The following is a 288,358-nucleotide window of genomic DNA, read 5'->3' as shown; positions in this document are numbered from 1 at the left end:
ACACTGACCCCCGTACCCCTCTAACACTGATCCCCGTACCCCCCTCACACACTGACCCCCGTAACCCTCTCACACACACTGACCCCCGTACCCCTCTCACACTGACCCCCGTACCCCTCTCACACACCGACCCCCGTACCACCCTCACACACTGACCCCCGTACCCCTCTCACACACTGACCCCCTTACCCCCCTCACACACTGACCCCCGTAACCCTCACACACTGAGCCCTGTACCCCCCTCACACACAGAGCCCCGTACCCCCCTCACACACCGACCACCGTACCCCCCTCACACACTGACCCCCGTACCCCCTCACACACTGACCCCCGTATCCCTCTGACACACTGACCCCCGTACCCCTCTCACACACTGACCCCCGTACCCCCTAACACACTGACCCCCGTACCCCTCTCACACACTGACCCCCGTACCCCTCTCACACACTGACCCCCGTACCCCACTCTCACACTGACCCCCGTACCCCTCTCACACACTGAACCCGTACCCCCCTCACACACTGACCCCCGTAGCCCTCTCACACAGTGACCCCCGTACCCCTCTCACACACTGACCCCCGTACCCCCCTCACACACTGACCCCCGTACCTCCGTCACACACTGACCCCCGTACCCCTCTCACACACCGACCCACGTACCCCCCTCACACACTGACCCCCGTACCCCTCTCACACACTGACCCCCGTACCCCTCACATACACTGACCCCCGTACCCCTCTCACACACTGACCCCCGTACCGCTCTCACACACTGACCCCCGTACCCCTCTCACACACTGACCCCCGTACCCCTCTCACACACTGACCCCCGTACCCCTCTCACACACTGACCCCCGTACCCCTCTCACACACTGACCCCCGTACCTCCCTCACACACTGACCCCCGTACCCCTCACACACACTGACCCCCGTACCCCTCTCACACACTGACCCCCGTACCCCTCACACACTGACCCCCGTACCCCACTCACACACTGACCCCCGTACCCCTCTCACACACTGACCCCCTTACCCCCTCACACACTGACCCCCGTACCCCACTCACACACTGACCCCCGTACCCCACTCACACACTGACCCCCGTACCCCTCTCACACACTGACCCCCGTACCCCACTCACACACTGACCCCCGTACCCCTCTCACACACTGACCCCCGTACCCCTCTCACACACTGACCCCCGTACCCCTCTCACACACTGAACCCCGTACCTCCCTCACACAATGACCCCCGTACCCCTCACACACACTGACCCCCGTACCCCTCTCACACACTGACCCCCGTACCACTCTCCCACACTGACCCCCGTACCCCACTCACACACTGACCCCCGTACCTCTCTCACACACTGACCCCCTTACCCCTCACACACTGACCCCCGTACCCCACTCACACACTGACCCCCGTACCCCACTCACACACTGACCCCCGTACCCCTCTCACACACTGACCCCCGTACCCCTCTCACACACTGACCCCCGTACCCCTCTCACACACTGACCCCCGTACCCCTCTCACACACTGAACCCCGTACCTCCCTCACACAATGACCCCCGTACCCCTCACACACACTGACCCCCGTACCCCTCTCACACACTGACCCCCGTACCACTCTCCCACACTGACCCCCGTACCCCACTCACACACTGACCCCCGTACCTCTCTCACACACTGACCCCCTTACCCCCTCACACACTGACCCCCGTACCCCACTCACACACTGACCCCCGTACCCCACTCACACACTGACCCCCGTACCCCTCTCACACACTGACCCCCGTACCCCTCTCACACACTGACCCCCGTACCACTCTCCCACACTGACCCCCGTACCCCACTCACACACTGACCCCCGTACCCCACTCACACACTGACCCCCGTACCCCTCTCACACACTGACCCCCCTTACCCCCTCACACACTGACCCCCGTACCCCTCTCACACACTGACCCCCGCAACCCTCTCACACACTGACCCCCGTACCCCTCTCACACACTGACCCCCGTACCCCTCTCACACGCTGACCCTCGTACGCCCCTCTCAAACTGTCCCCCGTACCCCTCTCACACACTGACCCACGTACCCCTCTCACACAGACCCCCGTTCCCCCCCTCACACTGACCCCCTGCCCCTCTCACACACAGACGCCCGAACCCCTCTCACACACTGACCCCCGTACCCCTCTCACACACTGACCCCCGTACACCTCTAACACACTGAGCCCCGTTCCACCCCTCACACTGACCCCCTACCCCTCTCACACTGATGCCCGTACCCCCCTCACACTGACCCCCTACCCCTCTCACACTGACCCCCGTACCCCCCTCACACTGACCCCCGTACCCCTCTCACACACTGACCCCCGTACCCCTCTCACACACTGACCCCCGTACCCCTCTCACACACTGAACCCCGTACCTCCCTCACACAATGACCCCCGTACCCCTCACACACACTGACCCCCGTACCCCTCTCACACACTGACCCCCGTACCCCTCTCACACACTGACCCCCGTACCCCACTCACACACTGACCCCCGTACCTCTCTCACACACTGACCCCCTTACCCCCTCACACACTGACCCCCGTACCCCACTCACACACTGACCCCCGTACCCCACTCACACACTGACCCCCGTACCCCTCTCACGCACTGACCCCCGTACCCCTCTCACACACTGACCCCCGTACCACTCTCCCACACTGACCCCCGTACCCCACTCACACACTGACCCCCGTACCCCACTCACACACTGACCCCCGTACCCCTCTCACACACTGACCCCCTTACCCCCTCACACACTGACCCCCGTACCCCTCTCACACACTGACCCCCGCAACCCTCTCACACACTGACCCCCGTACCCCTCTCACACACTGACCCCCGTACCCCTCTCACACGCTGACCCTCGTACGCCCCTCCCAAACTGTCCCCCGTACCCCTCTCACACACTGACCCTCGTACCCCTCTCACACAGACCCCCGTTCCCCCCCTCACACTGACCCCCTGCCCCTCTCACAAACAGACGCCCGAACCCCTCTCACACACTGACCCCCGTACCCCTCTCACACACTGACCCCCGTACACCTCTAACACACTGAGCCCCCGTTCCACCCCTCACACTGACCCCCTACCCCTCTCACACTGATGCCCGTACCCCCCTCACACTGACCCCCTACCCCTCTCACACTGACCCCCGTACCCCCCTCACACTGACCCCCGTACCCCCATCACACTGACCCCCGTACCCCTCTCACACTGACCCCCGTACCCCTCTCACACTGACCCCGTACCCCTCTCACACTGACCCCCGTACACCTCTCACACTGACCCCCGTACCCCTCTCACACTGACCCCCGTACCCCCCTCACACACTGACCCCCGTAACCCTCTCACACACACTGACCCCCGTACCCCTCTCACACTGACCCCCGTACCCCTCTCACACACCGACCCCCGTACCACCCTCACACACTGACCCCCGTACCCCTCTCACACTGACCCCGTACCCCTCTCACACTGACCCCGTACCCCTCTCACACTGACCCCCGTACCCCTCTCACACTGACCACCGTACCCCTCTCACACTGACCCCCGTACCCCCTCACACACTGACCCCCGTAACCCTCTCACACACACTGACCCCCGTACCCCTCTCACCCTGACCCCGTACCCCTCTCACACACCGACCCCCGTACCACCCTCACACACTGACCCCCGTACCCCTCTCACACACTGACCCCCTTACCCCCCTCACACACTGACCCCCTTACCCCCCTCACACACTGACCCCCGTAACCGTCTCACACACCGACCCGCGTACCCCCCTCACACACTGACCCCCGTACCCCCCTCACACACTGACCACCGTACCCCTCTCACACACACTGACCCCCGTACCCCTCACACACTGACCCCCATACCCCTCACACACACACTGACCCCCGTACCCCTCACACACACACTGACCCCCGTACCCCTCACACACTGACCCCCGTACCCCTCACACACTGAGTCCCGTACCCCCCTCACACACAGAGCCCCGTACCCCCCTTACACACAGAGCCCCGTACCCCCCTCACACACTGACCCGCGTACCCCCTCACACACTGACCCCCGTACCCCTCTCACACACTGACCCCCGTACCCCCCTAACACACTGACCCCCGTACCCCTCTCACACACTGACCCCCGTACCCCTCTCACACACTGACCGCCGTACCCCTCTCACACACTGACCGCCGTACACCTCTAACACACTGACCCCCGTTCCACCCCTCACACAGACCCCCGTTCCACCCCTCACACTGACTCCCTACCCCTCTCACACTGATGCCCGTACCCCCCTCACACTGACCCCCGTACCCCTCTCACACTGACCCCCGTACCCCCCTCACACTGACCCCCGTACCCCCCTCACACTGACCCCCGTACCCCCCTCACAATGACCCCCGTACCCCCCTCACACTGACCCCCGTACCCCCCTCACACTGATCCCCGTACCCCTCTCACACACTGACCCCCGTACACCTCTAACACACTGACCCCCGTTCCACCCCTCACACTGACCCCCTACCCCTCTCACACTGATGCCCGTACCCCCCTCACACTGACCCCCTACCCCCCTCACACTGACCCCTGTATCCCTCTCACACTGACCCCCGTACCCCCCTCACACTGACCCCCGTACCCCCCTCACACTGACCCCCGTACCCCTCTCACACTGACCCCCGTACCCCCCTCACACACTGACCCCCGTAACCTTCTCACACACACTGACCCCCGTACCCCTCTCACACTGACCCCCGTACCCCTCTCACACACCGACCCCCGTACCACCCTCACACACTGACCCCCGTACCCCTCTCACACACTGACCCCCGTACCCCCTAACACACTGGCCCCCGTACCCCTCTCACACACTGACCCCCGTACCCCTCTCACACACTGACCCCCGTACCCCACTCTCACACTGACCCCCGTACCCCTCTCACACACTGACCCCCGTACCCCCCTCACACACTGACCCCCGTAGCCCTCTCACACACTGACCCCCGCACCCCTCTCACACACTGACCCCCGTACCCCCCTCACACACTGACCCCCGTACCTCCGTCACACACTGACCCCCGTACCCCTCTCACACACCGACCCACGTACCCCCCTCACACAATGACCCCCGTACCCCTCTCACACACTGACCCCGGTACCCCTCACATACACTGACCCCCGTACCCCTCTCACACACTGACCCCCGTACCCCTCTCACACACTGACCCCCGTACCCCTCTCACACACTGACCCCCGTACCCCTCTCACACACTGACCCCCGTACCCCTCTCACACACTGACCCCCGTACCCCTCTCACACACTGACCCCCGTACCTCCCTCACACACTGACCCCCGTACCCCTCACACACAGTGACCCCCGTACCCCTCTCACACACTGACCCCCGTACCACTCTCCCACACTGACCCCCGTACCCCACTCACACACTGACCCCCGTACCCCTCTCACACACTGACCCCCTTACCCCCTCACACACTGACCCCCGTACCCCACTCACACACTGACCCCCGTACCCCTCTCACACACTGACCCCCTTACCCCCTCACACACTGACCCCCGTACCCCTCTCACACACTGACCCCCGCAACCCTCTCACACACTGACCCCCGTACCCCTCTCACACGCTGACCCTCGTACGCCCCTCTCAAACTGTCCCCCGTACCCCTCTCACACACTGACCCTCGTACCCCTCTCACACAGACCCCCGTTCCCCCCCTCACACTGACCCCCTGCCCCTCTCACACACAGACGCCCGAACCCCTCTCACACACTGACCCCCGTACCCCTCTCACACACTGACCCCCGTACACCTCTAACACACTGAGCCCCGTTCCACCCCTCACACTGACCCCCTACCCCTCTCACACTGATGCCCGTACCCCCCTCACACTGACCCCCTACCCCTCTCACACTGACCCCCGTACCCCCCTCACACTGACCCCCGTACCCCCCTCACACTGACCCCCGTACCCCCATCACACTGACCCCCGTACCCCTCTCACACTGACCCCCGTACCCCTCTCACACTGACCCCCGTACCCCTCTCACACTGACCCCAGTACCCCTCTCACACTGACCCCCGTACCCCTCTCACACTGACCCCCGTACCCCCCTCACACACTGACCCCCGTAACCCTCTCACACACACTGACCCCCGTACCCCTCTCACACTGACCCCCGTACCCCTCTCACACACCGACCCCCGTACCACCCTCACACACTGACCCCCGTACCCCTCTCACACACTGACCCCCTTACCCCCCTCACACACTGACCCCCGTAACCGTCTCACACACCGACCCGCGTACCCCCCTCACACACTGACCCCCGTACCCCCCTCACACACTGACCACCGTACCCCTCTCACACACACTGACCCCCGTACACCTCACACACTGACCCCCATACCCCTCACACACACACTGACCCCCGTACCCCCCTCACACTGACCCCCGTGCCCCCCTCACACTGACCCCCGTACCCCCCTCACACTGACCCCCGTACCCCCCTCACAATGACCCCCGTACCCCTCTCACACTGACCCCCTACCCCTCTCACACACTGACCCCCGTACCCCTCACACACTGACCCCCGTACCCCTCTCACACTGACCCCCGTACCCCTCTCACACTGACCACCGTACCCCTCTCACACTGACCCCCGTACCCATCTCACAGTGACCCCCGTACCCCCCTCATAGTGACCCCCGTAACCCTCTCACACTGACCCCCTACCCCTCTCACACACTGACCCCCGTACCCCTCTCACACTGACCCACGTAACCATCTCACACACTGACCCCCGTACCCCTCTCACACACTGACCCCCGTACCCCTCTCACACACTGACCCCCGTACCCCTCTCACACACTGACCCCCGTACCCCTCTCACACACTGACCCCCGTACCCCTCACACACTGACCCCCGTATCCCCCTCACACACTGACCCCCGTATCCCCCTCACACTGACCCCCGTACCCCCCTGACACTGACCCCCGTACCCCCCTGACACTGACCCCCGTACCCCCCTCACACTGACCCCCGTAACCCTCTCACACACACTGACCCCCCTACCCCTCTCACACACACTGACCCCCGTACCCCCCTCACACACTGACCCCCGTACCCCTCTCTCACACACTGACCCCCGTACCCCTCTCTTACACACTGACCCCCGTACCCCTCTCTCACACACTGACCCCCGTAACCCTCTCTCACACACTGACCCCCGTACCCCTCTCTCACAAACTGACCCCCGTACCCCTCTCACACACACTGACCCCCGTACCCCTCTCACACACTGACGCCCGTACCCCTCACACACTGACCCCCGTACCCCTCTCACACACTGACCCCCGTACCCCTCTCACACACTGACCCCCGTACCCCTCTCACACTCTGACCCCCGTACCCCTCTCACACACTGACCCCCGTACCCCTCTCACACACTGACCCCCGTATCCCTCGCACACGGGCCCCTGTACGCCCTTCTCACACACTGACCCCCTTACCCCTCTCATACTGACCCCCGTACCCCTCTCACACACTGACCCCCGTACCCCTCTCACACTGACCCCCGTACCCCTCTCTCACACACTGACCCCCGTACCCCTCTCACGGCCGACCCCCGTACCCCTCTCACACAGTGACCCCCGTACCCCCCTCACACACTGACCCCCGTACCCCTCTCACACACACTGACACCCGTACCCCTCTCACACACACTGACCCCCGTACCCCTCTCACACACTGACCCCCGTACCCCTCTCACACACTGACCCCCGTACCCCTCTCACACACTGACCCCCGTACCCCTCTCACACACTGACCCCCGTACCCCTCTCACACACTGACCCCCGTACCCCACTCACACACTGACCCCCGTACCTCCCTCACACAATGACCCCCGTACCCCTCTCACACACTGACCCCCGTACCCCTCACACACACTGACCCCCGTACCCCTCTCACACACTGACCCCCGTACCCCTCTCACACACTGACCCCCGTACCCCTCTCACACACTGACCCCCGTACCCCTCACACACACTGACCCCCGTACCCCTCTCACACACTGACCCCCGTACATCCCTCAGACACTGACCCCTGTACCCCTCACACACACTGACCCCCGTACCCCTCTCACACACTGACCCCTGTACCCCTCTCACACACTGACCCCCTATCCCTCTCACACTGACCCCCGTACCCCTCTCACACTGACCCCCGTACCCCTCTCACACACTGACCTCCGTACCCCTGTCACACAGACCCCCATTCCCGCCCTCACACTGACCCCCTACCCCTCACACTGACCCCCGTACCCCTCTCACACTGACCCCCGTACCCCTCTCACACACTGACCCCCGTACCCCTCTCACACAGACCCCGTTCCCCCCCTCACACTGACCCCCTACCCCTCTCACACACATACGCCCGAACCCCTCTCACACACTGACCCCCGTACCCCACTCACACACTGACCCCCGTACACCTCTAACACACTGACCCCCGTACCCCTCACACTGACCCCCGTACCCCCCTCACACACACTGACCCCCGTTCCCCCCCTTACACTGACCCCCTACCCCTCTCACACACAGACGCCCGAACGCCTCACACACTGACCCCCGTACCCCTCTCACACACTGACCCCCGTACACCTCTAACACACTGACCCCCGTTCCCCCCCTCACACTGACCACCTACCCCTCACACTGACCCCCGTACCCCTCTCACACTGACCCCCGTAACCCTCTCACACACTGACCCCCGTTCCCCCCCTTACACTGACCCCCTACCCCTCTCACACACAGACGCCCGAACGCCTCACACACTGACCCCCGTACCCCTCTCACACACTGACCCCCGTACACCTCTAACACACTGACCCCCGTTCCACCCCTCACACTGACCCCCTACCCCTCTCACACTGATGCCCGTACCCCCCTCACACTGACCCCCTACCCCCCTCACACTGACCCCCGTATCCCTCTCACACTGACCCCCGTACCCCCCTCACACTGACCCCCGTACCCCCCTCACACTGACCCCCGTACCCCTCTCACACACCGACCCCCGTACCACCCTCACACACTGACCCCCGTACCCCTCTCACACACTGACCCCCTTACCCCCCTCACACACTGACCCCCGTAACCCTCACACACTGAGCCCCGTACCCCCCTCACACACAGAGCCCCGTACCCCCCTCACACACCGACCACCGTACCCCCGTCACACACTGACCCCCGTACCCCCTCACACACTGACCCCCGTATCCCTCTGACACACTGACCCCCGTACCCCTCTCACACACTGACCCCCGTACCCCCTAACACACTGACCCCCGTACCCCTCTCACACACTGACCCCCGTACCCCTCTCACACACTGACCCCCGTACCCCACTCTCACACTGACCCCCGTACCCCTCTCACACACTGACCCCCGTACCCCCCTCACACACTGACCCCCGTAGCCCTCTCACACACTGACCCCCGTACCCCTCTCACACACTGACCCCCGTACCTCCGTCACACACTGACCCCCGTACCCCTCTCACACACCGACCCACGTACCCCCCTCACACACTGACCCCCGTACCCCTCTCACACACTGACCCCCGTACCCCTCACATACACTGACCCCCGTACCCCTCTCACACACTGACCCCCGTACCCCTCTCACACACTGACCCCCGTACCCCTCTCACACACTGACCCCCGTACCCCTCTCACACACTGACCCCCGTACCCCTCTCACACACTGACCCCCGTACCCCTCTCACACACTGACCCCCGTACCTCCCTCACACACTGACCCCCGTACCCCTCACACACACTGACCCCCGTACCCCTCTCACACACTGACCCCCGTACCCCTCACACACTGACCCCCGTACCCCACTCACACACTGACCCCCGTACCCCTCTCACACACTGACCCCCTTACCCCCTCACACACTGACCCCCGTACCCCACTCACACACTGACCCCCGTACCCCACTCACACACTGACCCCCGTACCCCTCTCACACACTGACCCCCGTACCCCTCTCACACACTGACCCCCGTACCCCTCTCACACACTGACCCCCGTACCTCCCTCACACACTGACCCCCGTACCCCTCACACACACTGACCCCCGTACCCCTCTCACACACTGACCCCCGTACCACTCTCCCACACTGACCCCCGTACCCCACTCACACACTGACCCCCTTACCCCCCTCACACACTGACCCCCGTAACCGTCTCACACACCGACCCGCGTACCCCCCTCACACACTGACCCCCGTACCCCCCTCACACACTGACCACCGTACCCCTCTCACACACACTGACCCCCGTACCCCTCACACACTGACCCCCATACCCCTCACACACACACTGACCCCCGTACCCCTCACACACACACTGACCCCCGTACCCCTCACACACTGACCCCCGTACCCCTCACACACTGAGCCCCGTACCCCCTCACACACAGAGCCCCGTACCCCCCTCACACACAGAGCCCCGTACCCCCCTCACACACTGACCCGCGTACCCCCTCACACACTGACCCCCGTACCCCTCTCACACACTGACCCCCGTACCCCCCTAACACACTGACCCCCGTACCCCTCTCACACACTGACCCCCGTACCCCTCTCACACACTGACCGCCGTACCCCTCTCACACACTGACCGCCGTACACCTCTAACACACTGACCCCCGTTCCACCCCTCACACTGACCCCCTACCCCTCTCACACTGATGCCCGTACCCCCCTCACACAGACCCCCTACCCCTCTCACACTGACCCCCGTACCCCCCTCACACTGACCCCCGTACCCGCCTCACATTGACCCCCGTACCCCCCTCACACTGACCCCCGTACCCCTCTCACACTGACCCCCGTACCCCTCTCACACTGACCCCCGTACCCCTCTCACTCTGACCCCCGTACCCCTCTCACTCTGACCCCCGTACCCCTCTCACACTGACCCCCGTACCCCCCTCACACACTGACCCCCGTAACCCTCTCACACACACTGACCCCCGTACCCCTCTCACACTGACCCCCGTACCCCTCTAACACACCGACCCCCGTACCACCCTCACACACTGACCCTCGTACCCCTCTCACACACTGACCCCCGTACCCCTCTAACACACCGACCCCCGTACCACCCTCACACACTGACCCCCGTACCCCTCTCACACACTGACCCCCGTACCCCTCTCGCACACTGACCCCCGTACCCCTCACACTGACCCCCGTACCCCACTCACAATGACCCCCGTACCCCACTCACAATGACCCCCGTACCCCCCTCACACTGACCCCCGCACCCCTCTCACACACTGACCCCCGTACCCCTCTCACACACTGACCCCCGTACACCTCTCACACACTGACCCCCGTACCCCTCTCACACACTGACCCCCGTACCCCTCTCACACAGACCACCGTTCGCCCCCTCACACTGACACCCTACACCCCTCACACACAGACGCCCGAACCCCTCTCACACACTGACCCCCGTACCCCTCTCACACACTGACCCCCGTACCCCTCTCACACACTGACCCCCGTACCCCCCTCTCACACTGACCCCCGTACCCCTCTCACACACACTGACCCCCGTACCCCTCTCACACACTGACCGCCGTACCCCTCTCACACACTGACCCCCGTACCCCTCTCACACACTGACCCCCGTACCCCTCTCACACACTGACACCCGTACCCCTCTCACACACTGACCCCCATACCCCCCTCACACACTGACCCCCGTACCTCCCTCACACACTGACCCCCGCAACCCTCTCACACACTGACCCCCGTACCCCTCACACACACCGACCCCCGTACCCCTCTCACACACTGACCCCCGTACCCCTCTCACACACTGACCCCCGTACCCCTCACACTGACCCCCGTACCCCCCTCACACACACTGACCCCCGTTCCCCCCCTTACACTGACCCCCTACCCCTCTCACACACAGACGCCCGAACGCCTCACACACTGACCCCCGTACCCCTCTCACACACTGACCCCCGTACACCTCTAACACACTGACCCCCGTTCCCCCCCTCACACTGACCACCTACCCCTCACACTGACCCCCGTACCCCTCTCACACTGACCCCCGTAACCCTCTCACACACTGACCCCCGTTCCCCCACTTACACTGACCCCCTACCCCTCTCACACACAGACGCCCGAACGCCTCACACACTGACCCCCGTACCCCTCTCACACACTGACCCCCGTACACCTCTAACACACTGACACCCGTTCCACCCCTCACACTGACCCCCTACCCCTCTCACACTGATGCCCGTACCCCCCTCACACTGACCCCCTACCCCCCTCACACTGACCCCCGTATCCCTCTCACACTGACCCCCGTACCTCCCTCACACTGACCCCCGTACCCCCCTCACACTGACCCCCGTACCCCTCTCACACTGATCCCCGTACCCCCCTCACACACTGACCCCCGTAACCCTCTCACACACACTGACCCCCGTACCCCTCTCACACTGACCCCCGTACCCCTCTCACACACCGACCCCCGTACCACCCTCACACACTGACCCCCGTACCCCTCTCACACACTGACCCCCTTACCCCCCTCACACACTGACCCCCGTAACCCTCACACACTGAGCCCCGTACCCCCCTCACACACAGAGCCCCGTACCCCCCTCACACACCGACCACCGTACCCCCCTCACACACTGACCCCCGTACCCCCTCACACACTGACCCCCGTATCCCTCTGACACACTGACCCCCGTACCCCTCTCACACACTGACCCCCGTACCCCCTAACACACTGACCCCCGTACCCCTCTCACACACTGACCCCCGTACCCCTCTCACACACTGACCCCCGTACCCCACTCTCACACTGACCCCCGTACCCCTCTCACACACTGACCCCCGTACCCCCCTCACACACTGACCCCCGTAGCCCTCTCACACACTGACCCCCGTACCCCTCTCACACACTGACCCCCGTACCCCCCTCACACACTGACCCCCGTACCTCCGTCACACACTGACCCCCGTACCCCTCTCACACACCGACCCACGTACCCCCCTCACACACTGACCCCCGTACCCCTCTCACACACTGACCCCCGTACCCCTCACATACACTGACCCCCGTACCCCTCTCACACACTGACCCCCGTACCCCTCTCACACACTGACCCCCGTACCCCTCTCACACACTGACCCCCGTACCCCTCTCACACACTGACACCCGTACCCCTCTCACACACTGACCCCCGTACCCCTCACACACACTGACCCCCGTACCCCTCTCACACACTGACCCCCGTACCCCTCACACACTGACCCCCGTACCCCACTCACACACTGACCCCCGTACCCCTCTCACACACTGACCCCCTTACCCCCTCACACACTGACCCCCGTACCCCACTCACACACTGACCCCCGTACCCCACTCACACACTGACCCCCGTACCCCTCTCACACACTGACCCCCGTACCCCTCTCACACACTGACCCCCGTACCCCTCTCACACACTGACCCCCGTACCCCTCTCACACACTGACCCCCGTACCTCCCTCACACACTGACCCCCGTACCCCTCACACACACTGACCCCCGTACCCCTCTCACACACTGACCCCCGTACCACTCTCCCACACTGACCCCCGTACCCCACTCACACACTGACCCCCTTACCCCCCTCACACACTGACCCCCGTAACCGTCTCACACACCGACCCGCGTACCCCCCTCACACACTGACCCCCGTACCCCCCTCACACACTGACCACCGTACCCCTCTCACACACACTGACCCCCGTACCCCTCACACACTGACCCCCATACCCCTCACACACACACTGACCCCCGTACCCCTCACACACACACTGACCCCCGTACCCCTCACACACTGACCCCCGTACCCCTCACACACTGAGCCCCGTACCCCCTCACACACAGAGCCCCGTACCCCCCTCACACACAGAGCCCCGTACCCCCCTCACACACTGACCCGCGTACCCCCTCACACACTGACCCCCGTACCCCTCTCACACACTGACCCCCGTACCCCCCTAACACACTGACCCCCGTACCCCTCTCACACACTGACCCCCGTACCCCTCTCACACACTGACCGCCGTACCCCTCTCACACACTGACCGCCGTACACCTCTAACACACTGACCCCCGTTCCACCCCTCACACTGACCCCCTACCCCTCTCACACTGATGCCCGTACCCCCCTCACACAGACCCCCTACCCCTCTCACACTGACCCCCGTACCCCCCTCACACTGACCCCCGTACCCGCCTCACATTGACCCCCGTACCCCCCTCACACTGACCCCCGTACCCCTCTCACACTGACCCCCGTACCCCTCTCACACTGACCCCCGTACCCCTCTCACTCTGACCCCCGTACCCCTCTCACACTGACCCCCGTACCCCTCTCACACTGACCCCCGTACCCCCCTCACACACTGACCCCCGTAACCCTCTCACACACACTGACCCCCGTACCCCTCTCACACTGACCCCCGTACCCCTCTAACACACCGACCCCCGTACCACCCTCACACACTGACCCTCGTACCCCTCTCACACACTGACCCCCGTACCCCTCTAACACACCGACCCCCGTACCACCCTCACACACTGACCCCCGTACCCCTCTCGCACACTGACCCCCGTACCCCTCTCGCACACTGACCCCCGTACCCCTCACACTGACCCCCGTACCCCACTCACAATGACCCCCGTACCCCACTCACAATGACCCCCGTACCCCCCTCACACTGACCCCCGCACCCCTCTCACACACTGACCCCCGTACCCCTCTCACACACTGACCCCCGTACACCTCTCACACACTGACCCCCGTACCCCTCTCACACACTGACCACCGTACCCCTCTCACACAGACCACCGTTCGCCCCCTCACACTGACACCCTACCCCCCTCACACACAGACGCCCGAACCCCTCTCACACACTGACCCCCGTACCCCTCTCACACACTGACCCCCGTACCCCTCTCACACACTGACCCCCGTACACCTCTAACACACTGACCCCCGTACCCCTCTCACACAGACCCCCGTTCCACCCCTCACACTGACTCCCTACCCCTCTCACACTGATGCGCGTACCCCCCTCACACTGACCCCCGTACCCCTCTCACACTGACCCCCGTACCCCCCTCACACTGACCCCCGTACCCCCCTCACACTGACCCCCGTACCCCCCTCACACTGATCCCCGTACCCCTCTCACACACTGACCCCCGTACACCTCTAACACACTGACCCCCGTTCCACCCCTCACACTGACCCCCTACCCCTCTCACACTGATGCCCGTACCCCCCTCACACTGACCCCCTACCCCCCTCACACTGACCCCCGTATCCCTCTCACACTGACCCCCGTACCCCCCTCACACTGACCCCCGTACCCCCCTCACACTGACCCCCGTACCCCTCTCACACTGACCCCCGTACCCCCCTCACACACTGACCCCCGTAACCCTCTCACACACACTGACCCCCGTACCCCTCTCACACTGACCCCCGTACCCCTCTCACACTGACCCCCGTACCCCTCTCACACACCGACCCCCGTACCACCCTCACACACTGACCCCTGTACCCCTCTCACACACTGACCCCCTTACCCCCCTCACACACTGACCCCCGTAACCCTCACACACTGAGCCCCGTACCCCCCTCACACACAGAGCCCCGTACCCCCCTCACACACCGACCACCGTACCCCCCTCACACACTGACCCCCGTACCCCCTCACACACTGACCCCCGTACCCCTCTGACACACTGACCCCCGTACCCCTCTCACACTCTGACCCCCGTACCCCCTAACACACTGACCCCCGTACCCCTCTCACACACTGACCCCCGTACCCCTCTCACACACTGACCCCCGTACCCCACTCTCACACTGACCCCCGTACCCCTCTCACACACTGACCCCCGTACCCCCCTCACACACTGACCCCCGTAGCCCTCTCACACACTGACCCCCGTACCCCTCTCACACACTGACCCCCGTACCCCCCTCACACACTGACCCCCGTACCTCCGTCACACACTGACCCCCGTACCCCTCTCACACACCGACCCACGTACCCCCCTCACACACTGACCCCCGTACCCCTCTCACACACTGACCCCCGTACCCCTCACATACACTGACCCCCGTACCCCTCTCACACACTGACCCCCGTACCCCTCTCACACACTGACCCCCGTACCCCTCTCACACACTGACCCCCGTACCCCTCTCACACACTGACCCCCGTACCCCTCTCACACACTGACCCCCGTACCCCTCTCACACACTGACCCCCGTACCTCCCTCACACACTGACCCCCGTACCCCTCACACACACTGACCCCCGTACCCCTCTCACACACTGACCCCCGTACCACTCTCCCACACTGACCCCCGTACCCCACTCACACACTGACCCCCGTACCCCTCTCACACACTGACCCCCTTACCCCCTCACACACTGACCCCCGTACCCCACTCACACACTGACCCCCGTACCCCTCTCACACACTGACCCCCTTACCCCCTCACACACTGACCCCCGTACCCCTCTCACAGACTGACCCCCGCAACCCTCTCACACACTGACCCCCGTACCCCTCTCACACACTGACCCCCGTACCCCCCTCACACACACTGACCCCCGTTCCCCCCCTTACACTGACCCCCTACCCCTCTCACACACAGACGCCCGAACGCCTCACACACTGACCCCCGTACCCCTCTCACACACTGACCCCCGTACACCTCTAACACACTGACCCCCGTTCCCCCCCTCACACTGACCACCTACCCCTCACACTGACCCCCGTACCCCTCTCACACTGACCCCCGTAACCCTCTCACACACTGACCCCCGTTCCCCCACTTACACTGACCCCCTACCCCTCTCACACACAGACGCCCGAACGCCTCACACACTGACCCCCGTACCCCTCTCACACACTGACCCCCGTACACCTCTAACACACTGACCCCCGTTCCACCCCTCACACTGACCCCCTACCCCTCTCACACTGATGCCCGTACCCCCCTCACACTGACCCCCTACCCCCCTCACACTGACCCCCGTATCCCTCTCACACTGACCCCCGTACCCCCCTCACACTGACCCCCGTACCCCCCCTCACACTGACCCCCGTACCCCTCTCACACTGATCCCCGTACCCCCCTCACACACTGACCCCCGTAACCCTCTCACACACACTGACCCCCGTACCCCTCTCACACTGACCCCCGTACCCCTCTCACACACCGACCCCCGTACCACCCTCACACACTGACCCCCGTACCCCTCTCACACACTGACCCCCTTACCCCCCTCACACACTGACCCCCGTAACCCTCACACACTGAGCCCCGTACCCCCCTCACACACAGAGCCCCGTACCCCCCTCACACACCGACCACCGTACCCCCCTCACACACTGACCCCCGTACCCCCTCACACACTGACCCCCGTATCCCTCTGACACACTGACCCCCGTACCCCTCTCACACACTGACCCCCGTACCCCCTAACACACTGACCCCCGTACCCCTCTCACACACTGACCCCCGTACCCCTCTCACACACTGACCCCCGTACCCCACTCTCACACTGACCCCCGTACCCCTCTCACACACTGACCCCCGTACCCCCCTCACACACTGACCCCCGTAGCCCTCTCACACACTGACCCCCGTACCCCTCTCACACACTGACCCCCGTACCCCCCTCACACACTGACCCCCGTACCTCCGTCACACACTGACCCCCGTACCCCTCTCACACACCGACCCACGTACCCCCCTCACACACTGACCCCCGTACCCCTCTCACACACTGACCCCCGTACCCCTCACATACACTGACCCCCGTACCCCTCTCACACACTGACCCCCGTACCCCTCTCACACACTGACCCCCGTACCCCTCTCACACACTGACCCCCGTACCCCTCTCACACACTGACCCCCGTACCCCTCTCACACACTGACCCCCGTACCCCTCACACACACTGACCCCCGTACCCCTCTCACACACTGACCCCCGTACCCCTCACACACTGACCCCCGTACCCCACTCACACACTGACCCCCGTACCCCTCTCACACACTGACCCCCTTACCCCCTCACACACTGACCCCCGTACCCCACTCACACACTGACCCCCGTACCCCACTCACACACTGACCCCCGTACCCCTCTCACACACTGACCCCCGTACCCCTCTCACACACTGACCCCCGTACCCCTCTCACACACTGACCCCCGTACCCCTCTCACACACTGACCCCCGTACCTCCCTCACACACTGACCCCCGTACCCCTCACACACACTGACCCCCGTACCCCTCTCACACACTGACCCCCGTACCACTCTCCCACACTGACCCCCGTACCCCACTCACACACTGACCCCCTTACCCCCCTCACACACTGACCCCCGTAACCGTCTCACACACCGACCCGCGTACCCCCCTCACACACTGACCCCCGTACCCCCCTCACACACTGACCACCGTACCCCTCTCACACACACTGACCCCCGTACCCCTCACACACTGACCCCCATACCCCTCACACACACACTGACCCCCGTACCCCTCACACACACACTGACCCCCGTACCCCTCACACACTGACCCCCGTACCCCTCACACACTGAGCCCCGTACCCCCTCACACACAGAGCCCCGTACCCCCCTCACACACAGAGCCCCGTACCCCCCTCACACACTGACCCGCGTACCCCCTCACACACTGACCCCCGTACCCCTCTCACACACTGACCCCCGTACCCCCCTAACACACTGACCCCCGTACCCCTCTCACACACTGACCCCCGTACCCCTCTCACACACTGACCGCCGTACCCCTCTCACACACTGACCGCCGTACACCTCTAACACACTGACCCCCGTTCCACCCCTCACACTGACCCCCTACCCCTCTCACACTGATGCCCGTACCCCCCTCACACAGACCCCCTACCCCTCTCACACTGACCCCCGTACCCCCCTCACACTGACCCCCGTACCCGCCTCACATTGACCCCCGTACCCCCCTCACACTGACCCCCGTACCCCTCTCACACTGACCCCCGTACCCCTCTCACACTGACCCCCGTACCCCTCTCACTCTGACCCCCGTACCCCTCTCACACTGACCCCCGTACCCCTCTCACACTGACCCCCGTACCCCCCTCACACACTGACCCCCGTAACCCTCTCACACACACTGACCCCCGTACCCCTCTCACACTGACCCCCGTACCCCTCTAACACACCGACCCCCGTACCACCCTCACACACTGACCCTCGTACCCCTCTCACACACTGACCCCCGTACCCCTCTAACACACCGACCCCCGTACCACCCTCACACACTGACCCCCGTACCCCTCTCGCACACTGACCCCCGTACCCCTCTCGCACACTGACCCCCGTACCCCTCACACTGACCCCCGTACCCCACTCACAATGACCCCCGTACCCCACTCACAATGACCCCCGTACCCCCCTCACACTGACCCCCGCACCCCTCTCACACACTGACCCCCGTACCCCTCTCACACACTGACCCCCGTACACCTCTCACACACTGACCCCCGTACCCCTCTCACACACTGACCACCGTACCCCTCTCACACAGACCACCGTTCGCCCCCTCACACTGACACCCTACCCCCCTCACACACAGACGCCCGAACCCCTCTCACACACTGACCCCCGTACCCCTCTCACACACTGACCCCCGTACCCCTCTCACACACTGACCCCCGTACACCTCTAACACACTGACCCCCGTACCCCTCTCACACAGACCCCCGTTCCACCCCTCACACTGACTCCCTACCCCTCTCACACTGATGCGCGTACCCCCCTCACACTGACCCCCGTACCCCTCTCACACTGACCCCCGTACCCCCCTCACACTGACCCCCGTACCCCCCTCACACTGACCCCCGTACCCCCCTCACACTGATCCCCGTACCCCTCTCACACACTGACCCCCGTACACCTCTAACACACTGACCCCCGTTCCACCCCTCACACTGACCCCCTACCCCTCTCACACTGATGCCCGTACCCCCCTCACACTGACCCCCTACCCCCCTCACACTGACCCCCGTATCCCTCTCACACTGACCCCCGTACCCCCCTCACACTGACCCCCGTACCCCCCTCACACTGACCCCCGTACCCCTCTCACACTGACCCCCGTACCCCCCTCACACACTGACCCCCGTAACCCTCTCACACACACTGACCCCCGTACCCCTCTCACACTGACCCCCGTACCCCTCTCACACTGACCCCCGTACCCCTCTCACACACCGACCCCCGTACCACCCTCACACACTGACCCCTGTACCCCTCTCACACACTGACCCCCTTACCCCCCTCACACACTGACCCCCGTAACCCTCACACACTGAGCCCCGTACCCCCCTCACACACAGAGCCCCGTACCCCCCTCACACACCGACCCCCGTACCCCCCTCACACACTGACCCCCGTACCCCCTCACACACTGACCCCCGTACCCCTCTGACACACTGACCCCCGTACCCCTCTCACACTCTGACCCCCGTACCCCCTAACACACTGACCCCCGTACCCCTCTCACACACTGACCCCCGTACCCCTCTCACACACTGACCCCCGTACCCCACTCTCACACTGACCCCCGTACCCCTCTCACACACTGACCCCCGTACCCCCCTCACACACTGACCCCCGTAGCCCTCTCACACACTGACCCCCGTACCCCTCTCACACACTGACCCCCGTACCCCCCTCACACACTGACCCCCGTACCTCCGTCACACACTGACCCCCGTACCCCTCTCACACACCGACCCACGTACCCCCCTCACACACTGACCCCCGTACCCCTCTCACACACTGACCCCCGTACCCCTCACATACACTGACCCCCGTACCCCTCTCACACACTGACCCCCGTACCCCTCTCACACACTGACCCCCGTACCCCTCTCACACACTGACCCCCGTACCCCTCTCACACACTGACCCCCGTACCACTCTCACACACTGACCCCCGTACCCCTCTCACACACTGACCCCCGTACCTCCCTCACACACTGACCCCCGTACCCCTCACACACACTGACCCCCGTACCCCTCTCACACACTGACCCCCGTACCACTCTCCCACACTGACCCCCGTACCCCACTCACACACTGACCCCCGTACCCCTCTCACACACTGACCCCCTTACCCCCTCACACACTGACCCCCGTACCCCACTCACACACTGACCCCCGTACCCCTCTCACACACTGACCCCCTTACCCCCTCACACACTGACCCCCGTACCCCTCTCACACACTGACCCCCGCAACCCTCTCACACACTGACCCCCGTACCCCTCTCACACACTGACCCCCGTACCCCTCTCACACGCTGACCCTCGTACGCCCCTCTCAAACTGTCCCCCGTACCCCTCTCACACACTGACCCTCGTACCCCTCTCACACAGACCCCCGTTCCCCCCCTCACACTGACCCCCTGCCCCTCTCACACACAGACGCCCGAACCCCTCTCACACACTGACCCCCGTACCCCTCTCACACACTGACCCCCGTACACCTCTAACACAGAGCCCCGTTCCACCCCTCACACTGACCCCCTACCCCTCTCACACTGATGCCCGTACCCCCCTCACACTGACCCCCTACCCCTCTCACACTGACCCCCGTACCCCCCTCACACTGACCCCCGTACCCCCCTCACACTGACCCCCGTACCCCTCTCACACTGACCCCCGTACCCCTCTCACACTGACCCCCGTACCCCTCTCACACTGACCCCCGTACCCCTCTCACACTGACCCCCGTACCCCTCTCACACTGACCCCCGTACCCCCCTCACACACTGACCCCCGTAACCCTCTCACACACACTGACCCCCGTACCCCTCTCACACTGACCCCCGTACCCCTCTCACTCTGACCCCCGTACCCCTCTCACACTGACCCCCGTACCCCTCTCACACTGACCCCCGTACCCCCCTCACACACTGACCCCCGTAACCCTCTCACACACACTGACCCCCGTACCCCTCTCACACTGACCCCCGTACCCCTCTAACACACCGACCCCCGTACCACCCTCACACACTGACCCTCGTACCCCTCTCACACACTGACCCCCGTACCCCTCTAACACACCGACCCCCGTACCACCCTCACACACTGACCCCCGTACCCCTCTCACACACTGACCCCCATACCCCTCTCGCACACTGACCCCCGTACCCCTCACACTGACCCCCGTACCCCACTCACAATGACCCCCGTACCCCACTCACAATGACCCCCGTACCCCCCTCACACTGACCCCCGCACCCCTCTCACACACTGACCCCCGTACCCCTCTCACACACTGACCCCCGTACACCTCTCACACACTGACCCCCGTACCCCTCTCACACACTGACCCCCGTACCCCTCTCACACAGACCACCGTTCGCCCCCTCACACTGACACCCTACCCCCCTCACACACAGACGCCCGAACCCCTCTCACACACTGACCCCCGTACCCCTCTCACACACTGACCCCCGTACCCCTCTCACACACTGACCCCCGTACACCTCTAACACACTGACCCCCGTACCCCTCTCACACAGACCCCCGTTCCACCCCTCACACTGACTCCCTACCCCTCTCACACTGATGCGCGTACCCCCCTCACACTGACCCCCGTACCCCTCTCACACTGACCCCCGTACCCCCCTCACACTGACCCCCGTGCCCCCCTCACACTGACCCCCGTACCCCCCTCACACTGATCCCCGTACCCCTCTCACACACTGACCCCCGTACACCTCTAACACACTGACCCCCGTTCCACCCCTCACACTGACCCCCTACCCCTCTCACACTGATGCCCGTACCCCCCTCACACTGACCCCCTACCCCCCTCACACTGACCCCCGTATCCCTCTCACACTGACCCCCGTACACCCCTCACACTGACCCCCGTACCCCCCTCACACTGACCCCCGTACCCCTCTCACACTGACCCCCGTACCCCCCTCACACACTGACCCCCGTAACCCTCTCACACACACTGACCCCCGTACCCCTCTCACACTGACCCCCGTACCCCTCTCACACACCGACCCCCGTACCACCCTCACACACTGACCCCCGTACCCCTCTCACACACTGACCCCCTTACCCCCCTCACACACTGACCCCCGTAACCCTCACACACTGAGCCCCGTACCCCCCTCACACACAGAGCCCTGTACCCCCCTCACACACCGACCACCGTACCCCCCTCACACACTGACCCCAGTACCCCCTCACACACTGACCCCCGTACCCCTCTGACACACTGACCCCCGTACCCCTCTCACACTCTGACCCCCGTACCCCCTAACACACTGACCCCCGTACCCCTCTCACACACTGACCCCCGTACCCCTCTCACACACTGACCCCCGTACCCCACTCTCACACTGACCCCCGTACCCCTCTCACACACTGACCCCCGTACCCCCCTCACACACTGACCCCCGTAGCCCTCTCACACACTGACCCCCGTACCCCTCTCACACACTGACCCCCGTACCCCCCTCACACACTGACCCCCGTACCTCCGTCACACACTGACCCCCGTACCCCTCTCACACACCGACCCACGTACCCCCCTCACACACTGACCCCCGTACCCCTCTCACACACTGACCCCCGTACCCCTCACATACACTGACCCCCGTACCCCTCTCACACACTGACCCCCGTACCCCTCTCACACACTGACCCCCGTACCCCTCTCACACACTGACCCCCGTACCCCTCTCACACACTGACCCCCGTACCCCTCTCACACACTGACCCCCGTACCCCTCTCACACACTGACCCCCGTACCTCCCTCACACACTGACCCCCGTACCCCTCACACACACTGACCCCCGTACCCCTCTCACACACTGACCCCCGTACCACTCTCCCACACTGACCCCCGTACCCCACTCACACACTGACCCCCGTACCCCTCTCACACACTGACCCCCTTACCCCCTCACACACTGACCCCCGTACCCCACTCACACACTGACCCCCGTACCCCTCTCACACACTGACCCCCTTACCCCCTCACACACTGACCCCCGTACCCCTCTCACACACTGACCCCCGCAACCCTCTCACACACTGACCCCCGTACCCCTCTCACACACTGACCCCCGTACCCCTCTCACACGCTGACCCTCGTACGCCCCTCTCAAACTGTCCCCCGTACCCCTCTCACACACTGACCCTCGTACCCCTCTCACACAGAACCCCGTTCCCCCCCTCACACTGACCCCCTGCCCCTCTCACACACAGACGCCCGAACCCCTCTCACACACTGACCCCCGTACCCCTCTCACACACTGACCCCCGTACACCTCTAACACACTGAGCCCCGTTCCACCCCTCACACTGACCCCCTACCCCTCTCACACTGATGCCCGTACCCCCCTCACACTGACCCCCGTACCCCTCTCACACTGACCCCCGTACCCCTCTCACACTGACCCCCGTACCCCTCTCACACTGACCCCCGTACCCCTCTCACACTGACCCCCGTACCCCCCTCACACACTGACCCCCGTAACCCTCTCACACACACTGACCCCCGTACCCCTCTCACACTGACCCCCGTACCCCTCTCACACACCGACCCCCGTACCACCCTCACACACTGACCCCCGTACCACCCTCACACACTGACCCCCGTACCCCTCTCACACACTGACCCCCGTACCCCCCTCACACTGACCCCCGTACCCCCCTCACACTGACCCCCGTACCCCCATCACACTGACCCCCGTACCCCTCTCACACTGACCCCCGTACCCCTCTCACACTGACCCCCGTACCCCTCTCACACTGACCCCCGTACCCCTCACACACTGACCCCCGTACCTCCCTCACACACTGACCCCCGCAACCCTCTCACACACTGACCCCCGTACCCCTCACACACACCGACCCCCGTACCCCTCTCACACACTGACCCCCGTACCCCTCTCACACACTGACCCCCGTACCCCTCACACTGACCCCCGTACCCCCCTCACACACACTGACCCCCGTTCCCCCCCTTACACTGACCCCCTACCCCTCTCACACACAGACGCCCGAACGCCTCACACACTGACCCCCGTACCCCTCTCACACACTGACCCCCGTACACCTCTAACACACTGACCCCCGTTCCACCCCTCACACTGACCACCTACCCCTCACACTGACCCCCGTAACCCTCTCACACACTGACCCCCGTTCCCCCCTTACACTGACCCCCTACCCCTCTCACACACAGACGCCCGAACGCCTCACACACTGACCCCCGTACCCCTCTCACACACTGACCCCCGTACACCTCTAACACACTGACCCCCGTTCCACCCCTCACACTGACCCCCTACCCCTCTCACACTGATGCCCGTACCCCCCTCACACTGACCCCCTACCCCCCTCACACTGACCCCCGTATCCCTCTCACACTGACCCCCGTACCCCCCTCACACTGACCCCCGTACCCCCCTCACACTGACCCCCGTACCCCTCTCACACTGATCCCCGTACCCCCCTCACACACTGACCCCCGTAACCCTCTCACACACACTGACCCCCGTACCCCTCTCACACTGACCCCCGTACCCCTCTCACACACCGACCCCCGTACCACCCTCACACACTGACCCCCGTACCCCTCTCACACACTGACCCCCTTACCCCCCTCACACACTGACCCCCGTAACCCTCACACACTGAGCCCCGTACCCCCTTCACACACAGAGCCCCGTACCCCCCTCACACACCGACCACCGTACCCCCCTCACACACTGACCCCCGTACCCCCTCACACACTGACCCCTGTATCCCTCTGACACACTGACCCCCGTACCCCTCTCACACACTGACCCCCGTACCCCCTAACACACTGACCCCCGTACCCCTCTCACACACTGACCCCCGTACCCCTCTCACACACTGACCCCCGTACCCCACTCTCACACTGACCCCCGTACCCCTCTCACACACTGACCCCCGTACCCCCCTCACACACTGACCCCCGTAGCCCTCTCACACACTGACCCCCGTACCCCTCTCACACACTGACCCCCGTACCCCCCTCACACACTGACCCCCGTACCTCCGTCACACACTGACCCCCGTACCCCTCTCACACACCGACCCACGTACCCCCCTCACACACTGACCCCCGTACCCCTCTCACACACTGACCCCCGTACCCCTCACATACACTGACCCCCGTACCCCTCTCACACACTGACCCCCGTACCCCTCTCACACACTGACCCCCGTACCCCTCTCACACACTGACCCCCGTACCCCTCTCACACACTGACCCCCGTACCCCTCTCACACACTGACCCCCGTACCCCTCTCACACACTGACCCCCGTACCTCCCTCACACACTGACCCCCGTACCCCTCACACACACTGACCCCCGTACCCCTCTCACACACTGACCCCCGTACCCCTCACACACTGACCCCCGTACCCCACTCACACACTGACCCCCGTACCCCTCTCACACACTGACCCCCTTACCCCCTCACACACTGACCCCCGTACCCCACTCACACACTGACCCCCGTACCCCACTCACACACTGACCCCCGTACCCCTCTCACACACTGACCCCCGTACCCCTCTCACACACTGACCCCCGTACCCCTCTCACACACTGACCCCCGTACCCCTCTCACACACTGACCCCCGTACCTCCCTCACACACTGACCCCCGTACCCCTCACACACACTGACCCCCGTACCCCTCTCACACACTGACCCCCGTACCACTCTCCCACACTGACCCCCGTACCCCACTCACACACTGACCCCCTTACCCCCCTCACACACTGACCCCCGTAACCGTCTCACACACCGACCCGCGTACCCCCCTCACACACTGACCCCCGTACCCCCCTCACACACTGACCACCGTACCCCTCTCACACACACTGACCCCCGTACCCCTCACACACTGACCCCCATACCCCTCACACACACACTGACCCCCGTACCCCTCACACACACACTGACCCCCGTACCCCTCACACACTGACCCCCGTACCCCTCACACACTGACCCCCGTACCCCCTCACACACAGAGCCCCGTACCCCCCTCACACACAGAGCCCCGTACCCCCCTCACACACTGACCCGCGTACCCCTCTCACACACTGACCCCCGTACCCCTCTCACACACTGACCCCCGTACCTCCCTCACACACTGACCCCCGTACCCCTCACACACACTGACCCCCGTACCCCTCTCACACACTGACCCCCGTACCACTCTCCCACACTGACCCCCGTACCCCACTCACACACTGACCCCCGTACCCCTCTCACACACTGACCCCCTTACCCCCTCACACACTGACCCCCGTACCCCACTCACACACTGACCCCCGTACCCCTCTCACACACTGACCCCCTTACCCCCTCACACACTGACCCCCGTACCCCTCTCACACACTGACCCCCGCAACCCTCTCACACACTGACCCCCGTACCCCTCTCACACACTGACCCCCGTACCCCTCTCACACGCTGACCCTCGTACGCCCCTCTCAAACTGTCCCCCGTACCCCTCTCACACACTGACCCTCGTACCCCTCTCACACAGAACCCCGTTCCCCCCCTCACACTGACCCCCTGCCCCTCTCACACACAGACGCCCGAACCCCTCTCACACACTGACCCCCGTACCCCTCTCACACACTGACCCCCGTACACCTCTAACACACTGAGCCCCGTTCCACCCCTCACACTGACCCCCTACCCCTCTCACACTGATGCCCGTACCCCCCTCACACTGACCCCCGTACCCCTCTCACACTGACCCCCGTACCCCTCTCACACTGACCCCCGTACCCCTCTCACACTGACCCCCGTACCCCTCTCACACTGACCCCCGTACCCCCCTCACACACTGACCCCCGTAACCCTCTCACACACACTGACCCCCGTACCCCTCTCACACTGACCCCCGTACCCCTCTCACACACCGACCCCCGTACCACCCTCACACACTGACCCCCGTACCACCCTCACACACTGACCCCCGTACCCCTCTCACACACTGACCCCCGTACCCCCCTCACACTGACCCCCGTACCCCCATCACACTGACCCCCGTACCCCTCTCACACTGACCCCCGTACCCCTCTCACACTGACCCCCGTACCCCTCTCACACTGACCCCCGTACCCCTCACACACTGACCCCCGTACCTCCCTCACACACTGACCCCCGCAACCCTCTCACACACTGACCCCCGTACCCCTCACACACACCGACCCCCGTACCCCTCTCACACACTGACCCCCGTACCCCTCTCACACACTGACCCCCGTACCCCTCACACTGACCCCCGTACCCCCCTCACACACACTGACCCCCGTTCCCCCCCTTACACTGACCCCCTACCCCTCTCACACACAGACGCCCGAACGCCTCACACACTGACCCCCGTACCCCTCTCACACACTGACCCCCGTACACCTCTAACACACTGACCCCCGTTCCCCCCCTCACACTGACCACCTACCCCTCACACTGACCCCCGTAACCCTCTCACACACTGACCCCCGTTCCCCCCCTTACACTGACCCCCTACCCCTCTCACACACAGACGCCCGAACGCCTCACACACTGACCCCCGTACCCCTCTCACACACTGACCCCCGTACACCTCTAACACACTGACCCCCGTTCCACCCCTCACACTGACCCCCTACCCCTCTCACACTGATGCCCGTACCCCCCTCACACTGACCCCCTACCCCCCTCACACTGACCCCCGTATCCCTCTCACACTGACCCCCGTACCCCCCTCACACTGACCCCCGTACCCCCCTCACACTGACCCCCGTACCCCTCTCACACTGATCCCCGTACCCCCCTCACACACTGACCCCCGTAACCCTCTCACACACACTGACCCCCGTACCCCTCTCACACTGACCCCCGTACCCCTCTCACACACCGACCCCCGTACCACCCTCACACACTGACCCCCGTACCCCTCTCACACACTGACCCCCTTACCCCCCTCACACACTGACCCCCGTAACCCTCACACACTGAGCCCCGTACCCCCCTCACACACAGAGCCCCGTACCCCCCTCACACACCGACCACCGTACCCCCCTCACACACTGACCCCCGTACCCCCTCACACACTGACCCCTGTATCCCTCTGACACACTGACCCCCGTACCCCTCTCACACACTGACCCCCGTACCCCCTAACACACTGACCCCCGTACCCCTCTCACACACTGACCCCCGTACCCCTCTCACACACTGACCCCCGTACCCCACTCTCACACTGACCCCCGTACCCCTCTCACACACTGACCCCCGTACCCCCCTCACACACTGACCCCCGTAGCCCTCTCACACACTGACCCCCGTACCCCTCTCACACACTGACCCCCGTACCCCCCTCACACACTGACCCCCGTACCTCCGTCACACACTGACCCCCGTACCCCTCTCACACACCGACCCACGTACCCCCCTCACACACTGACCCCCGTACCCCTCTCACACACTGACCCCCGTACCCCTCACATACACTGACCCCCGTACCCCTCTCACACACTGACCCCCGTACCCCTCTCACACACTGACCCCCGTACCCCTCTCACACACTGACCCCCGTACCCCTCTCACACACTGACCCCCGTACCCCTCTCACACACTGACCCCCGTACCCCTCTCACACACTGACCCCCGTACCTCCCACACACTGACCCCCGTACCTCCCTCACACACTGACCCCCGTACCCCTCACACACACTGACCCCCGTACCCCTCTCACACACTGACCCCCGTACCCCTCACACACTGACCCCCGTACCCCACTCACACACTGACCCCCGTACCCCTCTCACACACTGACCCCCTTACCCCCTCACACACTGACCCCCGTACCCCACTCACACACTGACCCCCGTACCCCACTCACACACTGACCCCCGTACCCCTCTCACACACTGACCCCCGTACCCCTCTCACACACTGACCCCCGTACCCCTCTCACACACTGACCCCCGTACCCCTCTCATACACTGACCCCCGTACCTCCCTCACACACTGACCCCCGTACCCCTCACACACACTGACCCCCGTACCCCTCTCACACACTGACCCCCGTACCACTCTCCCACACTGACCCCCGTACCCCACTCACACACTGACCCCCTTACCCCCCTCACACACTGACCCCCGTAACCGTCTCACACACCGACCCGCGTACCCCCCTCACACACTGACCCCCGTACCCCCCTCACACACTGACCACCGTACCCCTCTCACACACACTGACCCCCGTACCCCTCACACACTGACCCCCATACCCCTCACACACACACTGACCCCCGTACCCCTCACACACACACTGACCCCCGTACCCCTCACACACTGACCCCCGTACCCCTCACACACTGAGCCCCGTACCCCCTCACACACAGAGCCCCGTACCCCCCTCACACACAGAGCCCCGTACCCCCCTCACACACTGACCCGCGTACCCCCTCACACACTGACCCCCGTACCCCTCTCACACACTGACCCCCGTACCCCCCTAACACACTGACCCCCGTACCCCTCTCACACACTGACCCCCGTACCACTCTCACACACTGACCGCCGTACCCCTCTCACACACTGACCGCCGTACACCTCTAACACACTGACCCCCGTTCCACCCCTCACACTGACCCCCTACCCCTCTCACACTGATGCCCGTACCCCCCTCACACAGACCCCCTACCCCTCTCACACTGACCCCCGTACCCCCCTCACACTGACCCCCGTACCCGCCTCACATTGACCCCCGTACCCCCCTCACACTGACCCCCGTACCCCTCTCACACTGACCCCCGTACCCCTCTCACACTGACCCCCGTACCCCTCTCACTCTGACCCCCGTACCCCTCTCACACTGACCCCCGTACCCCTCTCACACTGACCCCCGTACCCCCCTCACACACTGACCCCCGTAACCCTCTCACACACACTGACCCCCGTACCCCTCTCACACTGACCCCCGTACCCCTCTAACACACCGACCCCCGTACCACCCTCACACACTGACCCTCGTACCCCTCTCACACACTGACCCCCGTACCCCTCTAACACACCGACCCCCGTACCACCCTCACACACTGACCCCCGTACCCCTCTCACACACTGACCCCCGTACCCCTCTCGCACACTGACCCCCGTACCCCTCACACTGACCCCCGTACCCCACTCACAATGACCCCCGTACCCCACTCACAATGACCCCCGTACCCCCCTCACACTGACCCCCGCACCCCTCTCACACACTGACCCCCGTACCCCTCTCACACACTGACCCCCGTACACCTCTCACACACTGACCCCCGTACCCCTCTCACACACTGACCCCCGTACCCCTCTCACACAGACCACCGTTCGCCCCCTCACACTGACACCCTACCCCCCTCACACACAGACGCCCGAACCCCTCTCACACACTGACCCCCGTACCCCTCTCACACACTGACCCCCGTACCCCTCTCACACACTGACCCCCGTACACCTCTAACACACTGACCCCCGTACCCCTCTCACACAGACCCCCGTTCCACCCCTCACACTGACTCCCTACCCCTCTCACACTGATGCGCGTACCCCCCTCACACTGACCCCCGTACCCCTCTCACACTGACCCCCGTACCCCCCTCACACTGACCCCGTACCCCCCTCACACTGACCCCCGTACCCCCCTCACACTGATCCCCGTACCCCTCTCACACACTGACCCCCGTACACCTCTAACACACTGACCCCCGTTCCACCCCTCACACTGACCCCCTACCCCTCTCACACTGATGCCCGTACCCCCCTCACACTGACCCCCTACCCCCCTCACACTGACCCCCGTATCCCTCTCACACTGACCCCCGTACCCCCCTCACACTGACCCCCGTACCCCCCTCACACTGACCCCCGTACCCCTCTCACACTGACCCCCGTACCCCCCTCACACACTGACCCCCGTAACCCTCTCACACACACTGACCCCCGTACCCCTCTCACACTGACCCCCGTACCCCTCTCACACTGACCCCCGTACCCCTCTCACACACCGACCCCCGTACCACCCTCACACACTGACCCCTGTACCCCTCTCACACACTGACCCCCTTACCCCCCTCACACACTGACCCCCGTAACCCTCACACACTGAGCCCCGTACCCCCCTCACACACAGAGCCCCGTACCCCCCTCACACACCGACCACCGTACCCCCCTCACACACTGACCCCCGTACCCCCTCACACACTGACCCCCGTACCCCTCTGACACACTGACCCCCGTACCCCTCTCACACTCTGACCCCCGTACCCCCTAACACACTGACCCCCGTACCCCTCTCACACACTGACCCCCGTACCCCTCTCACACACTGACCCCCGTACCCCACTCTCACACTGACCCCCGTACCCCTCTCACACACTGACCCCCGTACCCCCCTCACACACTGACCCCCGTAGCCCTCTCACACACTGACCCCCGTACCCCTCTCACACACTGACCCCCGTACCCCCCTCACACACTGACCCCCGTACCCCCGTCACACACTGACCCCCGTACCCCTCTCACACACCGACCCACGTACCCCCCTCACACACTGACCCCCGTACCCCTCTCACACACTGACCCCCGTACCCCTCACATACACTGACCCCCGTACCCCTCTCACACACTGACCCCCGTACCCCTCTCACACACTGACCCCCGTACCCCTCTCACACACTGACCCCCGTACCCCTCTCACACACTGACCCCCGTACCCCTCTCACACACTGACCCCCGTACCCCTCTCACACACTGACCCCCGTACCTCCCTCACACACTGACCCCCGTACCCCTCACACACACTGACCCCCGTACCCCTCTCACACACTGACCCCCGTACCACTCTCCCACACTGACCCCCGTACCCCACTCACACACTGACCCCCGTACCCCTCTCACACACTGACCCCCTTACCCCCTCACACACTGACCCCCGTACCCCACTCACACACTGACCCCCGTACCCCTCTCACACACTGACCCCCTTACCCCCTCACACACTGACCCCCGTACCCCTCTCACACACTGACCCCCGCAACCCTCTCACACACTGACCCCCGTACCCCTCTCACACACTGACCCCCGTACCCCTCTCACACGCTGACCCTCGTACGCCCCTCTCAAACTGTCCCCCGTACCCCTCTCACACACTGACCCTCGTACCCCTCTCACACAGACCCCCGATCCCCCCCTCACACTGACCCCCTGCCCCTCTCACACACAGACGCCCGAACCCCTCTCACACACTGACCCCCGTACCCCTCTCACACACTGACCCCCGTACACCTCTAACACAGAGCCCCGTTCCACCCCTCACACTGACCCCCTACCCCTCTCACACTGATGCCCGTACCCCCCTCACACTGACCCCCTACCCCTCTCACACTGACCCCCGTACCCCCCTCACACTGACCCCCGTACCCCCCTCACACTGACCCCCGTACCCCTCTCACACTGACCCCCGTACCCCTCTCACACTGACCCCCGTACCCCTCTCACACTGACCCCCGTACCCCTCTCACACTGACCCCCGTACCCCTCTCACACTGACCCCCGTACCCCCCTCACACACTGACCCCCGTAACCCTCTCACACACACTGACCCCCGTACCCCTCTCACACTGACCCCCGTACCCCTCTCACTCTGACCCCCGTACCCCTCTCACACTGACCCCCGTACCCCTCTCACACTGACCCCCGTACCCCCCTCACACACTGACCCCCGTAACCCTCTCACACACACTGACCCCCGTACCCCTCTCACACTGACCCCCGTACCCCTCTAACACACCGACCCCCGTACCACCCTCACACACTGACCCTCGTACCCCTCTCACACACTGACCCCCGTACCCCCCTAACACACCGACCCCCGTACCACCCTCAAACACTGACCCCCGTACCCCTCTCACACACTGACCCCCGTACCCCTCTCGCACACTGACCCCCGTACCCCTCACACTGACCCCCGTACCCCACTCACAATGACCCCCGTACCCCACTCACAATGACCCCCGTACCCCCCTCACACTGACCCCCGCACCCCTCTCACACACTGACCCCCGTACCCCTCTCACACACTGACCCCCGTACACCTCTCACACACTGACCCCCGTACCCCTCTCACACACTGACCCCCGTACCCCTCTCACACAGACCACCGTTCGCCCCCTCACACTGACACCCTACCCCCCTCACACACAGACGCCCGAACCCCTCTCACACACTGACCCCCGTACCCCTCTCACACACTGACCCCCGTACCCCTCTCACACACTGACCCCCGTACACCTCTAACACACTGACCCCCGTACCCCTCTCACACAGACCCCCGTTCCACCCCTCACACTGACTCCCTACCCCTCTCACACTGATGCGCGTACCCCCCTCACACTGACCCCCGTACCCCTCTCACACTGACCCCCGTACCCCCCTCACACTGACCCCCGTGCCCCCCTCACACTGACCCCCGTACCCCCCTCACACTGATCCCCGTACCCCTCTCACACACTGACCCCCGTACACCTCTAACACACTGACCCCCGTTCCACCCCTCACACTGACCCCCTACCCCTCTCACACTGATGCCCGTACCCCCCTCACACTGACCCCCTACCCCCCTCACACTGACCCCCGTATCCCTCTCACACTGACCCCCGTACACCCCTCACACTGACCCCCGTACCCCCCTCACACTGACCCCCGTACCCCCCTCACACTGACCCCCGTACCCCCCTCACACACTGACCCCCGTAACCCTCTCACACACACTGACCCCCGTACCCCTCTCACACTGACCCCCGTACCCCTCTCACACACCGACCCCCGTACCACCCTCACACACTGACCCCCGTACCCCTCTCACACACTGACCCCCTTACCCCCCTCACACACTGACCCCCGTAACCCTCACACACTGAGCCCCGTACCCCCCTCACACACAGAGCCCTGTACCCCCCTCACACACCGACCACCGTACCCCCCTCACACACTGACCCCCGTACCCCCTCACACACTGACCCCCGTACCCCTCTGACACACTGACCCCCGTACCCCTCTCACACTCTGACCCCCGTACCCCCTAACACACTGACCCCCGTACCCCTCTCACACACTGACCCCCGTACCCCTCTCACACACTGACCCCCGTACCCCACTCTCACACTGACCCCCGTACCCCTCTCACACACTGACCCCCGTACCCCCCTCACACACTGACCCCCGTAGCCCTCTCACACACTGACCCCCGTACCCCTCTCACACACTGACCCCCGTACCCCCCTCACACACTGACCCCCGTACCTCCGTCACACACTGACCCCCGTACCCCTCTCACACACCGACCCACGTACCCCCCTCACACACTGACCCCCGTACCCCTCTCACACACTGACCCCCGTACCCCTCACATACACTGACCCCCGTACCCCTCTCACACACTGACCCCCGTACCCCTCTCACACACTGACCCCCGTACCCCTCTCACACACTGACCCCCGTACCCCTCTCACACACTGACCCCCGTACCCCTCTCACACACTGACCCCCGTACCCCTCTCACACACTGACCCCCGTACCTCCCTCACACACTGACCCCCGTACCCCTCACACACACTGACCCCCGTACCCCTCTCACACACTGACCCCCGTACCACTCTCCCACACTGACCCCCGTACCCCACTCACACACTGACCCCCGTACCCCTCTCACACACTGACCCCCTTACCCCCTCACACACTGACCCCCGTACCCCACTCACACACTGACCCCCGTACCCCTCTCACACACTGACCCCCTTATCCCCTCACACACTGACCCCCGTACCCCTCTCACACACTGACCCCCGCAACCCTCTCACACACTGACCCCCGTACCCCTCTCACACACTGACCCCCGTACCCCTCTCACACGCTGACCCTCGTACGCCCCTCTCAAACTGTCCCCCGTACCCCTCTCACACACTGACCCTCGTACCCCTCTCACACAGAACCCCGTTCCCCCCCTCACACTGACCCCCTGCCCCTCTCACACACAGACGCCCGAACCCCTCTCACACACTGACCCCCGTACCCCTCTCACACACTGACCCCCGTACACCTCTAACACACTGAGCCCCGTTCCACCCCTCACACTGACCCCCTACCCCTCTCACACTGATGCCCGTACCCCCCTCACACTGACCCCCGTACCCCTCTCACACTGACCCCCGTACCCCTCTCACACTGACCCCCGTACCCCTCTCACACTGACCCCCGTACCCCTCTCACACTGACCCCCGTACCCCCCTCACACACTGACCCCCGTAACCCTCTCACACACACTGACCCCCGTAACCCTCTCACACTGACCCCCGTACCCCTCTCACACACCGACCCCCGTACCACCCTCACACACTGACCCCCGTACCACCCTCACACACTGACCCCCGTACCCCTCTCACACACTGACACCCGTACCCCCCTCACACTGACCCCCGTACCCCCCTCACACTGACCCCCGTACCCCCATCACACTGACCCCCGTACCCCTCTCACACTGACCCCCGTACCCCTCTCACACTGACCCCCGTACCCCTCTCACACTGACCCCCGTACCCCTCTCACACTGACCCCCGTACCCCTCTCACACTGACCCCCGTACCCCCCTCACACACTGACCCCCGTAACCCTCTCACACACACTGACCCCCGTACCCCTCTCACACTGACCCCCGTACCCCTCTCACACACTGACCCCCTTACCCCCCTCACACACTGACCCCCGTAACCGTCTCACACACCGACCCGCGTACCCCCCTCACACACTGACCCCCGTACCCCCCTCACACACTGACCACCGTACCCCTCTCACACACACTGACCCCCGTACACCTCACACACTGACCCCCATACCCCTCACACACACACTGACCCCCGTACCCCTCACACACACACTGACCCCCGTACGCCTCACACACTGACCCCCGTACCCCTCACACACTGAGCCCCGTACCCCCCTCACACACAGAGCCCCGTACCCCCCTTACACACAGAGCCCCGTACCCCCCTCACACACTGACCCGCGTACCCCCTCACACACTGACCCCCGTACCCCTCTCACACACTGACCCCCGTACCCCCCTAACACACTGACCCCCGTACCCCTCTCACACACTGACCCCCGTACCCCTCTCACACACTGACCGCCGTACCCCTCTCACACACTGACCGCCGTACACCTCTAACACACTGACCCCCGTTCCACCCCTCACACTGACCCCCTACCCCTCTCACACTGATGCCCGTACCCCCCTCACACAGACCCCCTACCCCTCTCACACTGACCCCCGTACCCCCCTCACACTGACCCCCGTACCCGCCTCACACTGACCCCCGTACCCCCCTCACACTGACCCCCGTACCCCTCTCACACTGACCCCCGTACCCCTCTCACACTGACCCCCGTACCCCTCTCACACTGACCCCCGTACCCCTCTCACACTGACCCCCGTACCCCTCTCACACTGACCCCCGTACCCCCCTCACACACTGACCCCCGTAACCCTCTCACACACACTGACCCCCGTACCCCTCTCACACTGACCCCCGTACCCCTCTAACACACCGACCCCCGTACCACCCTCACACACTGACCCCCGTACCCCTCTAACACACCGACCCCCGTACCCCCCTCACACACTGACCCCCGTAACCCTCTCACACACCGACCCGCGTACCCCTCTCACACACACTGACCCCCATACCCCTCTCGCACACTGACCCCCGTACCCCTCACACTGACCCCCGTACCCCACTCACAATGACCCCCGTACCCCACTCACAATGACCCCCGTACCCCCCTCACACTGACCCCCGCACCCCTCTCACACACTGACCCCCGTACCCCTCTCACACACTGACCCCCGTACACCTCTCACACACTGACCCCCGTACCCCTCTCACACACTGACCCCCGTACCCCTCTCACACAAACCACCGTTCGCCCCCTCACACTGACACCCTACCCCCCTCACACACAGACGCCCGAACCCCTCTCACACTCTGACCCCCGTACCCCTCTCACACACTGACCCCCGTACCCCTCTCACACACTGACCCCCGTACACCTCTAACACACTGACCCCCGTACCCCTCTCACACAGACCCCCGTTCCACCCCTCACACTGACTCCCTACCCCTCTCACACTGATGCCCGTACCCCCCTCACACTGACCCCCGTACCCCTCTCACACTGACCCCCGTACCCCCCTCACACTGACCCCCGTACCCCCCTCACACTGACCCCCGTACCCCCCTCACACTGACCCCCGTACCCCCCTCACACTGACCCCCGTACCCCCCTCACACTGACCCCCGTACCCCCCTCACACTGACCCCCGTACCCCCCTCACACTGACCCCCGTACCCCTCTCACACTGACCCCCGTACCCCTCTCACACTGACCACCGTACCCCCTCACACTGACCACCATACCCCGTCACACTGACCCCCGTACCCCTCTCACACTGACCCCTGTACCCCTCTCACACTGACCGCCGTACCCCTCTCACACACTGACCCCCGTACCCCTCTCACACACTGACCCCCGTACCCCTCTCACACACTGACCGCCGTACCCCTCTCACACACTGACCGCCGTACCCCTCTCACACACTGACCCCCGTACCCCTCACACTGACCCCCGTACCCCTCTCACACTGACCCCCTACCCCTCTCACACACTGACCCCCGCACCCCTCACACACTGACCCCCGTACCCCTCTCACACTGACCCCCGTACCCCTCTCACACTGACCCCCGTATCCATCTCACACTGACCCCCGTACCCCTCTCACACACACTGACGCCCGTAGCCCTCTCACACACACTGACCCCCGTACCCCTCTCACACACACTGAACCCCGTACCCCTCTCACACTCACTGACCCCCTTACTCCCCTCACACTGACCCCCGTACCCCTCTCACACACACTGACCCCCTTACTCCCCTCACACTGACCCCCGTACCCCCCTCACACACTGACCCCCGTACCCCTCACACACACTGACCCCCGTACCCCTCACACACTGACCCCCGTACCCCTCACACACTGACCCCCGTAACCCTCTCACACACTGACCCCCGTACCCCTCTCGCACACTGACCCCTGTACCCCTCTCACACACTAACCCCCGTACCCCCCTCACACACTGACCCCCGTACCTCTCTCACACTGACCCCCGTACACCCCTCACACTGACTCCCGTACCCCCCTCACACTTACCCCCGTACCCCCCTCACACTTACCCCCGTACACCCCTCACAGTGACCCCCGTACCCCTCTCACACTGACCCCCTACCCCTCTCACACACTGACCCCCGCACCCCTCACACACTGACCCCCGTACCCCTCTCACACTGACCCCCGTATCCATCTCACACTGACCCCCGTACCCCTCTGACACACACTGACCCCCGTAGCCCTCTCACACACTGACCCCCGTACCCCTCTCACACACACTGACCCCCTTACTCCCCTCACACTGACCCCCGTACCCCCCTCACACACTGACCCCCGTACCCCTCACACACACTGACCCCCGTACCCCTCACACACACTGACCCCCGTACCCCTCACACACTGACCCCCGTACCCCTCACACACTGACCCCCGTACCCCTCACACACTGACCCCCGTACCCCTCTCGCACACTGACCCCCGTACCCCTCTCACACACTAACCCCCGTACCCCCCTCACACACTGACCCCCGTACCTCTCTCACACTGACCCCCGTACACCCCTCACACTGACCCCCGTACACCCCTCACACTGACCCACGTACCCCCCTCACACTGACCCCCGTACCCCCCTCACACTGACCCCCGTACCCCCGTCACACTGACCCCCGTACCCGCCTCATACTGACCCCCGTTCCCCTCTCACACATTGACCCCCGTAACCCTCTCACACATTGACCCCCGTACCCCTCTCACACATTGACCCCCGTACCCCTCTCACACACTGACCCCCGTGCACCTCTCACACTGACCCCCGTACCCCTCACACACTGACCCCCGTACCCTCTCACACACTGACCCCCGTACCCTTCTCACACACACACTGACCCCCGTACCCCGCACACACTGACCCCCGTACCCCTCTCACACACTGACCCCCGTACACCTCTCACACACTGACCCCCGTACCCCTCTCACACACTGACCCCCGTACCCCTCTCACACACTGACCCCCGTACCACTCTCCCACACTGACCCCCGTACCCCACTCACACACTGACCCCCGTACCCCTCTCACACACTGACCCCCTTACCCCCTCACACACTGACCCCCGTACCCCACTCACACACTGACCCCCGTACCCCTCTCACACACTGACCCCCTTACCCCCTCACACACTGACCCCCGTACCCCTCTCACACACTGACCCCCGCAACCCTCTCACACACTGACCCCCGTACCCCTCTCACACACTGACCCCCGTACCCCTCTCACACGCTGACCCTCGTACGCCCCTCTCAAACTGTCCCCCGTACCCCTCTCACACACTGACCCTCGTACCCCTCTCACACAGAACCCCGTTCCCCCCCTCACACTGACCCCCTGCCCCTCTCACACACAGACGCCCGAACCCCTCTCACACACTGACCCCCGTACCCCTCTCACACACTGACCCCCGTACACCTCTAACACACTGAGCCCCGTTCCACCCCTCACACTGACCCCCTACCCCTCTCACACTGATGCCCGTACCCCCCTCACACTGACCCCCGTACCCCTCTCACACTGACCCCCGTACCCCTCTCACACTGACCCCCGTACCCCTCTCACACTGACCCCCGTACCCCCCTCACACACTGACCCCCGTAACCCTCTCACACACACTGACCCCCGTACCCCTCTCACACTGACCCCCGTACCCCTCTCACACACCGACCCCCGTAGCACCCTCACACACTGACCCCCGTACCACCCTCACACACTGACCCCCGTACCCCTCTCACACACTGACCCCCGTACCCCTCTCACACACTGACCCCCGTACCCCCCTAACACACTGACCCCCGTACCCCTCTCACACACTGACCCCCGTACCCCTCTCACACACTGACCGCCGTACCCCTCTCACACACTGACCGCCGTACACCTCTAACACACAGACCCCCGTTCCACCCCTCACACTGACCCCCTACCCCTCTCACACTGATGCCCGTACCCCCCTCACACAGACCCCCTACCCCTCTCACACTGACCCCCGTACCCCCCTCACACTGACCCCCGTACCCGCCTCACACTGACCCCCGTACCCCCCTCACACTGACCCCCGTACCCCTCTCACACTGACCCCCGTACCCCTCTCACACTGACCCCCGTACCCCTCTCACACTGACCCCCGTACCCCTCTCACACTGACCCCCGTACCCCTCTCACACTGACCCCCGTACCCCCCTCACACACTGACCCCCGTAACCCTCTCACACACACTGACCCCCGTACCCCTCTCACACTGACCCCCGTACCCCTCTAACACACCGACCCCCGTACCACCCTCACACACTGACCCCCGTACCCCTCTAACACACCGACCCCCGTACCCCCCTCACACACTGACCCCCGTAACCCTCTCACACACCGACCCGCGTACCCCTCTCACACACACTGACCCCCATACCCCTCTCGCACACTGACCCCCGTACCCCTCACACTGACCCCCGTACCCCACTCACAATGACCCCCGTACCCCACTCACAATGACCCCCGTACCCCCCTCACACTGACCCCCGCACCCCTCTCACACACTGACCCCCGTACCCCTCTCACACACTGACCCCCGTACACCTCTCACACACTGACCCCCGTACCCCTCTCACACACTGACCCCCGTACCCCTCTCACACAAACCACCGTTCGCCCCCTCACACTGACACCCTACCCCCCTCACACACAGACGCCCGAACCCCTCTCACACTCTGACCCCCGTACCCCTCTCACACACTGACCCCCGTACCCCTCTCACACACTGACCCCCGTACACCTCTAACACACTGACCCCCGTACCCCTCTCACACAGACCCCCGTTCCACCCCTCACACTGACTCCCTACCCCTCTCACACTGATGCCCGTACCCCCCTCACACTGACCCCCGTACCCCTCTCACACTGACCCCCGTACCCCCCTCACACTGACCCCCGTACCCCCCTCACACTGACCCCCGTACCCCCCTCACACTGACCCCCGTACCCCCCTCACACTGACCCCCGTACCCCTCTCACACTGACCCCCGTACCCCTCTCACACTGACCACCGTACCCCCTCACACTGACCACCATACCCCGTCACACTGACCCCCGTACCCCTCTCACACTGACCCCTGTACCCCTCTCACACTGACCGCCGTACCCCTCTCACACACTGACCCCCGTACCCCTCTCACACACTGACCCCCGTACCCCTCTCACACACTGACCGCCGTACCCCTCTCACACACTGACCGCCGTACCCCTCTCACACACTGACCCCCGTACCCCTCACACTGACCCCCGTACCCCTCTCACACTGACCCCCTACCCCTCTCACACACTGACCCCCGCACCCCTCACACACTGACCCCCGCACCCCTCTCACACTGACCCCCGTACCCCTCTCACACTGACCCCCGTATCCATCTCACACTGACCCCCGTACCCCTCTCACACACACTGACCCCCGTAGCCCTCTCACACACACTGACCCCCGTACCCCTCTCACACACACTGACCCCCGTACCCCTCTCACACTCACTGACCCCCTTACTCCCCTCACACTGACCCCCGTACCCCTCTCACACACACTGACCCCCTTACTCCCCTCACACTGACCCCCGTACCCCCCTCACACACTGACCCCCGTACCCCTCACACACACTGACCCCCGTACCCCTCACACACTGACCCCCGTACCCCTCACACACTGACCCCCGTAACCCTCTCACACACTGACCCCCGTACCCCTCTCGCACACTGACCCCTGTACCCCTCTCACACACTAACCCCCGTACCCCCCTCACACACTGACCCCCGTACCTCTCTCACACTGACCCCCGTACACCCCTCACACTGACTCCCGTACCCCCCTCACACTTACCCCCGTACCCCCCTCACACTTACCCCCGTACCCCCCTCACAGTGACCCCCGTACCCCTCTCACACTGACCCCCTACCCCTCTCACACACTGACCCCCGCACCCCTCACACACTGACCCCCGTACCCCTCTCACACTGACCCCCGTATCCATCTCACACTGACCCCCGTACCCCTCTCACACACACTGACCCCCGTAGCCCTCTCACACACTAACCCCCGTACCCCACTCACACACACTGACCCCCTTACTCCCCTCACACTGACCCCCGTACCCCCCTCACACACTGACCCCCGTACCCCTCACACACACTGACCCCCGTACCCCTCACACACTGACCCCCGTACCCCTCACACACTGACCCCCGTACCCCTCACACACTGACCCCCGTACCCCTCTCGCACACTGACCCCTGTACCCCTCTCACACACTAACCCCCGTACCCCCCTCACACACTGACCCCCGTACCTCTCTCACACTGACCCCCGTACACCCCTCACACTGACCCCCGTACCCCCCTAACACTGACCCACGTACCCCCCTCACACTGACCCCCGTACCCCCCTCACACTGACCCCCGTACCCCCGTCACACTGACCCCCGTACCCGCCTCATACTGACCCCCGTTCCCCTCTCACACATTGACCCCCGTAACCCTCTCACACATTGACCCCCGTACCCCTCTCACACATTGACCCCCGTACCCCTCTCACACACTGACCCCCGTGCACCTCTCACACTGACCCCCGTACCCCTCACACACTGACCCCCGTACCCTCTCACACACTGACCCCCGTACCCTCTCACACACTGACCCCCGTACCCTTCTCACACACACACTGACCCCCGTACCCCGCACACACTGACCCCCGTACCCCTCTCACACACTGACCCCCGTACCCCTCTCACACACTGACCCCCGTACCCCTCTCACACACGGACCCCCGTACCCCTCTCACACACTGACCCCCGTACCCCTCTCACACACTGACCCCCGTACCCCCCTCACACTGACCCCCGTGCCCCCCTCACACTGACCCCCGTACCCCCCTCACAATGACCCCCGTACCCCCCTCACAATGACCCCCGTACCCCTCTCACACTGACCCCCTACCCCTCTCACACACTGACCCCCGTACCCCTCACACACTGACCCCCGTACCCCTCTCACACTGACCCCCGTACCCCTCTCACACTGACCACCGTACCCCTCTCACACTGACCCCCGTACCCCTCACACACTGACCCCCGTACCCTCTCACACACTGACCCCCGTACCCTTCTCACACACACACTGACCCCCGTACCCCGCACACACTGACCCCCGTACCCCTCTCACACTGACCCCCTACCCCTCTCACACACTGACCCCCGTACCCCTCACACACTGACCCCCGTACCCCTCTCACACTGACCCCCGTACCCCTCTCACACTGACCACCGTGCACCTCTCACACTGACCCCCGTACCCCTCACACACTGACCCCCGTACCCTCTCACACACTGACCCCCGTACCCTTCTCACACACACACTGACCCCCGTACCCCGCACACACTGACCCCCGTACCCCTCTCACACACTGACCCCCGTACCCCTCTCACACACTGACCCCCGTACCCCTCTCACACACGGACCCCCGTACCCCTCTCACACACTGACCCCCGTACCCCTCTCACACACTGACCCCCGTACCCCCCTCACACTGACCCCCGTGCCCCCCTCACACTGACCCCCGTACCCCCCTCACAATGACCCCCGTACCCCCCTCACAATGACCCCCGTACCCCTCTCACACTGACCCCCTACCCCTCTCACACACTGACCCCCGTACCCCTCACACACTGACCCCCGTACCCCTCTCACACTGACCCCCGTACCCCTCTCACACTGACCACCGTACCCCTCTCACACTGACCACCGTACCCCTCTCACACTGACCCCCGTACCCATCTCACAGTGACCCCCGTACCCCCCTCATAGTGACCCCCGTAACCCTCTCACACTGACCCCCTACCCCTCTCACACACTGACCCCCGTACCCCTCTCACACTGACCCACGTAACCATCTCACACACTGACCCCCGTACCCCTTTCACACACTGACCCCCGTACCCCTCTCACACACTGACCCCCGTACCCCTCTCACACACTGACCCCCGTACCCCTCTCACACACTGACCCCCGTACCCCTCACACACTGACCCCCGTATCCCCCTCACACACTGACCCCCGTATCCCCCTCACACACTGACCCCCGTATCCCCCTCACACTGACCCCCGTACCCCCCTGACACTGACCCCCGTACCCCCCTGACACTGACCCCCGTACCCCCCTCACACTGACCCCCGTAACCCTCTCACACACACTGACCCCCCTACCCCTCTCACACACACTGACCCCCGTACCCCCCTCACACACTGACCCCCGTACCCCTCTCTCACACACTGACCCCCGTACCCCTCTCTTACACACTGACCCCCGTACCCCTCTCTCACACACTGACCCCCGTAACCCTCTCTCACACACTGACCCCCGTACCCCTCTCTCACAAACTGACCCCCGTACCCCTCTCACACACACTGACCCCCGTACCCCTCTCACACACTGACCCCCGTACCCCTCACACACTGACCCCCGTACCCCTCTCACACACTGACCCCCGTACCCCTCTCACACACTGACCCCCGTACCCCTCTCACACTCTGACCCCCGTACCCCTCTCACACACTGACCCCCGTACCCCTCTCACACACTGACCCCCGTATCCCTCGCACACGGGCCCCTGTACGCCCTTCTCACACACTGACCCCCTTACCCCTCTCATACTGACCCCCGTACCCCTCTCACACACTGACCCCCGTACCCCTCTCACACTGACCCCCGTACCCCTCTCTCACACACTGACCCCCGTACCCCTCTCACGGCCGACCCCCGTACCCCTCTCACACAGTGACCCCCGTACCCCCCTCACACACTGACCCCCGTAAACCTCTCACACACCGACCCGCGTACCCCCCTCACACACTGACCCCCGTACCCCTCTCACACACTGACCCCCGTACCCCTCTCACACAGTGACCCCCGTACCCCCCTCACACACTGCCCCCCGTAACCCTCTCACACACCGACCCGCGTACCCCCCTCACACACTGACCCCCGTACCCCCCTCACACACTGACCCCCGTACCCCTCTCACACACACTGACCCCCGTACCCCTCACACATTGACCCCCGTACCCCTCACACACACTGACCCCCGTACCCCTCAGACACTGACACCCGTACCCCTCACACACACACTGACCCCCGTACCCCTCACACACTGACCCCCGTACCCCTCACACACTGAGCCCCGTACCCCCATCACACACCGACACCCGTACCCCCCTCACACACTGACCCCCGTACCCCCCTCACACACTGACCCCCGTACCCCTCTCACACACTGACCCCCGTAACCCTCTCACACACTGACCCCCGTACCCCCCTCACACACTGACCCCCGTACCCCTCTCACACACTGACCCCCGTACCCCTCTCACACACTGACCCCCGTACCCCCCTCTCACACTGACCCCCGTACCCCTCTCACACACTGACCCCCGTACCCCCCTCACACACTCACCCCCGTACCCCTCTCACACACACTGACCGCCGTACCCCTCTCACACACACTGACCCCCGTACCCCTCTCATACACACTGACCCCCGTACCCCCCTCACACACTGACCCCCGTACCCCTCTCCCACACACTGACCCCTGTACCCCTCTCTCACACACTGACCCCCGTACCCCTCTCTCACACACTGACCCCCGTACCCCTCTCTCACAAACTGACCCCCGTACCCCTCTCACACACTGACCCCCGTACCCCTCTCACACACTGACCCCCGTACCCCTCACACACTGACCCCCGTACCCCTCACACACACTGACCCCCGTACCCCTCAGACACTGACACCCGTACCCCTCAGACACTGACACCCGTACCCCTCAGACACACACTGACACCCGTACCCCTCACACACACACTGACCCCCGTACCCCTCACACACTGAGCCCCGTACCCCCCTCACACACCGACACCCGTACCCCCCTCACACACCGACCCCCGTACGCCCCTCACACACTGACCCCCGTACCCCTCTCACAGTGACCCCCGTACCCCTCTCACACACTGACCCCCGTACCCCTCTCACACACTGACCCCCGTAGCCCTCTCACACACTGACCCCCGTACCCCTCTCACACACTGACCCCCGCACCCCCCTCTCACACTGACCCCCGTACACCTCTCACACACTGACCCCCGTACCCCCCTCACACTGACCCCCGTGCCCCCCTCACACTGACCCCCGTACCCCCCTCACAATGACCCCCGTACCCCCCTCACAATGACCCCCGTACCCCTCTCACACTGACCCCCTACCCCTCTCACACACTGACCCCCGTACCCCTCACACACTGACCCCCGTACCCCTCTCACACTGACCCCCGTACCCCTCTCACACTGACCACCGTACCCCTCTCACACTGACCCCCGTACCAATCTCACAGTGACCCCCGTACCCCCCTCATAGTGACCCCCGTAACCCTCTCACACTGACCCCCTACCCCTCTCACACACTGACCCCCGTACCCCTCTCACACTGACCCACGTAACCATCTCACACACTGACCCCCGTACCCCTTTCACACACTGACCCCCGTACCCCTCTCACACACTGACCCCTGTACCCCTCTCACACACTGACCCCCGTACCCCTCTCACACACTGACCCCCGTACCCCTCACACACTGACCCCCGTATCCCCCTCACACTGACCCCCGTATCCCCCTCACACTGACCCCCGTACCCCCCTGACACTGACCCCCGTACCCCCCTGACACTGACCCCCGTACCCCCCTCACACTGACCCCCGTAACCCTCTCACACACACTGACCCCCCTACCCCTCTCACACACACTGACCCCCGTACCCCCCTCACACACTGACCCCCGTACCCCTCTCTCACACACTGACCCCCGTACCCCTCTCTTACACACTGACCCCCGTACCCCTCTCTCACACACTGACCCCCGTAACCCTCTCTCACACACTGACCCCCGTACCCCTCTCTCACAAACTGACCCCCGTACCCCTCTCACACACACTGACCCCCGTACCCCTCTCACACACTGACCCCCGTACCCCTCACACACTGACCCCCGTACCCCTCTCACACACTGACCCCCGTACCCCTCTCACACACTGACCCCCGTACCCCTCTCACACTCTGACCCCCGTACCCCTCTCACACACTGACCCCCGTACCCCTCTCACACACTGACCCCCGTATCCCTCGCACACGGGCCCCTGTACGCCCTTCTCACACACTGACCCCCTTACCCCTCTCATACTGACCCCCGTACCCCTCTCACACACTGACCCCCGTACCCCTCTCACACTGACCCCCGTACCCCTCTCTCACACACTGACCCCCGTACCCCTCTCACGGCCGACCCCCGTACCCCTCTCACACAGTGACCCCCGTACCCCCCTCACACACTGACCCCCGTAAACCTCTCACACACCGACCCGCGTACCCCCCTCACACACTGACCCCCGTACCCCTCTCACACACTGACCCCCGTACCCCTCTCACACAGTGACCCCCGTACCCCCCTCACACACTGCCCCCCGTAACCCTCTCACACACCGACCCGCGTACCCCCCTCACACACTGACCCCCGTACCCCCCTCACACACTGACCCCCGTACCCCTCTCACACACACTGACCCCCGTACCCCTCACACATTGACCCCCGTACCCCTCACACACACTGACCCCCGTACCCCTCAGACACTGACACCCGTACCCCTCACACACACACTGACCCCCGTACCCCTCACACACTGACCCCCGTACCCCTCACACACTGAGCCCCGTACCCCCATCACACACCGACACCCGTACCCCCCTCACACACTGACCCCCGTACCCCCCTCACACACTGACCCCCGTACCCCTCTCACACACTGACCCCCGTAACCCTCTCACACACTGACCCCCGTACCCCCCTCACACACTGACCCCCGTACCCCTCTCACACACTGACCCCCGTACCCCTCTCACACACTGACCCCCGTACCCCTCTCACACACTGACCCCCGTACCCCCCTCACACACTCACCCCCGTACCCCTCTCACACACACTGACCGCCGTACCCCTCTCACACACACTGACCCCCGTACCCCTCTCATACACACTGACCCCCGTACCCCCCTCACACACTGACCCCCGTACCCCTCTCCCACACACTGACCCCTGTACCCCTCTCTCACACACTGACCCCCGTACCCCTCTCTCACACACTGACCCCCGTACCCCTCTCTCACAAACTGACCCCCGTACCCCTCTCACACACTGACCCCCGTACCCCTCTCACACACTGACCCCCGTACCCCTCACACACTGACCCCCGTACCCCTCACACACACTGACCCCCGTACCCCTCAGACACTGACACCCGTACCCCTCAGACACTGACACCCGTACCCCTCAGACACTGACACCCGTACCCCTCAGACACACACTGACACCCGTACCCCTCACACACACACTGACCCCCGTACCCCTCACACACTGAGCCCCGTACCCCCCTCACACACCGACACCCGTACCCCCCTCACACACCGACCCCCGTACGCCCCTCACACACTGACCCCCGTACCCCTCTCACAGTGACCCCCGTACCCCTCTCACACACTGACCCCCGTACCCCTCTCACACACTGACCCCCGTAGCCCTCTCACACACTGACCCCCGTACCCCTCACACACTGACCCCCGTACCCCTCTCACACACTGACCCCCGTACCCCTCTCACACACTGACCCCCGCACCCCCCTCTCACACTGACCCCCGTACACCTCTCACACACTGACCCCCGTACCCCCCTCACACACTGACCCCCGTACCCCTCTCACACACACTGACCCCCGTACCCCTCTCACACACTGACCCCCGTACCCCTCTCACACACTGACCCCCGTACCCCACTCACACACTGACCCCCGTACCCCTCTCACACACTGACCCCCGTACCCCTCTCACACACTGAACCCCGTACCCCTCTCACACACTGACCCCCGTACCCCCCTCACACACTGACCCCCGTACCTCCCTCACACACTGACCCCCGTACCCCTCTCACACACTGACCCCGTACCCCTCACACACACTGACCCCCGTACCCCTCTCACACACTGACCCCCGTACCCCTCTCACACACTGACCCCCGTACCCCTCTCACACACTGACCCCCGTACCTCCCTCACACACTGACCCCCGTACCCCTCACACACACTGACCCCCGTACCCCTCTCACACACTGACCCCTGTACCCCCCTCACACACTGACCCCCTACCCCTCTCACACTGACCCCCGTACCCCTCTCACACACTGACCTCCGAACCCCTGTCACACAGACCCCCGTTCCCCCCCTCACACTGACCCCCTACCCCTCACACTGACCACCGTACCCCACTCACACTGACCCCCATACCCCTCTCACACACTGACCCCCGTACCCCTCACACACTGACCCCCGTACCCCTCTCACACACTGACCCCCGTACCCCTCTCACACTGACCCCCGTACACCACTCACACACTGACCCCCGTACCCCTCTCACACACTGACCCCCGTACCCCCCTCACACTGACCCCCGTACCCCCCTCACACACTGACCCCCGTACCCCCCTCACACACTGACCCCCGTAGCCCCCTCACACTGACCCCCGTAGCCCCCTCACACTGACCCCCGTACCCCCCTCACACACACTGACCCCCGTACCCCTCTCACACACTGAACCCCGTACCCCTCTCACACACTGACGCCCGTACCCCCCTCACACACTGACCCCCGTACCCCTCTCACACTGACCCCCGTACACCTCTCACACTGACCCCCGTACCCCTCTCACACAATGACCCCCGTACCCCTCTCACACAATGACCCCCTTACCCCTCTCACACACTGACCCTCGTACCCCTCTCACACTGACCCCCGTACCCCTCTCACACTGACCCCCGTACCCCTCTCACACACTGACCCCCGTAACCCTCTCACACTGACCCCCGTACCCCTCTCACACTGACCCCCGTACCCCTCTCACACACTGACCCACCCCGTACCCCTCTCACACAATGACCCCTGTACCCATCTCACACACTGACCCCTTTACCCCTCTCACACTGACCCCCGTACCCCTCTCACACACACTGACCCCTGTACCCCTCTCACACACTGACCCCCGTACCCCCCTCACACACTGACGCCCGTACCCCCCTCACACACTGACCCCCGTACCCCCCTCACACACTGACCCCCGTACCCCCCTCACACACACTGACCCCCGTACCCTTCTCACACACACTGACCCCCGTACCCCCCTCACACACTGACCCCCGTACCCCCCTCACACACTGACCCCCGTACCCCTCACACACACTGACCCCCGTACCCCCCTCACACACTGACCCCCGTACCCCCCTCACACACTGACCCCCGTACCCCCCTCACACACTGACCCCCGTACCCCCCTCACACACACTGACCCCCGTACCCCCCTCACACACTGACCCCCGTACCCCCCTCACACACTGACCCCCGTACCCCTCACACACACTGACCCCCGTACCCCCCTCACACACTGACCCCCGTACCCCCCTCACACACTGACCCCCGTACCCCCCTCACACACTGACCCCCGTACCCCCCTCACACACACTGACCCCCGTACCCCTCTCACACACACTGACCCCCGTACCCCCCTCACACACTGACCCCCGTACCCCTCTCACACACACAGACCCCCTACCCCTCTCACACGCACTGACCCCCGTACCCCTCTCACACACACTGACCCCCGTACCCCCCTCACACACTGACCCCCATACCCCTCACACACACTGACCCCCGTACCCCTCTCACACACACTGACCCCCGTACCCCCCTCACACACAGACCCCCTACCCCTCTCACACACACTGACCCCCGTACCCCTCTCACACACACTGACCCCCGTACCCCCCTCACACACTGACCCCCGTACCCCTCTCACACACTGACCCCCGTACCCCTCTCACACACTGACCCCCGTACCCCTCTCACACACTGACCCCCGTACCCCTCTCACACACTGACCCCAGTACCCCCCTCACACACTGACCCCCGTACCCCTCTCACACACTGACCCCCGTACCCCTCTCACACACTGACCCCCGTACCCCTCTCACACACACTGACCCCCGTACCCCCCTCACACACTGACCCCCGTACCCCTCTCACACACACAGACCCCCTACCCCTCTCACACACACTGACCCCCGTACCCCTCTCACACACACTGACCCCCGTACCCCCCTCACACACTGACCCCCATACCCCTCACACACACTGACCCCCGTACCCCCCTCACACACTGACCCCCGTACCCCTCTCACACACACAGACCCCCTACCCCTCTCACACACACTGACCCCCGTACCCCTCTCACACACACTGACCCCCGTACCCCCCTCACACACTGACCCCCATACCCCTCACACACACTGACCCCCGTACCCCCCTCACACACTGACCCCCGTACCCCTCTCACACACACAGACCCCCTACCCCTCTCACACACACTGACCCCCGTACCCCTCTCACACACACTGACCCCCGTACCCCCCTCACACACTGACCCCCGTACCCCCCTCACACTGACCCCCATACCCCTCACACACACTGACCCCCGTACCCCTCTCCCACACACTGACCCCCGTACCCCCCTCACACACAGACCCCCGTACCCCTCTCACACACACTGACCCCCGTACCCCCCTCACACACACTGACCCCCGTACCCCTCTCACACACTGACCCCCGTACCCCTCTCACACACACTGACCCCCGTACCCCCCTCACACACACTGACCCCCGTACCCCCCTCACACTGACCCCCATACCCCTCACACACACTGACCCCCGTACCCCTCTCACACACACTGACCCCCGTACCCCCCTCACACACTGACCCCCGTACCCCTCTCACACACTGACCCCCGTACCCCCCTCACACACTGACCCCCGTACACCTCTCACACACTGACCCCCGTACCCCTCTCACACACTGACCCCCGTACCCCCCTCACACTGACCCCCGTACCCCCCTCACACACTGACCCCCGTACCCCTCTCACACACTGACCCCCGTACCCCTCTCACACACTGACCCCCGTACCCCCCTCACACTGACCCCCGTACCCCCCTCACACACTGACCCCCGTACCCCTCTCACACACTGACCCCCGTACCCCCCTCACACACTGACCCCCGTACCCCTCTCACACACTGACCCCCGTACCCCTCTCACACACTGACCCCCGTACCCCTCTCACACACTGACCCCCGTACCCCCCTCACACTGACCCCCGTACCCCTCTCACACACTGACCCCCGTACACCTCTCACACACTGACCCCCGTACCCCTCTCACACACTGACCCCCGTACCCCCCTCACACTGACCCCCGTACCTCCGTCACACACTGACCCCCGTACCCCTCACACTGACCCCTGGGCTCTGACCCCTGTATTTTCCCTCCAGTTGCCGCCGGGTTTGAGTCCCGGCTCCGCTCTGTTTACGTTGCGGTCAGTGTCTGTCCGGACCCCGACTCTCACCCTGACTTCCGGATTGGCCCGACTTCCGGGTTCCGCCCCCACGCACTAGACGTCATTACGCAAGTTGGTAGCTGCCCTGCCCCCTTGTGGATACAGAGCCGATACAACCAGCACTGTGATATAAACAAAAAGCTACAAACTACTGCGGATGCTGGAAATCCAAAACAAAAACAGAATTACCTGGAAAAACTCAGCAGGTCTGGCAGCATCGGCGGAGAGGGAAAGAGTTGACGTTTCGAGTCCTCACGACCCTTCAACAGAACTGAGTGAAGTTAGGAGAGGGGTGAAATATAAGCTGGTCTAAGGTGGGGGGGCGGGGGGAGAGAAGTTGAGGGTGGGGTGGTTGTAGGGACAAGCAAGCAGTGATAGGAGCAGATAATCAAAAGATGTCACAGACAAAAGGAACTAAGAGGTGTTGAAGGTGGTGATATTATCTAAGAAAAGTGCTAATTAAGAATGGATGGCAGGACACTCAAGGTACAGCTCTAGTGGGGGTGGGGTGGAAAGACTGACAAAGTTTTAGTTTTAGATTTAAAAATAATGGAAATAGGTGGGGAAAGAAGAATCTATATAAATTATTGAAAAAAAAGGGGTGGGGGAGGAGAAACGGGGTGGGAACAGGGGGAGGGAGTTTAAGATCTAAAGTTGTTGAATTCAATATTCAGCCCAGAAGGCTGTAAAGTGCCTAGTCGGAAGATGAGGTGCTGTTCCTCCAGTTTGCGTTGGGCTTCACTGGAACAATGCAGCAAGCCAAGGACAGACATGTGGGCAAGAGAACAGGGTGGGGAGCACTGTATCCAGTGCCGATTCAATAAGCACCGGCTGCAGTGCAAGTGCGCACAACACTGGAGACAGTGCAAATTCAATCATCACTGGATACAGCGCAGATAAAGCCCAACACTGGAGACAGTGCAGATTCAATCATCACTGGATACAGCGCAGATAAAACCCAACACTGGAGACAGTGTAGATTCAATCATCACTGGATACAGCGCAGATAAAACCCAACACTGGAGACAGCGCAGATCCAATCATCACTGGATACAGCGCTGATAAATCCCAACACTGGAGACAGTGCAGATTCAATCATCACTGGATACAGCGCAGATAATAGCCAACACTGGTGACAGTGCAGATTCAATCATCACTGGATACAGCGCAGATAAAACCCAACACTGGAGACAGTGCAGATTCAATCATCACTGGATACAGCGCAGATAAAACACAACACTGGAGACAGTGCAGATTCAATCATCACTGGATACAGCGCAGATAAAACCCAACACTGGAGACAATGCAGATCCAATCATCACTGGATACAGCGCAGATAAAACCCAACACTGGAGACAGTGCAGATTCAATCATCACTGGATACAGCGCAGATAAAACCCAACACTGGAGACAGTGCAGATTCAATCATCACTGGAGACAGTGTAGATTCAGTCATCACTGGATACAGTGCAGATTCAATCATCACTGGATACAGCGCAGATAAAACCCAACACTGGAGACAATGCAGATCCAATCATCACTGGATACAGTGCAGATAAAACCCAACACTGGAGACAATGCAGATTCAATCATCACTGGATACAGCGCAGATAAAGCCCAACACTGGAGACAGTGCAGATTCAATCATCACTGGATACAGTGCAGATTCAATCATCACTGGATACAATGCAGATTCAATCATCACTGGATACAGCGCAGATAAAACCCGACACTGGAGACAGTGCAGATCCAATCATCACTGGATACAGCGCAGATAAATCCCAACACTGGAGACAGTGCAGATTCAATCATCACTGGATACAGCGCAGATAATAGCCAACACTGGAGACAGTGCAGATTCAATCATCACTGGATACAGCGCAGATAAAACCCAACACTGGAGACAGTGCAGATTCAATCATCACTGGATACAGCGCAGATAAAACCCAACACTGGAGACAGTGCAGATTCAATCATCACTGGATACAGCGCAGATAAAACCCAACACTGGAGACAATGCAGATCCAATCATCACTGGATACAGCGCAGATAAAACCCAACAATGGAGACAGTGCAGATTCAATCATTACTGGATACAGCGCAGATAAAACCCAACACTGGAGACAGTGCAGATTCAATCATCACTGGATACAGTGCAGATTCAATCATCACTGGATACAGTGCAGATTCAATCATCACTGGATACAGCGCAGATAAAACCCAACACTGGAGACAGTGCAGATCCAATCATCACTGGATACAGCGCAGATAAATCCCAACACTGGAGACAGTGCAGATAATACCCGACACTGGAGACAGTGCAGATTCAATCATCACTGGATACAGCGCAGATTAAACCCAACACTGGAGATAGTGCAGATCCAATCATCACTGGATACAGCGCAAATAAAACCCAACACTGGAGACAGTGCAGATCCAATCATCACTGGATACAGCGCAGATAAAACCCAACACTGGAGACAGTGCAGATCCAATCATCACTGGATACAGCGCAGATAAAACCCGACACTGGAGACAGTGCAGATTGAATCATCACTGGATACAGCGCAGTTACAGATAGCACTGGATACCGGGTGGACTCAAACAGCACTGGATAAAGTGCAGTTACACACAGCGCTGGCACAGTGAATGCTGACACAGTGGAGATGGCAGCACAATTATAATGTCACTGGATGAGTAATCCAGAGGCCCAGGGTCCGAATCCCAACGTGGCAGCTGGTGGAGCTTAAATTAACTTAATAAATAAAAAACCTGGAACCAGTGATGGTGACCATGAAACTATCATCGATTGTTGTAAAAACCCATCTGGTTCACTAATGCCCCTTTAGGGAAGGAAATCTGCCGTCCTTACCCAGTCTGGCCTACATGTGACTCCAGACCCACAGCAGTGTGGCTGACTCTTAACTGCCCCCTAAAATGGCCGAGCGAGCTACTCAGTTCAAGGGCAATTAGGGATGGCCAACAAATACTGGCCTGGCCAGCGACACCCACATCCCATGAAAGCATCAAGAATAAAAAATGTGGATGCAGTGGGTGCAGACACAGTGTAGATACAGTGGACTGGACAAAGCAAGGATACTGTGAGCAATGGCACAGTGTCGATACAGTCGGCACTGGTGCAGTGCGGATACAGTGATTACAAACACAGTGCAGATACAGTGAGTGTAGACACAGTGAGTGTACACACAGTGGTTACAGTAAGGATACAGTGAGCCTGTCTATATTAACGCACCTCCACCATTTAACTTCTCTCCCTGGCTGTCCTAGGTGTCTAGGGTGAGCTGTTTGAAATGAATGGATGGATGTTTTCACTGTCTGTCTGGGGTTTCCGCCAATCTTCTGCAGCTCTGGGGGAACTCCTCGAAACTGGGGATTCAATCTGGGTGGAATGGCACTCTGTCTCCACTCAGGGGCAGCATTGTACTGAGCCGAAGAATCACCAGCCAGAAACCAACCTGCCAAAGGTCGTCTCAGCAACAATGAGCTGCATGTACATCCCTACGAACATCCCTACGAACATACATACGAATACACGTATGGATGTACATACGAAAATATATACGAACACATGTACGAATGTACATACGAACACACGTACGAACATAACAAATAGGAGCTGAAGTAGGCCATTCGGCCCCTCGAGCCTGCTCGTCCATTCAATAAGATCATGGCTGATCTGTTTGTGTTTTGAGCTCCACATTCCCATCTAACCCCGATAACCTTTAATTCCCTTGCCTAACAAGAATTTATCTACCTCCGCCTTAAAAATATTCGATGACCCCGCCTCCAGCATCTCCTGAGACAGAGAGTTCCAAAGTTGCACAGCCCTCGGAGAGAAAGCATTCCTCCTCATCTCTGTCCTAAAAGGGTGGCCCCTAATTTTAAAACAGTGCCCCCTAGTTCTGGACTCACCCACAAGGGGAAACATCCTTTCCACGTCCACCTTGTCGAGGCCGTTCAGGATCTTGTATACTTCAATCAAGTCACCCCTCACTCTTCTAAACTCCAGTGGAAACAAGCCCAGTCTGTCCAACCTGTCCTCATAAGACAACCCACTCATTCCAGGTATCATTCCAGTAAACCTCCTCTGAACCGCCTCCAACACATTTACATCCTTCCTTAAATAAGGAGACCAAAACTGCACACAGTATTCAAGATGTGGTCTCACCAATGCCCTGTATAACTGAAGCATAATTTCCTTTTATGTTCAATCCCTCTCCTAATAAAGGATAGCATTCCATTACCCTTCTTAATTACTTGCTGTACTTACATGCTAACTCTTTGTGATTCATGCACTAGAACACCTAGATCCCTCTGCACTTCTGAATTTTGCAGTTGTTCTCCATTTAAGTAATACTCTGCTTTTTTATTCTTCCTGCCAAAGTGAACAACTTCACATTTTCCCACATTCTACTCCATCTGCCAGATTTCTGCGCACTTGCTCAACCTGTCTATATCCTTATGCAAGCTCCTTATGTCTTCTTCACAACATACTTTCCTACCTATCTTTGTGTCATCTGTAAAAATTTAGCCTTCGCTCCCCTCATCTAAGTCATTGATGTAAATTGTAAAAAGCTGAGGCCCAGCACAAACCCCTGCGGGAATCTACTCGTCACATCCTGCCAATCAGACAAAGCCCCATTTATGCATACTCTCTGCTTTCTGCCAGCCAGTCAAATTTCTTTCATAGGCTAATATGTTACCCCCTACACCATGAGCCTTTATTTTCCACAATAACCTTTGATATGGCACCTTATCAAATATGGCACCTTCTGGAATCCAAGTACAGCACATCTACAGGCTCCCCTTTATCCACAGTGCATGTTACTCTTCAAAGAGCTCAAATAAGTTGGTTAAACATGATTTTTCCTTTCACAAAACCATGTTGACTCTTCCCAATTACCTTGTGTTTTTCTAAGTGCCCAGCTATAACCCCTTTAATGGTCGATTCTAACACCTTCCCCATGACAGAAGACAAGCTAACTGGCCTATAGTTCCCTGTTTTCTGCCTCCCTCCCTTCTTGAATAGGGGGATTATATTTGCTACTTTCCAGTCTGATGGAACCTTTCCAGAATCTAGGGAATTTTGGAAAATTAACACCAATGCATCTAGTGCGTCATTAGCCACCTCTGTGAAGACCATAGGATGAAGTCCATCCTAGGGTCTTAAAGGAGCCTTTAGTGTAGTAAATCATCCCAAGCCGCTTCATAGGAGCATTATCGGACAAAAAAATTGACACCGAGCCAAAGAGGGAGATATTAGGACAGGACAACCAAAAGCTTGGTTGAGGAGAAAGGTTTTACAGAGTGGATTAGAGGTGGAGAGGCGGAGAGGTTTAGGGAGGAAATTCCAGAGCTTGGGGCCCAGGCAGCTGAAGGCCCGGCCGCCCATGGTGGAGCAGATTAAAATCGGGGACGCTCAAGGAGCCAGAACTGCAGAGACCTCGGAGGGTTGTGAGGTTGCAGAGTTAGGGAGGGCCGAGACGCTGGAGGGATTTGAAAACACAATCATGGGATTTTACCAATTCCCATTTAATCAGCGGCAAACGTTAGTTTGAAAGCAACTCTCACGCCCTGTTCCCCATTAGCAGAAAACCAGGCTGATCGGTTAAACGCGTCAAAACTGAACCATTTCTTTGTTGGGTGTTACTGCTCAGGTACTCAGCAAGGGAGGGACGTCTGACAATGAAGAGGTGATGATGGGGTTTCAGCTGCAGAGTGAGGGGAGAGATCAGGACCACCTTGTCCCGCTCAACTGCAAATCAATTAAAAATTAAATAGGTGATTCATATCTTTGCCTTTCTGCTATTGACAGGCAGTGAACGCAGTCTGTGACCAGGGTGTATCATTACCAATCCACACAGGACAAAACATTTGCTTCATCAAGACATGGGCAACACTGGAGCAGGCTGGAGACAGACTCCAGTCCAGACAGGGTCAGACTCCAAGCTGGACTGGAGACAAACTCCGGTCTGGATTCCGCAGACTTGGATCCGGACACCGGAGAATCTCTGGTCTGGGCTGGCCCTCACTGCCAGTGGTTGGGATGTGATGCCACCTTCAGGTATCATTTAGCATTGCGCCTTCCTCAGGTCGGAGACCAATGGGGAGTTCACCTAAGGAAAACTACCAGCTCATCAGACACTTAGAACACTCGCCTTACACACACATACACACAAACACACACGCACACACCTCTAAACACACACCCTCACCTACATCCCTATACACACACACACACACACACATCTCTGTATACACCACACATTCACACACACCTCTATACACACACACACCCCCCAATATACGGACACACACACACACACACAAACACACACCTCTATATATAGACACACACACATCTCTCTACACACACACACACACACACCTCTATATACAGGCACACACACACACACACATCTTTGTATACACCACACATTCACACACACCTCTATACACACACACACAAACACACACCCCTGTCCCCAGACACACACACCTCTATATACAGACACACACCTCTATGTACACACGTCTCTATAAACTACCAGCTCCTCTGTCACTTAGAACGCTCACCTTACACACACTCACACACACACACCTTTATATATAAACACACAGACACACACACACACCTTTATATACAGACAGACACAAACACTCCTATATACTGACACACACACATATCTCTATGTACAGACACACACAAACACTCCTATATATTGACACACACACACCTCTGTGCACACATACACATACCCAGACACACAAACACTCCTATATACTGACACACACACATATCTCTATGTACAGACACACACAAACACTCCTATATATTGACACACACACACCTCTGTGTACACACACATACACATACCCAGACACGCACACCTCTATATACTGACACACACACACACACATACCTCTATGTACAGACACACACACCTCTATATATACACACACCCATATATGCACACACCCACATGCCTGTGCTCAAACACACACCCACACACACTCATGCTTGCACACAGGCATATATTCCAGACGCACGCTTCACATTTCCTGTTGGTTTGGAGAAGGCTGCTGGGTTCCTGCCAGACTATCCACATCACTGCTTGAATGTTCCTCCGCCCATTCCCTTGTTGATGTTGAGCAGGTGCCACGTCCCCACTTCCAGACATGCCGCACTCGGTTTCCATGAGCTTTATGGTTTGAACAGTTGCCTTTCTATCTGAGCCGCACCTCCGGTGGCCCAGCTCCGAGTCTCCGATTCACTCAGGCCGTCTTGGAACACGGAAAGCCTCTCCCGCGGACTGACCAGCTAACCTCAGTCAGGTGGAGTGCTTCCTTTCTCTGCCTGAAACTTACGGAGCGAAACATTTTGGGACCCTTTTGATCCTCGTGTTTAAGCCCAAGCCTCCTCGCTTCTTGGTCAAGTACATGAAATTTTACAGTGCAGAAGCAAGCCATTCGGCCCATCCAGGTCAATGCTGGTGTTTATACTCCTCCCACCTTACCCTGACCCTCCCCACCATCCCAAGCCTTCCGGAAATACTCTGAATTCCAGGCACCGGGGCAGGCTGTGATCGCTGTGGAGGAAGTCTGACAGCAGCAGGAATGGACATTTTTTGTGGGCAGGACACTGACCGACTGACACTGCCTCCAATGTTGTTGTCTAGTCTGGCAGTGGGAGAAGGGAATCCTTTCAGGCTGTAGACTTTGATGCCTCACGAAATTACAATTTATACGAAACTCTCGCTGGTTTCACCCTGAAAAAAAAACACCCCCACTCCCCCCGACATCTCACACTTAACTGGAACCCACGTTAGTCTTTTTCCCCCTAGTTAGTCCCTGCTGGTGTTCATACCCCACTTGGGCTTCCCCCCCCCACCACCTCCTCATTCTCCCCTCACCCAAATCTACCCTCGTAACCCTCGGTGCCCTTCCAACCTTGTCTGGGTCCCCCTTAAATGTAACTACGGGCAGTCCTCGAATTTAGGACACAAAAATCAAAAAATAGCTGGAAAAACTCAGCGGGTCTGGGCAGCATCTGCGGAGAGGGATACAATTAACGTTTCGAGTCCGTATGACCCTTCATCAGTTCTGACGAAGAGTCATACGGACTCGAAACGTTAACTGTGTCCCTCTCCGCAGATGCTGCCCAGACCCGCTGAGTTTTTCCAGCTATTTTTTGATTTCCAGCATCCGCAGTATTTTGCTTTTATCTCGAATTTAGGACGTTTGAGTTACCATGAACGGCGCTTACGGCGTTTATAAGTCGACGCCCTGGTTTGATTCTCCCACGTCAGATTTGACTTTGCGATGTCAGGCCAGCGAACAAGTTCGAACATTCAGACCTGCACATCGACTCTCTGCGCCGCCCATCTCCCTGACACAAGACCCTCAATTGCTATTCCGACATCGTTAGTAAGGGACTGCACCATATTTCTGTATGAAGTTTTAGCTTATTATGTGCTTTTTATGTCAACATGATTGCTATTTACAACATAAATACATTAATGTTGCTGATTTACTCGTCTATAATTGATTGAGTACAAAACTCTGGGTTATTTTGGTGAAAATAGGGTTCCGAGCCCTGTTTCGGGAACCATCCCCCATTTATAATATCGGGAAGTCGGAGCCGGGTTATGACGTTCCGACTTAAGACGTGGTTTTCAGGAACTATTTGTGCCGTAAGTCCGAGGGCTTCCCGAATAACCGTTCACTTCAACCGCTCCCCGTGGTAGCGAGTTCCGCATTCTCACCTCTCTCTGGGTGAGGAAGTTTCTCCTGAATTCCCGATTGGATTTCTCAGGTACTTTCTTATACTGACGGGCTCTAGTTATGCTCTTCCCCACAAGAGGAAACGCTCTCTCTGTATCCACTCGATCAAAACCTTGCAGGATTTTAAAGGCCTTGATTAGTTCAGACACCCCCACCCACGAGGTCTTCTATTTTCAAGAGAGAAGAGACCAGCCTGTCAATCCCTTCCTGATACGTATACCCACACATTTCCTGTATCATCCTTGTAAATCTTCCCTGGACCCTCTCCGATGCCTCTATACCCTCTTGATAATATCCCAGAAGGGAAAGAACAGTTTGGACCAGTACTCTTACTTCCCAGTTTTTACTGTTTGTTTTGTTCTGGGATGGCAAACCAGGCTGAATGGGCTCTGAATGTAACCACTGGGTGGTTGTGTGGTACCAGCTCCCGAATGTCAATCACCATCATTCCCTTCGGCTGAACCTCGTCATTCACAGCCCAGCCTCAGCAGCCTACTCAGCCACAAGCTCAGCTACCAACCCCAACCCAACCCCAACCCAACCCTAACCCAACCCCAACCCAACCCCAACCCAACCCCAACCCAACTCCAACCCAACCCCAACCCAACTCCAACCAAACACTAACCCAACTCCAACCCAACTCCAACCCAACCCTAACCCAACCCCAACCCAACGCCAACCCAACCCCAACCCAACCCCAACCCAACCCCAACCCAACTCCAACCCAACCCCAACCCAACCCCAACCCAACCCCAACCCAACCCCAACCCAACCCCAACCCAACCCCAACCTAACCCTAACCCAACTCCAACCCAACTCCAACCCAACCCTAACCCAACCCCAACCCAACCCTAACCCAACCCCAACCCAACTCCAACCCAACCCCAACCCAACCCCAACCCAACCCTAACTCAACCCCAACCCAACCCCAACCCAACCCCAACCCAACCCCAACCCAACCCCAACCTAACCCTAACCCAACCCCAACCCAACCCCAACCCAACCCCACCCCAACCCAACCCTAACCCAACCCCAACCCAACACAACCCAACCCCAACCCAACCCCAACCCAACCCCAACCCAACCCTAACCCAACCCCAACCCAACCCCAACCCAACCCTAACCCAACCCCAACCCAACCCCAACCCAAACCCAACCCAACCCCAACTCAACTCTAACCCAACCCCAACCCCAACCCAACTCCAACACAATCCTAACCCAACCCCAACCCTAACCCAACCCAACCCCAACCCAACCCCAACCCAACCCTAACTCAACCCCAACCCAACCCCAACCCAACCCCAACTCAACTCCAACACAATCCTAAGCCAACCCCAACCCTAACCCAACCCAACCCCAACCCAATCCCAACCCAACCCCAACCCAACCCCAACCCAACTCCAACCCAATCCCAACCCAACCCCAAGGCAACCCCAACCCAACTCCAACCCAACCCCAACCCAACCCCAACCCAACCCCAACCCAACCCCAACCCAACCCCAACCCAATCCCAACCCAACCCCAACCCAACCCCAACCCAACTCCAACCCAATCCCAACCCAACCCCAAGGCAACCCCAACCCAACTCCAACCCAACCCCAACCCAACCCCAACCCAACCCCAACCCAACCCCAACCCAACCCCAACCCAACCCCAACCCAACCCTAACCCAACTCCCAACCAACCCCAACCCAACCCTAACCCAACCTCAACCCAACTCCAACCCAACTCCAACCCAACTCCAACCCAACTCCAACCCAACCCTAACCCAACCCTAACCCAACTCCCAACCAACCCCAACCCAACCCTAACCCAACCCCAACCCAACTCCAACCCAACTCCAACCCAACTCCACCTCCGAAATATCGCCCACCTCTGGCCAGCTGCCAGTGAAACCTTCATTCAGATTAACCATTCCAATCTTGGTCTCCTTGGCCACTATAATTCCTTCGACTCCCTTGACTCTGAGATTTTGAACCTTCTGTTTTCCGGCCTCTAAGCTCCGGATTTCCCTGCCTGACTCATCTCCCCACCCTCTGCCTCTCTCTCCTTCCTTAAGACTTCCTTAATAAACACCTCTTTGATCTTTGTGTTTTTCACTCTCCCATCTAATATCTCTTTCCTTGTCTTGTGACCATCTTTGTCTGATGACCTCTTTGGGGGATCTAATGATGTTTTTCCACATCAAGGGAACTATATAAAAGCGAATTACTGTTGTATAAAATGTTATGGAAGGAGGTCATGACCTTTGGCCTGCAGGGATAGGGGTTCGATAACCTTTGATCAGCAGGGAACGGGTATTATAATGTTTGATCCATGGGGAGAGGGAGATCAGTTCCCTTTGTCCTATCCTACAGGGTGAGGAGGATCTGTAACTGCAAGGAGAGAGTTCTGTATCCTCTTACCTGTGGGTTAAGGGGACTAGTGACCTTTGCCGTGGGGGTTGGGGATCAGTAACCTTTGCTCTGGGGTTATGGGAATCTGCAACCTTTGCCCTGGGCGTTAGAGGGATTAGTAACCTTTGTCTTGGGGGTTATGGCAATGTGTAACCTTTGCCATGAGGGTTACGAAATGTATAACCTTTGCCCTGGGGGTTAGGGGGATCTGTAACCTTTGCCCTGGGTATTAGAGGGATTAGTAACCTTTGCCTTGGGCGTTATGGTGATGTGTAACCTTTGCCCTGGGGGTTATGAGGATGTGTAACCTTTGCCCTGGGGGTTATGAGGATGTGTAACCTTTGCCCTGGGAGTCGGGGGAGTTAGTAATCTTTGCCCAGGGGTCGGGGATCATTAACCTTTGCCTCGAGATGGGAAGAATGCCTCCAATTGCTGTTACTGTTTGGTTGGAGCTGCTGGTGGTGGGTTGGGGTGTGGGTATGGGTTCTGGGGGGGTGGTGGGGGTGAGGGTGTGGGTCTTGGGGAAGCTGAGGGTGTGGGTCCTGGGGAGATGGGGATGTGGATCCTGGTGGGTGGTGAGGGTTTGGGTTCGGGGGGAGGTGGGGGGTGTGAGGGTGTGGGTGCTGGGGGGGTGAGGGTATGGGTGCTTGGGGGGTGGTGGGTGAGGGTGTGGGTGCTGGGGGGGAGGGTGTGGGTGCTGGGGGGTTGAGGGGGTGGGTCCTGCGGGGTGGGGGGTGTGAGGGTGTGGGTGCTGGGGGGGTGGTGGGTGAGGTTGTGTGTGCTGGGGGGGTGAGGGTATGGTGCTGGGGGGGTGGTGTGAGGGTGTGGGTGCTGGGGGGTGAAGGTGTGGGTGCTGGGGGGGGTGAGGGTGTGGGTGCTGGGGGGTGAGGGTGTGGGTGTTGGGGGGGTGAGGGTGTGGGTCCTGCAGTGGGGAGGGTGAGGGTGTGGGTCCTGGGGGTGAGCGGATGAGGGTGTGGGTCCTGGGGGCGAGTGGGTGAGGGTGTGGGTCCTGGGGGTGAGCGGGTGAGGGTGTGGGTCCTCGAGGTGAGCGGGTGAGGGTGTGGGTCCTGGGGGTGAGTGGGTGAGGGGTGGGTGCTGGGGGTGGGGATGGGGGTGAGGGGGTGGGTCCTTGGGGTGAGCGAGTGAGGGGGTGGGTGCCGGGGGTGGGGGTGGGTGCCGGGGGTGGGGGTGAGTGGGTGGGTCCTGGGGGTGGGGGTGAGGGGGTGGGTCCTGGGGGTGGGGGTGAGTGAGGAGTGAGTGGGTCCTGAGGGTGGGGGTGAGGGGGTGGGTCCTGGGGGTGAGCGGGTGAGGGTGTGGGTCCTGGGGGTGGGGTGAGGGTGTGGGTCCTCGGGGTGAGGGTGAGGGGTTGGGTCCTGGGGGTGAGCGGGTGAGGGGTTGGGTCCTGGGGGTGGGGTGAGGGTGTGGGTGCTGGGGGTGCGGGTGAGGGTGTGGGTCGTGGGGGTGAGCGGGTGAGGGGGTGGGTCCTGGGGGTGAGCGGGTGAGGGTATGGGTGCTGGGGGTGCGGGTGAGGCTGTGGGTCATGGGGGGGGGTGAGGGTGAGGGGGTGGGTCCTGGGGGTGGGGGTGAGGGTGTGGGTCCTGGGGGTGAGCGGGTGAGGGGGTGGGTCCTGGGGGTGAGCGGGTGAGGGGGTGGGTCCTGGGGGTGGGGTGAGGGTGTGGGTCCTCGGGGTGAGGGTGAGGGGTTGGGTCCTGGGGGTGGGGTGAGGGTATGGGTGCTGGGGGTGCGGGTGAGGGTGTGGGTCCTGGGGGTGAGCGGGTGAGGGGGTGGGTCCTAGGGGTGAGTGGGTGAGGGGGTGGGTCCTGGGGGTGAACAGGTGAGAGTGTGGGTCCTGGGGGTGGGGTGAGGGTGTGGGTCCTGGGGGTGAGCGGGTGGATCCTGGGGGTGGGGGTGAGGGGGTGGGTCCTGGGGGTGGGGGTGAGGGGGTGGGTCCTGGGGGTGAGCGGGTGAGGGGGTGGGTGCCGGGGGTAGTGAAGGGAGTCCTTCTCGTTGAGTGCATTGATTAGTTGCCCTGCAACATCTCATGAGCACAGCTCTGAACACACAGGGCTTCCTCAGGCATTGTAATCGCTGCCGCACCTTCCATGAGGGCGATTTATAGTCTGGAGGCAGCGAATGCGTCTCCCCTGTGACATTTACATGGGTCGCCTGACTGCACCGCACTGTAACCCTGAAAACAAATGGTGTCCATTAGGAACATCAACTTCCTCCTCCGCAGCTTGTGTGAGACCAGGTACCATGGCACCGGTAATGAAACACTTCACATATTAACAGGGAAGCTGAAAACAAAAAGAAAGGTGCCAGGAACCCATGTCCAGCCAACTTCCCTTCCAATGTTTACTGTTAATGCAGCACAATACACAGGGCACGCTCCGATATCGAGCCAAGTGTTTATCAACAGGGAACTCAGGAATAAACTGCAATGGGATGTTGACTTCAGGAGGGTGCTTGTGGGGGGTTGGGGTAAGGGGCCCCCGGGGTTGGTGGGCGGGGAGGGGCTACTGGATATTCTAGACGATTGCTATGGTTTAGGGGGTTGCCAACCCTCCAGGATTGGCCTGGAGTCTCCAGGGATTGAAGGTCAATCTCCAGGACACTGGCCGTGGGCCAACCCCGGAGAAAAATCAACGGGGACATTAAAAAATATTGTGTTTTTTGTCATTTTCTTTCAACCTTTCTCCTGACCAGATATAAAAATATTGAAAATGGTGGCGGTGGGTAAAGGTTGTTTGACCGACAGTCAAGCATCATCCAGTTGGGTAATGAGTCTTTTTGCTTTCCGATTGGTGTAGGAAGGCCGTACGTCACCAGGATGGATGTAAATTTCATCACGTTTCTACTTCTCTATAGCTCTGAAGGAGGGTCGTACGGACTCGAAACTTTAACTCTGCTTCTCTCTCCACAGACGCTGTCAGACCTGCTGAGATTTTCCAGCATTTTCTGTTTTTATTTCAGATTTCCAGCATCTGCAGTATCTCGCTTTTAACAGGGATGGATGTGTTGGCCGACTAATGGCTGGGAAGTGGGGGGTAAGTCGTGTGATGAAACCTCCAGGAATGCATTTAATCGCAGTTGGCAACCCTAGCTATGTACCTCTAGAGTGGGTGGGTGGAGGCTACTGGACACTGTAGGGGGGGAGGTGGGCTGGTTTCTTCCAGTGTGTGTTAGCTGTGGTCACACTCTTGCTTCTCAACCTGGGAGTCCTGGGTTCAAACCCCACCCCCTGGACCTGAGCATTGACATGTAGGCTGCAGCAGTACTGAGGGGGTGCTGCATTGTCAGAGGTACCATCTTGCAAATGAGACATTACAGCAATTCTGTCTTGGGTGGACCCCACGGCACCATTTTGAAGGCAACTTCTCCCCGGTGCCCTGGCCAATATTTATTCTCAATCAACGTCGCAAAAAATGATCAGGTCAAATTACCACGGTGCTGTTTGTGGGATCTTGCTGTGCGCCAACTGGCTGCCATGTCCCCTAGTGACTACACCTCAAATGTACTTGGCTGTAAGGCGCTTTGAAGAGGGCTGGTGGTCGCGAAAGGCGCTATATAAATGCAGGTATTCCTTTCTCACTGGTAACCCAACGTCACTGACACTCAACATGCGTGTTCACACACACAATCCGCGTGGCACACCCGCGTCATGCACTAATTGTCCGTGTCCGCTCAGCTCTCACACGCTCACCTCCTTACCCCACCCACCGTCGAAAGGCACAGGAGGGAGTCCAGTAGTCCAGTTCAGGCACACATGAAAGACTTGGGGTGGGGGAAGGGAGCGGGGAGGAGGGGGGACAGGGTGTGGGGTCTGTTTGCAAAGCCTGTCTGACATGTAAAGCAACAATTTATTTTATATATTCGCTGGTGGGATGTGGGCGTCGCTGGCTAGGCCAGCATTTATTGCCCATCCCTAATTGCCCTTGTTCAGAGGGGCATTTTTAAGATTCACATGTAGGCCAGACCGGGTAAGGACGGCAGATTTCCTTCCCTAAAGATGGGTTTTTATGACAATTGATGATCGTTGTGTGGTCACATAATTTATCGAATTCAAGTTCCACCATTTGCCTGGGCGGGAATCGAACACGGGTCCCCAGAGGGTTACCCTGGGTGTCTGGAATACCAGCCCAGTAACAATACCATGGAGGAGACAATCAAAAGTCTGGTGGAGGAGCAAGAGAGGGTGTGTGTGTGTGTGTGTGTGTGTAGGGGTGAGGGGTACAGTACAAACAGGGGATGGTCTCAATCCACACTTGGGAATGGTTCAATGCAGATTGGGTGGGAGTTGCACCTACCCAGTGTCCAAGGGGTGTTCAGCCCTGGGGGGAGGGGGGTCACAGTCCAGGCTGAACTTGCCTGTCCTCCAGTCTCTCTGTGTGAGGGGGGTGGATTCTCAGTGGGTGAGAAGGAAGCACGTTCTCAGGTACCGGCACCAGGGGACGCTCCTCCTGCTTAAATTGGACCCAATTGGCTCCCAACTCCCAGTAACATTGCTGCATCTTGGCAGCACAACCCCAAAGGCTTCAGTTAATCAGTAACTTGCCCAACAGTCACACACACACACACACTTGTATCCCAGAGGCGCTCTCTCTCTCTCTCTCTCTCTCCCTCCCTCAGTCCCAACAGAGAGAGTTTTGCAAACACAACTCCCAGTTGCAGCGTGAAGAAGGGAGCAACTCCAAACTCGGACTGACAACTCCTGATTGACAACAACATCTGGGCAAATTTCGGATTACAGAGCGGCTGGCGAGTCCCGCAATTCGGGATCCTTTCGATTCAGGACTATCAGCTGTTACCCTCCATCTACCCCCCCATTCTCCCCATCCCTCTTTCTACCCCCTCTACCCCACTCTCCCCATCCCTCTCTCTACCCCTCTACCCCACACCCCCATCTCTCTCTCTACCCCCTCCCACCCCACTCTCCCCATCCCTCTCTCTACCACCCCCACCCCACTCTCCCCATCCCTCTCTCTACCCCTCTACCCCACACCCCCATCTCTCTCTCTACCCCCTCCCACCCCACTCTCCCCATCCCTCTCTCTACCACCCCCACCCCACTCTCCCCATCCCTCTCTCTACCCCCTCCCACCCCACTCTCCCCATCCCTCTCTCTACCCAACACCCCCACCTCTCTCTCTCTCCTCTCCCCAGGACATTTCTGCTCAAGGCTCCCCCCTCCTCCCTCCCTCCCACCACCACCACAGTCTCGGAGTTTGGTCTCTGCTGCGTGGAGTTCGTTCGTTCACAATTCCTGGAGTCCTGGGGCTTGGAAATACAGTTTTGGAGCCAGAGGGAATTTCATTGACCGACTCCGGCCCTGGACCCTCCAATTGCTGGGGTCTCACTTATTTTTTATTTTTAAAAAAAAGAGAAGAGGACAATGTTGGGGTCGGTGAAAATGGAATCACATGAAGTTCCCGAGTGGAACAGTTTGTATTCAGACCCGAGCGAGGTCAGTATGAGCAAAGTTGATCAGCTTTACTTACCTGTCAGTCAATCATCAGAGACTGAGGGTGCTTTGCAGTCAATGTGCTTATTCCATTTAGAGTCTATATATATATATATATATATATATCAGTGCAACACAAACTCTCTGTTTCAGTAAATCTCTGAGTTTGGCAGATTGCTGCCCATTCTAAATTTCCAAGGCAGAGCAAGGCGCCCTGGAGATCACCTGTGATCGGAATGACCACCAGACCATCGCTCCTGCTCAGTGCTTAAAGCAAACTCCGCCGGAGTGCCACATTCAAAATAATTTCGCTTTTTCATGTTGCAGACAAGCTCCCAGGTTTCAGGCCGGAACTCGCCGCTTCCAGTTCCAAAGGCTTCACAAGCACCGGCTGAAATTACGAAGTGTTCAATAATTTTATGGCACTGGGGTGATAACGGTGTGTGAAGAAGAGTGCTCAGGCTGTATGTTTATATCAGCGTGTGTTTGCATCGCTGTGTGCATTTATGTCAAGTGTGTCAGTGCGTGTGTTTATATCGGTGTGTTAGTGTGTATGTTTACATCAGTGTGTGTTTATATCAGTGTGTGTGTTTGTATCAGTGAATGTGTTTATATCAGTTTGTCAGTGTGTGTATTTATATCAGTGTGTCAGTATGTGGTTATTTCAGTGTGTGCGTATATCAGTGTATCAGCGTGTGTGTTTATATCAGTGTATCAGTGTGAGTGTTTATATCAGTGTCAGTGTGAGTGTTTATATCAGTGTGTGTTTATATCAGTGTGTCAGTGTGTGTTTAAATCAGTGTGTTTATATCAGTGTGTCAGTGTGTGTTTATATCAGTGTGTGTTTATATCAGTGTGTCAGTGTGTGTTTATATCAGTGTGTGTTTATATCAGTGTGTCAGTGTGTGTTTATATCAGTGTGTGTTTATATCAGTGTGTCAGTGTGTGTTTATATCAGTGTGTGTTTATATCAGTGTGTGTTTATATCAGTGTGTCAGTGTGTGTGATTATATCAGCGAGTGTGTATATATCAGTGTGTCAGTGTGTATGTTTATATCAATGTGTCAGTGTGTGTGTTTATATCAGTTTGTTAGTGTGTGTGTTTATATCAGTGTGGCAGTTTGTGTTTATATCAGTGTGTGTATTTATATCAGTGTGTCAGTGTGTGTTTATATCAGTGTGTCAGTGTGTGTGTTTATATAAGCGTGTGTGTATATATCACTGTGTCAGTGTGTGTGTTTATATCAGCGTGTGTGTATATATCACTGTGTCAGTGTGTGTGCTTATGTCAGTTTGTCAATATGTGTGTTTATATCACTGCATTTGTGTCAGTGTGTCAGGGTATGTGGTTATATCAGTGTGTGTGTCTATATCAGTGCATTACTGTGTGTGCTTAAATCAGTGTGTCAGTGTGAATGTTTATATCAGCATGAGTGTTTATATCGGCGTGCCATTGTGTGTGTGCCTATGTCACTGTGTATAGTTATACCAGTGTGTCCGTGTGTGTATATATCACTGTGTCAGTGTGAGCGTTTATAGCAGTGTTTCAGCGTGAGTGTTTATATCACTGTGTGTTAATGCCAGTGTGAGTTTTTATATCAACGTGTCAGTGTGAGTTTTTATATCAGTGTGCCAATGTGTGTGTGTTTATGTCACTGTGTGCATTTATATCAGTGTGTCAGTGCATATGTTTATATCAGTGTTTTAGTGTGTGTTTACATCAGTGTGTGTGTACATATCACTGTGTCAGTGTGTATGTTTATATCAGTTTGTCAATATGTGTGTTTATATCAGTGTGTGTTTATATCAGTATGTGTGTTTATATCAGTGTGTGTGTTTATATCAGTATGTGTGTTTATATCAGTGTGTGTTGATACCATTGCGTCAGTGTGTTTATATCAGTGCGTCAGTGTGTGTGCTTATATTAACATCAGTATGTGATTATATCTATGTGTCTGTTTTTTTCAGTGTGTTTGCATATATTACTGTGTCAGTGTGTTTTTATATCAGCTTGTCAGTGTGTGTTTCTATCATTGTGTGTGTTTATATCACTATGTGTATTAGATCAGTGTGTCTGTGATTTCTTAGATCAGTGTGTCTATGAGTATGTTTATATCAGTGTGAGCGTTTACATCAGTGTGTCAGTGTGAGTGTTTATACAAGTGTGCCAGTGTGTGTTTCAAATCACCGTGTGTATTTATATCAGTGTGTCTGTGTGTGTATATATATCACTTTGTCAGTGTGAGTGTTTATATCAATGTGTGTGTTAACGTCAGTGTGAGATTTTTATATCAATGTGCCAGTGTGTGTGTGTTTATGTCACTGTGTTCATTTATGTCGGTGTGTCAGTGCATGTGTTTATATCAGTGTGTTAGTGTGCATGTTTACATCAGTGTGTTAGTGTGTGTTTATATCAGTGTGTCACTGTGTATGCTTATATCAGTGTGTCAGTGTGAATGTTTATATCACTGTGTGCTTATATCAGCTTGTCACTTTGTGTTTATATCAATGTGTCAGTGTGGGTGTCTATATTACTGTGTGTATTTATATCAGTGTGTCCATGTGTGTATATATCAGTGTGTCAGTGTGAGTGTTTACATCAGTGTTTCAGCATGAATGCTGATATCACTTTGTGTATTAATGTCAGTGTGTCAGTGTGAGTGTTTATATCAGTGTTTCAGCATGAGTGCTGATATCGCTTTGTTTATTAATGTCTGTGTGTCGGTGTGAGTGTTTATATCAGTGTTTCAGCATGAGTGCTGATATCACTTTGTGTATTAATGTCAGTGTGTCAGTGTGTGTTTATATCAGTGTTTCAGCATGAATGCTGATATCACTTTGTGTATCAATGTCAGTGTGTCAGTGTGAGTGTTTATATCAGTGTTTCAGCATGAGTGTTGATATCACTTTGTGTATTAATGTCACTGTGTCAGTGTGAGTGTTTATATCAGTGTTTCAGCATAAGTGTTGATATCATTTTGTGTATTAATGTCAGTGTGTCAGTGTGAGTGTTTATATCAGTGCTTCAGCATGAGTGTTGATATCACTTTGTGTATTACTGTCAGTATGAGTGTTTATATCAGTGCTTCAGCATGAGTGTTGATATCACTTTGTGTATTAATGTCGGTGTGAGTGTTTATAACAGTGTTTCAGCATGAGTGTTGATATCACTTTGTGTATCAATGTCAGTGTGTCAGTGTGAGTGTTTATATCAGCGTTCAGCATGAGTGTTGATATCACTTTGTGTATCAATGTCAGTGTGAGTGTTTATATCAATGTTTCAGCATGAGTGTTGATATCACTTTGTGTATCAATGTCAGTGTGTCAGTGTGAGTGTTTATATCAGCGTTCAGCATGAGTGTTGATATCACTTTGTGTATCAATGTCAGTGTGAGTGTTTATATCAGCGTTCAGCATGAGTGTTGATATCACTTTGTGTATCAATGTCAGTGTGAGTGTTTATATCAATGTTTCAGCATGAGTGTTGATATCACTTTGTGTATCAATGTCAGTGTGTCAGTGTGAGTGTTTATATCAGCGTTCAGCATGAGTGTTGATATCACTTTGTGTATTAACGTCAGTGTGTCAGTGTGAGTGTTTATATCAGCGTTCAGCATGAGTGTTGATATCACTTTGTGTATCAATGTCAGTGTGAGTGTTTATATCAGTGTTTCAGCATGAGTGTTGATATCACTTTGTGTATCAATGTCAGTGTGAGTGTTTATATCAGTGTTTCAGCATGAGTGTTGATATCACTTTGTGTATCAATGTCAGTGTGAGTGTTTATATCAATGTTTCAGCATGAGTGTTGATATCACTTTGTGTATCAATGTCAGTGTGTCAGTGTGAGTGTTTATATCAGCGTTCAGCATGAGTGTTGATATCACTTTGTGTATTAACGTCAGTGTGTCAGTGTGAGTGTTTATATCAGCGTTCAGCATGAGTGTTGATATCACTTTGTGTATCAATGTCAGTGTGAGTGTTTATATCAGTGTTTCAGCATGAGTGTTGATATCACTTTGTGTATCAATGTCAGTGTGAGTGTTTATATCAGCGTTCAGCATGAGAGTTGATATCACTTTGTGTATCAATGTCAGTGTGAGTGTTTATATCAGTGTTTCAGCATGAGTGTTGATATCACTTTGTGTATTAATGTCAGTGTGTCAGTGTGAGTGTTTATATCAGTGTTTCAGCATGAGTGTTGATATCAATTTGTGTATTAATTTCAGTGTGTCGGTGTGAGTGTTTATATCAGTGTTTCAGCATGAGTGCTGATATCACTTTGTGTATTAATGTCAGTGTGAGTGTTTATATCAGTATTTCAGCATGAGTGCTGATATCACTTTGTATATTAATGTCAGTGTGTCAGTGTGAGTGTTTATATCAATGTTTCAGCATGAGTGTTGATATCACTTTGTGTATCAATGTCAGTTTGTCAGTGTGAGTCTTTAGATCAGTGTTTCAGTATGAGTGTTGATATCACTTTGTGTATTAATGTCAGTGTGTCAGTGTGAGTGTTTATATCAGTGTTTCAGCATGAGTGTTGATATCACTTTGTGTATCAATGTCAGTGTGACTGTTTATATCAGTGTTTCAGCATGAGTGTTGATATCACTTTGTGTTTTAATGTCAGTGTGTCAGTGTGACTGTTTATATCAGTGTTTCAGCATGAGTGTTGATATCACTTTGTGTTTTAATGTCAGTGTGTCAGTGTGACTGTTTATATCAGTGTTTCAGCATGAGTGTTGATATCACTTTGTGTATCAATGTCAGTTTGTCAGTGTGAGTCTTTAGATCAGTGTTTCAGTATGAGTGTTGATATCACTTTGTGTATTAATGTCAGTGTGTCAGTGTGAGTGTTTATATCAGTGTTTCAGCATGAGTGTTGATATCACTTTGTGTATCAATGTCAGTGTGACTGTTTATATCAGTGTTTCAGCATGAGTGTTGATATCACTTTGTGTTTTAATGTCAGTGTGTCAGTGTGACTGTTTATATCAATGTTTCAGCATGAGTGTTGATATCACTTTGTGTGTTAATGTCAGTGTGTCAATGTGAGTGTTTATATCAGTGTTTCAGCATGAGTGTTGATATCACTTTGTGTATTAATGTCTGTGTGTCGGTGTGAGTGTTTATATCAGTGTTTCAGCATGAGTGTTGATATCACTTTGTGTATTAATGTCAGTGTGTCAGTGTGTGTGTTTATATCAGTGTTTCAGCATGAGTGTTGATATCACTTTGTGTATTAATGTCAGTGTGAGTGTTTATATCAGTGTTTCAGCATGAGTGTTGATATCATATGTGTATTAATGTCAGTTTGTCAGTGTGTGTTTATATCAGTATTTCAGCATGAGTGTTGATATCACTTTGTGTATTAATGTCAGTCTGTCAGTGTGAGTGTTTATATCAGTGTTTCAGCATAAGTGTTGATATCACTTGGTGTATTAATGTCAGCGTGTCAGTGTGTGTTTATATCAGTGCTTCAGCATAAGTGTTGATATCACTTTGTGTATGAATGTCAGTGTGTCAGTGTGAGTGTTTATATCAGTGTTTCAGCATGAGTGTTGATATCACTTGGTGTATCAATGTCAGTGTGAGTGTTTATATCAGTATTTCAGCATGAGTGTTGATATCACTTTGTGTATCAATGTCAGTGTGAGTGTTTATATCAGTGTTTCAGCATGAGTGTTGATATCACTTTGTGTATTAATGTCAGTGTGTCAGTGTGAGTGTTTATATCAGTGTTTCAGCATGAGTGTTGATATCACTTGGTGTATCAATGTTAGTGTGAGTGTTTATATCAATGTTTCAGCATGAGTGTTGATATCACTTTGTGTATCAATGTCAGTGTGAGTGTTTATATCAATGTTTCAGCATGAGTGTTGATATCACCTGGTGTATCAATGTCAGTGTGAGTGTTTATATCAATGTTTCAGCATGAGTGTTGATATCACTTTGTGTATCAATGTCAGTGTGAGTGTTTATAACAATGTTTCAGCATGAGTGTTGATATCACTTGGTGTATCAATGTCAGTGTGAGTGTTTATATCAATGTTTCAGCATGAGTGTTGATATCACCTGGTGTATCAATGTCAGTGTGAGTGTTTATATCAATGTTTCAGCATGAGTGTTGATATCACTTTGTGTATCAATGTCAGTGTGAGTGTTTATATCAATGTTTCATCATGAGTGCTGATATCACTTTGTGTATCAATGTCAGTGTGAGTGTTTATATCAGTATTTCAGCATGAGTGTTGATATCACTTTGTGTATCAATGTCAGTGTGAGTGTTTATATCAATGTTTCAGCATGAGTGTTGATATCACTTTGTGTATCAATGTCAGTGTGAGTGTTTATATCAGTGTTTCAACATGAGTGTTTATATCACTTTGTGTGTTTATGTCATTATGCCGTGAGAGTGTTTATATCACTGTGTGCATTTATGTCAGTGTTTTAGTCCATGTGTTTATATCAGTATTAGTGTGTATGTTTATATCAGCGTGTCAGTATGTGTGTATATATCAGTGTGTTAGTGTGCGTTTATCCCAGTGTGTGTGTTTATATAAGTGTGTCAATGTGTGTTTATATCAATGTGTCAATGCGTGTGCGTATATCAGTGTGTCAGACTGTATGTATATCAGTGTGTCAGTGTGGGTGTTTATGTCAGTGTGTCAGTGTCTGTTTATAATAGTATGTTTATCCCAGTTTGTGTGTTTATATAAGTGTGTCAGTGTATGTCTTTACATAAGTGTGTCAGTGTGTGTATCCCACTGTCTGTGTTTATATCAATGTGTCAGTGTGTGTGTTTATATCAATGTGTCAGTGTGTGTGTTTATATGTGTGTCAGTGTGTGTTTATATCAGTGTGTGTGAATATCAGTGTGTCAGCATGTCTTTATATCAATGTGTCAACGTGCCTGTTTATATCAGTGTGTTGGTGTGTCTTTATATCAGTGTGTCAATGTGTGTGTTTATATCAGTGTGTCAATGTGCCTGTTTATATCAGTGTGTCGGTGTGTGTTTATATCAGTGTGCCAATGTGTGTGTGTATATATCACTGTGTCAGTGTGTGTGTTTATATCAGTTTGTCAATATGTGTGTTTACATCAGTGTGTCTGTTTATAGCAGTTTGTCAGTGTGTGTGTGTTTATATCATGTTGTTAGTGTGTGCTTGTATTAGTGTGTCAGTGTGTGATTATATCAGTGTGTTTGTATATATCATCGTGTCAGTGTGTGCTTCTATATGAGTTTGTCAGTATGTGTGTATATAGCAGTGTGTTAGTGTGCGTTTATGTCAGTGTGCCAATGCATCTGTTTATATCAGTGTGTCAGTGTGTGTTTATATCAGTGTGTCAGTGTGTTTATATCAATGTACCAATGTGTGTGCTTATATCAGTGTGCCAGCCTGTGTGTATATCAGTGTGTCAGTGTGTGTTTATGTCAGTGTGTCAATGTGTCTGTTTATATCAGTGTGTCAGTGTGTGTTTATATCAGTGTCAGTGTGTATGTTTATATAAGTGTGTCAGTGTGTGTATTTATCAATGTGTCAGTATGTGTGTATATCAGTGTGTCAGTGCCTGTGTTTATTTCAGTGTGTCAGTGTGTGTGTATCCTAGTCTGTGTGTTTATATCAGTGTGTCAGCACATGTGTTTATATCAGTGTGTCAGTCTGTGTGTTTATATCAGTGTGTCAATGTGTCTGTTTATATCAGTGTGTCAGTGTGTGTTTATCCCAGTTTGTGTGTTTATATCAGTGTGTCAGTGTGTGTCTTTATATTAGTGTATCAGTCTGTGTGTATATCAGTGTGTCAGTGCATGTGTTCATATCAGTCTGTGTGTATATCAGTGTCAGTGTGTGTGTTCTTATGAGTCTGTGTGTATATCAGTATGTCAGTTTATGTGTTTATAACCGTGTGTCAGTCTGTGTGTATATCAGTTTGTCAGTGCATGTGTTTATATCACTGTGTGTCTTTATATCAGTGTGTCAAGTGTGTATGTTTATATCAGTGTGTTAGTGTGTGTGTTTAAGTCACTGTGTCAGTGTATGTGGTTACATCAGTGTGTCAGCCTGTCTTTACATCAGTGTGTCAATGTGTATGTTTATATCAGTGTGCCGATGTGTGTGTATAAAACACTGTGTCTGTGTGTGTGTTTATATCAGTTTGTCAATATGTGTTTATAACAGTGTGTCAGTGTGTGTTTACATCAGTGTGTCTGTTTATAGCAGTTTGTCAGTGTGTTTGTATATATCATCGTGTCAGTGTTTGTTTCTATATCAGTTTGTCAGTGCATGTGTTTATATCACTGTGTGTTTTTATATCAGTGTGTCAAGTGTGTGTTTATACCAGTGTGTCGGTGTGTGTTTATCCCAGTGTGTGTTTTAACATGTGTGTGAATGTGTGTTTATATCAATGTGTCAATGCGTGTGTTTATATCAGTGTGTCAGCCTGTGTGTATATCAGTGTGTCAGTGTTTGTTTATGTCAGTGTGTCAATGTATCTGTTTATATCAGTGTGTCAGTGTGTGTTTTAATATCAGCGTGTCAGTGTGTGTTTATATCAATGTGTTAATGTGTATGTTTATATAAGTGTGTCAGTGTGTGTTTATATCAGTGTGCCAGTGTGTGTGTTTATATCAGTGTGTTATTGTGTGTTTATCCCAGCTTGTGTGTTTATATTAGTGTGTCAATATGTCTCTTTACATCAGTGTGTCGGTGTGTGTTTATCCCAGTTTGTGTGTTTATATCAGGGTGTCAGTGTGTGTGTTTATATCAGTGTGTATGTTCATATCAGTTTGTCAGCGCACGTGTTTATATCAGTGTGTCAGTCTGTGTGTATATCTGTGTGCCAGTGTGTCTTTGTATCAGTGTGTTGGTGTGTATTTATATCAGTGTGTCAGTGTGTGCTTTTATATCAGTGTGTCAGTGTGTGTTTGTCCCAGTTTGTGTCTTTATCTGAGTGTGTCAGTCTGTGTGGATATCAGTGTGTCAGTGTGAGTGTTTATATCACTGTGTGTGTTTATATCAGTCCGCCAGTGTGTATTTATATCAGTGTGTGTGTTTATATCAGTGTGTCACTGTGTGTGTTTATATCAGTGTGTCAGTGTGAGTGTTTATATCACTGTGTCTGTTTATATCAGTCCGTCAGTGTGTATTTATATCAGTGTGTGTGTTGATATCAGTGTGTGTGTTTATATCAGTGTGTGTGTTTATATCAGTGTGTCACTGTGTGTTTATATCAGTGTCAGTGTGTCTTTATATCAGTGTGTGTGTTTATATCAGTGTGTCACTGTGTGTGTTTATATCAGTGTGTGTGTTTATATCAGTGTGTCACTGTGTGTTTATATCAGTGTCAGTGTGTCTTTATACCAGTGTGTGTGTTTATATCTGTGTGTCACTGTGTGTTTATATCAGTGTCAGTGTGTCTTTATATCAGTGTGTGTGTTTATATCAGTGTGTCACTGTGTGTGTTTATATCAGTGTGTGTGTTTATATCAGTGTATCACTGTGTGTGTTTATATCAGTGTCAGTGTGTGTTTATATCAGTGTGTCACTGTGTGTTTATATCAGTGTCAGTGTGTGTTTATATCAGTGTGTCACTGTGTGTGTTTATATCAGTGTGTGTGTTTATATCAGTGTGTCACTGTGTGTGTTTATATCAGTGTGTGTGTTTATATCAGTGTGTCACTGTGTGTGTTTATATCAGTGTGTCGGTGTGTGATTAAATCAGTGTGTTAGTGTGTGTTTAAATCAGTGTGTCAGCGCACGTGTTTATATCAGTGTCAGTGTGTGTGTATATCAGTGTGTGTTTATCCCAGTTTGTCAGTGCATGGGAAAAATTTTCCCCACATTGGTGGGGTTGTGCGGGGGTGGGCGGGTCGGGTATGAACCGGATTGGGGCCACGCTGCCATTTTACGCGGATGGGCCAATTAGGGCCTGCCCAGTGTGACACTCACCCGGAAGCGCTGAGCGCTCCCTGCGCGGGCTGCGGGGGTGCTGTTCCCTGAGTCGTTTCATGCGATCTTTCATGCAATGTGCCCAGAAGAGCGCAGGAATCTCCCCGAGGCACGGAGGTCCCTCAGGGAGATTAGTTTGACATGTTAAATTTAAATAAAGGAAAAAAGAAACTTTTAAAACACACCTCCTCATGTGACTCAGCTGGGACATGTCAAAGAATTAATGTAAAAATTTTTATTACATTTTAAAACACTTCATGAAACCTCATCCCGCCCGTGGATGAGGTTTTCGAAGGCCTCCTGGGCTCTTCACCTGCCCCCCAACCTTAAGGTTGAACGGGCAGCTCATTTAATTGAGTTAATTAGGTTTTAAATGGCCTTAATAGGCCTTTGACAGTTTGGTGGGCGCACAACCCTCTCGGCTGCGCACCCGCCGAACCGAAAAACTAAATGACGCGCGGGGATGTGGGACGCCCGCCTGATGTCACCATGAATCCATTTACCCTTCGGTGAATGGGACTCGCTCGCCCACCGGAGAATTCAGCCCTGTGTGTTTATATCAGTGTGTGTTTATATCACAGTGTGTGTATACATATATAAGTGCGTGTCAGTGTGTGTTTATATCAGTGTGTGTCTTTATATGTGTGTCGGTGCATATGTTTATATCAGTGTGTGTTAATACAGTGTGTGTGTTTATATCAGTCTGTCACTGTGTTTGCTTATGTCAGTGTGTCATTGTGAATGTTTATGTCACTGTGTGTGTTTATATCAGTGTGTCAGTGTGTGTGTTTATATCAATGTGTATTTAGATCAGTGTGTCTGTGTATATCTTTATATTAGTGTGTTAGTGTGAGTGTTTATATCAGTGTGCTAGTGTGTGTTATATCGCTGTGTGCATTTATATTAGTGCGTCAGTACATGTATTTATATCAGTGTGTGTTTATATCAGTGTGTGTTTATATCAGTGCATGTGTTTATATCAGTGCATGTGTTTATATCAGTGCATGTGTTTATATCAGTACATGTGTTTATATCAGTGTGTCACGGTGTGAGGTTATATCAGTGTATAAGTACGTGTTTATATCAGTGTGTCGCTGTGAGTTTTTATTTGTGTTTCAGTGTGAGTGTTTATATCAGTGTGTCAGTGTGAGTTTTATATCAGTGTGTGTGTTTACATCAGTGTGTCAGTGTGTTTTTATATCACTGTCAGTGTGTGTGTTTATATCAGTGTGTCAGTGTGACTGTTTATATCAGTGTCTCAGTGTGTGTTTTTATATCAGTGTGTCAGTGTGTGTGTTTATATCAGTGTGACAGTGTATTTTTATATCACTGTGTCAGTGTGTGTTTATATCAGTGTGTCAGTGTGACTGTTTATATCAGTGTGTCAGTGTGTGTTTATATCAATGTTTGTGTTTATATCAGTGTGTGTGTTTATATCAGTGTTTGTGTTTACATCAGTGTGCGTGTTTATATCAGTGTGTCAGTGTGTGTTTATATCAGTGTGTGTGTTTATATCAGTGTGTCAGTGTGTGTTTATATCAGTGTGTGTGTTTATATCAGTGTGTCAGTGTGTGTTTATATCAGTGTGTGTGTTTATATCAGTGTGTCAGTGTGTGTTTATATCAGTGTATCAGTGTGTGTGTTTATGTCAGTGTGTCAGTGTGTGTTTATATCAGTGTGTGTTTATATCAGTGTGTCAGTGTGTGTTTATATCAGTGTGTGTGTTTATATCAGTGTGTCAGTGTGTTTTTATATCAGTCAGTGTGTGTGTTTATATCAGTGTGTCAGCGTGACTGTTTATATCAGTGTGTCAGTGTGACTGTTTATATCACTGTTTGTGTTTATATCAGTGTGTCAGTTTGTGCTTATATCTGTGTGTGTTTATATCAGTGTGTCAGTGTGTGTTTATATCAGTGTATGTGTTTATATCAGTGTGTGTGTTTATATCAGTGTGTCAGTGTGTGTTTATATCAGTGTGTGTGTTTATATCAGTGTGTCAGTGTGTATTTATATCAGTGTGTGTGTTTATATCAGTGTGTCAGTGTGTGTTTATATCAGTGTGTGTGTTTATATCAGTGTGTCAGTGTGTTTTTATATCAGTCAGTGTGTGTGTTTATATCAGTGTGTCAGCGTGACTGTTTATATCAGTGTGTCAGTGTGACTGTTTATATCACTGTTTGTGTTTATATCAGTGTGTCAGTTTGTGCTTATATCTGTGTGTGTTTATATCAGTGTGTCAGTGTGTGTTTATATCAGTGTATGTGTTTGTATCAGTGTGTGTGTTTATATCAGTGTGTCAGTGTGTGTTTACATCAGCGTGTGTGTTTATATCAGTGTGTCAGTGTATATTTATATCAGTGTGTGTGTTTATATCAGTGTGTCAGTGTGTGTTTATATCAGTGTGTGTGTTTATATCAGTGTGTCAGTGTGTGTTTATATCAGTGTGTGTTTATATCAGTGTGTCAGTGTGTATTTATATCAGTGTGTGTGTTTATATCAGTGTGTCAGTGTGTGTTTATATCAGTGTGTGTGTTTATATCAGTGTGTCAGTGTGTGTTTATATCAGTGTGTGTTTATATCGGTGTGTCAGTGTGTGTTTATATCAGTGTGTGTGTTTATATCAGTGTGTCAGTGTGTTTTTATATCAGTCAGTGTGTGTGTTTATATCAGTGTGTCAGTGTGTGTTTATATCAGTGTGTGTTTATATCAGTGTGTCAGTGTGTGTTCATATCAGTGTGTGTGTTTATATCAGTGTGTCAGTGTGTTTTTATATCAGTCAGTGTGTGTGTTTATATCAGTGTGTCAGTGTGACTGTTTATATCAGTGTGTCAGTGTGACTGTTTATATCACTGTTTGTGTTTATATCAGTGTGTCAGTTTGTGGTTATATCTGTGTGTGTGTTTATATCAGTGTGTCAGTGTGTATTTATATCAGTGTATGTGTTTATATCAGTGTGTGTGTTTATATCAGTGTGTCAGTGTGTATTTATATCAGTGTGTGTGTTTATATCAGTGTGTCAGTGTGTTTTTATATCAGTCAGTGTGTGTGTTTATATCAGTGTGTCAGTGTGACTGTTTATATCACTGTTTGTGTTTAAATCAGTGTGTCAGTTTGTGTTTATATCTGTGTGTGTGTTTATATCAGTGTGTCAGTGTGTGTTTATATCAGTGTATGTGTTTATATCAGTGTGTGTGTTTATATCAGCGTGTCAGTGTGTGTTTATATCAGTGTGTGTGTTTATATCAGCGTGTCAGTGTGTATTTATATCAGTGTGTGTGTTTATATCAGTGTGTCAGTGTGTGTTTATATCAGTGTGTGTGTTTATATCAGTGTGTCAGTGTGTGTTTATATCAGTGTGTGTTTATATCAGTGTGTCAGTGTGTGTTTACATCAGTGTGTGTGTTTATATCAGTGTGTCAGTGTGACTGTTTATATCAGTGTGTCAGTGTGACTGTTGATATCACTGTTTGTGTTTATATCAGTGTGTCAGTGTTACTGTTTATATCAGTGTGTCAGTGTGACTGTTTATATCACTGTTTATGTTTATATCAGTGTGTCAATGTGACTGTTTATATCACTGTTTGTGTTTATGTCAGTGTGACTGTTTATATAAGTGTTTGTGTTTATATCAGTGTGTCAGTGTGTTTTTATATCAGTTTGTCAGTGTGACTGTTTATATCAGTGTGTCAGTGTGTGTGTTTATATCAGTGTGTCAGTGTGACTGTTTATACCACTGTTTGTGTTTATATCAGTGGGCCGAATTTTCAGCTTGCAGTGTGTGTGTGCCCGACCTGATTGGATGCGAAGTCGCACGGGATGACCTTGCACCCTTTAATTAACCAATTTGATTAGAGGAAAATCAATTTCAGAATCCTGTATTTCTACCTCTTTATCTACCACCACTAATACTTCCTTTTGTTGCTCTCCCCAGTCAAAGTACTTTTTAAGCGTATTGACATGACACACCCTCTGCATCTTTCTTCCATCTAGAGAAATTATTAAATAATTTACTTCACTCAGCTTCATTTCAATCCTGTAAGCCCCACTAAATCTTGCCTTCAATGAGTGACCCAGCACTGGTAACAGAACTAACACTTTTCCCCCAGCAACAGAACTATGAGCTGTGGCTCTCCTTCTCTCCCTTCACTCATCCCTTGCTGTAATATCTTTAAATGTTCCCTAGCTCAAATGCTCTGCGCAATCTTTCCCTGAAGATTGACACATAATCCAGGAGAGTAGTTTCCAAATTTTGAGCCACCAATTTCTCATAAGTCAATTTCAGTGGTCCCCTTACCTCATGACCATAAGTTAGTTTGAAAGGACTAAAGCCAGTGGATGCATTAGGAGCATCCCTGATAGCAAATAACAAGAATCGAATTTCCCTATCCCATTCCTGTAGATAGTTCTGACTATACACCCTCATCATAGTTTTTAAAGTTTAATACCATCTTTCCAAAGCCCCTTGTGACTCAGGATGGTAAGCGGTTGACTTAAACTGTTTTACCCCCAAGCTGTTCATTACTCCTTTAAGCAGCTATGACATGAAATTTGAACCTGATCTGATTGTAGTTCTTTAGGTAAACCATAACTTGTGAAAAATTTAGTCAACTCTTCCACAATTTTCTTTGTTGTAATATTTCTGAAATGTATCATTTCAGGAAACCTTGTAGACACATCCATTATTGTCAGTAAGCAGTGATTTCCATTTTTCGTCTTAGGGAGGGCTCCTACATAATCAATCATGACCCTGGTAAAAGGTTCTTCTACTGCTGGAATTGGAATTAAAGGTACCAGCTTAATCACTGCTTATGGTCTCCCTATCGTCTGACATGTGTGACATGTTCTACAGAATTTGACTACATCTCTGTGCAATTCAGGCCAATAAAAATGTTTTTGTATTTTTGCCTGTCTCTTTCTAATTCCTAAATGTGCTCCCATTGGAATTTCATGAGCTATTCTCAGAATTTCATTTCTATATCCAAATGGTATAACAATCTGATGTACTTCCCTCCAGCTTTCATTTTCTGAAACATGATAAGGCTGCCATTTTCTCATAAAAAATTTACCCTTAAGGTAATAACATTCTGGAATACATCCTGCCTCTGTTACTGAGTATGCTGCTTGATATAACTATTTTATTTACATATCCTTTTTCTGTAATGCCACCAATTGTCTTGAACTAAATACTTCAGCTGCTTTATCCTCCATTCTTTCTTCCTGAACAACGTTATCAAAAACAGTGTTAGCTGATTGAACTTCCACACCTTCTCCCTGCCTTTTAACTTCCTGTTCTTCCTGTTTCAACCTGTGAGCCTGTGATCTTGTTATCACACAATCTGGAAACAATCCAGGATGCTCTCTCTGCAACACTTCTGTTGAAGGCACTTCTACAGGCTGCTCAACTACCATAGGTATCACCCACATCTGTGACCCAGCTGTATGACTACCTTAAATAAATTGAACTCTTGCAATGGGCAATTTTTCCAATGCTCCAACAATCACCTCACTTGTTTTGCACTTACTCTTTAAATTTACTTTCCACAATGGAATAGGTTTAGCATCTCCATGAACCCCACTTATTATCACCTGTTCCCGCAATATTCCCCCTGAACAACAAATATCACTATCCAACAACATTAAGGATTGACTAGCCCCTTTGTCTCTTAAAATTTTAATATCTTTACCTACTCCACCCTGTACACATGGAAAGACTTTCCCTTCACATACACAACCTTTACACGTTTCTGCAACCTGCTCTTCAGAACTCTCTAGGGAAAACTGTGAACACATTCCTACTTCTTTACCTTTCACTGATTCTTCCTGATTTACCTGTGCACAAACCACTGGTTGTTCCTGTGCCTGAACCTCAGAACCTACAGAACTTTTATTTCTAGAACTTTTCTGCACCTCAATAATCCCAACAGATTTTCCCTGTAATTTCCAACACACTGACTTCATGTGTCCAACTTTATTACAGTGAAAACACCTCTAGTTCCGTGTGTCACCTCTACCCTCAGCACCTTCCTTTTTATTCTGAGAAAAAGCTCCCTGGGAATTTCCACCTGCTCCTCCCCTTCCCTGACTACCCACCTTCTTTTCAGCTTCCCACTTTCTATCCTTCTCTGATTTAAAAGAGTGACAATAAAGAGTTTGGCTCTATGATCTAACTCATAGTCATCAGCTATCTCTGCTGCTTGTCCAACCCTCTGTTCCTCCACATGAGCTCTCACTACCGAAGGAATTGAATCTTTAAATTCTTCCAAAAGAATTACTTCTCTAAGAGCTACATGTGTTGTCTCTACCTTTAATGCCCGTATCTAACGGTCAAAATTACTTTGTTTTACTCTCTCAAACTCAGTATATGTTTGCCCAGGATGTTTTCTCATATTCCTAAGTTTCTGCCTGTTTGCATCAGGAACCAACTCATCTGCACTCAAACTAACCATTCTCACCACAACATAGTTCGCCGACATTTGTTCTGACAGTGAAGCATGGGAAAAATTATCAGGGGGGGTTGTATGGGGGGCAGGCAGGGGTGGGCGCAAACCTGATTGGAGCCCCTGATTGGGGCTGCACCGCCACTTTACATGGGCGGGCCCACTAACGCCCGCCCAGCGTGATGCTCGCCCAGAAGCGCTGAGCACTCCCTGTGTGGGCGGGGGGGAGGGGTGAGGGGGGATGTGGGGGAGGGGGGATGGGGGGTCGGGGGGATGGGCGGAGGGGAGGGGGACGGGGGGGAGGGGGGTGGGGATTCCCTGAGTCAGGGCCTACGCTCTTTCGTGCACATGCGCAGAAATCTTCCTGAGGCACATAGGTGCCTCAGGAAGATTAGTTTGTTGTTTGAAAACTGAAATAAAGTAATTAAAACTTTTAAAACATGTTCCCTCATGAGCTGGGACATGTCAAAGAATTATTTTAAAAATTTTGATTGAATTTTAAAACACTTCATGAAACCTCATATCCCGCCCGTGGATGAGGTTTCATGAGAAATGTGAAGGCCGCCTGGGCTCTTCGCCTGCCCCCCCACCCCCCACCCCCAGCCTTAAGGTTGGACGGGCACTTCATTTAATTGCTTAAATTAGTTTTTAACGGGCCTGAATAGGATTTTGACAGTTCGGCGGGAGTGTAGCCAACTCGGCTGTACTCCCACCCCTGCCGAACTGGAAATCTAAGTGACGCGCGGTGATGTCAGGACGCCCGCCCGACATCACCATGCATCATTTTACGCGTCGGCGAGGGGGCCCCGCCCCTGCTCACCGACCGGAAAATTCAGCCCCATGTGCTCTACCCACCAACCTAGATGGTAACAACAATGTCCAGTTTTCCTGTGACCATTTCATCAGTTCAGCTATCTTCTTAAATGAAATAAAGAATGCTTCAACATCTCTTTCTTCAAGCTTTGGAAGAGCTTGTACAAATTCAAACATCTCCCCACTGGGTTCCGATCTGGAAATAAGTCCTTTCCGCACCTTCTGGTGTCTCTTTTTTTAACTGCCAGCAGTTTAAGCTGGAATTCTCTCTCTCTCTCTCTCTCCTTTTCTGCTGCCTCTAGTCCCAGCTTTCTCATTTCCAGTTCTTTTTCCTTTTCCTCCAATTCAATCTTTTTCATTTGCAACGGAATTTGAGCCCATTCCAACGACCCACCCCTTGGAGAACTTGGTCTCCCGGGTATTCCTTCCAATTTCAAATGCTGTGCCCTATCTTCAATTATGTCTGATTTCCCTGCAGGTAATCTTAGTTGTAACTTATCTGCCAATTCCATTAACTTAGCTTTATTTGCCTTTTGTAAACCAACCAAATTTACAACTTAAAAACCCCCCAGACAAAGTCTCATCAACTGACGAAGCCATATCGCAGTTTCACCATTTGAAACAATCTCACACCAACTCCTGAGTTCAAAGTGTTTCTCGTACTCGTGACCATAAGGTTCACCAATTCCAAACCAATCAAGGGGTTTCAAATATATCCTGCAAGAAGCCCCCAATTTGGTTATGGTGCAGCGGACAGTAAATGCTGAGCTGCTCAAATCCCAGAGGGAAACTTAAGACAGCTGCCAAAACGGTTTTACGATTTGTACTTTATTTCGAGATGTATGCCTTGAATTCAGTAGTAATGAGCCCACCGTGATTTAGAGGTTTTTGTACAAAACTAAATTAAATGTTAATAAAATAAAAGATTTTAAGCACATACACAGGTCTACAAAACACTGCTGTAATAACTCCTAAGCCTTGTAATTAAACTAGCTCCCGGTTACACCTCCGTTAAGGCAACAGTAAAACAGAATAGATTTCAACGGACCCAGGCAAAGCACCCAATATCCTGGACAGTGGTATTCACAGTGAATGCTCTTAGCTTAGGTTCCTATAGACAGCAGCTTGATGCATAGAGGCTGGAGGCTTTTCACACTTGTGTTAGATCTTAGAATTCCTTCTTCCTTACTCATAACCTCATCTCCTTTATACATGTTTCTCCCCTTTTAAAGTAAATTCCATTTTTCCAATATGCCTTTGCAGCTTTACTTTTTCCATAATATAAATCTTTCATATTATCAGTAGCCTTTGGGAAAAATAAACACACTGTTTGGCTTAGCTTCTTATGGATAGGTGTAACATCCTATCATTTCTTTCAAGATCAAACTATTCTGCTTTATCTAAAAATGCAAATGTTCCTCACACCCCCACATTCTAAAACTTCAGCCATGTTTACATATTTAGCATTTTCAATATTTAGCGTATTTGGCTTCCCTTTTGATAACTCAAAAGCTCCAGACCAGCTGTCCCCAATTCAATTAAATCCTCCTCCACACACTCGCATCCAGACATAGAAACTAATCCAAACCCCACTATTAACCTACCTTTACAATAAATCACAATAATATCATGAAAATTATTATATTTATTAAAAATTAAAGCACTGTAAAATGTTGAAAACATGTCCCCTCATGTGACTCTGTCAAATGAGCAGGGACATGTTAGACATGTTAGAAAATGAAGGATCGAAACCTCATCCCGCCCGTGGATGAGGTTTCGCAAAATATGCAAAGACCTTTTCGCCAGCGCCAACCATAAGGCTGGGTGGGCAGCAAAAAATTTAAATCAATTGGATTGTTAATGGCCTTAATCGGCCTTTTAACTGTCAGTGGGCGCTCTGCCCACTCCCACGCGCGCCTGCTGACCGAAATATCGCACGTGTGAACAATGACATCGGGACGTGCGCCAAATGTCATCGCGCGTCATTTTACACTCGTTCAGGCAGCTGTGCACAGCCTGATGAGCAGCAAATTCTGCCCAGTATGTCAGAGCGTGTTTATATCAGTGTGTGTGTTTATATCAGTGTTTCAGTGTGTGTTTATATCAGTGTGTGTGTTTAAATCAGTGTGTCAGTGTGTGTGTTTATACCAGTGTGTCAATGTCTGATTATAACATTGTGTCACTGTGTGTGTTTATACCAGTGTGTCAGTGTATGTCTTTATATAATGTGTCAGCATATGTGTTTATATCAGTGTGATGATGTGTGTATTTATATGTGTGTCAGCGTGTGTTTGTATCAGTGTGATGGTGTGTGTATTTATGTATTTATATAAGTGTGTCAGCGTCTGATTATAACATTTTGTCAGTGTGTGTGTTTATATGAGTGTGTCACTGTATGTGTTGAGATCAGTGTGTCAGTATGTGTGTTTATATCAGTATGTGTTTATATCAGCGTGTCACTCTGTGTGTTTATATCAGTGTGTGTGTTTATATCAGTGTGTCAGTACATGTGTTTATATCAGTGTGTGTGTTTATATCAGTGTGTGTGTTTATATCAGTGTGCAGTATTTGTGTTTATATCTGTGTGTGTTTATATCAGCGTGTCACTGTGTGTGTTTATATCAGTGTATCACTGTGTGTTTATATCAGTGTGTGTGTTTATATCAGTGTGCAGTATTTGTGTTTATATCTGTGTGTGTTTATATCAGCGTGTCACTGTGTGTGTTTATATCAGTGTGTGTGTTTATATCAGTGTCTGTTTATCAGCGTGTCACTGTGTGTGTTTATATCAGTGTGTGTTTATATCAGTGTCTTTTTATATCAGTGTGTGTTTTTATATCAGTGCGTGTGTTTATATCAGTGTGTGTTTATATCAGTGTGTGTGTTTATAAGAGTGTGTGTGTCTCTATCAGTGTGTGTTTATATCAGCGTGCCACTGTGTGTGTTTATATCAGGGTGTGTGTTTATATCAGTGTGTGTGTTTATATCAGTGTGAGTGTTTATATCAGTGTGAGTGTTTATATCAGTGTGAGTGTTTATATCAGGGTGTGTGTTTATATCAGGGTGTGTGTTTATATCAGTGTGAGTGTTTATATCAGTGTGTGTGTTTATATCAGTGTGAGTGTTTATATCAGTGTGTGTGTTTATATCAGTGTGTGTGTTTATATCAGGGTGTGTGTTTATATCAGGGTGTGTGTTTATATCAGTGTGAGTGTTTATATCAGGGTGTGTGTTTATATCAGGGTGTGTGTGTTTATATCAGGGTGTGTGTTTATATCGGTGTGAGTATTTATATCAGTGTGTGTGTTTATATCAGTGTGTGTGTTTATATCAGGGTGTGTGTTTATATCAGGGTGTGTGTTTATATCAGTGTGTGTGTTTATATCAGTGTGAGTGTTTATATCAGTGTGAGTGTTTATATCAGGGTGTGTGTTTATATCAGTGTGTGTGTTTATATCAGTGTGTGTGTTTATATCAGTGTGAGTGTTTATATCAGGGTGTGTGTTTATATCAGGGTGTGTGTTTATATCAGTGTGTGTGTTTATATCAGTGTGTGTGTTTATATCAGTGTGAGTGTTTATATCAGGGTGTGTGTTTATATCAGGGTGTGTGTTTATATCAGGGTGTGTGTTTATATCGGTGTGAGTATTTATATCGGTGTGTGTGTTTATATCAGTGTGTGTGTTTATATCAGGGTGTGTGTTTATATCAGGGTGTGTGTTTATATCTGTGTGTGTGTTTATATCAGTGTGTGTGTTTATATCAGTGTGAGTGTTTATATCAGTGTGAGTGTTTATATCAGGGTGTGTGTTTATATCAGTGTGTGTGTTTATATCAGTGTGAGTGTTTATATCAGTGTGTGTGTTTATATCAGTGTGAGTGTTTATATCAGTGTGTGTGTTTATATCAGTGTGCGTGTTTATATCAGGGTGTGTGTTTGTATCAGGGTGTGTGTTTATATCAGTGTGAGTGTTTATATCAGTGTGTGTGTTTATATCAGGGTGTGTGTGTTTATATCAGGGTGTGTGTTTATATCGGTGTGAGTATTTATATCGGTGTGTGTGTTTATATCAGTGTGTGTGTTTATATCAGGGTGTGTGTTTATATCAGGGTGTGTGTTTATATCAGTGTGTGTGTTTATATCAGTGTGAGTGTTTATATCAGTGTGAGTGTTTATATCAAGGTGTGTGTTTATATCAGGGTGTGTGTTTATATCAGTGTGTGTGTTTATATCAGTGTGAGTGTTTATATCAGGGTGTGTGTTTATATCAGGGTGTGTGTTTATATCAGGGTGTGTGTTTATATCAGTGTGAGTGTTTATATCAGTGTGTGAGTTTATATCAGTGTGAGTGTTTATATCAGTGTGTGTGTTTATATCAGGGTGTGTGTTTATATCAGGGTGTGTGTTTATATCAGTGTGTGTGTTTATATCAGGGTGTGTGTTTATATCAGTGTGTGTGTTTATATCAGTGTGAGTGTTAATATCAGTGTGTGTGTTTATATCAGTGTGAGTGTTTATATCAGTGTGTGTGTTTATATCAGGGTGTGTGTTTATATCAGTGTGTGTGTTTATATCATGGTGTGTGTTTATATCAGTGTGTGTGTTTATATCAGTGTGTGTGTTTATATCAGTGTGTGTGTTTATATCAGTGTGAGTGTTTATATCAGTGTGTGTGTTTATATCAGTGTGAGTGTTTATATCAGTGTGTGTGTTTATATCAGGGTGTGTGTTTATATCAGTGTGTGTGTTTATATCAGGGTGTGTGTTTATATCAGTGTGTGTGTTTATATCAGGGTGTGTGTTTATATCAGTGTGTGTGTTTATATCAGGGTGTGTGTTTATATCAGTGTGAGTGTTTATATCAGTGTGTGTGTTTATATCAGTGTGAGTGTTTATATCAGGGTGTGTGTTTATATCAGTGTGAGTGTTTATATCAGTGTGTGTGTTTATATCAGGGTGTGTGTTTATATCAGGGTGTGTGTTTATATCAGGGTGTGTGTTTATATCAGTGTGTGTGTTTATATCAGGGTGTGTGTTTATATCAGTGTGAGTGTTTATATCAGTGTGTGTGTTTATATCAGTGTGTGTGTTTATATCAGGGTGTGTGTTTATATCAGTGTGAGTGTTTATATCAGTGTGTGTGTTTATATCAGTGTGTGTGTTTATATCTGTGTGTGTTTATATCAGGGTGTGTGTTTATATCAGTGTGTGTGTTTATATCAGGGTGTGTGTTTGTATCAGGGTGTGTGTTTATATCAGTGTGAGTGTTTATATCAGTGTGTGTGTTTATATCAGGGTGTGTGTGTTTATATCAGGGTGTGTGTTTATATCGGTGTGAGTATTTATATCAGTGTGTGTGTTTATATCAGTGTGTGTGTTTATATCAGGGTGTGTGTTTATATCAGTGTGTGTGTTTATATCAGTGTGAGTGTTTATATCAGTGTGAGTGTTTATATCAAGGTGTGTGTTTATATCAAGGTGTGTGTTTATATCAGTGTGTGTATTTATATCAGTGTGAGTGTTTATATCAGGGTGTGTGTTTATATCAGGGTGTGTGTTTATATCAGGGTGTGTGTTTATATCAGTGTGAGTGTTTATATCAGTGTGTGTGTTTATATCAGTGTGAGTGTTTATATCAGGGTGTGTGTTTATATCAGTGTGTGTGTTTATATCAGTGTGAGTGTTTATATCAGTGTGTGTGTTTATATCAGTGTGAGTGTTTATATCAGTGTGTGTGTTTATATCAGGGTGTGTGTTTATATCAGTGTGTGTGTTTATATCAGGGTGTGTGTTTATATCAGTGTGTGTGTTTATATCAGGGTGTGTGTTTATATCAGTGTGTGTGTTTATATCAGGGTGTGTGTTTATATCAGTGTGAGTGTTTATATCAGTGTGTGTGTTTATATCAGTGTGAGTGTTTATATCAGTGTGTGTGTTTATATCAGTGTGTGTGTTTATATCAGGGTGTGTGTTTATATCAGTGTGTGTGTTTATATCAGGGTGTGTGTTTATATCAGTGTGAGTGTTTATATCAGTGTGTGTGTTTATATCAGGGTGTGTGTTTATATCAGTGTGTGTGTTTATATCAGGGTGTGTGTTTATATCAGTGTGAGTGTTTATATCAGTGTGTGTGTTTATATCAGGGTGTGTGTTTATATCAGTGTGTGTGTTTATATCAGGGTGTGTGTTTATATCAGTGTGAGTGTTTATATCAGTGTGAGTGTTTATATCAGTGTGTGTGTTTATATCAGGGTGTGTGTTTATATCAGGGTGTGTGTTTATATCAGTGTGAGTGTTTATATCAGGGTGTGTGTTTATATCAGTGTGTGTGTTTATATCAGTGTGTGTGTTTATATCAGGGTGTGTGTTTATATCAGGGTGTGTGTTTATATCAGTGTGAGTGTTTATATCAGGGTGTGTGTTTATATCAGTGTGTGTGTTTATATCAGTGTGTTCAGCTTCAGGTTGTTGGGCAGTTGAAGAGCCCAGGCGGCCTTCACATTTTTCATGGGTCCTCATCCACGGGTGGGACGAGGTTTCATGAAAAGGGTTTATAAATTAAATCAATTTTTTCATTAATGTTCATTGACATGTCCCAGCTCATGTGACACTGTCATATGAGGGGATATGTCTTCAAATTTTTTCTTTCCTATATTTAAATTTTGAAAAGATAATCTAATCTAATTTCTGCGCTATATCGCGCGCATGTGCACAGGAGCGTAGGCCCCGACTCAGGGAGCTCCCACCCTCACCCCCCACCCTCACCCCCCCACCCTCACCCCCCACCCGCGCAGTAAGTACTCAGCGTTTCCGGGTGCACGTCACAATGGGCGGGCCTTAATTGGCGGTGTGCCCCCACACAGTCCTCCCAAAGGGGGGGAAATTCTCCCTAGCGTGCCAGTGTGTTATTTATATCAGTCTGTCAGTGAATGGGCAGAACACTCCCCCTGTCGGGGAGCAGTTCAGGAGCGGGCGTGTGGAGTCTCGCCTCCGATCGGCGCCCCCAATCGGGGACGCGCCGCCATTTTACGTGGACCGGCCAATTAAGGCAAGGAAGCGCTATGGGCCCCCTGTGCGGGCGGGGAGGGGGGGTGGTTGGATTCTTTCACGCACTCATCCCCCTGAGGCAAAGTGCTGCCTCTGGGAGATCGGCTCCACATTAAAAAAATGTTAAAAATGGAAAAATAAAATTTCCCTGACATGTCCCCTCATGTGACACTGTCGCACGAGTTGGGACATGTCCATCACTTTTAGTTACACTTTTATTAAAAATTTGAAAACCTACCTGAAACCTCATCCCGCCCGTGGATGGGGTTTCGTGCTTTTTCTGATTCCCGCCAGGGCTCCCGGCCTGCCCGCCAACCTTAAGGTTGGACGGGCAGCTCCATTAATAACCTGAAGTACTCTGACAATGGCCTCAATAGGCCGTTGAGAGGTCGGCGGGCGCACAGCCGATTCGGCTGAACCCCCGCCAACCTGAAAATTGAAATGCCGCGGGGTGACGTTGGGAGTTCCACCCAACATCATCCCGCGTCATTTTACACATCGGCGAGCAGGCCCCAACCCCGCCTCGCCGACCGGGAAATCCTGGCCTACGTTTATCTCAGTGTTTCAGTGTGTGCGTTTTTACAGTGTGTCAGTCTGTGTGTTTGTGTCACTGTGTCAGTCTGTGTGTTTGTGCCACTGTGTCAGTCTGTGTGTTTATGTCACTGTGTCAGTCTGTGTGTTTATGTCACTGAGTCAGTCTGTGTGTTTATATCACTGTGTCAGTCTGTGTGTTTATATCACTGTGTCGGTCTGTGTGTTTGTGTCAGTGTGTCCTTTTATATCAGTGTGTCACTGTATGCGTTTATATTGGTGGTCACTATGCGTGTTTATATCATTGTGCCCCTGTATGCTTATATCAGTGTGTCTGTGTGTGTGTTTATATCAGTGTGTCTATGTGTGTCTTTATATCAGTGTGCAAGTTTATATTGGTGTGTCTGTGTGCGTCTTTATGTCAGTGTGTATGTTTATATCAGTGTTTCAGTGTGCGTATTTATATCAGTGTGTCTGTGTGTGTTTTGATAGTGTGTCACTGTGTGTTTATACCAGTGTACCAGTGTGTGTGCTTATATCAGTGTGTGTTTATATCAGTGTCTGTTTTTATATCATTGTGTCAGTATGTGTGTTTATATCAGCGTGACAGTGTGGGTGTATTTATATCAGCGTGACAGTGTGTGTTTACATCAGTGTATCAGTGTGTGTTTATTTCAGTGTGTCAGTGTGAGTGTGTTTATATCAGTGTTTCAGTGTGAGTGTGTTTATATCAGTGTGTCAGCGTGTCTTTATATCAGTGTGTCAGTGTTTGTGTGTATATCAATGTCTGTATTTATATCAGTGTGTCACTGTGTGTGTTTATAATATTGTGTGTGTTTATATCAGTGTGTGTGTTTTGTTATGCTATAGCAGATATTTGCCAGATGGACCAAATCCAGAAGGGATACTTGGCCACGCTATCACAACGTTTTTGCAATTTGTATTTATTACGAGAAGGTTTGTGCATTGAATTCAGAATTAATGAGTCCACTAACAACTTTAGAGGTCTTAAAAATTAAATTAAAACAATTTATTAGCAGAAGAAAAGAATTAAAACACATACACAGAATTACAGTTACACCGTTACTTGATATGATAACAAATCCCAAAATTCCTAATTAACCTGACTCCCAACTACACACCCCCTTTAAGGCAACAGTTCAAAATAGATTTTAAATGTAGAGAGGCATTCCAGCAAGGTTACCACAGCACCCAGTTGACAGTGGAATTCCAATGGCTTTTTAATACAACTTTGGTTACTGGAACAGCAGACTTCTACAAAGTGGCTAGAGGCTGTTTCACACAATGTATCTTTTCGATCTTGCACGGACACTCCCGATACAACCTTCCATCCTCCCTCAAATATATTCCTTCCATTTTAATCTGTAATTCCCATTGTTTCCACATGTCTTTACTTTTTTACTTTTCCCATAATATCAAAATATTTCTTGTTGCCAATATGGCCTTTTCCTTTTGGGCAAAATAAATAGAATAACCTTGCGCTATTTATCCTGTCAGTTGTAAAACTGTATCATGTTTCTTTGAAAGCCAAACACTTATCTTAAAATACAAATCTCATTCACACCCTACATACTGACTTTACCCTAGCTCACTCATTAGCATTTCAACTACCCTTTATATACCTAAATCTTTTGATAAGTTCAACCTTGCAGTCTATCCGACTCTAATTCAATTAAATCAGCCACACAGACAAAACCATCCACAAACACACACACACACACACACAAACAGAAGCCTACTTTACAATACCCCACAATAATATTATGAAAAATATAGTCATTTCGTGACACCTCCATCCTTATAGAAAAATGCACCGTCACAATGTTAAAAGACATCTTCATTTTCTCAACCCATCTTCCATTACTCACTATACTTAAACTATATAACAAACTATTACATTACCAGGTACATGCATTAATATTACAACCTATACAACTCCTTTGTATCAACAGAGGCCATTTCAGTCCAGTGTCCACATTTTAAATGTTCAATTTCCTTTGAACTTTAAATGCTTAACAATGCATCTGCAATTAGATTTTCTCATCCAGTCACATGTATAGTCTATAAATTAAACAGTTGCAATAATAAACTCCACCTGAATAGTCTTGCACTTCAGTCTCAAAATTTGGCCAGAAATTTTAAAAGATTGTGATCTGTAGGAACAATTGTTTTTGACGAATTGCTTGCAACATAAACCTCGAAATGCTGCAACGCTAACACCAGACCTAGAGTCTCTTTTCTGATGGTTGAGCATCTTCTCTGATGTAAGTCCAGCTTCCGTGAAAAATACCCAATGGCTTCTCAGTGCCAGTTTCATCTTCTTGTAACAACACAGCACCAATACCCAAATCACATGCATCCACCGCTGGCTTGAACTTGTCTGGCATAACTAGGTGCTGCCAAAACTGTAGTTTTCAAACTGTCAAATGCCTTCTGACACTCCTGTATCCATTGAAACTTCTTGTTTCTTTTGTAATAGTACAGTCAATGAAGCAACCACGCTGCTAAAATTTGGTACAAACTTCTGGTAAAACTCACTCATGCCCCGAAATCTCAAAACTTCTCGCTTTGTTGTAGGCACTGGGAAATTCACGTTGGCTTTTACTTTCACATCTCTTGGGAGCCACCTGACCAAGGCCAATGGTATGGCCTAGATACGTAACTTGTGCTTTTGCAAATTCACTCTTAGCCAGCTTCACCAAATTAGCTTCTTGCAGTCGATCAAACAGTTCCTTCAGATGTTGTAAATGCTCCTCCCACTTTTGACTGAAAACTACCAAGTCATCAATATAAACAGCACGATTGCTCAGACCTGCAATAACTTTGTTTGAAATGTTGCTGGTGCATTCTTCATACCAAATGGCATAGCTTTAAACTGATATAGCCCATCTGGCTTCACAAAAGTTGATATCTCTTTTGTTCTCTCCGATAACAGTACTTGCCAATATCCTCTTAGCAAGTCAATCTTTGTGATAAACTCTGTTTGTCCCACTTTCTCAATACAATCTTCCAACCATGGAATAGGACATGAATCTACTTTTGTCACTGTGTTTACTTTCTGATAACCCACACACAGTCTTTGTGCTCTATCTGGCTTCTGTACCATCTGATAGGTGAGCTCCAGTTTCTGCAACTATGTTCTATGTTCTAAGTTCTGAAGCATGAATTCGGTTTCTTTCTGTACTTGCGATAATTTCACTGGATTTAATCAATAAGGATGTTGCCTTATTGAAACTGAATCGCCTACATCTACATCATGTGTAGCTAAATTTGTCCTTCGCAGCTCATTCCCACAAATAGCTTTGTCTGGCTGCAATACCTTTTCCAAATCACTTTGACACTTGTCTGGAAGGTAACTCAATATTTTTAAGTATCCCCTCATTGTCCAATTTGATTAGAAGAATATCAATTTCAGAATTTTTCATTTCTACCTCTTTCTCCTTATCTACCACCACTAATGCTCCCTTTTGGTTATCCTCCCTGATAAAGTGCTTTTTAAGCACATTTACATGACACATCCTCTGCTTCTTTCTTCTATCTGGAGTACTTATTAAATAATTTACTTCACTCCGTTTCTTTCCAATCCCTTGAGACCCACTAAACCTTGCCTTTAATGGTTCACCTAGCACTGGTAACAAAACTAACACATTTTCCCCAGTAACGGAAGCACGAGCTTTGGCCTTCTTATCTGCCTTCACCTTCATCAGCTGCTGCGATATCTTTAAATGTTCCTTAGCTAACTCACATGCCCTGTTCAATCTTTCTCTGAAGTTTGTCACATAATCCAGGAGGGCAGTTTCCGAATTCTGACCCACTAACTTCTCCTGAGTCAACTTTAGTGGTCCCCATACTTTCATGGCCATAGACTAATTCAAAAGGACTAAATCCTGTTGATGCATTAGGAGAGTCCCTAACAGCAAATAACAAGAATGGAATTCCCCAATCCCAACCCTGTGGATAGTCTTGACTATAAACCCTCATCGTGGTTTTTAAAGTTTGATGCCATCTCTCTAAAGCACCTTATTGAGCTGATGACTTAATTGTTTTATCCCCAGGCTGTTCATTACTTCCTTAAACAGCTGTGACATTAAATTTGAACCCTGATGTAACTGCATTTCTTTTGGTAGCCCATATCTTGTAAAAAATTTAGTCAGCTCCTCTACAATTCTCTTTGCTGTAATAATTCATAAAGATATCACTTCTGGAAACCTTGTGGACACATCTATGATTGTCAGCAAGTACTGATTTCCACTTTTAGTCTTAGGGAAGGGCCCTACACAATCAATCAGGACCCCAGTAAAAGGCTCCTCAAATGCTGGAATTGGAATTAAAGGTGCCAGTTTAATCACTGCTTGAGGTTTTCCTGTCACCTGACATGTGTGACATGATCTACAGAATTTGACTACATCCTCATGCAATCCAGGCCAATAAAATTGTTTTTGTATTTCCTAATTCCTAAATGTCCCGCTATTGGAATTTCATGAGCCACTCTCAATGTCTCATTTCTGTATCCAGGTGGTATAATTATTTGATGTACTACCTTCCATTTCTCATCTGCTGAAGCAGTCCATGTCCAAATGCAGCAAGACCTGGACAATATCCAATATGACAAGTGGCCAGTAACATTCACGCCACACAAGTGCCAGGCAATGACCATCTCCAACAAGAGAGAATCTAACCATCACCCTTTGACATTCAATGGCATTACCATCACTGAATCCCCCACTATCAACAGCCTGGGGGGTTACTATTGACCAGAAACTGTACTGGACTAGCCATATAAATACAATGGCTATAAGAGGAGGTCAGAGGCTAGGAATCCTATGGCAAGTAACTCACCTCCTGACTCTCCAAAGCCTGTCCACCATCTACAAGGCACAAGTCAGGAGTGTGATGGAATACTCTCCGCTTGCCTGGATGAGTGCAGCTCCTACAACACTCAGGAAGCTTGACACCATCCAGGACAAAGCAGCCCGCTTTATTGGCACCCCATCCACAAACATTCACTCCCTCCACCAGCGACACACAGCAGCAACTGTGTGTACGATCTACAAGATGCACTGCAGGAATTGAACAAGGCTCCTTCAACAGCATCTTCCAAACCCACAACCACTACCACCTAGAAGGACAAGGGCAGCAGATAGATGGGAACACCACCACCTGCAAGTTCCCCTCCAAGCCACTCACCATCCTGACTTGGAAATATATCGGCCGTTCCTTCATTGTCACTGGGTCAAAATCCTGGAACTCCCTCCCTAACAGCACTGTGGGTGTACCTACACCACAGGGACTGCAGCGGTTCAAGAAGGCAGCTCACCACCACCTTCTCAAGGGCGACTAGGGATGGGCAATAAATGCTGGCCCAGCCAGCGACGCCCACATCCTGTGAATGAATATAGAAAAAAGGAACAATCTCCACTTCCTCATTAACATATTATATTTAAGTTAATAACATTCTGGAATACATTCTGCCTCTGCTTCTGAATAAGCTATCTGTTATAACTTCTTTATTTAAGAATCCTTCTGCTGTAACTCTACCAATTTAACAGAACTAAACACATCCACTTCATTCTCTCCAACCTTCTCTTCCTGCACAATCTTTTCAAAAACAGATCCAGCTTATTGAATATCAGCATCCTTTCCCTGCCTTTTAAATTCCTCCTCTTCCTGTTTCAACATGTGAGTTAGTGATCTCATTCCTACACAATCTGGAAACAATCCAGGAGGCTCTTTCTGCAACACCTCTGTTGAATGCACCTCCATAGGCTGATCAAATACTGTAGGGCATCACCAACATCTGTGACCCAGCTATATCATTACCTAAGATAAATTGAACTGTTGCAATGGACAATTTTTCCACTGCTCCAGCAATCACCTCACCTGTTTTCAACTTACTTTTTAGATTTACCCTCCACAATGGAAGAGGTTTAGCATCTCCATGAATTCCACTTGTCACCACTCTTTCCTGCAACACTCCCTCTGGACAACAAATAGCACTATCCCATGACGCTAAGGATTGACTAGCCCCTGTATCCATTAACATTTGGATATCTTTACCTGCTCCACCCTGTACATATGGAAAGATTTTCCCTTCATATACAAAATCTTTAAACATTCCTATAACCTGTCCCTCAGCACTCCCTTGGGTAAATTGTGAACACGTTCCCACTTTTTTACCGACCACTGATTCTTCCTTAATATAAAAGCAAAATACTGCGGATGCTGGAAATCTAGAACAAAAACAAAAATACCTGGAAAAACTCAGCAGGTCTGACAGCATCTGTGGAGAGGGATACAGATGACATTTCGAGTCCGTATAAAGGGTCATACGGACTCGAAACGTCAACTGTACCCCTCTCCGCAGATGCTGTTAGACCTGCTGACTGATTCTTCCTGCTTCACCTATCCACAAACCACTGTTTTTTCAAGATTCTGGATCTCAGAACCCACAGTGCTCTTAATTCCAGAATTTTTCTGCGTTCCAACTACTGCAATAGGTTTTCCCTGTAACCTCCAGCACATTGACTTTGTGTGCCCCACCTTATTACAATGAAAACATATAAGTTTTTGAACTGGGCGACCGTTTTGCAGAACACCTGCGGTCTGTCCGCAAGAAAGACCCAAACCTCCCTGTCGCTTGCCATTTTAACACTCCACCCTGTTCTCTTGCCCACATGTCTGTCCTTGGCTTGCTGCATTGTTCCAGTGAAGCCCAACACAAACTGGAGGAACAGCGCCTCATCTTCCGACTAGGCACTTTACAGCCTTCCGGGCCGAATATTGAATTCAACAACTTTAGATCTTAAACTCCCCCTCCCCCCGTCCCCACCCCGTTTCTCCCCCCCCACCCCTTTTTTTTCAATAATTTATATAAATTCTTCTTTCCCCACCTATTTCCATTATTTTTAAATCTAAAACTAAAACCTTGTTAGTCTTTCCACCCCACCCCCACTAGAGCTGTACTTTGAGTGTCCTGTCTTCCATTCTTAATTAGCACTTTTCTTAGACAAATATCACCACCTTCAACACCTCTTTGATCCTTTTGTCTGTGACATATTTTGATTATCTGCTCCTATCACTGCTTGCTTATCTCCACAATCACCACACCCTCAACTTCTCTCTCTCCCCCCCCCCCGCCCCCCCCCACCTTAAACCAGCTTATATTTCACCCCTCTCCTAACTATGCTTCAGTTCTGCCGAAGGGCCATGAAGGCTCGAAACGTTAACTGATTTCTCCTCCACCGATGCTGCCAGACCTGCTGAGTTTTTCCAGGTAATTCTGTTTTTGTTTTAAGTTTTTGAGTGTCATTTCTACTCTCAGCACCTTCCTTCTTGGCCTGAGGAGAAACTTCCTGAACATTTCCAGCTGCTCCTTCTCTTCCTTGGTTAACTACCTTCCTGTCACCTTCCCACTTTCTATCCCTCTTGGGTTTAACAGAGTGATGGGAAAAAGGTTTAGGTCTATGGACTAACTCATAATCATCAGCTATCTCTGCAGCTTGCCTTGCCATTTTAACCCTCTTCCTCCACATGAGCTCTAACTACCGAAGGAATTGAGTCTTTAAATTCTTCCAGAAGAATGACTTCCCTATGAGCTGCATATGTTGTCTCGACCCTTAATGTCCGTATCCACTGGTCAAAATTACTTAGTCTTACTCAATATAAGTCTGACCAGGCTGTTTCCTTATATTCCTAAATTTCTGCCTGTGCGCCTCAGGAACCAACCCATATGCACTCAAAATAACCTTTTTAACTGCCTCATAATCCACCGATACCTCTTCTGACAGTGAAGCAGAAACCTCGTGAGCTCTACCTACCAACCTAGACTGTAAGAGCAATGTCCAGATTTTTTGTGGTCATTTCACCTGCTTATCTATCTTCTCAAACAAAATAAAGAATGCCTCTACATCCCTTTCCTCAAACGTCCGAACAGCCTGCACAAATTTAAGCATCTCCCCACTAGGTTGTAAGTTAAAAGTGGTTGTTTCCATGTCAGGTCCTTCCTCAGCATCTGAGATATCTTTTTTTAATTTCTAGCCTGCTAAGCTGACATTCTCTTTCCTCCATTGCTAAGTTATCCCTCTGAAGGTCAAATTTTCTCATTCCCATTTCTCTTTGAAATGCTCCCTCTTTTCCCTTTTCTTTTTCCCTCCATTCCCAGAGTTTTCAGTCCCTTTTCATGTTCAATCTGCTTCGTTCACCACTGGATCTTAGCTAATTCAACCGACTCATCCCCTGGAGAACCTGGTCTTTCTAATATCCCTTCCAATTTCAAATGCTGCGCTATTACTTCAGTTATGTCCACTTTCTTTGCCGCTGCGGTTAGTCCTAACTGCAACTTCTCCGCCAAACCTGTTAACTTAAACTTAGTTACTTTTTGTAAACCAATCAGGGTTATATCTTCTAGTCCCAGAAAAGTCTTAGCAATAGTTAAATAGTTAAATATTTGCAGCCTCACCACTTTAAAACCCCTCAACACCAACTCCTGAGTTCAATGTTCTTTGTTCTTCCCGTACTCATAGCCTGAATGTTCACCAGCTCCAAGCCAATCAAGGAGTTTCAAAGATCCCGCAAAGAGCTCCCAATTCTGGTATGATATGGCCGATGGTATTTGCCAGGCTGGCCAAATCCACATGGGAAACTTAGCAATGCTCTCACGACAGTTTTGCAATATGTATTTAATTCAAAAAGGTTTGTGCATTGAATTCAGAAGTAACGAGTCCACTAACACCTTTAGAGGTCTTAAAAATTAAATTATAATATATATTAGCAAAAGAAAAGAATTAAAACACGTACACAGGGTTACAGTTACACCGTTACTTAATCTTGTAACAAATCCTAAAATTCCTAATTACCCTGACTCCCAACCACACACCCCCTTTAAGGCAACAGTTCAAAATAGATTTTAAATGTAGAGAGGCATTCCAGCAAGGTTACCACAACACCCACACAACAGTGAAATTCCAAAGGCTTTTTAACACAACTCTGCTTCACACGATGTATCTTTTTGAACTTGCACAGACACCCCTGATACAACCTTCCACCTGTCTTTAAATATATTGCTTCCTCTTTAATCTGTAACTCCCATTGTTTCCATATGTCTTTACTTTTTTACTTTGTCATGCTATAAAAATCTTTATTGTTGTCAATATGGCCTTTTCCTTTTGGGAAAAATAAATATAATGACCTTTCCCTATTTATCCTGTCAGTTGTAAATATCAGTGTGTGTTTATATCAGTGCGTCAGTGTAAGCGTTTGTATCAGCATATCAGTTTGTGCGTTTATATCAGTGCATCAGTATGTTTTTATATGAGTGTGTCAGTGTGTGTGTTTATATCATTGTGTCAGTGTGTCCATTTATATCAACGTGCAACTATATGCATTTATATGAGTGTGTCAGTGTGTGTGTTTAAATCAGTGTGTCAGTGTGTGTGTTTATATAAGTGTGTCAATGTGTGTTTATATCAGTGCATCAGTGTGTGTTTATATCAGTGTGTCTATTTATAGCAGTGTGTCAATGTGTGTGTTTACATCAGTGTGTGTGTTTCTATTAGTATGTGTGTTTCTATCAGTGTGTCAGTGTGTGTTTATATTGATATGTCACTGTGTGTTTATATCAGCTTGTGTGTATATAGCAGTGTGTCAGTGTGTGTTTCTATCAGTGTGGGAGTTTATAACAGTGTGTCAGTGTGTGTTTATATCAGTGTGTCAGTGTGTGTTTATATCAGTGTGTGTGTTTCTATCAGTGTGTCAGTGTGTGTTTATATTGATATGTCACTGTGTGTTTATATCAGTGTGTGTGTTAATATCAGTGTGTCAGTGTGTGTTTATATTGATGTGTCAGTGTGTGTTTCTATCAGTGTGGGTGTATATGTCAGTGTGTGTGTTTATATCAGTGTGTCAGTCTGTGTTTATATCAGTGTGTGTGTTTATAGCAGTGTGTGTTTATATTAGTGTGTGTGTTTCTATCAGTGTGTCAGTGTGTGTGTTTATATCAGTCTGCATGTTTATATCAGTGTGTCAGTGTGTGTGTTTATATAAGTGTGTCAGTGTGTATTTATATAAGTGTGTCAGTGTGACTATTTATAGCAGAGTGTCAGTGTGTGTTTATATCTGTGCATCACTGTGTGTTTATAACAGTGTGTGTGCTTATATTGATGTGTCACTGTGTGTTTTTATAGCAGTGTGTCAGTGTGTGTTTATATCAGTGTGTGTGTTAATATCAGTGTGTCAGTGTGTGTTTATATAAGTGTGTGTTTATATCAGTGTGTGTGTTAATATCAGTGTGTCAGTGTGTGTTTATATCAGTGTGTTTATATCAGTGTGTGTGTTAATATCAGTGTGTCAGTGTGTGTTTATATAAGTGTGTCAGTGTGACTATTTATAGCAGAGTGTCAGTGTGTGTTTATATCTGTGCATCACTGTGTGTTTATAACAGTGTGTGTGCTTATATTGATGTGTCACTGTGTTTTTATAGCAGTGTGTTAGTGTGTGTTTATATCAGTGTGTGTGTTAATATCAGTGTGTCAGTGTGTGTTTATATCAGTGTGTGTTTATATCAGTGTTTGTGTTAATATCAGTGTGTCAGTGCGTGTTTATATCAGTGTGTGTTTATATCAGTGTGTGTGTTAATATCAGTGTGTCAGTGTGTGTTTATATCAGTGTGTGTTTATATCAGTGTGTGTGTTAATATCAGTGTGTCAGTGTGTGTTTATATCAGTGTGTGTGGGTGTTTCTATCAATGCATCACTTTGTGTGTTTATAGCAGAGTGTCACTGTGTGTTTATATCAGTGTGTGTGGGTGTTTCTACCAATGCATCACTTTGTGTGTTTATAGCAGTGTGTCACTGTGTGTTTATATCAGTGTATCACTGTGTGCTTATATCAGTGGGTCACCGTGTGTTTATAGCAGTGTGTCACTGTGTGTTTATATCAGTGTATCACTGTGTGCTTATATCAGTGGGTCACCGTGTGTTTATAGCAGTGTGTCAGTGTGTGTTTATATCGGTGCATCAGTGTGTGGGTATATATCAGTGTGCGTGTTTACATGTGTGTCAGTTTGTGTTTATCTCAGCGTGTCAGTTTGTATATATAAGTGTGTCAGTGTGTGTTTATATTAGTGCGTCACTGAGTGTTTATATCAATGCGTGTGTTTATATCAGTGCGTCAGTGTGTGTTTATATTGATGTGTCACTGTGTGTTTATATCAGTGTGGGTGTTAATATCAGTGTATCAGTGTGTGTTTCTATCAATGCATTGCTATGTGTGTTAATATCAGTGTATCACTGTGTGTTTATATCAGTGTTGTTTTCTATCAGCGTGTCAGTATGTCTTTATATCAGTGTGTCTTTATATCAGTGTATGTGTTTATATCAGTGTGTCAGTGTGTGGTTAGATCAGTGTGTGTGTTTATAGCAGTGTGTTAGTGTGTGTTAAAATCAGTGTGTCAGTGCGTGTTTATATTAGTGTGTGTGTTTCTATCAGTATGTCAGTGTGTGTGTTCATATCAGTGTGTCAGTGTGTATTTATATCAGTGCGTCAGTGTGTGTTTATATCAGTGCGTCAGTGTGTGTGTTTATATCAGTGTGCATGTTTGTATCAGTGTGTAAGTGTATGTTTATATCAGTGTGTGTTTATATCAGTGTGTCAGTGTGTGTTTATATTAGTGTGTCAGTGTGTGTTTATATCAGTGTGTCAGTGTGTGTTTATATCAGTGTGTCACTGTATGTTTATAGCAGTGTGTCTGTGTGTGTTTATATCAGAGTGTGGGTTTATATCAGCGCGTCAGTGTGTGTGTTTATATCAGTGTGTGTTTATATCAGCGTGTCAGTGTGTGTTTATATCAGTGTGTGTGTTTATATCAGTGTGCATGTTTATATCAGTGCGTCACTGTGTGTTTATAACAGTGTGTGTGCTTATACTGATGTTTCACTGTGTGTTTTTACAGCAGTGTGTCAGTGTGTGTTTATATTGATGAGTCACTGTGTGTTTCTATCTGTGTGTGTGTTCATAGCAGTGTGTCAATGTGTGTGTTTACATCACTGTGCGTTTTTATATCAATGCGTCAGTGTGTGTTTATATCAGTGTGTGTATTTATATCAGTGTGTGTGTGTTTATATCAGTGTGTGTTTATATCAGCGTGTGTGTTTATATCAGTGTGTTTGTTTATATCAGTGTGTGTTTATATCAGTGTGTGTGTTTATATCAGTGTGTCAGTGTGTGTTTATATCAGTGTGTGTGTTTATATCAGCGTGTGTGTTTATATCAGTGTGTTTGTTTATATCAGTGTGTGTGTTTATATCAGTGTGCATGTTTATATCAGTGCGTCACTGTGTGTTTATAACAGTGTGTGTGCTTATACTGATGTTTCACTGTGTGTTTTTACAGCAGTGTGTCAGTGTGTGTTTATATTGATGAGTCACTGTGTGTTTCTATCTGTGTGTGTGTTCATAGCAGTGTGTCAATGTGTGTGTTTACATCACTGTGCGTTTTTATATCAATGCGTCAGTGTGTGTTTATATCAGTGTGTGTATTTATATCAGTGTGTGTGTGTTTATATCAGTGTGTGTTTATATCAGCGTGTGTGTTTATATCAGTGTGTTTGTTTATATCAGTGTGTGTATTTATATCAGTGTGTGTGTGTTTATATCAGTGTGTGTTTATATCAGGGTGTGTGTTTATATCAGTGCATTTGTTTATATCAGTGTGTGTGTTTATATCAGTGTGTGTGTTTATATCAGTGTGTCAGTGTGTGTTTATATCAGTGTGTGTGTTTATATCAGTGTGTGTGTTTATATCAGTGTGTCAGTGTGTGTTTATATCAGTGTGTCAGTGTGTGTTTATATCAGTGTGTGTGTTTATATCAGTGTGTGTGTTTATATCAGTGTGTTTGTTTATATCAGTGTGTCAGTGTGTATTTATATCAGTGTGTGTGTTTATATCAGTGTGTCAGTGTGTGTTTATATCAGTGTGTGTATTTATATCAGTGTGTTTGTTTATATCAGTGTGTGTGTTTATATCAGTGTGTCAGTGTGTGTTTATATTGATGAATCACTGTGTGTTTATATCAGTGTATGTGTTTATAAACATGGGTTGGTTCTATTGCGGTCCAGAAAGTTTCCATTGTACAGTTTGCTGCTGCTTTAAATCCACTTAGCTTCATCTGTCACATATATCGGATGTGCATATACTACTGTGGTGGTCTCTACCCTACACTCTTCTAATGTGGTACTAACTATATTCCCTTCTATGTCTACTGCATATGGTGGAATGATATGTTACCTAATATAGTAATTCCCCCCCGTATAACCCCAATATTTTCTACTTTATATAATGTCCTGCCGGTTGTTGACATAGGTATGACAGGTATTACTAATACAATGCCTATTAGCATATTACTATTCACTATACATTCAACATTCATTCTATATACACGTGTTCAACCTCTGAGCTGGCAACCGGTCAAGTCATGATTCTTGTGTCGTGAGAGATTCAATAAATGCTCATTAGTTACCCATAAAGGGACTACCCCTTCTTTAATCTGTCTTAAATTTTCTCGGGCTTGTTCCAGTGCCCAAGATCTATAGGTGCTGCATACATCATTTCTGCTCGCTTCGTCTGAAATATCTTTCCCTATTTCAGTTAATTTATTGATAGTCCCCGCATGACTTTCGAGCAGGGTAGCCAGACTTTGGATTAACCGTGTCATGTCCTGGTCATATCTAATTGGATATCCTGGATCCCCTGTTCCCGCTCTAAAATCTCCTTAAGCTTAAAGCTCAGGGTGTGGACCTTCTGATCTACAGTTGCTAGGTCGATGGAATTAACTATTGATGTCCCTGTATTGAATAACGTGGCAGAATCATTAATCAGGCTGCGCTTAGCTCGGTCCCCCTCTGGGCCTGACCACACCTCGCCATTAAACTGGACCGCTTCAGTCATCAACTGGCGCGTCAGAGTCATATAGAGTGCTTGGGTATGGGTTGAGCACCACTGGGGTGGGACGACACCGGATACATTCAAGACTACGGGTACCAGCTCATGGTTTACATTATCATACAAAACTTCTGATTAACCAGTACCAAACCATTCGCCGGTCCTGGATGCATAGTCGGACAAGGTGGGTCAGTCGGTGTGGTTTGAGGGGCTTCAATTATCTCTACTCGGACTGCGGGAGTAGAGGTGGAAGGTGGCTGGGTAGTGGTGGACCTCCCACACCCGATCTGAAGCAAACCCTTACTACAATTCGAAATCACTTGTTCTCCTACTGTTCCATTTATCATTCCCCATTGCGTGTCCCATTCGGCACTGTCCATGCTGTACCAATGTTCCTCCTGCGGTGCGGGATGAACAGTGATGATCCCTGACCTTGTTGCCAGTGATACACCCACGACCAGGATCGTAGATCTGTGGAGACATTAACATCGGCTCCCGTTCTCCGGGTTACCGCTTGGTCAATTGTCATGTATCTTTAACTGTGTGTAATGCCTCCATTTACTTCCCATTCTCATATCTACAACTGCGCATGTATCACCTGTCATAATTACCTCGTATGGTCCATTGTTGCTCTTTAGATTTGCCTGTTTCCATATCCTTAATCACCTGTCGGTCTCTGACTTCCTTCCTTAACTCATGCAATTGCTGACTTATTTCCCTTACATAGTCTCGCATCCTTCCTTTTAGTGGCCCTACATCTCCCACTCCTACTATGATTCCCTCGGGTAACTGCATTGCTCTCCTTGTCATTATTTCAAATGGGGCGAACCTGGTGGTTCTGCTTGGTGTAGCCCCTAAGGTGCATCAGAATATTGGGCTGTTCCCTGTCTCTTAAATTGCTTCTGTGATTGATGTTCTTTTTTAAAGTTCTGTTCATCCTTTCCACCATCCCCAGGCTCTGTGGCTGGTAGGGAATGTGGAATTTCTGATTATATTTAAATTTATACATTTCTTTAATGACTCTCCCTGTGAAATGAGTTCCCTGTTCTGAATCCATCTGGGTAAACTCCTTCCAGTTTACTCCCTCCTGCTGCTGTCTCATGTCAGACCTCAATTCCTTAAACAACTCTACAATGCACCTTCTTACCCTATCTTTCAATGGCTCAGTATCTTCACTTCCAGTGGCAGTTTGTACATTATGTCCTCTTTCCCGAACTCATTCTCCTACTTGCCTCATACCATTTTACACATGCAACTGCTACCATCTTATCTTGTTCAGGTTTCCTGGAGAGACTTTAAAATAAATAAAATATTCTCATAACAACTTTAAAAACAGAAATCAGGTATTGACATGTTTTGCTTCTTCATCTTCTCCTCAAACGTTTTATTGCCTCAAAAGTAACCCACAAAATTGTGTCTGGCCCTTTTCTTTTAGAATTATCCCAGTTTCGTTAACTCGGCCAAAAATTGGATTTCTGCCAAACTCTGTCAAGCTCTTGAGCTTAGCTTCATATTTTGGGAACAGACTTTACAAACACAAAAGCTTGCAGCATTTGAATTAGTGCCAATTGTTGTCAAACCTTTTAAAATGAAAATTCCCTTTTGAGAACTTCATCAAGAACCAAACCTCAAATTTTAAACTTTGTAAGAACTGTAATTTACACTATCAAAATTAAAACAACCTCTTTCTTATGTGTATTGATTTGTATCCAAGTTATAATTCCTGTATGTTTGTCGACACATTCTTTATCTTAAATACCATCCTAGTGGTTCAAAAGTAATCTTCTAAACTACACTGCACTTTACATCACAAGATTGTCCCAAATTCAAATTACAGTGCTGTTGGGATGCAGATTTCCTTCCATATTTAATTCATAAGAAACCCTTTTTTATCCATTGGAACCACTTAGACCATGTGTTTATGCCTTTTGGTTTTCCTCGAATCCCTTGAAATTCAGGTAATTTTTCCCCTCAGAATTTTAGAATACTAACTCGTATGTGTTAATGTAACTCGTGTGTATCAATCCCAATCAGCTTGGAAGCTGGTGATGCGAGTCTGCAAAGGGGGTGGTACAAAGGTTGGTTCATCTAACCCTGTCTGGCTTCATGATACCTTCAAATTGCCACCCTTTTTGCCAGAAATCTCAACTCAAACCTTATACTCAAAACTTTGGAATGTTTTAATATACTTTTCCTTTAATCTAACAAGGGGCTTTCAACCCTAAAGTGCTGAACTACACACACAAATAACAATTTACGGAAGAAAACACATTAAAGCTCACATACAAATGCTTCCTTGCACACAAACAAACATACATTTAGAGGTATGTATTTATATTCCTGTATCCTTAACTTAACAACTTAAAACTCTCATATTCTAAACAAAACTTCAAATAGCAGTGGGGGGAAATAAAGGGATCTTGAAGGCTCCACCCTCTGGGACAATCAAACTGATGAAAGCTGACATTTCCCCTGCCTGTCAGTGCTTATTAACTCCCCTAGGGGTTATGCCCCTTTTCTCTCTCTCTCTCTCTCTCTCTCCAGCACAAGCAGCTCTTGTAACTTAGATCAATTCATTTTTTTAAGTTACAGAAAATTCAGTAGCGGATCTTTCGGGTCCCAATCATCCTTCCACATTTTCAGGAAAGTCTCGTCATCCCTCACGGGACATTATACACCCCCAATTCGTCTCTCCCTCCCCCAAGGCTTCCTTGACTGCCCCCTCAAACTCCCTGTGCAGGGCTGTCACCTTCTCCCGATCTGGGACGTCCCCAGGTTTCGCCCAGTCTCCCCACCTAGACTGCAGGGGTAATCTTCCCCAGATATTCCCTGGGTATTTCGCCTTCACCAGTGTGTGATTATCAAGGGGGTGCATTGCATGGAAATCTTGCATTTCCCGCAGTTTGGTTCAAAAATCCGGGTTGCTATGCCGAGTTTTAAGTGCCTTTAAGCAGCTCTTTAAGCAAAACCTGTTTCTCCCCCGGGCTGAATGGTACCTGCTTAACTTTCTCCGTAACCCTCTCAATCTCTTCATCCTCCCCCTATTCCTCAGCCCCCTTTCTCCCTTCGGGTTTCAATTCGCCTTTCCTGACTTTACTTTTCCTAATGGTTATTGCCATAGGGGCCGTGGGATTCAACGGGCCCAGTGGGGCGGTTGGTTCATATGAGGGTGGAACTGCCTCAGCTCCCTTCATAGGTTTCTCCTTCGGAGCTTTCCCTCTCTTGATCAGTGTCACTGCTGCTGCTGCTGCTGCTGCTGCTGTCACTGTTCTGATCTGTCCTGGATCTGACTTTGTCTCTCTCTCTCTAATCAACTGGAATTTAGTATTAACCCTTCTGTAGGTGCAGTGTGATCATAACCATCATCCCTTTCTTTTCCTTATCCTTTTTTTAGCTCTAACCATCACTGTTTTTGTTCTCCGGGGATTCCCTGTGGATTCCACCCCTCCTTCTGCATTTTAGTGATTATTTTTGACTGTCGTTCCGCTATGAACCTGGTAATGGAGTCCGCGGTTTCCCAGTTGAGTTCCATGGCGCTATTCTGTTTCCCTGACAGTATTCTGTTCCTATTTTCTGTCTATCTCTGCGCGGTACGTTCACACAGTCCCAACAACTTAGTTTCTTGCAGTATGTGCGGTTTCACTGGGGTCCGGCCTCCCTGCGCGGCTTCGGCTAAGGTTATATTTCAAACCCTAACCCACCAGCGGGGCTCTGCCTCCTCTCACTGGGTAATGGTTCCAGCCTCCCCGCGCGGCTTTGGCCCCCCTAGCCCGCCTGCACGTCTCCGCCTCTTACCCCTGGCGCCTCCTATCTCCAGTCCTGAGTCCTCCTCCTGCTTCTTTGATACTTGACCGGACCGTTCTCGGGTAGGCCCGACTGCACTAACTACAGGTGGTAAGTGAATATACTCACCCAGTTTGCAGAGTCATCCCGAGGATCCGGTCCAAGTATCCTGCCGACTACGCCAAACTGTTGTAGTGTCTTTGATAAATGGACCACAAGAGACTCAGGTACAGGTTACGATCGTTTATTCGAGCAATTGCAAGGAGGGCACCATCTCAATGCAGCTTGAGACAGAAGCTACAAGTGTTCACCATATTTATACATTATTGGTCACATACAAGAACAGTTTCCAGATTCCAATCTTGGCAACATATAGGTTTACATTAAACAGACAAGTCTCTGGTACAAAGGTACAAGCATCATCTGGCCACACCTACACCCAGGCAGAGACCTGCCCTCCTATCTAAGCTGGGACTATCTGTCCTTCCCCTATCGGTTGAAGAGCACACATAACCTATGTTATTGCCATCCTCTGACTCCAGTCTAACTCCCAGGACCTTGCTGGTGATTGCAAACCCTGAGGGTGTACAAAGTTCAGCATTCTCTCCGTCCCAGCCTGAACATTAAATGTTAACTAATTAGCAATTGTGGTTTGCATGCCAGGATATTTTAAGTCAAGTCCCTTGACCATTACTGTAGTCCTTTATTTCCCCCTAACATCAGTGTGTCAGTGTGTGTTTATATCAATGTGTGTGTTTATATCAATGTGCATGTTTATAGCAGCATGTCAGTGTGTGTTTAAATCAGTGTGTGTGTTTAGAGCAGCGTGTCAGTATGTGTTTATATCAGTGTGTCAGTGTGTGTTTATATCAGTGTGTCAGTGTGTGTTTATATCAGTGTGTCAGTGTGTGTTTATATCAGTGTGTGTGTTTATATCAGTGTGTGTGTTTATATCAGTGTGCATGTTTATATCAGTGTGTGTTTATATCAGTGTGTCAGTATGTGTTTAAATCAGAGCATCAGTGTGTGTTTATATCAGTGTGTGTGTTTATATCAGTGTGTCAGTGTGTGTTTAAATCAGAGCATCAGTGTGTTTATATCAGTGTGTGTATTTATATCAGTGTGTTAGTGTGTGTTTATATCAGTGTGTCAGTGTGTGTTTATATCAATGTGCCAGTGTGTGTTTATATCAGTGTGTCAGTGTGTGTTTATATCAGTGTGCCAGTGTGTGTTTATATCAGTGTGTCAGTGTGTGTTTATATCAATGTGCCAGTGTGTGTTTATATCAGTGTGTCAGTGTGTGTTTATAACAGTGTGCCAGTGTGTGTTTATATCAGTGTGTATGTGTGTGTTTATATCAGAGTGTCAGTGTGTGTTTAAATCAGTGCGTCAGTGTGTGTTTATACCAGTGTCTGTGTGTGTTTATATCAGTGTGTCTGTGTGTGTTTATATCAGTGTGTAAGTGCGTGTTTATATCAGTGTGTCAGTGCATGTTTAAATCAGTGCGTCAGTGTGTGTTTATATCAGTGTGTCAGTGTGTGTTTAAATCAGTGTGTCAGTGTGTGTTTATATCAGTGTGTCAGTGTGTGTTTATATCAGTGGGACTGTGTGTGTTTAAATCAGTGCGTCAGTGCATGTTTATATCAGTGCGTCAGTGCATGTTCATATCAGTGTGTCAGTCTGTGTTTATATCAGTGTGTCAGTGTGTGTTTATAACAGTGTGTCAGTGTGTGTTTATATCAGTGTGTCAGTGTGTGTTTATATCAGTGTGTCAGTGTGTGTTTATATCAGTGTGTCAGTGTGTGTTTATATCAGTGTGTCAGTGTGTGTTTATATCAGAGCATCAGTGTGTGTTTATATCCGTGTGTCATTGTGTGTTTAAATCAGTGCGTCAGTGTGTGTTTATATCAGTGTGTCTGTGTGTGTTAATATCAGTGTGTCAGTGTGTGTTTATATCAGTGTGTCAGTGTGTGTTTATATCAGTGTGTCTGTGTGTGTTTAAATCAGTGCGTCAGTGCATTTTTATATCAGTGTGCCAGTGTGTGTTTATATCAGTGTGTCAGTGTGTGTTTATAACAGTGTGTCAGTGTGTGTTTATATCAGTGTGTCAGTGTGTGTTTATATCAGTGTGTCAGTGTGTGTTTATATCAGTGTGTCAGTGTGTGTTTATATCAGTGTGTCAGTGTGTGTTTATATCAGAGCATCAGTGTGTGTTTATATCCGTGTGTCATTGTGTGTTTAAATCAGTGCGTCAGTGTGTGTTTATATCAGTGTGTCTGTGTGTGTTAATATCAGTGTGTCAGTGTGTGTTTATATCAGTGTGTCAGTGTGTGTTTATATCAGTGTGTCTGTGTGTGTTTAAATCAGTGCGTCAGTGCATTTTTATATCAGTGTGCCAGTGTGTGTTTATATCAGTGCGTCAGTGTGTTTTTATATCAGTGTGTCAGTGTGTGTTTAAATCAGTGTGTCAGTGTGTGTTTATATCAGTGTGTCAGTCTGTGTTTATCTCAGTGTGTCAGTGTATGTTTATATCAGTGTATCAGTGTGTGTTTATATCAGTGTGTCAGTGTGTGTTTATATCAGAGCATCAGTGTGTGTTTATATCCGTATGTCATTGTGTGTTTAAATCAGTGTGTCAGTGTGTGTTTATATCAGTGTGTGAGTGCATGTTTATATCAGTGTGTCAGTCTGTGTTTATATCAGTGTGTCAGTCTGTGTTTATATCAGTGTGTCAGTGTGTGTTTATATCAGTGCGTCAGTGTGTGTTTATATCAGTGTGCCAGTGTGTGTTTATATCCGTGTGCCATTGTGTGTTTAAATCAGTGCGTCAGTGTGTGTTTATATCAGTGTGACTGTGTGTGTTTATATCAGTGTGTCAGTGTGTGTTTAGATCAGTGCGTCAGTGTGTGTTTATATCAATGTGCCAGTGTGTGTTTATATCAGTGTGTATGTGTGTGTTTATATCAGTGTGTCAGTGTGTGTTTATATCAGTGTGTCAGTGTGTGTTTATATCAATGTACCAGTGTGTGTTTATATCAGTGTGTCAGTGTGTGTTTATATCAGTGTGCCAGTGTGTGTTTATATCAGTGTGTCAGTGTGTGTTTATATCAATGTGCCAGTGTGTGTTTATATCAGTGTGTCAGTGTGTGTTTATAACAGTGTGCCAGTGTGTGTTTATATCAGTGTGTATGTGTGTGTTTATATCAGAGTGTCAGGGTGTGTTTAAATTAGTGTGTCAGTGTGTGTTTATACCAGTGTCTGTGTGTGTTTATATCAGTGTGTCTGTGTGTGTTTATATCAGTGTGTAAGTGCGTGTTTATATCAGTGTGTCAGTGTGTGTTTAAATCAGTGCATCAGTGTGTGTTTATCTCAGTGTGTCAGTGTGTGTTTAAATCAGTGTGTATGTGTGTGTTTATATCAGTGTGTCAGTGTGTGTTTATATCAGTGTGTCAGTGTGTGTTTATATCAATGTGCCAGTGTGTGTTTATATCAGTGTGTCAGTGTGTGTTTATATCAGTGTGCCAGTGTGTGTTTATATCAGTGTGTCAGTGTGTGTTTATATCAATGTGCCAGTGTGTGTTTATATCAGTGTGTCAGTGTGTGTTTATATCAGTGTGCCAGTGTGTGTTTATATCAGTGTGTCAGTGTGTGTTTATTTCAGAGCATCAGTGTGTGTTTATATCAGTGTGTCAGTGTGTGTTTATATCAATGTGCCAGTGTGTGTTTATATCAGTGTGTATGTGTGTGTTTATATCAGTGTGTCAGTGTGTGTTTAAATCAGTGAGTCATTGTGTGTTTATACCAGTGTCTGTGTGTGTTTATATCAGTGTGGCAGTGTGTGTTTATATCAGTGTGTATGTGTGTGTTTATATCAGTGTGTCAGTGTGTGTTTATATCAGTGCGTCAGTGTGTGTTTATATCAATGTGCCAGTGTGTGTTTATATCAGTGTGTATGTGTGTGTTTATATCAGTGTGTCAGTGTGTGTTTATATCAGTGTGTCATTGTGTGTTTATATCAATGTACCAGTGTGTGTTTATATCAGTGTGTCAGTGTGTGTTTATATCAGTGTGCCAGTGTGTGTTTATATCAGTGTGTCAGTGTGTGTTTATATCAATGTGCCAGTGTGTGTTTATATCAGTGTGTCAGTGTGTGTTTATAACAGTGTGCCAGTGTGTGTTTATATCAGTGTGTATGTGTGTGTTTATATCAGTGTGTAAGTGCGTGTTTATATCAGTGCGTCAGTGTGTGTTTAAATCAGTGCGTCAGTGTGTGTTTATCTCAGTGTGTCAGTGTGTGTTTAAATCAGTGTGTATGTGTGTGTTTATATCAGTGTGTCAGTGTGTGTTTATATCAGTGTGTCAGTGTGTGTTTATATCAATGTGCCAGTGTGTGTTTATATCAGTGTGTCAGTGTGTGTTTATATCAGTGTGCCAGTGTGTGTTTATATCAGTGTGTCAGTGTGTGTTTATATCAATGTGCCAGTGTGTGTTTATATCAGTGTGTCAGTGTGTGTTTATATCAGAGTGCCAGTGTGTGTTTATATCAGTGTGTCAGTGTGTGTTTATTTCAGAGCATCAGTGTGTGTTTATATCAGTGTGTCAGTGTGTGTTTATATCAATGTGCCAGTGTGTGTTTATATCAGTGTGTATGTGTGTGTTTATATCAGTGTGTCAGTGTGTGTTTAAATCAGTGCGTCAGTGTGTGTTTATACCAGTGTCTGTGTGTGTTTATATCAGTGTGGCAGTGTGTGTTTATATCAGTGTGTATGTGTGTGTTTATATCAGTGTGTCAGTGTGTGTTTATATCAGTGCGTCAGTGTGTGTTTATATCAATGTGCCAGTGTGTGTTTATATCAGTGTGTCAGTGTGTGTTTATATCAGTGTGCCAGTGTGTGTTTATATCAGTGTGTCAGTGTGTGTTTATATCAATGTGCCAGTGTGTGTTTATATCAGTGTGTCGGTGTGTGTTTATAACAGTGTGCCAGTGTGTGTTTATATCAGTGTGTATGTGTGTGTTTATATCAGAGTGTCAGTGTGTGTTTAAATCAGTGTGTCAGTGTGTGTTTATACCAGTGTCTGTGTGTGTTTATATCAGTGTGTCTGTGTGTGTTTATATCAGTGTGTAAGTGCGTGTTTATATCAGTGTGTCAGTCTGTGTTTATATCAGTGTGTCAGTGTGTGTTTATAACAGTGTGTCAGTGTGTGTTTATATCAGTGCGTCAGTGTGTGTTTATATCAGTGTGTCAGTGTGTGTTTATATCAGTGTGTCAGTGTGTGTTTATATCAGTGTGTCAGTGTGTGTTTATTTCAGAGCATCAGTGTGTGTTTATATCCGTGTGTCATTGTGTGTTTAAATCAGTGCGTCAGTGTGTGTTTATATCAGTGTGTCTGTGTGTGTTTATATCAGTGTGTCAGTGTGTGTTTATATCAGTGTGTCAGTGTGTGTTTATATCAGTGTGTCTGTGTGTGTTTAAATCAGTGCGTCAGTGCATTTTTATATCAGTGTGCCAGTGTGTGTTTATATCAGTGTGTCAGTGTGTGTTTTTATCAGTGTGTCAGTGTGTGTTTAAATCAGTGTGTCAGTGTGTGTTTATATCAGTGTGTCAGTCCGTGTTTATCTCAGTGTGTCAGTGTATGTTTATATCAGTGTATCAGTGTGTGTTTATATCAGTGTGTCAGTGTGTGTTTATATCAGAGCAACAGTGTGTGTTTATATCCGTGTGTCAGTCTGTGTTTATATCAGTGTGTCAGTGTGTGTTTATATCAGTGTGTCAGTGTGTGTTTATATCAGTGTGCCAGTGTGTGTTTATATCCGTGTGCCATTGTGTGTTCAAATCAGTGCGTCAGTGTGTGTTTATATCAGTGTGTCTGTGTGTGTTTATATCAGTGTGTCAGTATGTGTTTATATCAGTGTGTCAGTGTGCGTTTATATCAGTGTGTCTGTGTGTGTTTAAATCAGTGCGTCAGTGCATTTTTATATCAGTGTGCCAGTGTGTCTTTATATCAGTCTGTCAGTGTGTGTTTATATCAGTGTGTCAGTGTGTGTTTATATCAGTGTGTCAGTCCGTGTTTATCTCAGTGTGTCAATGTATGTTTATATCAGTGTATCAGTGTGTGTTTATATCAGTGTGTCACTGTGTGTTTATATCAGTGTGTCAGTGTGTGTTTATATCAGTGTATCAGTGTGTGTTTATATCAGTGTGTCAGTGTGTGTTTATATCAGAGCATCAGGGTGTGTGTATATCCGTGTGTCATTGTGTGCTTAAATCAGTGTGTAAGTGCGTGTTTATATCAGTGCGTCAGTGCATGTTTATACCAGTGTGTCAGTCTGTGTTTATATCAGTGTGTCAGTGTGTGTTTATATCAGTGTGTCAGTGTGTGTTTATATCAGTGTGCCAGAGTGTGTTTAAATCAGTGTGTCAGTGTGTGTTTATATCAGTGTGCCAGTGTGTGTTTATATCCGTGTGCCATTGTGTGTTCAAATCAGTGCGTCAGTGTGTGTTTATATCAGTGTGTCTGTGTGTGTTTATATCAGTGTGTCAGTATGTGTTTATATCAGTGTGTCAGTGTGTGTTTATATCAGTGTGTCTGTGTGTGTTTAAATCAGTGCAACAGTGCATTTTTATATCAGTGTGCTAGTGTGTCTTTATATCAGTCTGTCAGTGTGTGTTTATATCAGTGTGTCAGTGTGTGTTTATATCAGTGTGTCAGTCCGTGTTTATCTCAGTGTGTCAATGTATGTTTATATCAGTGTATCAGTGTGTGTTTATATCAGTGTGTCACTGTGTGTTTATATCAGTGTGTCAGTGGGTGTTTATATCAGTGTATCAGTGTGTGTTTATATCAGTGTGTCAGTGTGTGTTTATATCAGAGCATCAGGGTGTGTGTCTATCCGTGTGTCATTGTGTGCTTAAATCAGTGTGTAAGTGCGTGTTTATATCAGTGCGTCAGTGCATGTTTATACCAGTGTGTCAGTCTGTGTTTATATCAGTGTGTCAGTGTGTGTTTATATCAGTGTGTCAGTGTGTGTTTATATCAGTGTGCCAGAGTGTGTTTAAATCAGTGCGTCAGTGTGTGTTTAAATCAGAGTGCCAGTGCGTGTTTATATCAGTGTGTCAGTGTGTGTTTAAATCAGTCTGTCAGTGTGTGTTCAAATCAGTTTGTCAGTGCGTATTTATATCAGTGTGTCAGTGTGTGTTTAAATCAGTGTGTCAATGTGTGTTTAATTCAGTGTCTAAGTGCGTGTTTATATCAGTGTGTCAGTGCGTGTTTATATCAGTGTGTCAGTGCGTGTTTAAATCAGTGTGTCAATGTGTGTTTAATTCAGTGTGTCAGTGTGTGTTTAATTCAGTGTCTAAGTGCGTGTTTAAGTCAGTGTGTAAGTGCGTGTTTATATCAGTGTGTCAGTGTGTGTTTAAATCAGTGTGTCAGTGCATGTTTATATCAGTGTTTCAGTGTGTGTTTAAATCAGTGTGTCAGTGCGTGTTTATATCAGTGTTTCAGTGTGTGTTTAAATCAGTGCGTCAGTGCGTGTTTATATCAGTGTGCCAGTGTATGTTTGTATCAGTGTGTAAGTGTGTGTTTATATCAGTGAGTCAGTGCGTGTTTATATCAGTGTGTCAGTGCCTGTTTAAATCAGTGTGTCAGTGCGGGTTTATATCAGTGTGTCAGTGCGTGTTTAAATCAGTGTGTCAGTGCGGGTTTATATCAGTGTGTCAGTATATGTTTATATCAGTGTGTCAGTGTGTGTTTATATCAGTGTGTCAGTGTGTGTTTATATCAGTGTGTCAGTGTGTGTTTAAATCAGTGCGTCAGTGTGTGTTTAAATCAGTGTGTCAGTGTGTGTTTATATCAGTGTGTCAGTGTGTGTTTAAATCAGTGCGTCAGTGTGTGTTTAAATCAGTGTGACACTGCGCGTTTATATCAGTGTGTCAGTGTGTATTCAATTCAGTCTGTCAGTGTGTGTTCAAATCAGTTTGTCAGTGCGTATTGATATCAGCGTGTCAGTGTGTGTTTAAATCAGTGTGTCAGTGCGTGTTTATGTCAGTGTGAAATTGCGTGCTATATCAGTCTGTCAGTGCATGTTTAAATCAGTGTGTCAGTGTGTGTTTAATTCAGTGTGTAAGTGCGTGTTTATATCAGTGTGTCAGTGCGTGTTTATATCAGTGTGTCAGTTTGTGTTTAAATCAGTGTGTCAGAGCGTGTTTATATCAGTGTTTCAGTGTGTGTTTAAATCAGTGCGTCAGTGCGTGTTTAAATCAGTGTGTCAGTGTATGTATGTATCAATGTGTCAGTGTGTGTTTATATCAGTGTGTCAGTGCGTGTTTATATCAGTGTATCAGTGCGTGTTTAAATCAGTGTGTCAGAGCGTGTTTATATCAGTGTTTCAGTGTGTGTTTAAATCAGTGCGTCAGTGCATGTTTATATCAGTGTGTCAGTGTATGTTTGTATCAGTGTGTCAGTGTGTGTTTATATCAGTGTGTCAGTGCGTGTTTATATCAGTGTGTCAGTGCGTGTTTAAATCAGTGTGTCAGTGCGGGTTTATATAAGTGCGTCAGTCTGTGTTTATATCAGTGTGTCAGTGTGTGTTTATATCAGTGTGCCGGTGTGTGTTTATATCAGTGTGTCTGTGTGTTTAAATCAGTGCGTCAGTGTGTGTTTATATCAGAGTGTCAGTGCGTATTTAAATCAGTGTGTCAGTGTATGTTTGTATCAGTGTGTCAGTGTGTGTTTATATCAGTGTGTCAGTGCGTGTTTATATCAGTGTGTCAGTGCGTGTTTAAATCAGTGTGTCAGTGCGGGTTCATATAAGTGCGTGAGTCTGTGTTTATATCAGTGTGTCAGTGTGTGTTTATATCAGTGTGCCAGTGTGTGTTTATATCAGTGTGTCAGTGTATGTTTGTATCAGTGTGTCAGTGTGTGTTTATATCAGTGTGTCAGTGCGTGTTTATATCAGTGTGTCAGTGCGTGTTTAAATCAGTGTGTCAGTGCGGGTTTATATAAGTGCGTCAGTCTGAGTTTATATCAGTGTGTCAGTGTGTGTTTATATCAGTGTGCCAGTGTGTGTTTATATCAGTGTGTCTGTGTGTTTAAATCAGTGCGTCAGTGTGTGTTTATATCAGAGTGTCAGTGCGTGTTTAAATCAGTGTGTCAGTGTGTGTTTAAATCAGTGTGTCAGTGCGTGTTTATTTCAGTGTCTCAGTGAGTGTTTAAATCAGCGTGTCAGTGCATGTTTAAATCAAAATAAAAACAGAATTACCTGGAAAAACTCAGCAAGTCTGGCAGCATCGGCGGAGAAGAAATCAGTCAACGTTTCGAGCCCTCATGGCCCTTCAGCAGAACGTCGGCGTGACATTAGCCGTCTCAATTTCTCTGCTCCTCTCACCCATTCTAATCTGTCTCTCTCTGAACTCACTGCACTCTCTTTTTGTTTTTATCTCATGTTTAAATCAATGTGTCAGTGCGTGTATATATCAGTGTGTCAGTGCGTGTTTAAATCAGTGTGTCAGTGTGTGTTTAAATCAGTGTGTCAGTGTGTGTTTATGTCAGTGTGTGTGTCTAATCAATGTGTCAATGTTTGTTGATATTAGTTTGTGTATTACTATCAGTGTGTTAGTGTGTTTTTATATCAGTGTGTCAGTGTGTGTTTATTTCAGTGTGTCAGTGTGTGTTTATATCAGTGGGTCAGTGCATGTTTATATAAGTGCGTGAGTGTGTGTTTATATCAGTGTGTTAGTGTGTTTTTATATCAGTGCGTCAGTGTGTGTGTTTATCTCAGTTTGCACGTTTATATCAGTGTGTCAGAGTGTTTTATATCAGTCTGTGTGTTTATAGCAGTGTGTCAGTGTGTGTTTATATCAGTGTGCCAGTGTGTGTTTAAATCAGAACATGAGTGTGTGTTTATATTAGTGTTTCAGTGTGTGTTTATATCAGTGTGACAGTGCGTGTTTATCTCAGTGTCTCAGTGTATGTTTATATCAGTGTTTCAGTGTGTGTTTAAATCAGTGTGTCAGTGCATGTTTATATCAGTGTCTCAGTGTGTGTTTATATCAGTGTGTCAGTGTGTGTTTATGTCAGTGTGTGTGTCTAATCAATGTGTCAATGTTTGTTTATATTAGCTTGTGTATTACTATCAGTGTGTTAGTGTGTTTTTATATCAGAGCGTCAGTGTGTGTGTTTATCTCAGTTTGCACGTTTATATCAGTGTGTCAGAGTGTTTATATCAGTCTGTGTGTTTATATCAGTGTTTCAGTGTGTGTTTATATCAGTGTGTCAGTGCTTGTCTAAATCAGTGTGTCAGTGTGTGTTTATATCAGTGTGTCAGTGCTTGTCTAAATCAGTGTGTCAGTGTGTGTTTATATCAGTGTGTCAGTGCGTGTTTATATCAGTTTGTCAGTGCGTGTTTAAATCAATGTGTCAGTGCGTGTTTATATCAGTGTGTCAGTGCGTGTTTAAATCAGTGTGTCAGTGTGTGTTTAAATCAATGTGTCAGTGCGTGTTTATATCAGTATGTCAGTGCGTGTTTATATCAGTGTGTCAGTGTGTGTTTAAATCAGTGCGTCAGTGTGTGTTTATATCAGTGTGTCAGTGCGTGTTTAAATCAGTGTGTCAGTGTGTGTATATATCAGTGTGTCAGTGTGTGTTTAAATCAGTGTGTCAGTGAGTGTTTAAATCAGTGTGTCAGTGCGGGTTCATATAAGTGCGTGAGTCTGTGTTTATATCAGTGTGTCAGTGTGTGTTTATATCAGTGTGCCAGTGTGTGTTTATATCAGTGTGTCAGTGTATGTTTGTATCAGTGTGTCAGTGTGTGTTTATATCAGTGTGTCAGTGCGTGTTTATATCAGTGTGTCAGTGCGTGTTTAAATCAGTGTGTCAGTGCGGGTTTATATAAGTGCGTCAGTCTGAGTTTATATCAGTGTGTCAGTGTGTGTTTATATCAGTGTGCCAGTGTGTGTTTATATCAGTGTGTCTGTGTGTTTTAATCAGTGCGTCAGTGTGTGTTTATATCAGAGTGTCAGTGCGTGTTTAAATCAGTGTGTCAGTGTGTGTTTAAATCAGTGTGTCAGTGCGTGTTTATTTCAGTGTCTCAGTGAGTGTTTAAATCAGCGTGTCAGTGCATGTTTAAATCAAAATAAAAACAGAATTACCTGGAAAAACTCAGCAAGTCTGGCAGCATCGGCGGAGAAGAAATCAGTCAACGTTTCGAGCCCTCATGGCCCTTCAGCAGAACGTCGGCGTGACATTAGCCGTCTCAATTTCTCTGCTCCTCTCACCCATTCTAATCTGTCTCTCTCTGAACTCACTGCACTCTCTTTTTGTTTTTATCTCATGTTTAAATCAATGTGTCAGTGCGTGTATATATCAGTGTGTCAGTGCGTGTTTAAATCAGTGTGTCAGTGTGTGTTTAAATCAGTGTGTCAGTGTGTGTTTATGTCAGTGTGTGTGTCTAATCAATGTGTCAATGTTTGTTGATATTAGTTTGTGTATTACTATCAGTGTGTTAGTGTGTTTTTATATCAGTGTGTCAGTGTGTGTTTATTTCAGTGTGTCAGTGTGTGTTTATATCAGTGGGTCAGTGCATGTTTATATAAGTGCGTGAGTGTGTGTTTATATCAGTGTGTTAGTGTGTTTTTATATCAGTGCGTCAGTGTGTGTGTTTATCTCAGTTTGCACGTTTATATCAGTGTGTCAGAGTGTTTTATATCAGTCTGTGTGTTTATAGCAGTGTGTCAGTGTGTGTTTATATCAGTGTGCCAGTGTGTGTTTAAATCAGAACATGAGTGTGTGTTTATATTAGTGTTTCAGTGTGTGTTTATATCAGTGTGACAGTGCGTGTTTATCTCAGTGTCTCAGTGTATGTTTATATCAGTGTTTCAGTGTGTGTTTAAATCAGTGTGTCAGTGCATGTTTATATCAGTGTCTCAGTGTGTGTTTATATCAGTGTGTCAGTGTGTGTTTATGTCAGTGTGTGTGTCTAATCAATGTGTCAATGTTTGTTTATATTAGCTTGTGTATTACTATCAGTGTGTTAGTGTGTTTTTATATCAGAGCGTCAGTGTGTGTGTTTATCTCAGTTTGCACGTTTATATCAGTGTGTCAGAGTGTTTATATCAGTCTGTGTGTTTATATCAGTGTTTCAGTGTGTGTTTATATCAGTGTGTCAGTGCTTGTCTAAATCAGTGTGTCAGTGTGTGTTTATATCAGTGTGTCAGTGCTTGTCTAAATCAGTGTGTCAGTGTGTGTTTATATCAGTGTGTCAGTGCGTGTTTATATCAGTTTGTCAGTGCGTGTTTAAATCAATGTGTCAGTGCGTGTTTATATCAGTGTGTCAGTGCGTGTTTAAATCAGTGTGTCAGTGTGTGTTTAAATCAATGTGTCAGTGCGTGTTTATATCAGTATGTCAGTGCGTGTTTATATCAGTGTGTCAGTGTGTGTTTAAATCAGTGCGTCAGTGTGTGTTTATATCAGTGTGTCAGTGCGTGTTTAAATCAGTGTGTCAGTGTGTGTATATATCAGTGTGTCAGTGTGTGTTTAAATCAGTGTGTCAGTGAGTGTTTAAATCAGTGTGTCAGTGCGTGTTTATATCAGTGTGTATGTTTATAGCAGCGTGTCAATATGTGTTTATAAAAGTGTGTTAGTGTGTGTCTATATCAGTGTGTGTGTTTATATCAGTGTGTCAGTGTGTGTTTATATCAGTGTGTCAGTGTGTATTTATATCAGTGAGCCAGTGTGTGTTTAAATCAGTGCGTCAGTGCATGTTTATATCAGTGTGTCAGTATGTGTTTAAATCAGTGTGTCAGTGTGTATTCAAATCAGTCTGTCAGTGTGTGTTCAAATCAGTTTGTCAGTGCCAGTTTATATCAGTGTATCATTGCGTTTTTAAATCAGTGTGTCAGGGTGTGTTTAAAAAAGTGTGTCAGTGTGTGTTTAAATCTGTGTGTCAGTGCGTGTTTATATAAGTGTGTCAGTGCATGTTTATATCAGTGTGTCAGTGTGTGTTTAAATCAGTGCGTCAGTCTGTGTTTAAATCAGTGCGTCAGTGCGTGTTTATATCAGTGTGTCAGTGCGTGTTTATATCAGTGTGTCAATGTGTCTTTAAATCAGTGTGTAAGTGTGTGTTTAAATCAGTGCGTCAGTGCGTGTGTATATCAGTCTGTCAGTGTGTGTTTATATCAGTGTGTCAGTGTGTGTTTAAATCAGTGAGTCAGTGTGTGTTTATATCAGTGTGTCAGTGTGTGTTTATATCAGTGTGTCAGTGCGTGTTTAAATCAGTGTGTCAGTGTCTGTTTAAATCAATGTGTCAGTGCGTGTTTATATCAGTATGTCAGTGCGTGTTTATATCGGTGTGTCAGTGTGTGTTTAAATCAGTGCGTCAGTGTGTGTTTATATCAGTGTGTCAGTGCGTGTTTAAATCAGTGTGTCAGTGCGTGTATATATCAGTGTGTCAGTGTGTGTTTAAATCAGTGTGTCAGTGAGTGTTTATATCAGTGTGTCAGTGCATGTTTATATCAGTGTGTCTGTGTGTGTTTAAATCAGAGTGTCAGTGCGTGTTTATATCAGTGTGTAAGTGCGTGTTTATATCAGTGTGTCCGTGTGGGTTTAAATCAATGTGTCAGTGCATGTTTATTTCAGTGTGTGTGTAAATCAGTGTGTCAGTGCGTGTTTATATCAGTGTGTCAGTGCGTGTTTATTTCAGTGTTTCAGTGTGTGTTTAAATCAGTGTGCCAGTGTGTGTTTATTTCAGTGTGTGTTTAAATCAGTGTGTCAGTGTGTGTGTTTATATCAGTGTGTCAGTGCGTGTTTATATCAGTGTGTCAGTGCGTGTTTATTTCAGTTTGTCAGTGTGTGTTTAAATCAGTGTGTCATTGCGTGTTTATTTCAGTTTGTCAGTGTGTGTTTAAATCAGTGTGTCAGTGTGTGTTTATATCAGTGTGTCAGTGCGTGTTTATATCAGTGTGTCAGTGTGTGTTTAAATCAGAACGTGAGTGTGTGTTTATCTTAGTGTGTCTGTGTGTGTTTAAATCAGTGCATCAGTGCATGTTTATATCAGTGTGACAGTCTGTGTTTATATCAGTGTGTCAGTGTGTGTTTATATCAGTGTGACAGTGCGTGTTTATTTCAGTTTGTCAGTGTGTGTTTAAATCAGTGTGTCAGTGCGTGTATATATCAGTGTGTCAGTGTGTGTTTAAATCAGAACGTGAGTGTGTGTTTATATTAGTGTGTCTGTGTGTGTTTAAATCAGTGCATCAGTGCATGTTTATATCAGTGTGACAGTGTGTGTTTATATCAGTGTGTCAGTGCGTGTTTATCTCAGTGTCTCAGTGTATGTTTATATCAGTGTTTCAGTGTGTGTTTAAATCAGTGTGTCATTGTGTGTTTATATCAGTGTGTATGTTTATAGCAGCGTGTCAGTATGTGTTTATAAAAGTGTGTTAGTGTATGTTTATATCAGTGTGTCACTGTGTGTTTATATCAGTGAGCCAGTGTGTGTTTAAATCAGTGCGTCAGTGCATCTTTATATCAGTGTGTCAGTGCATGTTTATAACAGTGTGTCAGTATGTGTTTAAATCAGTGTGACAGTGCGCGTTTATATCAGTGTGTCAGTGTGTATTCAAATCAGTTTGTCAGTGCCAGTTTATACCAGTGTGTCAGTGTGTATTCAAATCAGTCTGTCAGTGTGTGTTCAAATCAGTTTGTCAGTGCCAGTTTATATCAGTGTATCAGTGCGTTTTAAAATCAGTGTGTCAGTGTGTGTTTAAAAAAGTGTGTCAGTGCGTGTTTATATCAGTTTGTCTGTGCGTGTTTATATCAGTGTGTCAGTGCATGTTTAAATCAGTGCGTCAGTGTGTGTTCAATTCAGTGTGTAAGTGTGTGTTTATTTCAGTGTGTCAGTGTGTGTTTATGTCAGTGTGTCAGTGTGTGTTTAAATCAGTGTGTCAGTGCATGTTTATTTGAGTGAGTCAGTGCGTGTTTATATCAGTGTGTCAGTGTGTGTTTATATCAGTGTGTCAGTGTGTGTTTAAATCAGTGTGTCAGTGTGTGTTTAAATCAGTGTGTCAGTGAGTGTTTATATCAGTGTGTCAGTGCGTGTTTATATCAGTGTTTCAGTGCGTGTTTATATCAGTGTTTCAGTGCGTGTTTATATCAGTGTTTCAGTGCGTGTTTATATCAGTGTGTCAATGTGTGTTTAAATCAGTGAGTCAGTGCGTGTTTATATCAGTGTGTCAGTGTGTGTTTATATCAGTGTGTCAGTGTGTGTTTATATCAGTGTGTCAGTGTGTGTTTATATCAGTGTGTCAGTGTGTTTAAATCAGTGCGTCAGTGTGTGTTTATATCAGTGTGTCAGTGTGGTTTATATCAGATCATCAGTGTGTGTTTATATCCGTGTGTCATTGTGTGTTTAAATCAGTGCGTCAGTGTGTGTTTATATCAGTGTGTCAGTGTATGTTTGTATCAGTGTGTCAGTGTGTGTTTATATCAGTGTGTCAGTGCGTGTTTATATCAGTGTGTCAGTGCGTGTTTAAATCAGTGTGTCAGTGCGGGTTCATATAAGTGCGTCAGTCTGTGTTTATATCAGTGTGTCAGTGTGTGTTTATATCAGTGTGCCAGTGTGTGTTTATATCAGTGTGTCAGTGTATGTTTGTATCAGTGTGTCAGTGTGTGTTTATATCAGTGTGTCAGCGCGTGTTTATATCAGTGTGTCAGTGCATGTTTAAATCAGTGTGTCAGTGCGGGTTTATATAAGTGCGTCAGTCTGAGTTTATATCAGTGTGTCAGTGTGTGTTTATATCAGTGTGCCAGTGTGTGTTTATATCAGTGTGTCTGTGTGTTTAAATCAGTGCGTCAGTGTGTGTTTATATCAGAGTGTCAGTGCGTGTTTAAATCAGTGTGTCAGTGTGTGTTTAAATCAGTGTGTCAGTGCGTGTTTATTTCAGTGTCTCAGTGAGTGTTTAAATCAGCGTGTCAGTGCATGTTTAAATCAATGTGTCAGTGCGTGTATATATCAGTGTGTCAGTGCGTGTTTAAATCAGTGTGTCAGTGTGTGTTTAAATCAGTGTGTCAGTGTGTGTTTATGTCAGTGTGTGTGTCTAATCAATGTGTCAATGTTTGTTGATATTAGTTTGTGTATTACTATCAGTGTGTTAGTGTGTTTTTATATCAGTGTGTCAGTGTGTGTTTATTTCAGTGTGTCAGTGTGTGTTTATATCAGTGGGTCAGTGCATGTTTATATAAGTGCGTGAGTGTGTGTTTATATCAGTGTGTTAGTGTGTTTTTATATCAGTGCGTCAGTGTGTGTGTTTATCTCAGTTTGCACGTTTATATCAGTGTGTCAGAGTGTTTTATATCAGTCTGTGTGTTTATAGCAGTGTGTCAGTGTGTGTTTATATCAGTGTGCCAGTGTGTGTTTAAATCAGAACGTGAGTGTGTGTTTATATTAGTGTTTCAGTGTGTGTTTATATCAGTGTGACAGTGCGTGTTTATCTCAGTGTCTCAGTGTATGTTTATATCAGTGTTTCAGTGTGTGTTTAAATTAGTGTGTCGGTGCATGTTTATATCAGTGTCTCAGTGTGTGTTTATATCAGTGTGTCAGTGTGTGTTTATGTCAGTGTGTGTGTCTAATCAATGTGTCAATGTTTGTTTATATTAGCTTGTGTATTACTATCAGTGTGTTAGTGTGTTTTTATATCAGAGCGTCAGTGTGTGTGTTTATCTCAGTTTGCACGTTTATATCAGTGTGTCAGAGTGTTTATATCAGTCTGTGTGTTTATATCAGTGTTTCAGTGTGTGTTTATATCAGTGTGTCAGTGCTTGTCTAAATCAGTGTGTCAGTGTGTGTTTATATCAGTGTGTCAGTGCTTGTCTAAATCAGTGTGTCAGTGTGTGTTTATATCAGTGTGTCAGTGCGTGTTTATATCAGTTTGTCAGTGCGTGTTTAAATCAATGTGTCAGTGCGTGTTTATATCAGTGTGTCAGTGCGTGTTTAAATCAGTGTGTCAGTGTGTGTTTAAATCAATGTGTCAGTGCGTGTTTATATCAGTATGTCAGTGCGTGTTTATATCAGTGTGTCAGTGTGTGTTTAAATCAGTGCGTCAGTGTGTGTTTATATCAGTGTGTCAGTGCGTGTTTAAATCAGTGTGTCAGTGTGTGTATATATCAGTGTGTCAGTGTGTGTTTAAATCAGTGTGTCAGTGTGTGTTTAAATCAGTGTGTCAGTGCATGTTTATATCAGTGTGTATGTTTATAGCAGCGTGTCAATATGTGTTTATAAAAGTGTGTTAGTGTGTGTCTATATCAGTGTGTGTGTTTATATCAGTGTGTCAGTGTGTGTTTATATCAGTGTGTCAGTGTGTGTTTATATCAGTGAGCCAGTGTGTGTTTAAATCAGTGCGTCAGTGCATGTTTATATCAGTGTGTCAGTATGTGTTTAAATCAGTGTGTCAGTGTGTATTCAAATCAGTCTGTCAGTGTGTGTTCAAATCAGTTTGTCAGTGCCAGTTTATATCAGTGTATCAGTGCGTTTTTAAATCAGTGTGTCAGGGTGTGTTTAAAAAAGTGTGTCAGTGTGTGTTTAAATCTGTGTGTCAGTGCGTGTTTATATCAGTGTGTCAGTGCGTGTTTATATCAGTGTGTCAATGTGTGTTTAAATCAGTGTGTCAGTGTGTGTTTAAATCAGTGCGTCAGTGCGTGTGTATATCAGTCTGTCAGTGTGTGTTTATATCAGTGTGTCAGTGTGTGTTTAAATCAGTGAGTCAGTGTGTGTTTATATCAGTGTGTCAGTGTGTGTTTATATCAGTGTGTCAGTGCGTGTTTAAATCAGTGTGTCAGTGTCTGTTTAAATCAATGTGTCAGTGCGTGTTTATATCAGTATGTCAGTGCGTGTTTATATCGGTGTGTCAGTGTGTGTTTAAATCAGTGCGTCAGTGTGTGTTTATATCAGTGTGTCAGTGCGTGTTTAAATCAGTGTGTCAGTGCGTGTATATATCAGTGTGTCAGTGTGTGTTTAAATCAGTGTGTCAGTGAGTGTTTATATCAGTGTGTCAGTGCATGTTTATATCAGTGTGTCTGTGTGTGTTTAAATCAGAGTGTCAGTGCGTGTTTATATCAGTGTGTAAGTGCGTGTTTATATCAGTGTGTCCGTGTGGGTTTAAATCAATGTGTCAGTGCATGTTTACTTCAGTGTGTGTTTAAATCAGTGTGTCAGTGCGTGTTTATATCAGTGTGTCAGTGCGTGTTTATTTCAGTGTTTCAGTGTGTGTTTAAATCAGTGTGCCAGTGTGTGTTTATTTCAGTGTGTGTTTAAATCAGTGTGTCAGTGTGTGTGTTTATATCAGTGTGTCAGTGCGTGTTTATATCAGTGTGTCAGTGCGTGTTTATTTCAGTTTGTCAGTGTGTGTTTAAATCAGTGTGTCATTGCGTGTTTATTTCAGTTTGTCAGTGTGTGTTTAAATCAGTGTGTCAGTGTGTGTTTATATCAGTGTGTCAGTGCGTGTTTATATCAGTGTGTCAGTGCGTGTATATATCAGTGTGTCAGTGTGTGTTTAAATCAGAACGTGAGTGTGTGTTTATCTTAGTGTGTCTGTGTGTGTTTAAATCAGTGCATCAGTGCATGTTTATATCAGTGTGACAGTCTGTGTTTATATCAGTGTGTCAGTGTGTGTTTATATCAGTGTGACAGTGCGTGTTTATTTCAGTTTGTCAGTGTGTGTTTAAATCAGTGTGTCAGTGCGTGTATATATCAGTGTGTCAGTGTGTGTTTAAATCAGAACGTGAGTGTGTGTTTATATTAGTGTGTCTGTGTGTGTTTAAATCAGTGCATCAGTGCATGTTTATATCAGTGTGACAGTGTGTGTTTATATCAGTGTGTCAGTGCGTGTTTATCTCAGTGTCTCAGTGTATGTTTATATCAGTGTTTCAGTGTGTGTTTAAATCAGTGTGTCATTGTGTGTTTATATCAGTTTGTATGTTTATAGCAGCGTGTCAGTATGTGTTTATAAAAGTGTGTTAGTGTATGTTTATATCAGTGTGTCACTGTGTGTTTATATCAGTGAGCCAGTGTGTGTTTAAATCAGTGCGTCAGTGCATCTTTATATCAGTGTGTCAGTGCATGTTTATAACAGTGTGTCAGTATGTGTTTAAATCAGTGTGACAGTGCGCGTTTATATCAGTGTGTCAGTGTGTATTCAAATCAGTTTGTCAGTGCCAGTTTATGCCAGTGTGTCAGTGTGTATTCAAATCAGTCTGTCAGTGTGTGTTCAAATCAGTTTGTCAGTGCCAGTTTATATCAGTGTATCAGTGCGTTTTTAAATCAGTGTGTCAGTGTGTGTTTAAAAAAGTGTGTCAGTGCGTGTTTATATCAGTTTGTCAGTGCGTGTTTATATCAGTGTGTCAGTGCATGTTTAAATCAGTGCGTCAGTGTGTGTTCAATTCAGTGTGTAAGTGTGTGTTTATTTCAGTGTGTCAGTGTGTGTTTATGTCAGTGTGTCAGTGTGTGTTTAAATCAGTGTGTCAGTGCATGTTTATTTGAGTGAGTCAGTGCGTGTTTATATCAGTGTGTCAGTGTGTGTTTATATCAGTGTGTCAGTGTGTGTTTAAATCAGTGTGTCAGTGTGTGTTTAAATCAGTGTGTCAGTGAGTGTTTATATCAGTGTGTCAGTGTGTGTTTATATCAGTGTGTCAGTGCATGTTTATATCAGTGTGTCAGTGCGTGTTTAAATCAGTGCGTCAGTGCATGTTTATATCAGTGTGTCAGTGAGTGTTTATATCAGTGTGTCAGTGCGTGTTTAAATCAGTGCGTCAGTGCGTGTTTATATCAGTGTGTCAGTGCGTGTTTATATCAGTGTGTCAGTGCACGTTTATATCAGTGCGTCAGTGCGTGTTTAAATCAGTGTGTCAGTGTGTGTTCAATTCAGTGTGTAAGTGTGTGTTTATATCAGTGTGTCAGTGTGTGTTTATATCATTGTGTCAGTGTGTGTTTAAATCAGTGTGTCAGTGCATGTTAATTTCAGTGTGTCAGTGCGTGTTTATATCAGTGTGTCAGTGTGTGTTTAAATCAGTGTGTCAGTGCATGTTAATTTCAGTGTGTCAGTGCGTGTTTATATCAGTGTGTCAGTGTGTGTTTATATCAGTGTGTCAGTGTGTGTTTAAATCAGTGTTTCAGTGCGTGTTTATTTCAGTGTGTCAGTGTGTGTTTATATCAGTGTGTCAGTGTGTGTTTATATCAGTGTGTCAGTGTGTGTTTATAACAGTGTGTCAGTGCTTGTTTAAATCAGTGCGTCAATGCGTGTTTATATCAGTGTGTCAGTGAGTGTTTATATCAGTGTGTCAGTGTGTGTTTAAATCAGTGCATCAGTGCGTGTTTAAATCAGTGCATCAGTGCGTGTTTATATGAGTGTGTCAGTGCGTGTTTATATCAGTGTGTCAGTGCATGTTTATATCAGTGTGTCAGTGCGTGTATATATCAGTGCGTCAGTGCGTGTTTAAATCAGTGCGTCAGTGTGTGTTCAATTCAGTGTTTAAGTGTGTGTTTATATCAGTGTGTCAGTGTGTGTTTATATCATTGTGTCAGTGTGTGTTTAAATCAGTGTGTCAGTGCATGTTTATTTCAGTGTGTCAGTGCGTGTTTATATCAGTGTTTCAGTGCGTGTTTATATCAGTGTGTCAATGTGTGTTTAAATCAGTGTGTCAGTGCGTGTTTATATCAGTGTGTCAGTGTGTGTTTATATCAGTGTGTCAATGTGTGTTTAAATCAGTGTGTCAGTGCGTGTTTATGTCAGTGTGTGTGTTTATATCAGTGTGTGTGTTCATATCAGTGTGTCAGTGCGTCTTTATATCAGTCTGTCAGTGTGTGTTTAAATCAGTGTTTCAGTGTGTGTTTAAATCAGTGTTTCAGTGCGTGTTTATTTCAGTGTGTCAGTGTGTGTTTATATCAGTGTGTCAGTGTGTGTTTATCTCAGTGTGTCAGTGTGTGTTTAAATCAGTGTTTCAGTGTGTGTTTAAATCAGTGTTTCAGTGCGTGTTTATTTCAGTGTTTCAGTGCGTGTTTATATCAGTGTGTCAATGTGTGTTTAAATCAGTGAGTTAGTGCGTGTTTATATCAGTGTGTCAGTGTGTGTTTATATCAGTGTGTCAGTGTGTGTTTATATCAGTGTGTCAGTGTGTGTTTATAACAGTGTGTCAGTGCTTGTTTAAATCAGTGCGTCAGTGCGTGTTTATATCAGTGTGTCAGTGAGTGTTTTATATCAGTGTGTCAGTGTGTGTTTAAATCAGTGCGTCAGTGCGTGTTTAAATCAGTGCATCAGTTCGTGTTTATATCAGTGTGTCAGTGCGTGTTTATATCAGTGTGTCAGTGCATGTTTATATCAGTGCGTCAGTGCGTGTTTAAATCAGTTCGTCAGTGTGTGTTCAATTCAGTGTGTAAGTGTGTGTTTATATCAGTGTGTCAGTGTGTGTTTATATCATTGTGTCAGTGTGTGTTTAAATCAGTGTGTCAGTGCGTGTTTATTTCAGTGTGTCAGTGCGTGTTTATATCAGTGTGTCAGTGTGTGTTTATATCAGTGTGTCAGTGTGTGTTTAAATCAGTGTGTCAGTGTGTGTTTAAATCAGTGTGTCAGTGCATGTTTATATCAGTGTGTCAGTGTGTGTTTATATCAGTGTGTCAGTGCGTGTTTATATCAGTGTTTCAGTGCGTGTTTATATCAGTGTGTCAATGTGTGTTTAAATCAGTGAGTCAGTGCATGTTTATATCAGTCTGTCAGTGTGTGTTTATATCAGTGAGTCAGTGCGTGTTTATATCAGTGTTTCAGTGCGTGTTTATATCAATGTGTCAATGTGTGTTTAAATCAGTGTGTCAGTGTGTGTTTAAATCAGTGAGTCAGCACGTGTTTAAATCAGTGTGTCAGTGCGTGTTTATATCAGTGTTTCAGTGCGTGTTTATATCAGTGTGTCAATGTGTGTTTAAATCAGTGAGTCAGTGCATGTTTATATCAGTGTGTCAGTGTGTGTTTATATCAGTGTGTCAATGTGTGTTTAAATCAGTGTGTCAGTGCGTGTTTATGTCAGCGTGTGTGTTTATATCAGTGTGTCAGTGCATGTTGATATCAGTGTGTCAGTGTGTGTTTATATCAGTGTGTCAGTGCGTGTTTATATCAGTGTGTCAGTGCATGTTGATATCAGTGTGTCAGTGTGTGTTTATATCAGTGTGTCAGTGTGTGTTTATATCAGTGTTTCAGTGTGTGTTTATATCAGTGTGTCAGTGTGTGTTTAAATCAGTGTTTCAGTGTGTGTTTAAATCAGTGTTTCAGTGTGTGTTTAAATCAGTATGTCAGTGTGTGTTTATATCAGTGTGTCAGTGTGTGTTTATATCAGTGTGTCAGTGTGTGTTTATATCAGTGTGTCAGTGTTTGTTTATATCAGTGTGTCAGTGTGTGTTTAAATCAGTGTTTCAGTGTTTGTTTAAATCAGTGTTTCAGTGCGTGTTTATTTCAGTGTGTCAGTGTGTGTTTAAATCAGTGTGTCAGGGCGTGTTTATTTCAGTGTGTCAGTGCGTGTTTATATCAGTGTGTCAGTGCGTGTTTATATCAGTGTGTGTTTATATCAGTATGTCAGTGTGTGTTTAAATCAGTGCGTCAGTGCGTGTTTATTTCAGTGTGTCAGTGCGTGTTTATATCAGTGTGCCAGTGCGTGTTTATATCAGTGTGTCAGTGCGTGTTTATTTCAGTTTGTCAGTGTGTGTTTAAATCAGTGTGTCAGTGTGAGTTTCTATCAGTGTGCATGTTTATATCAGTGTGGCAGTGTGTGTTTATGTCAGTGTCTGTCTTGCTATCAGTGTGTTAGTGTTTGTTTAAATCAGTGCGTCAGTGCATCTTTATATCAGTGTGTCAGTGCGTGTTTATAACAGTGTGTCAGTATGTGTTTAAATCAGTGTGACAGTGCGCGTTTATATCAGTGTGTCAGTGTGTATTCAAATCAGTTTGTCAGTGCCAGTTTATATCAGTGTGTCAGTGTGTATTCAAATCAGTCTGTCAGTGTGTGTTCAAATCAGTTTGTCAGTGGCAGTTTATATCAGTGTATCAGTGCGTTTTTAAATCAGTGTGTCAGTGTGTGTTTAAAAAAGTGTGTCAGTGCGTGTTTATATCAGTGTGTCAGTGCGTGTTTATATCAGTGTGTCAGTGCATGTTTAAATCAGTGCGTCAGTGCGTGTTTATATCAGTGTGTCAGTGCATGTTTATATCAGTGTGTCAGTGGATGTTTAAATCAGTGCGTCAGTGTGTGTTCAATTCAGTTTGTAAGTGTGTGTTTATATCAGTCTGTCAGTGTGTGTTTATGTCAGTCTGTCTGTGTGTGTTTAAATCAGTGTGTCAGTGCATGTTTATTTCAGTGAGTCAGTGCGTGTTTATATCAGTGTGTCAGTGTGTGTTTAAATCAGTGTGTCAGTGTGTGTTTAAATCAGTGTGTCAGTGCGTGTTTATATCAGTGTGTCAGTGCGTGTTTATATCAATGTTTCGGTGCGTGTTTATATCAGTGTTTCAGTGCGTGTTTATATCAGTGTTTCAGTGCGTGTTTATATCAGTGTGTCAATGTGTGTTTAAATCAGTGTGTCAGTGCGTGTTTATATCAGTGTGTCAGTGTGTGTTTATATCAGTGTGTCAGTGTGTGTTTATATCAGTGTGTCTGTGCGTGTTTAAATCAGTGCGTCAGTGCATGTTTATAATAGTGTGTCAGTGAGTGTTTATATCAGTGTGTCAGTGCGTGTTTAAATCAGTGCGTCAGTGTGTGTTTATATCAGTGTGTCAGTACGTGTTTATATCAGTGTGTCAGTGCATGTTTATATCAGTGCGTCAGTGTGTGTTTAAATCAGTGCGTCAGTGTGTGTTCAATTCAGTGTGTAAGTGTGTGTTTATATCAGTGTGTCAGTGTGTGTTTATATCATTGTGTCAGTGTGTGTTTAAATCAGTGTGTCAGTGCATGTTTATTTCAGTGTGTCAGTGCGTGTTTATATCAGTGTGTCAGTGTGTGTTTATATCAGTGTGTCAGTGTGTGTTTAAATCAGTGTGTCAGTGTGTGTTTAAATCAGTTTGTCAGTGCGTGTTTATATCAGTGTGTCAGTGTGTGTTTATATCAGTGTGTCAGTGCGTGTTTATATCAGTGTGTCAATGTGTGTTTAAATCAGTGAGTCAGTGCGTTTTTATATCAGTCTGTCAGTGTGTGTTTATATCAGTGAGTCAGTGCGTGTTTATATCAGTGTTTCAGTGCGTGTTTATATCAGTGTGTCAATGTGTGTTTAAATCAGTGTGTCAGTGTGTGTTTAAATCAGTGTGTCAGTGTGTGTTTAAATCAGTGTGTCAGTGTGTGTTTATATCAGTGTGTCAGTGCGTGTTTATATCAGTGTTTCAGTGCGTGTTTATATCAGTGTGTCAATGTGTGTTTAAATCAGTGAGTCAGTGCGTGTTTATATCAGTGTGTGTTTATACCTGTGCGTCAGTGTGTGTTTATATCAGTGTGTCAATGTGTGTTTAAATCAGTGTGTTAGTGCGTGTTTATGTCAGTGTGTGTGTTTATATCAGTGTGCGTGTTTATATCAGTGTGTCAGTGCGTGTTTATATCAGTGTGTCAGTGCATGTTTATATCAGTGTGTCAGTGCATGTTGATATCAGTGTGTATGTTTATATCAGTGTGTGTGTTTATAGCAGTTTGTCAGTGTGTGTTTATATCAGTGTGTCAGTGTGTGTTTATATCAGTGTGTCAGTGTGTGTTTATATCAGTGTGTCAGTGTGTGTTTAAATCAGTGTTTCAGTGTGTGTTTAAATCAGTGTTTCAGTGCGTGTTTATTTCAGTGTTTCAGTGCGTGTTTATATCAGTGTGTCAATGTGTGTTTAAATCAGTGAGTGAGTGCGTGTTTATATCAGTGTGTCAGTGTGTGTTTATATCAGTTTGTCAGTGTGTGTTTATATCAGTGTGTGTTTATAACAGTGTGTCAGTGCATGTTTATATCAGTGTGTCAGTGCGTGTTTAAATCAGTGCGTCAGTGCGTGTCTATATCAGTGTGTCAGTGAGTGTTTATATCAGTGTGTCAGTGTGTGTTTAAATCAGTGCGTCAGTGCGTGTTTAAATCAGTGCGTCAGTGCGTGTTTATATCAGTGTGTCAGTGCGTGTTTATATCAGTGTGTCAGTGCATGTTTATATCAATGCGTCAGTGCGTGTTTAAATCAGTGCGTCAGTGCGTGTTCAAATCAGTGTGTTAGTGCGTGTTTATGTCAGTGTGTGTGTTTATATCAGTGTGCGTGTTTATATCAGTGTGTCAGTGCGTGTTTATATCAGTGTGTCAGTGCATGTTTATATCAGTGTGTCAGTGCATGTTGATATCAGTGTGTATGTTTATATCAGTGTGTGTGTTTATAGCAGTTTGTCAGTGTGTGTTTATATCAGTGTGTCAGTGTGTGTTTATATCAGTGTGTCAGTGTGTGTTTATATCAGTGTGTCAGTGTGTGTTTAAATCAGTGTTTCAGTGTGTGTTTAAATCAGTGTTTCAGTGCGTGTTTATTTCAGTGTTTCAGTGCGTGTTTATATCAGTGTGTCAATGTGTGTTTAAATCAGTGAGTGAGTGCGTGTTTATATCAGTGTGTCAGTGTGTGTTTATATCAGTTTGTCAGTGTGTGTTTATATCAGTGTGTGTTTATAACAGTGTGTCAGTGCATGTTTATATCAGTGTGTCAGTGCGTGTTTAAATCAGTGCGTCAGTGCGTGTCTATATCAGTGTGTCAGTGAGTGTTTATATCAGTGTGTCAGTGTGTGTTTAAATCAGTGCGTCAGTGCGTGTTTAAATCAGTGCGTCAGTGCGTGTTTATATCAGTGTGTCAGTGCGTGTTTATATCAGTGTGTCAGTGCATGTTTATATCAATGCGTCAGTGCGTGTTTAAATCAGTGCGTCAGTGCGTGTTCAAATCAGTGTGTAAGTGTGTGTTTATATCAGTGTGTCAGTGTGTGTTTATATCATTGTGTCAGTGTGTGTTTAAATCAGTGTGTCAGTGCATGTTTATTTCAGTGTGTCAGTGCGTGTTTATATCAGTGTGTCAATGTGTGTTTAAATCAGTGTGTCAGTGTGTGTTTAAATCAGTCTGTCAGTGTGTGTTTAAATCAGTGTGTCAGTGCGTGTTTATTTCAGTGTGTCATTGCGTGTTTATATCAGTGTGTCAGTTCGTGTTTATATCAGTGTTTCAGTGCGTGTTTATATCAGTATGTCAATGTGTGTTTAAATCAGTGAGTCAGTGTGTGTTTATATCAGTGTGTCAGTGTGTGTTTCTATCAGTGTGTCAATGTGTGTTTAAATCAGTGTGTCAGTGCATGTTTATATCAGTGTGTCAGTGCGTGTTGATATCAGTGTGTATGTTTGTATCAGTGTGTGTGTTTATATCAGTGTGTCAGTGTGTGTTTAAATCAGTGTTTCAGTGTGTGTTTAAATCAGTGTTTCAGTGCGTGTTTATTTCAGTGTGTCAGTGTGTGTTTATATCAGTGTGTCAGTGTGTGTTTATCTCAGTGTGTCAGTGTGTGTTTATATCAGTGTGTCAGTGTGTGTTTAAATCAGTGTTTCAGTGTGTGTTTAAATCAGTGTTTCAGTGCGTGTTTATATCAGTGTGTCAGTGCGTGTTTATTTCAGTGTGTCAGTGTGTGTTTATATCAGTGTGTCAGTGTGTGTTTATATCAGTGTGTCAGTGTGTGTTTAAATCAATGTGCCATGCGTGTTTATTTCAGTGTGTCAGTGTGTGTTTATATCAGTGTGTCAGTGTGTGTTTATATCAGTGTGTCAGTGTGTGTTTAAATCAGTGCGTCAGTGCGTGTTTATTTCAGTGTGTCAGTGCGTGTTTATCAGTTTGTCAGTGTGTGGTTATAGGAGTGTGTGTGTTTATATCAGTGCGTGTTTATATCAGTGTGTCAGTGTGTGTGTTTATATCAGTCTGAATGTTTATATCAGTGTGTCTGTGTGTTTTTATATCAGTGTGCATGTTTATATCAGTGTGTCAGTGTGTGTTTATATCAATCTGTCAGTGTTTGTTTATATCAGTGTGTCAATGTGTGTTTATATCAGTGTGTCAATGTGTGTTTCTATCAATGCATCACTATGTGTGTTTATAGCAGTGTGTCAGTATGTGTTTATATCAGTTTGTCAGTGTGAGTTTATATCAGTGTGCATGTTTATATCAATGTGTTAGTGTGTGTTTATATCATTTTGTCAGTGTTTGTTCCTATCCGTGCATCGGTGTGTGTGTTTATATCAGTGTGTGTGTTCATGTCTGTGTGCGTGTTAAATCAGTGCGTCAGTGTGTGTTTATATCAGTGTATCAGTGTCTGTGTTTATATTAGTGCACATGTTTGCATCAGTGTGTAAGTGTATGTTTATATAGGTGTATGTGGTTATTGCAGTGTGTCACTGTGTGGTTATAGCAGTGTGTGTGTTTATATCAGCGTGTGTGTTAAAATCAGTGTGTGATTATCTCAGTTTGTTAGTGTGTGTTTGTATCAGTGTGTGTTTATAGCAGTGTGTCAGTGTCTGTTTATATCAGTGTGGTTTTTTATAGCAGTGTATCCCTGTGTGTTTATAGCAGTGTGTGTGTTTATATCAATGTGTCAGTGTGTGTTTACATCAGTGTGTGTGTTTATATCAATCTGTCAGTGTGTGTACTTGTATTAGTGTGTGTGTTTATTTCAGTGTGTATGTTTATATCAGTTTGTCAGTGTTTGCTTAAATCAGTGTTTGTGTTTATATCAGTGTGCATATTTATGTCAGTGTGTCAGTGTGTGTTTATATCAGTCTGTGTGTTTGTAGAAGTGTGTCAGTGTGTATTTATATCAGTGTGGGTGTTTATATTAGTGTGCATGTTTATATCAGTGTGTCAGTGTGTGTTTGTATCAGACTGTGTGTTTATAGAAGTGTGTCAGTGTGTGTTTATATCAGTGTGTGTGTGTTTATATCAGTGTGTCAGTGTGTGGTTATAGTAGTGTGTGTGTTTATATCAGTGTGTCAGTGCGTGTATATATCAGTTTGTCAGTGTGAGTTTATATCAGTGTGCATGTTTATATCAGTGTGTTAGTGTGTGTTTATGTCAGTGTGTGTGTTTCTATCAGTGTGTTAGTGTGTGTTTATATCATTGTGTCAGTGTTTGTTTCTATCCGTGCGTCAGTGTGTGTGTTTACATCAATGTGTGTGTTCATATCAGTGTGCGTGTTAAATCAATGTGTCAATGTGTGTTTATATCAGTGCGTCAGTGTGTGTGTTTATATCAGTCTGTGTTTATATCAGTGTGCATGTTAAATCAGTGCATCAGTGTGTATTTATACCAGTGTGGATGTTTATATTAGTTTGCATGTTTATATCAGTGTGTCAGTGTGTGTTTATAACAGTCTGTGCGTTTATAGAAATGTGTCAGTGTGTGTTTATATCACTGTGTGTGTTTATATCAGTTTGTCAGTGTGTGGTTATAGGAGTGTGTGTGTTTATATCAGTGCGTGTTTATATCAGTGTGTCAGTGTGTGTGTTTATATCAATCTGTCTGTGTGTGTTTATATCAGTGTGTCAATGTGTGTATATATCATTGTGCCAATGTGTGTTTCTATCAATGCATCACTATGTGTGTTTATAGCAGTGTGTCAGTGTGTGTTTATATCAGTGTGCGTGTTTATATCAGTGTGTCACTGTGTGCTTATATCAGTGGGTCACTGTGTGTTTATATCAGTGTGTGTTTCTATCAGCATGTCAGTATGTGTTTATATCAGTATGTGTGTTTATAGTAGTGTGTCAGTGTGTGTTTATATCAGTGCGTCAGTGTGTGGGTTTATATCAGTGTGGGTGTTTATATGTGTGTCAGTGTCTGTTGATATCAGAGTATGTTTATATCAGTGTGACAGTGTGTGTTTAAATCAGTATGTCAGTGCGTGTATATATCAGTGTGTCAGTGTGTGTTTAAATCAGTGTGTCAGTGTGCGTTTAAATCAGTGTGTTGGTGTGCATGTTTATATCAGTGTGTCAGTGCTTGTTTATGTCAGTGTGTGTGTTTCTATTAGTGCGTTAGTGTGTGTTTATATCAGTGCGCGTTTTTATATCAGTGTGTCAGTGTGTGTTTATGTCAGTGTGTGTGTTTCTATCAGGGTGTCAGTGTGTGTTTATATCAGTGTGCGTGTTTATATCAGTGTGTCACTGTGTGTTTATATCAGTGTATCAGTGTGTGTGTTTATATCAGTGTGCGTGTTTATATGTGTGTCAGTGTGTGTTTATATCAGTGCGTCAGTGTGTGGGTTTATATCAGTGTGGGTGTTTATATGAGTGTCAGAGTCTGTTGATATCAGAATATGTTTATATCAGTGTGACAGTGTGTGTTTAAATCAGTATGTCAGTGCGTGTATATATCAGTATGTCAGTGTGTGTTTAAATCAGTGTGTCAGTGTGCGTTTAAATCAGTGTGTCGGTGTGCATGTTTATATCAGTGTGTCAGTGCTTGTTTATGTCAGTGTGTGTGTTTCTATTAGTGCGTTAGTGTGTGTTTATATCAGTGCACGTTTTTATATCAGTGTGTCAGTGTGTGTTTATGTCAGTGTGTGTGTTTCTATCAGGGCGTCAGTGTGTGTTTATATCAGTGTGCGTGTTTATATCAGTGTCTCACTGTGTGCTTATATCAGTGGGTTACTGCGTGTTTATATCAGTGTGTGTTTCTATCAGCATGTCAGTATGTGTTTATATCAGTGTGTGTGTTTATAGTAGTGTGTCAGTGTGTGTTTATATCAGTGCATCAGTGTGTGAGTTTATATCAGTGTGCGTGTTTATATGTGTGTCAGTGTGTGTTGATATCAGTGTGTGTTTATATCAGTGTGTCAGTGTGTGTGTTTAAATCAGTGTGAATCTTTGTATCAGTGTGTCAGTGTGTTTTTATATCAGTGTGTCACTGTTTGTTTATATCAGTGTGTCACTGTGTGTTTATATCAGCGTGTGTTTATATCAGCATGTCAGTATGTGTTTATATCAGTGTGTGTGTTTATAGTAGTGTGTCAGTGTGTGTTTATATCAGTGCATCAGTGTGTGAGTTTATATCAGTGTGCGTGTTTATATGTGTGTCAGTGTGTGTTGATGTCAGTGTGTTTTTATATCAGTGTGTCAGTGTGTGTGTTTAAATCAGTGTGAATCTTTGTATCAGTGTGTCAGTGTGTTTTTATATCAGTGTGTCACTGTTTGTTTATATCAGTGTGTCACTGTGTGTTTATATCAGCGTGTGTTTATATCAGCATGTCAGTATGTATTTATATCAGTGTGTGTGTTTATGGTAGTGTGTTAGTGTGTGTTTATATCAGCGCGTCAGTGTGTGAGTTTATATCAGTGTGTGTGCTTATATGTGTATCAGTGTGTGTTCATATCAGTGTGTGTGTTTATCTCAGTTTCTCATTGTGTGTTTATATCAGTGTGTGTTTATAGCTGTGTCAGTATGTTTATATCAGTGTGTGATTGTGTGTTTATATCAGTGTGTCAGTGTGTGTTTATATCAGTGCGTGTTTATAGCAGTGTGTGTGTTTATATCAGTGTGTCAGTGTGTGTTTATATCAGTGCGTGTTTATAGCAGTGTGTGTGTTTATATCAGTGTGTCAGCGTGTGTTTATATCAGTGCGTGTTTATAGCAGTGTGTGTGTTTATATCAGTGTGTCAGCGTGTGTTTAAATCAGAGTGTCAGTGTGTGTTTATATCAGTGCGTGTTTATAGCAGTGTGTGTGTTTATATCAGTGTGTCAGCGTGTGTTTAAATCAGAGTGTCAGTGTGTGATTGTGTGTTTATATCAGTGTGTCAGTGTGTGTTTATATCAGTGCGTGTTTATAGCAGTGTGTGTGTTTATATCAGTGTGTCAGCGTGTGTTTAAATCAGAGTGTCAGTGTGTGTTTATATCAGTGTGTGTGTTTATCTCAGTGGGTGTGCTTTTATCAGTGTGTCACTGTGTGTTTATAGCGTGTGTGTGTTTATTTGAAACTGTCAGTGTGTGTTTATATCAGTGTGCGTGTTTATATCAGTGCTTAAGTGTGTGTTTATATCAGCATGTCAGTGTGTGTTTAAATCAGTGTGTCAGTGCGTGTTTATATCAGTGTGTGTGTTTATATCAGTGTGTCAGTCTGTGTGTTTATATCAGCGTGTCAGTTTGTGTTTATATCAGCGTGTGTGTTTATATCAGTTTCTCATTGTGTGTTTATATCAGTGTGTGTTTATAGCTGTGTCAGTGTGTTTATATCAGTGTGTGATTGTGTGTTTATATCATTGTGACAGTGTTTGTTTCTATCAGTGCGTCAGTATGTGTGTTTATATCAGTGTGTGTGTTTATATCAGTGTGCGTGTTAAATCAGGGCATCAGTGTGTGTTTATATCAGTGCGTCAGTGTGTGTGTTTATATTAGTGTGCATGTTTGCATCAGTATGTAAGTGTATGTTTATATGGGTGTATGAGGTTATTACAGTGTGTCACTGTGTGGTTATAGCAGTGTGTGTGTTTATATCACCGTGTGTGTTTATATCAGTGTGTGTTTATCTCAGTTTGTTAGTGTGTGTTTATATCAGTGTGTGTTTATCTCAGTTTGTTAGTCTGTGTTTATATCAGTGTGGTTTTTTATAGCAGTGTATCACTGTGGGTTTATAGCAGTGTGTGTGTTTATATCAGTGTGTCAATGTGTGTTTAAATCAGTGTGTCAGTGTGTGTGTTTATATGAAACTGTCAGTGTGTGTTTAAATCAATGTGTCAGTGTGTGTTTATATCAGTGTCAGTATTTATATCAGTGTGCATGTTTATATCAGCGTGTCAATGTGTGTTTATATCAGTGTGTCAATGTGTGTTTCTATCAATGCATCACTATGTGTGTTTATGGCAGTGTGTCAGTGTGTGTTTATATCAGTGCGTCAGTGTGTGGGTTTATATCAGTGTGGGTGTTTATATGTGTGTCAGTGTGTGTTGATATCAGTGTGTGTTTAAATCAGTATGTCAGTGCATGTTTATTTCAGTGTGTCAGTGTGTGTTTAAATCAGTGTGTCAGTGTGCGTTTAAATCAGTGTGTCAGTGGCTGTTTATGTCAGTGTGTCAGTGTGTGTTTCTATTAGTGCGTTAGTGTGTGTTTATATCAGTGCGCGTGTTTATATCAGTGTGTGTGTTTCTATCAGTGTGTCAGTGTGTGTTTATGTCAGTGTGTGTGTTTCTATCAGTGTGTCAGTGTGTGTGTTTCTATCAGTGTGTGTTTATATCAGTGTGTCAGTGTGTGTTTATGTCAGTGTGTGTGTTTCTATTAGTGCGTTAGTGTGTGTTTATATCAGTGTGCGTGTTTATATCAGTGTGTCAGTGTGTGTTTATGTCAGTGCGTGTGTTTCTATCAGTGTGTCAGTGTGTGTTTATATCAGTGTGTCAGTGTGTGGGTTTATATCAGTATGCGTGTTTATATGTGTGTCAGTGTGTGTTTATATCAGTGTTTGTTTATAGCAGTGTCGTCAGTGTGTGTTTAAATCAGTATGTCAGTGCGTGTTTACATCAGTTTGTCAATGCGTGTATATATGAGTGTGTCAGTGTGTGTTTAAATCAGTGTGTCAGTGTGCGTTTAAATCAGTGTGTCAGTGGCTGTTTATGACAGTGTGTGTGTTTCTATCAGTGTGTCAGTGTGTGTTTATATCAGTGTGCGTGTTTATATCAGTGTGTCACTGGGTGTGTATAGCAGTGTACGTGTGTTTATATCAGTGTGTCAAAGTTTGTTTATATTAGTTTGTGTATTTCTATCAGTGAACCAGTGTGTTTTTATATCAGTGTGCCAGTGTGTGTGTTTATGACAGTTTGCATGTTTATATCAGTGTGTCAGTGTGTTTATATCAGTCTGTGTGTTTATAGCAGTGCGTGACTGTGTGTGTTTATATCAGTGTGTATGTTTATATCAGTGTGTCAGTGTGTATGTTTATATCAGTGTGTCAGTGAGTGTTTAAATCAGTGTGTCTGTGCATGTTGATATCAGTGTGTCAGTGCCTGTTTATATCAGTGTGTCAGTACATGTTTATATCAGTGTGTCAGTGTGTGTTTAAATCAGTGTTTCAGTGTGTGTTTATATCAGTGTGTCAGTGTGTGTTTAAATCAGTGTGTCTGTGTGTGTTTAAATCAATGTGTCAGTGCATGTTTATATCAGTGTGTCAGTGCATGTTGATATCAGTGTGTCAGTGCGTGTTTATATCAGTGTGTCAGTGAGTGTTTATATCAGTGTGTCAGTGTGTGTTTATATCAGTGTGTAAGTGCATGTTGATATCAGTGTGTCAGTGCGTGTTTATATCAGTGTGTCAGTACGTGTTAATTTGAGTGTTTCAGTGTGTGTTTAAATCAGTGTGTCTGTGTGTGTTTAAATCAATGTGTCATTGTGTGTTTAATTCAGTGTGTCAGTGCGTGTTTATATCAGTGTTTTAGTGTGTATTTATATCAGTGTGTCAGTGTGTGTTTAAATCAGTGTGTCATTGTGTGTTTATATCAGTATGTCAGTGTGTGTTTATATCAGTGTGTCAGTGCGTGTTTATATCAGTGTGTCAGTACGTGTTTATTTCAGTGTTTCACTGTGTGTTTAAATCAGTGCGTCAGCGCGAGTTTATATCAGTGAGCCAGTGTGTGATTAAATCAGTGCGTCAGTGTGTGTGTTTATATCAGTGAGCCAGTGTGTTTTTATATCAGTGCGTCAGTGTGTGTGTTTATGACAGTTTGCATGTTTATATCAGTGTGTCAGTGTGTTTATATCAGTCTGTGTGTTTATAGCAGTGCGTGACTGTGTGTGTTTATATCAGTGTGTATGTTTATATCAGTGTGTCAGTGAGTGTTTAAATCAGTGTGTCAGTGTGTGTTGAATTCAGTGTGTCAGTGCGTGTTTATATCAGTGTTTCAGTGTGTGTTTATATCAGTGTGTCTGTGTATGTTTATATCAGTGTGTCAGTGCGTGTTTATATCAGTGTGTCAGTGCGTGTTTATATCAGTGTGTCAGTGTGTGTTTATATCAGTGGGTCAGTGTGTGTTTATATCAGTGTGTCAGTGTGTGTTTATATCAGTGAGTCAGTGCGTGTTTATATCAGTGTGTCAGTGCGTGTTTATATCAGTGTGTCAGTGTGTGTTTATATCAGTGAGTCAGTGCGTGTTTATATCAGTGTGTCAGTGTGTGTTTATATCAGTGTGTCAGTGCGTGTTTATTTCAGTGTGTCAGTTTGTGTTTAATTCAGTGTGGCAGTGCGTGTTTATATCAGTGTGTCAGTGTGTGTTTATTTCAGTGTGTCAGTGCATGTTTATTTCAGTGTCTATGTGTGTTTATATCAGTGTGTCAGTGCGTGTTTATACCAGTGTGTCAGTGCCTGTTTATATCAGTGTGTCTGTGCGTGTTTATTTCAGTGTTTCAGTGTGTGTTTAAATCAGTGTGTCTGTGTGTGTTTAAATCAATGTGTAATTGTGTGTTTAATTCAGTGTGTCAGTATGTGTTTAAATCAATGTGTCATTGTGTGTTTAATTCAGTGTGTCAGTGCGTGTTTATATCAGTGTTTCAGTGCCTGTTTATATCAGTGTGTCAGTGCGTGTTTATATCAGTGTGTCAGTGCGTGTTTAAATCAGTGTGTCAGTGCGTGTTTATATCAGTGTGTCAGTACGTGTTTAAATCAGTGCGTGTTTATATCAGTGTGTCAGTGCGTGTTTATATCAGTGTGTCAGTACGTGTTTAAATCAGTGTGTCAGTGCCTGTTTATATCAGTGTGTGTTTATATCAGTGTGTCAGTATGTGTTTATTTCAGTGTTTCAGTGTGTGTTTAAATCAGTGCGTCAGTGCGAGTTTATATCAGTGAGCCAGTGTGTGTTTAAATCAGTGCGTCAGTGTGTGTTTTTATATCAGTGAGCCAGTGTGTTTTTATATCAGTGCGTCAGTGTGTGTGTTTATGTCAGTTTGCATGTTTATAACAGTGTGCCAGTGTGTTTATATCAGTCTGTGTGTTTATAACCGTGCGTGAGTGTGTGTTTACATCAGTGTGTATGTTTATATCAGTGTGTCAGTGAGCATTTAAATCAGTGTTTCAGTGTGTGTTTATATCAGTGTGTCAGTGTGTGTTTATATCAGTGTGTCAGTGCATGTTGATATCAGTGTGTCAGTGCGTGTTTATATCAGTGTGTCAGTGCGTGTTTATATCAGTGTGTCAGTGCATGTTGATATCAGTGTGTCAGTGTGTGTTTAAATCAGTGTGTCAGTGTGTGTTTAAATCAGTGTGTCAGTGGGTGTTTATGTCAATGTGTGTGTTTCTATTAGTGTGTTAGTGTGTGTTTATATCAGTGTGCGTGTTTATATCAGTGTGTCACTGGGTGTGTATAGCAGTGTACGTGTGTTTATATCAGTGTGTCAATGTTTGTTTATATTAATTTGTGTATTTCTATCAGTGAGCCAGTGTGTTTTTATATCAGTGTGTCAGTGTGTGTGTTTATGACAGTTTGCATGTTTATATCAGTGTGTCAGTGTGTTTATATCAGTGTTTCAGTGTGTGTTTATATCAGTGTGTCAGTGTGTGTGTTTATGACAGTTTACATGTTTATATCAGTGTGTCAGTGTGTTTATATCAGTGTTTCAGTGTGTGTTTATATCAGTGTGTCAGTGCATGTTTAAATCAGTGTGTCAGTGCATGTTTATATCAGTGTGTCAGTGCGTGTTTATATCAGTGTGTCAGTGCGTGTTTATATCAGTGTGTCAGTGCGTGTTTATATCAGTGTGCCAGTGCATGTTTATATCAGTGTGTCAGTGCATGTTGATATCAGTGTGTCAGTGCATGTTGATATCAGTGTGTCAGTGCGTGTTTATATCAGTGTGTCAGTGCGTGTTTATATCAGTGTGTCAGTGCATGTTGATATCAGTGTATCAGTGCATGTTGATATCAGTGTGTCAGTGCATGTTGATATCAGTGTATCAGTGCATGTTGATATCAGTGTGTGAGTGCGTGTTTATTTCAGTGTCTCAATGTGTGTTTATATCAGTGTGTCAGTGTGTGTTTAAATCAGTGTGTCTGTGTGTGTTTAAATCAATGTGTCAGTGCATGTTGATATCAGTGTGTCAGTGCGTGTTTATATCAGTGTGTCAGTGCGTGTTTATATCAGTGTGTCAGTGTGTGTTTATATCAGTGTGTCAGTGTGTGTTTATTTCAGTGTGTCAGTGTGTGTTTATTTCGGTGTTTCAATGTGTGTTTATATCAGTGTGTCAGTGTGTGTTTAAATCAGTGTGCCTGTGTGTGTTTATATCAATGTGTCAGTGCGTGTTTATATCAGTGTGTCAGTGCATGTTTATATCAGTGTGTCAGTGTGTGATTAAATCAGTGTGTGTGTGTGTGTGTTTAAATCAATGTGTCAGTGCGTGTTTATATCAGTGTGTCAGTGTGTGTTTAAATCAGTGTGTCTGTGTGTGTTTAAATCAATGTGTCATTGCGTGTTGATATCAGTGTGTCTGTGCGTGTTTAAATCAGTGTGTCAGTGCGTGTTGATATCAGTGTGTCAGTGCGTGTTTAAATCAGTGTGTCAGTGCGTGTTTATATCAGTGTGTCAGTGTGTGTTTATATCAGTGTGTCAGTGTGTGTTTATATCAGTGTGTCAGTGTGCGTGTTTATATCAGTGTGTCAGTGCATGTTTATATCAGTGTGTCAGTGCATGTTGATATCAGTGTGTCAGTGCGTGTTTATATCAGTGTGTCAGTGCATGTTGATATCAGTGTGTCAATGTATGTTTATATCTGCGTGTCAGTGCATGTTTATTTCAGTTTGTCAGTGTGTGTTTAAATCAGTGTGTCAATGTGTGTTTATATGAAACTGTGTGTGTTGAAATCAATGTGTCAGTGTGTGTTTATATCAGTGTGCATGTTAAATCAGTGTGTCAGTGCATGTTTCTATCAGTGTGCATGTTAAATCAGTGCGGCAGTGTGTATTTATATCAGTGTGCGTGTTTATATCAGTGTGTCACTGGGTGTGTATAGCAGTGTACGTGTGTTTATATCAGTGTGTCAATATTTGTTTATATTAGTTTGTGTATATCAGTGAGCCAGTGTGTTTTTATATCAGTGTGTCAGTGTGTTTATATCAGTCTGTGTGATTATAGCAGTGCGTGAGTGTGTGTTTATATCAGTGTGTATGTTTATATCAGTGTGTCCGTGTGTGTTTATATCAGTGTGTCAGTGAGTGTTTAAATCAGTGTGTCAGTGCGTGTTTATATCACTGTTTCAGTGTGTGTTTATATCAGTGTGTCAGTGAGTGTTTAAATCAGTATGTCAGTGCATGTTTAAATCAGTGTGTCAGTGCCTGTTTATATCAGTGTGTCAGTGCATGTTGATATCAGTGTGTCAGTGCATGTTGATACCAGTGTGTAAGTGCGTGTTGATATCAGTGTGTCAGTGCATGTTGATATCAGTGTGTCGGTGCGTGTTTAAATCAGTGTGTCAGTGCCTGTTTATATCAGTGTGTCAGTGCATGTTGATATCAGTGTGTCAGTGCGTGTTTATATCAGTGTGTCAGTGCGTGTTTATATCAGTGTGTCAGTGCATGTTGATATCAGTGTGTGTTTATTTCAGAGTGTCAGTGTGTGTTTAAATCAGTGTGTCAGTGCATGTTGATATCAGTGTGTGTTTATTTCAGTGTGTCAGTGTGTGATTAAATCAGTGTGTCAGTGCATGTTGATATCAGTGTGTCAGTGCATGTTGATATCAGTGTGTCAGTGTATGTTTATATCTGTGTGTCAGTGCGTGTTTATTTCAGTTTGTCAGTGTGTGTTTAAATCAGTGTGTCAGTGTGTGTTTATATGAAACTGTGTGTGTTGAAATCAATGTGTCAGTGTGTGTTTATATCAGTGTGCGTGTTAAATCAGTGTGTCAGTGCGTGTTTCTATCAGTGTGCGTGTTAAATCAGTGCGGCAGTGTGTATTTATATCAGTGTGCGTGTTTATATCAGTGTGTCACTGGGTGTGTATAGCAGTGTACGTGTGTTTATATCAGTGTGTCAATGTTTGTTTATATTAGTTTGTGTATTTCTATCAGTGAGCCAGTGTGTTTTTATATCAGTGTGTCAGTGTGTTTATATCAGTCTGTGTGTTTATAGCAGTGTGTATGTTTATATCAGTGTGTCAGTGAGTGTTTAAATCAGTATGTCAGTGCATGTTTAAATCAGTGTGTCAGTGCCTGTTTATATCAGTGTGTCAGTGCATGTTGATATCAGTGTGTCAGTGCGTTTTTATATCAGTGTGTCAGTGCATGTTTATTTCAGTGTTTCAATGTGTGTTTAAATCAGTGCGTCAGTGCGAGTTTATATCAGTGAGCCAGTGTGTGTTTAAATCAGTGCGTCAGTGTGTGTGTTTATATCAGTGAGCCAGTGTGTTTTTATATCAGTGTGTCAGTGTGTGTGTTTATGTCAGTTTGCATGTTTATATCAGTGTGTCAGTGTGTTTATATCAGTCTGTGTGTTTATAGCAGTGCGTGACTGTGTGTGTTTATATCAGTGTGTATGTTTATATCAGTGTGTCAGTGAGTGTTTAAATCAGTGTTTCAGTGTGTGTTTATATCAGTGTGTCAGTGAGTGTTTAAATCAGTGTGTCTGTGTGTGTTTATATCAGTGTGTAAGTGTGTGTTTATATCAGTGTGTCAGTGAGTGTTTAAATCAGTGTGTCTGTGTGTGTTTATATCAGTGTGTCAGTGTGTGTGTTTATATCAGTGTGTGTGTTTATATCAGTGTTTCAGTGTGCGTTTATATCAGTGTGTCAGTGTGTGTTTAAATCAATGTGTCAGTGCATGTTTATATCAGTGTGTCAGTGGGTGTTTATGTCTGTGTGTGTGTTTCTATCAGTGTGTTAGTGTGTGTTTATATTATTGTGTTTGTTTATATCAGTGTGTGTGTTCATATCAGTGTGTGTGTTAAATCAGTGCGTCAGTGTGTATTTATATCAGTGTGGGTGTTTATATTAGTTTGCATGTTTATATCAGTGTGTCAGTGTGCGTTTAAATCAGTGTGTCAGTGTGTATGTTTATATCAGTGTGTCAGTGGTTGTTTATGTCAGTGTGCGTGTTTATATCAGTGAGCGTGTTTATATCAGTGTGTCACTGTGTGTTTCTATCAGCATGTCAGTATGTGTTTATATCAGTGTGTGTGTTTATAGTTGTGTGTGTTTATATTAGTGTGTCCTTGTGCGTTTATATCAGTGTTTCAGTGTGTGTTTAAATCAGTGCGTCAGTGTGTGTTTTTATATCAGTGAGCCAGTGTGTTTTTATATCAGTGCATCAGTGTGTGTGTTTATGTCAGTTTGCATGTTTATATCAGTGTGTCAGTGTGTTTATATCAGTCTGTGTGTTTATAGCAGTGCGTGAGTGTGTGCTTATATCAGTGTGTCAGTGAGTGTTTAAATCAGTGTTTCAGTGTGTGTTTATATCAGTGTATCAGTGTGTGTTTAAATCAGTGTGTCTGTGTGTGTTTAAATCAATGTGTCAGTGCATGTTTATATCAGTGTGTCAGTGCGTGTTTATATCAGTGTGTCAGTGTGTGTTTAAATCAGTGTGTCAGTGTGAGTTTATATCAATGTGCATGTTTATATCAGTGTGTCAGTGTGTGTTTACGTCAGTGTGTGTGTTTCTATCAGTGTGTTAGTGTGTGTTTATATCATTGTATTTGTTTCTATCCATGCGTCAGTGTGTGTGTTCATATCAGTGTGTGTGTTAAATCAGTGCGTCTGTGTGTATTTATATCAGTGTGGGTGTTTATATTAGTTTGCATGTTTATATCAGTGTGTCAGTGTGCGTTTAAATCAGTGTGTCAGTGTGTGTTGATATCAGTGTACATGTTTATATCAGTGTGTCAGTGGTTGTTTATGTCAGTGTGTGTGTTTCTATTAGTGCGGTAGTGTGTGTTTATATCAGTGCGTGTGTTTATATCAGTGTGTCAGTGTGTGTTTATGTCAGTGTGTGTGTTTCTATCAATGTGTCAGTGTGTGTTTATATCAGTGTGCGTGTTTATATCAGTGTGTCACTGTGTGCTTATATCAGTGGGTCACTGTGTGTTTCTATCAGCATGTTAGTATGTGTTTATATCAGTGTGTGTGTTTATAGTAGTGTGTCAGTGTGTGTTTATATCAGTGCGTCAGTGTGTGGGTTTATATCAGTGTGCGTGTTTATATGTGTGTCAGTGTGTGTTGATATCAGTGTGTGTTTATATCAGTTTGTCAGTGTGTGGTTATAGGAGTGTGTGTGTTTATATCAGTGTGTCAGTGTGCGTGTTTATATCAATCTGTCTGTGTGTGTTTATATCAGTGTGTCAATGTGTGTTTATATCAATGCATCACTATGTGTGTTTATAGCAGTGTGTCAGTGTGTGTTTATATCAGTGTATCACTGTGTGCTTATATCAGTGGGTCACTGTGTGTTATATCAGTGTGTGTTTCTATCAGCATGTCAGTATGTGTTTATATCAGTATGTGTGTTTATAGTAGTGTGTCAGTGTGTGTTTATATCAGTGCGTCAGTGTGTGGGTTTATATCAGTGTGGGTGTTTATATGTGTGTCAGTGTGTGTTGATATCAGTGCATGTTTATTTCAGTGTGTCAGTGTGTGTTTAAATCAGTTTGTCAGTGCGTGTATATATCAGTGTGTCAGCGTGTGTTTAAATCAGTGTGTCAGTGTGTGTTTAAATCAGTGTGTCAGTGTGCATGTTTATATCAGTGTGTCAGTGGTTGATTATGTCAGTGTGTGTGTTTCTATTAGTGTGTTAGTGTGTGTTTATATCAGTGTGCATGTTTATATCAGCGTGTCAGTAGTTGTTTATGTCACTGTGTGTGTTTCTATTAGTGCGTTAGTGTGTGTTTATGTCAGTGTGTGTGTTTATATCAGTGTGCGTGTTTATATCAGTGTGTCAGTCTGTGTGTTTATATCAGCGTGTCAGTGTGTGCTTATATCAGTGTGTCAGTGTGTGTTTATATCAGTGTGCGTGTTTATATCAGTGTGTCAGTCTGTGTGCTTATATCAGCGTGTCAGTGTGAGTTTATATCAGTGTGCATGTTTATATCATTGTGTCAGTGTTTGTTTATGTCAGTGCGTCAGTGTGTGTTTATATCAGTGTGCGTGTTTAAATCAGTGTGTGTGTTTATATCAGTGTGCGTGTTTATATCGGTGTGTCAGTTTGTGTTTATGTCAGCGTGTGTGTTTATATCAGTTTCTCATTGTGTGTTTATATCAGTGTGTGTTTATAGCTGTGTCAGTGTGTTTATATCAGTGTGTGATTGTGTGTTTATATCATTGTGACAGTGTGTGTTTATATCAGTGCGTCAGTGTGTGTGTTTATATTATTGTGCATGTTTGCATCAGTGTGTAAGTGTATGTTTATATAGGTGTGTGTGGTTATAGCAATGTGTGTGTTTATATCAGTGTGTGTTTATATCAGTGTGTCAGTGTGTGTTTAAATCAGTTTGTCCGTGTGTGTTTAAATCAGTGTGTCAGTGTGCGTTTAAATCAGTGTGTCAGTGTGCATGTTTATATCAGTGTGTCAGTGGTTGTTTATGTCACAGTGTGTGTTTCTATTAGTGCGTTAGTGTGTGTTTATATCAGTGCACGTGTTTATATCAGTGTGTCAGTGTGTGTTAATGTCAGTGTGTGTGTTTCTATCAGTGTGTCAGTGTGTGTTTATATGAGTGTGCGTGTTTATATCAGTGTGTCACTGTGTGCTTATACCAGTTGGTCACTGTGTGTTTATATCAGTGTGTGTTTCAATCAGCATGTCAGTATGTGTTTATATCAGTGTGTGTGTTTATAGTAGTGTGTCAGTGTGTGTTTATATCAGTGCGTCAGTGTGTGGGTTTATATCAGTGTGCGTGTTTATATGTGTGTCAGTGTATGTTGATATCAGTGTGCATGTTTATATCAGTGTGTCAGTGGTTGTTTATGTCAGTGTGTGTGTTTCTATTAGTGTGTTAGTGTGTGTTTATATCAGTGTGCGTGTTTATATCAGTGTGTCAGTAGTTGTTTATGTCAGTGTGTGTGTTTCTATTAGTGCGTTAGTGTGTGTTTATATCAGTGCGTGTGTTTATATCAGTGTGTCAGTGTGTGTTTATGTCAGTGTGTCAGTGTGTGTTTATATCAGTGTGCATGTTTATATCAGTGTGTCACTGTGTGCTTATATCACTGGGTCACTGTGTTTTTATATCAGTGTGTGTTTCTATCAGCATGTCAGTATGTGTTTATATCAGTGTGTGTGTTTATAGTAGTGTTTCAGTGTGTGTTTATATCAGTGCGTCAGTGTGTGGGTTTATATCAGTGTGCGTGTTTATATGTGTGTCAGTGTGTGTGTTTATATCAGTGTGTGTTTATATCAGTGTGTCAGTGTGTTGCTTTATATCAGTGTGCGTGTTTATATGTGTGTCAGTGTGTGTTGATATCAGTGCGTGTTTATATCAGTGTGTCAGTGTGTGTGTTTCTATCAGTGTGTCAGTGTGTGTTTATATCAGTGTGCGTGTTTATATCAGTGGGTCACTGTGTGTTTATATCACTGTGTGTTTCTATCAGCATTTCAGTATGTGGTTATATCAGTGTGTGTGTTTATAGTAGTGTGTCACTGTGTGTTTATATCAGTGTGTCAGTGTGTGGGTTTATATCAGTGTGCGTGTTTATATGTGTGTCAGTGTACGTTGATATCAGTGCGTGTTTATATCAGTGTGTCAGTGTGTGTGTTTATATCAGTGTGAATCTTTGTATCAGTGTATAAGTGTATGTTTATATAGGTGTGTGTGGTTATTGCAGTGTGTCACTGTGTGTTTATAGCAGTGTGTGTGTTGATATCAGAGTGTGTGTTTATCTCAGTTTGTTAGTGTGTGTTTGTATCAGTGCGTGTTTATAGCAGTGTGTCAGTGTCTGTTTATATCAGTGTGGCATTTTATAGCAGTGTATCACTGTGTGTTTATAGCAGTGTGTGTGTTTATATCAATCTGACAGTGTGTGTACTTGTATCAGTGTGTGTGTTTATTTCAGTGTGTGTTTATATCAGTGTGTATGTTTATATCAGTTTTTCAGTGTTTGCTTAAATCAGTGTTTGTGTTTATAACAGCGTGCATATTTATCTCAGTGTGTCAGTGTGTATTTATATCAGTGTGGGTGTTTATATTAGTGTGCATGTTTGTATCAGTGTGTCAGTGTGTGTTTGTATCAGACTGTGTGTTTATAGAAGTGTGTCAGTGTGTGTTTATATCAGTGTGTGTGTGTGTGTTTATATCAGTGTGTCACTGTGTGTTTATAGCAGTGTGTGTGTTTTGTCAGCATGTCAGTGTGTGTTTAAATCAGTGTGTCAGTGTGTGTTTATATCAAACTGTCAGTGTGTGTTTAAATCAATGTGTCAGTGTGTGTTTATATCAGTGTGTCACTGTGTGTTTATAGCAGTGTGTGTTTAAATCAGTGTGTCAGTGTGTGTGTTTATATCAAACTGTCAGTGTGTGTTTAAATCAATGTGTCAGTGTGTGTTTATATCAGTGTCTGTGTTTATATCAGTGTGTGTGTTTATATCAGTGCTTCAGTGTGTGTTTATATCAGCATGTCAGTGTGTGTTTATATCGGTGTGTCAGTTTGTGTTTATATCAGCATGTGTGTTTATATCAGTTTCTCATTGTGTGTTTATATCAGTGTGTATTTATAGCTGTGTCAGTGTGTTTATATCAGTGTGTGATTCTGTGTTTATATCATTGTGTCAGTGTTTGTTTCTATCATTGTGTCAGTGTGTGTGTTTATATCAGTGTGCGTGTTTATATCAGTGTGCATGTTAAATCAGTGCGTCAGTGTGTGTGTTTATATTAGTGTGCATGTTTGCATCAGTGTGTAAGTGTATGTTTATATAGGTGTGTGTGGTTATTGCAGTGTGTCACTTTGTGGTTATAGCAGTGTTTGTGTTTATATCAGCGTGTGTGTTTATATCAGTGTGTGTTTATCTCAGTTTGTTAGTGTGTGTTTGTATCAGTGTGTGTTTATATCAACATGTCAGTATGTGTTTATATCAGTGTGCGTGTTTATAGTAGTGTCAGTGTGTGTTTATATCAGCGCGTCACTGTGTGGGTTTATATCAGTGTGTGTGCTTATATGTGTATCAGTGTGTGTTTATATCAGTGTGTGTGTTTATCTCCGTTTCTCATTGTGTGTTTATATCAGTGTGTGCTTATAGCTGGGTCAGCCTGGTTATATCAGTGTGTGATTGTGTGTTTATATTAGTGTGTGTTTATAGCTGTGTCAGTATGTTTATATCAGTGTGTGATTGTGTGTTTATATCATTGTGTCAGTGTTTGTTTCTATCAGTGTGTCAGAGTGTGTGTTTATATCAGTGTGTGTGTTTATATCAGTGTGCATGTTTATATCAGTGTGTGTTTATATCAGTGTGTCAGTATGTGTTTAAATCAGTGTGTCACTGTGTGTTTATAACAGTGTGTCAGTGTGTGTTTATATCAGTGCGTGTTTATAGCAGTGTGTGTGTTTATATCAGTGTATCAGCGTGTGTTTAAATCAGAGTGTCAGTGTGTGTTTATATCAGTGTGTGTGTTTATCTCAGTGGGTGTGTTTATATCAGTGTGTCACTGTGTGTGTTTATATGAAACTGTCAGTGTGTGTTTAAATCAATGTGTCAGTGTGTGTTTATATCAGTGTCAGTGTTTATATCAGTGTGCGTGTTTATATCAGTGCTTCAGTGTGTGTTTATATCAGCATGTCAGTGTGTGTTTAAATCAGTGTGTCAGTGTGTGTTTATATCAGTGTGTGTGTTTATATCAGTGTGTCAGTGTGTGTTTAAATCATTGTGTCAGTGTATGGTTACATCAGTGTGTGTGTTTATATCAATCTGGCAGTGTGTGTACTTGTATCAGTGTGTGTGTTTATTTCAGTGTGCGCATTTATATCAGTGTGCGTGTTTATATCAGTGTGTATGTTTATATCAGTTTGTCAGTGTTTGCTTAAATCAGTGTTTGTGTTTATGTCAGTGTGTGTTTATATCAGGCTGTGTGTTTGTAGAAGTGTGTCAATGTGTATTTATATCAGTGTGGATGTTTATATTACTGTGCATGTTTATATCAGTGTGTCAGTGTGTGTTTGTATCAGACTGTGTGTTTATAGAAGTGTGTCAGTGTGTGTTTATATCAGTGTGTGTGTTTATATCAATCTGGCAGTGTGTGTACTTGTATCAGTGTGTGTGTTTATTTCAGTGCGCGCATTTATATCAGTGTGCGTGTTTATATCAGTGTGCGCATTTATATCAGTGTGTGTGTTTATATCAGTCTGTGTGTTTGTAGTAGTGTGTCATTGTGTATTTATATCAGTGTGGGTGCTTATATTAGTGTGCATGTTTATATCAGTGTGTCAGTGTGTGTTTGTATCAGACTGTGTGTTTATAGAAGTGTGTCAGTGTGTGTTTATATCAGTGTGTGTGTGTTTATATCAGGGTGTCAGTGTGTGGTTATAGTAGTGTGTGTGTTTATATCAGTGCATGTTTATATCAGTGTGTCAGCGTGTGTGTTTATATCATTGTGTCAGTGTTTGTTTATATCAGTTGGTCAGTGTGAGTTTATATCAGTGTGCATGTTTATATCAGTGTGTCAGTGTGTGTTTATGTCAGTGTTTGTGTTTCTATCAGTGTGTCAGTGTGTGTGTTTATATCAGTGTGTGTGTTCATATCAGTGTGCGTGTTAAATCAGTGCATCAGTGTGTGTTTTTTTATCAGTGCGTCAGTGTGTGTGTTTATATCAGTGTGTGTTTATATCAGTGTGCGTGTTAAATTAGTGCTTCAGTGTGTATTTATATCAGTGTGGGTGTTTATATTAGTTTGCATGTTTATATCAGTGTGTCAGTGTGTGTTTATATCACTGTGTGTGTTTATATCAGTTTGTCAGTGTGTGGTTATAGGAGTGTGTGTGTTTATATCAGTGCGTGTTTATATCATTGTGTCAGTGTGTGTGTTTATATCAATCTGTCTGTGTGTGTTTATATCAGTGTGTCAGTGTGTGTTTATAGCGGTGTGTCAGTATGTGTTTATATCAGTATGTGTGTTTATAGTAGTGTGTCAGTGTGTATTTATATCAGTGCGTCAGTGTGTGGGTTTATATCAGTGTGTGTGTTTATATGTGTCAGTGTATGTTGATATTAGTGTGTGTTTATATCAGTGTGTCAGTGTGTGTGTTTATATGAATCTGTCTGTGTGTGTTTATATCAGTGTGTCAATATGTGTTTATATCAGCGTGTCAATGTGTGTTTCTATCATTGTGTCAATGTGTGTTTATATCAGTGTGTCAGTGCGTGTTTATATCAGTGTGTCAGTGTGTGTTTATATCAGTGTGTGTGTTTCTATCAGTGTGTCAGTGTGTGTTTATATCAGTGTGTGTATTTATATCAGTGTGTCAGTGTGTGTTTATGTCAGTGTGTGTGTTTCTATCAGTGTGTCAGTGTGTGTTTATATCAGTGTGCGTGTTTATATCAGTGTGTCACTGTGTGCTTATATCAGTGGGTCACTGTGTGTTTATATCAGTGTGTGTTTCTATCAGCATGTCAGTATGTGTTTATATCAGTATGTGTGTTTATAGTAGTGTGTCAGTGTATGTGTATATCAGTGCGTCAGTGTGTGGGTTGATATCAGTGTGGGTGTTTATATGTGTGTCAGTGTGTGTTGATATCAGTGTGTGTTTATATCAGTGTGACAGTGTGTGTTTAAATCAGTATGTCAGTGCATGTTTATTTCAGTGTGTCAGTGTGTGTTTAAATCAGTTTGTCAGTGCGTGTATATATCAGTGTGTCAGTGTGTGTTTAAATCAGTTTGTCAGTGCGTGTTTATATCAGTGTGTCAGTGCGTGTTTAAATCAGTGTCTCAGTGTGCGTTTAAATCAGTGTGTCAGTGTGTGTTTATGTCAGTGTCTCAGTGCGTGTTTAAATCAGTGTCTCAGTGTGCGTTTAAATCAGTGTGTCAGTGTGTGTTTATGTCAGTGTCTCAGTGCGTGTTTAAATCAGTGTCTCAGTGTGCGTTTAAATCAGTGTGTCAGTGTGTGTTTATGTCAGTGTGTGTGTTTCTATTAGTGTGTTAGTGTGTGTTTATATCAGTGTGCGTGTTTATATCAGTGCGTCAGTAGTTGTTTATGTCAGAGTGTGTGTTTCTATTAGTGTAGTGTGTTTTTATATCAGTGCGTCAGTTTGTGTGTTTATGTCAGTTTGCATGTTTATATCAGTGTGTCAGTGTGTTTATATCAGTCTGTGTGTTTATAGCAGTGCGTCAGTGTGTGTTTCTATCAGTGCATTGGTGTGTGGGTTTATATCAGTGCGCATGTTTATATTAGTGTGTCAGTGTGTGTGTTTATATCAGAGTGAATGTTTGTATAAATGTGTCAGTGTGCGTTTATATCAGCGTGTGTGTTTATATCAGTGTGTCAGTGTGTGTTTATATCAGTGTGTGTGTTTACATCAGTGTGTGTGTTTATATCAATCTGTCAGTGTGTGTACTTATATCAGTGTTTGTGTTTATTTCAGTGTGCGTGTTTATATCAGTGTGCGTGTTTATATCAGTGTGGTGTTTATATCAGTGTGTCAGTGTGTGTTTCTATCAGTGCATTGGTGTGTGGGTTCATATCAGTGTGCATGTTTATATTAGTGTGTCAGTGTGTGTGTTTATATCAGAGTGAACGTATAAGTGTGTCAGTGTGTGTTCATATCAGTGTGTGTGTTTATACCAGTGTGTCAGTGTGTGTTTATATCAGTGCATTGGTGTATACGTTTATATCAGTGTGCGTGTTTATATTAGTGTGTCAGTGTGTGTGTTTATATCAGTGTGTCAGTGTGCGCTTATATCAGTGTGTCAGTGTCTGTTTTTATCAGTGTGGTTTTTTACAGCAGTGTATCACTGTGTGTTTATAGTAGTGTGCGTGTTTATATCAGTGTGTCAGTGTGTGTTTAAATCAGTGTGTCTGTGTGTGTTTATATCATTGTGTGTATTTACATCAGTGTGTGTGTTTATATCAATCTGTCAGTGTGTGTACTTATATCAGTGTGTGTGTTTATTTCAGTGTGCGTGTTTATATCAGTGTATATGTTTATATACGTTTGTCAGTGTTTGTTTATATCAGTGTTTGTGTTTATATCAGTGTGTCAGTCTGTGTTTACACCAGTCTGTGTGTTTATAGAAGTGTGTCAGTGTGTGTTTATATCAGTGGGGGTGTTTATATTAGTGTGCATGTTTGTATCAGTGTGTCAGTGTGTGTTTATGTCAGTGTGTGTGTTTCTATCAGTGTGTCAGTGTGTGTTTATATCAGTGTGCGTGTTTATATCAGTGTGTCACTGTGTGCTTATATCAGTGGGTCCCTGTGTGTTTATATCAGTGTGTGTTTCTATCAGCATGTCAGTGTTTGTTTATATCAGTATGTGTGTTTATAGTAGTGTGTCAGTGTATGTGTATATCAGTGCGTCAGTGTGTGGGTTGATATCAGTGTGGGTGTTTATATGTGTGTCAGTGTGTGTTGATATCAGTGTGTGTTTATATCAGTGTGACAGTGTGTGTTTAAATCAGTATGTCAGTGCATGTTTATTTCAGTGTGTCAGTGTGTGTTTAAATCAGTTTGTCAGTGCGTGTATATATCAGTGTGTCAGTGTGTGTTTAAATCAGTTTGTCAGTGCGTGTATATATCAGTGTGTCAGTGTGTGTTTAAATCAGTTTGTCAGTGCGTGTTTATATCAGTGTGTCAGTGCGTGTTTAAATCAGTGTCTCAGTGTGCGTTTAAATCAGTGTGTCAGTGTGTGTTTATGTCAGTGTCTCAGTGCGTGTTTAAATCAGTGTCTCAGTGTGCGTTTAAATCAGTGTGTCAGTGTGTGTTTATGTCAGTGTGTGTGTTTCTATTAGTGTTTTAGTGTGTGTTTATATCAGTGTGCGTGTTTATATCAGTGCGTCAGTAGTTGTTTATGTCAGTGTGTGTGTTTCTATTAGTGTAGTGTGTTTTTATACCAGTGCGTCAGTTTGTGTGTTTATGTCAGTTTGCATGTTTATATCAGTGTGTCAGTGTGTTTATATCAGTCTGTGTGTTTATAGCAGTGCGTCAGTGTGTGTTTCTATCAGTGCATTGGTGTGTGGGTTTATATCAGTGCGCATGTTTATATTAGTGTGTCAGTGTGTGTGTTTATATCAGAGTGAATGTTTGTATAAATGTGTCAGTGTGCGTTTATATCAGCGTGTGTGTTTATATCAGTGTGTCAGTGTGTGTTTATATCAGTGTGTGTGTTTACATCAGTGTGTATGTTTATATCAATCTGTCAGTGTGTGTACTTATATCAGTGTTTGTGTTTATTTCAGTGTGCGCGTTTATATCAGTGTGCGTGTTTATATCAGTGTGGTGTTTATATCAGTGTGTCAGTGTGTGTTTCTATCAGTGCATTGGTGTGTGGGTTCATATCAGTGTGCATGTTTATATTAGTGTGTCAGTGTGTGTGTTTATATCAGAGTGAACGTATAAGTGTGTCAGTGTGTGTTTATATCAGTGTGTGTGTTTATATCAGTGTGTCAGTGTGTGTTTATATCAGTGCATTGGTGTATACGTTTATATCAGTGTGCGTGTTTATATTAGTGTGTCAGTGTGTGTGTTTATATCAGAGTGAATGTTTGTATAAATGTGTCAGTGTGCGTTTATATCAGCGTGTATGTTTATATCAGTGTGTCAGTGTGTGTTTATATCAGTGTGTGTGTTTACATCAGTGTGTGTGTTTATATCAATCTGTCAGTGTGTGTACTTATATCAGTGTTTGTGTTTATTTCAGTGTGTGAGTTTATATCAGTGTGTCAGTGCGTGTTTATATCAGTGTGGTGTTTATATCAGTGTGTCAGTGTGTGTTTCTATCAGTGCATTAGTGTGTGGGTTCATATCAGTGTGCATGTTTATATTAGTGTGTCAGTGTGTGTGTTTATATCAGAGTGAACGTATAAGTGTGTCAGTGTGTGTTTATATCAGTGTGTGTGTTTATATCAGTGTGTCAGTGTGTGTTTATATCAGTGCATTGGTGTATACGTTTATATCAGTGTGCGTGTTTATATTAGTGTGTCAGTGTGTGTGTTTATATCAGCGTGTCAGTGTGCGCTTATATCAGCGTGTCAGTGACTGCTTTTATCAGTGTGGTTTTTTACAGCAGTGTATCACTGTGTGTTTATAGTAGTGTGCGTGTTTATATCAGTGTGTCAGTGTGTGTTTAAATCAGTGTGTCTGTGTGTGTTTATATCAGTGTGTGTATTTACATCAGTGTGTGTGTTTATATCAATTTGTCAATGTGTGTACTTATATCAGTGTGTGTGTTTATTTCAGTGTGCGTGTTTATATCAGTGAATATGTTTATATAAGTTTGTCAGTGTTTGTTTATATCAGTGTTTGTGTTTATATCAGTGTGTCAGTCTGTGTTTACACCAGTCTGTGTGTTTATAGAAGTGTGTCAGTGTGTGTTTATATCAGTGGGGGTGTTTATATTAGTGTGCATGTTTGTATCAGTGTGTCAGTGTGTGTTTATATCAGACTGTGTGTTTATAGAAGTGTGTTAGTGTGTGTTTATATCCGTGTGTGTTTATATCAGTGTGTCAGTGTGTGTGTTTACATCAGTGTGAATCTTTGTATCAGTGTGTCAGTGTATATTTATATCAGTGTGTCAGTGTGTTTGTATCAGTGGGTCACTGTGTGCTTATATCAGTGGGTCACTGTGTGTTCATATCAGTGTGTGTTTATATCACGCGTGTGTGTTTATCTCAGTTTCTCATTGTGTTTATATCAGTGTGTGTTTATAGCTGTGTCAGTGTTTGTTTCTATCAGTGTGTCAGTGTGTGTGTTTATATCAAACTGTCAGTGTGTGTTTAAATCAATGTGTCAGTGTGTGTTTATATCAGTGTCTGTGTTTATATCAATGTGTGTCTTTACATCAGTGTGTCAGTGTGTGTTTAAATCAGTGTGTCAGTCTGTGTGTTTATATCAGTGTGTCAGTGTGTGTTTATATCAGTGTGTCAGTGTGTGTTTATATCAGCGTGTCAGTGTGTGTTTATATCAGCGTGTGTGTTTATATCAGTTTCTCATTGTGTGTTTATATCAGTGTGTTTATATCAGTGTCAGACTGTGTGTTTCTGTCAGTGTGTCAGTGTGTGTTTATATCATCGTGTGTGTTTATATCAGTTTCTCATTGTGTGTTTATATCAGTGTTTGTTTATAGCTGTGTCAGTGTTTATATCAGTGCGTCAGTGTGCGTGTTTATAGCTGTGTGTGTCTTTATATCAGTGTGTCACTGTGTGTTTATATCAGTGCGTGTTTATAGCAGTATGTGTTTCTGTCAGCGTGTCACTGTTTGTTTATAGCAGTGTGTGTGTTTATGTCAGTGTGTCAGCGTGTGTTTAAATCAGTGTGTCATTGGGTGTTTATATCAGTGCGTGTTTATATCACTATGTGTGTTTATATCAGTGTGTCAATGTGTGTTTGTATAAGTGTGTCAATGTGTGTTTCTATCATTGCATCACTATGTGTGTTTATAGCAGTGTGTCGGTGTGTGTTTATATTAGTATGTCACTGTGTGCTTATATCAGTGTGTCACTGTGTGTTTATATCAGTGCGTGTTTATAGCAGTGTGCGTGTTTATATCATTGTGTGTTTATATCAGTGTGTGTTTATAGCTGTGTCAGTGTGTTTATATCAGTGTGTCACTGTGTGTTTATATCAGTGTGTCAGTGTGTGTTTATATCAGTGTGTCAGTGTGTGTTTATATCAGTGTGTCACTGTGTGTTCATATCAGTGTGTCAGTGTGTGTTTATATCAGTGTGTCACTGTGTGCTTATATCAGTGTGTCACTGTGTGCTTATATCAGTGTGTCACTGTGTGTTTATATCAGTGTGTCACTGTGTGCTTATATCAGTGGGTCACTGTGTGTTTATATCACTGTGTGGTTCTATCAGCATGTCAGTATGTGTTTATATCAGTGTGTGTGTTTATAGTAGTGTGTCAGTGTGTGTTTATATCAGCGCATCAGTGTGTGTGTTTATATCAGTGTGTGTGTTTATAGTAGTGTGTCAGTGTGTGTTTATATCAGCGCATCAGTGTGTGTGTTTATATCAGTGTGTGTATTTATAGTAGTGTGTCAGTGTGTGTTTATATCAGTGCGTCAGTGTGTGGGTTTATATCAGTGTCCATGTTTATATGTGTGTCAATGTGTGTTCATATCAGTGTGTGTTTATATCAGTGTGTGATTGTGTGTTTATATCAGTGTGTGTGTTTATCTCACTTTCTCACTGTGTGTTTATATCAGTGTGTGTTTATAGCTGTGTCAGTGTGTTTATATGCGTGTCAGTGTGTGTTTATATCAGTGCGTGTTTATAGCAGTGTGTGTTTCTGTCAGTGTGTCACTGTTTGTTTATAGCAGTGTGTGTGTTTATATCAGTGTATCAGCGTGTGTTTAAATCAGTGTGTCATTGTGTGTTTATATCAGTGTGTGTGTTTATCTCAGTGTGTGTGTTTATATCAGTGTGTCATTGTGTGTTTATATCAGTGTGTGTGTTTATCTCAGTGTGTGTGTTTATATCAGTGTGTCACTGTGTGTTTATAGCAGTGTGTCACTGTGTGTTTATAGCAGTGCGTGTGTTTATATCAGCATGTCAGTGTGTGTTTAAATCAGCGTGTCAGTGTGTGTTTATATCAGTGTGTGTTTTTATATCAGTGTGTCAGTCTGCGTGTTTATATCAGCGTGTCAGTGTGTGTGTTTATATCAGCGTGACAGTGTGTGCTTATATCAGTGTGTCAGTGTGTGTTTATATTATCGTGTGTGTTTATATCAGTTTCTCATTGTGTGTTTATATCAGTGTGTGTTTATAGCTGTGTCAGTGTGTTTATATTAGTGTGTGATTGTGTGTTTATATCATTGTGTCAGTGTTTGTTTCTATCAGTGCGTCAGTGTGTGTGTTTATATCAGCGACTGTGTTTATATCAGCGTGTGTGTTTATATTAGTGTGCGTGTTAAATCAGTGCGTCAATGTGTGTTTATATCAGTGCGTCAGTGTGTGTGTTTATATCAGTGTGTGTGTTTATATCAGTGTACGTGTTAAATCAGTGTGTCAATGTGTGTTTATATCAGTGCGCCAGTGTGTGTGTTTATAATAGTGTGCATGTTTGCATCAGTGTGTAAGTGTATGTTTATATAGGTGTGTGTGGTTATTGCAGTGTGTCACTGTGTGGTTATAGCAGTGTGTGTGTTTATATCAGTGTGTGTGTTTATATTAGTGTGTCAGTGTTTGTTTATATCAGTGTTTGTGTTTATATTAGTGTACATGTTTATATCAGTGTACCAGTGTGTGTTTGTATCAGACTGTGTGTTTATAGAAGTGTGTCAGTGTGTGTGTTTATATCAGTGTGAATCTTTGTATCAGTGTGTCAATGTGTTTTTATATCAGTGTGCGTGTTTATATCAGTGTGTCAGTGTGTGTTTATATCAGTGTGAATCTTTGTATCAGTGTGTCAGTGTGTTTTTATATCAGTGTGCGTGTTTATATCAGTGTGTCAATGTGTGTTTATATCAGTGTGTCAGTCTGTGTGTTTATATCAGTGTGTCAGTGTGTGTTTATATCAGTGTGTGTTTCTATCAGTATGTCAGTGTGTGTTTATATCAGTGTGTATGTTTATATCAGTGTGTGTGTTTATAGTGGTGTGTCAGTCTGTATTTATATCAGTGCGTCACTGTGTGTGTTTATATCAGTGTGTGTTTATAGTGGTGTCAGTATGTTTATATCAGTGTGTGACTGTGTGTTTATGCCACTGTGTCAGTGTTTGTTTATATCAGTGCGTCAGTGTGTGTGTTTATATCAGTGTGTGTGTTTATATCAGTGTGTCACTGTGTGTTTATATCAGTGTGTCACTGTGTGTTTATATCAGTGTGTCAGTGTGTGTTTATATCAGTGCGTGTTTATAGCAGTGTGTGTTTCTGTCAATGTGTCACTGTGTGTTTATAGCAGTGTGTGTGTTTATATCAGCATGTCAGTGTGTGTGTTTAAATCAGTGTGTCAGTGTGTGTTTATATCAGTGTGTGTGTTTATCTCAGTGTGTGTGTTTATATCAGTGTGTCACTGTGTGTTAATAGCAGTGTGTGTTTATATCAAACTGTCAGTGTGTGTTTATATCAGTGTCTGTGTTTATATCAATGTGTGTCTTTATATCAGTGCTTCAGTGTGTGTTTATATCAGTGTGTCAGTGTGTATTTATATCAGTGTGTGTATTTAAATCAGTGTGTCAGTGTTTATTTATACCAGTGTGTATGTTTATATCAGTGTCTGTGTTTATATCAGTGTGCATGTTTATATGAGTGTGTCAGTGTGTGTGTTTATATCAGCGTGTCAGTGTGTGTTTAAATCAGTGTGTCAGTGTGTGTTTATATCAGTGCATGTGTTTGTATCAGTGTGCGTGTTTATATCAGTTTGCGTGTTTATATCAATTTGCGTGTTTATATCAGTGTGTATGTTTATTGTCAGTGTGTGTGTTTATATCAGTGTAAGTGTTATATGAGTGCATCAGTATGTGTTTATATCAGTTTGTGTGTTTATATCAGTGTGTGCGTTTATATCAGTTTGGCAGTGTTTGCTTAAATCAGTGTTTGTGTTTATGTCAGTGTGTGTTTATATCAGGCTGTGTGTTTGTAGAAGTGTGTCAATGTGTATTTATATCAGTGTGGATGTTTATATTACTGTGCATGTTTATATCAGTGTGTCAGTGTGTGTTTGTATCAGACTGTGTGTTTATAGAAGTGTGTCAGTGTGTGTTTATATCAGTGTGTGTGTTTATATCAATCTGGCAGTGTGTGTACTTGTATCAGTGTGTGTGTTTATTTCAGTGCGCGCATTTATATCAGTGTGCGTGTTTATATCAGTGTGCGCATTTATATCAGTGTGTGTGTTTATATCAGTCTGTGTGTTTGTAGTAGTGTGTCATTGTGTATTTATATCAGTGTGGGTGCTTATATTAGTGTGCATGTTTATATCAGTGTGTCAGTGTGTGTTTGTATCAGACTGTGTGTTTATAGAAGTGTGTCAGTGTGTGTTTATATCAGTGTGTGTGTGTTTATATCAGGGTGTCAGTGTGTGGTTATAGTAGTGTGTGTGTTTATATCAGTGCATGTTTATATCAGTGTGTCAGCGTGTGTGTTTATATCATTGTGTCAGTGTTTGTTTATATCAGTTGGTCAGTGTGAGTTTATATCAGTGTGCATGTTTATATCAGTGTGTCAGTGTGTGTTTATGTCAGTGTTTGTGTTTCTATCAGTGTGTCAGTGTGTGTGTTTATATCAGTGTGTGTGTTCATATCAGTGTGCGTGTTAAATCAGTGCATCAGTGTGTGTTTTTTTATCAGTGCGTCAGTGTGTGTGTTTATATCAGTGTGTGTTTATATCAGTGTGCGTGTTAAATTAGTGCTTCAGTGTGTATTTATATCAGTGTGGGTGTTTATATTAGTTTGCATGTTTATATCAGTGTGTCAGTGTGTGTTTATATCACTGTGTGTGTTTATATCAGTTTGTCAGTGTGTGGTTATAGGAGTGTGTGTGTTTATATCAGTGCGTGTTTATATCATTGTGTCAGTGTGTGTGTTTATATCAATCTGTCTGTGTGTGTTTATATCAGTGTGTCAGTGTGTGTTTATAGCGGTGTGTCAGTATGTGTTTATATCAGTATGTGTGTTTATAGTAGTGTGTCAGTGTGTATTTATATCAGTGCGTCAGTGTGTGGGTTTATATCAGTGTGTGTGTTTATATGTGTCAGTGTATGTTGATATTAGTGTGTGTTTATATCAGTGTGTCAGTGTGTGTGTTTATATGAATCTGTCTGTGTGTGTTTATATCAGTGTGTCAATATGTGTTTATATCAGCGTGTCAATGTGTGTTTCTATCATTGTGTCAATGTGTGTTTATATCAGTGTGTCAGTGCGTGTTTATATCAGTGTGTCAGTGTGTGTTTATATCAGTGTGTGTGTTTCTATCAGTGTGTCAGTGTGTGTTTATATCAGTGTGTGTATTTATATCAGTGTGTCAGTGTGTGTTTATGTCAGTGTGTGTGTTTCTATCAGTGTGTCAGTGTGTGTTTATATCAGTGTGCGTGTTTATATCAGTGTGTCACTGTGTGCTTATATCAGTGGGTCACTGTGTGTTTATATCAGTGTGTGTTTCTATCAGCATGTCAGTATGTGTTTATATCAGTATGTGTGTTTATAGTAGTGTGTCAGTGTATGTGTATATCAGTGCGTCAGTGTGTGGGTTGATATCAGTGTGGGTGTTTATATGTGTGTCAGTGTGTGTTGATATCAGTGTGTGTTTATATCAGTGTGACAGTGTGTGTTTAAATCAGTATGTCAGTGCATGTTTATTTCAGTGTGTCAGTGTGTGTTTAAATCAGTTTGTCAGTGCGTGTATATATCAGTGTGTCAGTGTGTGTTTAAATCAGTTTGTCAGTGCGTGTTTATATCAGTGTGTCAGTGCGTGTTTAAATCAGTGTCTCAGTGTGCGTTTAAATCAGTGTGTCAGTGTGTGTTTATGTCAGTGTCTCAGTGCGTGTTTAAATCAGTGTCTCAGTGTGCGTTTAAATCAGTGTGTCAGTGTGTGTTTATGTCAGTGTCTCAGTGCGTGTTTAAATCAGTGTCTCAGTGTGCGTTTAAATCAGTGTGTCAGTGTGTGTTTATGTCAGTGTGTGTGTTTCTATTAGTGTGTTAGTGTGTGTTTATATCAGTGTGCGTGTTTATATCAGTGCGTCAGTAGTTGTTTATGTCAGAGTGTGTGTTTCTATTAGTGTAGTGTGTTTTTATATCAGTGCGTCAGTTTGTGTGTTTATGTCAGTTTGCATGTTTATATCAGTGTGTCAGTGTGTTTATATCAGTCTGTGTGTTTATAGCAGTGCGTCAGTGTGTGTTTCTATCAGTGCATTGGTGTGTGGGTTTATATCAGTGCGCATGTTTATATTAGTGTGTCAGTGTGTGTGTTTATATCAGAGTGAATGTTTGTATAAATGTGTCAGTGTGCGTTTATATCAGCGTGTGTGTTTATATCAGTGTGTCAGTGTGTGTTTATATCAGTGTGTGTGTTTACATCAGTGTGTGTGTTTATATCAATCTGTCAGTGTGTGTACTTATATCAGTGTTTGTGTTTATTTCAGTGTGCGTGTTTATATCAGTGTGCGTGTTTATATCAGTGTGGTGTTTATATCAGTGTGTCAGTGTGTGTTTCTATCAGTGCATTGGTGTGTGGGTTCATATCAGTGTGCATGTTTATATTAGTGTGTCAGTGTGTGTGTTTATATCAGAGTGAACGTATAAGTGTGTCAGTGTGTGTTCATATCAGTGTGTGTGTTTATACCAGTGTGTCAGTGTGTGTTTATATCAGTGCATTGGTGTATACGTTTATATCAGTGTGCGTGTTTATATTAGTGTGTCAGTGTGTGTGTTTATATCAGTGTGTCAGTGTGCGCTTATATCAGTGTGTCAGTGTCTGTTTTTATCAGTGTGGTTTTTTACAGCAGTGTATCACTGTGTGTTTATAGTAGTGTGCGTGTTTATATCAGTGTGTCAGTGTGTGTTTAAATCAGTGTGTCTGTGTGTGTTTATATCATTGTGTGTATTTACATCAGTGTGTGTGTTTATATCAATCTGTCAGTGTGTGTACTTATATCAGTGTGTGTGTTTATTTCAGTGTGCGTGTTTATATCAGTGTATATGTTTATATACGTTTGTCAGTGTTTGTTTATATCAGTGTTTGTGTTTATATCAGTGTGTCAGTCTGTGTTTACACCAGTCTGTGTGTTTATAGAAGTGTGTCAGTGTGTGTTTATATCAGTGGGGGTGTTTATATTAGTGTGCATGTTTGTATCAGTGTGTCAGTGTGTGTTTATGTCAGTGTGTGTGTTTCTATCAGTGTGTCAGTGTGTGTTTATATCAGTGTGCGTGTTTATATCAGTGTGTCACTGTGTGCTTATATCAGTGGGTCCCTGTGTGTTTATATCAGTGTGTGTTTCTATCAGCATGTCAGTGTTTGTTTATATCAGTATGTGTGTTTATAGTAGTGTGTCAGTGTATGTGTATATCAGTGCGTCAGTGTGTGGGTTGATATCAGTGTGGGTGTTTATATGTGTGTCAGTGTGTGTTGATATCAGTGTGTGTTTATATCAGTGTGACAGTGTGTGTTTAAATCAGTATGTCAGTGCATGTTTATTTCAGTGTGTCAGTGTGTGTTTAAATCAGTTTGTCAGTGCGTGTATATATCAGTGTGTCAGTGTGTGTTTAAATCAGTTTGTCAGTGCGTGTATATATCAGTGTGTCAGTGTGTGTTTAAATCAGTTTGTCAGTGCGTGTTTATATCAGTGTGTCAGTGCGTGTTTAAATCAGTGTCTCAGTGTGCGTTTAAATCAGTGTGTCAGTGTGTGTTTATGTCAGTGTCTCAGTGCGTGTTTAAATCAGTGTCTCAGTGTGCGTTTAAATCAGTGTGTCAGTGTGTGTTTATGTCAGTGTGTGTGTTTCTATTAGTGTTTTAGTGTGTGTTTATATCAGTGTGCGTGTTTATATCAGTGCGTCAGTAGTTGTTTATGTCAGTGTGTGTGTTTCTATTAGTGTAGTGTGTTTTTATACCAGTGCGTCAGTTTGTGTGTTTATGTCAGTTTGCATGTTTATATCAGTGTGTCAGTGTGTTTATATCAGTCTGTGTGTTTATAGCAGTGCGTCAGTGTGTGTTTCTATCAGTGCATTGGTGTGTGGGTTTATATCAGTGCGCATGTTTATATTAGTGTGTCAGTGTGTGTGTTTATATCAGAGTGAATGTTTGTATAAATGTGTCAGTGTGCGTTTATATCAGCGTGTGTGTTTATATCAGTGTGTCAGTGTGTGTTTATATCAGTGTGTGTGTTTACATCAGTGTGTATGTTTATATCAATCTGTCAGTGTGTGTACTTATATCAGTGTTTGTGTTTATTTCAGTGTGCGCGTTTATATCAGTGTGCGTGTTTATATCAGTGTGGTGTTTATATCAGTGTGTCAGTGTGTGTTTCTATCAGTGCATTGGTGTGTGGGTTCATATCAGTGTGCATGTTTATATTAGTGTGTCAGTGTGTGTGTTTATATCAGAGTGAACGTATAAGTGTGTCAGTGTGTGTTTATATCAGTGTGTGTGTTTATATCAGTGTGTCAGTGTGTGTTTATATCAGTGCATTGGTGTATACGTTTATATCAGTGTGCGTGTTTATATTAGTGTGTCAGTGTGTGTGTTTATATCAGAGTGAATGTTTGTATAAATGTGTCAGTGTGCGTTTATATCAGCGTGTATGTTTATATCAGTGTGTCAGTGTGTGTTTATATCAGTGTGTGTGTTTACATCAGTGTGTGTGTTTATATCAATCTGTCAGTGTGTGTACTTATATCAGTGTTTGTGTTTATTTCAGTGTGTGAGTTTATATCAGTGTGTCAGTGCGTGTTTATATCAGTGTGGTGTTTATATCAGTGTGTCAGTGTGTGTTTCTATCAGTGCATTAGTGTGTGGGTTCATATCAGTGTGCATGTTTATATTAGTGTGTCAGTGTGTGTGTTTATATCAGAGTGAACGTATAAGTGTGTCAGTGTGTGTTTATATCAGTGTGTGTGTTTATATCAGTGTGTCAGTGTGTGTTTATATCAGTGCATTGGTGTATACGTTTATATCAGTGTGCGTGTTTATATTAGTGTGTCAGTGTGTGTGTTTATATCAGCGTGTCAGTGTGCGCTTATATCAGCGTGTCAGTGACTGCTTTTATCAGTGTGGTTTTTTACAGCAGTGTATCACTGTGTGTTTATAGTAGTGTGCGTGTTTATATCAGTGTGTCAGTGTGTGTTTAAATCAGTGTGTCTGTGTGTGTTTATATCAGTGTGTGTATTTACATCAGTGTGTGTGTTTATATCAATTTGTCAATGTGTGTACTTATATCAGTGTGTGTGTTTATTTCAGTGTGCGTGTTTATATCAGTGAATATGTTTATATAAGTTTGTCAGTGTTTGTTTATATCAGTGTTTGTGTTTATATCAGTGTGTCAGTCTGTGTTTACACCAGTCTGTGTGTTTATAGAAGTGTGTCAGTGTGTGTTTATATCAGTGGGGGTGTTTATATTAGTGTGCATGTTTGTATCAGTGTGTCAGTGTGTGTTTATATCAGACTGTGTGTTTATAGAAGTGTGTTAGTGTGTGTTTATATCCGTGTGTGTTTATATCAGTGTGTCAGTGTGTGTGTTTACATCAGTGTGAATCTTTGTATCAGTGTGTCAGTGTATATTTATATCAGTGTGTCAGTGTGTTTGTATCAGTGGGTCACTGTGTGCTTATATCAGTGGGTCACTGTGTGTTCATATCAGTGTGTGTTTATATCACGCGTGTGTGTTTATCTCAGTTTCTCATTGTGTTTATATCAGTGTGTGTTTATAGCTGTGTCAGTGTTTGTTTCTATCAGTGTGTCAGTGTGTGTGTTTATATCAAACTGTCAGTGTGTGTTTAAATCAATGTGTCAGTGTGTGTTTATATCAGTGTCTGTGTTTATATCAATGTGTGTCTTTACATCAGTGTGTCAGTGTGTGTTTAAATCAGTGTGTCAGTCTGTGTGTTTATATCAGTGTGTCAGTGTGTGTTTATATCAGTGTGTCAGTGTGTGTTTATATCAGCGTGTCAGTGTGTGTTTATATCAGCGTGTGTGTTTATATCAGTTTCTCATTGTGTGTTTATATCAGTGTGTTTATATCAGTGTCAGACTGTGTGTTTCTGTCAGTGTGTCAGTGTGTGTTTATATCATCGTGTGTGTTTATATCAGTTTCTCATTGTGTGTTTATATCAGTGTTTGTTTATAGCTGTGTCAGTGTTTATATCAGTGCGTCAGTGTGCGTGTTTATAGCTGTGTGTGTCTTTATATCAGTGTGTCACTGTGTGTTTATATCAGTGCGTGTTTATAGCAGTATGTGTTTCTGTCAGCGTGTCACTGTTTGTTTATAGCAGTGTGTGTGTTTATGTCAGTGTGTCAGCGTGTGTTTAAATCAGTGTGTCATTGGGTGTTTATATCAGTGCGTGTTTATATCACTATGTGTGTTTATATCAGTGTGTCAATGTGTGTTTGTATAAGTGTGTCAATGTGTGTTTCTATCATTGCATCACTATGTGTGTTTATAGCAGTGTGTCGGTGTGTGTTTATATTAGTATGTCACTGTGTGCTTATATCAGTGTGTCACTGTGTGTTTATATCAGTGCGTGTTTATAGCAGTGTGCGTGTTTATATCATTGTGTGTTTATATCAGTGTGTGTTTATAGCTGTGTCAGTGTGTTTATATCAGTGTGTCACTGTGTGTTTATATCAGTGTGTCAGTGTGTGTTTATATCAGTGTGTCAGTGTGTGTTTATATCAGTGTGTCACTGTGTGTTCATATCAGTGTGTCAGTGTGTGTTTATATCAGTGTGTCACTGTGTGCTTATATCAGTGTGTCACTGTGTGCTTATATCAGTGTGTCACTGTGTGTTTATATCAGTGTGTCACTGTGTGCTTATATCAGTGGGTCACTGTGTGTTTATATCACTGTGTGGTTCTATCAGCATGTCAGTATGTGTTTATATCAGTGTGTGTGTTTATAGTAGTGTGTCAGTGTGTGTTTATATCAGCGCATCAGTGTGTGTGTTTATATCAGTGTGTGTGTTTATAGTAGTGTGTCAGTGTGTGTTTATATCAGCGCATCAGTGTGTGTGTTTATATCAGTGTGTGTATTTATAGTAGTGTGTCAGTGTGTGTTTATATCAGTGCGTCAGTGTGTGGGTTTATATCAGTGTCCATGTTTATATGTGTGTCAATGTGTGTTCATATCAGTGTGTGTTTATATCAGTGTGTGATTGTGTGTTTATATCAGTGTGTGTGTTTATCTCACTTTCTCACTGTGTGTTTATATCAGTGTGTGTTTATAGCTGTGTCAGTGTGTTTATATGCGTGTCAGTGTGTGTTTATATCAGTGCGTGTTTATAGCAGTGTGTGTTTCTGTCAGTGTGTCACTGTTTGTTTATAGCAGTGTGTGTGTTTATATCAGTGTATCAGCGTGTGTTTAAATCAGTGTGTCATTGTGTGTTTATATCAGTGTGTGTGTTTATCTCAGTGTGTGTGTTTATATCAGTGTGTCATTGTGTGTTTATATCAGTGTGTGTGTTTATCTCAGTGTGTGTGTTTATATCAGTGTGTCACTGTGTGTTTATAGCAGTGTGTCACTGTGTGTTTATAGCAGTGCGTGTGTTTATATCAGCATGTCAGTGTGTGTTTAAATCAGCGTGTCAGTGTGTGTTTATATCAGTGTGTGTTTTTATATCAGTGTGTCAGTCTGCGTGTTTATATCAGCGTGTCAGTGTGTGTGTTTATATCAGCGTGACAGTGTGTGCTTATATCAGTGTGTCAGTGTGTGTTTATATTATCGTGTGTGTTTATATCAGTTTCTCATTGTGTGTTTATATCAGTGTGTGTTTATAGCTGTGTCAGTGTGTTTATATTAGTGTGTGATTGTGTGTTTATATCATTGTGTCAGTGTTTGTTTCTATCAGTGCGTCAGTGTGTGTGTTTATATCAGCGACTGTGTTTATATCAGCGTGTGTGTTTATATTAGTGTGCGTGTTAAATCAGTGCGTCAATGTGTGTTTATATCAGTGCGTCAGTGTGTGTGTTTATATCAGTGTGTGTGTTTATATCAGTGTACGTGTTAAATCAGTGTGTCAATGTGTGTTTATATCAGTGCGCCAGTGTGTGTGTTTATAATAGTGTGCATGTTTGCATCAGTGTGTAAGTGTATGTTTATATAGGTGTGTGTGGTTATTGCAGTGTGTCACTGTGTGGTTATAGCAGTGTGTGTGTTTATATCAGTGTGTGTGTTTATATTAGTGTGTCAGTGTTTGTTTATATCAGTGTTTGTGTTTATATTAGTGTACATGTTTATATCAGTGTACCAGTGTGTGTTTGTATCAGACTGTGTGTTTATAGAAGTGTGTCAGTGTGTGTGTTTATATCAGTGTGAATCTTTGTATCAGTGTGTCAATGTGTTTTTATATCAGTGTGCGTGTTTATATCAGTGTGTCAGTGTGTGTTTATATCAGTGTGAATCTTTGTATCAGTGTGTCAGTGTGTTTTTATATCAGTGTGCGTGTTTATATCAGTGTGTCAATGTGTGTTTATATCAGTGTGTCAGTCTGTGTGTTTATATCAGTGTGTCAGTGTGTGTTTATATCAGTGTGTGTTTCTATCAGTATGTCAGTGTGTGTTTATATCAGTGTGTATGTTTATATCAGTGTGTGTGTTTATAGTGGTGTGTCAGTCTGTATTTATATCAGTGCGTCACTGTGTGTGTTTATATCAGTGTGTGTTTATAGTGGTGTCAGTATGTTTATATCAGTGTGTGACTGTGTGTTTATGCCACTGTGTCAGTGTTTGTTTATATCAGTGCGTCAGTGTGTGTGTTTATATCAGTGTGTGTGTTTATATCAGTGTGTCACTGTGTGTTTATATCAGTGTGTCACTGTGTGTTTATATCAGTGTGTCAGTGTGTGTTTATATCAGTGCGTGTTTATAGCAGTGTGTGTTTCTGTCAATGTGTCACTGTGTGTTTATAGCAGTGTGTGTGTTTATATCAGCATGTCAGTGTGTGTGTTTAAATCAGTGTGTCAGTGTGTGTTTATATCAGTGTGTGTGTTTATCTCAGTGTGTGTGTTTATATCAGTGTGTCACTGTGTGTTAATAGCAGTGTGTGTTTATATCAAACTGTCAGTGTGTGTTTATATCAGTGTCTGTGTTTATATCAATGTGTGTCTTTATATCAGTGCTTCAGTGTGTGTTTATATCAGTGTGTCAGTGTGTATTTATATCAGTGTGTGTATTTAAATCAGTGTGTCAGTGTTTATTTATACCAGTGTGTATGTTTATATCAGTGTCTGTGTTTATATCAGTGTGCATGTTTATATGAGTGTGTCAGTGTGTGTGTTTATATCAGCGTGTCAGTGTGTGTTTAAATCAGTGTGTCAGTGTGTGTTTATATCAGTGCATGTGTTTGTATCAGTGTGCGTGTTTATATCAGTTTGCGTGTTTATATCAATTTGCGTGTTTATATCAGTGTGTATGTTTATTGTCAGTGTGTGTGTTTATATCAGTGTAAGTGTTATATGAGTGCATCAGTATGTGTTTATATCAGTTTGTGTGTTTATATCAGTGTGTGCGTTTATATCAGTTTGGCAGTGTGTGTTTATATCAATGTGTGTGTTTATGTCAGTGTGTAGTTATAGTAGTGTGTGTGTTTCTATCAGTGTGTCAGTGTGTGTGTTTATATCAGTGTGTCAGTGTATGTTTAAATCGGTGTGTCAGTGTGTGTTTATATCAGTGTGTCAGTGTGTGTTTAAATTGGTGTGTCAGTGTGTGTTTATATCAGTGTGTCAGTGTGTGTCTTTATATCAATCTGTCAGTGTGTGTGTTTATTTCAGTTTGCGCGTTTATATCAGTGTATATGTTTATATCAGTTTGTCAGTGTGTGTTTATATCAATGTGTCAGTGTGTTTATATCAGTGTGTGTGTTTATGTCAGTTTGCGTGTTTATATCATTGTCTGTGCCTATATCAGTGTGTCAGTGTGTCTTTATATCAGCGTGTCAGAGTGTGTTTATATCAGCGTGTCAGAGTGTGTTTAAATCAGTGTGTCAGTGTGTGTTTATATCAGTGTGTGCGTTTATATCAGTGTGTGTTTATACCAGTGTGCGTGTTTATATCAGTGTCTGTGTTTATATCAGTGTGCATGTTTATATCAGTGTGTCAGTGTGTGTGTTTATATCAGTGTGTATGTTTATATCAGTGCGTCAGTGTGTGTGTTTATATCAGTGTGTGTGTTTATATCAGTTTCTGTGATTATATCAGTGTGCGTGTTTATATCAGTGTGTCAGCGTGTGTGTTTATATCAGTGTGTGTGTTTATATCAGTGTGTGTGTTTATATCAGTGTGTATGTTTATATCAGTGCGTCAGTGTGCATGTTTATGTCAGCGTGTCAGTGTGTGTTTATATCAGTTTCTGTGTTTATATCAGTGTGCGTGTTTATATCAGTGTGTCAGTGTGTGTTTATATCAGTGTGTGTGCTTATATCAGTGGGTATGTTTATATCAGTTTGTCAGCGTTTGTTTACATCAGGATGTGTGTTTATATCAGTGTATGTGTTTATATCAGTGTGTCAGTGTGTGTTTATATCAGTGTGTGTGCTTATATCAGTGTGTATGTTTATATCAGTGTGTCAGTGTTTGTTTATATCAGGGTGTGTGTTTATATCAGTGTGCGTGCTTATATCAGTGTGTCAGTGTGTGTTTATATCTGTGTGTGTGTTTATAGCAGTTTGTCAGTGTGTGTTTATATCAGTGTGTCAGCGTGTGGTTATAGTAGTGTGTGTGTTTATATCAGTATGTGTTTCTTTCAGTGTGTCAGTGTGTGTTTCTTATAGCAGTGTTTGTGTTTATATTAGTGTGTCAGTGTGTGTTTAAAACAGTGTGTGTGTTTATATCAGTGTGCATGTTTACATCAGTGTGCGTGTTTATATCAGTGTGTCAGTGTTTGTGTTTATATCAGTGTGTCAGCGTGTGGTTATAGTAGTGTGTGTGTTTATATCAGTATGTGTTTCTTTCAGTGTATCAGTGTATGTTTATATCAGTGTGTGTGTTTATATCAGCGTGTCAGTGTGTGTTTATATCAATCTGTCAGTGTGTGTGTTTATATCAGTGTGTCAGTGTGTGTTTATATCAGTGTGTGTGTTTATATCAGCGTGTCAGTGTGTGTTTATATCAATCTGTCAGTGTGTGTGCGCTTATTTCAGTTTGCGCGTTTATATCAGTGTATATGTTTCTATCAGTTTGTCAGTGTGTGTTTACATCAATGTGAGAGTGTGTTTATATCAGTTTGCGTGTTTATATCAGTGTGTATGTTTATAACAGTGCGTCAGTGTTTGTTTATATCAGTGTGTCAGTGTGTTTGTTTATATCAATCTGTCAGTGTGTGTGTTTATTTCAGTTTGCACATTTATATCAGTGTGTATGTTTTTATCAGTTTGTCAGTGTTTGTTTATATCAGTGTGTGTGTTTACATCAGTGTGAGAGTGTGTGTTTATTTCAGTTTGCGTGTTTATATCAGTGTGTGTGTTTATATCAGTGTGTGTTTATATCAATGTGCGTGTTTATATCAGTGTGTGTTTACATCAGAGGGTGTGTTTATATCAGTGTGTGTGTTTATATCAGTATGCGTGTTTATATCAGCGTGTGTGTTTATTGTCAGTGTTTGTTTATATCAGTGTGTTTGTTTATATCAGTATGCGTGTTTATCTAAGTGTGTTAGTTTGTGTGATTCTATCTTTGTGTGTTTACATCCATGTGCATGTTTATATCAGTCTGTCAGTGTGTGTTATATCAGTGTGTGTATTTATATCAGTGTGCTTGTTTATATCAGTTTGCGTGTTTATATCAGTGTGTGTGTTTATATCAGTGTGTGTGTTTATATCAATGTGTGTGTTTATATCAGTGTGCTTGTTTATATCAGTGTGTGTGTTTATATCAGTGTGTGTGTTTATATCAGTGTGTGTGTTTATATCAGTGTGTCAGTGTTTATATCAGTGTGTGTGTTTATATCAGTGTGTGTATTTATATCAGTGTGCGTGTTTATATCAGTTTGCGTGTTTATATCAGTGTGTGTGTTTATATCAGTGTGTCAGTGTTTATATCAGTGTGTGTGTTTTTATCAGTTTGTCAGTGTGTGTTTACATCAGTGTGTGTTTATATCAGTGTCTGTGTTTATGTTCGTGTATGTGTTTATATCAGTGTGTGTGTTTATATCAGGCTGTGTGTTTATGTTAGTGTGTGTGTTTATATCATTGTGTGTTTATGTTAGTATGTGTGTTTATGTCAGTATGTATGTTTATATCTGTGTGTTTATATCAGGGTGTGTGTTTATATCAGTGTGTGTGTTTATATCAGTGTGAGTGTTTATGTTAGTATGTGTGTTTATATCAGGCTGTGTGTTTATGTTAGTGTGTGTGTTTATATCAGTGTGTCATTGTGTGTTTATATCAGTGTGTGTGTTTATATCAGTGTGTGTGTTTATATCAGTGTGAGTGTTTATGTTAGTATGTGTGTTTATATCAGGCTGTGTGTTTATGTTAGTGTGTGTGTTTATATCAGTGTGTGTGTTTATATCAGTGTGAGTGTTTATGTTAGTATGTGTGTTTATATCAGGCTGTGTGTTTATGTTAGTGTGTGTGTTTATATCAGTGTGTCAGTGTGTGTTTATATCAGTGTGTGTGTTTATATCAGTGTGTGTGTTTATATCAGTGTGAGTGTTTATGTTAGTATGTGTTTTTATATCAGGCTGTGTGTTTATGTTAGTGTGTGTGTTTATATCAGTGTGTGTGTTTATATCAGTGTGTGTGTTTATATCAGGCTGTGGGTTTATATCAGTGTGTGTGTTTATGTTAGAGTGTATGTTTATATCAGTGTGTATGTTTATGTCAATGTGTGTGTTTATATCAGTGTGAGTGTTTATATCAGTGTGTGTGTTTATATCAGGCTGTGTGTTTATATCAGTGTGAGTGTTTATATCAGTGTGTGTGTTTATATCAGGCTGTGTGTTTATATCAGTGTGAGTGTTTATGTTAGTATGTGTTTTTATATCAGGCTGTGTGTTTATGTTAGTGTGTGTGTTTATATCAGTGTGTGTGTTTATATCAGTGTGTGTGTTTATATCAGGCTGTGGGTTTATATCAGTGTGTGTGTTTATGTTAGAGTGTGTGTTTATATCAGTGTGTATGTTTATGTCAATGTGTGTGTTTATATCAGTGTGAGTGTTTATATCAGTGTGTGTGTTTATATCAGTGTGTGTTTATATCAGTGTATGTGTTTATATCAGTGTGTGTGTTTATGTTAGTGTTTGTGTTTTTATCAGTGCGTGTGTTTATGCCAGTGTGTGTGTTTATGTTAGTGTGTGTGTTTATATCAGTGGTTGTTTATATCAGTGTGTCAGTATCTTACAGAGACAGACCTCAGGACTCATGCATGGATTTAATAAGGTTTTGAAGTGACTTTTGATGAATTTACTATTTTCAGTGTTGCCGTGTGTATGTATTAGTGTGTGTATAGAGTGTCTAAAGCAGTGTGACAGTGTGTATATCACTGTATCAGTGTGTGTTTATCAGTGTTTGTATATCAGTGTGTCAGTGTGTGTATCAGTTCTTGTATATCAATGTGTCAGCGTGTTTATATCAGAATGTACATCAGTGTGTGTATATCAATGTGTCAGTGTATATATATCAGTGTGCATGTATATCAGTGTGTCAGCATGTATATCAGCGTGTTTATATCAGTGTGTCAGTGTGCATATCAGTGCGTGTGTGTCAGTGTGTATATGACAGTGTGTCAGTGTGTATTCATCAGTGTGTACATCAGTGTGTCAATGTGCATATCAGGGTGTTTATATCAGTGTGTCATTGTGCATATCAGCGTGTGTATATCAGTGTGTCAGTGTTTCTTTATCCATATGTCAATGTGTATATATCAGTGTGTCAGTGTTTCTTTATCCATATGTCAGAGTGTATATATCAGTGTGTCAATGTGCCTATCAATGTGTGTTTATCAGAGTGTCAGTGTGCATATCAGTGCGTGTATATTAGTGTGTCAGTGTGTATATCAGTGTGTATATATCAGTGTGTGTATATCAGTGTGTCAATGTGCATATCAGTGTGTGTATATCAGTGTGTCAGTGTGCATATCAGTGTGTGTATATCAGTGTGTCAGTGTGCATATCAGTGTGTCAGTGTGCATATCAGTGTGTGTATATCAGTGTGTCAGTGTGCATATCAGTGTGTGTATATCGGTGTGTCAGTGTGCATATCAGTGTGTGTATATCAGTGTGTCAGTGTGCATATCAGTGTGTCAGTGTGCATATCAGTGTGTGTATATCAGTGTGTCAGTGTGCATATCAGTGTGTGTATATCAGTGTGTCAGTGTGTATATCAGTGTGTCAGTGTGCATATCAGTGTGTGTATATCAGTGTGTCAGTGTGCATATCAGTGTGTGTATATCAGTGTGTCAGTGTGTATATCAGTGTGTCAGTGTGCATATCAGTGTGTGTATATCAGTGTGTCAGTGTGCATATCAGTGTGTGTATATCAGTGTGTCAGTGTGCATATCAGTGTGTCAGTGTGCATATCAGTGTGTGTATATCAGTGTGTCAGTGTGCATATCAGTGTGTGTATATCAGTGTGTCAGTGTGCATATCAGTGTGTGTATATCAGTGTGTCAGTGTGCATATCAGTGTGTGTATATCAGCGTGTCAGCATGTATATATCAGCAAGTGGGTTCGGGTCAGGAATGCACTGCCTGGAAGTGTGGTGGAGGCAGGTTCAATCAAGGCATTCAAGAGGGCATAGGGTGATTATTTAAATAGACACAATGTGCATGGTTACAGGGAAAAGGCAGGAGAATGGCACTGAGTCATAATGCTCATTCAGAGGGCCGGCATAGATATGATGGGCCGAATGGCCTCCTTCTGCACAGTAATGATTCTGCGATTCAATAAGATCACCTTTCATTCTTTTAAACTCCAATCAGTATAGGCTGTACCTGCTCAAATATTCCTCATAACATTCCCCTCATCCCTGGAATCTGCCTCGTGAATCTTCTCGGACCTGCTTCTAATGCAAATATGTTCCTCAGTAAGTAAGGTGACCACAGCTGCACACAGTACTCTGGGTGTGATCTTACCAATGCCCTACTGTAGCAACACTTCCCTGCGTTTATACTCCATCCCCCTTGCAATCAACACCAGCATCTATTTGCCTTCCTAATTACTTGCTGCACCTGCATGCCAATTTTTATTTTATTCATGTACAAGGACACCCAGATCCCTCTGTACTGCAGCTTTCTGCAGTCTCTCTCTATTCAAATGAAATTCTGCTTTTCTATTCTTCCTGCGCATTTTCCCCCATTATACTCCATCTGCCAAATTTTTGCCGCTCACTTAACCTATCTGTATACCTTTGCAGACTCTTGTACCCTCCCTCACCATGTGCTTTCCCACCAATCTTTGTATCGACAACAAATTTGGCTACAATACAGTCAGTCCCATCCTCCAAGTCACTCATATCGATCATAAAGAGTCGAGGCCTCAGCACTGACCCCTGCGACACTCCACGAGTTACAGTTGGTCTACCCCACATATATCCCGACTCTCTGTTTCCTGTTAGCTAGCCAATCCTCCATCCATGCTAATCCACACCCTCAACATCATGAACCCTTATCTTGCGTGGTAACCTTTTATGCAGAACCATATCAAATGCCTTTTGGAAATCCAAGTGCACCACATCTGCAGGTTCCCCTTTACCCACACTGATTGTTACACCCTCAAAGAACTCTAATAAATTCGCCCAACACAATTTCCCTCTCACAAAGCCGTGCCTGATGGTATTGTGATTTTCAAGATGTCCTGCTACTACCTCTTTAAGAATGGACTCTATCGCTTTCCCTATGACAGGCGCTAGGCCGACTGGCCTATGATTTCCTGCTTTCAGTCTCCCTCCTTTCTTGAACAGAGGAATTTGCGGTTTTCCAATCAGGTTTCCAGGTTCTAAGGAATTTTGGAAGATTACAACCAATGCATCTACCATCTCTGCAGCCTGGGATGCAAGACCATAAAGCCCAGGGGATTTGCCAGCTTTAAGTCCCATTAGTTTTCCCATTACTTTTCCTCCAGTGATAGTGGTTGTTCCCTAAGTTCCTCCTTCCCTTTTGCCTCTTGACTTTCAGCTATTCTTGGGATGCTCTTTGTGTCATCCACTGTGAAGATAGACACAAAATACTGTTCAGTCTTTTCAGATGGATATAACCTCTCACTTCTGGTATCGTCCTTGTGATTCTTTCTTGTACCTTCCCCAGTGTCCCTAAATCCTTCTTTGTAATTTGGAAACCAGAACCGTGCATGGCTTTTAGGTTTCGCATCCAGTGAAGTACTTTTCCTGAAAAGCGGTCACTGTTGTAGTGTAAGAAATGCAGTAATCAATATGCGTGGAAGTACTCTCACCTCTGAGCTCAAAGGTTGTCATTGAAGCCACTGTAGAGACTTGAGCACACAGTGCTGGCTGACACTGCCAGTCTGATACCTAGGGACATGCTGTCTCTCAGATCGATGCTTCCTGCTCTCCTGCTTCAATGTTGCCATCTCATATCTGTGTCTGTCTGTAGTTTTCTGTGTTTCTTTTGCACTTTTTCATTGCTGGCTGAGAGAGCAAAATGGAGGCATAACTATCCCAGCATGCACTGCAGTTGTGAAAGCTCTCTATTCAGTCGCCTATTGTAATAATAAATATTCCTCAGGTCTCCTGTAAGTGTTGATTCTTGCTGGGGTAAAAGGATCTTTACCAGTTGGCTCTGTCCCTCCACCCAATTGCGAGCCCAGTCAGTGTTGGTCAGCTATTTGGCTACAGTAGGAGTCACAGTCAAACTTGATCACCATTAACTGGAGCAGTTTCCAGCCTGGTTTCGGGCGTCACTGGATCACGATCAGGAGCAGGAACCATGAGGGATCATTCCCGCTCCAGAGCTATAGGCGCTTTGAGACTAGGCGTGGCCAGCAGGTCTGGAAACCATTCTGTCCTGTGCAGCCCTGCTCCAGACTGCGTCCAGCTCTGGTCACCAGGCATTGGGAAGGACGCGAGGGTCCTTGTGAGGGTGCAGCAGAGATTTACCGGGATAAATTCCAGGGATAAGGGATATTAATGTCAAGGTTAGGGGTTGGAGAAGCTGGGATTGTTCCATGGAGCAAAGGAGACTGAGGGATGATCTGATCGAGGTGCACAAGATTATGACAGGTTTCGGTGAGGTAGACAATGAAAAGCTGTTCCCATTCTCTGAAAGTACAAGGACTGGGGGGACACAGATTTAAGGTTTTGGGCAAGAGATACAGGGGGAATGTGAGGAAGAACGTTTTTTTACGCAGCAGGCAATAATGACCTGGAACTCGCTGCCCATGAGGGTGGGGGAAGCAGAGACGATAAATGATTTCAAAAGGAAATTGGATGGGCACTCGAGGGAAATAAACTCGCAGGAGCAATGGGGATACAGCAGGGGAATGGGATTGACTGGGTTGCTCTACAGGGAGCTGGCATTGACTTGATGGGCCGAATGGCCTCCTTCCATGCTGTTACAACGATATCAATGAGACGCCAAACTGACCATCTGCCCTCTGGGGTGGAAGTAAAAGATCCCGCGGCCACTATTTCGAAGATGAGCAGGGGGGTGGGTAGTTCTCCCCGGTGTCTTGGTCAATATTGACCCCTCAACCAACATCACTGAAAAAGTGCAGATTATCTGGTCGTTATTACTTTGCTGTTCGTGGGAGCTTGCTGTGTGCAAATTGGCAATCACATTTCCTACAGTACAACAGGAGCTACACTTCAAAATAAAAAATTCATTTGCTTTGGGATACCCCGAGGTTGTGGAAGTAATGCTGCAGAAAACATGAAATTTTACCCTGTGACGTATTTGTTAATTGTGGTGCAGTGGATAACACCACTGCCTTTAAACCAGGAGGCTCCCGGTTTGTGTCCCACCCCAGGACTTGACGGCCAAGGAAGGTGTGTTCATAATATGGCCAAACAGGTTGAATACCAACCTGCAAATCCTACCAAAGCATGCCAGTGTCAGGTGGTAAGGGTAGCGAGAGATTCCTGGTCAGACATGCTTGATGCAGAGCAGTGGCCCCTCATGCTATAGCTTCAGGCTAGCGACCTGTGTCAGGACGAACCAGCCTCAGAAATAGATGTAAGCGCGTGTCTCCAGGTGAGAGAGAGTCTGATATTTATTATGCTTATCCTACATTTATATCCAATCTCTTTATCTTCCCAAAGATCTACCCTGTGGCCAGCAGTATGAATCCCGGCCTGAGCACCATGAACACAATCAACAGCTACATGAGCATGAACTCCATGGGTTCCGTCGGAAACCTTTCTCCTGCCTCACTCAACATGTCCTACACCAACCTCAGCCCGCCCCTCTCGGTCCTACCGGGCACGGTCAGCCCAATAACCAACGGCCTGTCGTCCATGCACAGCTCCATGAGCCCTGGTGTTGGTCCAGCTGGGGGCCAGGCCACCCCCATCAACTCGCTGTCTCCCTACCAGCCCATGGGCCAAGCCCTGGGGTCCCTGTCGTTATCGCCAGCGTTGAACAGGGGGAAGGACTCAAAGCCGTACCGCCGCAACCTCAGCCATGCAAAGCCCCCCTACTCCTACATCTCCCTGATCACCATGGCCATCCAACAGGCCTCCAACAAGATGCTGACCCTGAACGAGATCTACCAGTGGATCATGGACCTCTTCCCGTACTACAGGGAGAACCAGCAACGATGGCAGAATTCCATTCGCCATTCCCTCTCCTTCAACGACTGCTTTGTGAAGGTGCCCCGGTCCCCGGACAAACCCGGGAAGGGCTCGTACTGGACCCTGCACCCCGACTCGGGGAACATGTTCGAGAACGGCTGCTACCTCCGGCGGCAGAAGCGCTTCAAGTGCCAGAAGGAGAAGCTCTTGCCCCGGCCGCCCCTGGAACCGGGGGTCAAGGGCTTGGAGGGCGTCCCGGACGGGAAGAACTCCAGCCCCAGCTCCGAGGACGCGGAGTCCAGTCAGTCCGACAACTCCCCGGGCTCCGAGGAGCACCGGACCCTGACCGAGCTGGGCTGCCGTCGGGCGGACAACCCGTCTTCGGTTTCCGGGCCGTCGCCGTCTCCGGCTGCTATGCACCAGACGATGGTCCATCACCTCCTCCCGCCGTCGGTCCAGCAGCTGCCTGACCTCCAGAGCGAGCTCAAGCTGGACCCTCACTACAGCTTCAACCATCCCTTCTCAATCACAAACCTGATGTCCTCCGAGCAGCCCCACAAGGTGGACCTGAAGCTCTACGACCAGCCCGCTCACTACAACAACACGTACAACACACTGCTCGGCAAGAATGGCTTCGAGACGCCCATGGCGATGAACGACCCCGGCTCCTATTATCAGGTGATGTACAACAGATCCGTCCTCAACACTTCATAAGGCCCTCGGCTCCCAGTCCACCCGCAGGACAGAGCTCAGGTCGAGAGGTGGCAAGTGGCCTCTCCCTGTCCGTGTTCAGTGTGCGCTCATAAAGGTTCCAGTAAAACTTGTCCGAATTGTATCCCTTAACATGGAACTCCAGGATTACTGATTTTCACTGGGATTTGAACATTTTGAACTGGTTTTTCCTTCCGGATCTTTCTTTCCGACGTTTGTGATTTCCGTTCCTCTTGCTTTGCAATTTTTTTTTTTGATGAAAGAAAAACAACAGGATCCCAATGACCGGATCCCCACCGCTGGACAGGATCGCAGCTCGAGGATTTGCGAGGCAGTGTCTAACAGACAGGCGGCCGGAGACTGGATCCCCTGAGGCAGGGATCCTTAAATCTACTGCAGGCAGGATCCCCTGAGGCAGGGATCCTTAACTCTACTGCAGGCAGGATCCCCTGAGGCAGGGATCCTTAAATCTACTGCAGGCAAGATCCCCTGAGGCAAAACCCCAGAGATGTTGTTCATGAGGACGGCAGCTCTGCTACAGAATCCCTGGGAATGGTTGACACGGGCGGGATTTCAAATTCATAGACAATGTCCGCCCCCTCCGCCACAGTTAAACGCGTATAACGGGACCCCTGAGCTGAATGCGCCTCACGCCCCCCTGGTGACAAAGTGAATTGGAAGGGAGGAATGAACTGGGATCTGCCAAAGATGGCTTCATGCACCTCTTACTTGGGTGAGTGAGGGCTAGGAATATAAGGGACAGGAGCAGGACTAGGCCCCATGGGCCCCTCCAGCCTTAAAGAATCACAGAGTCATTTACAGCGCAGAAGGAGGCCATTCGGCCCATCATGGGCTCCCCGCGGAGTGATCCAGTCAGCCCCGCTTCCCCCGCTCGGTCCCCCTGTAGCTCCTGCAGGTTTCATTCCCTCTCTCGCCCGCCCAATTTCCTTTCGAAATCCTTCATTGTCTGCACTTCCACCACCCGCGTAGGCAGCGGGTTCCAGGCCGTGAGCACTCTCTGCATAAGAAGAGTTCTTCCCCGCGTCCCCGCCTGTATCTCTTGCCCAAAGTCTTCACTCTACGTCCCCTAATCCTTGATCCATCGGTTGATGAGAAGATTTTTTTCTTTCTCCACCTTATCTAAACCTGCCATAATCTCAGTCAGATCTCCCCTCAATCTCCTTTGCTCCAAGGAGAAACCTCAGCTTCTCCAGCCTGATCTCCTAACTAAAATCCCTCATCCCTGGAACCATTCTGGTCAATCTCCTCTGCACCCTTATAAAAGCCCTCAGGTCCTTCCTAAATGCTTCCACATCATTCAATAAGGTTATGGATGATAATTTCCCTCCAATCCACTCATAACACTTAGGGACTGGGATATTATAATAGGATATTGGGCGCACAATGTATTAAAGGGGGCGAGGGCCAGAGCTGAGGGATTGATGACCCTTCCTATGTTAATAGGATCCCACCCGGTTGGTGAAGCTGAAACCAAGCCACAGAGCTTTTCTTTATTGAGACAGTTTATTGACTTGTTCAGTCTCACAGCTCTCCTCCCACTCAACCCAGTGTCCCAGCTATCCCCTATTTATATGTGCTCAAGGACAATTAATGCCCATCACCTGTTTCTCTTAACCATAACAATGTAATTGACAGGACATTAACCTGCTGGTCTTAATCTGGGGTGGGGAGGAGGCTAGGGGACATATAGGGGCTACGCCAACAATATTGCACTCCAAGGGTTGAATTCAAAGAGGGTTTACACCATCTCGGGTTGTATTCCCTGGTACTTAGAAGGCTAAGCGGTGATTTGACTTTTCAAGGTATTAAGGGAAACAAGTAGGGTAGTAGAGAGAAATTATTTCCACTGGTTGGGGAGTCTAGTATTGAAGGTCATATTCCAAAAATTTGAGCCAGACCTATCAAGCATGCGTTACCTCTAGAGTTGATTAAGTTCCCACATCTTACCCTTTGTAATCTTGATGTCATCCAAAACTCTGCCTCCAGTGAATCGCTCCTGCGCTCACTGACCTACATTAGCTTCCAGTTAAGCAAAGCCTTGATTTTAAAATTCTCATCCTTGTTTTCAAGCCCCTCCAAGACCTTGTCTCTTCCTCTCTCTGTAATCTCCCCCAGCTTCACAACCCTCTGAGATCTCCTCGCTTCTCCAATTCTGGCCTCTTGAGCATCCCCCGATTTTAATTGATCCACCATTGGCGACCGGGCCTTCAGCAGCCTAGGCCCCAAGCTCTGGAATTCCCTCTTGAAAACTCTCCACCTCTCTACCTCGCTTTCCTCCTTAAAGACTCTCCTTAAAGCCTACCTCTTTGTCCAAGCTTTTGGTCAACTGACCTAATATCTCCTTACGTGGCTCGGGGTCAAATTTTGTTTTATAATGCCCCTTTGAATCACTTTGGGATGTTTTATTACGTTCAAGGTGCTATATAAATGCAAGTTGCTGTTGTTGAGTGAAATAAGGGAACACTTCTTCACACAAAGGATGGCAGAAGTAATTGTGCTTGGTTAATTAGAAGTGGAAAATTTACAGCACAGAAGGAGGCCATTCAGCCCATCATGTCTGCACCAGCCAAAGAAGACCGATACAACCTAATCTCACAGAATTCCAAATACTAATGACCCTCTGAGAGAAAAAAAAATTCTCCTCATCTCCGTCTTAAATGGTAGGCCTCTTATTTTTAAACTGTGTCCCCTGGTTCTAGTTTCTCCCACAAGAGGAAACATCTTTCCGGTATCCAGCCTACCAAATCCCCTCAGGATCTCACGCGTTTCAATAAGGTCGCCACTCATTCTTCTTACTCTCCTTACTACATTGGTGTCATCGGCAAATTGAGCTACCATACATTTGCTCCCTTCATCCAAATCATTGATGGAGATTGTAAATAGTGGAGGCCCCAGCACTGATCCCTGTGGCACTCCACTAGTTACAGCTTTCCAACCTGAAAAAGACCCATTTATCCCTTGGTCTCTGCTTCCAGTTAGCCAACCAATCCTTTCCCCGTGCTAATATGTCACCCCTACACCATGTAACCTGATCTTGTGTAGTAACCTTTGATGTGGCACACATATTAATTCGTCCCTTTCTAAATAACGATTTACGTGTCCTTCAATAACTTGCCCACCGCCGAGTTGATGTGGCCTATAATTACTCGGGCTGTCCCTCCTAACCCTTTGTGATCAGAGACGCAGCATTAAGAATCCTGTGGCACTGTGCCAGTCTCCAGAAAGGACTGGAAAATGATGGTCAGAGGCTCTGTTATTTCTTAGCTTGCTTCTCTCTGCAGCCTGGGATACCTTTCATCCAGGCCTGGTGACACCTGCACTTTCCAGGATGATTAAACCCCTTAATATTTTCTCTTTCACCCTCTCTATCCTATCAGATAGTTCACACTCCTTCTCCTCAACTGCTATGTCTGCATCCTTCCCTTCTATTGTGGAGACAGTGGCAAAGGATTCACTGAGAACCACACCCACATCTTCCGCCTCCGCACGCAAATTACATTTTTGACCTCTAACCGATCCTACTTTTCCCTTAGTTATCCCTTTGCTCTCGATGTATTTATAACACGTCTTTGAGTTGCTCCTGATTTTAATTGCCAATGTTTTTCATGCCCTCCCTTTGCTTTCCTAGTTTCCTTTCGAATTTCACTTGGGTTGCCAACTGTATTCCTGGAGGTTCCATCACATGACTCGCCCCCCACGCTCCAGCCATTAGTCGGCCAACACGTCCATCCTTGTGACGTACGGCCTTCCTACGCCAATCGGAAAGCAAAAAGACTCATTACGCGATTGGATGATGCTTGATTGCCAGCCAAACAGCCTTTCCCCCCCCACCCCCCCCAACCATTTTCGATATTTTTATATCTTGAGTATTGCTGATAAAAGAGACATGTCGAAGCTTTTCATCTTGCACTCATCAGCACACTTCACAAGAATACCAATATAAGGGGAAAACAACCATTAATACCACATGAGAAGAGATTGCTCATTGGTTAGCTAGAGGACTCTGAATTGGTAGAGGCGTTGCCATAGAGGGTGTACCAATTGATGGTGACTGACAGTTAACTGCCGAGCATTGTTTGAAATTTAAACCAGGCAGCTTGACACTGATTGGTCAAGGCATTGGCCTGAGGAATGAGTCAGCAAATGGCTGTTACTTATTTTGTTTAGCCGAAACAGGGTCAATGTGTGTACATGTTCTTTCTGTCTGCAAAGAACAGGACCCTGTGTATTAATATATGTAGCTTCCAGTGCTATTCTTTCAGCAATGCTCAAGATCTGTGCTACCAATTGACTATTTTTATATCTGGTAAAGAGAAATGCTCAAAGAAAATGACAAAAGAAAAACAATCTTTTTTTAATGTCCCAATGAGAGATTGATCTTCAATTCCTGGAGACTCCAGGCCAATCCTGGATGGTTGGCAACCCTACACCTGCACTTTCTATCTAAACTCCTCTGAGCTTTCTACAGTACTGAGCTGTTGGTAACTGTCGTAAATCAACCTTTGTTGCCTTATTCTGTTCTCTATGCTTTTTAACACCGGGTATTGGTGGTCGGGGGGGGGGGGGGGGGGGTCCAGGGGGGGTGGGGGTGGGGTGGGGAGGTGGGGGGGTGGGGGGGGGTGGTCAGGGGGGTGGGTGGGGTTGCTTGAGGAGTACCACCATTCCCTTTGTAGAAACGTATTGGCTGTGAATGCTCTCTATCTCCTCTTTAAATGGCTCCGACTGCTCTGACACTGAATTTACCCTCAAATAGCTGTCTCCCGTCCACTTTTGCCAAATCGCACCTCAGCTCAGTAAAACACCTTCAGCAGAACACCTTCGGTCTGTCCACAAGCATGACCCAGACCTCCCTGTCGCTTGCCATTTTAACACTCCACTCTGCTCTCATGCCCACATGTCCGTCCTTGGCCTGATGCAATGTTCCAGTGAAGCTCAGCGCAAACTGGAGGAACAGCACCTCATCTTCCGACTAGGCACTTTACAGCCTTCCGGACTGAATATCAAGTTCAACAATTTTAGATCTTAAACTCTCTTCTCCATCCCCACCCCCTTTCCGTTTCTTCCCCCTCCCTTTTGTTTTTTCCAATAATTTATATAGATTTTTCTATTCTTTTTCCACCTATTTCCATTATTTTAAAATGTATTCCATCCATCGTTTATTTCACCCCACCCCCACTAGAGCTGTACCTTGAGTGTCCTGCTCTCCAATCGTAATTAGCACATTCTTTTAGATAATATCACCACCTTCAACACCTCTTTGCCCTTTTGTCTGTGACATCTTTTGGTTATTCCTCCTATCACTGCTTGCTTGTCCCAACAACACCCCCCACCTTCTTCCGCACCCCCCTGCTTTAAACCAGCTTATATTTCACCCCTTTCCCATTTCTACTTAGTTCTGTTGAAGGGTCATGAGGACTCGAAACGTCAACTTTGCTCTTCTCCGCCGATGCTGCCAGACCTGCTGAGTTTTTCCAGGTATTTCTATTTTTGTTCAGTAAAATAGACCCTTCCCCAATTTGGAACTTTTACCCGTGGTCTACCTTTTCCATAACTATGCTAAATCTAACTGAACCATGATCCAAATCTAATCCGGTTAGAATTACCTCTGAAACGTTGTGCCAGGGATCCCCATTCAACCTGCCCAGCTTCATACCCTAAAACTAAATCCCAAAACTGCTCAGTCTCTCGTTGGGCTTGCTATAGACTGGCTAAAGCAAAGTTTTTCCTGAATGTATGTTAAGAAATGCACGCACTCTATACCTTTTACAGCGATTCTATCCCATGTAATATTAGAATAAAGGCAAAATACTGCAGACGCCGGAAATCTGAGATGAAAACAAAAAGTGCTGGAAAAGCTCAGTAGGTCCAACAGCATCTATAGAGAGAGTCTGTATGACTCTTCTTCAGATCGTGTTAATATTAGGGTGGTTGAAATCCCTTACTGTCACTGCTCTACTCTTTCCATATTCCTCAGCAATTTGCCGACATGTTTGTCCTGCTTCCTCGCTCTGACCGTTTGGGGGTTTACTGGTATATACCTGTTAGACAGGTTATTTTTTAATATATTCATTGACGGGATGTGGGCGTCGCTGGCTAGGCCATCATTTCCCTTGAGAAGGTGGTGGTGAGCTGCCCAATTAGTATGCTGCCAGAAACATGATGGCCCCTTTTTTTGCCCTCCAGTTCAACCCATATGGCCTCACTTTGAGGCTCCTTCCAGGATATCAACCCTCCTTGTAGCTGTGGTCATCTCTTTAACCAGTATTGCGATACCCCCTCCTTTCTCATCCCCCTCTCTGTACCCCATGTAAAAACTCTGTGACCAAGAACATTGAGCTGCCTTGCTTGAAGCCATTTTGCAGTAATAGTTGTGATATTACACTTTTATGAGCTCGGCTCATCTGTCTTATAAGACCATAAGACATAGGAGCAGAAATTAGGCCAATCGGCCCATCGAGTCTGCTCCGCCATTCAATCATGGCTGATAGGTTTCTCAACCCCATTCTCCCACCTTCTCCCCGTAACCTTTCATCCCCTTACCAATCAAGAACCTATCTATCTCGGTCTTAAATACACTCAATGACCTGGCCTCCACAGCCTTCTGTGGCAATGAATTCCATAGATTCACCACTCTCTGGCTAAAGAAGTTTCTCCTCATCTCTGTTCTAAAAGGTCCTCCCTTTACGCTGAGGCTGTGCCCTCGGGTCCTAGTCTCTCCTACTAATGGAAACATCTTCCCCACGTCCACTCTATCCAGGCCTTTCAGTATTCTGTAAGTTTCAATCAGATCACCCCTCATCCTTCTAAACTCCATCGAGTATAGACCCAGAGTCCTCAAACGTTCCTCATATGTTAAGCCTTTCATTCCTGGGATCGTTCTCGTGAACCTCCTCTGGACCCTCTCCAGGGCCAGCACATCCTTCCTGAGATACGGGGCCCAAAATTGCTCACAATATTCTAAATGTGGTCTGACCAGAGCCTTATTCACCAGACCTTCCTCCATTGAAGCTCTTTTTGTTGTTTTTTTCCTGCTTTCTTGGCCTTCTATATTTGCTAAATAGTTTCCTGTCTTCCATTTCCAGCTTTGTTTCCCACTCTTCTGAACCTATGCTCATCCACACCACCACCCCCCACAACCCACCCACCTTCCGGGCTAGTTCATTTGCTCCTGAACAGCACTAGCGAGCCAAGGTATTGGTCTAGGCCCTTTTCGAGGTGCAACCCATCTGACTTGTGCAGGACCCACCTCCCCGAGAAGCGTTCGGGAATCGAAGGCTCTCCCTCCTGAACCATCTCTCTAGCCACGCACTCACCCACACAGCCCTTCCGTTTCTGTACTCACTCGTGTAGGAGCACATTTCTGAGGTCCTGCTTTTCCATTTCTTTCCTTGCTACCTCAGCCTGCAGGATTTTATCCCTCTTTCTATTATGTCATTAATATCGACATGGATCATGATCTCTGGCTGTTTACCGGCACTCCTACCCACATAATAACCCCTGCCCACGTACCACAGAGCCTTCTGCAGCCACTCAGTGACCATCCTTGACCCTGGTACAGGAGGCAATTCCTGTACCACCTGCCTGGAGTCACATGTGTAGCCACAGAAATGCCTCTCTGTTCCCCTAACTATTGAATCTCCAATGTTTTCCTCACCTATCTGTTCCCTACCCCCCTACCCCACTCCCCCTCCCACCCCCTGCACAACTGAGCCATCCATGGTGCTGTGGTCTTGGTTCTGGCTGTGCTGCTCATAGGAACCATCACCCTCACCAGTAAACCTGTTAGAGAGATTATTTTTAATATATTCATTGACAGGATGTGGGTGTCGCTGGCTGGGCCAGTATTTATTGCCCATCCCTAATTTCCCTTGACAAGGTGGGGGTGAGCTGCCTTCTTGAGTCGCTGTAGTCCATGTGGTGTAGGTACACCCACAGTGCTGTTAGGGGGGATTTCTGAGATTTTGACCCAGATGCACTCAGGGACTGCCTGGTTGTCCTTGTTAATCTGACAGTCACCCATTCCTTCCCCGCCTATGCACTCTTAAGCTGTACGGTGACCACCTCCAGAAACATGCTATCTGCATAGCTCTCAGCGAAACCAGGAACTTGAGCCCCTCCAGCTGATGACACGTACTGCACATGTGATTGTCCAGGGCACCAAAAAAACATAATGGAGTTCCCACAAGGCACAGGATGCACATTCAATGGGACTGGGGAGGCCTGCTGAATTCTCACATGGCACAGGATGCGCATTCAACGAGACCGGGGTAGCCTGCCGAGTTCCCACATGACACTGGATGTGCATTATTCAATGAGACTGGGGTTCCCACATGGGACAGGATGTGCATTATTCAATGAGACTGAGGTGGCCCGCCATGCCTCTAATTGTTCAACTCTTCACTGCCTTAATGGAAATAAACTTAAGACTTGATCCAAACAAAAGAGAAATACTCTCAGCTACTCACCAATCACCTCACGTTGCCTTTTATTGATTTGAGCTTAGGCGCTTTTTTGCCTCTATCCCTGATGCTCGCACACCCTTACCTTGATGTTTATTTAGGTTCTTTTAGTTGTTAGGCTAGTTAACTGTTTAGCTATTTGCAAAACACTAAGCACTCATGAATAAAGTTAATACTGTTCCTGCTTACGCTGCTCCACTCTCTACACAGACTGTGATGACACCTTTTAAGTATTTCCCTATAAACTGGCTCTTCAATACGGTTTATACCAGCCACTCTGTTTCCCACAATAACCTCTCCTGCTGTTAGGATTGTTCACTTTAAAACTGAACTTGATAGATTTTTTGCTAACCAAAGTTGTTAAGTGGCATGAAGCAGAGGCAGGTATATGGGGTAGTGTCACAGATCAGCCATGATCTCATTGACTGGCCACTGAACAGGCTGTGTACATGTTCCCCTGCTGAGGGTTAATGGGCACATCCAGGTTGGAACAGCATGCCTTAGCTGCTCATAAGATTGTACAGTGGTGGGAAGTGGGGTTGCTAATGAGGGAATAGTTTGTGCTGGGGGTTTGGTGAGAGTGCAGAATAAGCTCCAGGCTGAGTCGTCGCTGCTCTTAGCCCTAGGGTGGGAGCCTTTCAATTATATTGAAATATGTAGGACCCATCCCTTAAACAGAGGTCCGCCTGTCCCCAGAAACAGGCTGGGAGAAAATGGTCCCCTTAAGCCCCGTGCTTTTTTGCAGAGGGACCTGGTACTTTCTCAGACAGAACGATATGATACGCGACACCCATGGATCTGTATCCCAGCGTTTCTGGAGCTGCACCCTAGCAACAGTCAACTTCTCTGGAATTGTACCCTAGCAACAGTCAACTTCCCTGGGACTATACCCTAGCAACAGTCAGTACCCCTGGACTGTAACCCAGCAACAGTCAGTATCCTGGGAAATGTAACCCAGTGACAGTCAGTATTCCTGGAACTGTAACCTAGCAACAGTCAGTATCCCTGGAACTGTAACCCAGCAACAGTCAGTATCCCTGGAACTGTAAACCAGCAACAGTTAGTATCTCTGGAACTCTAACCCAGCAACTGTCAGTATCTCTGGAACTGTAACCCAGCAACAGTCAGTATCTCTGGAACTGTAACCCAGCAACAGTCAGTATCTCTGGAACTGTAATCCAGCAACAGTCAGTATCCCTGGAACTGTAACCCAGCAACAGTCAGTATCCGTGGAACTGTAACCCAGCAACTGTCAGTATCCCTGGAACTGTAACCCAGCAACAGTTAGTATCCCTGGAACTGGAACCCAGCAACTGTCAGTATCCCTGGAACTGTACCCTAACAACAGTCAGTATCCCTTTAACTGTAACCCAGCAACAGTCAGTATCCCTGGAACTGTAACCCAGCAACAGTCAGCATCCCTGGAACTGTTCACCAACAACAGTCAGTATCCCTGGAACTGTAACCCAGCAACCATCAGTATCCGTGGAACTGTAACCCAGCAACTGTCAGTATCCCTGGAACTGTAACCCAGCAACAGCCAGTATCTCTGGAACTGTAACCCAGCAACAGTCAGTATCTCTGGAACTGTAACCCAGCAACAGTCAGTATCTCTGGAACTGTAACCTAGCAACAGTCAGTATCCGTGGAACTGCAACCCAGCAACAGTCAGTATCTCTGGAACTGTAACCCAGCAACAGTCAGTATCTCTGGAACTGTAACCCAGCAACAGTCAGTATCTCTGGAACTGTAACCCAGCAACAGTCAGTCTGGAACTGTAACCCAGCAACAGTCGACATCCCTGGAATTGTATCCCAATATGAGAGAACGCCTTCAGGAGAGGAGGAAAGGAAGCCTGGTGGATATCCCCCTTCACATTTATTTTGGGACTCATTCCAATGTTAACAAAATGGCAGAGTGCAACGTCTCCCTTTTGCATTGTCACCATCTGGAGTTTGAGGCTCATGATGGACAAATTTACAGTTTTTTTTTATTGGTTGATTTATGAGGTGTATATGGATAGTTTATTTCTTGTCTAAATGTGTAAAACAGGTTGAATTTAATTTTATGAAACGTGTTGTAAATCTTAAACAGCCTTTACTGAGTGGAACTGGGTCACTAAGATCGGTTGCTGTATTTAAGAAGTGTGTTTGCAATAATGTTCCTCATTAGTATCTTTAATGTATCGTAGCGTAGTTGGTTTTAATGTTTTATTTAATTAAATATTGAGAGGGAGGGGAAGGGGAGGCACTATGGAAAAGCGATTGGTATAAAGGCACCCTCCCTATAACTGAGACTGCAGCACAAGACACAGTAACTGTGCCCAGTACCATGGGGCCCTGTAACTGGGCCTGGTATTGCCATGCGCCCAAGCTGGTTACGGTGGGCACTGTACTTACCAGCGCCACAAATGGGCGACCATTGCTGCTTCAGACTGTAACTCATGTGGCAGGGTGATGGTTTCGATCCAGTGTGCACCTGTACAGGTAACAAGCAGATTTCGCAGAGGGACTACAGCCTATGCTCACACAGGCTGCCACGAGTCACGTCCCCCCCCCCCCCCCCCCCCAATACTTTGGTTCCAAACAAGATGCCCATCTGCCCTACTCAATGGAGGGGACAATAAGAGGTTAAAGCTTGCTTCTGCCCCAGTGTCTTTTTGTGTCTTCCCACTGATCCAGTGAATGAGGATGTGGAAGAACACTAGGGCAAGAGCTTAGTCTCAGTTGGTCTTCACAGGTTTAATCACAGTTCAATTCACAGTTAAATTTGTGATGGGAATTATATTAAGAAATAAATCAAATTATTTTCAGTAGTAATGGTGTCATCTGGTTTTTTTGTTCTCGCTTCTCGATCCTTCCGAAGTTTCAAATAAATTTCAACTCAAAACTGTGAATCCTGAACAAACTGTACCATCGGGGAGAGGGACTGTGAGGCGGATAGAGAGAGACGGTCAGGCAGAGAAATGGAGAGAGAGTTAGAGGGACAGACAGTCAAGAGAAGCAGTCACGTAGAGAGGCAGGGAAACAGATTGAAAGGCAAGGAGGCTGAGAGACAGCCAGAAGATTGGAGAGAGAAAGTCGAATGGAGAGATACAAGGAGGTGGAGAGAAAGAGAGTCAGATAGGGAGACAGTCAGACAAAGAGACAGTGAGATAGAGAGTTAGATAGAGAGAGTTAGGATAGAGAGAGACAGTCAGGCAGAGAAATCAAGAGAAATAGACAGTGAAATGGTGGTCTCCTGGTGGAAAGGTGGAAGGGCATTGGAAGCAGTTCAGAGACAGTTTATTAAACTAATACCTGGTTTGTGCGGGTTGTCTTATGAGGAAGGGTTGGACAGGCTAGCCTTGTATTCGCTGAAGTTTAGAAGAGTAAGAGGCAACTTGATTGAAACATATAAGCTCCTGAGGGATCTTGACAGGGTGGATGTGGAGAGGATGTTTCCTCTTGTGGGAGAATCAAGTACCAGGGGTCACTGTTTAAAAATAAGGGGTCGCCCATTTAAGACGGAGATGAGGCGAGTTTTTTCTCGCAGAGGGTCCTGAGTCTTTGGAACTCTCTTCCTTGAAAGGCAGTGGAAGCAGAGAATTTGAATATTTTCAAGGCAGAGCTAGATAGATTCTTGATAAGCAATGGGGGGTGGGGGGGGTGAAAGGTTATCGGGGGCTAAGCAGGAACGTGGGGTTGAGGTTACAATCAGATCAATCATGATCTTATTGAATGGAGGAGCAGGCTCGAGGGACTGAGTGACCCAATTCATATGTTCGTACAAAGGGACGGATAGAAAAATAGACTGAGTGACAGAGACAGACAGACAGAAATAGAGAGACAGACAGACAGAGAAATAGAGACAGTCAGAGAGTTGGAGAGACAGACATAAAGACAGTTCGATTGAGAGAGAGTTGGATAAAGGGAATCAGACAGAGAGGTTAAAAATGCCTGATTAACTCAGTGTTGCAAGCTTGGTGCTGTTGATTCTTTGATTGATTGAAACACGATCTGTTTGTTGATCAGATCAGCGCGTTAATAATTAAACTGTTTCCAGGATATCGGACGCATGTCACAGTGAGTATGCAAAGTTAAATGTCAGGATCACTCTCGGTGAGTCACTCGACCAAAGAAGCGTCCATTGTTTCATTGACCGTGGCCCTGGCCAAACCGCACTGGTGGAACTTCTCGACAGTGTCTTGTGCCCTTCCCAATCCACGCTGTCGACTTCATGCCCCTGAACCCTGCTCTCAATCTGTGCGGTTACGTAGCACCCATCACCCACACTCCCTGTTCCTGTCATGGGCCCTACTTTTTCCCAGCATGCGTTTTCCCGGCAAGGGATCGTACAGCACAGCCGGAGTCCATTCGGCCCATCGCGCTTGTGCTGGCTCTTGGACAGAGTTAACCCAATTGGCCGCCACTGCCCTACTCGAGCAGCTCTGCAAATGAGCTCCCCTTCAGGCATTTATCCAACTCCCTTTTGAAAGTTACTATTGAATCTGCCTCCACCACCCTTTCAGGCAGTGAATTCTAGAGCTCAACAATGCTCAGTGTTTAAAAAACAACATCTCGTCTCGCCTCTGGTTCATTTGTTAACTAAATGTGTTTACCCACCCTCCTGCCAGTGGAAACAGCTTCTCCCTCCTTACTCCATCACGATTTTGAACACATCGATTAAACCTCCCCACTGTCCTAGGAAGAACAACCCCACACGACTAAAGGCCTTCTCAATTTAAGAACTTTTTTTAAAGAAAAGAAATAGCTCATTTCGGCTTGCTGGCACTCTGCTATGCTTCAGGTATGAGTAACTCGACAGATAAGGTCATAAATTCTGCGGTTAACCAGTTGACCCTCCTTTCAGCCTCTCCTACAGAGAATTTATGGTGTAGTAACGCACAAGCCGCAGCTGTCCAAAGAAAAGATGTTTTCGAAAAGCTGTTGTTTCAACTTCGGCAAATCATCCTCGGCAAAGAGACTGTCCTTTGGCTCTGGAGTTTTCCTGAGCTTACTCGAGTATCACAGTTGGTGGTACAGGGGGGTGGTCCAGGCTCCAGTGCTAGTGCAGTCGAGCCCAAAGCCAGTGTTGAAGCAGAGGCCCAGACCAACTCTTGCACATCACACTGGCCTGAAACCCAGAAAAATATTACACAAGAACAAAAAGGAGTCGGGGGAGGGACAGGGGAAGAATTCTTAGCATGCTCTGTGAACCTGGCTGGTAACTGTGTTCAGAGAAATAAATACAGCAAAGTGGAGATAAAGAAGTCTTAGGCGCATTTTCCCATTCGCCTGAACTCCACTTCATTTTTTTCCCCTATTCTTCATTCCTCCCCTACGAGGCTCTCGCGCGATTTTTTTCTTCGTTCTTCCAGAGGATGTGAGCGTCGCTGGCAAGGCCAGCGCTTGTTGCCCATCCCGAATTGCCCCTTGAACTGAGTGGCTTGCTAGACCATTTCAGAGGGGCAGTTAAGAGCCGGCCACATTGCTGTGGGTCTGGAGCCACATGTAGGCCAGACCGGGTAAGGACGGCAGATTTCCTTCCCAAAGTAGACGTGGAGCGGACGTTTCCCCTTCTGGGGCATTCTAGAACGAGAGGCCATAGTTTTGGGCTAAGGGGTGGTAGATTTAAATCAGAGATGAGGAGGAATTACTTTTCTCAAAGGGTCGTGAATCTGTGGAATTCACTACCTCAGAGTGCAGTAGATGCCGGGACGCTGAATAAATTTAAAGAGGAGATAGACAGATTTTTAATTAGTAATGGGTTGAAAGGTTATGGGGAGAGGGCGGGAAATTGGAGTTGAGGCCGAAATGAGATCAGCCATGATCGGAATGAATGGCGGGGCAGGCTCGAGGGGCTGAATTGCCTACTCCTGCTCCTAGTTCTTATGTTCTAAAGGGGCATTAGTGAACCAGATGGGTTTTTACAACAAACAGCAATAGATGGCCACCATCATTGACACTAGCATTATAGTCCGGATTTTATTAATTGAAGCTAAATTCCACCAGCTGCCATGGTGGGATTTGAACCCATATCCCCAGAGCACTAGCCTGGGCCTCTGGATGGCTAGTCCAGTGATATTACCAACATCTCCCCTTGCCAAGCTCCTCCACCGCAGTAAGGAGACTGGGATAAGACAGAAAATTCTAGACTCCTGGCTGTTCAGTTCAGCGGCTGCCAATCTTCCAGAGCAGGGAACCACAACCCTCAACTCTGCAACCTCATGCGACTCCTGAAGGCTCCCCTGATTGAGCGAGCCCATTTTGATGGTAGTGGTATGTTATTTGTGACATTTTTCTTAACGTTGTACTAGTGAGAAAGTGTTATTCAATTAACAAACTCTTTAAAATCTTACTGAAACGTGTCTATCTTGTTTCTCATTATTATTGGCATTTGAGCCTTGCAGCTCTTGAGATATTGCATTTTTGACTAGCCTTTAAAAAATTGGCTCTTCTTCTCATTAAGATTACCGAACCCTAGTCTATCTATTGCGTTCTACCCCAGGGAAGGTCCTAACTTAAGCCTCACTCATGAGATTCTTCAACCACTCACTAGGGAAGAGTTGAGTTGGTACCCTATTGTCTTCCTCAAGGTTTTTATCTTCAGAGGACCATCTCCCAGATGGGCTGTGAACCAGATTCCAGGCGTGAAAGCACAGATTACTACTTGGCTTAATAGCATTTGAAGAGAAATCAGAGAAGGGAGAGAAAGGAGATGCAATCGACGTGGCCTATATGGATTTTCAGACAACATTTGGTCAGGTGTCACGTCCGAAACTTAATGGAAAGGGTAATGGGCCCAGGAGAAATGCGGGCAATGATACAGACATCAGGCTCGGTGGCACACTCGCTCCTGAGAGAGAGGGTCAGGGGTTCGAGTCCCACTCCAGTGACATGCTCAGATGAGGAAGACCATTTGGCCCATCTTAGCCCATCGTTCCAGAGGCATTCTTGTAAAACACAAAAATAAAGAGGCAATGTTCATTTAGAAACATGAAAGGTTTATGGCAGAGGAGGGGGCCATTTGACCCATTGGGCGGAATTTTCCTATCTCCACCCCCCCCACCCCCAGCGGGTTTCATGGCGGGTGGGAGCAGAGAATCCGGCAGCGCAAAAACAGCTCGCAATTCTCCCGATGGTGGGTTTATGGCGGGTCAGTTATCCCGCCGACTAGTGGCGCGAATTTCATTTGCATTCATTAACATCTCATGAATGCTCATTAAAACAGCTGCTCATCGGAACCTTGTCACGCCTTCCCCCTCACCGCCATTTCATGGCTTTCCCTCCCATTGTCCCCTCGTGTGCGTCCTTTCTCAATTTTGCCCAATCTTGCCAGCGGGAAATTACATCGGCCTCAAACCCGTTTGAAAAGGGGTGGAGTGCACAAGGAGGACCTCAGTTCGCTGGTAACTTTGAGATGAGTGGAACATACATAGCCTACCTGCCATGGCACTGCGCCAGTCTTGTTGAGATGAACACCACTCCGTTGGGGCTGTAGGGTTAGTCTGCTCCTACTCTTTGCCTACGTTGTCCCGTAGGACACCACTGTGTTGTTGCACTCATGCAGGCCTCCACTTTCAGAAACACTTCAACCAGGGGTGGGCTATGAGGCGAGGGTGGGGTTGACGAACATGAGACGGGTAACAGGGAGGGAAGGTTATGAAATGGCAGTGAGGGGACCGGGTGAACACGAGGCAGCCTTTCTGGGGTTTCCCTCTAACCTCTTGTTGCCGCAGGAGTCTGCTTAGAAAGAAAGGAGGAAGACCTCCTTGCGATGAAAGCCACTGAAAGCCAATGGCTTCATTAGCACTGTTAAAGGGCGACTCAGATGTCAGTGGCTTCACATCACAGTCACTGCATCACAAGAGTAACACACAGGAATTTAGAATTTGGGAATTCAGGCAATAGCTGTATCATATATGGCATTCCATCAATGGAGGCCAATGGAGGCCATCTGTTCACCAGACTGGACACTCCTAACAGGCCAAAGGGCATCCACTCATTGACCATGAGTAACTGATTGGTCAATAATATACCACATCAGAGATTGGAGCACAGAGAAAGGTTAGACCATAAGACCATAAGACATAGGAGCAGAAATTAGGCCATTCGGCCCATCGAGTCTGCTCCGCCATTCAGTCATGGCTGATAAGTTTCTCAACCCCATTCTTCCGCCTTCTCCCCGTAACCTTTGATCCCCTTACCAATCAAGAACCTATCTATCTCGGTCTTAAATACACTCAATGACCTGGCCTCCACAGCCCTCTGTGGCAATGAATTCCATAGATTCACCACTCTCTGGCTAAAGAAGTTTCTCCTCATCTCTGTTCTAAAAGGTCTTCTCTTTACTCTGAGGCTGTGCCCTCGGGTCCTAGTCTCTCCTACTAATGGAAACATCTTCCCCACGTCCACTCTATCCAGGCCTTTCAGTATTCTGTAAGTTTCAATCAGATCCCCCCTCATCCTTCTAAACTCCATCGAGTATAGACCCAGAGTCCTCAAACGTTCCTCATATGTTAAGCCTTTCATTCCTGGGATCATTCTCGTGGACCTCCTCTGGACCCTCTCCAGGGCAAGAACATCCTTCCTGAGATACGGGGCCCAAAATTGCTCACAATATTCTAAATGCGGTCTGACCAGAGCCTTATAAAGCCTCAGCAGCACATCCCTGCTTTTATATTCTAGTCCTCTCGAAATAAATGCCAACATTGCATTTGCCTTCCTAACTACCAACTCAGCCAGCAAGTTAACCTTAAGAGAATCCTGGTCTAGGACTCCCAAGTCCCTTTGCACTCCAGATTTCTGAATTCTCTCCCCATTTAGAAAATAGTCTATGCCTCTATTCTTCCTACCAAAGTGCATGACCTCACACTTCCCCACGTTGTATTCCATCCGCCACTTCTTTGCCCATTCTCCTAACCTGTCCAAATCCTTCTGCAGCCTCCCCACCTCCTCAATACTACCTGTCCCTCCACCTATCTTTGTATCATTTGCAAACTAAGCCAGGATGCCCTCAGTTCCTTCATCTAGATCATTAATGTATAAAGTGAAAAGTTGTGGTCCCAACACTGACCCCTGCGGAACTCCACTAGTCACCGGCCACCATCCTGAGAAGGACCCCCTTATCCCCACTCTCTGCCTCCTGCCAGACAGCCAATCTTCTATCCATGCTAGTACCTTGCCTCTAACACCATGGGCTCTTATCTTACTGAGCAGCCTCCTGTGCGGCACCTTGTCAAAGGCCTTCTGGAAGTCCAGGTAGATAACATCCATTGGCTCTCCTTTGTCTAACCTACTCATTACCTCCTCAAAGAATTCTAACAGATTTGTCAGGCAGGACCTCCCCCTTGATGAAACCATGCTGACTTTGCCCTATTTTACCATGCACTTCCAAGCATTCTGAAATCTCATCCTTAATAATGGACTCTAAGGTTGGGTCACTCATCTTAATTAAACTTTAGCAAATCACAACATGCTCAAGATATTACATATCTGTGATGCCATCTTGGTCACCTCGATGTATATACTAGTGTCTCAGGGACGAGGCAGCCACCATGTAAGTAGGGCAGGAAAAACTATGGATCCCTACAGTTCCCATACATTTCACCTTCTGAGCTTCACTTTCTTGCCCCTTGAATGGTCAATGCCTTCGATATTTCCTTTCAGAGAGAAGGCAAAAGCAGATATGGATCCAGGGCTCAGTGCTGCCTTTATCAGGGTCCTAATGCAATGGAGGAGGTGAAGGAGGGAGAGGCTACTCTGCGCACAGCTCCAGCAGGAGGGACATAGTCAAGCGGAGCCAGAGCATGAACAGGAGGATCAGGAGGAGACTCCCAGACCTAGAGTTTATCGTAGAAGAGTCTCCTATTTACAAATGAGTGAGAGGCGGTGCCGTGCACGTCTGCACTTGTCCTGAGCTCTGGTACATCACATTTGCTACATTCTTCATGAAGACCTGATGCCATGTGGAGTTGGAGGGTATCCCCTGCCAGTGGCTTTGAAGATGGCTGCAGTGCTAAATTTCTTTGCCTCTGGTTCTTTCCAAGGATCAACAGGGGACCTGTGTGGCATCTCTCAGTCCACAACACATTGACGCATAAAGGAGGTCACAGATGCCCTTTACAGGAAGGCCCAGCATTAGGTCAGGTTTGCTCTGGATGAAGATAGCCATTTTGTGAGATTCACCGCTTCACTGCCATCTCAGGCTTCCCCAGAGTACAGGGGGCAATAGGCTGCCCCCATGTGGCTATACGGGCTCCATGGCAGCAGCCCCTAATGTTTATAAACCGCAAGGGCTATCATCCCATCAATGTAGAATTGGCGTGTGATCACAGGAAGCACATACTGCACGTTTGTACACGGTATCCTGGGAGCAGCCATGACTCCTACATCCTGAGTCACTCCCGGGTGCCTGAGATTTTCGAGGGGCCATAACATCTGCAGGGCTGGCTGCTTAGGGATAAGGGGTACCCACTGACACACTGGCTGATGACACCGGTGCATCACCCTCAGAGTCATTCCGAGGAGAGATGCAACACTGTTCACAGCTCCACACGCTCCCTTGTAGAGCAGACCATAGGCTTCTGAAGATGCGTTTCAGATGTTTGCACTGTTCGGGTGGCTCACTGCAATACACTCCTGACGGGGTTTCCCACATCATCGCAGTGTGTTACACCCTTCACCATCTGGCAATGTAAAGAGGTGACCCCCTCCCAGAGAATGAAGTAGAGGAGGATGAGAACTCATCAGAGGATGAGGATCCGGAGGCCCAGCGACCTCAGGAGGCTGCTGAGGGTCAGTATGAGTGGGATCACGCCATGGAGGAAGGAAGATGTGGGAGACATGCCTATGATGCATTAATTGCTGACAGATTCCAGGAAGAGTAAAATGAAGTGAGGGAATATGGCCACATTTCTCCTAGCCCTCAATGCCATTTCCTTTCATCTCAGGGGTTTTCCAGCCATTTGCAGGGAGAACGAGTCCTGCATTCACACTCACACATTCTGGCCTCATGGATCACCAGGTCATGACCTTTGCTTTGGCCCGTGGGCCCTGTGAGTGAGCTCACTCTGGGAACTGAGAGTCCACTGAGCAACAAGAGCGATGTGAGAGAAAACTTGAAGCCTTCGCCACCATCTAATGATGCAAACATTGCTGCGACTGAGACATGGACAGGCCTAGGGATCTCCTCCGCCCGTGCATGTCTTTTCTTCTGCCACTACCACTGAGGAGACGCAAATGTTCCTAGAATATCAATGCTGATAAGCTGCCCTCACTCAATGATGTTCCTCGAGGAAGAAGGGTTAGAAATGCTGACATCACACACTTCCAATAAAGATTTAAGCACAAGGGTGTGGAGACTAGTTCAACCGAGGTTGACATCACAGGAATGTGAATCTCACAGTGGGACACTATCACTGAGTGGGAGGAGAGCTAAACCTCGAAATGAGAGGATTCCAAAGAGCAAAATGACAACGCCTTCAGTTGCCCAAAACATTCACATAACCGTCAAATGTATTTACAAAAGTGCAATTTCTTTCCATGTAAAACACACCCGTGGTCCAAAAGTGACATTGATTTTTCTTAACTTTCCTAACTCTACCGCAACGCCTGGGTGCAGTCCCGACCTCCGCAGCAGAGGTGGAAGCGGCCTGCTGACTGCTACGTCCTGATGTCTGCGATAATCTGGGCGGATGTCCTCTGGTAGCCTGAGGCCTGGAGGGCCCCGGCCTGAAAAGGGTCACCTGCCCAGAGGCAGAAGCCCCTTGGTGGTCTGAGAAGCTGCAGTGGATGGGGTCATAGGCAGAGGGGGCTGTGAGCAGCTGCAAACCCTTGGAATGTCCTGAGAGGAGACCCCCAGGGTGTCCGGCTGACGCTCATCCTCCCTGTGGGTGCCCGAGGGCCCTGCCCTGTCTCCTGCAGGAGATGGTGCACCTGGAGGGAGGTCAAGGTGCCTCGTCCTCATGTCGCCTACGTCTTGATTTTGCCCACCAGGGTGCGTGGCCATGGATTGCAGGGCCGAGCATTAGTCCTGCTGGACCAACGTCTCCATGGTGGTCACCAGCCTCCCCATGGTGACTTCGAGGCGCTTGCATGTCGGAGCCGCGACATCAGACAGAACACAGGTGGACTCCTCCATCGTTTGCTCTAGTCTGCTGAGTAACTGTCAAATCTCTGCCTGATTCTCCTCCGCCTGTCGTTGCATCTCCAGCATTGAGTTGGCGGCTGCTTCCAGAGGCTCATCATCTGATTCGGACTGAGCGGGTGGCTGGTCTCCAGCAGCCCTCCAACTGCCGGAGACATGAGCCGTCCGTCCCCCAGTCTGCGATCTCTCGCGCCTGTTGTGTGCCAGCTTGGCCTGTATGAAGAAGAAAGAAAGGCAGGTGACGAGAAGGGAGGGAGCAGAGGTTGGGTGAGATGCATGTCCCCCGTGTGTGGTGAGCCCTCCCCAGACAGGCCAGAGTATGGAGTGTAAACAACATGATAGATGGGATGGTGATGATGTGAAAGTCTCAGTGAGAGAATGAGTGTCGATATGTGTCCCCCACTAATGGTGTGTGAGATCCCTGAAGAGAGGAGCCGTTTGAGTGCATGATGAGAGTTTGATATTGGAGCGAGTTGAAGGATGACTGACCCGGGCAGAGTAGATGAGATCATTCATCCTCTTCCTGCACTGGATGGTATTTCGGGCACAGTCACCAGCTGTGCTGACCCGCTCTGCGACGGCCTCCCAGGCCGAAGAGGTGAGGCTGCTGTGCTTCCTGCAGCCGGGCCTGGGATACAGCACTTGCCTGTGTGCCTGCACTCCTCTGATCAAGGCCTGGAGGGCCCGGTGGGTGAGGTAGGGAGCTGCCTTCTTCCTGAGGCTCTGGGCCTTCCCCTTCTGGCTGCCAGACACCTCTGGTGGGCTGGAGAGAGAGAGATTATGTGTTGGACTGGCCTTTAAATATGGCGCCTGGTCCTTTGACCCCACCAGCTGACGGCAGGCGGACGAATCAGCTCCTGACCCCCGACTCGGTGATCCGGCCCGGTACGTCTTTCCATAATTAACAGCCCTCCAAGCGCGGAATCGGGGACGAGCTCCAGCCATTCCGGTCAGCGGGGTGGGCGCTGTCAAAGCCGCCCGCCCACCACCCATTGTCTCGTTGATGGGAGATTCCGCCCAGTGTGTCCAACCTGGTGAAGGAAGAGCCCATCCAGCCAAACCCCACTTTCCAGCTCTTGGTCTGTCCCCTTGTAGGTTACAGCACTTCACGGCGTATTCAAGTACTTGTTAAATGTTACGAGGGTTTCTGCCTCTACCACCCTTTCAGGTAGTGAGTTCCAGACCCCTGGCACCTTCAAAGTGAAAAACATTTTCCTTATCTTCCCTCTAACCCTTCTAACAATTATTTTAAATCTATGCCCCCTAGTTATTGACCTCTCTGCTAACGGAATTCCCCCTATCTAGGCTCCCCCCCATAATTTTATACACCTCGGTTAAATCTCCCCTCAGCCTCCTCTGTTCCAAGGGAAACAACCCCAATCCTATCCAACCCTTCCTCATGGCTAAACATTCTCCGTTCCTTCTAACTTCCTCGTCAATCCCTCCTGTTCTCTCTCTCTCTCTCTCTCTCGCGCCCTTCCCATTTATTCAACTGCAGAGCTTCCCCCAAAGAGCAGGTTATTTTTCCTGGGAGATTTGGTTCCAATTCAGAAGAGTTGACAGTCAGTCAACGGATTTGCATACAATGCCATGATATAAAAACAAAAAACTATTGCGGATGCTGAAGAGAAAAAGTTTCTTGCTGAGGCGTCGGATATGAGGAACAGCACCTCATCTTCCAACTAGGCACTTTACAGCCTTCCGGACTGAATATTGAATTCAACAACTTTAGATCTTAAACTCCCCCTCCCCCCATCCCCACCCCGTTTCTTCTCCCTCCCTTTTGTTTTTTTTCAATAATTTATATAGATTTTTCTTTTCCCACCTATTTCCATTATTTTTAAATCTACAACTAATACCTTGTCAGTCTGTCCACCCCACCTCCACTAGAGCTGTACCTTGAGTGTCCTGCCATCCATTCTTAATTAGCACATTTTCTTAGATAATATCACCACCTTCAACACCTCTTTGATCCTTTTGTCTGTGACATCTTTTGATTATCTGCTCCTATCACTGCTTGCTTGTCCCTACAACCACCCCACCCTCAACTTCTCTCCCCCCGGCCCCCCACCTTAAACCAGCTTATATTTCACCCCTCTCCTAACTAAACTCAGTTCTGTTGAAGGGTCATGAGGACTCAAAACGTCGACTCTTTTCTTCTCCACCGATGCTGCCAGACCTGCTGAGTTTTTCCAGGTAATTCTGTTTTTGCATACAATGCCATTAGTCTTCGAACTGCCCCTCCCGGGAATTCAAGCCTCCTGTTTTCCATCGAATGAAAGATCCCTTCACTAACGTGGAGACAGAAGACAGAGCCGCAGAGGTCAAAAATGGAATTACCTGGAAAAAACTCAGCAGGTCTGGCAGCATCGGCGGAGAAGAAAAGAGTCGACGTTTCCAGACCTGCTGAGTTTTTCCAGGTAATTCCGTTTTTGTTTGGGATGTCCGGCATCCGCAGTAGTTTTTTTTGTTTTTATAGCCGCAGAGGTCAGCCCATTGGGGCCTATGGCTGAGCTCGGTTTGGTACGCTCAGCTCACAGGGGCTGTCTCGGTGGCTATGTGTGGGCACATTTGTTTTCTCGTTCAGCTGGTGAGGCAAGCGAACTCATAAACGCACGTTTCGATAGTTTCACAAAAGGCAGAACAGGACAAACAGGACAGCCCTTTTACAGCTCCAACAATGAAGGACTGGCAGTGCTCCACACTCACTGCCAAAAGAATGGCATGGTTAAAATCAGCCCTGTGTCCAACCTGACAGAACCTGGGGGATATGTGCGTTAGGAGGTGTTAGAAAGACTTTCATAGCCACCTACCAGGGCAGCAGCAGAAATGCCTGGGTATACATATATATAAAGGGAGGAGTGTGGCGGGGGGTGGTGGTGGTGGTGAGGTGGGGGGTGATGGGGTGGGGGGGAAGGGAGGGAGGCTGTCTGGGTGACCTTTAAACATGGTGCCTGGACCTTTGACCCCATGAGGTAAACGGTGGGGAGGAGACTTCCTGCTTGCCCCCTGCCACACCACTCGCCATGCTTCGCGTGGATGCGTAAGTAATGAGCTGAACAGGGCAAGATTGCGTGTGTTCAGCTGTCCCGGCCCCTCCACCCCCCCAGCAGGAACCACCCCCACCACCCACCACCGAACTTAGACTGCGGAACTTTTGTAGGGCGGCTGAGTTGTACTATTAGTGATAGAGTTGATCTGCAGACACTTCTTAGGTGGAAACATTAAGTTTATTTCCAATATACTCAGCAGCAACTGCACGTGTGCTTTCAACTCCAACTCTATCTCTACACTGACTGCCTGTGCTGCTCTCCCATTGGTTACTACAGATCATGTGATCTTTCCTAATAAGCATTATTCTTAAAGGTACATTACACATTAAATAAAACCATGATTACTACATTCCTCCCCCTTTATCTCGGCTATACATTTTATATTTACAAGTACATGTTTCTCAAGACAACATATTATTTACACTGGGTGAGGAATTTACAAGTTCTGTCTTTCAGGTGGTTTCCTGGTACGTGTGGAATGTCGCAGCTCCACAACTTCAGATTCTTTGTCAGGAACCTCCTTTTCCGGAGTTGCCTGAACATCAGGTGCTTCGGTGGGCACTCGCAGTTCTGTATCCTCAACTCTTACAGGAACATCAGACATGTCCAAAAATGCTGGAAAAACTCAGCATTTGTGGACAGAGAAGGAGAGTTAACGTTTCGAGTCTGTATGACCCTTCTTCAGAGCTGTTCGGCACTTGCAATTTGATTGCCAGGTCTATGTACGAAAGTGTATTCGGATGCAGCCAGAATTAAAGCTGTGAAGAAGGGTCATGCAGACTCGAAACGTAAGCTCTGTTAATCTCCCCACAGACGCTGTCAGGCCTGCTGAGTTTTTCCAGTTTTTATTTCAGATTTCCAGCATCCGCAGTATTTTGCTTTTATCAGACATGTCAGTCCTGGGTTGAGAATCCTCAACAGGAAACGCAGACCCGGTCATGGTCACTGGTGGAACCAAATCTTGGTGAGTTGTCTCTCTCTTCCTTAAATGGTCCACGTGTTTCCAGATGATCCGGCCTTCCACCTCCAGGTGGTGAGATAGACGTCCAGTCACCGCACTTATTTCACCCGGTAACCACTTCGGTCCTTCCCCGCAGTTTTTTACGTATACTGGCTCCCCGATAGCAAAATTCCTCTAGCGACTATGTCCGTCATGTCTAGTTTTCTGGCTTCCCTGACTCCTTTTCACCTTTCCCTCTAAATTCAGCATTATTAAACTCAATCTCGCCCTGAGACAGCGTTTCAACAATAACTCCGCGGGTGTGACACCTGTTGTTGTGTGAGGGGTAGCCCTGTAATGACAAAGAAAGCGTGCGAGCTTGGTTGTCGAGGGATCACCAGTTAGCTTTTTCGTGCCTGTCTTGAACATTTGAACCGCCCTTTTGGCCAGTCTGTTTGAGGAAGGGTGGGTGCGGTGCAGTTTTTACATGAATGATACTGTTGAGGCTGATAAACCATTGAAACTCTGCACTCGTAAATGCCGTGGCGTTATCGGAAACGACTACTTCTGGCAGTCTGTAAATGGCAAAACTCTGACGTAGTTTCTCAATTGCAACGCTCGACATTGGTGACTTCACCTCATATACATTCAACCGTTTCGAATGGGCATTGACAATGAGCAGAAACATTGTTCCCAGGAAAGGTCCAACGTAGTCAATGTGTAACCACACCCAGGGTCTATCTGGCCACTTCCATGGGTGAAATGGAGCTGCCACTGGCAACTTTTGCAGTTGCTGACATTGCACACAGTGCTTTACTAAACTCTCTATTTCTCCATCCATCCCTGGCCACCATAGATAGCTGCGTGCTATGGTCCTCATTCAGGAAATTCCTGGATGGGCACTGTGTAGTTCAATTAAAAAGAGCCTCCCTTCCCTTTGGAGGAACTATCACTCGTGCTCCCCACAATAAGATGCCATCCTGGCTGGTTATTTCATGTCTTCTGTTGAAGTACGGTTTCATTTCATCAGATACGGGCTCCTGTGACCAACCATGTAGCACTTGTTCTCGTGTCTGAGATAGGACTGGGTCTCGACTTGTCCAGTCTCTGATCTGTCTAGTACATAGCGGTGAGGAATTTAACAAATTTAACAGTAAAACAAGTTCCTGTGGAACTGGGACGTGCTCATCATTTTTTTGTAACGACTAAGGCCATCGCTATTTGCGATTTGATTGCCAGGCCTATATACGAAAGTGTATTCGTATGCTGCCAGAATTAAAGTCCACCATTGTATTCTTGCCGAGGCTAGGGGTGGTATAGCCTTGTCCTCACTAAACAATCCTAGCATTGGTTTGTGGTCTGAAACGATGGTAAAATGGCGGCCGTGTACGTACTGGTGAAATTTCTTGACACTAAAGATGAAGGACAGGCCGTCTTTATCTATCTGCGAGTGTCCCTTTTCCGCTGTGGTGAGCATTCTTGATACGTAACCTATTGGCTGTTCTGTGTCATCGGTGAGAGAGCACAGCTCCCACTCCATAGGGGGATACGTCACATGTCAGCACCAATTCTTTAGTCTGCTCATAATGCAATAATAGATTGGACGAGTGCAATAATTGTTCACCTTTATGAAAGCTTCTTTCTGGGGCGCCTCCCAAGACCAACGTTGGTTCTGTTTGAGTAGAGAATGCAGGGGGGTCAGCACTGTAGACAAACTGGGTAAGAACCGCTCATAATAGTTGATCATTCCTGGAATGATTTGAGCTCTGAGACGTTCTTTGGCGCAGGTGCCTCTCTTATGGTTCTCACTTTCTCCTCAACCGGGTGGAGACCCTGTGAATCTACCCGGTGGCCCAAATAGATTACCTCCCTCGTTTGGAATGTGCACTTTTCTTTGTTTTAGCACAGACTTTAATATCGGCCTTTTTTTTTGACTTCACTGTTAGCTAAACTTCTCCCAGGTGCAAGCTCAACTTGTCTGAGCTCAGTGGCTGAGTCTCCCAAAATTTCATCATCTGTCTGCTTCTTGGAAAATTCTGCGACTTTTTCTTTCAAATCCTCTTTGGCTTCATTTAGCCAATTTTTCAGCTTTTCCGTCTCTTTTTTTGTATTTGTTTGCTGCCTCCTGGAAAATTGAGCCTTGTTGTGTCTTCTCTACCAACCCATTCCTCAGTTTGTTCAGAAAAGTGCTGAATTGTTTCTGTTTTTCTTCATACTTCTCCAGGGGTGCAAACTTTGACCTGAGGGAACCCTTGCACTGCCTCAATATAGGTCCATTTCTATCACAATAGTAGCATTCGATATTTTTTTAACTGCCAATCGCTAAAAGACTGTTTGTTTCCACCTCTATTAAAATTATTCTTCGATTTCTCTGCTAAGTTCTTTTTTATTCTTCGTCTAGTGGGAGCTGTTTCCCATTTCTCAGCAGAGTCTCGCGCCACTTTCGGCTGAGGTTTCCCGCCCGATGTGGAGGATGGCGCCATTTTGCACACCCTGTATTGCTTTTGAATCTCTTACAGTGCTTTCCATGGTCAGCGCTATCTCCAGCGCCTTCTTGAAATCCAGATTCACTTTGGACAACAACCTTTCCTGAATAGTGTCCTCTTTCACACCACACACTAAACAATCTCTGAGCATGTCGTTTAGAGTCATACCGAACTCACAATGTTCCATTAGCTGCTTAAAATTTGCCATGTAGCATACAATTGTCTCACCCGGGGCTCTGTCTCGTGAATTAAACCTGAACCCCTGCATCGTGACTGAGGGCTTGGGTTGAAAGTGACCCTGCATGAGGTCCACCGATTCATCGAAATTTTTCGAAACTGGGGCACTGGGTGCCGTCAATCTTCCGATCAGGCTGTAGGTTTTGCTCCCACAAGCACTCAGGAGGATGGCTTGTCTCTTCTCTTCCCTCATAATCTCACTTGCTTGAAAAAAGAGCATGAGGCGTTCTATGTATTGAGACCAATCGTCTGCGGCTGGTTCAAAAGGATCAGTTCTCCCAAATTATGGCGTTTTGAAATGGGATAACTTCCCCAATTCTTAAGGAGCTTGCTACTCACAGTCACTGGGTGAGGTTCAGTGCCGATTCCTTTTTAACTTGATTTCTTCTGTTCAATCCTGTTTTATCCTTGTCGCCAGTTTGTTGTAAGGTGGCCGAGTTGTGCTATTAATGATAGAGTTGATCTACCGACACTTCTTGGGTGGAAACATTAAGTTTATTTACAACATACTCAGCAGCAACTACACGTGTGCTTTCAACTCCAACTCTATCTCTACAGACTCCTGAGGTAGCCTGTGCTAGTCTCCTATTGGTTACTACAGATCATGTGATCTTCCCTAACATGTATTATTCATAAAGGTACATTACACACTAAATAAAACCGTGGTTACTACAGGAGTGGACGATTCCGCCCAATGTCTTTGGTGGGGAGGATACTGGTGAGAATTTACTCGGAGATGCTGCGTGCATTGCCAAGCCTGCAAATGCGCCCCTCTCACTTTCAAAAAGGGCATGGACGAGTCTGGGTCCAAATTGGCAGAGGGCATCAGGCAGAACTTGCCCTCTCGGCAGCCTCTGCTCTAAATCCCTGTTTCCCTGCAGGCCCTGTTGCAGCCTTTGTGTGCACAGGTCACCGCATCCTGTGTCCTCCCTGTGAGGATGCAGCAACACACTTCATTCCTGCAAGGGGCATGGGCGTCGCTGGCAAGGCCATTCCTAATTTCCCCTTGAACTGACTGCCTTGCTAGGCAATTTGAGAGGGCAGTTGAGAGTCAACCACATTGCTGTGGGTCTGGAGTCACATGTAGGCCAGACCGGGTAAGGATGGCAGATTTCCCTCCCTAAAGGACACTAATGAATTGGATGGGTTTCATGGTCACTATTGCTGAAACTAGCTTTGGATAGCAGGTGCTTTAAGTAACACAGGGGTGGGCTCCCCCTTATAGAGGATTGCATGATCTTAGGTAGGCAACAAATTTAATCTGATGAACATGCACGGTCCTAGTTTGGAATGGATGCGTCAAATCAACCAGAAGGACGGTTTAATGTCACAGTCCAACCAATGGGAATCATCCAGCAATCGCGCAAGTGCCCCACCCAGTGTGGAGTGCCCCATGGGCTGCAGCAGAAACTCCGGGGTGCCCCCCAGACCGGAGAACTTCAGCGAAAGAACAAAGCTCCCTCTACACTGTCCCCATCAAACACTCCCAGGACAGGTACAGCACGGGGTTAGATACAGAGTAAAACTCCCTCTACACTGTCCCCATCAAACACTCCCAGGACAGGTACAGCACAGGGTTAGATACAGAGTAAAGCTCCCTCTACACTGTCCCCATCAAACACTCCCAGGACAGGTACAGCACGGGGTTAGATACAGAGTTAAGCTCCCTCTACACTGTCCCCATCAAACACTCCCAGGGCAGGTACAGCACGGGGTTAGATACAGAGTAAAGCTCCCTCTACACTGTCCCCATCAAACACTCCCAGGACAGGTACAGCACGGGGTTAGATACAGAGTAAAGCTCCCTCTACACTGTCCCCATCAAACACTCCCAGGACAGGTACAGCACGGGGTTAGATACAGAGTAAAGCTCCCTCTACACTGTCCCCATCAAACACTCCCAGGACAGGTACAGCACGGGGTTAGATACAGAGTAAAGCTCCCTCTACACTGTCCCCATCAAACACTCCCAGGACAGGTACAGCACGGGGTTAGATACAGAGTAAAGCTCCCTCTACACTGTCCCCATCAAACACTCCCAGGACAGGTACAGCACGGGGTTAGATACAGAGTAAAGCTCCCTCTACACTGTCCCCATCAAACACTCCCAGGACAGGTACAGCACGGGGTTAGATACAGAGTAAAGCACCCTCTACACTGTCCCCGTCAAACACTTCCAGGACAGGTACAGCACGGGGTTAGATACAGAGTAAAGCTCCCTCTACACTCTCCCCATCAAACACTCCCAGGACAGGTACAGCACAGGGTTAGATACAGAGTAAAGCTCCCTCTACACTGTCCCCATCAAACACTCCCAGGACAGGTACAGCACGGGGTTAGATACAGAGTAAAGCTCCCTCTACACTGTCCCCATCAAACACTCCCAGGACAGGTACAGCACGGGGTTAGATACAGAGTAAAACTCCCTCTACACTGTCCCCATCAAACACTCCCAGGACAGGTACAGCACGGGGTTAGATACAGAGTAAAGCTCCCTCTACACTGTCCCCATCAAACACTCCCAGGACAGGTACAGCACGGGGTTAGATACAGAGTAAAGCTCCCTCTACACTGTCCCCATCAAACACTCCCAGGACAGGTACAGCACGGGGTTAGATACAGAGTTAAGCTCCCTCTACACTGTCCCCATCAAACACTCCCAGGACAGGTACAGCACGGGGTTAGATACAGAGTAAAGCTCCCTCTACACTGTCCCCATCAAACACTCCCAGGGCAGGTACAGCACGGGGTTAGATACAGAGTAAAGCACCCTCTACACTGTCCCCGTCAAACACTCCCAGGACAGGTACAGCACGGGGTTAGATACAGAGTAAAGCTCCCTCTACACTGTCCCCATCAAACACTCCCAGGACAGGTACAGCACGGGGTTAGATACAGAGTAAAGCTCCCTCTACACTCTCCCCATCAAACACTCCCAGGACAGGTACAGCACGGGGTTAGATACAGAGTAAAGCTCCCTCTACACTGTCCCCATCAAACACTCCCAGGACAGGTACAGCACGGGGTTAGATACAGAGTAAAGCTCCCTCTACACTGTCCCCATCAAACACTCCCAGGACAGGTACAGCACGGGGTTAGATACAGAGTAAAGCTCCCTCTACACTGTCCCCATCAAACACTCCCAGGACAGGTACAGCACGGGGTTAGATACAGAGTTAAGCTCCCTCTACACTGTCCCCATCAAACACTCCCAGGACAGGTACAGCACGGGGTTAGATACAGAGTAAAGCTCCCTCTACACTGTCCCCATCAAACACTCCCAGGGCAGGTACAGCACGGGGTTAGATACAGAGTAAAGCACCCTCTACACTGTCCCCGTCAAACACTCCCAGGACAGGTACAGCACGGGGTTAGATACAGAGTAAAGCTCCCTCTACACTGTCCCCATCAAACACTCCCAGGACAGGTACAGCACGGGGTTAGATACAGAGTAAAGCTCCCTCTACACTCTCCCCATCAAACACTCCCAGGACAGGTACAGCACGGGGTTAGATACAGAGTAAAGCTCCCTCTACACTGTCCCCATCAAACACTCCCAGGACAGGTACAGCACGGGGTTAGATACAGAGTAAAGCTCCCTCTACACTGTCCCCATCAAACACTCCCAGGACAGGTACAGCACGGGGTTAGATACAGAGTAAAGCTCCCTCGACACTGTCCCCATCAAACACTCCCAGGGCAGGTACAGGTACAGCATTGATTTGCTATTGAGCCATATCTATCATCGCTATCAGGTGAGGTCAATCTCACCCTTGTATTGGATTCCACATGAAGACGATCAGACTGGTCTTGAAGGCAGTGCTAATGTTGGTGAATAGGGCACTTGGAGACTGTGTGCTAGCTTGAGGAGGGTACCGGGGACAATGGAGTTAGTGAGGGGGGTCTTGGGTCAGTGCTGGAGTTAGTGACAAGGGTGTCTGGGATGTAATCGAATTAGTGACAGAGGCCTGGGGGATGATGCTGGATTTAGTTGGGGGGGCTCGGGGACTGTAATGGAGTTAGTGAGGGGGGGGCTCGGGGACGGTAATGGAGTTAGTGAGGGGGGGCCTCGGGGACGGTAATGGAGTTAGTGAGGGGGGGCTCGGGGACGGTAATGGAGTTAGTGAGGGGGGGGCTCGGGGACAGTAATGGAGTTAGTGAGGGGGGGGCTCAGGGACGATAATGGAGTTAGTGAGGGGGGGGCTCGGGGACAGTAATGGAGTTAGTGAGGGGGGGCCTCGGGGATGGTAATGGAGTTAGTGAGGGGGGGCTCAGGGACGGTAATGGAGTTAGTGAGGGGGGGGCTCGGGGATGGTAATGGAGTTAGTGAGGGGGGGGCTCGGGGACAGTAATGGAGTTAGTGAGGGGGGGGCTCGGGGACAGTAATGGAGTTAGTGAGGGGGGGGGCTCAGGGACGGTAATGGAGTTAGTGAGGGGGGGGCTCGGGGACAGTAATGGAGTTAGTGAGGGGGGGGCTCGGGGACGGTAATGGAGTTAGTGAGGGGGGGGCTCGGGGACAGTAATGGAGTTAGTGAGGGGGGGGGGGCTCAGGGACGGTAATGGAGTTAGTGAGGGGGGGGCTCGGGGACAGTAATGGAGTTAGTGAGGGGGGGGCTCGGGGACGGTAATGGAATTATTTGTCTGGGGGGCTCGGGGATGGTAATGGAGTTAGTGAGGGGGGGGCTCGGGCAGAGTAATGGAGTTAGTGAGGGGGGGGGCTCGGGGATGGTAATGGAGTTAGTGAGGGGGGGGCTCGGGCAGAGTAATGGAGCTAGTGAAGGGGGGGCTCAGGGACGGTAATGGAGTTAGTGAGGGGGGGGCTCGGGGACGGTAATGGAGTTAGTGAGGGGGGGCTCGGGGACGGTAATGGAGTTAGTGAAGGGGGGGCTCAGGGACGGTAATGGAGTTAGTGAGGGGGGGGCTCGGGGACGGTAATGGAGTTAGTGAGGGGGGGCTCAGGGACGGTAATGGAGTTAGTGAGGGGGGGGGGCTCGGGGACGGTAATGGAGTTAGTGAGGGGGGGGGCTCGGGGACAATAATGGAGTTAGTGAGGGGGGGGCTCGGGGATGGTAATGGAGTTAGTGAGGGGGGGCTCGGGGATGGTAATGGAGTTAGTGAGGGGGGGGCTCGGGGACGGTAATGGAGTTAGTGAGGGGGGGCTCAGGGACGGTAATGGAGTTAGTGAGGGGGGGGCTCGGGGATGGTAATGGAGTTAGTGAGGGGGGGCTCGGGGATGGTAATGGAGTTAGTGAGGGGGGGCTCGGGGATGGTAATGGAGTTAGTGAGGGGGGGGCTCGGGGACGGTAATGGAGTTAGTGAGGGGGGGGCTCGGGAATGGTAATGGAGTTAGTGAGGGGGGGCTCGGGGATGGTAATGGAGTTAGTGAGGGGGGGGCTCGGGGACGGTAATGGAGTTGGTGAGGGGGGGGCTCGGGGGCGGTAATGGAGTTGGTGAGGGGGGGGCTCGGGGACGGTAATGGAGTTAGTGAGTGGGGGCTCGGGGATGGTAATGGAATTATTTGTCGGGGTGGGGTAGCAGGTGTCCTCTTAGGGAGGTGAGGGTCGGCGTGTGAAGATTTCTGTGAGTTTTGTGCCTCTGTTGCTTTGGAGGAACTTTGTCAGGTCGTTGCTAAGGACAGTCACTCATTTTCCTGTAGATTTGCACTCTCGGTCTATCCACTTACTGAGCAGGATGTTCTCCTGATCCCAAGGGAGCGTTCCGATTAGTTTCACTAAACATCTCTGACGAAAGGTGTGAGTCTTCGTCTTGGAGAGGCTCCCCCCACCACCCCAGCCTTCCTGTTGTGCTTGAGTCTGGTATTTGGGTTGGGGTGGGGCGGAGGGGATGGTTGCGGGGGTGGGGGGTGGGGGGGGTGGGGGGGGGGGGGTGTGAGGGGTGGGGCTGTGTGTGGAGGGGGTTGACTGTTCACCTGGCATCCAGATGTGGCAGCGGCCAGCTGCAGACACTGACGGGCCACCGTCTGAGTGGGAAGGAGCTTGTGCCTTCTGTCCTCAAAGCCTTTCCACAGAGCGTTCCAAACCTGGATTCAGTGTGGGAGAGGAGCATCCAGACCTGGGCACCAGCAGCCAGCAGGAGCTGAATGGTGCCTGTGTCCTGCCCCGGCAAGAACATTCCTTTAGGAAGAAAGCGGCACTGTTTGTCGCGATCTTCCCAGCTCCGACCCAGACTCATCTACGGAATCAAAAAACCCCAAAAAAAAAAGCCACATGCAGCAGCTGTTGAAATGACCTCCCTAATTCTCCAGGAATTTGGTTCATTTCCTTCCTGCCCTTAGCCTGAGAGGTGAGTTCACCGACAACCCTTCCCTCCATCGTTCTAAAGGCCGTGGATGCCTCTGGGGTGGGGTGGGAGCATCTTGTGGGGGCTTGGGAGCAAACGAAAGCAAAGAGCCGGGCGGCACTTTCTTGGCTGGAGAATAAAATTAAGACCTTAAAGAATAGGAGCAGGAGTAGGCCATTCGGCCCCTCGAGCCTGCCCCGCCATTCAATACAGGCAGAAACTCTAAACTCCTTTAAAAACGTACCTGGATCTGCACCTCAAGTGCTGTAAGCTGCAGGGCTATGGGCCGGGTGCAGGAAGGTGGGATTAGAAAGGGCTGTCCTCGGGCTGGCATGGACAAGATGGGCCAAAGGGCCTCCTTCTGTGCTGTAACTTTTCTATGGTTCTAATAAGGTCGTGGCTGATCTGTCTGTAGCTTCAGTTCCATTTCCCTGTCTGTCCACCATAACCCTTGACTCCCTCGTAGATCAAAAATCAGTCTACTCAGCCTTGACTACATTCAATGACCCAGCCTCCACTGCTCTCTGGGTAAGAGAGTTCCACAGAACAACAGCCCACTGAGAGATGAAACTCCCTCTCACCTCCATCTTCAACTGAGTTTCTAAAACTGTGTCTCTCCCGAGTTTCAGAATCGCCTCATCTGTAAATGAGTTTGAGTTGAGGTAGAGCACAAATGGGGATTGGTGACTGGGGCCCACCCCCAATATCAAAAGGTTGTGGGTTCCAGTCCCACTCAGGGCACCCGAGCAGAAACTGTGGGCTAAAATACTCCTAACCCAGTACTGAGGGAGCACTGCACTGTCGGAGACGCTGCCCCTCAGGTGAGGCTTTAATCGAGGGCCACCACCCCCCCCTGCTGCTCTCTTTGTCGGATGCGGCAAGGTTCAGTGGCTCCAGGTTGGAGGGGAGTTCATCACCTGGTGGTTCCCCTCCAAGCCACTCACCATCCTGGCTTGGAAATATATCGCCGTTCCTTCACTGTCGCTGGGTCGAACTCTCTCCTGGACAGTCATTATTGGATTGCTGTTTGTGGGAGCTTGTGCACAACTTGGCTGATTCATGTGCCTACATTACAGCAGTGAATCATTTCAAAAAGTACTCCTGCCTCCCCAAAGCCTGTCCACCATCTGCAAGGCACAGGTCAGGAGTGTGATGGGATATTCCCCACTTGCCTGGATGAGTGCAGCTCCCACAACGCTCAAGAAGCTCGACACCATCCAGGACAAAGCAGCTCCACTTGATTGGCACCCCATCCACAAACATTCACTCCCTCCACCACCGACACACAGTGGCAGCAGTGTGTGTACCGTCTACAAGATACACTGCAGCAATTCACCAAGGCTCCTTCGACAGCACCTTCCAAACCCATGACCTCCGCCATCTGGAAGGACAAGGGCAGCAGACACATGGGAACACCACCACCTAGAAGTTCCCCTCCAAGCCATTCACCATCCTGACTTGGAAATATGTCGACCATTCCTTCACTGTCGCTGGGTCAAAATCCTGGACCTTCCTCCCTAACAGCACTGTGGGTGTACCTACACCACATGGACTGCAGCGGTTCAAGAAGGCAGCTCACCACCACCTTCTCAAGGGCAATTAGGGGTGGGCAGTATATGCTGGCCCAGCCAGTGACACCCACACTCTATGTGAGTGAATAAAACAAAGTGCTTCAGGAGATCCTATATAAACGCAAGTCTATCTTTGGCTAGGAAAGTTTGGATGCAGGGAATTGGCAAAGCTGAGACAGTCAAAGTTACAGAGAGGAAGTTCCATCACTTACAGGCAGGTCATTTCTCAGTGTGGAATTCACTTTTTTTGGATATGTTTGGAGTAGATCAGCCTGTCCCAGTGTTCTCCTATACCACAATGCGCAAGAGTATGGAGGTTGTCCATCTAATTTCTACCAGAAAATACAGGATTAGTCAGAGAGTATAGGGAAAACCAATAGCTTTATTGAAACCCAAAGTCTATTAGAACAATGGAAGTCCTTCAGGGAATGCGGTGGTCTAGCAGAAGATGGACCCACATTTGTATAGCACCTTTCACAATCTCAGGACATCCTAAGTGCTTCACAAAAAAATGCACAAGCTAAGGTCCCACGAACAAAATTGGAACTAATGATCAAGTGATGATCGTTGAGAGATAACTATTGGGTAGAAGGCCTGGGAGAGTTGGGCTGCTATGAGTGATGCCACGGGATCGCTTACAACCACTTGAAAGGGTGGACAGTGCCCCCATTGTTATTTCATTCAAATGATGGCACCCCCAATTCCCTCGCTATTCCGCTAGGAGTGTCAGCCCAGTTTATCTGATCAAGCTAAAGGCAAAATACTGCGAAGGCTGGAAATCTGAAGCCAAAACCAAAAAGTGCTGGAAAAACTCAGCAGGTCTGACAGCATCTGTGGAGAGATATACAGAGTTAACGTTTCGAGTCCGTATGACTCTTCCTTAGAACTAAAGCGAAGTAGAAATGTGGTGAGATATACACTGTTTAAGGAGGGTGGAGCTGGATAGAGGGCCAGCGATAGGTGGGGGCAAAGGACAGATTGCAAAAGATGTCATAAACAAAAGGTCAAAGGGGTGTTGATGGTGGTGATATTGGCTAAAGGAGGTGCTAATGGTGACATTAAGAGTAGAAAGCAGGATGAGCAAGTGACAGATGGCCCTAGTGGGGGTGGGGTGGGGGGAAGGGGACGATGTGGGAAAAAAGATCGAAATAGGCTAAAAGGTGGGGATAAAACAATGAATAAAAATGGAAATAAATATAAAATATAAATAATAAAAATATGTGGGAAAATATATATACATAAAAATTTTAAAATGAATATTTGAGAAAAGGGGATCAAAAAGGGGGTGGGGGTGGAGGAGAGAGTTCATGATCCGAAGTTGTTGAACTCAATATTCAGTCCGGAATGCTGTAAAGTGCCTAGTCGGAAGATGAGGTGCTGTTCCTCCAGTTTGCGTTGAGCTTCACTGGAACATTGCAGCAGGCCAAGGACGGACATGTGGGTATGAGAGCAGGGTGGAGTGTTGAAATGGCAAGCGACAGGGAGGTCTGGGTAATGCTTGCGGACAGACCGAAGGTGTTCCGCAAAGCGGTCACCCAGTCTGTGCCTGGTGTTTCCAATGAAGAAGAGACCATATTGGGAGCAGCGAATGCAGTAGACAAAATTGAGGGAAGTGCAAGTGAAATGCTGCTTCACCTGGAAAGAGTGTTTGGGTCCTTTGACGGTGAGGAGGGGGGAAGTAAAGGGGCAGGTGTTGCACCTTCTACGATTGCACGGGAAGGTGCCGTGGAAGGGGGTTAAGGTCTAGGGGGTGATGGTGGAGTGGACCAGGGTGTCCCGGAGGGAACAGTCCCTACGGAATGCCGCTGGGGGGGTGAAGGGAAGATGTGTTTGGTGGTGGCATCATGCTGGGGTTGGCGGAAATGGCGGAGGATGATCCTTTGGATGTGGAAGCTGGTGGGGTGATAAGTGAGGACAAGGAGTGCCCTATGATGGTTCTGGGAGGGAGAGGAAGGTGTGAGGGCAGAGGCATGGGAGATGGGTTGGACACGGTTGAGGGCCCTGTCAACCACAGTGGGTGGGAAACCTCGGTTAAGGAAGAAGGAAGGCATGTCAGAAGCATTGTTTGGAAAGTGACATCATAGGAATAAGTGCAACAGAGGCGAAGGAACTGAGAGAATGGGATGGAGTCCTTACAGGAAGCGAGGTGTGAGGAGCTGTAGTCGAGGTAGCTGTGGGAGTTGGTAGGCTTGTAATGGATATTGGTGGACAGTCTATCATCAGAAATTGAGACAGAGAGGTCAAGGAATGGAAAGGAAGTGTCAGAGATGGACCATGTGAAAATGAAGGGATGGAAATTGGAAGCAAAATTAATAAATTTTTCCAGGTCCAGACGAGAGGATGAAGCCACACCGAAACAGTCATCATTGTACCGGAGAAAGAGTTGTGGGAGGGGGCCTGAGTAGGACTGGAATAAGGAATGTTCCACATACCCCATAAAGAGACAGGCATAACTGGGGCTCATGCGAGTACCCATAGCCACACCTTTTATTTGGAGGAAGTGAGGCAAGTTTAAGGAGAAATTGTTCAGTGAGAGAACAAATTCAGCCAGATGGAGGAGAGTAGTGGTGGATGGGGATTGTTCGGGCCTCTGTTCAAGGAAGAAGCGGAGAGTCCTCAGACTATCCTGGTGGGGAATGGAGGTGTAGAGGGATTGGACGTCCATGGTGAAGAGGAGGCGGTGGGGCCAGGGAACTGGAAATTGTTGATATGATGCAGGGCATCAGAGGAATTGCGGATGTAGGTGGGAAGAGACTGGACAAGGGGAGAGAGAATGGAGTCAAGATAGGAAGAAATGAGTTCCGTGGGGCAGGAACAGGCTGACACTATCAGTCTGATCAAGCATCTGGAGTGAGACTTGAATCCATAACAGCAAGCGTGCTGTCACTGAGACAAGGCTGATGTCCTATCGGAAATGGGGTAGTTATCAGAGACTGTGGATCCAACAAGAGACTGCCTGGTCTTTGGGAAGGAATGGGGCTTATGGGAGACTGGGGAGCATCAGTTGAATGACCAGAGACCATGAGGCTCCTCAGAGGCCAAGTGTACAGAGGAGTTACATTGCTAAAGTTGTCTCGCTTCTCAACACAGAGCGGTTTCTCAGGCCCGTTATGGACAACCCTTTGAGATTTCTACACTGCTCCAACTCTGATCCGTTGCCCATTTCCAATCCTCTTCACTCCACCATTGGCAGCCACACCTTCAGTCGCCTGGGCCCTCTCGAGAATTCCCTCCCTAAATCTCTCTGCCTCTCTCTCTCTCCCCCTCCTATAGGGTGGCCCTTTAACATCTACCCCATTGGCCAAGGGCTTTGGTCACTTGTCTTAATACCTCCTTCCATTAATTGACACCCCTGTCGCGCTCTGGGGTACAATCCTTTATTGAACGTTAAGGCAATTTAATCGTTGGCCGGGGAGAATCACAGCACCCACCCTTCCCCATGGCAGGTTCAACACTCCCGGTCCCATCAGTGAGACAGGGTGGTCAATGACCGAGAGTTCCTTGAAGCACCGCGACCTGTCGGAAGCAGGAATCAGATTTGTGTCTGCCAAAGAATGGCGACAGAATTCCAATTGGCCATTGCCTCGCAGTCAACTTGATTCTGGAGACACTCCGCCAGTCTCTTCACCAAGGTGGGTAATTAACTGGTCTAGAAGAGTGTGGCGGGGGTGGGGTGGAAGTGGAAAGAAATTCCAGTTAAATAGAAGGTCAAAGTGAAATGTGAGTGGCGTGCTCTGTAACCTCAGGTATTGAGAAGGCCTTAAGGTAAACAGCAGGAGTCGGGAGGGTCCGGGGTAACCATATTCCTCTATGTGCTTCCCACAATCATTTCTTTCACTCATTCATGACTTCTGCTTATTTATCCTCAGTCTGACCAGCTCCCAGTTACTGGTTTAAAAATAGCCCCGTTTGATTTGAATTGAGAAAACTAGGATGTTTTTCTGTGATAAATAGCCTCTCTTCAACAGGAATCATTTTATCTCCTTAGTACGAATTTCCAAAAATAGGGCATCTACCGATTCCTGAGAGCGACCGGATAGGATCCAACTCAGGGCCACGTTCCTTGGGGATAAATTTCACATCCCCTGCCTGTAAACGAATTTAAAAATACTCCTTTGTGCTTTTATTTTCTACTCGCCCATAGGATGTGGGCATCGCTGCCAAGGCCAGCGTTTACTACCCTTGAGAAGGTGCCCGGTGAGCTGCCTTCTCGAATGCAGTAAAGACCCTCATATTCGCGGGGGTTACTTTCTCGCGAGACCCCGCAGCCCATGAAATGGCGGACGAGGAACATTCGTTACAATGGGAGCCAATGAGATAGATTCCAGCCATCCTAAAATTTGACATGTATAAAGGGTCAAAGGCAATAAAAACTATGGCCTTAGTAAATTTAAAGAGAAACTTACTGGAGAAGTTCACCAAACAACTAGACAAGAGCGATGTAAAAATGTTTTTGTCATTTGTGCATGGGATGTGGACATCGCTGGCTAGGCCAGCATTTATTGCCCATCCCTATGTGTGGCACTTACAGCACTCTACTTGAGGGTGGAGGTGGACTGTGATCAGGAATTAAATCCCAATCCTGGAATAGTGTGTGCAGTTTTGGTCTCCTTATCTGAGGAAGGATGTTCTTGCTATAGATGGAGTGCAGCGAAGGTTTACCTGACTGATTCCCGGGATGGCGGGGTTGACATATGAGGAGAGATTGAGTCGGTTAGGATTATATTCGCTGGAGTTCAGAAGAATGAGGAGGGATCTCATAGAAACCTATAAAATTCTAACAGGACTAGACAGGGTAGATGCAGGAAGGATGTTCCCGGTGGTGGGGGAGTCCAGAACCAGGGGTCACAGTCTGATGATACGGGGTAGACCATTTAGGACTGAGATGAGGAGAAATTTCTTCACCCAGAGAGTGGGGAGCCTGTGGAATTCGCTACCACAGAAAGTAGTTGAGGCCAAAACATTAAGTGTTTTCAAGAAGGAGTTGGATATAGCTCTTGGGGCGAAAGGGATCAAAGGATATGGGGAGAAAGCGGGGATCAGGCTATTGAGCTGGATGATCAGCCATGATCATAATGAATGGCGGAGCAGGCTCGAAGGGCCGAATGGCCTCCTCCTGCTCCTATTTCCGATGTTTCTAAATCGCAGCAAACAAGGGACATCCACGTGCAAGCAATGGCGGACGATGCACACGCAGGTCATGGACGCCTTCAGTTTTTTCTAACTTCAGTTAGGCTTTTTTTTTTCCTTTTGTCTAGGGCACTTTCTAAAGCTGGCTTCCATTTTTTTTAAGTTTAAAACTGGGGATAAACGAGCATTTGGGCCCGCAAAGGGCGACGTGGTGTACAAAGGCTCTTGAGCGCCAGAGGAAGTCACAAACGGCGGGACTTTACTGCCCGTGTCACCTCGGGCTCAATGGCCCTCTAACAACTGAGTGGCTTGCTTGGCCTTAAAAGGCCAAACACATTGCTGCAAGGCTGGAGCCACATGTAGGCCAGGCCTGGCGAGGATGGCAGATTTCCCTCCCTAAAGGCCACCAGAGAACCAGATGGATTTTTTACAACAATCTGACAGTCACCATTACGGATTGAATTAATTAATTCTAAATTCCCCAACCACCCAGGTGGGGTTTGAACTCCTGCCTCCAGATCAATAACTCAGATCACTAACCCCGGCAGCATAACCACCACGCCACCTCAGCGGCGAAAGGAATTTGAAGCTGCCCTGGCAGCGAGTACCCAAGAATCGCCCAAATTCAGGGAAAATTCGGGGGCGGCCCTCTTGGCCTGGATTTTGTCACCAGTTGTGTGGTTACACTGCTAGGCCGCTCGGTCAAACCATGGCCGGGCGCCTCTTCACACCCGGAGAGCGACATGGGTTGCCTCGCCAGGTGGTGGGCTCAGATTCCGCTCTGCTCACGCACATGAAGGGTCGCCGCAGATTGAGTGATAAGAGGGAACCCGTTGCCGGAGGTCAGCAGATTGAGGGGCAGCTCAGAAATGGGATGAGGAATTCCCCCCCCACCCCCCCTGGGTTTTGCCAGCTCTGGCTGGAGGCATCCCTCGGAGGTTTGATCTCCTGCCTCCAACTGCTCCACCCCTGAGCTTCCGCCATTGGTCACCCGACCAGTCCAATCACGCGGCGCATTATCTTCCCTTGGCCAATTGGCAAAGCAAACAGGCTCATTGTTAGCTGATTGGGTGATCCCTGACCGTCAATCAAACAGCCTTTTCTCCTCGATTCCAGTGTATTAATCAGCAAAATTGTTCGAAGAAAACAGGGACATTTCTTTCAGTGGCTCTTGATTTTTCTCCATGCCTTGTTTATAGCTGTGCCTAATGATTAACCTTTAAGTCCTGGAGGAGTTGGCAACACTAGGCCCTCTTGCTGTGCATGGCTCAGAGACACAGTGGTGAACTTTTATCTTCACCTCATGGGGTGGAACCGCCCGCCTAGACCGTCTGATTTTCATCCCGTTGAAATCAGTGTAACGATAATTGGACAGCTTTCAACATGGATCAGCCATTTCCCCCTCCACCAGTTAACGACCATAGGCCCGGAGGTGGAAATTTGCCCCAGGCCTAGATTGTACTCCGAGGCCCAGTTTCCTGCTGGAAGTGTTCTCCCACCTGCTGGTGCTGGATCACTCGAAACGACCCTCCGAACTATTCAACCAGCCTCGCATTATCGTACATCACAATATAATCACGTTCCAACCTGCCCAAAAACCATCCGACCTCCTGGAAGAGACAACAGCCAGGCCAAGGTCCCACCAGTCCCTGATGGGCCTATAATTAAATACTCAGGGAGGTCTCCCAGTGCTGCTCGTGCCTTTGACTGGGGCCCCCGACCCTGGGGAAGGAGGGCATGGAAATGCAGTGCCGCAGCAATTAAGTGGCTGCAGCAGCCTCAGCGAGTAGACCAGCCAATCGGTCACTGGGCCGGTGGCTCTTAGGGGCACGGAGCCCCAGAATTACAGGTTCTTTTGCCTGAACCCCTCTACAGAGGGACAGGTTCCACAGAGCGCAAGTAGCCGTAATAGTGAGTGCCACAGTCACCACCTCTCCCCCTCACGGAGGTACTCAGTGACCTTAGCAGGTCAGGCAAGACTAATGTTCAAAGAATGTTTGGCATCTCCATGCACCTTGCCCTTGAAGACCAATTTAAGGTATTCCAGAATTTCCACAGAGGGATAGGAGACACCATTCTCGCAAAGAAAGATTTTACAGGAAATGTATTCAGTTCATGCCCACAGGAAATGTTCCAGAATACTGAGCTGGCAAGGATTTGTTTCTCGGAATGAAAGTTTCTTCAACACTGACAGAATTCACACCCGATACTGGCTGATGAAATATATTTTAAATAGGTGCTCTGTACTGTCCCCATCAACTACTCCCAGCGCAGGGTCAGCACGGAGCTAGACACAGAGTAAAGCTCCCTCTACACTGTCCCCATCAAACACTCCCAGGAAAGGTACAACACGGGGTTAGATACAGAGTAAAGCTCCCTCTACACTGTCCCCATCAAACACTCCCAGGGCAGGTACAGCACGGGGTTAGATACAGAGTAAAGCTCCCTCTACACTGTCCCCATCAAACACTCCCAGGGCAGGTACAGCACAGGGTTAGATAGAGAGTAAAGCTCCCTCTACACTGTCCCCATCAAACACTCCCAGGACAGGTACAGCACAGGGTTAGATACAGAGTAAAGCTCCCTCTACACTGTCCCCATTAAACACTCCCAGGGCAGGTACAGCACGGGGTTAGATACAGAGTAAAGCTCCCTCTACACTGTCCCCATCAAACACTCCCAGGACAGGTACAGCACGGGGTTAGATACAGAGTAAAGCTCCCTCTACACTGTCCCCATTAAACACTCCCAGGGCAGGTACAGCACGGGGTTAGATACAGAGTAAAGCTCCCTCTACACTGTCCCCATCAAACACTCCCAGGACAGGTACAGCACAGGGTTAGATACAGAGTAAAGCTCCCTCTACACTGTCCCCATCAAACACTCCCAGGACAGGGACAGCACAGAGTTAGATAAAGAGTATGAAGCCCATTTGATATTGGACGCTTGCAACCACTTGCGAGTGGGTGATTTTCTGGCTTGGATTTGAACCCGCGATGGTGGAGTTGGATGGACAGATTGTGGCCTGTGCACAGCTCCGACCCTCTTTGTCCCTCATTACCTGAGACTGTGAACCCCCTTGAGGCTCACTACAGCCTCTGATTCTTTGGGTGTCTTTAGCACCAGCTCGGACCAGTGAGGTATAAAGCGGGCAGGGGGGGGAAACGCTCCTACTCTCCAGCAGAAAGCCACTCGGAACAGGACTGTCCACCCACGACGCAAGGCTGCACAACGTCTACCTCTTCCCCACATTTCATTGCCCACGAGTTTATTTAAAGCCATAGTGACATTCTCCGAGGAGAAGTGGAATTCATCACCTGACCGATCCAATCACTGCGGGGCTGATTGCTTCCTCATAACCTGCTAAACCAAGAGTTCACCCCTGTCCACTCAAGGGTCGTGAGGGAGACCTTTAAAGCTAAAAATACTTGTGTTTATATAGTGCTTTTCACAACCTCCAGACACCTCAAAGCGCCTTAGAGGCAATATAATACATACGAACATATGAAACAGGAGCAGAAGTAGGCCCCTGGAGCCTGCTCCACCACTCATTAGATCATGGTTGATCTGTTTGTGTTTCGAATTCCACATTTGCATCTACCCCCTGATAACCTTTGATTCCCTGACCAAACAAGAATCTATCTACCTCCGCCTTAAAAATGCTTAAAATTGCTTTTGAAGTGTAGTATTGTAGGCAACATGGCAGCCAGTTTGTGCACAGCAAGCTCCCACAAACAGCAATGAGAAAATGAGCAGATAATCTGTTTTGTTGATGTTGATTGAGAGATAAACATTGGCCAGGAGACCAAGGGATAAATCCCCTGCTCTTCCTCAAAGGAGCACCACAGGGTCTTTCGCGCCCACTTGCGAAGTCAGACGGGGGACTTGGTTTAGTGTCTCACCTGAGGCACGGCACCTGCAACACTGCAGCACCGGCCTGTCGGCCTTGATTTCCAAGCTCAAGCCCTGGAGTGGGGCGTGAACTTGGGATTCGGGAGCAAGAGTGCTAGCCGGCGAGCCACAGCTGACAAAGAAAGAGGGGCCTGCATTTCGGAGATGAGCCCGGGGTGTCCCAAAGCGCCTTGAAGCGTTACGACGCTCGGAGACACGGAGCTGACTTGCGCACAGCAAGATCCCAGGAGCAGCAATATGGTAATGATGAGACGGCAAAGGCGCTATCGGACTTCCTTCTTGAGCCGTTGATGGCTGGTTGACATCTCAGAGGGCAGTTGTGATGCCTTTGGCGTGGGATTGGAAACACATTCAGGACAATTGGCTTCCCCCCACTTCAAAAAGGCATTGGGCTTTCATAACAAGCCAACAGCTTTCTGATCACTTCCACTGCTACCAGCTCTTCCGGCTTCAGATTTTTTTATTTCGAAGACTGAACTCAATCTGCCTTGATGGGATTTGAACCCACGCCCCCGAATTAGTTAACTAACATTAACACCGCACTAATGTTCACTACGTCATTGAAAAACAAGGTCAACTGGGTAGGCCGGGACAGTACAAATGCAGTCTAATAATACTAGTTATTTAAGGTCTAGAAGCAAATTGGGAGAAAAGTTAGAGCGTTTGGGCATGTTTAGACATTGGTCCTTTGAATAATTTAATAATAGACTTACAGCCGTGCAGTGTATGGATGTGTCACTCAGTCAGAGGGCAATGGGGTTTTTATTAGCCAAGTTAGGCTGGAATACTGCCAAATTGCTAGGCATGAGTCACATCACAGAGGCTCTCGTGAAACAATGGGTCACTTCAAAAGCACCCTGCCCAAAAGCTATGACGTGGCACTCCACATGATATCAGGCGGGGACAACCAGCCGGTGTAGCTCGATCATACTCCCACCGCCCTCTTCCCCCAGTCATTAGTTCCTGCCCACACTGACCCAACCCCCACCCCCCCATCATCTCTGGCTCACCAGCTCCTCATCAGGTCTGACAGCGTCTGTGGAGGAGGAAGACAGGGTTAGCGTTTCGAGTCCTCGAAACGTTAACCCTGTCTTCCTCCTCCACAGACGCTGTCAGACCTGCTGGGTTTTTCAAGCAATTTTTGCTTTTGTTTCCAGCACCCGCAGTGTTTCACCCTTAGCTCCTCATGAGGGCCTCACCGGGATCTTCTTCCCGCTCCAGATCGGGATTTGATTCCGCCGAGGCTGCCTATCCTCTTCCAGATCTAATTCGGCAGGGGCTCTTGAAAAGGATTTGCCGCGAGGCTACCTCCTTATTCTGCCGCTGCTCTGCAAGTCATCTCTCCTCATGGGCTCAGCCACGTCTCGCCCGAATTTATAACCGAATCGTTTTTTTTTTTTTCCCCCCCCAGTTCCGGGTTGCCGTGGTTTATCTTCTCACACGGGTTGCACTGGAGTTTCTCGGCTGTGCTCCACGAATGTATGAGCTGGGCTGAAGCCATCGTTTCCAGTGCCCGCTCCAACTTCCATCCCCGAGCTACAGACTCCAGCCTTTTCCCCGGCAACAGCCTGAGATTGAGCCCCCAGGGTGAGCCTCTGATCTCATTTTTGAGCCATTACTAAGAACCTCCCCACCCCCCACCAATTCCACCTCCATAACATCCCCCGACTTCGCCCCAACTCAGCTCATCTGCTACTGAGAAGCTCATTTGTGCCCTCGTTAGCGCTGGGCCCGATTATTCCGACGCACTCCCGGCAGGTCTCCCACGCTCTACCCACCGCCAACTCCGCATCGCCCAAAACCCTGCTGCCCGTGTCTTAATTCACAGCAAGTCCCGTCCCCACCCCTATCATCCCCTTGTGCCCGCTGACCTACATAGGCTCCCAGTCGAGCGACATCTTGACCTTAAAATTCTCATCCTTGTTTTTAAACCCCGCCACGCGGCCTCACTCCCTCCCATCTGCCTCTACCATCCCCCCCCAGCTCCACGGCCTTCCGAGGTCTCTGTAATCCTCTCATTCCACTCTCGTGCGCATCTCCGATTTTAATCGCTCCGCCATTGCCGGCCGTGCCTTCAGAGGCCTGGGCCCCAAGCTCTGGAATTCCCTCCCTACACCTCTCCGCCTCTCTCTACCTCGCTTTCCTCCTTGAAGAAGCTCCTTAAGCCAATCTTTTGGCCATTCGATCTAATATCTCCTTATGTGGCTCTGTGTCATACTGTGTTTTATAATGACCTCGTGAGGTGCCTTGGGAGGGTTTAATTATAGCAAAGGCGCTATATTAACATAAGTTGTTGTTGTTGTTGAAAGTATTTTGTTCTATCTTTCTTTTGACCCAAAAGGAGAGGGGGGGGGAAGAAGAATTTGTTGCAACTGCTTACTGTACCTATGTTACTCTGAGTCTTAGCAACTCCTCTTTACCTCTTAGACTCTTTGAATGGATGCACTGTGCAGTGTGCAACACACAACGGAACCTGCCAAATTCTACCAGTTATATTATATGAATGTGCATCATTGTAAGCCCTTCCTTGGAGGTTCTACAGAGGTTTCATCAGCCACGTGTTCTGTGGCTTAAACACATTTCTGCTAATTCCGACCTTGATCCGCTCGCATGGGCTGGGGAGCTGTTGATTCCTTCAGAAAAAATGTGTGTTCAATGGGGCTTCCTTATAGGCCATTGACTTTCTCCCGGTGGTCAGGTCCCATCTGAGGGTGGGGGTACCGGTGGGGTGGGGGGAGGGATTCCAAAACTTCCGGTCGTAAATATAAGATCGGAACAAGTAAACCCAATAAGGAATTCAGGAGAAATGTCTATACTCAGAGAGGTTAAAGTTTAACTGTTAAAAGGTGGAACTCTCTGCCACAGGGAGTAGTCGAGGCGAATAGCATTAATGGATTTACTGGTGAGGCTACATATGCAGTATTAGGGTGTTTAGGAACGAAAGGGTTAATGTGCGCGACTGGAAAGACAGTACCGCTCACATGATGATGTAAGAGAGAATCACATGGCTAAGAGCCTAGGCTCAGACTAACACCTTTAGTCTTGCATATCTGTAAATAGTTACGTCCATCCAAGTCAGACACATCTATGTCTCTGCAGCCGTTCCTTCGCCAGCCACAACCAATATGCAACACGGTGGCAGCGGTGAAGGACCCCGCAATCCCAAAATCGGCTTTTAAAAAAGTTTGCAAGTGGGTAAGGGTAAAACTGAAGATTTCGGTAAGACAGGTGAAAAGCTCCAAAGGAGCTGCATAGAACACGCGGAGGCTGAGGGGGAGGGGGAAAAAAAATCAACCGTTCAGCTCACTGAGGGCTACGTGAAGGGACCGCGAAAAGTCCAGGTCCAGCAGCGTCAAACCCGCCGATGGCCGCGGAAGGGAGAGCAAACCCTGGAAACGGGCTCAAAGCCTTCAGAAGAACGGCGCAGTGAGCAGGCAGCGCTGGGCAAATCCCATTTTTAGGGAGCGCAGGTTTCGATCCACCCCACGGCCTGGGTCCGAGGTCAGCGCCATTACACTTGCCGACCACGTGGCAGCGATTGAGGAACAAAACTCAGCCGCTCAACGGGATGAAAGCAGGGGGCAGAGGTCAATAGTAACGCCCAGTGATTATTTTAAAAACTCTATAGGGTTAAGAAATGATTACCAAAAAGGGTCAGTGACCGCAGTGGGTATCAGTTAAAGTCTGATCAGCGCGGGATAACTCCATCACTGCAACAGAAGTTTAACAAAAATCCAGGCAAATCTCCTAAAAGCTTAAAACAGCTATGGATTCCAAATTCACCTGGCCAGACTGATTTGGGCACATGGAAGGGCCAGTTCAGACACAGAATCGGGCACGATGGGGGAAAGTGTTTTTAAGATTCAGAGCTGCATCCAGGTTGAACATTAAGTCAGAGGCTGAACAAGTCAATACGTTATTGTACTCAGTTGGAGCAATCACTGATGATGTGATGGCGAGGCAAGGATTTAACGAAACTTCAACATCTTAAAAGCCTTTGTTAATTATTTTAATTTACAAAGTAATAAGATATTAAAAAGAGCCAAGTTTAATAAAAGGGCGCAGAAACCTGGTGAACCAATGGATTCCTTTATCAGTGACCTATATCGACTGGCTGAAGGTTGTCAATATGGTGATTTTAAACCTGAGCTGATATGAGACCACGTCATAGTCAGGGCAACTGATGACACCCCCTCTGACCTACTGCAATATAAAGACGACTTAATTTTGGAGAAGGTGACCCAGGTAGTCAGACAATCTGAGGTCTGTCAGCAAAATAGAGCCATAGTCAGAAGGGAAGACAAACTGTGGTTCAGAAGACCCTCAAAGACGGTGCAACTTATGAAACAAAAAAAATCACAAACACTTCAGGGAAAAAGACACCTGATGGAACAAAAGTTCAAAACGCCAATAAACCAAAAAGCCCCAAAGGCGAGAATAGTGTCCTACAAACACTGCAGAAAGCTTTCACTGTAAGAGGTTCATGGGCGCTTTGAAAAGATGTGCAGAACCGAAACCTCTAGATACACAGAGGATAACGAGAGAATCTTCACACACAAGGTAATTAACGAAATTGAGGAACCTCATCAAGAAGAGGGACAACAGGGTTTGCGAGGCGAGATCAAAGGCCCGGGGTGCGCTTTCTGGGACGCGGACAATCATGTCAATGGACTCGTCACTAATTTGAAATTTGATACAAGAGCAAGTCTTGTCTGATAGGGAACTGGGTCTAGAAAACCAATGGCTGATAACAGCTGAAACCCAGTGATATGGTCCAGGAGGGATCAAACTACAAGTCTTGGCATGTTACAAGCAACATCCCAATACAGGAACAAACAGATACTGGAAACATTATGGCCGGGATTTTCTGGCCCCACCACCAGCGGACTTGGTTGTGGATGGGGCAGGGAAATTCGGAGATCCGTTGCCTGTCGGTGTCAGGGCTGGAAAATCCCGCCCTATATGTTATTCGCCATCGGGAATTTTCTCTCCTGAGTCAAAAAGCCTGGGTTGACCTCAACCTCATCAAGACAGCGGAAGGTGTCAATGACCAGACAGTCAGTGATACCGAATCAGAGCCCCTCAAACTGTCTAAATGCTCTGATGACCTCGGTTGGGGCTTGAGTGCTGATTTTTTGACTCTCTTCACTGAGGCCGATAATCCAGCCCATTCCAAGAAAATGCCCAGGGTGGGGCGGAGAGTTAACTTGTTCTTACTGAAAGGGTAGCAGACCGATTGGACAAACGAGTACCTGAGTGTGGCCACAATCCTCCGGCACTCTGTGCCTCGACTGAGAAGGTGGAAGGTGATACTCAAGCGATAGAATACACTATTACAATACCACATCCATCTGGCGATGGTGACCCCTTGGTTAGTGCATCCATAGCTACCCATCCACCAAAAGTATTCATCCATGATGCAATCAGTCAAACAAATCCAGGACCAGAGACAGAACTGAACCAGGCGATCCCCACCTCTTCTACGTTGGAAGGCACCGCGACACCGGGGTGACTGGAATTGGAGGGAAAGCAAGATTTTGATAAAGTGCCTGCCTCACAGTTTCCTGTCCAGCCTACACAGTTAGTTCTAGAGGCAGCAGAGCAGGACTACCCAAGAATTCACGAACAGGGAGTCGTCGGTCCAGGAATAAAGACAGACAAAACCTTCAAAAGGAACCAGGGTCAACTCAGCAAACACAGATAGGGAACATAATGAACGTAAAGAAAGGGATGGACCCACGAAATCCAACCATGAGAGAGAAACAGCAGATCAAGGTGGGGTATAACAGCAAGGAAAGGAAAAAGAGGATCAGGTCTAGATCCAGATAAGAGAATCTTCCATTATGCATTTGGGAGAACCAGATTTTGAGAGTCAAACTGACAATGGGCCAGATGTTGAAACTTTACCAAAGACCAACCAAGTCAAACCAACGAAGTCCAAAGGAAGACCACTGATCTCCCAAGCCTCACAAGGACACCATCAGCAAGAGTCATGAAACCTCTAGCCCGAATAAACATATGAAATCAGAGACCTGATGGGAGAAGGGGTAGTATGTAAATATAAACGTGAAATATATTTGGGCAAAGACTTTGGGGGGGAGGTGTAGTATTAGGGTGCTCGGGGCTGAAAGGGTTAATGTGTGGGTCTGAAGAAGCAGTTACCGCCCACATGATGATGGAAGAGTGAGTGGCATGTCCAGGAGTCTAGAAGGAGAAAGCTCATGGCTTAGGCTGAGTAACACCTAGTCTTGTACAGCTGGAAATAGTTACGTTCATCCAATAAACCAGTTATTGTTCAGACGTATCTATGTCTCTGCAACCATTTCTTAGCCAGTCGCAACCAATATAGAAACGTGAGGGAGAAAGGAGGTTAGGTTGATAGGATGAAATGAAATAAGGTGGGAGGAGGCTCATGTGGAGTATAAACACCAGCATGGACCTGTTGGGCTGAACAACCTGTTCTGTGCAGTAATTTCTAGGTAATTCTATGAACATTGATATAAGAGAGGACACAGACTGCAAAACTTGAGATGATATGAAAATAATCAGTCAGAACTGTTGCTCAAGAATCATCACAGGACAGTACTGGCATTGAGGCCACAATCAGATCAGCCACGATCTTATTGAACGTCGGTGCAGGCTCGAGGGGCCGAATGGCCTACTCTTGCTTCTAATTCGTACGTTCATATGTTTGTATGTGTGTAGTAGAGATTGGGTCTATGTCTGCAGCCAACACTCAGGAACATAGGAACAAGAGGAGGTCATTAAGTTCTTTAAGCCTGGTCTGCCCTATCAGATCCTGATATGTAGCTCAGTCCAATTTATCCACATTTGTTCCATTTCCCTGGATATCCGTAACTAACAAAAATCTTCGGATCTTAGTTTTGAAAGCTCCAATTATCCTAGCATCCAAAGTTCCACTATCCTTTGTGTGGATAAAGTCTCTCCTGATTTCACATTTTAATAGCCTGGTGCCAACTTTAAGATTATGTCCCCTTCTTCATGAACCAGGGAAAACATGTTGAACATTTTCAATATTTTAAGCTCCTCAATCAGATCGCTCCTAAAATCCTCTAAATTCAAAGCAAAACGAGCTATTTGAAGCAGGGATTGGATTTATTGTGTGGGGACTGGCAGCAGGAGACCTTCACAAAGGGATCAACGGCACAAGGGCTGCTTTTCCAAAGGTAACAGGAAGTGGGAGGTCACCTCGCCTACACCGAGGCTGTTGCTTGGAGTTGCATGGGGGCTGCAGGTGTGCACCAGAGACCAGACAGAAAGGCACAGCCTTTACACTTTTCCTCCAGGCCTGGGTAGTCAGCACCGCCCATGTCACAATGGGGAGTAGTGGGCCCCGAGGTGCAGCCTCCTAGACTGCCTCCCTCTGCTCTTCCATCTTCCCCATTTTTCAACATACGCCGGCCTAATACTCTGTCACTGCTGTTTACACTCTTGGACCAGCTTGGTGAGTTGTCTCTAGTTTCATGTTGCTTTCACATCCAGTGAACCCTGATTCCTTCCCTTGGTGTTTGTGCACTAGTTTAAATTGGGTGCCATTAACTCCAGGAGCAACAGTTGGGTTCCCACTCTATTAATGTTAACCAACTGACTGCACAAAGTTCTAATATGTGTGCAATTCTGAACACGGAGAGTGAGAACCCTTTGTGCAAACCACATGCTGCATCCTAGGTGACCTGTAGTTTGCTGATATTCAGTGAGGGAGGACTATTGCCTAGGACACCTTCTCTACTTTGGGTAGTGCAATAGGATCTTTTACACCCATCCGAAATGGCAAGATGCCTCATTTTAAAACCTTACCCAAACAACAACCTCGCCCTCACTGCTGCACTGAAGTATCAACCGAGAATAATCTGCTCCAGTCTCTGGACATGGGGCTTGAGCCCATAACATTGACTCAGGGGTGAGAGTGTCATCCACTGAGTTAAGGCTGACACATTTAACAACTTGTTTTAACTTCTCTTATCCCATACTTTCTTATACAAAGCAGATTTGTTTCTCACTGTTTGAGGCCACCAACAGATTTCACCCCACCCACATTAAGGGCCTACTAGGAGACTAGACCAGCCAAACCAATACTGTGCCCACAAGAGCAGGTCAGAGGCTGGGAATCCTGCGGCAAATAACTCACCTCCTAACTCCCCAAAACCTGTCTACCATCTATAAGGCACAGGTCAGGAGTGTGATGGAATATTCCCCACTTGCCTGGATGAGCACAGCTCCCACAACACTCAAGAAGCTCAATGCCATCCAGGACAAAGCAGCCCCGCTTGATCAGCACCCCATCCGCTAGCTTCAACACATTATCTTTCCATCACCGGCATACCGTGACCTTGGTATGTGCCGTTTACAAGATGCACTGCAGCAACTTAACAAGGCTTTTCAGATAGCACGTTCTAAACTCACCTCAAGAAACAAGGGCAGCAGGTGCATGGGAACACCACCATCTCCAAGTTCCCCTCTAACTCACACACCACCCTCACTTGGGAATATATCGGCCGTTCCTTCACTGTCGCTGGGTCAAAATCCTGGAACTCCCTCCCTAACAGCACTGTGGGTGTACCGACACCACATGGGGCTGCAGCGGCTCAAGAAGGCGGCTCACCACCACCTTCTCAAGGGGCAATAAATTCTGGCCCGGCCAGTGATCCCCATGAACTATCATCACAGGGTAGATGTTGAGAGTCTGTTCCCCTTGGCTGGAGAATCTAGACCTAGGAGGCATTGTTTCAGGACAAGGAGATGGCCATTTAAGACTGTGACTAGGAGAAATTTCTTCCCTCAGACGGTTGTGAATCTTTGGAATTCGCTATCCGAGAGATTGGTCGATGTCCAGTCGTTGATTGTATTCATGACTGAGATTGTTAGATTCTTGAGCTTTAAGGGAATCAACGGGTTTAGGAAAGTAGAGCAGATGGAAAAGTTCAGCTGTGATCTTAGTGAATGGCCTCAAGGGGCTGAAGGGCCTACTCCCACTCCTATTTCCTCTGCCCTATCGTGCAGGAGGAGGAGCCCAGGATGAAGCAACAGCCGGAATTGCAAAGGGGGTATCAGAGCTCGCTTCATCCCTGGAGCCTTCAGTCTGATACAGTCGGCCATTGTCTTTCCCCCCCCTTCCTTTCAAATAAAGGAACAACCCTTTAATCCGGTAGCCATCCTACAACTCGACAGCACTGTTTACCTTTGCAGCTGTGCCAATAATAATCACCTGACTGAATGATTCAGCACCAATGCCCCCTTCCTGTATAACTGTTCTCTCCAAAAATAACAAACGTTCAGCATCAGCATATGTTCTATTTTTATATGATGACTCCCAGAGTGAGCACAAGCTGACCTACTCTTTCCCAACACTGGATAGGCTCTACGTGCCCTTCTATCAAGTATTCTCAAGCTCTTCCTCAATGCAACTTAAGGACAAGGGTCGCGGGAGGTGACTGACTGCTCATGTTTCGCAGGAGGGTCATGAGGCCGAGGGCAGCCTCAGTCCGCTTGCCCCTGGTGGGCAGATGTGCTCGGTGGTCTCTTGAGCTTCTCCTGGAGAGCCAGGTCTGGCCTCCCACCAGTGCTCCGAGAGGGGGCAGGTCGGAGGCTGGGTGACGCATCACGGTCCTGAGGGACGATAGGTGCTCTCCGGCCGTCACCAGCGCCCTGGGGCCCTGGATTAGTGCCTGACCGACCAGCGGAGCTGCGAGTCCTGATGGCAACTCTCGGGTCCTGATAGCCCAGGGAGGTGGTGGCCTGCATCGCCCTCGCCAGGGTCTGGGTTGCTGTTCATGCTCCCCTCTGTTGCGACCCAAATCGCGACGTGTGCTTCCAAAGGGGTGGAAACGCTAGATGGGCCCCTGACAGCAAAGCGGACGCCTGCTTGCAGATTTCACCTAAGCTCTGATACGCTTAGTGAAACTGTAGCAGCTTCCTGTTGGCCATGCCATACCCCGGTCCTGTGTTCAGATGCCTCGGATACCTGTGTTTTGAAAAGTATTGAAGGAAGATTGGTGAAGACATTCCGTGAAGCTCTTGGGAGTGATGAGTGAGCCAACGCCCTGCTCTGCCCTTCCCCTGCCGTCCTCTGCTGAAGTGAATTGTGTGTTGATAAGTTGATCCCAAATTCCCATGCACTCTGGCAAATTACACTGGATTTACACCATTCACAACTCCAACGAGTACGCGACTGAGCTGACCAGGGATCTTTTGTGCAAATAGCTCCCCAGGCCACTGGCGGGGGTCATTTCCATTTTCTTTATTCAATCTTGGGGTCAACATTTGTTGCCCGTCCGCAATTGCCCCTTGAGAAGGCGGTGGTGAGCCGCTGCCTTGAGCCGCTGCAGTCCCATGTGATGTAGGTACACCCACAGCGCTGTTAGGGAGGGAGTTCCAGGGCTTTGACCCAGCGACAGTGCAGGAACGGCGATGAAGTTCCAAGTCAGGATGGTGAGTGGCTTCAAGGGGAGCTTCCAGGTGGTGGTGTTTCCATGCATCTGCTGCCCTTGTCGCTCTAGGTGGTAGAGGCCATGGGTTTGGAAGGTGCTGTCGAAGGAGCCTTGGTGAGTCACTGTAGCGCATCTGTTTCCATTGCCGAAAGGGAGGTGCAACTTGTGGCGCAAAAACTCCCCCCGTTCTGTCTCACCCTTTGAAAGGTGTAGGTTAAGTGAAATCAGTTCACTCATTAAATACATCAGGATGAGGTTTCCACTGGGGTTATCAGATCGCCCTCTGACTGCAGGCACTTGACGCCAAATTTTCCAGGCTTTCTCCCATTTTCTGCCACAGTTACAACAGTAAGAATCCTGTAGAGATCCCAGGTGGTCAACTGGAATTCCTCAGCTGAGTGCTCTTCCAATCCGGGCCTTGACATCTTGCGTATGGACACTCCACCATCTCCGCCAAGTTCCAAGCGGAGTGAGCGTTGGGGAACAATTTTCTTTCTAGATTCTGAGAACTTGATTTGATTAGTTTGAAGGTGTTAAGATAGAAAGGGGAACTGATGGGGTAGGTGGAAGCGATTTCTGCTGGCTGGTTGGGGGTGGGGGGTCTAGGACTAGGGGACATAGCTTAATCGTTAGAGTCAGATGGTTCACGACTCTACAAAACCAATTATAATGGATACTGGAGCTCTGATGAAAGACCATCAACCTGAAATTTTAATTCTCTGCAAATTCTGCCTGTCCTGCTGAGTATTTCTTTTAGGAGTGAAGACATGGGGAGGTCATTATGGGTACATGGTAGTGAAGTGGTTGCCCAGGTATCGCTTTGGGAACTCAAGTTCAAATCGCACCACGTAGCTGGTGGAATTTAAATTCAGTTAATTAACAAATTCAATTAATAAAGTCTGGAATTGAGAGCTAGTCTCAATAGCGGTGACCATGACATCTAACATCAGCTGTTGTAAAAACCCATCTGGTTCACTAATGCCCCTTTAGGGAAGGAAATCTGCCGTCCTTACCCGGCCTGGCCTACATGTGACTCCAGACCCACAGCAACGCGGTTGGCTTTTAAGTGCCCTCAGAAATGGCCTAGCAAGCCAAGGGCTATTAGGGTTGGGCAACAAATGCTGGTCTTGTCAGTGACGCCCACATCCCATGAAAGAATTAAGGGGTTAAGGGAACACTTCTACACGCCAAAGTTTAGAACGCTCTTCCTCTCGTGGCAATTAACGCTGGGTCAATTATTAATTTTAAATCTGAAATCGATAGGCTGCTGTTAACCAAAGATAATAAAGGTTACGTGGGCAAAGGTGGGGCATATGGAATTAGGTCACAGATCAGCCACGATCTCATTGAGTGGCAGAACAGGCTCAAGAGGCTAAATGGCCTCACCCCGTTCTGCTATTCCTATGAAAATAAAGGCAAGTAAAAGGACATGACTCAGGTTAATAAAGATATAAGTGAAGCAACAAAAGCACTGAGGTCCATTTCCAGAGGAATAGAATCAAAAAGCAGAGGGGTTATGCTAAACTTGTATGGAACCTTGGTTAGACCACACTTGGACTACTGTGAACATTTCTGGCTCATTACTATATTAAAAAGGAGACCGAGGGGTTGTAGGAAGTGTAAAAAAGGTTTACTAGAATGATAGCAGAACTGAGAGGTTAGACTGAAAGGTAAGATTAAGCAGGCTAGGGCTCTTTTCTCTTGGAAAGAAAGACTGAAGGGGTGATCCGATAGAGGAGTTTTAGATTATGAAAGGACTTCATAAGGCAAACATAGAGAAGGTACTGTGGGTGAGAATTTGTGAATGAGACCAGAACTAGAGGCTATAAATAGTAGACAGTTACTAATAAATCCAATGCAGGAGAATTCAGGAGAAACTTCTTTACCCAGAGATTGGTGAGAATGTGGGACTCACTGTCACAAGAGGTTGTTGAGGTGAATAGCATTAAGGGGAAACTAGATTAGTACATGAGGGAGAGAGGACTGGGTTGTATTAATAGGGTGAAATGAAAGCGGATGGGGGTCATAGAATCATAGAAAGTTACAGCATGGAAGGAGGGCATTTGGCCTATCATGCCTGTGCTGGTCAACAAATAGCCCTCCAGCCTAATCCCACTATCCAGCTCTTAGCCTGGTAGCCTTCTCGGTTACAGAACTTCAAGTGCACATCCAAGTACTGTTTGAAATGTGATGAGGGCTTCTGCCTCCACCATCCTTTCAGGCAGTGACTTCCAGACTAGGGTTGCCAACTGTGATTAAATGTATCCCTGGAGGTTCCATCACATGACTTGCCCCCACGCTCCAGCCATTAGTCGGCCAACATGTCCATCCTTGTGACGTACAGCCTTCCTACGCCAATTGGAAAGCAAAAAGACTCATTACCCAATTGGATGATGCTTGACTGTCAGCCAAACAGACTTTTATTTCTCTATTTCCAATATTTTTGGATCTGGTAAAGAGAAATGTTCAAACAAAATTTAAAAAAAACAATATTTTTTAATGTCCCAATGATTTTTCTCCAGGGTGGCACACAGCCAGTGTCCTGGACATTGATCTTCAATTCCTGGAGACTCCAGGCCAATCCTGGAGGGTTGGCAACACTGGGTTAAAAAGTTCCCCCGGAATCTCCTCTAAATCTCTGATATCTTACCCCAAACCGATTGCCCCTGGTTATGGACCCTTGGACCAAGGGGGCATAGGGAGAGGCTGGTGTACAGCATGAGCACTGGCAAGGACCTTTGGGCTGAATGGCCTATTTCTGTGCTGTGTCGTGCTTTATTAATCTAGAGACTCCTGCATGTCAGGTTGGGTATTAAGATATCGGCCGCTGTTTGCGCAGCAGGGTTAACACACAGTGATCCTGATCCCGTGTGTGTCAACAGAGAGAACCTGCAGACATTTGCAGAGCCCTGATAACCCTTGGCATCACTGCACCGCACTGAGGTGGTGGCGCAGCGGTGTTGTCACTGGACTGGCAATCCAGAGGCCCAGGGTAATGCTCTGGGGACCCGGGTTCGAATCCTATCGGAGCAGACGGTGAAATCTGAATTCAATAAATATCTGGAATTTAAAAGTCTAATGATGACCATGAAACCATTGTCAATGGAAACCCACCTGGTTCACTAATGCCCCTTTAGGGAAGGAAATCTACCGTCCTTTACCTGGTCTGGCCTACGTGTGACTCCAGACCCACAGCCATGTGGTTGACTCTTAAGAATGCCCTCTGAGTGAGGGCAGCTAGGGGTGGGCAATAAATGCCAGCGATGCCCACTTCCCATGAATGAGAGGGAAAAAACTGAATGGAGCAGGAGAATGAACCAGCCCTGTAAAGGGTTAAGGCATGGCCCTCGAGTGGGGCGTGCCGTTTGCAATGCTGGGATTTCCTTCAGCTTTATCCCTCAAAACATCCGCTGTATGAATGAATTAGCCAGTCTGTGCAGTGTGGGCTTCTTTCTGCTAAAAGTAAACAGTGGGAACGTTCTGCCTCCGAGCCGCCCGTTTCGGGATTGAGATGGGAAACACATTCCCTTTTGTGAAAGAACACAGGGAAGTCTCAGCCTCAGCTGCAGTGAACCTTCCTCCTCAGTATAAAGATGGCTCTGTCTCTCCCCACCTCTCTCTCTCTCTCTCTCCCCTGGCTCCACTTCCCTTGCAAACAGCTGTCAAATCGTTTTCCTCTGGGAAGAGGGGAGCTGCGGGCAAACAGAAGCTGGGAACCAGCGAGTCACGGTGCTGATGTGAGGTGGGGCGGGCGAGGGCTGGCTCCGCCAGCAAGGCCCAAGCTCCAGGCAGATGCGCATTTATGAAACGCACCTCCTCCCATCTGACAGGGATGCTGAAGGAGTGTCGCTTACCGCTCACCGGGCGCAGTGACTGTTGCTACCCCGGCAAACGCAGCAGCCACTTTGTGCACAGCAAGATCCCGCCAAGCTGCTTTTTTTTTGCGGTTGGGTGGGGGTAGGTTTTGAGGGATGAATGTTGGCACCGGGACTCTGGGGAGAACTCCCTGTTCTTGGATCTTTGGCGTTCATTGGGGAAAAGGCACAAACAGAAACTAATTAATAAGAATTTGCATTTCCATATATAGCGACTTTCTCAACTTCAGAATGTCCCAAAGCGCTTTACAGGCAATGCAGTGTTTTGGAAGTGTAGTCACTGTTGCAATGTAAGGGTGAGGTGAGAGTGACTGCCCTTGGCATCAAGGCAACATTTGATCGAGGTGCCTGAGCAAAACTGGAGTCAATCAGAATCAGGAGGGAAACTCTCCACTGGTTGGCATCATACCTAGCACAAAGGAAGATGGTTGTGGTTGTTGGAGGTCAATTATCTCAGCTCCAGGACATCACTGCAGGAGTTCCTCAGGGTAGTGTCCTCGGCCCAACCATCTTCAGCTGCTTCATCAATGACCTTCCTTCCGTCATAAGGTCAGAAGTGGGGATGTTCGCTGATGATTGCACAATGTTCAGCATCATTCATGACTCCTCAGATACTGAAGCAGTCCATGTCCAAATGCAGCAAGGCCTGGACAATATCCAAGCTTGGGCTGACAAGTGGCAAGTAACATTCGCACCACACAAGTGCCAGGCAATGACCATCTCCAACAAGAGAGAATCTAACCATCGCCCCTTGACATTCAATGGCATTACCAACTGAGTGTTGCATTGTATGGAGCCTGGAGCAGGCAGACAGGGTCTCAATTTAACATTCCCATCCTAAAAACAGTAGAGCATCAGCATTGTCAGCCTAGATTACAGGATCAAGTCCTTAAGTGGGGCTCAAACCCAGACTCTTATGGGCCAATGGAGCTGAGCTCATCCTGCCTGATCACAAATACTTTCACTGACATGGGTCCACTCCCCTTATCTAGTCCTCTTTACTCAATGAATTTAAATACCAAGTTAAGGAGCTGATTGAAACAGTCTCCCCTATTTGAGGGGATGACAGGGCCACCAATTCTCCTCTAGTTTTATGTGTGGCCACCAACACTAACCAGTGAACGGGGTGTTTTATTTATTGGTGAACATTACTAAACCAAGACGGTGCAATAGCTACATGGCAAGGCTGATCAATATTCCCAGCAACATTCCTCACATACAATCTACAGCACAGAAACAGGGATTTCATGGCAACAAGTCTACACCAGTGTTTATAGTCCACATGAACATTCTCCCATTCTAAATATCTCTCACCATCCTGCCCTTTTCTTTCCTTCTACCTTGTATTCTATGCCCGATTTTAGTTTAGGCAGGGGTATCAAGGGCTTTAGAACCAAGGTGGGATACAAGTCAGATATGATCTAATTGAGTAATGGCTTAGGCTTGAGGGGCTGAATGGCCTCCTCCTGCTCATAAACATGGGTCAAGCCTTTCTTAAATGATGGCAGGACATGTCAGTAAGACTGTTAAAAAGCTTACAAGATGCCTGACTTTATAAACAGGGGCACAGAGTACAAAAGCAGGAGCGATAGGCTAAACCTTTATAGGTCACAGGTTAGACTTCAGTTGGAGTCCGATTCCCAATCAAATTGGTTGAAGACTGCCAGCTGTGATGCTGGGGACCTCAGCAAGAGGCCGGGATGGACCATCCACTAGGCATGTCTGGCTGCAGATGGATGAGAATGCTTCAGCCTTATACATATGAACATACGAAATAGGAACAGAAGTAGGCCATTCAGCCCCTCGAACCTGCTCTGCCATTCAATAAGATCATGGCTGATCTGTTTGTGTTTTGAATTCCACATTCCCATCTACCCCCGATAACCTTTGATTCCCTTGCCTAACAAGAATCTATCTACCTCTGCCTTAAAAATATTCAACGACCCCGCCTTCTGAGGCAGAGAGTTCCAAAGTCGCACAACCCTCTGGGAGAAAAAATTTCTCCTCATCTCTGTCCTGAAAGGGTGAGCCCTAATTTTAAAACAGTGCCCCCCTAGTTCCGGACTCACCCACAAGAGGAAACACCCATTGTGGCAGGACTGCAGAGCTTAGTTCCGATCTGTTGGTTGTGGGGTCACTTTTTTCTGTCTATTGTCTGCTGCTTTCCCTCTTTGGCATGCAAGCAGTCCTGTGTTGTAGCTTCACCAGGTTGACACCTCATTTTTGGGTATGCCTGGTGCTGCTCCTGGCATGCCCTCCTGCACTTTTCGTTGAACTAGAGTTGATCCCCCAGCTTGATGGTAATGGTAGATTGGGGGATATGCCGGGCCATGAGCAGATTCAATAGTAACTTTCAAATTGGAATTGGATAAATCCTTGAAAAAGAAAAAAAAAGTCCAGAACTGCGTGGGATTGGGAGAAATGGGATAGGCACAGGAGTGATGTTCAAAATGATCACCTGTCCTATAAAATTCTCTGATTCTATGAAATGCATCCAGGCTCCCAATTCCAGCTACATTGCTTAAAAATAACCAACCAGAAATTCTCCACATACGCATGTGAGCATTTACTTTAATGTTTTCTCGGGGAGTGTGGCCCTTGCACACAATCCAATTGCAAGGCGACAGGAGTGAGTGAGAATTCACACACCCCTCCACAGTACATAACTTACACCGCTCTATCCTATGTAAGCTATTGTGAGAACCCTGAAAAGCTCTCAAAAACACTTCAACATCTGGAAGCATTTTGACCTCTCTGCTCTTCAGAGAGCTGCTGTTATCAGAGGTTCATGCAAGTTTCACCAAGGCTCCTTCGACAGCACCTTCCAAACCCACGACCACTACCACCTAGAAGAACAAGGGCAGTGGATAGATGGGAACACCACCACCTGGAAGTTCCCCTCCAAGCCACACACCATCCCGACTTGGAAATATATCGCTGTTTCTTCACTGTAGCTGGGTCAAAATCTTGGAACTCCCTCCCTAACAGCACGGTGGGTGTACCTACACCACATGGACTTCAGCGGTTCAAGAAGACAGCTCACCACCACCTTCTCAAGGCAATTCGGGATGGACAATAAATGCAGGCCTAGCCAGCGAAGCCCACATCCCACAAATGAATAAAGAGTGTGGTCACTTTACCAGACATCCATCTTTCTACACTGGGTCTGCTGTACAGGAAGGTGCCTGGTTTCCATTACGGAGGGAAAAGGCAGAGGCTTTAAACTTGTTTTAATTTTATCAGGTTCTTAAAACGCTGGGTTATGAAAATATCAGAATCTGTAGCCGAGAGGGAGTCAGTGATTATGGAACCCATACCCCAGGGAGAGTCGGTGCCTGTGGAACTCATACCCCATGGAGAGATGGTGTCTGTAGAACTGTACCCCTTGTATGGTTGCCAACTGTGATAAAATGTATTCCTGGAGGTTTCATCACATGACTTGCCCCCATTAGTCGGCCAACACGTCCATCCTTGTGACGTACGGCCTTCCTACGCCAACTGGAAAGCAAAACGACTCATTACCCAATTGGCTGATGATTGACTGTCAGCCAAACTGCCCTTTTTCCCCATTTTCAATATTTTTATATCTGATAAAGAGAAATGTTCAAAGTAAATGATGAAAAAAAAAGTCTTTTTTAATGCCCCGATGATTTTTCTCCAGGGTTGCCCACAGCAGTGTCCTGGAGATTGATCTTCAATTCCTGGAGACTCCAGGCCAATCCTGGAATGTTGGCAACCATAACCCCTAGGGAAAGTCAATGCCTGTGGAACCTGTACGTCAGGGAGAGTCAGTGCCTGTGAAACCTGCACCCCAGGAAGACTGAGTGCCTGTGGGATCTCTATCCCAGGGAGCGTCAGTGCCTGTGGAATCCATAGCCTAGGGAGAGTCAGCACCTGTGGAACTGTAACCCAGGGAGACAGACTGCCTATGGAACCCATGGTCCAGGGAAAGCAATGCTTGTGGAATCCAAATTGTAGTGAGAGTCAATGCTTGTGAAACCTGTATCCAATGAGAGTCAATGCCTGTGAAACCTGTATCCAATGAGAGTCAATGCTTGTGAAACCTGTATCCAATAAGAGTCAATGCCTGTGAAACCTGTATCCAATAAGAGTCAATGACTGTGAAACCTGTATCCAATGAGAATCAATGCCTGTGAAACCTGTATCCAATGAGAGTCAATGCTTGTGAAACCTGTATCCAATGGGAGTCAATGCCTGTGAAACTTGTATCCAATGAGAGTCAATGCCTGTGAAACATGTATCCAATGAGAGTCAACGCCCGTGAAACCTGTATCCAATAAGAGTCAATGACTGTGAAACCTGTATCCAATGAGAATCAATGCCTGTGAAACCTGTATCCAATAAGAGTCAACGCTTGTGAAACCTGTATCCAATGAGAGTCAATGCCTGTGAAACCTGTATCCAATGAGAATCAAAACCTGTGGAACCTGTATCCAATGAGTCAGTACACGTGGAACTTGTATCCAATGAGAGTCAATGCCCGTGAAGCCCATCCCCCAGTGAGAGTCAATAACCCTGGAACTCATAACATCAGGAGAGACAGATCCCAGTGAGGAGGAGAGGAAACTGGCAAATAGCTGGAATCTAAACAGAAAACACTGGTAAAACTCAGCGGGGCAGGCAGCATCTACGAAGAAAGGAACAAGAGGCTAAAGTTTCAGGATAGAAACCCACCTTTTGTGGAACAGAAACAAAAATAGCTGGAAAAACCCAGCAGGTCTGGCAGCATCTGCGGAGAGGGACACAGTTGACGCTTCGAGTCCGTATGACTCTTCATCAGATTCGAAACATCAACTGTCTCCCTCTCCGCAGATCCTGTCAAACCTGCTGAGTTTGTCCAGGTATTTTTGTTTTTGTTCTAGATTTCCAGCATCCGCAGTATTTTGCTTTTATCCCACCTTTTGTGGGTTTAATAACAATGTGGTTTCTGTACAGCAACTCATTCTAACCCACTTAGAGAAATAAATCCAAATCTAAATCACCACAATATTGTCAACAGCTTGGACTCTTACTGTGCATCATGGAATAAGCAGAATATAAGATGTATGTAGAGCTTTAATGTAAAGTGAATAAGGTAAATCCAAGTGCAGACAGTGATTTAAATACATGCTCCACAGAATATCAATGATATCTTTTCATACTTTATTCAGCAACAAAATAAATTCAAGCCCACATGTCCGTCCTTGGCCTGCTGCAATGTCCCAGTGAAGCTCAACGCAAACTAGAGGAACAGCACCTCATCTTCCGACTAGGCACTTTACAGCATCCCAGATTTAACATTGAGTTCAACAACTTCAGATCATGAACTCTCTCCTCCATCCCCACCCACTTTTTCCATATTTATATTTTTTAAATATATTTTTCTTTTCCCACCTATTTTTAAATTTATTTCGATCTATCGTTTTATCTCCACCTTTTAGCCCATTCCGATCCCTTCCCCCCACCCCACCCCCCACTAGGGCCATCTGCCACTAGCTTGTCCTGCTTTCTACCCTTAATGTCACCATTAGCACATTCCTTAGCTAATATCACCACCGTCAACACCCCTTTGTCCTTTCGTCTATGACATCTTTGGCAATCTCTTCTTTGCCTCCACCTATCACTGGCCCCCTATCCAGCTCTACCTATCCCACACCCCCTCAACCAGCTTATATTTCACCACATTTCTATATTTCTTTAGTTCTGTTGAAGGGTCATTCGGACTCGAAACGTTAACTGTGTTCCTGTCCACAGATACTGTCAGACCTGCTGAGTTTTTCCAGCTATTTTTGTTTTTGTTTCAGATTTCCAGCATCCGCAGTATTTTGCTTTTACATTAAGGTAAATCCAAGCGCAGACAGTGATTTAAATACGTGCTCCGCAGACTATCAATGATATCTTTTCATACTTTATACAGCAACAAACACCAGTTTATTGAAATGAGTGTGGGGGTTTTTGGCAGGGAGTTTGAGGTTAATGATTAAGTGGCGGGTGAGACAGATTTTCGGTACTAATTGATTATTCATTTCCCGGATGGTGCGCAGGTTTGGTTCAACTGAGTCTTGAGCTCTCCAAGACCTGTCTAGCCCTCCTCCCTGAACTATGCCAGGGCAACAGTTCTCTTTATTCATACGCAACATTGGAATTGTTGGCAAGGCCAGAATTTACTGCCCATATCTAATTGCCCTTGAGAAGGCATTGATGCGTCACTGTCTTGAAAGCAGGAGAGTGGGTTGCTAGGTCAATTCAGAGTCAGCCACATTGTTGTAGGTCTGGAGTCACATGTAGGCCAGACCGGGTAAGGACGGCAGATTTCCCTCCCTAAAGGACATTAGTGAACCAGACCGGGTTTTCCAACAATCTGGAAGTTTCACCATTATTAATGCTAGCTTTTTAATTCCAAATTTATTTACTTAAATGAATTTCAATCCCCCAGCTGCCATGGTGAGATTTGAACTCATGTCTCCCGATCATTAGTCCAGGCCTCTGGATTACTGCAGAGGCCTTGGCTAATACTCTGGCGACATGGGTTCAAATCCCACCACGGCAGCTTAGATATAATTAAAGAATTGAGAGAGGATTCATCAGTTACTAGTTAAGGCAGTGAATTCAGACAGGGAAACACATTGATGCTGGAGATCCCAGTGTTTCTGATCTCGATAAGTGATCTGGATTCAGGAACATAATTTATGTTGTCAGATTTACAGATGGTAAGGAACTGAGGGGAAGGGTGTCAGGGAGAATGTGAAATGTGAAGCAGTCAAGGACAGACCGAAGAACCCAGGCAACATTCACAGGGGGGCAGATGGCAGCTGATGGGAACTCAGTACGTGCAGGTCGCGGAAGAAGAAAGGAGGACCGTACTTACGGAGTGGTAGGGAGAGGCTATTGAATTGATGGTAGACTCAAGGCTGACCATGTTCAGTCTTTGCAGTGGATTAAAATAGAATGATGAGCCATATTGTTCAGCATTAGGATAAGTCTGAGGCCAGCTCACTGATGATGTATATTAGTCTTCTGAACATTGTGTTCCATCCAAACTTTGGAAACAGTGCGTAAAAGTGTAGCATAAGGGCCTGGCACATAAAGAGTTAATAAGACATAGGAGCAGAAATTAGGCCATTCGGCCCATCGAGTCTGCTCCACCATTCAATCATGGTTGATCAGTTTCTCAACCCCATTCTCCCGCCTTCTCCCGTAACCTTTGATCCCCTTACCAATCAAGAATCTATCTATCTCCGTCTTAAATACACTCAATGACCTGGCCTCCACAGCCTTCTGTGGCAATGAATTCCATAGATTCACCACTCTCTGGCTAAAGAAGTTTCTCCTCATCTTTGTTCTAAAAGGTCTTCCCTTTACTCTGAGGCTGTGCCCTCGGGTCCTAGTCTCTCCCACTAATGGAAACATCTTCCCCACGACCACTCTATCCAGGCCTTTCAGTGTTCTGTAAGTTTCAATCAGATCCCCCCTCATCCTTCTAAACTCCATCGAGTATAGTGGGACTATAATGTGGGACTGGTAATGTGGGACTGAATACAGTCCAGCCCACACTGTGATGTAAGAGAACACATGGCCCACACCCAGGGGTCAGTGTAGTGTTGGACAGAGCCGTGTGGAGAAATAAGCATGGAGGCAGCTCCAGTTTCGTCGACGCATTCACAAAGATGTATGAAAGAAGGGGCCTTAGGCTAAACATCTGGGAGACCAAGGTCCTTTACCAGCCTGCTCCAGCTGTGCAACACTGCCCTCCGAGTACCAAGATCCACAGCGAAACCTTGGACAAGGTGGATCATTTCCCATTCCGTGGGAGCCTCGTCTCAGCGAGGGCAGACATCAATGACGAAACTCAACGTCGCCTCCAGTGTGCCAGTGTAACCTTCGGTCGCCTGAGGGAAAGAGTGCTCAGTGACAAAGACCCCAAACCCAGCAGCAAGCTCATGGTCTACAGAGCAGCAGTGCCATGTGTCCTGCTGTATGCGTCAAAGACATGGACAACCCACAGCAGACACCTTAAATCCCTGGAGAAATGTCACCAGCAGCGCCTCCGCAAAATCCTGCAAATTCATTAGACACTCCAATATCAGTGTCCCCTCTCAGGCCAACATCCCCAGAATTGAGGCACTGGTCATGGTTAATCAGCCACATTTGACAGGCCACATTGTCCGTACGCCTGACACAAGGCTCCCAGAACAAGCTCGCCACTAAGAGCATCGCCACGGCAAGTGGTTACCAGGAGGGCAGAGGGAAGGCTTTAGGGACGCCCCCAAAGCCTTGCTGAGAAAAGTACAACATCCCCACTGTACGGTGGGCATCTCTTGGCTCGAGACTACGCAAATTGGAGAAGGGGCATCCGCAAAAGGTGGCAACCATTTTGCACTGTCTAAGACAGGCCCCAGTGGAGCTCCAAGCGCAGGCAGCGGAGGGAGTGGTCCAAAACCTGACCATCCCGCCCGCCCGCCTGATCAAACACTACCTGGCCCACCCTGTGGCAGAGTGTGTGAACCCAGCATTGGATATTTTAGTAAATTCAGGGCCCACAACTCCGGAGTGGAAGAAAGTCTCTCTCAGCCCCGAGGGACTGCCTAAGAATAAGTAGTAAGAGTTTCTAGTAGCTAATAAACACTTACTGTTGAACTACCTAAGACTACCTTAATAAGGCCTATCGAACCTTACAATGAAAAGGGCCAATTGACTGATCGCCAACCTCCACGGGCTGAGGTAGAAAAGGAGGTTAATCTCCTGTCTGTTGCAATACCAGCAAATGCCTAGAGGAGCCATAAGATACTGAGAAGATGTTTCCACTAGTGGGGGAATCTCGAACTAGGGGACATATTTACAGAATAAGGGGGTGGGGTGGGGGGTGGAGTGGGGTGGGATGGGGGTGGGGGGGAGGGGGGAGGGTGGGGTGGGGCGGGGCGGGTGGAAATTAATGCAAAAAGCACTGGGACTTTCAAGAGACAGTTAGATGCTGTGATGGGGAACTGCAGACCACTGTCGGAAGATGAGGCAGACAGGGGCAAATGTCCTCTCTCTCCTGACCTTATCTTTGCGATTTTGACTCTTAAGGTAAAATAATATTCACCCAGAAAAAAAAATCACTAAATACCAATTGCATTTTAGAATATTATCAAAGGCAGGGAAGAAAATTGTTTGGTCAAACATTTACATTCTATAGAGCAAATTTAGAACAATTTACTAGGGGATGGTGGCTTTTTTGCTGCTGTACATTGGAAGCCCATCAGTGATGCCCTCGCGCTGTAGCCTATCAATTGGTCATGGGGTGAAGAATGTGATTGTTCTGCTGTACTGGAGTATGCACCACTGACTGTTAGTGTTGGAGGGGACTGGTCATATTTCAGAGCCTGCTCTCAGCTGACAGGTGACCCATTGTTCCTCGGTGTTGGGGATTGTTTTAGCTGGTGGTCTCCAGGCCGTATTTCAGTCCGTGCCTCCTGTGGTGACAGACCACCATTGTTCTCAAGTGCACCGGTGCCAAGGATAGCAACTCAATTAGCGGACAGAGTGAATGGAGCAACTGCCTTCACCCTGAGCTCGTGGGAAGGTGTTTCAACCACCTCCTGCACCTAAAGTTATTGGTAAGGAATAGCTACATGGAGCGGCAGCACAGAAACAGGCCATTCTCCCCCATGCCAGCGTCAATGCTCCTCACCCGCCTCCTCCTCCTCCTATCCATTGTCATCGAAACCCATCAACACATCCTCCGATTGCTTCCTCCCTCGCGTGGTGAAGGGATCCAAGCCGTTCGCCTCAACCATTCGATGTAGCGGCGAGTTCCACATTCTCATCATTCCCGACAGGAACGTGTGGCTCTCTCAGTGGCTGGGGGAGAGTGGGCTCAGGGTCCTAGCTCTAAACGGAGTTTCTTGCTGTTCCACCCCCACCGACACCACCCCCCCCACCCCCGAGCTTTGAGCGGCCAGATGCTGGCCTGAAAGACCAGCTTTGAACCGAAAAAAAAATTGGAACCTTCAAGCTTAGTGCCAATTATTTTATAAAGCCGGTCTGTCAGTGTCAGGCCAATTGCACGGAGCTGCTGCTGCTTCTGACCTCCGAGCAGCTTTGTGGTTCCAATTTGCTTTTGAAAAGCCCGCCAGAAAAATACCGCAAATCTGCCCGAGAGTCAGCAGCAGCAACTGGGAGAGTTCTTGGCTCAAACGTGGCAAGTCAAACCTCCATTTTGGAGCCATTTTGATGCGGTGGTGGGGGGGAGATGGTCAAGGGAGGTTTGGTGGGGGCGGGTGTTGAAGGTGGGGGGAGGCAGATTGGGGTCTCTTGAAGGGTTCGGGGGGGGGGAAGTTTGATGGGTGTTGGAGGAGTAGGGGCAGTTTGGGGGCTGTTGGAGGGGTGGGTGGCAGGGATGGCGTGATGTAGTGGGGCAGGGGTGTCACTCTCTTTTTGCTGTTGGCGTTTCTTATTTATTAATTACATTTTTCCATTTTAGGCTGTAAATTCACAGTATACAAGACAATTTATATGACAGTTTCTGGGGGAAGGGGAAACAATCCAGTTGTTGATTTAAGACGGTATTGAATTTATGTAACTTATATCATTCTTCTCCAAAAAATTCAGATTAGCAACTCAATCTACATTTTTCCTGAGCTGTTGATTGGCAAATCCTGGGGATAATGTCAATAATATAACAGGGGCAGATGCTATTTATGGTATATTGAGGGTTGATGTCAGAGAAGTCAGAATGGTAAGGTTGTGTTAGCTACAGAATTGAATTGTTTTGTAAATGTAGTGATTCCTTGGTAGCCACTTTCCTAACATCAGTTGATTGATTATCTTTAGAGAATCAGCATTGGGCCTCCAATTTCACCATTGCTACAGTCACCCTGTCTACTGCACGCAGATGTAATGAAAGAAAGACAAAACCTACATTTATACAACACCTTTCACGATGTCTCGAATCGCTTTACAGCCAATTAAATACTTTTGAGTTGTAGTCACTGGCATAATGTAGGCAAGGTTATCAAATGTTCATATGTCAATCTGGGATGGATGAGATGAACTGAGCTAGAAAGCTTTTGTCATCCATAATTATCTTGTGAACAGAGGGTGGAATCATGGCTGGGGTGTCTGTTTATTTTGTTGCAAATGAAAGTTTACTGTGAGCGGGCTTTGTGGGGTGAAATTGCCAGGACAGGAGTAACGGGCGTAGAGTAAATCAGTAACCTGTTTTATCCTGCACATGATTCTCAAGAGTCTTTTCCATTTACTTCAATCTTGTTGCTTTTATGAGATTTTTGAGGTGTTGAAATATCGTGATAAAGTTGTGTTGCATTGTAGCTATTGAAAGTATATGTAGTGAGAAGCAGCAAACAGCAGAGTCTTCAGGTTTGCTGATCAAGAAAACACAGATACAATTGTGAACCATTCAGCCTTTGTCATCTGTCCTCTTAAAAAGTGTGCTGCACAGAGACACCTGAGGACTCCAATGCTTCTCACTGACAGTGAAGACCTATGTTGTTCAATCATTCCAACTTGTTGCCCAGGAGTCATTTGAACTTCCTACCCTGTGAGATTACCGATAAAATAGAATCTAATTACAACCCTTCTATGAAATAATTATATTAAATAATATCATGCACCCAGGCAGGAGAAAGTCTTCTTATTCTTCTATGGAATGGAAAAGATCTCGTGCAGTTTATCTAGTTGCAAGTATTGAATCTTTCCCCCAGATATGAATTTACTGAGTTCAAATAGTGCAGCGAGGGCTGAGGTAGTCACTGAAATCAATGTTATCATCTGCACTGTGTTATAAATGACTAATAGGATATTTTCCTGCCAAATTAACAATATTGCACGATGCTGTTAAAGTAAAAGTTGTACTTTCTGATTTGTTTAATAGTTGCGGCCTACGCGTGGTCAACTCTTAACTGCCTGCTGAAATGGCCTAGTAAGCCACTCGGTGCAAGGGCAATGATGGATGGGCAACAAGTGCTGGCCTTGCCAGTGATGCCCACGTCCCGTGAAAGAACAAAAAGCACCTTGTACGCAGGGAGTGACAGCTCTGAACACAGAGAATAGAATCAGCGGCAAGCAGCAGGAGCCATGGTAACACAATCAAAAAGCAGGAAGGTAGGTGCCTGGCCACACCTTGCCGTCCAGTGACTGAGGGAGCCAGCCGTCTGTGAGTGAGCAACAGATTGAATAAAACTTCCCACCCACTTCAGCGACCCACAGGCTGCTATTAACAGAACCTGTTTGACTTGGTCACAGGGTGTCATCCTTACAGGGATAGGGTTTATTTGCATTCATCCTCTGTTAAATGTACCGTCTGAATCCAGCAAATTGGTTGGGCCGGTTCTATTGTATTCTGTTTCCCGCAACTTTATCACGACAGTTTCAGTCCCAATCCAAAGCAAACACTCAATCAGCTTGTCTTACACTGGCAATTAGCCAGCATCATAGCGATGGCGTTTTCCGATGTGAAACCACCAATTTGAATGGAAATTCCCAGTCTTTCTTGAATATTGACGCGTTCCCTCTGGTTCTGTACCCAATGCCCTGGTAAAGACCTAACTCCCTCCTATAACTCTCCATTCCTCTCGGCATTTTGCACAGTCTCTCCGTCTCAGTCCTTTTTGTCTGCGGTGTGAGCGTGGGAACTGGATTTGGCCATTCAGTGCCCTGGGCTTTTCCTGGCATTCAATAGGGTTGCATCTGATCTGTGGCCAGGCCACTCATGCCCACTTTTGCCCCATATCCCTTACATACCTATGGTTAACGCCAAGCTGCCAATGTCACAGTGAAAATTAATAATTGACCCAGCATCAAATGTCTTGCAGAAGAAAGTTCGAAACTTCTTCCACCCTTTGTCCAAGGGCCTAATTTCACTCCTGAAAAGTCTGGCCCTAGGCTTTAGACACTGACCCCTAGTCCTAAACTCTCCAACCTCTGGACCCAGCTTCTCTCGATCTACCCTACCTGTTCCCCTTAAAAGCCGGGATTCTTAGGATGGGAGGGTTTCTCTTCCTGCCAGCCCCATCCCCGCCGATACTGGCTGCCCCCCACCCCCCTCCCCGCAGCGAATTAATGCCCCAGCAAGCGGCAAACTGGCTCGAGGCAGGACTTCCGCCCCTGACTCAGGAGGACCCCTCAAACTGATTGGCCGTCGGCTCTCTAGTCCCAAGAGCTCCAGAAGCTGCGGCGCGGATGGGACTGGGACTGCAAGTCACCCCCGCCCCCCATGGGTCTAAGCCCCAGGGAGTCCAGAAGCAGGTTAAGTGTGGGGGGTCTCAGGGTGGGGAGGGGAGCTGAGGGCTGAGAGGAAGGGCAGAGGGGAGAAGGGAGGTGGTGTTGGTGGAGAGTCTAGGGAGAGAGGGAGCACCCATGCTGGTTAGACCTCGTTGGTGGGTGTTGGGGTGGTGGGTGGTGGGGTGGGGAAGAATTGGGGGTGCCCAATGTTGAAAGAAGGCCGTTGATGCAGAAGGGAAAACCAGTAAAACGTGGAAATGACCAGTACTGGCCTGAATTGGAGTTCCATTTTAAGGTTTATAAGACCAATTTGGGCCAGTACAAGTTTTACTGGTTTTTCCTCTCAAGGCAACACCCACCCCCTCCCCCTGCCCCTCCCCACTCCCCTCCCCACTACCCCTCCCCCTCCCCCCACCCCCTGCCCCTCCCCACTCCCCCTCCTCACTCCCCACTCCCCCTCCCCCTGCCCCTCCCCACTCCCCTCCCCACTACCCCTCCCCCTCCCCCCACCCCCTGCCCCTCCCCACTCCCCCTCCTCACTCCCCACTCCCCCTCCCCCTCCCCCTGCCCCTCCCCACTCCCCCTCCTCACTCCCCACTCCCCCTCCCCCTCCCCCTGCCCCTCCCCACTCCCCCTCCTCACTCCCCACTCCCCCTCCCCCTCCCCCTTCCCCACCCCCACCCCACCATACCTTCCCACCCAAGGGCTGAGCATGGTTACTTTCCGGGATTCCCCTCTGTCCCCGAACTCCTCCCGTCTGCCTGAAAAATGGAGGCTGGGGCGGGAAATGGCCCTGAGCTAGTCATTAATTGGCCACTTAAGGGCCTCAATTGGGGCAAGGGCGGGTGGCCTGGCCTAGGCCTCACCTGTCCCACCGGAGAGGTCGGGCGGACAGGAGCCCAGCGGGAAAATCCGAGGAATTTTACAGCAGCACCCACTGCACCCCTGACTCCAACCCACCCTCCCACCCACACATCACCTTCAAACCCACCGGTGGGGAAATGTAAAATTCTGCCAATGAGTCTTTCTTCAAAACGTTAAGGTCCCAGAATGAACATCAACAACTTGCGTTTGTATAGCACCTTTAACGCAGTAAACCATCCCAAGGTGTTTCATAGGAGCTTTTATGAAAGAAAATTGGTCACTGAGTCACATTAAGAGCTATTAGAACAGCTAGACCAAAAGTTTGGTCAAAGAGTTGTGTTTGAATGTTCCACTCGCCCTCAGGTCCTCGTTCCTGAATGATATTCATTATGTTGATTCTGCCCAAAACTGTTTGCACTATTCCAAAAAGCACCTCACATAAAAAGAGGTCTTCAAGACTCTGAAGTGCACTGATAGGGTAAATATTTGAGAGCTTGTTTTCCAACAGTCAATAAGAAATGAATCCTAAGCGATCAGAAAAAAAGAATTACAGGCTTAAATTAGAAAAGTGTCTTTATATTGAGGACAGTCATCATGTGGATCTCCCAGCTACAAACAGTTGTTGAAGCAGAGCCTATGAATTATTCCAAAAGGAAGTAATTGTTAGAAAAGGAGGAATGTTAAAGGGTACAGAGGGTGAGATGGACAGCGACTGGGTGGGGTATTAAAGGGTGCCGTGAGTGAGGGGGAGAGTGGGATTAGACTGGGTGGGGTATTAAAGGGTGTGGGGGGTGAGCAGGAGAGTGGGATTAGACTGGGTGGGATATTAAAGGGTGCGGGGAGTGAGGGGGAGAGCGGGATTAGACTGGGTGGGATTTTAAAGGGTATCGGGAGTGAGGGGGAGAGTGGGATTAGACTGGGTGGGGTATTAAAGGGTATCGGGAGTGAGGGGGAGAGTGGGATTAGACTGGGTGGGGTATTAAAGGGTATTGGGAGTGAGGGGGAGAGTGGGATTAGACTGGGTGGGATATTAAAGGGTGCGGGGAGTGAGGGGGAGAGCGGGATTAGACTGGGTGGGGTATTAAAGGGTGCGGGGAGTGAGGGGGAGAGCGGGATTAGACTGGGTGGGATATTAAAGGGTGCGGGGAGTGAGGGGGAGAGCGGGATTAGACTGGGTGGGGTATTAAAGGGTGGGGGAGTGAGAGGGAGAGTGGGATTAGACTGGGTGGGATATTAAAGGGTGTGGGGAGTGAGGGAGAGAGTGGAATTAGACTGGGTGGGGTATTAAAGGGTGTGGGGAGTGAGCAGGAGAGTGGGATTAGACTGGGTGGGGTATTAAAGGGTATGGGGGGGTGAGCAAGACAGCGGGATCAGACTGGGTGAGGTATTAAATTTTCCCATGCTGACATAGTGTTCTAGATCCTAACCCTAGCTGACACGGGGTTCTAGGCCCTAGAATTTAGACTCTAGACTCTTGCTGTAGTTCTAAACCAAAACCCACACTAAAATAGGTTGCTAGACACTAACCCAGGCAGTCATGGTGTGCTCGATCCTAATCCTAACCAATGCTGGTGCAGCGTTCCAGACCCTAACTCACAATGAGAGGTTCTAGAGCCTGGACCATACTAAAATAGGCTTGTAGACTCTAACCCACCCACCAGAGCTCTAACTCACCCGGGTTTAGATTCCCTGCAATGCGGTTTCCCACACAGGTGTGTGCATTATGAATACTTGCTACCATTGTTTGCTAATGTTGTGGCTGTATTTGCATACCAGTTAGATCCTGGAAGTCTATATGTCTGACAGGTGTACGTTCATTGTCCTTGACTGCAGTTTTCCCAGATGATGCCGTCACCTGTATCCCTCATGTTATAAACCCACTGAATAGTTTTACATTCAATGGTTTATTTTGCTCTGGTGGACACTGATTAACCTGTTCATAGTAAATTCCTTTGTGTCCCATTTTAATCAGGCGAAATTTTAAACTCTTATCCTGAATAATCCAGCTAGATAAATCCTGAACCTGAACACTGAAATCTGTTACTATCATAGGGACAGGAGGAGGCCATTCAGCCCCTTGGTGCCCGCTCCAATATTCATTTTGAGCATTGCTGATTGGCACCTCGATACCATTTAGCTGTCCTTGTTTCACATTCCACAGGAGTGAGATGGTGACCTAGTGGTAATGTCACTAGATAAGTAATCCAGGGGGTTAACGCTATGGGGGTCATGGGTTTGAATCATACCACAGCAGCTCATGGAATTTAAATTTAATTCACAGAACCACACAGTACAGAAGAGGCCCTTCGGCCCATTGAGTCTGCACTGACATGGTGAGAAACACCTGACCGACCTACTTAATCCCATTTACCAGCACTTGGCCCATTGCCTTGAATGTTATGACGTGCCAAGTGCTCATCCAGGTACTTTTTAAAGGATGTGAGGCAACCCGCCTCCACCACCCTCCCAGGCAGCGCATTCCAGACCATCACCACCCTCTGGGTAAAAAAGCTTTTCCTCACATCCTCCCTAAACCTCCTGCCCCTCACCTTGAACTTATGCCCCCTTGTGACTGACCCTTCAACTAAGGGGGAACAGCTGCTCCCTATCCACCCCGTCCATGCCCCTCATCATCTTGTACACCTGGAATTGAAAGCTAGTCTCAATAATGGTGACCGTGAAACTATCGTTGATTGTTGTGTTAAAAAAAAACCCATCTGGTTCATTAATGCCCCTTTAGGGGAGGGGTAACTGGTCTGGCCTATGTTAGTGAGCCTATCAGCAGCAAGTGCAGGAGAGAAACAGCCTGCGATTGGAGGAGCAGCTCCATGTAGAATCTTCCATTCTGTTTGACCGGCATTTTGAAAACTGGCTCCACATAGAGTGTCTTCACAGCCACAGCCGGCCGGTGGGCCATACACTGAACAAGACTGTACTAGGTACTGTACTGACTGACCAATGCAACCACTGGAAGAAGGTTGGCACCTCGCAAGTAGCTGTTTCTCTGTTCCTCCTGTACCTGCCTGTTGCCCTCCCGGACTTACAGAAAAGGAGGACAGAAGTTAAGAATAGGTGGACTTCACTCCCTTGGGATTAAATGAAGGAGAAGTGGGTTTTTTGATTCATTCAGGAGATGTGGACATCACTGGCAATGTCAACATTTATGGCCTATTTCTGATTGCCCTTCAGAAGTTGGTGGTAAACCACAGTCTTGGCTACAACTGATAGCTTGTTAAAGCCATTTCAGAGGTCAGTTAAGAGCATAAGAAATAGGAGCAGTATATTGTACAGCCTGTTGAGTCTGCTCCCCAATTCAATACGATCATGGCTGATCTTTGGCTTCAACCCCACTTTCCTGCCCGTTCTCCATATCCCTTGATTCCCTGAGAGACCAAAATTCTGTCCACCTCAGCCTTAAATGTATTCAGCGATGGAGAATTCACAACCCCCTGGGGTAGAGAATTCCAAAGATTCGCACAACCCTTTGAGCGAAGAGGTTTATCCTCATCTCAGTCCTAAATGATGGGCCATGCCTGTGTTCGAAATTCCCCAGGGGGAAACAACCTCTCGATGTCTACCCTGTCAAGCCCCCTTCAGAATTGTGTGTGTTTCAATGGGATCACCTCTCATTCCTCTAGTCTAGACAACCACTTTGCTGTGGGGTCTGGAGTCACATATAGGCCAGGACAGCAGATTTCCTTCCCCTGAAGGATGCTAGTGGTCCAGATGGGTTTCTACAATAACCCCATAGTTTCATGGTCACCATTACTGGTACTAACTTCTTAATTCATCTAATTCCCTGAAATTAAATTCCCCAACAACTGTGGTGGGACTTGAACTCTTGCTCGTATAATCCAGACTTCCAGGTCACAAGTCCAGTGACATAACTACTAACCTATTCTGTCAGGGTGGAAGATTGTGGCTGAGTGGGTTTCCACAGAGATATCAGCGGAGGGGTTGAATCAAACAACCTGGCAATACAAACTCTCCCCTTAACTTTGACACTGACCAGGGCTGGAGCAGAGTAATGCGGCCTCTCCATTGCTTATAAACATTTTGTGTCATTCTTTCCTCCAAGTAGAGCAAATGAGAGGAAAACCAGCAATTGAGGAGTAGTGTGGAAAGGAAAAAAATTAGGTGGCATCACCCTGTTAAAGAGGATGGAGGTTTAGGATTGCGCGTGCATGTAAGTGTTCCTAAGGGAGATGGCTTGCCATACTATAGGTGATACCCTCGGCACTTAACCAGAATACATTGTGAAGGGTCAGCTAATTGTATGGCAGTGTCTTTTAGATGGTAGAGTATGTAATGGTGTCCAGGGAAGAAAAGAGTATGTGACCTGCCTGTCCTGATCAGCTTATTGAATTTTGCCCATCACTGGTCTGAAGCCCAAAGGTGAGTGAGTTGGCACTTAATGTTGATCCTGGAGTTAGGGGGGTTCGCACTCTGCGTTGATCCTGGAGTTAGAGAGTTGACACTCATTGTCAGTCCTGGAACAAACAAACTTCCTCTACATGGCACGTGTAATATATTTGATAGGTTTTCCGGCATTTTGTCTCTCCTGTTTTATCCATTGGGATTCATAGGTCAGACTCAGTGAAATTGTGCTACGTTCAGTTCTGCCTCTGTACATTTGCTGGTCATTCTTTGGCTGCCACCTGTGTTAGGCATTCTTATAAAGCGGCACAAAAGCAGTGATGATGCATCCAGTCAGTCTAGCTAACAATCAACTGACAGAGCCAAGCTGTGTGAATGGATATGTTGTAATTTAGCGAATGGGTCTGTTTGTGTACTTTAGTAAATGGGTTTGTGCACTTTAGTAAACAAGTCTGCGTGCTTTAGTAAACAAGTCTGCGTGCTTTAGTAAACAGGTCTGCGTGCTTTAGTAAACAGGTCTGCGTACTTTAGTAAACAAGTCTGCGTGCTTTAGTAAACAGGTCTGCGTGCTTTAGTAAACAGGTCTGCGTGCTTTAGTAAACAGGTCTGCGTACTTTAGTAAACAAGTCTGCGTGCTTTAGTAAACAGGTCTGCGTGCTTTAGTAAACAAGTCTGCGTGCTTTAGTAAACAGGTCTGCGTGCTTTAGTAAACAGGTCTGCGTACTTTAGTAAACAAGTCTGCGTACTTTAGTAAACAGGTCTGCATACTTTAGTAAATGGGTCTGCGTACTTTCGTAAACAAGTCTGCGTACATTAGTAAACGGGTCTGCGTGCTTTAGTAAACGGGTCTGCGTACTTTAGTAAATGGGTCTGTATACTTTAGTAAATGGGTCTGCGTACTTTCGTAAACAAGTCTGCGTACTTTAGTAAATGGGTCTGTGTACTTTAGTGAATAAGTCTGTGTATTTTAGTAAATGAGTTTGCGTACTTTAGTGAATGGGTCTGTGTACTTTAGTAAATGGGTCTGTGTACTTTCGTGAATAAGTCTGTGTATTTCAGTGAATGAGTTTGCGTACTTTAGTGAATGGGTCTGTGTACTTTAGTAAATGGGTCTGCGTACTTTAGTGAATGGGTCTGTGTACTTTCGTGAATAGGTGCGTGTATTACTGAATGAGTCTGTGCGTTTAATGAATGGGTCTGTGTATTAGTGAATGGGTTTTTGTGTGTTTTAGTGAATGGGTTTTTGTGTCCAAGAGATTCTTGTTTGCTCTCACTTTCCCAACAGGAAGTTTTAGTTAATGATTGATGGATTGTGAGGTGCAGCAACAGGTGTGGGCCAAGGGCATACAGTGTAACTGAGATAAGGCCTAGTGAGGCATTCACACAAAAATTCATTCTGCAATAGCCAATACCCAGGAGATCGTCAGCATCTTGCTACCTGTTGGCTCTCTGCCACCGAGCGTGGAGTCAGTTTGTATCATTGCTATCAGGGAGTCAGGAACCCCGGTCACTCTGCAAATAGCCAGTCTCATCTCCCTCACAACAGGGAGGACAAAGAGGGAAAGACTGGAAAGAGTAAAAGGCAAAAAGGGCCAGCAAGTGCCAAATGCACAGGGAGAAACTGAAGGGAAACAAGTCAGGAGATTAGGTTCCTTTCTGTGAGTGACCTCACACAGTAACACAATGGAACAGTGTCAAAGGCACTTTAATGCAGTCTTCTTATTGTTTAAGGACTTGGTTACTTCACAAATTTTGCATTGTGCACAAATATCCGGTACTAAATCCTGGAACTGTCACAGTTAAACAAACAGAAATGAAGGCTTCGGATTCCAGTATGAAAGTGAGGGCTTGCCTCATGAGGGAGTGTCGAGATTTGTCAGAAACGAATGAATCATTCAAAAGCGCACGACAATGGATGACGTTTGTTACAGGGGTTCAGGCACATCCTGAAACCAGAGCAGACCAGAGCAGCAAACAATAGTGTGGACACAAACTTCACAGGCACAGCAAGCGTCAGGAGAAGCCTGCACACACCACCGCACACAAGGACACTGTGTTTACACACAAACACACACAAGGACACTGTGTTTACACACAAGGACACTGTGTTTACACACAAACGCACACAAGGACACTGTGTTTACACACAAGGACACTGTGTTTACACACAAGGACACTGTGTTTACACACAAACGCACACAAGGACACTGTGCTTACACACAAACGCACACAAGGACACTGTACTTACACAATCATACACAAGGACTCTGCATTTACACACCACCGCACACAAGGACACTGTACTTACACAGAAACGCACACAAGGACTCTGCATTTACACACCACCACACAAGGACACTGTGCTTACACACAAACGCACACAAGGACACTGTACTTCCACACCATCACACACAAGGACACTGTGCTTACACACCATCGCGCACAAGAACACTGTGCTTACACACTATCGCACACAAGGACACACTTACACACCATCACACACAAGGACACTGTACTTACACACAATCATACACAAGGACACTGTACTTACACACAAACGCACACAAGGACACTGTACTTACACACAATCACACACAAGGACACTGTGCTTACACACAATCACACACAAGGACACTGTACTTACACACCATCGCACACAAGGACACTGTACTTACACACCATCGCACACAAGGACACTGTGCTTACACACCATCGCACACAAGGACACTGTGCTTACACACAATCACACACAAGGACACTGTACTTACACACAATCACACCCAAGGACACTGTACTTACACACCATCGCACACAAGGTCACTGTGCTTACACACCATCGCACACAAGGTCACTGTACTTACACACAAACGCACACAAGGACACTGTGCTTACACACCATCGCACACAAGGTCACTGTGCTTACACACCATCGCACACAAGGACACTGTGCTTACACACAAACGCACACAAGGACACTATGCTTACACACTATCGCACACAAGGACACTGTGCTTACACACAATCGCACACAAGGACACTGTACTTACACACAGTCACACACAAGGACACTGTGCTTACACACAGTCACACAAAAGGACACTGTGCTTACACACAGTCACACACAAGGACACTGTGCTTACACACAATCGCACACAAGGACACTGTACTTACACACCATCACACACAAGGACACTGTACTTACACACCATCACACACAAGGACACTGTACTTACACACAGTCACACACAAGGACACTGTGCGTACACACCATCACACACAAGGACACTGGAATTTGTATGGGTTAATGAGACTCAGGAAGACCTGGGTGGTGTATGTGGGTTAAACAGAGCCATGAGCACACAGCCTGCGCCCGATGGGTTAAACCACCCAGTTGAGCACCGTGGGCAAAGGAAGAGTCCCAGTTTGAGCAGCTTTCTGGCCGATTTAAAACCCCACACATGTGTGGATCTGATGGTAAACAGACAGAGCCTGTGTCACTGAGTCGATGCAGCTCGCCTGGCTGGGCGTCTTTCACCGACTGTCCGAGACAGCTCTACAGTTAACAAATAAAGATGTTCAAAAATAGTCTGTGTGTGTGTGGAATGGGGCAGGTTTAAAAAAAAAACAAGAGAAAATGTTACATTACAGTGACTAAATTCATCTCGGGCCAGTCAGACTTCCTCTTCGATCTAAATAATCACACACAGTACTGTGCACCTCAACTGTGCCCACAGGCTCTGCTCAATGTGCCCATTCATAAGGCTTCCTGTAGGAGTCCCAGCCGCTTGGCCCCAGTGAGTACACTCAGCACAGAATTATCTACAGAAACACTCTTATTTATTTTATCAAAGTTTGCGTGGACAGGTCGCCATGAACCTCGTTTCTAATTACAGACAAGCGGAAAATGCTGTGTGTGCACAGCAGGTCGTCTCAGCGCACTGGAAAGGGGAGAGACAGGTTAATAGTTCAGACGTAGAGACCCTTCCCCAGCACTGGTCAAACCAGACCCCCTACTTGCAGACCCTTGGGGGGAGTGGAGGGAGGTGGTGGTATAGCGGTAATGTCACTGGACTAGCGATCCAAGTTAATACCCTCGGGGACGTGGGTTCAAATGGCAGTGGGTGGAATTTAAATTTAATTAATAAAAAGCCTGAATGGTGCCGTGATTGTCATAGAACCTCAGCTGGTTCACTAATGCCCCTTTAGGGAAGGAAATCTGCCTTCCTTACCCGGTCTGGCCTACACATGACTCCAGACCCACAGCCATGTGGTTGGCTCTGAAATGGCCGAGTGAGACACTCAGTTCAAGGACAGCAACTGCTAGTCAGTGAGGTCCACATCCCGTGAAAGATTAAAAAACAAACCTACTGTGTAATTGCAGCTTTTCTGTTTTTACCCTCAGATAATTTGGGGACCTATCAAGATGACTCAGCCCCCTGGTGTTAATCAGGTGAGTGAGGGATGTTACACAGGGAGTGCGTCACAGGGCATGTCACACACTGACCAGCAGAGAGAGGAATGTGTCACGGGGAGTATTACACAGGGAGTGTGACACAGGGTACATCGCAAAGGCAGAGCCACACAAGGATCGTTACACAGTGACCAGCTAAGCAATAGTGTTACATACTCTGTGATAACGTGGGGCGTGATACACACTGGGCAGGAATGTAAGGAGTGTTAGACACTGGATGGGAAATTAGGTCATCTGACAAACTATGGGGTAATGCGAGAGTGTTAGACACTGGGTGGGAGTGCAGGGTGTGTTAGACACTGGGTGGGAGTACAGGGTGTGTTAGACACTGGGTGGGAGTGCAGGGTGTGTTAGACACTGGGTGGGAGTACAGGGTGTTAGACACTGGGTGGGAGTGCAGGGTGTTAGACACTGGGTGGGAGTGCAGGGTGTGTTAGACACTGGGTGGGAGTGCAGGGTGTTAGACACTGGGTGGGAGTACAGGGTGTGTTAGACACTGGGTGGGAGTGCAGGGTGTTAGACACTGGGTGGGAGTGCAGGGTGTGTTAGACACTGGGTGGGAGTGCAGGGTGTTAGACACTGGGTGGGAGTACAGGGTGTGTTAGACACTGGGTGGGAGTGCAGGGTGTTAGACACTGGGTGGGAGTGCAGGGTGTGTTAGACACTGGGTGGGAGTACAGGGTGTGTTAGACACTGGGTGGGAGTGCAGTGTGTGTTAGACACTGGGTGGGAGTACAGGGTGTTAGACACTGGGTGGGAGTGCAGGGTGTGTTAGACACTGGGTGGGAGTACAGGGTGTGTTAGACACTGGGTGGGAGTGCAGGGTGTTAGACACTGGGTGGGAGTGCAGGGTGTTAGACACTGGGTGGGAGTACAGGGTGTGTTAGACACTGGGTGGGAGTGCAGGGTGTGTTAGACACTGGGTGGGAGTGCAGGGTGTTAGACACTGGGTGGGAGTGCAGGGTGTTAGACACTGGGTGGGAGTGCAGGGTGTGTTAGACACTGGGTGGGAGTGCAGGGTGTTAGACACTGGGTGGGAGTGCAGGGTGTGTTAGACACTGGTCTGTAATGTAGGTCAGTTTACACACTGTGGGGGTGGGTGGTAATGCAGAGTGTGAGACACTGAGTGGGCATACAGGTTGCTCCCTCTTTCCTGTACATGTTTCCCCTCCTGGGCAAATGGTCATCCCTCTTGTGTGAGCAGGGTTCCTGAGTGCGAGAGAGCTGAGCCCAATCCCATCCACAGCAAAGCTGGACAGGATGAAGTTTTAAATAAAGAGAGTGTGTCCCTATTATGACCACTGACCGGTGCTAAAAATCAGCCATGCGATTGGGTAGTGGGGGTCCTGGAATAATTCCCATGGCTACAGACACCATATTGATGTCTAAGGGAGCAAGTCCAATTCGTTTCTGTGCACACATTATCATCTTCAGTCCCTTTTACAGACAGTGTGGGGCTGTGCTGTCTCTGTACTTTGTGGTGCGACAGTGACACCTGCTGGTAGAACAGCATTAGCCATCACCTCAGTTCCACGATGATAGAGGTGTCACAGTCTGAAGCTGCCGACTTGGCTGAGTCAAGCGCTGCAACTCGGAGGGTCATTTCGACATTGCCACGGTCAGCGCCAATAAAAATTGGGGGCAGGTATAAAGTGGGCTCTCGCCACGGGTCAAAATTACCCCTGATAAACCCGTGACCGAATCCCTCATTCGTTCAGACTTCTGTCCCCAGCTTCTGCAAAGCTTTTAATTCTTCAGAAATGTAAAACCATGCTTTGTTCACTCCGGGGATCTTCCTGCTGACAGACTCTGTCAAATATCATAAGGACATGAGAAATAGGAGCAGGAGTCGACCACATGGCCTCAGGAGCCTGCTCCGCCATTTAATACGACCATGGCTGATCTTGGGCCATTTTCCTGCCCGCTCCCCAATTCCCTTAATTTCCTGACAGACCAAAAATCTCTCTCTCTCAGCCTTACAGACATTCAACGATGGAGCATTCACAACCCTCTGGGGTAGAGAGTTCCAAAGATTCACATCCCTTTGAGTGAGGAATTTTCTCCTCATCTCAGTCCTAAATGATCGGCCCCTTATCCCGAGACTGTGCCCCCGTGTTCTAGATTCCCCGGCCAGGGGGAAACAACCTCTCAGCGTCCACCCTGTCAAACCCCTTCTCAATCATGTCTGTTTCATTCAGATCACCTCTCGTCCTTCTAAACTCCAGACAATGTAGACCCAAATTACTCAGCCTCTCATTGGAGGACCACCCTCTCATCCCAGGAACCAGTTTAGTGAACCTTCACTTTACTGCTTCCAATGCAAGTATTTCCCTCCTTAAATTCTGAGGCCAAAAATATTCTTAAATATCCTGCGGGGTCTTGACACGTTAGGGGGAAATCATTGCTCCCGACTCCCAATAGTCCATGCAACGTTTCAGCTGGACTGTTCTCCTGGACAGCCTGGGGCAGCGCAGTCAGGAAGTCTCTCATGCTGGAGAATGAGCATGTGTGAACAACAGCCTGGTTGTTATGCCAACGTTGAATGAAAAATGCAGGACTGGAAGCAGTCAGGCATCTGTGAGACGCATCGCATCAGCTTTTTCAGGAAATAAGCAGGGAGAGACTACAGAATTAGTGATAAACACTGCTCTGCTGGCCAGAGTGTAAGGTTCTTTGTGCAATGTTCCCTACGCAACCTGCATCACTCCCTCACACTCCAGTCCCCTCTCTCTCTCACCCATGCACACTGCTCCCTCACACTCTGTGCTCCCTCCCTCACACTCCAGTCCCCCTCTCTCTCCCTCTCTCTCTCCTGTGCACACCACTCCCTCACACTCTCTGCTCTCTCCGTCACACTCCAGTCCCCCTCTCTCTCTCTCTCTCTCTCTCCCGTGCACGCCGCTCCCTCACACTCTGTGCTCTCCTGCCCACCTCCTCTCTTCACCTCGCTGCTTCTCTGGTGTTTGTCCGTTCATCGGTCTGGCTGATGGGGTTCGAACGCAGACAAAGCAAATGCTCGAGCAGAAGCAGAATACCTCTTGATGCTGGAAATGTGAAACAAACACAGAAAAAGCTGCAAATATTCATCAGGCTAGGCAGCGTCTGCGGAGAGAGAAACGGGAGTTACTGTTTCAGATCCATGACCTTTCACCAGTAAGCGCTTGGATTTTTCTCAAGCAGTAAAAAAATCTTTATTATCATCTATGCATCTATAATAAAAGCATTTACAGATTTAGTGTCCTTTGAAGTGGTGAGTGGAGAGGTCACAGCAAGTATTACACCTCAAAAAATTTGACATTATATGAAATACAGGGGAAAAAAAATCAAATATTTGTCTGGGAAAATTCCTCTTCAATTAGTTGTCGTCCTCCTCCTCCTCCTCTTCCTCCTCCTCCTCTTCCTCCACCTCCTCCGCTGCCGCCAGTCGCTCCTCCATCGCGGCCCGGAGGGCCTGCTCCTCTTCCACTGTTGGGTCATCCGCCTCAGTGATGTCCGGGCCGCTGGCGAACTCCATCTGCACTGGCGGGGCTGAGGGGGGGCTGTAGTTTTCTGGGCTGTACTTGTGGCCCCAGCCAAAATAAACGTTCTCAAATTTCCTGTGGAACAGAGAAACATTTCAGTCGGAGCCCGGTTCTCGCCCAGTGGAACAGCCGCCCCCGCCCCCCACCCCCACCCGGCAGTGATCGAGTGGGCCGGCCTGGTTCAAAGAGGTCAACGTTCATTTGTTAACCCACGGCACGGCAGCTAGATCAGCCCTGCCACTGTGGGGACATCCCGACAGGAATGACAGTCATTTCCCTCAACAAGGAAGGATTGCACCTCGCCAGTCCCAACCCAAACCCTGGCTCAAGGAAGAAGGTCAATATCTGACCTTTATGCCACTATTAACTCCTGCCTCAGTCTTTAACACTATCACTAACACTCCCTTTGTCACGTGTCCATGACTTCTTTGTCAAACCTCTCCTGAACTCCCACCTCTCCCTGACCTTCCATCTTGCTCCACCCCCCCTCCCTCTCTTCAACAGTATAAAACCAATCACATTTCTACCTCTCTTCAGCTCTGAAGAAGGGTCAGACGGACTCGAAACGTTAACCCTGTTTCCCTCTCCACGGATGCTGCCAGACCTGCTGAGTTTTTCCAGAATTTTCTGTTATTATTCCAGGTTTCCAGCATCCGCAGTATTTTGCTTTTAAACAATGAGCGGCCTGGCCAATGTGTCCAAAGCCAGGGAACCACCCCCCCACCCCCACCACCCCCAGCTGCCAAAATAATGGGATACTCACTTTCCAATTGCAAAGGTGAATGCCCCTGGCCAGAGGTTGGACCGGACCAAAGCGATGGCGTACTGGGGGATCAGGTTGGATGAAGCCTTGACTGCCCAGGGAGGCACACGGTTGATCTCTGAAACAATGAAAGACCAGAAAGGATTTCAGTTACTGACGCCATCGTCACAGGAAGGAACACTATGGAAATATTCTTCCCACTTCTCTGTCTCTCTTGAGGTTGACTCCATGGGAATGCGGGATATGGTGAGAGTGATTCCTGGGACGAGCAGGTTATCTTATGAGGAGACTGAGGTGTAGTGGTATTGTCACTGGGCTAGTAATTGAGGTTAATGCTTTAGGGACCTGTGTTCGAACCCCACCACATCAAATGGCCTACATGTGACCAGACCCACAGCAATGTGGTTGACTCTGCTCTGCCCTCTGAAATGACCTAGCAAGACACTCAGTTGTATCCCGTGGCATTGACCTAGGCACCGGAAACAGCAACAGCAGCAAACTCAGCCCTATTGACCCTGCAAAGCCCTCCTTACTATTGGGAGAGCTGTCTCGCAGACAGTCTGACAAAGTCATATTCAGTGTTCCTCCATGTTGAACATCACTCAGAAGAAGCACTGAGGGTGGCAAGGATGCAGAATGTACTCTGGGTGGGGGACTTCAATGTCCATCACCAAGAGTGGCTCCGTAGCTCCACTACTGACTGAGCTGGCCGAGCCCTAAATGACATAGACTGGGCCTGCAGCAGGTGGTGAGGGAAAAACATACTTGGCCCCATTCCCACCAACCTGCCTGCTGCAGATGCATCTGTCCATGACAGCATCGGTAGGAGTTGGGGAGACCAAGTCCTGCTCTCACATTGAGGATACCCTCCATCGTGTTTTGTGTCACTACCACTGTGCTAACTGGGATAGATTTCAAACAGATCTGGCAACCATGAGGTGCTGTGGGCCATCAGCAGCATCCAAATTGTACTCAGACACAATCTGTAAATTCATGGCCCAGTTTATCCCCCACCCTACCATTACCATCAAGCCAGGGGATCAACATTAGTTCAATGAAGAGTGCAGGAGGGCATGCCTAAAAATGAGGTGCCAACCTGGTGAAGTTACAACACAGGACTACTTATGTGACAAAGGGTATAAGCAGCAAGTGTTAGACACAGCTAAACGACTCCACAACCAACGTATCAGATCTAAGCTCTGCAGTCCTGCCACATCCAGTCGTGAATGGTGGTGGACAATTAAACAACTCACTGGAGGAGGAGGCTCCACAAATATCCCCATCTTCAGTAATGGGGGAGTCCAGCACATCAGCGCAAAAGATAGGGCTGAAGCATTTGCTACAATCTTCAGCCAGAGGTGCCGAGTGGATGATCCATCTCAGCCTCCTCCGGAGGTCCCCAACATCACAGATGCCAGTCTTCAGCCAATTTGATTCACTCCACGTGATGTCAAGAAATGGCTGAAGGCACTGGATACTGCAATGGCTATGGGCCCTGACAATATTCCGGCAAGGGTACTAAAGACTTGTGCTCCAGAACTTGCTGTGCCCCTAGCCAAGCTGTTCCAGTACAGCTACAACTCTGGCATCTACCCAGCAATAGTGGAAAATTGCCCAGGCATGTCCTGTACATAAAAAGCAGAACAAATCCAGCCCAGCCAATTACCACCCCATCAGTCTACTCTTGATCATCAGTAAAGTAATGGAAGGGGGTCATCAACAGTGCTATCAAGCGACACTTACTTAGCAATAACCTGCTCACTGACGCCCAGTTTGGGTTCCGCCAGGGCCACTCAGCTCCTGATCTCATTACAGCCTTGGTTCAAACATGGACAAAAGAGCTGAACACCCGAGGGGAGGTGAGAGTGACTGCCCTTGACATCAAGGCAGCATTTGACTGAGTGTGGCATCAAGGAGCCCTAGCAAAACTGGAGTCAATGGGAATCAGGGGGAAACTCTCCACTGGTTGGAGTCATAAAGGAAGATGGTTGTGATTGTTGGAGGTCAATCACCTCAGTTCCAGGACATCACTGCAGGAGTTCCTCAGGGTAGTGCCCTCGGCCCAACCATCTTCAGCTGCTTCATCAATGACCTTCCTTCCATCATAAGGTCAGAAGTGGGGATGTTCGCTGATGATTGCACAATGTTCAGCACCATTCATGACTTCTCAGATACTGAAGCAATCCATATCCAAATGCAGCAAGACCTGGACAATATCCAGGCTTGGGCTGACAAGTGGCAAGTAACATTCGCATGACACAAGTGCCAGGCAATGACCATCTCCAACAAGAGGGAATCTAGCCATCGCCCAAGACACTCAATGGCATTACAATTGAATCCCCCATTATCAACATCCTGGGGGTTACCATTAACCAGAAACTGAACTGGACTAGCCATATAAATACTGTGGCTACAAGGTCAGGGGCTAGGAATCCTGCGACAAGTCACTCACCTTCTGACTCCCCAAGTCCTGTCCACCACCAAAAGGCACAAGTCAGGAGTGTGATGGAATACTCTCCAGTTGCCTGGGTGAGTGCAGCTCCAACACTCAAGAAGCTCAACACCATCCAGGACAAAGCAGGCCACATGATTGGCACCACATCCACAAACTCCCTCCACCACCGACGCACAGTGGTAGCAGTGTGTACCATCTACAAGATACACTGCAGAAACAGACCAAGGCTCCTTAGACAGCACCTTTCAAAGCCACGACAGCTACCATCTATAAGTACAAGGGCAGAAGGCACATGGGAACACCACCACCTGGAAGTTCCCCTCCAAGCCATTCAACTGACTGCCATTTCTTCACTGTCGCTGGGTCAAAATCCTGGAACTCCCTCCCTAACAGCACTGTGGGTGTACCTACACCACATGGACTGCAGCGGTTCAAGGAGGCAGCTCACCACCACCTTCTCAAGGGCAATTAGGGATGGGAAATAATTGCTGGCCTAGCCAGTGATGCCCTTATCCCATGAATGAATTAAAAAAAGGAAAGGTTGGGTTTGTATCCATTGCAGTTTAGAAGAATGAGAGGTGATCTTACTGAAACATATAAGATCCTGAGGGGACTTGACAGGGTGGATGCTGAGAGGATGTTTCCCCTCGGGGGAGAGACTAGAACTAGGGGATGCAGTTTAAAAATAAGGGGTCTCCCATTTAAGACGGAGATGAGGAGAATTTTTTTCTCTCAGAGGGTTGTGAGTCTCTTCCCCAGGGAGCAGTAGAGACTGGGTCATTGAATATTTTTAAGGCAAAGCTAGATAGATTCTTGACTAACAAGAGAGTCAAAGGTTATGGGGGGTAGACAGGAATGCGGAGTTGAGGCCACAATCAGATCAGCCATGATCTTATTGAATAGTGAAGCAGACTCAAGGGGCTGAATGGCCTACTCCTGCTCCTAATCATATGTTTGTACAGTAGCTGTGTGTGTATGTGGGAATGGGGAATGCGGGGAGATAATAGGCAGCTGAGGTTGGGGGTTATGGGGAGAATGTGGGTAAATGGCGTTAGAGGATATGGTGAAAAGGTGGGATGGTGGATTTGAGGGATATGGCGAGAAGGTGGGTAGGTAGGATTGACGGATATGGGGAGTAGGTAGGTGAGATTGAGGGAAATGGGGAGAAGGTGGGTAGATGAGTTGGGGATATGGGGAGAAGTTGGGATGGTGTATTTGAGGGATATGATGAGAAGGTGGATGGGGGTGTTGACAGATATGGGAAGCAGGCAGGTAGTTGGGATTGTGGTTTACGAGGAGAAGCTGGGTGAATGGGTTGAGGGATACGTGGGGAGAAGGTGAGATTAAGGGACAATTAGGAAAAGCTGGGTAGGGACTGGATATGTGGAAATGGCATTGGTTTGACTGGCCTATGATGGTCTTCTCCTGTTCCTAAAATTTCGCAGCAGTCGGAGCCTTCAGGAGAGAGTGAGTGGGAATTTTCCAACAAAAGGAACGTGACACAAAAACTAAACCGAGATATTCTTTGTGCTGTGTTGAGTAGGGGGCTTATTCCTAATAACGTCTGTCTTACCTGCATCTTCAGACAGGGGAGTGAGGAGGGGTGGCCCAACCTCTGGTTCAGGCTCGTCTGGTGCTTCTTGCTCCTCTTCCTCCTCCTCCTCCTCAAAATCCTCCTCCTTTCTCTGAACAGGATTGAACCAAACACAGCGGCCCTGCATCAGACCAAACAACTTTGTTTAAGAAGCCAAACCTCTGGAACAGGACTTAATGTACTTTGACTCTGCCATACCATGTAATGGCTTTAAAACATCATTGTAGACACCAGGCAAAATTTGACACAGAGTCACATCAGGAGATATCAGGACAGGTGATCAAAATCTTGGACAAAGAAGTGGGTATGAAAGAGCCAGAGGTTTAGGGAGGGGATTCCAGAGTATAGGGCCAAGGCAGGTGAAGGCTCGACTGCCAAGGCTGTGGCATTGGAAATCAGGGATGCGTAAGAGGCCGGAATTGGAGGAACGCAGAGATCTCGGAAGGCTGTAGTGCTGAAGAGGTTACAGAACCGGAGTGGGGGGGAGGGGGTGAGGCAATGCAGAATAGTGTCATCAGCCACGCATTTAATGGGTCTGCCATGTTTCCAAGGGTCCACCCTCATCCGTGTGCCTTCCTGCTGAGCACACCAGGGAACACTGGGGGCGGTGAGGAGCGATGGGGATGCAAGCTTTTCCCTAGTGCTCCGTGTTCGCATGCAGGGTCCTCGGTTAGGTCAGGCGTGGCAGGCAACTGACACGGCACTGCCAAAATATTTCCCCAGAACAATTCCCAAACTGCAGAGACGAGGGTCCGCGGCTTTAGTTGGCCTTTTGGTCGCCTCCCAGGCTGAGAGGCAGGTATCAGGTCACTTACTTCATTATATTCCAGTCTAAGGGCCTGTGGCAAGGTCAGCGGTGATTAATGGTGTCAATCCAGAAAATTGGTGACTGCCATTCACCCTGACAATGAGCTGAGTGACAAGAACAGACTTTTATCGGCCTATATTGGCAGCGCAGCTTCAGAACTGCAGTGAACAATGGCACAGCACAGTATCCCGCTAACTCTGTTATTGGCTGGAACTTCCAAGCGTTAATAATGGGGGTGTGCCCTTGATTGTGAGTTCCCAGCAACTTCAGGCCCACAATCTTTCTCGTCATCACCGAACGCGTCAAACTGCAGCTCTCCGCCATTAAGCCTGATCCACAGCTGGTTCCGTTTTTGGCTACGTCTCATTCACTCATAACTCCTTGCCATCGCATCCAGATCATTGCCCATCCTCTCATTCGGGGAGGCAGTGGCTTGATGGTAATGTCGCTGGACTAGTAATCCAGAGACCTGGCCAGGATTAATGGTCTGGGGGACATGGGTTCAAGTCCTACCACAGCAGCTGGTGGAATTTAAATTCAGTTAATAAATCTGGAATTGAAAGCTAGTCTCAGTGACGGTGACCATGAAACTATCATCGATTGTTGTAAAAACCCACCTGGTTCACTAATGCCCCTTCAGGGAAGGAAATCTGCCATCCTTACCCGGTCTGGCCTACGTGTGACTCCAGACCCACAGCAACGTGGTTGACTCTTAACTGCCCCTCTGAAATGGCCACTCAGTTCAAAGGCAATTAGGGATGGGCAGCAAATGCTGACCTTGCCAGCGACACCCAGATCCCATGGAAGAACAAAGCGAAAATAAAAAATGGGAGAGTTTCGTAGCTGAGGGATGAAGATAGGAAGAAGATAAATTAAAATATGGAGGTGTAAAAGACATGCATACCTGTGGGAGGATGTGTTGTGTGTGATGGACCCAGTTGGCCATGCTGTCCAACAGCTCTACTGTGGTAATTCCTTCAAATTCTGTGTTCTCCTCGTAATTTTCCCTCACTGAGCCTTCCTCCTCCTCCTCCTCCTCTTCCCCAAACTGGTAGAATCCCAGTGGGCTGATCTGCGTGCCAGCGGAGATCCTGGCGATCTGCGCCCTCAGATAATTCATCTCATTCCCAGGGAACGGCGGGTAGCTGATGACGGGAGCTGCCAAGTCGCCGGTGAAGAATTTCCTGATCTTCCTGGCTACCGTGATCTGTGCTGGTGTAACCAGGGGCAGCTTCACCCACGGCCTGGCTGGCTCACTGCAAACAAAGTAGGTATACCTGTTCGTCCCAGAGTGCTTTTCCTCTTTCGGGATGACTGGCGGGGGTTTGTACGTGGAGGCTGGAGGCTTATCTTCCACCTCTTCAGGCTCCTCCTCCTCGGTTCTCCCGAAGTCATCTTTATCGTCTTCCCGTGCCTCCACATCCTCCTCTTCTACCGACTCCTCTGTGTCCTCCTCTCCTTCGCGAAAATCCACCTCGGCTATGATGTAATTTCCGTTGATTCCCAAGACCTTGCCCCAGAACCGGCACTTCTGCAGCGGGTACATCTCCACCAACTGCTTCAGCGCCAGAAAGATGCGGTACATCTCGTCGCTGCTGAGGCCAATTCCCGTGTGCTCAAAGTAATAGGCCAACTCCATTGCGTTTGGGAGAGGCGTATCCAACTGCCAGAGAAAAACAGAAGGGTGTGAAAGGGAACGACGCTGAAACCCTACGCCAAAAGAAAGGCTTGCATTTATGTGGCTCCTTTCGCAACATCAGGACGCCCCAAAGTGCTTCACCACTAGTAAAATACTTCCAAATGTGGTCATGTAGGAAGGTAATTTCTGCACCCTAATCAGCAATGCGATAATGACCAGACGAACTGTGACAGCCGTGGATCAGTGGGTCACGCTCTCACCGCTGTATCAGGAGGTTGTGTATTTCTAGTCCCACTCTAGAGACTTGAGTACAAAAATCTAGGCTCACGCTCCAGGGCAGCACTGAGGGGCCGCAGCGCTGTGGGAGGTGCTGTCTTTCGGATGAGACGTTAAGCTGAGGGCTCCTCTGCCCTCTCTCTGGTGGACTTGAAAGATTCCACGGCACTCTTTCAAAGAGAAGCAGGGAACTTGAACTCAGAGGATAATATTTATGCCTCGATCAACAGATTATTTGTTTATTATCACATTGCTGTTTGTGGGATCTTGTGGTGTGCAAATTGACTGCTGTGCTTTGTGCATTACAACAATGGCTACACTTCAGAAAGTACTCCAATGGCTAGTAAAGTGCTTTTGAACATCCTGAGGTTGTGAAAGGTGCCACAGAATTTCAAGTTTTTTTCTCCCTCTACCTGTTTTCACAATGTTGGTTGAAGGATAAGTATTGGCCAGGATGCTGGGGAAAACTCACCTGCTCTTCTTTAAAATAGAGCTGTGGGGTCTTTTGTATCCACCTGAAGGAGGTGGGGGGGGGGACGATGGGGGTGCAGACAGGGCCTTAGTTGAATGCTGTCTGCAAAAGAGCTCTCCTCCAGTACTGACACTGGAGTGTCAGCCTAGATTTTGGATTGAGACTTGAACCTACAACCTTCTAACCCAGAAGGTGATGCCACTCAGCCAAGACTCACACCAAGACTTGGAGCATGGTCTGGTAGCGTGAAAGCATAGAGGAACAGGTATTATGTGTGTAAGGGCTAATGATGCATTTAACCAGGCTTACTAATAATTACTTGCCTTAGCAATGGTTGATGAGGGTAGTGCGGTTAATGTTGTGCGTATGGACTTTCCGAAAGTACTTGATAAGGTAGCTTAAAAAAGACTTATTAGCAAAATTGAAGCTCATGGGATTAAAGGAACAATGGCTGTGTGGATACAAAATTGTCTAAGAGATAGAAAGCAGTGAGTAGTGGTGAACAGTTGTTTTTCAGCCTCGAGGGAAGTGTACCTTGGGTGCAAGAACATAATTACTAGAAGCAGGAATAGGCCATTCGGCCCCTCAAGCCTGCCCCGCCATTCAATAAGATCATGGCTGCTCTGACCCAGGCCTCAACTCCTCTTTCGTGCCAGCTCCTCATAGCCCTAAACTCCCCAATATTTCAAATATCTATCTACCTCCTCTTTAAATACTTTCAGTGATCTAGCCTCCACAACTCTCTGGGGTAGAGAATTCCAGACATTCACTACCCTCTGAGAGAAGAAATTCCTTCACAGCTCAGTTTTAAATAAGTGGCCCCTTATTCTGTAACTATGTCCCCTAGTTTGAGATTCCCCCACTAGTGGAAACATCTTCTCAACATCTACCCTGTCAAGCCCCCTCAGAATCTTGTACATTTCAATAAGATCATCCCTCATTCTTCTAAACTCTAATGAAAAGAGGCCTAACCTGTTTAGCCGTTCTTGATAAGTCAATCCTTTCATCCCAGGAATTAGCCTAGTGAATCTTTTTTGAACTGTCTCCAATGCCAGTATATCCTTTCTTAAATATGGGGATCAAAACTGTACACAGTACTCTAGGTGCAGTCTCACCAACACCCTGTACAGTTGTAACAAGACTTGCCTATTTTTAAACTCCAACCCCCTAGCAATACAGACCAAAATTCCATTTGCCTTCTTAATTACTTGCTGCACCTGCATGCTGACTTTTTGTGTTTCATGCACAAGAACACCCAGATCCCTCTGTGCTGCACTTTTTTGGAGTCTCTCTCTATTTAAATAATAGTCCGCCTTTTGATTCTTCCTACCAAAGTGCATGAACTCACACTTTATTACATTAAACTCCATCTGCCAGGTTTTTTCCCACTCACTCAACCTGTCTATATCCCTTTGCAGATACCTTATATCCTCATCATTACATGCCTTCCCACCTATTTTTGTGCCATCAGCAAATTTGGATACATTACATTCTGCCCCCTCCTCCAAGTCATTAAAATAGGTAGTAAATAATTGAGACCTTAGGACTGATCTTTGTGGCACTCCACTAGTTACGTCTTTCCAACCTGAAAAAAGACCCATTAATCCCGACTCTCTGTCTTCTGTGTGTTAACCAATCCTCAATCCATGCTAATACATAACTGTCATAAAGGTATTAATGTATATAATGTTATTGGAAATTATCTTAAATTGGACTTGTAGTAGGGTCTGTGTCTGTGGGTGTGAGTGTGTGTGTGACTTAATTGGATTAAAGCTAGTCTGGGTGCTTTGATGTGTAGTAGTTTTGAGATGTTAAACAGTAAGGTAGAGGGGACAATTGCATTTTGTTGAATAAATCATTCAAAGACTGGGGGTAAAATCTTGCACCTGGCTAGGAGACACCAAGCAATATGTTTATGTTACTAATAAAATTGGTACTATGAAAGGGGTTTTATTGTTAGAAGAGGTGGAGTTCAAAGGGCCTGGTGATACAATGAGAATTTACATTCAAAGGGAAGGCTAGGTATATACAGAAAATAGTTTTGTGTGAGTTAGAGGCATGTAATATCTAAGCAGCCTGTAAACCTTACCACTGTGTCTGTGAAGGAACAAATTGAAAGGAACCTCATTCTGAATTTGTAAGACAAAATGTGCTTTGCCTGGTGTCTGTTTAAGTCTATGGGTTATTGTTGCCATGGGGAAGATTACCTGGGAGTGATTAATTTGGGGATTTGTTGAATAGTTATTATGGTAGTAATTTGTAGACAAGTATATGTGTTTAATTTCTTGTTAAATTAATAAATGTTTAATTCAATTCATATTAAAAATCTCTTGAGGCTTGGTGGTTTTTATTCCTGAATTCAGAATTGCATCTTAAACATACCAATTGAAAAATATAGGTTATGACAGTTGTTTGAAGTTTCCCTCTGGGATTTTAAATATCTCAGCCTTTACCAACTGCTGTGTCATAACAATTACCTCCAATACCGTGAGCTCCTATCTTGTGCAATAACCTTTTATGTGGCACCTTATCGAATGCCTTCTGGAAATCCAAATACACTACATCTACCAGTTCTCCTTTATCAACTCTGCTTGTTATATCCTCAAAGAACTCCAGCAAACATGATTTCCCTTTCACAAAATCATGTTGACTCTGGTTGATTGCGTTAAGCTTTTCTAAATGTCCTGCCATTTCTTCCTTAATAACGGACTATAGCATTTTCCCAACAACAGATATTAGGCTGACTGGCCTATAGTTTCCTGCTTTTTGTCTCCCTCCCTTCTTGGACAGGATCGTCACATTAGTGGTTTGCCAAACCACTGGCACCCTCCCCAAATCCAATGAGTTCTGGAATATTTCGACTAATGCCTCCACTATCTCTGCAGCCACTTCCTTTAAAATCCTTGGATACAGGCCATCAGGTCCTGGTGACTTGTCTGCCTTTAGTCCCATTAGTTTGTCAAATATTTTGTCCCTCGTGATAGAGACTGTTACAAGATCTTTCATCCCATTAGCTCCTTGCTTATCTGATATCTTTGGGATGTTTATAGTGTTCTCCACTGTGAAGACCGATACTAAATATTGGTTTAAATTATCTGCCATTTCCCTGCTCATTATCAATTCTTCAGTCGCATCCTCTGAGGGTCCCATGCTCACTTTAGCCACTCTCTTTCTTTTTATATACCATTAGAAGCTCTTGCCGTTTGTTTTTATATTTCTTGCCAATTTACTTTCATAATCAATTTTCTCCCTCTTTATTAGCTTTTTAGTCATCCGCTGCTAGTTCCTAAAAAATTCCCAGTCCTCTGGCCTACCACTAGTTTTCGCTGCTTTGTATGCCTTAGTTTTTGATTGGATACTCTCCTTGACCGCCTTTGTTAACCATTAGTGGTTCATCCTTCTCATCGAGTCCTTCTTTTTGACCAGGATACATTTTTTCTGAGCTTTATGACATATCGGCTTAAATATCTGCCACTGCTCATCCACTGACCTTCTCCTTAGTCTATTTTCCCAGCCTGCTTTAGACAACTTTTGTCTTCATATCTCTGTACTGCCCTTATTTAAGTTGAGGACACTGATTTGAGACCCGAGTTGCTCACCCTCAAACTGAATTTGAAATTCTACCACGTTGTGATCGCTACCCCCTACAGGATCCTTAACTACAAGGACTCTTATTAATCCTACCTCATTATACATTACTAGATCCAAAATAGCCTGTTCCCGGGCAGGTTCTGCCAAGTGTTGCTCTAAGAAATTGCACTCTACAAATTCGTCTTTCATGTTACCCCTGCCAATCTGATTTGTCCAGTCAATATGCAGATTAAGATCACCCATGACAAGGGTACATCTGGTACATGTTAATGAAGTGGATGTGGGTATGGAGGGCATAATTTCAAAATCTGCAGGTGGCACATAACTCAAGAAATGCGGTAAACACTGAGGAGGATAGTAACAGGCTTCAGGAGGGCACAAGCTGGTGAAATGGGCAGACACATGGCAGATTAAGTTTAATGCAGAAAAGGGCGAAGTGATTCATTTTGATAGGAAGAATGAGAGGCAATGTGTATTAAATGGGTACAGTTTAAAGCGGATGCAGGAACGGAGAGACCTGAGGTTTACATACACAGCCGGCAGGACAGGCTGAGAAGGCATCTTCAGCTTTGGCTTTTTAAATTAAGGCGTAGAGTTCAAAAGCACCAAATTTATGCTAAATCTGTATAAGACACGAGTTAGGCCCCAGCTGGGGTAGTGTGTCCAATCTGGATGCCACATTTTAGGGAGGATTTCAAGGCCTTAAGGCGGGCACAGAGGAGATTTACTGGGATGGTGCAGGTTAGGAAAGGGCTTCAGTTACAAGTCGTTGCGATCAGGTACGCACTGCCAGAAAGGATAGTGGAAGCAGGTTCAACAGCAGCTTTCAAATGGGATTTGAAAATATACTTGAAAGGGAAAGATTTGAAGTGCTCTGGGAATTGGGGTTAATTGGATAGCTGGGGTAAGGAGCCAGTACAGGGAGGATGAGCCAAACGGCCTCATTCTGTGCTGTATGATTCAGCAATTAGCATCGAGTTATTTTTACGATAAGAAAGAATCAAAATTCCACATTTTTGGGCTTTGGATTCTGGATAGATCTTTTTGTTAGCCCTGTTTGAGCTCCTCACCCCACTTTGTGTCAAGCGGACAAGCCAATGCTTCTCTTATAAGTAAGCGTAGATGCCAGAGGGAGATCCGAGCATGACTCGTCTTTCCAGTTCCCCCTTCACTCAAGCGTACGCCCAAGATTGGAAACTTGGCTAAGGGGAACGTCTGGCCCCCACAACACACAGTCGTCAAGCACAGCTTTGCATAAAAATATTTCTTCTCCCTCCTCCCCTGAAGGTGCTGGCTCTGGCTGGAGTTCGGTCCCACAGGCACTGTCACCTTCCGGTTCCTTACCCTAAGTAAAATTGTTTGTGGATATGCCTAGTCTGAATGTCAGCAGCGCATGTGAGTGCAACATGGCCAAGGCCCCAACTCTTTCTTGTGTGCTCCTCTCAGCAGGGGTCACTGGATAGGAATCAGCAAGTGGCCAGGGACACTGGAGGCAATTACAGTCCTCAAACAGTCACCCCAACCGAGATCAGTGGATTCAGTGCAGAGCAGGAACCATTCTACCCAGTGCCTTTAATGGATGGGCCATCAGGCAAGTTGGTGCCTGGCTTTGAGCCTCTGATGCGCTATTTCAGCCATCCAGCCCTCTGTGCATTTCCACTCAGCACACTGACCTCTATGTCACTCCAGGCCTTCCACCTGTGGAGTGCTAAGCTTCTGAAATCAGTATTTACCACTTCCTCCTCATGATCTGCCGCTGCCCCTTCTTCCGTCTCGACTCCCTTTGCAAAGAGAGTTTTCTGAATCTCAGCCAAAGTGAACGCCATTGAGATCTCGTACTCATCACGCAGTGTGTCCATCTTCTTCTGGAATTGTGTCCGCTTCACCTTCCTGCTGATGTCTTCAATGATGTCCACAGCATTGTTGGGCCGTTCATCCAACAGCTTGGTCATCACCTGTGACAGGTGATCATAGCTAGAAGGGGAAATAACAGAGAGGTTGAAAAGACGTTGCATTGAGCTGTTATAGTTTTGCCCCACCCACCTCTCCACATCCCCCACCCCCACCCCCCAACACCCCACCCCTCACCCCCCCACACCCCACCCCCCCACCCCTCAACCCCACCCCCCAACACCCCACCCCCCAACCCCCCACACCCCAACCCCCCATTCCCCACCCCCCACACCCCAACCCCCCACCCCCCCACCCCCCCACCCCCTAACCCCCTACCCCCACACCCCCCATCCCCACACCCCACCCCCTACAGAACTTCAGCCATTTACAAATATATCTTCTTCCCATTTGCTTATTTTCTTGCACCTTTTCCCCTCTCAGCAGGTTCTCACGGCAGTGCTGACTCTTGCCGAGGCCACCCTGCGGGTCCTTCACCCAAGCGGTCATTCCTTGCACGAGCCTTCCACACTGAGTGGGTCAGCAGGACGTTGGACTGAAAGGGGCACCAAAGTCCAACCCGATCACGAATGGTGGGGGGGGGGGGGGGGGCACACGTACAAGATTAGATGAAAGACATGATGACGGGAGAAACCCCCTCACATAGAGCCACGAGGCTGCGGGACTCACTTCCGGGTTGAAACGGAAACTGTCAACGTTAAAGATTAGATTTGATGGGTAGACAAAGGAAAAGGTCCTGAAAGAAGATGGAACAAGGTGACCAGAGCTACTTGTTTACTTGGGGATTAAACGCTGATGGTGGACCAGATGGGCTGAATGGCCATTTCCATATTGCAGCTTCTATGTATTTCTGTGACTCAGTGCACACTTAATATGTCAGATTTAGTGTGGAGGAGGTTCGAGGTTAGAGAAATAGGGAAGGTTGCAGCCATGGAGAGATTTGAAAGCAAGGATGAAAATTTTAACATTGAGCCATTGTTTAACCAGGAGCCAACATAGGTCAATGAGTACAAAGGTTGATGGGTGATTAGGACTCGGGGTGACTTAATACACAGGGAGGAGAGTTTTGGATGACCTCAAGTCCTGGGGATTTGTTGGATTTTAGACCCTTAAGTTTCCCCAATAGTTTTTCTCTGCTGATATTAATCACTTTAAGTTCCTCGCTCTTATTAGCCCCTTCGTTACACTCTATTTACTGTTTGTAATATGGGCCCTCTACTGAGAAGACAGAAACAAAATATTTGTTAATGTCTCTGCCATTTCCTCATTCCCCGTGATAATTTTTCCTGTCTCTGCCTCTTAAGGACCAACACATACTTTAGCTACTCTCCTTTTTACATGCTTGTAAAGCTCTCATAATCACTTCTGATATTCCTGGCTAGTTTATTCTCACATTCTATTTTTTCCCCATATCCCCAGTTTTTTGGTGGACCTTTGTTGATTTCTAAAACACTCCCAATCCTCAGGCTTATTACTATTCTAGGCAACACTGTAAGCCTCTTTAATCTAGTACTATCCTTCACTTCCTTAGTAAGCCACGGATAGACCTTTTTTACTGATTTTTTGTTTCTTAATGGATGTAATTTTGTTGTATGCTTTGGATCGTTTCTTTAAATGTTTCCCACTGTTTACTTATTCCCCATATCTTTTAGCTTATTTAACCAATCCACCCAAGCCAGCTCTCCCTTCATACCTAATAATCAGCTTTAAGTTTTGAGACCGGAGCTTTTTTGCTTTCAAGCATAATATCCATATAAGCATCCAATTGTATTATGATCACTTTTTCCCAGTGGATCTTTTGCTATGAGATTACTAATTAACACTGCCCTATTACACAATACTAGACCTAAAATAGCTTTATCCCTAGCTGGTTCCGCAATGTATTGCCCCAGGAAAATGTCACAAAAGCATTCTACAATCTCATCTTCCAGACCACCCTTGCCAATTTGATTGGTCCAGTCTATATGAAGATCAAATTCCCCCACAATTATTACAGCGCCTTTGTTTTAAGCTCCAGTTATTATTTTTATTCATTCACAGGATGTGGGCTTCGCTGGCTGGGCTAGCATTTAATGCCCATCCCTAATTGCCCTTCAGAAGTTGGTGGTGAGCTGCTTTCTTGAGCCGCTGCAGTCCCTGTGGTGTAGGTACACCCACAGTGCTGTTAGGGAGGGAGTTCCAGGATTTTGACCCAGCGACAGTGAAGGAACGGCGATATATTTCTGAAGAAGAGCCATTCAGACTGGAAATGTTAACTCTGTCTCTCTCTCCACAGATGCTTCCAGGCCTGCTGAGTTTTTCCAGCATTTTCTGTTTTTATTTCAGATTTCCAG

The 288,358-nt window shown here is 47.6% G+C and overlaps 2 protein-coding genes and 1 long non-coding RNA gene across 3 annotated transcripts in view; 2 read left to right on the top strand and 1 right to left on the bottom strand.

Moving 5' to 3' along the window:
* Nucleotides 1–70,753: 70,753 nt before the first annotated feature.
* Nucleotides 70,754–187,501, top strand: LOC144673880 (hepatocyte nuclear factor 3-beta-like). The gene is made up of 2 exons (XM_078535518.1): nucleotides 70,754–70,850; nucleotides 186,317–187,501. Exons 1-2 carry the CDS (start codon nucleotides 70,779–70,781, stop codon nucleotides 187,499–187,501), a joined length of 1,257 nt encoding a protein of 418 aa, XP_078391644.1. The 5' UTR covers nucleotides 70,754–70,778.
* Nucleotides 187,502–195,587: 8,086 nt separating this feature from the next.
* On the top strand, nucleotides 195,588–198,793 carry LOC144673881 (uncharacterized). Its single transcript, XR_013574437.1, has 2 exons — nucleotides 195,588–195,841; nucleotides 195,885–198,793. It is a non-coding gene; the product is annotated as an uncharacterized LOC144673881 (long non-coding RNA).
* Nucleotides 198,794–272,169: 73,376 nt separating this feature from the next.
* rsph4a (radial spoke head component 4A) overlaps nucleotides 272,170–288,358 on the bottom strand; it is a 16,860-nt gene continuing 671 nt past the window's right edge. The window contains exons 2-6 of the mRNA XM_078535516.1: nucleotides 285,848–286,088; nucleotides 279,041–279,799; nucleotides 277,308–277,449; nucleotides 273,280–273,397; nucleotides 272,170–272,591 (exon numbers count right to left, since the gene is read on the bottom strand). Coding sequence (XP_078391642.1) covers nucleotides 272,351–272,591; nucleotides 273,280–273,397; nucleotides 277,308–277,449; nucleotides 279,041–279,799; nucleotides 285,848–286,088 — 1,501 coding nt within the window. The 3' untranslated portion in view covers nucleotides 272,170–272,350. The remainder of the gene's footprint in view (nucleotides 272,592–273,279; nucleotides 273,398–277,307; nucleotides 277,450–279,040; nucleotides 279,800–285,847; nucleotides 286,089–288,358) is intronic.

This window comes from Cetorhinus maximus, unplaced genomic scaffold (genome assembly GCF_964194155.1).
Source record: "Cetorhinus maximus unplaced genomic scaffold, sCetMax3.hap1.1 HAP1_SCAFFOLD_506, whole genome shotgun sequence".
Lineage (NCBI taxonomy): Eukaryota > Metazoa > Chordata > Chondrichthyes > Lamniformes > Cetorhinidae > Cetorhinus > Cetorhinus maximus.
The sequence above is the reverse complement of the archived record's forward strand: the minus strand, read 5'-3'. Positions and strand labels throughout refer to the sequence as shown.

Coding starts and splice junctions, on each gene's coding strand:
- LOC144673880 (XM_078535518.1), top strand. CDS start 70,779: ATGTTGGGGTCGGTGAAAATGGAATCACATGAAGTTCCCGAGTGGAAC. Junction 70,851..186,316: donor TGTATTCAGACCCGAGCGAG/GTCAGTATGAGC, acceptor ATCTTCCCAAAG/ATCTACCCTGTGGCCAGCAG.